This window comes from Malaclemys terrapin, chromosome 3, assembly GCF_027887155.1.
Source record: "Malaclemys terrapin pileata isolate rMalTer1 chromosome 3, rMalTer1.hap1, whole genome shotgun sequence".
NCBI classification, from domain to species: Eukaryota; Metazoa; Chordata; order Testudines; family Emydidae; genus Malaclemys; species Malaclemys terrapin.
The window spans coordinates 114,184,407-114,428,199 of NC_071507.1; the positions used below are offsets into that span (position 1 = coordinate 114,184,407).

The 243,793-nt window shown below is 42.8% G+C and overlaps 3 protein-coding genes across 11 annotated transcripts; 1 reads left to right on the forward strand and 2 right to left on the reverse strand.

Annotated features, from left to right (window-relative positions):
- Positions 1-73,662: 73,662 nt before the first annotated feature.
- TPD52L1 (TPD52 like 1) lies at positions 73,663-186,598 on the reverse strand. Of its 5 annotated transcripts, none has more exons than XM_054022397.1 (8): positions 186,465-186,598; positions 165,050-165,165; positions 157,363-157,511; positions 131,500-131,601; positions 121,703-121,763; positions 120,908-120,988; positions 116,466-116,632; positions 73,663-73,677 (listed from the first exon to the last, which is right to left on the reverse strand). In XM_054022397.1, exons 1-7 carry the CDS (start codon positions 186,484-186,486, stop codon positions 116,501-116,503), a joined length of 663 nt encoding a protein of 220 aa, XP_053878372.1. In that variant the 5' UTR covers positions 186,487-186,598; the 3' UTR covers positions 73,663-73,677; positions 116,466-116,500. The 5 variants fall into 5 exon arrangements, with proteins under 5 accessions (XP_053878372.1, XP_053878371.1, XP_053878374.1 ...); XM_054022396.1 differs by lacking the exon at positions 73,663-73,677 and adding an exon at positions 101,083-101,427; XM_054022399.1 differs by lacking the exons at positions 73,663-73,677; positions 120,908-120,988 and adding exons at positions 124,221-124,259; positions 126,525-126,539 and having other exon boundaries at positions 114,851-116,632; positions 186,465-186,597.
- On the forward strand, positions 98,592-113,423 carry HDDC2 (HD domain containing 2). 3 transcript variants are annotated; one of them, XM_054022401.1, is made up of 6 exons: positions 98,592-98,914; positions 100,954-101,075; positions 105,581-105,683; positions 107,466-107,549; positions 111,574-111,712; positions 113,269-113,423. In XM_054022401.1, exons 1-6 carry the CDS (start codon positions 98,843-98,845, stop codon positions 113,364-113,366), a joined length of 618 nt encoding a protein of 205 aa, XP_053878376.1. In that variant the 5' UTR covers positions 98,592-98,842; the 3' UTR covers positions 113,367-113,423. The 3 variants fall into 3 exon arrangements, with proteins under 3 accessions (XP_053878376.1, XP_053878377.1, XP_053878378.1); XM_054022402.1 differs by having other exon boundaries at positions 98,594-98,914; positions 107,481-107,549; XM_054022403.1 differs by lacking the exon at positions 98,592-98,914 and adding an exon at positions 99,007-99,352.
- Positions 186,599-190,083: 3,485 nt separating the features above from the next.
- LOC128835048 (golgin subfamily A member 6-like protein 26) lies at positions 190,084-242,154 on the reverse strand. 3 transcript variants are annotated; one of them, XM_054024360.1, is made up of 10 exons: positions 241,992-242,154; positions 231,309-231,399; positions 231,027-231,105; positions 226,476-226,590; positions 207,437-207,621; positions 205,336-205,490; positions 203,220-203,382; positions 198,078-198,236; positions 193,814-193,981; positions 190,084-191,519 (listed from the first exon to the last, which is right to left on the reverse strand). In XM_054024360.1, the coding sequence occupies exons 2-10, from the start codon at positions 231,395-231,397 to the stop codon at positions 191,316-191,318; spliced, it is 1,317 nt and encodes a 438-aa protein (XP_053880335.1). In that variant the 5' UTR covers positions 231,398-231,399; positions 241,992-242,154; the 3' UTR covers positions 190,084-191,315. The 3 variants fall into 3 exon arrangements, with proteins under 3 accessions (XP_053880335.1, XP_053880336.1, XP_053880337.1); XM_054024361.1 differs by lacking the exons at positions 231,027-231,105; positions 231,309-231,399; positions 241,992-242,154 and adding an exon at positions 227,928-228,243; XM_054024362.1 differs by lacking the exons at positions 231,027-231,105; positions 231,309-231,399; positions 241,992-242,154 and adding an exon at positions 227,958-228,242.
- Between the last annotated feature and the right edge of the window lie 1,639 nt (positions 242,155-243,793).

Below are 243,793 nucleotides of genomic sequence, written 5' to 3' on the forward strand. Positions count from 1 at the left end.
AAAAGAAGGATAAACATAAATAAGTCCTTCTTATCGTAACATTGCTGTATCCTACTCAGAGTGAACTAAATGCCTGGCACAAGTAGAATATTGCACTGAAAACTTCTGAATCCTTAGTGGCTCTATACAAAAACATGCCATTTGTGCAGTTCAGATATCTCTCTCTTGACCTGCTTATTATAAGGGACAATAAATTACTGAGTAGTGAACATTCAGGGCCTGAGAGATTTTTATCGGACATTAAATGGTGCTTAAAAATGTAAGATTTAGCAAATTTTATGTGATATGGTAGGTTGTGGGAAGAATTGCACGTTCAGGTCTCTCATACATCAGCTGACTCTGTTCCTTTTCTAATGCTGCATACAGTTTCTATTAACACTCTGCCAATCTTTGGGAAAGTCTGTCAAACAAAAGTTTGGAACGTGACTTGCACAGATTGCTGACTGCCTTTCACAGGCTGGACATTTTATGAAGTCCTTCATGGATGACAGTGTTTTGTTTTTTAATGTATTCCATAGTGGAAGACTACTGAACTAAGCCACTGTGATCACACTTAATCGACTTGCAAACAATTCACAGAAAAGAATTCATTATGTAACTATAGAGAATTCAGGCCATTTAAGGATAGTGCCGTTATGAATGGAGCTTATTGAAACCAAAATGCTTGAATTTATTTATAGATCTCATGCACAGATGAAGGGAATAAAAGGGTATGAAAATTGCCAATGTACTAGCAGTCAAGGCTGCTCCAGTGGAAGTTAGCTATAGCATGTCATGGAGAAAGTCACTAAGGGTGGGATTTTCAAAAGTGCCCAGCAGTTGCCTAGCTCTGTGCCTGTTTCAGTCAATGCTAACTCTTCCAGAGTTAACAGAATTAAGTCAAGGCCTACTTTAGACCTTAAGAAGACTGAGCTAATATTATGTCTATTGATTCAGCTGAACTACGGCCATGTCTACACTTACAAGCTTACAGCAGCACAACTGTACCAATACAGCTGTAAGAGTGCTCATGTAGCCACGTTATGCAGACGGGAGAGAGCTCTCTTGTCGACATAATGAAACCTGCTCAACAAGCGGTGGTAGCTATGCTGGCAGGAGAGCATCTCCAGCTGATATCGCGCTGTGCACACAAATGTTGATGCCAGCAAAACTTATGTCACTTGGGATGTGTTTTTTCACACCCCTGATTGGCAAAAGTTTTGGTGACATAAGTGCTAATGTAGATGTGGCCTTATACACAACATTTCAGAGCTCTGAACATTGTACCTTTGCAGTTAAAGAAAAGATGCTTTAGACTCAATTGTCAAGGGACTGGCTAGATTGGTCACGTACCTACTGACACGTGCAAATATATAAGACAGTGAGTGTTGCCCCATGCTCAAATGCTCAGAGGTATCTTTTTGGCAAAAACAGTAAATTTAAAAAAAAAGTTGTATTTACAGTTTGAAAATCTTTCTGTCAAGCAGGGAGAGAGCATTTTGAGAGTAATATCAGTTTTGTCCTAGATTTCCTCATCATGGCTCACTTTGAGACCATAATGACTCAAGTGGAGAAAAGATGATGATTTCAAACATGGTCCTTAAACTCTGTGGTAAGCTCTGGTGTCAAGACATGAATGAAGTCTGTATTAAATCATGTCAAAGAATGGTACATATAATGTGTATGTGAATACCTGCTGTTGCCAAAGCTGCTAGCTCATAAATGTGATGGTGATGGGGCTCAGATACAAAGGTGTAAATCAGGAGTAATTCCAGGGAAGCCAATGGAGTTACACTGAAGTAGTGTGAGATCAGAATCAGGCCTCTTGTCAATGTAACCCCCATGCTTGTACTGCAGCAACTGATATATATTTAGTCTCAAAAGGGGAGAGAAGCAGTGGGGAGGATACCTGGGCTTTTTTCTGAATCTGTATCCTTGCACATGTGCAGAGAACAGGGCCCAGCGCATGGGCCCATAGGAATCTTTTGTTTTCATAGTTGATGCAGTATGCCAATTCAAGCTGACAGCTGCCTTCTTCTCTTATAAGTAATTGATTTCTGAATGCCACTTACATGCTTTGATTTTAATTGCACAAATATTCAGATTTAAGTTTCCCATAGACCTCTTAACTCTGTCCATTTCCAAATTCTTGTGGGAGTTGTAATATGGTCTACCACAGAAAGGTAGTAATATAGAATGCTACATCCCCTTTATGTGTTGTGTACATCTATGATCAAAGGAAAAGGGATAGTTTACCATGTGACACAGAATTCAGCGTACTTACACAGACATACTGGAGGCGCAGCACAGAAAAACATAAAGGTCTCATCTCTTCTACTTATGTTTATCTCTATCTTTATCAAAGTGGAATTTCTCCGCTAAAGGCTTGGGACAAAATTCTGGTATCTGTGACACGGCTGGATATGTTAGGCAATGGATGCCCCTAAGAAAGTGGGAAGAAGGTTTTGCCCCTTGGTCATTGATCACCATTAATAGTTTACTGGAGCCTTCGTCTCAATGTTTAATGGTATGAAGAACTCACTCACATAGTAAATCTTCTAAGTGGCTAAAATGTCCTCCATTCAAATGAATAAATGGGAAAATTCTGTATGATTTTGTTTTCTTTTTACCAGCAAGATTGAGTGACCTGTAGTTAGAAATATCTTGATTCTTCCAGCTGAGCTTTGAGAGTAGCGACATAATGGCATGCGCAGGCAAATAGAACTTATCTGCTAGTGGTTTCACAGTCTTGGTTTTTAAAAATTTCACTAAGGTGGTAGTGAAATCAAAGCCCTGGACTTCTGTTTACCATTGTTTCCCCAGTCTGAGTGGCAGATCAACCAGCTCACATCATCACACTAGTCCATGCATGCAAGAAGACTAATGAATTTAAAATACGGTCTAGATGAGATATGGAGATTATGCTTTCCCTCTTCATTTACAATGTGATACAATCTGTATTTTTCGACTGCAAATTTGGTGCCTGCAAATTTGCAGAGTGCAAAAAGAAAAGAAAAAGCCTCTTGACAGCATTGCTGAACATCTGATTACTTTCCTTTGGATTTGGCTTGAGCACTTTCTTATTAGTTTGTTTTAAAAGATCCAGCAGCACATACCCTTCTTCTCATGCACAGTTATACTGTCACAAGCTTGAAGCCTTATCTCAAACAGATGGTCCCCTTATTTTGGTTCTCAAGGAAAAACATCAGCATCCTCCTCAACTAATTGCATGGTCCTCTGGTGTAGGCCATCCTTACTCAAACCTGCCATTGTTTAAGATTGGAGAATGCAGTTTGAGTGCGCATGTTCTTTGTTCCTTTTGGACTAATTAAAAGTAGGCTTCCATCGTTTTTTCATCTGTGTAGCCCAAGGCGAAAGGACATTGCCACGCTTAGTATTTAGTGGATGTTAGATAAAGTCATGTTGAAAAAGTGCTCTGTGTTGATTGCTATAATTGCTGACACATTCCTGTGGTACACTTGATCATTGGAACAGCTTTCTTAAAACAATATTTCCTTTATAGAAAGGAAGTCAGTAATCGAGTTGTTATGCTTCTTTGCTTTGCATTCTGAGCCTTAATATTATGTTGGCATACAGTGCATGATTTTTGCTTACCAGAGCATGCTGACTCAAATTTCCAATATCCAAATGCAAGTTGACTTTACTGGATTCCTTTAACCACTTAATTGCTGCAGCATTTCATTCATGAGGCCTTCTAATTTTAGTCATATACATGGTGGGATATTTGAAAATGGGGTAATGTTATACTACTCTGTGATAAAATGGCTCCGAGACTGATTACATTCTCTTGAATGCATACCAAGACTCAATTACCAAAATTAATTTAATTGACACATTTTTTAAAAACTTGCAAGAAAATACAGTATATAAAGTAGTCCAAACCTAGTGGCAGAAACCAGAATTTTGCCCAGAAAGCATTTTACTGGCTGAGGCTGAGCTAATGTTGCTAATGTTGAATTATTGGTGAGGTTCAAATGTCAATGGTTATGAAGTGTATAGTGATAGTAGGAGACTAATATGTGCTATCATTAGCGATCTCTTCCTGAAAAAGAGTAATAACAGGAAAAACACAGCTTTCCCTGTTCAGACATGAATAGATAATAAGGCCAAAAGGGACCACTAGGATCATCTGCTCTGACTTCATGTATAAAATAGGCCATAGGACTTCACTGAATTAAATCCTGTTTGAGCTACAGAGTATCTTAGAAAAACATCCAGTCTTAATTTTAAAATTGCCAGTGATGGAGAATCCACCACAACCCTTGTTGTTCCAATGGCTAATTATTACCCTCACTGATAAGTTTGAACCTTATTTCTAGTCTGAATTTGTCTAGCTTCAATTTCTAGATGTTGGATCTTGTTATACTTTCTTTAGCTCAAAGAGCCCTCTTATCAGATTTCCGTTCCCCATGTCGGTACTTATAAACTGTGATGAAGACACCCCATAATCTTCTCTTTGATATGCTAAATAGATTGAGCTCCTTGAGTCTATCCCTATAAGGCCTGTTTTCCAATCCTTTAATTATTCTAGTCTCTTCTCTGACTCTCTCCCCAACTTTTCAGCATCCTTCTTTAATTGTGGACACTAGAAATGGACACACACTATTCCACTAGTGGTCATAACAGTGCTAAATACATCAGTAATATAATTTCTCTTCTCCTACTTGATATTTCCTTGTTTATACATCCAAGGATCGCATTAGCCCTTTTGGCCACAGCATCGCACTGGGAGCTCATGTTCAGCTGATTTCCCATCATGATGCCCAAGTCCTTTTCAGATCACCACTTCCTCGGACAGAGTTGCCCACCCTGTAAATACAGCTTGCATTATTTTTTTCCTAGATGTATGACCTTACATTTGGCCATATTGAAATGCATATTGTTTCCTCGTACTCAGCTTACCAAGAGATCCAGATCGTTCTGTATCAGTTCTTCATTATTTACTACACCCTCAATCTCTGTGTCATCTACAGACTTTATCAGTAAAGATTTTGTTCTCTTCCAGGTCATTATGTCCATCTGGAGGTCGAGGTAAACAGCGTACGCAGATGAAGTAACTCTATGACAGTAACTCTGCTTTCAGCTGTTCATAATTCCACTGAAATAATTCTGTTCATGATGGGCTGAAATTTTCCATGCTGGATGCCTGCCTCAGTCTGAAATTTTTAGAAATATCAGTCAAAACTGTTTGCCACTCCCTGAGAGTGAAATTTGGGGAAAATATGCTGCTTTGCCATTTAAAACAATTCTGGTGACCTTTTCTTTGAGAAGCTATAATGCGCCCATGCTTTGGAGCAGGGACTTGAAATTTGGCAGGGGAGTGTCAAGTATGTGCTTTTTGCTGTTCCTGTGAAAATGTACCCAAATGCCAAGTTATAAGATTTTGAAAAATACCACTTTGCACATGCTCAGTAGAGACTTTTAAGAAACATGTAGCAGCTAAAATCACCAACAATTCCATTTTCACTGATCATGCTTAAGCCATTCACAGCTAATAGTGCTGACTGGACTGCACAGGTGCCATCCCCACAGGGCAAAGGAGCATGCTCCATTCCCTCAGCACTCCTACATGTGACTGGATTATGCATATACCATCCCCACAGAGCAACTGAACATGCTCCACCCCAGAGATACAGAGATGAAATTGGACTTTTCCTGTAATTGCTTCTCTTGGCTATTCTGGGTCAGGGTGATGCTGGGCACTGGAACGGACAGAAGGGAGCCTGTCTCTACTGTGCTCTCCATGACCCCTGCTGGTGCTAGGCAGCATGGAGGAGGAAGCCACCTGATTTGCAGCCAGAAAAAAGCTGGACTGGGAGGAGGGGAAGGAGTAGATTGTAACAATTCTGGCAGTATATGCCCAGTTTTCATGAATGTTTATATTCTGTCATATAACTCTTTCTTGTTTATCTGAGGACCAATATTAGTTTTATCTTTATTTTTCCTTATAAATTCTGTTTCTTTATATTAGTCAATTAAAAATCTCATTAACAACTCAGGAGGGGTAACTGGTGAAGGCTCTATAGACACTGCTACAGAGACTGAACAGTGTTTCTAACTAGGGAGTTTAACCAAAGAGCAATCCACTGCTAAGAACTATCTGAGCTAAGGTTTGATTGTTAAAATGAATAGAAGCAACATCATGTGAACTAATCTTTCTCAACCTTTTGAATGCATCACATTCTCTGGCTATTCTTCCAGTCTGAAAGGCATTGCGCCAACTACCTTTTTTCACATAAATAAACCTTTTTACTGCCCTAAGAATACACCACACTCTCCTTTGAGGAAAAAAAAGATCCCTGCCCCAATCCTCCAAATGTTGCTGGTTCTGCAATACAGTATTTATTGAAGGCTGATATTTTGTAAATGTAGCAGCTTTCTGGGAGGCTTAAATATGTAGCAAGTTATGAATAACTAGGGAGTGGAATTTCAATGTAATTCAGGAATGAAAAGTCCCTTTGCTCAACAAAGAGCAGAATATTCAACCTTTTCATGGAAGGATTGAGTCTTCTTTTCAAAGCCATATATCAAAAACCCACATACAGTGAAAACATTTTCCCTTTCTAGAACATAAAAGGCAAAGGAACTTGAATGTTACGCATTCTGAAATGATCCCTTTTCATTACAACTTCAGACTTTTTTCTCCAGGGATCACTGACTGCAAACCATGAGGAGAAGGAGAATCGACATCATACCGTTTCCATTAAAAGCAGCCATGCATAGCCTATATTTTTTTCCTTTAGTCTTTTTTTCCTATTTCACAATAATATTTGCATTCCAAAAAGTGATTCTCCTTTTTTGGTGCTCTGAGGTTAAGCCAATGAGCTCAAAGCTGAAGACATTTTTCATACCACTTGTGCCGTCTTTGTTTTGAGCAGGCGGCAGAGAAACCAGCAACATTCACCATGGAAGCTAAGTTTGTATAAAATCTATTAGGAAACAAAGCATTCCATCTTTCTTCATTTCGGCAGATTTTCCTTGTTTAGCTTAATTAAGTCACAAGTGAAGTGTCTAAGCCTAAGGGTATGTCTACACTACAGGATTACTCTGAATTTACAAAATTCGATTTTTGGCAACAGATTGTATAAAGTCGAGTGCATGCAGCCACACTAAGCACATTACTTCGGCGGTGTGTGTCCATGTACCGAGGCTAGCGTCAACTTCTGGAGCGTTGCAATGTGGGTAGCTGTCCCATAGCTATCCCATAGTTTCTGCAGTCTCCTCTGCCCATTGGAATTCTGGGTTGAGATCCCAATACCTGATGGAGCCAAAAACATTGTCCCGGGTGGTTTTGGGTACATCTTCCCCTCCCTCTGGGAAAGCAATGGCAGATAACTGTTTCGCTCCTTTTTTCCTGGGTGAACAGTGCAGACGCCATACTACAGCAAGCATGGAGCCCGCTCAGCTCAAGATGGCAGTCATGAACATTGTAAACACCTCGTGCATTCTCATGCAGTTTATGCTGAACCAGAATCTGCAAAACCAGGCAAGGAGAAGTCGGCTACGGCAGCGCGGCAACGAGAGTGATGAGGACATGGACACAGAATTCTCTCAAACCGCGGGCCCCGGCGCTTTGGAGATCATGCTGTTAATGGGGCAGGTTATAGCCGTGGAATGCTGATTCTGGGCCCGGGAAAAAAGCACAGACTGGTGGGACCACATAGTGTTGCAGGTGTGGGACGATTCCAAGTGGCTGTGAAACTTTCGCATGTGTAAGGGCACTTTCATGGAACTTTGTGACTTGCTTTTCCCTGTCCTGAAGTGCCAGAATACCAAGATGAGAGCAACCCTCACAGTTGAGAAGCGAGTGGCGATAGCCCTGTGGAAGCTTGCAATGCCAGACAGCTACCGGTCAGTTGGGAATCAATTTGGAGTGGGCAAATCTACTGTGGGGACTGCTGTGATGCAAGTAGCCAAAGCAATCTCTGAGCTGCTGCTACCAAAGGTAGTGACTCTGGGAAATGTGCAGGTCATAGTGGATGGCTTTGCTGCAATGGGATTCCCTAACTGTGGTGGGGCGATAGATGGAACCCATATCCCTATCTTGGCACCAGAGCACCAGGACAGCCAGTACATAAACCGCAAGGGGTACTTTTCAATGGTGCTGCAGCAGGAGATTTACTTCCCAGACCAGAAAATAACCGTTGGGGATGTTGAAATGCCTATAGTTATCCTTGGGGACCCAGCCTACCCCTTAATGCCATGGCTCATGAAGCCATACACAGGCAGCCTGGACATGGGTCAGGAGCTGTTCAACTACAGGCTGAACAAGTGCAGAATGGTGGTAGAATGTGCATTTGGACGTTTAAAGGATCGCTGGTGCACTTTACTGACTCGCTCAGACCTCAGCCAAACCAATATTCCCATTGTTATTACTGCTTGCTGTGTGCCCCACAATCTCTGTGAGAGTAAGGGGGAGACCTTTATGGCAGGGTGGGAGGCTGAGGCAAATCGCCTGGCTGCTGATTACACGCAGCCAGACACCAGGGCGATTAGAAGAGCACACCAGGAAGCACTGGGCATCAGAGAAGCTTTGAAAACCAGTTTCATGACTGGCCAGGCTACGGTGTGAAAGTTCTGTTTGTTACTCCTGGATGAAAACCCGCCCCCTTGATTGACTCATTCCCTGTAAGCAAAGCACCCTCCCCCCCCTTTGATTACATCTTGCTTTCAAAGGAAATAAAATCACTATCGTTTAAAAATCATGTATTCTTTATTGATTATAAACATAGGGAGAGAACTGACAAGGTAGCCCGGGTGGGGTTTGGGAGGAGGATAGGAGGGAAGGAAAAGGCCACTAAAAAAGTTCAAAATAATGACAGCTTTTTGCTTGGGCTGTCCACTGGGGTGGAGTGGGAGAGTGCACGGAGCCTCCCCCCCGTGTTTTTTGGCATCTGGGTGAGGAGGCTATGGAACATGGTGAGGGGGGAAGGTGGTTATACAGGGGCTGCAGCGGCACTCTGTGATCCTGCTGCCATTCCTGAAGCTCCACCAGATGCTGGAGCATGTCCGTTTGATCACACAGCAGCCCCAGCGTTGCAGCCTGCCACCTCTCATCTCGAGCGTCCCTCATGGCCTCACGTTCACTGGCATCTTTCCTGTACTTTGATACTGTGTACTTCCACTCATTCAGATGACCTCTTTCATAGTGGGTTGATTGCATGATTTCAGAAAACATGTCATCTCATGTGCGTTTTTTTCACCGCCTTATCTGAGATAGCCTTCGGGAAGGAGGAGGGAGGCTTGAAAAATTTGCAGCTGCAAGAGGGAGGGAAAAAAGAGAGAAGTATCTTTTTAAATACATTTTACAGAACAATGCTTATACTCTTTCACGGTGAACAACACTATTCACATTACAAAGCATATGTGATTTCAGTACAAGGTCGCATTTTGCATCTTATATTGAGTGCCTGCGGCTTTGGTGTTAGAGATCACATACCAAGCAAAGCCCGTTGAGTGACAACAGCACCTCCTTTATTAGCCTCTTTGATGATAATGTCAGGGTGGTTTCTGAGGCTGTGGATGGCATTGCGTTCTGCACGACTTAGGTTATGAGGCAAGCGATGTTGTTTTTCCACAATTTCTGCCTGTGCACGTCGGCGGAAGCATTCTATGTATAGGTCCAGACTGTCATTTCGACCCTCAGGAGGAGTCCATGTGGAGTTCTTCTTCCTGTGTTGTTGGTGGGAGGGTATCTGTGTATCAGTGCGCTGTTCAGTGTTATCTTGAAAGTATTCTTTGAGTCGGAGGCGGCGAAAGTAGGTTTCCAGATCACCGCAGAACTGTATCATGTTCGTGGGGGTGCTGGGGCAAAAGGAGAGTCCCCAAGATAGGACAGACTCTTCTGCTGGGTTGAGTGTGTAGCTGGATAAATTGACGATATTGCTGGGTGAGTTAGGGGTACCCCTGTTGTGGCCCCATGTGGCAGGTAGGATTTTAGACAGCTTACGGTCCTTTTTCCTTTGTAGAGAGGTGAAGTGTGTAATGTAGATCTCCTGTCTTATTTTAGTAAAGTCCATTTGTGTGGAGGGTTGGTTATTTATGAAAGTCTCCAGGTTGGAGAGCTCTTTCTTGATGTTTTTCTGTTTGCTGTATAGGATGCTGATCAGGTGGTTCCTCAGTTTCTTTGATAATGTCTGGCATAATCTCTCACTGTGGTCTGTGCAGTATGTAGATAGCAATGGATTTTTCACCTTCAGTCCATTAGGTATGATGTCCATCCATTTGCATTTGGAAAGGAAAATGATATCTGTCTGTATTTGTGCAAGTTTCTTCATGAGGTTGATAGATTTCCATTCCATACGGCTAAATGCAGTGCCTTGCATGGTGTCAAGTATCAGAGGGGTAGCCGTGTTAGTCTGAATCTGTAAAAAGCAACAGAGGGTCCTGTGGCACCTTTGAGACTAACAGAAGTATTGGGAGCATAAGCTTTCGTGAAATAAGACAACATGGTCCCAGTTGATGATGATGGTCCTTCTCTTTCTGGGTCTAGTGAGACTGCAGCTAAAATATCTGATTTTAGTTCTAGGCACCTCAATATCAGAAAGCTGGCATTAAAATAGAGGGAATTTAGGTAAGAGAGGCAAAAGGGATTGTTAAATGAAGAAAGATCAATACTTTGTATTTATATTGTACTTTGTGTCCAAAGCACAGTATAGACTCTAACTAATGAATCATGAGAACATAAGAATGGCCATACTGGGTCAGACCAGTGGTCCATCTAGCTCAGTATCCTGTCTTCAGACATTGGCCAATGCCAGATTTCATGGGGAATGAACAGAACAGGGCAATTTATCAAGTGATCCATCCCCTGTCATCCAGTCCCATGTTTTGGCAATCAGAGGTTTAGGGACACCCAGAGCCTGGGATTGCATCCCTAGCCATTGATGGACCTGTCCTCCATGAATTTCTCTAATTCCTTTTAAGCCCAATTATACTTTGGGCATTCACAACTTCCCCTGGCAATGAGTTCCAAAGATTAACTGTGCATTGTGTGAAGAAGTACTTCCTTATGTTTGTTTTAAATCTGCTGCCTATTAATTTTACTGGGTGACCCTCTGGTTATTGGGTTATGTGAAGGGATAAATAACACTTCCTCATTCATTTTCTCCACACCATTCATGATTTCATAAACCTCTATCATATCCCCCTTAATCATCTCTTTTCTAAGATGAACAGTACCAGTTTTTCTAATTTCACTTCTAATGGATCTGGCCAATAATCAAATCCCCCATTATTATTACCCGTGTCTTCCTAATAACAGGGCTCCCCTCCCACAGAAAGGCATCTTTAGTGCGAGAGGACACCATGACATCATCTGGAACCAATGCCCCAAGTATGGGATGGTTTCCCTCTACTCCAGCTTGATGTTCTCCTTCCCTGAGACTTTCCTCCTCCTCAACAGCACTGAAGCTGTCAGACTGGGAGTGGGACCATTCCATTGTGTCCCAGAAAGTCATCTCTATCTACCTCTCTGTCTCCCTTAGCTCCTCCAGTTCAGCCACTCTCATCTCAAGAGACCCTGCTCAGTCTCTGAGGGCCATGAATTGCTTGCTCTGAATTCACATATACACCAGTTGCCCACAAAGCAGGTAATCCTACATGCTGCATTCAGTGCAATAAACTGGATAGCCCCCACTTTGCTGCTGGAATTCTGTCTGCATTATTTTTACTCGTACATGGGGTTTTTTGTGTATGGGAGGGTGCTTGTTGGGGGGAGGAGAGTGGTTAAGTTTAGAGAGTGCTTATTAGGTGTATCTGGTTCTCATGCTCTGTCTCTAACCTCCTTCGTAAAATGCCCTTGTTTGCTAGCTCCTCTGGTAGCTTATGAGTTGGATTTTTAAAACTGTGTTCTCTCTGAATTAACCCCTACCTGCTTGTCAATGGATCCTAAAGGAATTGGGGATCTAAGTATGGCAGACCAGATTCTCGTTAGGAAGCTCTCAGCCTTGTCTAGCAGGCTGCAAGATTCAACTCACAGCCCCCCAGAGAAACCACGCTGTAAACTTCAATCAGGCAGATACAGGGCAACGAAGCAAGCACACAACAGACAATACACTCACTCCTATGGTCATGTAGTTGCTACTCCTTCACCTGGGGAACTCCCTGGCTGCTCCTGTTCCCTAGCTACATAACACCCCTCTGAAGTATGTGGGTATTTTTATCCCCATTCTACAGATTAGGAACCTAAGAAAGAGAGAGAGAGATAAAGTGACTTGCTCAGAGCCACACAATGAATCAGTGCCTGATTCAGAATGAGAACTCAGGCCCTCCTGTGTTCTTTCCTGCAGACTGTACTGCTATTGATTAAAAGTGCTGATTATGTTTAATTTAGGCAAACTACAACAATTTAGAGGGCTGGGATTGTTTATGAATATCTGAAAGCTGTCAGTCATGGAGGGAAAGAAATTGTTAAGGATGGTATAATGGGGTGTGGGATGAAACTCAGCAGAATAATGTGCCTAAATGTGAGGCCTGTTGCACTGTGGACTGATCTCCCAAAGAATATAGTAGTAGTTCCATTCAATCATTTAAAACTGAACTAGACAAAGCATTATTAAGAATATACTGTGCAGGACCATCATGCATAGGTGGGGAGATGGAGCATGCAATCTACTGGGTCTCCTCGATCTACTGGATCCCCTCGATCTACCTATACTAGCAAAAGTGCAAGAATCGTATATACAAGAATCATGCACAGACTATGCAAAAATGTCTTTAGCTAAGCTATCTCTTTGTGTGTGACTTGCATTTAAACCTTGCATAACTACTCATGACAGCATCCATGTGTGATTCTTGCAATTTTGCCAGTATTCATAACTAAGAAGATTCTAAGAAAAGTGCCTGTTCACTAAAATGGAAAAATATGGCCACAGATCGGAGAAGCTGCTCTTAGTCATAAAAGAAGACCATTGGGTTGTGGTATGAGGACTGGTTTAATGTTAAACAGTGCTTTGAAAATGTAGAGCTCCGTATAAATATTCAGTATGAGTAGTACTATCTAAGAGTATCAAGAACAAGACACTGGCAACACTATGTGGACCAAGTTAATCTGTAAATATTACTTTCTCATATACTCTGCTAAAATAACCACATAATATAACAGCACTAAATCTACATCACCTTCACATGAATTCGGGAATTGAATATCCAATTCTGAAAACACTTCAGTTTTTTCATGGTGTTTATAGAGATAGTCCAATTATTTATCAAGAACAAATTATCTCATCAGTTTAGCCCTTTTGTCTGTTGCTGAATCATTCTCGGTTCTGTCCTGATTTCTGTAAATGTGTTCATAAGTATTCACTGAATAGCCTAAGGTAACAATTTGAACATAAAGTCAGTTGGATGTTCTTCAGTTTATGAAAGTTGTGCTCTAGTTTATTCCCATCCTCCGGAGTGTTTAGAATCCTTTCCAGCTGCACATCTGTACGTCCAATTAATGTGCTCTCTTCCAAGTCATTCATGAAATTATTGGACACAGAATAACCTCACAAGGCAACTTCTCCCAATTTAACACTGGATCAGTAATAATTATTCTCTTCAGATTTTTTTAAAGTCGTGTACCTATTCCTACAGCTACACATTATGACATCAAACAATTGAGATTATGATCTGAGTCTGAACAAGTAGGAAGGACATATGTTCTTAGAGGGAGAAATATCTCACACAGTGATATTTTCAATAAAGTGAAGAGTGGAGAACCTCAGCAAAAGCCTAAGTTTTAAATTGACTTATTTTAAATGCTACTTCCCCCTCATTCCAAAATATACACTTGGTCCTAATGAAAAAGGTGGGGGAGTTGCATTGTATGTAAGAAAGCAGTATGATTGCTCAGAGCTCCAGTATGAAACTGCAGAAAAACCTGAGTCTCTGGATTAAGTTTAGACGTGTGAGCAACAAGGGTGATGTCGTGGTGGGAGTCTGCTATAGATCACCAGGCCAGGGGGATGAGGTGGACGAGGCTTTCTTCAGGCAACTAACAGAAGTTACTAGATCACAGGCCCTGGTTCTCCTGGGGGACTTCAATCACCCCGATATCTGCTGGGAGAGCAATATAGCAGTGCACAGACAATCCAGGAAGTTTTTGGAAAGTGTAGGGGACAATTTCCTGGTGCAAGTGCTGGAGGAACCAACTAGGGGCTCTTCTTGACCTGCTGCTCACAAACAGGGAAGAATTAGTACGGGAAGCAAAAGTGGATGGGAACCCAGGAGGCAGTGACCATGAGGTGGTCGAGTTCAGGATCCTGACACAAGGAAGAAAGGAGAGCAGCAGAATAAGAACCCTGGACTTCAGAAAAGCAGACTTTGACTCCCTCAGGGAACTGATTGGCAGGAAAGGAGGCCAGGAAAGGAGGCCAAGAGAGCTGGCTGTATTTTAAAGAATCCTTATTGAGGTTGCAGGAACAAACCATCCCGATGTGTAGAAAGAATAGTAAATATGGCAGGCGACCAGCTTGGCTTAACAGTGAAATCCTTGCTGATCTTAAACACAAAAAAGAAGCTTACAAGAAGTGGAAGCTTGGACAAATGATGTGGGAGGAGTATAAAAATATTGCTCAGGCATGCAGGAGTAAAATCAGGAAGGCCAAATCACACTTGGAGTGAGCAAGGATGTTAAGAGTAACCAGAAGGATTTCTACAGGTATGTTAGCAACAAGAAGAAGGTCAGGGAAAGTGTGGGCCCCTTACTGAATGGGGGAGGCAAACTAGTGACAGAGGATGTGGAAAAATCTGAAGTACTCAATGCTTTTTTTGCCTCTGTCTTCACGAACAAGGTCAGCTCCCAGACTACTGCATTAGGCAGCACAGTATGGGGAGGAGGTGACCAGCCCTCTGTGGAGAAAGAAGTGGTTCAGGACTATTTAGAAAAGTTGGACGAGCATAAGTCCATGGGGCCAGATGCACTGCATCTGAGGGTGCTAAAGGAGTTGGCAGATGTGATTGCAAAGCCATTGGCCATTATCTTTGAAAACTCATGGTGATAGGGGAAGGTCCCAGATGACTGGAAAAAGGCTAATGTAGTGCCCATCTTTAAAAAAGGGAAGGAGGAGGATCCGGGGAACTACAGGCCAGTCAGCCTCACCTCAGTCCCTGGAAAAATCATGGAGCAGGTCCTCAAGGAATCAATTCTGAAGCACTTCGAGGAGAGGAAAGTGATCAGGAACAGTCAGCATGGATTCACCAAGGGCAAGTCATGTCTGACTAATCTAATTGCCTTCTATGTTGAGATAACTGGCTCTGTGGATGAGGGGAAAGCAGTGGACGTGTTATTCCTAGACTTTAGCAAAGCTTTAGATACGGTCTCTCACAGTATTCTTGCCAGCAAGTTAAAGTAGCATGGGCTGAATGAATGGACTATAAGGTGGATAGAAAGCTGGCTAGATCATCAGGTTCAATGGGTAGTGATCAATTCTCCATGTCTAGTTGGCAGCCGGTATCAAGCGGAGTGCCCCAAGAGTCGGTCCTGGGGCTGGTTTTGTTCAATATCTTCATTAATGATCTGGAGGATGGCGTGGATTGCACCCTCAGCAAGTTTGCAGATGACATCAAACTGGGAGGAGTGGTAGATATGCTGGAGGGTTGGGATAGGATACAGAGGGACCTAGACAAATTAGATTATTGGGCCAAAAGAAATCTGATGAGGTTCAACAAGGACAAGTGCAGAGTCCTGCACTTAGGACGGAAGAATCCTATGCACTGCTACAGACTAGGGACCGAGTGGCTAGGCAGCAGTTCTGCAGAAAAGGACCTAGGGGTTACAGTGGACGAGAAGCTGGATATGAGTCAAAAAGTCTTCCCTTGTTGCCAAGAAGGCTAACAGCATTTTGGGCTGTATAAGTAGGGCATTGCCAGCAGATCAAGGGACATTATCATTCCCCTCTATTCAGCATTGGTGAGGCCTCATCTGGAGTACTGTGTCCAATTTTGGGCTCCACACTGCTAGAAGGATGTGGAAAAATTGGAAAGAGTCCAGCAGAGGGCAACAAAATATTTAGGGGGCTGGAGCACATGACTTATGAGGAGAGGCTGAGGGAACTGGGATTTTTAGTCTGCAGAAGAGAAGGATGGGGGGGATTTGATAGCTGCTATTAACTACCTGAAAGGGGGTTCCAAAGAGGATGGATCTAGACTGTTCTCAGTGGTAGCAGATGACAGAACAAGGAGTAATGGTCTCCAGTTGCAGTGGGGGAGGTTTAGGTTGGATATTAGAAAACACTATTTCACTTGGGGGGTGGTGAAGCACTGGAATGGGTTACCTAGGGAGGTGGTAGAATCTCCTTCCTTAGATATTTTTAAGGTCAGGCTTGACAAAGCCCTGGCTGGGATGATTTAGTTGGGGATTGGTCCTGCTTTGAGCAGGGGGTTGGACTAGACCTCCTGAGGTCCCTTCCAACCCTGATATTCTATGAAAATAGGAAACGGATAGTATGAGACCCAGTCAGACATAGTGCAGGCCAAGTGAAGTGCATCTATTGCTCATATAGGATCTCTTCCAATGCACCTCAGGGTTGCCATCTCTCATCATTTTAATCACAAGTAACAGAGCTTTTGGCCTCTGCTGCAGGCAGCCTCTTTGTGACCTGAAAAGCTCTGGATCTCACATGATTTTCGGACTGCCTGGGGAAAGCCTCCCCCATTAGGCTGTCTCCTTACTTCCCTGCCTCTTAGGGAAGAACAGTCATTCACAGCAGGAGGCAGCTCTCTTCCCTTAGGAGCCAACCGAGATTTTGATTTTTTTTTTTTTTTTTTTTTTTTGCTTGAGGAAGGGGGATTTTAGTCAGTAATACTCCTGCTCACTTCGATTGCCCTCTTCCAGGGAAAACTGAAGGAAGATGTCTTGCAGGGGGCGAAAAGTACAGTTATTCCTGTAGTAAAACTTTCACTGAATTGTTCTGTCCGGGGGTGGGGGGAGCCACAGATTAGTCAGGGTGTTAGTTCATGAAACCCCTGGATGTGCTGAGAGTGTTTGGATCTTGAGGCAATCTGAGTTGAGGTCTTGAGCCTCCACATCTGATTTGAAGCCCCCTGCTTCAATAGAGCCTCACGGCCAGGACTACTTCTGTCCATGGCTGCCCCAGAAGGGCAAACTTGCCTAGGCCAGGCTTCTCACACGCAAACAGCTAATGCATTAATCACCTAATCCCCCAAACAACACCATTTGAAATGGTCATTAATCATAAAAAGTTTCTTTTTTATTAGAATACTAATTATAACACTGAGCTTTAATATTGTTTTTAGTGGACTTATGTATTGTTTATACATCAGTCTTGGTTCTTAAACTCTTAACCATTAATGTAAAGTTACTCCAGTGCTGTATGTGGACTAAAGAAATAGATTTTAGTACTGTAATGGAGCATAGCCAAAGGGTTAGGTAGAAAGATCCCTTGAGGGGTCTGGATCTCAAAATGTCATTTTATTTACAAAACTTATATATGGTGTCTGGGGGGCTGAGTCTCCTCTTCCCTGCAGCTTTATAAATCAGGAATGACTTCACTGAAGTCAATGGAGTGTGTGAGAGGTGAATCAGGTGCTACATTTTGAGGGTTACATTTAAAATAACCCTCTTCTATCTACCCCTAAATCCAAATTTCTAAATGAATCCCCCTTCCTGTCCTTTCTCCCCCCAAATCCCCATGTGGCCAGCACTTCCCTGAGCATTTTGCTTACTGGTTCACCACTGGCCAGCAAAAACACTAGTGACTCAAATTGTCATGGCTAACTTTCAGCCAGTTTGCAAACAGAAGACTTTTAGCTGGTTTGAGCATCCTTTGCTTCCAATGACAATAACCAAAGAAATGCATGACAACAACCACAAAGAAACAACTGCCGTTGTTAGTAAGGATTTGCCTCCCCCCCCCCCCCACACACACACTCACACCTGCATGTAAACTTTATTGTTTAAAATTAGTGTTGACCCTGAATGAAGCAATGGGATGGAAAATGCACTGAAGGTGCAATTGATGGAACAAGGCAGAACAATGAAGTCTGAAATGTACTTTTATCTTGTTTAGCTACTTGGGGAAATTCTCATCATCTACATAAAATCCAAGAGAATATGAACTTTTTGACACAAATTCCAAACACATCCTACCACTACTTATATACAAAACAGAGTAATAATTAGATTTTGTACTTTAAATAACATAAAACTCTTAAAATATTCATATAAAATGTTCTCAAATTAAAATATCAGCGAATTGCATGCTTAAGCATTTAATTCACTTCTAGCTGCATTCAAAGGAAACAATTGATTTGATCCAAGTATTTTTTAATACTTACAGAGGAAAGCTATCATAAGACAAAGAAATACTTTAATTCTGTGGTCTGATCCTATATTGTCCGGGGATCTGAAAATATCATTCTAACATTTCCCCTGAATGGGATTCATTCATATTGAAACCAAAAGGCAAGGAAGTGGTAAGGTCATTGGGCAATGCTTATTTTTTGTGAACATACAACACAAGCTAATGTTGGCTTATTGGGTCAGATGATTCTTCTTCATATAAAGGAACATCTTTAAGAAATTAGGAACATCCTAATGGCTTTGTATGAACATTCCATTTGTATTTGAATGCATTAAAAATACATTTTCTTGAGAAGCAAAAGACAACTCCCCTCCACTCCAGTCCTCTGATGTTTAATTTAAAAGTTTTCCAAGAACATATGGTTGATATGCTTAGGACTGTTGAAGTGATGAAACCAAAATAAGAATGTATTACTATGATCTTATGAATGTTAGGAGATAAAAGAGCCTATTGTTAAGAGGTATTGATTGATCCAGAATTCTATCTCCTGTACATGGCCATTTAATACACTAACAAGAATAGGATATTACTGTCACACATCACTATATGAAAGTGGGGTCAGCAATTAGTATGCAAATAGAGTAAAGTGGATGTACAGAGAAGGAGATAAAGAACACATGCTGAAATATAAATAATTAAAAGAAAAACATAATTTTTAACCAATCGAGAAGTCTTTCTTCCCAACTCACAGCTTCCCATTCAGGCCATTTTTCAGACCAATGTTAAAATAGGCGTCTATGAATAATAATTATACACTCAATCCAAATTTTTCAGACAGCCCTGCGCCTTGTTCACATGTTGACAAATACTTTAATTCTTTTGCTAGGAAAATAACTTTAAACCACTTAAGACACCTCTATTTGAAATTCGCTTGAAGGTTGCAAAGATTAGAGGAAGTACAGAGATAGCAGATGGTTCTAGTCATTCTTGCAGTTGGGTATCGTATCATAATGACTTATCCTGTAGCAAGCCTGGAATTGGGCTAGCAGCCTCTAAAACAGCTGTGGTTTTGATTCCTATTAATGCAATATAATATAATATAATATAATTAATATAATAGTCAAGTCCACTATTGCTTTAAAAACACCTATCACTCAAAATATTTCCAGTTGCATGGGATACACCAGTAGTAGAAAGAGTCATTCAGTGGAAGCAGGAATGCTGAAGAACAGATGCATACGGGTAGGAATATGAAACAAATCACTGGTGCTTCCCACAGTCATGGATGACTGCTGCCCACTCTTTGACCTTTTCTGATTATTTTTCATGTTATACACTTTTCAGCACACCCATTTGCTTATTTGGACAGCCACGTGTTTTCTGAGAGAGCAGGTTTTTGTGGGAATCAAACATGAGAACACAATGCCTCTTGTGTCAGAAAAATGCCACTAATTTCGCTATGAAGATAAAACTGGACTGGGTGAAAATGTTCTATGGTTGTTCATTGGTCAGGGTGGGAGAAGGGAGAAATGAAGGGAGCAAGTCAATGGGGTGGCTGTTACAAAACATCAGTTTTTCATCTTGCCTGCCTGTGTGAATCTAGTTTCCTGTCCTTGATCCTAGATTATTTTATCCAGTCAGCAGACAGCTGGTTTGGCAGAGCCATGTGCTGTTCAGCAGACAGCTCTGGGGGGTACAGGGCGTGGGGTGGGAGGATGAAACCCTTGAAGGCAGCACAGCGCTAGCTGCAATTGAAGCTGCCTCTGGGTTAGCAGTGGCAGCTAGAGGTCCTGTGAAAAAAGGCTGGGCGGCCTCTGTTGGCGACCCTCCAACAAGAACTGTTCACAGGCCTTTTCTCATACTTGCCTGTTCCAAGGGGTCTAACTGGGAACAGAAAATGAATTGCTTTTTTATTGACCTCAAAGAGGTCCTTTTATGGGCAGGCCTACGCCTGTCATTTTTATTTGATCCCACTTGAGAAGCTGACCTCTGCTGCCCGCAGCGCTTGCCCTCAACGAGGCAACAGGTGACATTCCCAGCAAGTGTCAGCCTTTCACATCTGCTCCCACCCTTGTGCTTCAAGTGAACCTCAGACAACCTAAAAACAAATGGGCTTTCAGCCTCCACCACTGACTGAAATGCTACCAGAATTGTCTTTGTCACTGCACTGGTTACAATTGTGTGTTATAAGGTAATGCTTGTCTCCAAAGCAAAGCCTTATGTAGTACACCAACTGCTTGGAGAAGTAGCCCCACTGTAGCCATTTAGGAATATGGTGAGTAGGATTTGGTCAGTTATAATGTATTTACCCACAACTGATTTTTACTTACATACAGTTGCAATTAAAGGTGTGTGACTACCCTTTTGAGAGTGTTTGTCTGTGCTACAAGTACAGCAGTTTGCACTATTTCACTTGGCTCTATAGGGCAGACAGACCTCACTCCTTTCAATTATAATTAGAGGAGAGAGTAGTGGATCATTTTCTTCTATGCCAGAAAGTCAAGACCCCAGATATTCATCCCTGATGCACTGTGTCACAATCAAGACCTCACAGCAGCAGTCAACAAAGTGGTTGACTGGGAGAGGGGTTTGTTTTAAATAGTGTGGTGTCTGGGTTTTGTGGTTGGATTTTGGAGACTATATATCTTAGCTTTTGTGCACCTCAAGAAAGCAGCAGGAATTAACTCAAGACAAATAAATATGGACTTTTAATGTCATGTTTATTTATGGACCAGCTTTCATGCCTGCATCTTAAGGCTCTTCACATAAAACATAATTAAAACAAGCGTCACACGGAATCTGATTCAGAAAATAAAAATGTCTTTAAATACAACTTAACTGCCAGCAATTCAACATACCTCATTCCTCCCGGGAAGGAGTAGCAGAGACATGAAGCTACATAACTATAAAAGCCACAAGGTTTGGATATTTTTAGGAGATGTACAACATAGGGAAATAACTGACCTGTAACAGGAGTTCAATGCAAGTAATGCCCTTCACACATCCACACCCTTAGGTCACATAGTGCAGGTTCCCCATATGGCAGTCTTGTCTAGTGGTTAAAGCATGCAGCAGGGAGCCAGAGCTTGTAGGTTTTATTCCTGGATCAGTTACTTAAACTTTCTAAGACTCAGTTTACCCATCTTTAAAATGGATAGTGTAACAGATCCCTCACAAGGCTGTTTTGAGGTTTAATTAATGTATGCAAAATACTATGAGATTTGAATGGTTCTAATAATGTTCTTTCTAAAATATTGAGTTTGAATTGAAATGATAGAAGTTTTCCAGAGAAAGATGATGGGCTGACTGAGAATCTAAAAGGTCTGGCACCTTTGGAAAGAGGACTCCAGTGTAAAGTGAGTAAATCGATTGGTCCTGATTCTCCACTACCCTGTATCAAGTGTTGTCATTTGCCAGTACCATTGTACTACCAAGAAATCAGAATGATTGAGGTTAAACACCCACATGGCATAGGTGTAGGTGTCTATAAGATATAAAATCACCACAGCAGCTAATGTCAATTGTCAGTCTCGTGGAGAGTCTCAAGAGTTAGGGTAAAGGACTGATGGGCATGGAGACTGAACTACCCCTATTCTGCACTTTTGCATCTTCCCCCCCCTCCAGATCCTCTAATTTGCCAAGAGGGGAGAGACGCTTTCTTTACTATACTCCTGTGTGCAGGTGTAAAAGTGAAGGGGGAGTGTGGTGCTGCCTGATATATGTCTACCTGTAGGCATTTTACCAGTGCCAAAAAGCTCTCCTGTGACCTTTTGAAGGCTTTTTGCTGGCATTGTTTCCACTAGACATACCAAGACAAAGCTGTTTCTCATGTAATTTCAACTGTGATTCTTTTTTAAATGCCCCTGACCATAAACATTCAGTCTGGTGCTGTCTATGGGTTTCCTGCATTCTTCACAGTAATAATGTGGGGAAGTTTCAATCTTTTCCCCTTGTCAACTTTGGATGGTTTTTCAGTAGCTGAGGACACTTAAAAAAAAAAAAAAAAAGTGAGAGAGAGAGAGAGAGAGAGAGAGAGACTGACGTTAGTTTGACTAGAGCCTTAGCTCTACTACGGGAGCAAGATGAATATTAAAGAGCTGCAACTGTATTGTGAAAAACTGAAAAACATTCTGAACAGGAACAAATGTATTGATAGTCTATATTTTGTATGTGGGGGTTGTGATGTTTCACTCCATATTCTTTATGAAAATATGCTTATGATATGAATATGACATCCTCAGAGGTACTTTATACAAGACCCATCTTGTATGATTTCATTGGAAAGGTTATAATTTACTGAAGGTGATTATGCAATGTGTATGCCTGTATCATTTCTGTATCTGAAGTTAGGAATATTGACTATGTATTTGTATTTCAACTATGCTACTTTGGATGACGCCCACTGGTAACATTTTAGGTACAACAATGCAAAAGCCAGACAGGGCTGATGGCCAATCAGCGAGGACAATGGACTGTGAAAAGGCTTGGCCTTCTTGGGGACACTCCCATACTGACACTGACTCATGGACGCTGTGATACTACAGAGTCAGGTGGGTCTTGTCACCTGATACTAAACATTACCTGGGACTTCTTGTAACTTTCCACTGGAAGGAAAGGGGGAGGTCAAGTTTGGGAAACAAAGGATTCCCACCTTATGTAAATCCTATTTAAGGGTGGGGAGAAAGGCCATGAAGAGGAGGAGTTTCATTTGCTTGTCTGCCCAAGAAGAAAGACTGCTAAAGCCACCTGAAGGGGAGGCAATGGGAGAATCCACACTGAGACAGGGGTCCAGTCTGAAAAGGAATAGAACTGTAACTCTGAATCACAGAGACTTTACAACCTGCCTAAAATAACATTTAGGCTGAGAATTTACATTGTGTAACCTGTTTCTTAAATATATTGAGCTTAGAGTGCGTATTTTGCTTTATTTGGCCAGTAATCTGCTTTATTCTGTCTGTTATCTCTTATATTTACTTAAAATTCACCTTTTGTAGTTAATAAACTTATTTCTTGTTTATAATATAACCCAGTTTATGTAATTTCAAATCGAGGGGGAGCAAGAATTGAGGGAGGGGGCGAATTTAATAAAACCTTTGGGTTTGTACCCCTTAAAGGGAGGGGCACCAGAGTGTTGGGGTGAGCCCCTAAGGCTGAATCTTTCCAGAGCGGATGGATCTCTTTCTCTCTGTGCAGCTGGTTGTGGCCCTGCCTGTGTGCTTGGCTGGAAGAGGCTAGTGAGCCTAGACTAACAAGGCCAGGTAAAGGGGACCCAGGCTGGCAGAATAGACTGACTCAGTGGCATCCCAGCACATCAGGTGACACCCCAAGGGTCCCAAACACATCACAGGGTTCTTTCTTATGATAAAAAAAACTGTTATAAGAACATATGCAGAACAATAGGATCTTGTTAGACTTACACATTGGTCTTGCTCTTTATTGCTCTGCCCATTCTCAGTTTGAGATGTCATAATTGTTCCCACAGCAAACATTAGCAGTGTCCCAATTGCAACCAGGATATAAGCAAGCAGCAGAGGTAGGAACAGAGTATGAGAGAAAATACCATTCTGATATTGCTCTTGCTCCCTTTGAAGTTAGTAGCAAAACTATCATAAGCGTTTCAATGAGGCCAGGATCAGGCCCTTAATTTTAATCTACATGTAACTGCAGAATGTTAACATCCATCAAGGAACTGATACCAATGAGAAAATCAGGCTGTAGGCAGAATAAAACTAAGGTGCTGCCTCTATTTCCAAGTATAGTTAGAAATTCTTGAATATTAGACTTTCTTATTTGATGACAAAAAATGTTAGATGTTTTACCTGTATTTCTTAAGCTGCACTGTAACTGGCTGCTACAACACAGTTCTTTCCTAAAAATTAAATTGTTGGTTCATATAAAAGAGTGATCTACTTTCAATAGACTTTACTTCAAGTGTATTGAAAAGATGCAAGTCAAATTCTGATCTCACTTATATTTTTGTTCTCCTCCCTATTTAATTTTATTTGTTTTTGTAATTTGTGGCAGGGTTGTCCAATCATTGGATAGGTGCCCCCTTTATTGTTGCATAAATCTAAACAAATAAACAAGTGTATTTGATTCCTGAGTAACCCCATTGACTTTCATGGTAAGACTCTGGATTTCAACCAATATAGCTAAGATCAGACTATGACCCCATACAAAGTATATGTACATGTATATAATACATATGGAGATACAGCAAGTGTATTTTTGTGAGGAGATCTTTCCTCTTAGATTTTCTAATATATCTGGGCATCAAATATGAAAATCAAGGATAAAATTAGTGGCAGATCAGACTCTGTTAATGTCAGTGGGGGTTTTAACACTGATGTCAAAAACAGCACAGGATTGAACCCTGTCTTTATCTAAAATGCCTAGGGTTGACCTTGAACAGCTCAATCAAAGTTAGAAGGTATTAACTTGGGTCTACACTAGGGGAAATGTTGTGGTTAGGTCAAGGTTAGCTAACGTGTGTTTGCTAATTTAGACAAACCCAATGGGGATAGCCTAGCAAATCTGTGGCTGTCCTCAGACCATGTTTGCAGATCGGATGCAGATACAAATTTTATATCCGCGCAGCGCTCTACCAATAGATGGAGATGAATGATTATAGAGGATTACTGGGAATGCGTGTGTGGGTTCTAAGATGCCAAGGCCCTAGGATGTCTTATCTCTATGTTGGTGTCTGCATATGAGCATGAGTCAGAGACGAAACTGATATTCCCTCTCTCTTCCCAACCCTAGCAGAAGACATGGAATATAGAGAAGTGGGGGAGAAGTTGTGTAGTTTATCAAGGAGTTTAAATTTCTTGTTGTTTGAGGTCCTACCAAGAAATTGTTACGCCAGGTCCATGGGAGTTTGGTGGGATGGACAAACGTACCGGGGTGGTGGGGGAGTTTGATAACATGCTTGGTATCCAGTGGTACCTTTTGCAGGTGTAACTTGTGGTGACATTGCACCACAATTTAAGATGCCATACTACACTGTATGCTGGTCTCAAAAAAGGAAATCCCTGTGACTTGGTATGATAGCCACAGGGCCCATATTTCAAAATTAAGTGTGTAAATGGACACTTGGGTGTCTAAAAATTGCTGTACCTAAATGCTGATTTTTGGTATTTATATTTTGGCTCTCAAGTCTGAAAATAGTTTCCTGTTCTTTACCGATTCACCAAATATCCCAGCTCCATGCCAGAACATGGCTGTGTTTCTCCAATACCGTGGAGGGGCAGAGGCTGGATAAAATACAATGCGGAACCCCAGAAGGAAATGGAGGATCTAGTTAGTGTCTGGTCATAATAGTGTGCTTTGACAGAACATATTAATTAGTGAATAGGTGGTGACATAAGGGACTTTTGCTATGTAATTTACATGATTTCTGAAAACAAGCATGTTTGGTGGGGAGCTGAGTGGTCATTGCAGAGTTCGGTGTAATCATTTTAAATCCAGACTTCCCCCTCCCTCTGCTTTATCTTAGGGGAAGGTAAGGACAATTACCTATGTTAGACAGATCGTGCTCTCTCTCACTCACACACACACACACACTCCAGTATATTTTGTGTGTGTGTGTATACTTTACACATTATAATATATATACACACATACTACGTATATATGTATAATTGCAACTGCTTAGACATTTCCTGCTCAGATTTCCCACCTAAACCACCCCACCCCAGCCCAGTCCACTCCAGGGAAACACTTTTTACCTTGAGGGCGTGCATTGTGTGGGTATTGGCAAGTGCTCATTAGTTACACAGGGAGGGAAGCCAGCAGCTGAGTCAGAGTTGCTGTGGTATCAGTTGGGCTGGGGGTAGTCAGCAAGGAAACAGCAGAGAGAGAGCTCTGGTGGCAGCATCTGGTTGCTAATGAGCTTTCTGGTGGCAGCGCTGTTCTCATCAGCACAATTTGTTTTTACAGGCTGCCCATTGTTGACTTTAGGCTTGTTTTCCTTATCCTGCAGTAAAAATATTCTCAGGCGTTAAGCTTTCCTTGCCCTGGCTGCCTCCTTTTCATCTGGGACTGTGTAGGAGCTAAATTTAAACTTGATTGATAGCATTTAACCCAGAGAGGGTCAGGATGCTACTTTCCTGTTAAATGTTCTCCAGTCTGCTTCTTTTGTGTACAATAGTTTCTTTAAGACACTGCAGTCAGTCCTCCTTCACAATGAAAGCTCTCCTGCTTTTCTTGCCACAGGGGGCAGGGTTTTTTGTTTGTTTGTTTATGATGTAAAACCTCATGTTGCTCACGTCTGATCATAGGTGGAAAAGGGCAACAACTCTGGATCTTTAAACCAGATGATACCATAATCCACTCTCCTTACTTTATAATGGATAACAGGCTCTTAAACCTACTTTACTGAATCACTCAGATGTTGAAATCAGGATGGAGTCTTGGCTGTGCTTTTCCCTGCTCTGGCTGTCCTGGAGAAACATCTCACTTGGGTAATCACATGTTCCACATAACCATGTGAGTTCCTTGTTATAGTTCTGAAGAAGGCAACATCATGGTCAGTCTCAGCACTTCTTTCCCCATTGAATTTTGCCTGCATGGTGATAGGTAAAGGGAAAGGGGTAAAGACAACACAATTCCGAAAGAAGAGTATCATTTCATGTAGGGCAGGGGACACAATTTCAACACAGATGAAAAATTCAAGTGACTTAACAGATGTAAGTGAAAATACTCTTCCTCCTTGATGCTTGTACAGTCATATTATCTGAAGCTATTCCAAGCACAAGATTCCTATTGACTTCAGCTAACAACATGTAAGCTTTCATTGACATTAGTTAGCACAATGGCCTTTCATTGCCGCAATCATCATAAAATGGTTGTGAAGACCATAAGGGAATTCCAGGATGTTTTCAAACTATGGACATTTGGTGGGAAAGCGGCTGGACACTTTCTCAATAATGGACTAGGGAGGAATTCAAGATCTGGACCACAGGCAGAAACAGGACAACCAGGCAGTTTGAATTTAACTACCAGTGCCACAGTTACAGACCTGGGAACCACTACCTACCCCAGCCCCAGAATGAATAACTGTGCTTTCACTGTCATTCAGCTCAGAGATTGCTTGCCAGGTTTGGAGTCTACTCCCAACAAAGTCATCTTCAAAATGACATCATTCCAGAAAAGGAGGAAGGTGAAATGCAGGGAGAGAGAGAGAGAGAGTGTGTGTGTGTGTGTGTGTGTGTGTGTGCAGAGGGGAGAGGTAATTAGCTAAGGGAAGAAAAGATGAGAGTAAAAGTAAACACAGTGAAAATAGAAAAAAGGAGAAAACACTAAACTGGAGAAACTGAAAACTGGAGGTGACAAAACACAGAGAACAGATAAAAAGATGGATGGTGGAGAAAGAAGAGGCAGAGGTTTTCGGTTTAGATTTTTTCCCCTTTTTGTATTTTGCAGTGCCAATAGAGTGCATTCTTGAATACAAAAGCTACACTTCAAATATTTTTTTAAAAAATGCCTAGAGCTATTTTCCCAGCTACTCTGGACTGAGTGATTAAAAAGCAATAAGCTGGACCATAAAATAAAAACTGAAATTCCTCTGATTTATATTTTAATTTTAAAAGCTTTGCATTTGGAAGAGGGTGGTAATCTTCGCATTCATGGGAACTTAGTCCTCCTCCCAGATGCCATACTCTCAATAATATTTTTGCAGTGTTCCTCAAAGTAGAATCCTCCCAGTGGCAGCCATCTGAGTATAGCTAACTAAGATAATCAGTGCCATTCAATGACTTTAGTCCTTTGGTATTAGAAATTAGATTTTCCAGGTTGATGACATACCTATAGTATAAACAATCTACTGACTCAGACTACTGTCAAATAGTTGGTGATCTCCATTTAGTTGTACTGCACTAAGAAACATGATTTAATTGACATTTAATTTAACATTATCTAATATATTCACCAATAACCTACTGAACACCATCTCCAGGAGATTCAGGCACGCTGACAATATCTGCTTGGCCTCAAGTGACTGTGACTTCCAAAGGATTGACGAGAACCTGAACAATGATGTGGCTGCCATGATGACTGTTGCAAGAAACGGAGACACAAACCAAGTACATCAGACGTGTCAACATACTTCCACTTACACCATGCTCACAGCCAACTTGAGCTTAACATCTGTTTGAATGGTTAGCGGCTGGCACATGATCCTAAGCCAGTGTATCTAGGTGACCCCTAGATCTCACACTCCCGTGCAAATGCCATCTCACTAAAGGAGCTCAAAAGATCAAGAGCAAAAACTGTCTACTGAATAAGCTGGTAGGATCCACCTGGTGAACCAATGCACAAACACTGCAGTTCGGGACTCTTGCTCTGCTACTCGTTTGAAGATATTGTGCCCCAATTTAGTTAAACTCTGCCCACACTAGACTAAAAGACACACATCTTAATCATACCTGGATAGGCATGTTGAAGCCAACAAAACTTGTAGGTCACCAGTCCTAGCCAATATTCCTCTACCTAACATCCAGCGTCAGAATGCGACCAACAAACTGATCACCAAGTACAGCATATGCCACACTTGCTACTGTTCAGGGATACATGGGATGAACCCTGTCACTGACTGTGTAGCAGTAATTGTATCTGGACAGTGTTGCACACTCTCCAACCAGCTGATAACTACATCAGCTCACTATGGTCGGGGGGGAGCCTCTGCCACTACCAGGAACTCCCACATCATCACCAGACCACATGAACGGCTACCTGGCCTTGGGCTCCCACACTGCTTCTGGAGCCAGCTGAATAGGTTCAGGCGTGGCATGGTTTGCTGTGTCAAGACCAACCAAGCCTGGGGCATCCAGAACAGTCCACTGTGCATCTGTCATGCTGTGGAGGATGCTGCACACATGCTGGATGGTAGCACTTTTTGTGGTGGGCTCCCCAGAGGTCTTCCCAAGCTAAACACTGTTGACTCAGAAACCATTGACTGTCTCAACAATTCAGCTGTTTGTTTTGTTAAACCTTGCCTTGTCCACATGCAATCATATATAAATATTATCACATGCATTCAGAGTATAGCGTACCTTTAAAACAGATCACAGCACAGAGCCTAATTTCAGCAACGTTACAATTTTCTGTCTTCTGGGGTCAGGGTTGGGTTTTTTTTTTTTTTAAGTTGTTGCAGAGAAATAAAAAAACCCAACAAATAATAACAGGGCCTACAGTGACTTGTGTTCTCCTGAATACCCATACACAAACACCTGCACCACAATCAGAGTGAACACCTGTTAAAACCAATAATTATACTGTACTCTGAGTAATGCAGCAGTATTCCAGGCTGCTGGGCCACAAACAAGGAAATAAATGGTGTCAGGCTGCTTTGTACTTAATAAAAGATATAGGGAGTAATAATATTTGCCAGTTGGAAGTGAAAAGTTTAGAAAGAGAGTTACTTTTCTGAAATGATTAAACAAGGAAAGTGAATTAAGGAATTGTGGAAAACAAACTTGACAAAGACCCTATAAGCAATAACATCAGTTTGAAAATAGAGGAGAGATCAGCCTATTTCAAGGTAAAAATAGCAGAAAGCTGGTAAGCAAATCTCAAATATCATTGTGATGGGTGTGCACCCCACTCCAGCCCAGAAGTCTTAAAAGAGCAACACTCGGATGCAGAAACTACAGAACAGAACCACCAAAAAAGAAAATTAACCTTCTGCTGGTGGCATCTGACTCAGATGATGGAAATGAACATGTCCACACTGATTTGGATTGTTATTGAGCAGAACCCATCATCAGCATGGACGCATGTCCTCTGGAATGGTGGTTGAAGCATGAAGAGAGACATGAATCTTTAGCACATCTGGCATGTAAATATCTTGCGATATCAGCTACAACAGTGCCATGAGAATGCCTGTTCTCACTTTCAGGTGATGTGAACAAGAAGCGGGCAGCGTTATCTCCTACAAATGTAACCAAACTTGTTTGTCTGAACAATTGGCTGAACAAGAAATAGGACTAAGTGAACTTGTAGGCTCTAAAGTTTTACATTATTTTATTTTGAATACAGGTATTTTGGTACATAATTCGACATTTGTAAGTTCAACATTCATGGTAAAGAGATTGCAGTACAATACTTGCATTAGGTGAATTGAAAAATACTATTTCTTTTGGTTTTTACTGTGCAAATATTTGTAATAAAAATAAATATAAACTGAGCACTGTATACTGTTATAATTGAAATCAATATATTTGAAAACATGGAAAACATTCAAAATATTTAAATAAATGGTACTCTATTATTGTTTAACAGTGTGATTAATTGCGATTAATTTTTTTAATTGTGCGATTAATCACAATTAATTTTTTTAATCGCTTGACAGCCCTAAAATTAATTTATATGGAGTAGATTTAGGCTACTAGCCTTTTTTGGTCTCTAATTTTCTTCAGTCTTCTTCCGTGATTTTCATTGTCTCCAGGAGTTCAGGTGGAACAATGCCCTTTCCAATGTGACCAAACCAGCAAATCTAAATGGTATGGAAATAATTTCTTGAGGATACGAGAGCTATTCCATCATTCACTGCTGCATTTTAGTAAGTTACAGTAATCAAAATTGAGACTGCTGCCCAACAGTAGAAGATGAAAGGGGATTTTATGTAGACTCAAAGGACAGGTTTTTCTCATTTAGAGGTTGATTCCATTACCTATTAAGTTGCTTGTCAGTGTGGATAAGGATAGCAGAATTAGGCCTTTAATCAGGTGAGCTGATAAAATACACTACCAGGCAGAATTTATAATTGATTCCTTAAATAAAATCATTTTAAAACATATAATCTACTTATTTTAGTGATGCCCACTGGCACTGCTTTGGTTCAGGAGCTAACAAGATGAAGAATACCTTCTACACTCTTAAAGTTAAAGCTAGCTTCTTATTAAGCCCAATTTTTAATTCCTCTGAAATGTCACCTGCCTGATCTTATCCTAGGATAGAATTTTTCTGGGGAATTCAGGAAGAGAAATCAGCAAAGGAGTTTTAAAGTTCTGCAGGGCAGCTATATATCATGTCATCAGTGGCAGAATTCCTCATCCCTGCATTTATTCTTATCACCCTTATACATTAAGCTAATCATACCTGCATTAAGACACCATAACATCAATTATAAAACTCCCAAAGACAAACTTTGTTCCATACTTTGCACTTCATTATGATAGAATATTGTTTTATCGCTACTGGGACAGATCTATGGCTCTGGTTGTTATCTGTTTGAGGTTAATGCCTTTTTGAGAAATGCAGCTTTAACCCCTTGTTTTCTGGTTTTCTATTTTATTTTAATTCAGATGTTCTTAAAAGGTAATATACAGATAGGGCTCAGTTTAATTGCAGCATAACTATTTTTAAAAAACAGTTGAGGTTTTTCTTTAGTTCATCAAAAAATTGGTAAGTTTCAATCTGAAACAATTTACTTTTATTTTTCAGTTTGTCAAACCAAAAAATGAAGTATTGGCACATCTCTATTGGTGGGTCCCCCACCCTTGCCTCCCTGCAAACCAAAAGATGTTCTTCACAGTCCAACCAGACCCTTTCCTCCCTTCACCTTAAGGGGTAGGCAGCTAGTTAATCCACAGCGAGCTACACGTCACAGTTCAGGGCAACTGCACCTATGTTTCTCCTCAATGGTTTGGCAAGGGCATCCACTCTTCGGCTTCTGGGTCCCCAGGCCATTGCTTCTCTTGGGTGGAAACATGCGTCTCTCTCCACCCTGACCACTGTAACTCCAGGCTACGCAGCTCCCAGCCTACTCTGTGTTATTCCTCCATAAAACAGATTGCCTAAGCAGGCCTGCTTGCCTTCTCTTCAGAGAAGAGTAACAGTGTGATTGCCGATGGTTTTAAATTACTACACAGTTCTTTCTAAGCAAACACATTTATGTTTAAGGTATAAAGCATTACAGGGAAAAATATTATAAACAATACATGCATGCTAATAAGCTTACCAGAGATCACCCCCCCTTACTAAAGTGACAAGGGCTCTGCTTGGTGATGACTCCTTCAAACCTCACTCAGGTCTTTTTCTGTGGTTTCTAGTGCATAACATCTTTTGCTCTGAGCAATAAGTCAGTTTTATGGGGCCTCAGTAGGTCTAAGTTTTGCCAACCCTTCCCTAAGGATTGGGGCCCTGCGTGGACCAGAGGTCTTGTCCATTTGCTGGATCAGGAAGGAGGCCCTGCGTCAGTTTAAACACAGGTTATTTATCCCAAAGTCCTTTTTTGTCTGATGGTCTCTAGAGAATCTTTTGAAGAGAATGAATAGGTAATCAGCCAGACAATGTGTCTCCTCCTCAGGATTTCCATTAGCATACCCTCTCCTCCTAGAAGTTACATACAGTCTCATGATAACACAAACAATTGCATTTTTAATATAATGGTCCCCAAAGGTCTTTAAACTTAATTCAGTAAGGTTTATCCAGGATATTTTAGGACTGTCAAACTAAAATTGGATATTTAGCCACCCAGCAACCCTAAATCAGTCACTGCATGATCCTGTTTAATCTTTCCAGGGGTCTCATGACACTATTTAAGCTTTTTGAGACCTGCCAAACCTAATAAGGCTCCCATTGGGTGAAGCTGTTTGTTAAGAACCTCCATGAGCGTCTTCAGTCTTCAGTTAGAGAGAGTGTGTGTGTGTGCGTGCACGCACGGGGGGTTGGAGATGCATCAAGTCTACCTAGGGTGCATAGGGGAAGACTCATCCTATTGACCCCCTTCTCTATGGGCCCACTTTCTTTTGGCACCTTCCATGCCCTCCTTCTCCACTGACCTCCCAAGTTCCATGTTCTTCCCAGCCTACAACCCCAAGTCATTCCCACACACATCTCCTGCTGACATCTGAAGATCCACAGGAAGTGTGCATTTTAAGGGGTCCACAGGAAGGGGATACAGAGGATATCACAAGACTCTGAAGTAGGAAGCAGCAGAGTGGAGAGAAGACACCCCTGCCATCCCCATCCACGCTTATGTCAAATAAATGAATCAACTAATCTTAAATTTAAATCCCTCCTAATTTATCCTCAAGATAAGGAGCTGGCAAAAAAGTGTTAGAAATGTAGTTGTGGTGATCACAATTGTTTTAATGCCTGAATTTACAAATTTCCATTTTGTTGGAAATGTTCCCCATTCTTCATTGTTGAGCATCTGCGGGGGATCAGCTTACACTCCAAGGTCTCTCTCTCTCTCTCTCTCTCTCTCTCTGCAAGGAATAGGGCTGGGGACTGACTTTTAACAACAACTACAATTTAGCAGCCTTCTGATGCCCCATTTTAAGCTTATTGGTATTAAGGCCCCCACAACAATGTTATTTAAAATCTTAATATGTTTGATAGGTCTGTGGCTAAAGCAGACTTTTTCTAACCTGTCATTTTTAAGGACAATAATCCTTTGTTTGCAGATTTTTAGAGAGCTGGGGAGGATCTAAGTTTATAATGGAAACTCAGCTATAATCTTGATTTTGATATACAGCAACTATACGTGTATGACCAAAAGACAGAATAGTTTCTTGTATTCTAGTAATAAGCATTTGAGTGATGATTGTTGCATGCTTGTCTAATATACTGGCCTTTTTAGCAAAACTTCAGTTTCTTTCGCATTTATTAAAACAAGGAAACTGAATATGAAAAAATGGCATTCATGTAGGGCTAATGTTGAGCTACCAGCAGACAAATGCAGGAAATATCACAGCACATGAGTCTTATTTTCTCAGAGCAACATGTGTTAAGCACAGATCTATACGTCCTCATTTTGAATTTCCTGATTTTAGTCTCTCGTGTGTTTTAAATCGGGACTTTTTTTTGTGTCTTTGGCTGCAAATGCCCAGGAAAGCTCTTCCACTAGAAACCATATGTGCTATGGCTAAAATGGAACTCCATTATCCCAGCTTTATGCAGTCTCCTTCCCTCCTGTCTAAAGGATTTCATTTAACAGATGTTTTTTCCCCAGTACAATATTATTTAGTCAGATTTGACTGATGGATGGAGCATATCCTGGAAGTATAAAGGCCTGATCTTGTTATCAGTGGAGTCAATGGCAAAACCCCCACACACTTCTGTGTTGCAGGGTCAGCCAATAAATGACCTTGGTCCCTTAACACAGCTGGTCATAAACTGCAAACAGTCCCTCTTGTTGATTATTTATTGCGAGAGATGGTTGATCCTCATGGAGTTTAAGGTTTTGTAATTACTCCCCACATAAATTAGATCTACATAGTAAGGTGCTTAGGGCCTGATAGAGAAGCCATTGAAACTAGTGGAAAGCATCCCACTGATTTCAGTGGGCTTTGAATCAGGTACTTTGGGCACTTCGTAGCATCTTCTTCTCTCCCTTCCCTAATGTAGGAAGCTGTGCTTGGAGTATTTCTCTCTCTCTCTCTCTCTCTCTCTCACTTTCCATTTTTTAATATCCTGGCCATGGCAGGAAAGCTTCATCAAAGCTGAAGGTCTTGCAGTGTGTCCTGCAGCTGGTGAACACTGGATTAGTCTGATTTCTTCTGGCATTTCATACCACAGCCATATGCCATCAGCTGAGAAGTGGTCTCCAGTTCTCATGCACTTCATCCTGGGTTTTATGAGCTGCATAGTCCAAGAGGAGCATAGCTGTCTTGGCTTATTGTGGATGGAGAAGTGATCATTGATGTACCTGGGTACCGATCTGATGAAGTCTTTGAAGACAGGAGAAAGGCCTTGAACTGGCAACAGAAGCAGACTACAGCACTGTGGGGATGTGTTCATGGAGGCCCATCCACTTTTAGAGGTGTGTTGCCAGATTCTACACAATCTGGGGCCTCTGCATTGCTGCCACTTTCAGCTCCAGACATAGTGTGTTACAATAATCCAGTCTACATATGAAAAATACATGGATCTCTTGTATTAGGGCGAGCAGACAATGACATAAGTGGGTGCCCAAAATAAAATTTATATATTGTATGTACATTACATAGACACATACACAATCCTTTTTCATTGGAATTTTTCTCTTCCCCTTTCATCTCAGTCCCTCCTTAGCACAATGCAATCTCAATACAGTTCAAGTTGAAATTTAGAACTCATGAAATTTTAGACTGAAATTAGTTAAAATCATTCTGCCCATTTGATATAAGACATGACATGGTAAAAATATAAAGGGAGACTGAAATAACTAACTTTTTATGTGCTGAAATGTTAAAAGCTGGATTGCATGTTGCCAGGGATAGAGTGTAATGTTGTAAGTAAGTGTAAATGTTTATTTTGTTAACCATATGAATTATTATTTCTTTATTGTGCCCAATCCCAAAATTGCTTACCCAGACCAAAATATCATGACTACTTTCACTGAGGGTTGTGTCTGAGTACGGAGTTCAGGACTGGGCCGATTGTTGTTATATGATAATTCTACAAACAGATACCTAGAGCTTTGAATGAAGTCAAACAACTCTCAGAAATCTGCACTGGTGGCATAAAGTGTTGCCTTCTGGGAATATTAAGCATGAAGTCAGGTATGGTTTCCTAGTTCTGTATGGATATTTTCATACATCTACATTGTGTTCGGTGAGAGGCAGCAGATTTTATTATTATCATTATCTTTACTAAATACAGTAGCATGCTTATAGGTTCTCAGTAGGTAGGATCTGGAATTGTTTTACGTTTCACTAGTTTCTCTTCTCTTAAAATTAATTTTATTATGAGGTTTTCATATCTTTTAACATATGGGCACCTAGGGCTTTGAAACCAATGTGGAACAGAAGCCTGCACTGGGAGCATGTAGTACATTATCTGTCTCTCCCTGTAGACCAGATGACAGCTAGGGTCTGTGTGCCAAACTGGTGTCTGACACTGGAATGCTTACTGGCAAAGTGCCATGCCACAGGCTACAGTAAAAGGCTTTGAGAAATGCAATGAAAGAAAACATGTTAATATGTATAAGAGTCTTAAAACTTAAGGAAAGGAAACTTTGCCTGTCTTACACAAAGTACTTATGAAAACATGGTTTAGACAAAGGGATTTTCAAAGTATTCTTAGTATCCTCAAAGGGAAGATTTCCAAAGGGTAATTTTGAGAAATAGGGAGATTTTTTAAAAAGTTATCCATAGAGGAACTTGATTGCTCAGAAAATTGACAGTGGGCTTTTCATCTCGGGGTACCGTTCAAATCCATCCCATTTCAGTAGTGACCAAATGTCTATTGTACTACTCTTATTCAGCAATAGAGACAAGCCAGCCACAGAGACATGGAAATGTTTGGTTCAATAACACTATAAAGATTTTCATGTATTTTTTCTATAAATTAACTTCTTATAACCCTTTGCGGACTGCAAAGATATGTGTACACTCACACACACATCTTCCTATTCATTTATGTGGCTGGCAGTCTGAAAAAGCTGGAGCTTTAAATTAAGATCACAAATGGATTCATTTTCTTCTTGGGCCTCATCCAATTCATTGAAGTCAATGTGAATCTTTCCATTGACTTCAGTAGGCCCAAACTTGACCAGGCTCTTAGAGAAGACACAAACTTTATAGTAATCCTGCATCCTCTGTTTTCTTACACAATATAAAGGGTCTTAAGGATTTTGTACAAAATTTAAATCTTGTTTTGTAACCTAATTTTTTCCCATGACAAGCAACATTAAATAAGGCACCAGACAAGACATTCTGTATCAACCACTGTATGAAGTATACTATAGTGAGGAGTTATATACACCTCTACCCCAATATAACTCTGTCCTCGGGAGCCAAAAAATCTTACCATGTTATAGGTGAAACCGTGTTATATTGAACTTGCTTTGATCTGTCGGAGTGCTCAGCCCCGCCCCCCCCCCCCCCCCCCCCGAGCACTGCTTTACCGTGTTATATCCGAATTTGTGTTATATCGGGTCGCATTATATCGGGGTAGAGGTGTATTAAAAAACAACTTGATCAGGTTTGATTTAGGGTGAAGTCCTTCTTTAATCCATTGGAGAGGATAGCGGAAGCTTAAATGCTTTTATTAAATAACAAACACCCAAAAATATCAGTAGTATTTCCCATTTAACTTTTTGGCAGTCATTAATAATAGCACCAAGGACATTTTCCCCACTTAGTGAGTTTTCTCTTTTTTGAAGCATGTCTCTATCAAAAGGCAGATTTTAATTTCCTTCAAGGATCACAACATATGCAGCTCCTTTCCCCTTCCTCACTGTGGTTAGGGGGTTATTTTTTAGTAATAATAAACTCTTTACATAATATTAGTCTATGTTTTGTTTGTGTATAGGAATGGAATATAGAGGTCATATAGTTTCAACATGGTTTTCTATTGGGCGAGTGGCTAATGGTCACAAAGTGGTACAGAAATAAACCTAAGTTAGGCTGCTATTAGCAACTACATCTACTAATGCAGAGAACATAAAAGAACTACATGGACTGTAGTATAGAACTGAGACAGGCTTTTACACAAGAGTTTTTAATTTTAGTTTAGTAGGGATGTGAACTGGAAGTACCAATGGTTTTGTGGTTAAGACACAGAACTCAAAATCAGCTGATCTGGATTCTATTCCCAAATTTACCACAAACTACTTTTGTGACCTTGGACAAGTTATTTTACTTCTCTGTCACCTTCTCTACACTAGGGAACCTTTCTAAAATTTTCTCACTGTTGCTATCTTGGTGATGCTGCAGTGATGTTAGCAATATTTGGAGCCCTGATACAGACAAGACAAGGAAGGCTCCCACGGTCATTTTTTTTCTAATGTAATGATGTCACAATTATATTCAGGCTCCATTTGATCTCATTCATGGTATCTACCTCTGTAAGTCAAATTCTGCTGTTGCTTGCAGGCATTCAACTCACATTGACTCGAGTGAAAGCTGCATGCATATAACCTAGGAGAGAATTTGGTGGCAGTCATTAGTATGATTCATTAATGAATAAAAATGGGTTTGATTTTTTTTTATTGTGTATAAAGAAGGGCTGGATTTTTTTTCTTTATTTTAAGGTGTTTTTTTTTCTCCATTTGTTTCACATTACAAATTCTGGACTGGCCTACCATGTTTTTCTTGAAACAATATGTAGTTGACTAGAGAACAAATGGAATTATGACATCACAAAATGAAATCTGATTAATTGAGAAGGAAGGTGATTTTCATTCAGAGTGTTTAAAACTTCAGGGGGCGGGAAGCAAGGGGGAAGAGAGGAGGATGTTGTTTGTTGATGTTTATCTATTTCACTCAAATGCTGTATAAATATTTGAGAGAGAAGATTCATTTGTTAGATCCATTTGTTTCTCATTTCAGTGAGAAAGCACCCAACTCACATCCAAGAAGATTATCATTAAAAGCAAGGGAGACCTATTTTCCTGATATACTATTATTTTTAAGATAAAAATGATCAGGAAGTAAGAGTGTGTGTGTGTGTGTGTGTGTGTGTGTGTGTGTGTGTGTTTGTGTTTAAAATCAGGCTTTCTTTTTTTCTACATACCAATAAGTAAAACACATTTTTCCTTTACATGTCACCTTTTAAGGTGTTTGTTTTTTTTCCTCTTTGAAATATTATAAATTTTGTGATTGCTACTGGTTCTAAGTGAACCCTAGCAGCAGTCCTGCATCTCTTCATCTTAATAAAAACAATTTGTCTTTAATCTTGCCACCTGGTCCCTCTGACAGTCATTTCCTTTCATTCTTACGTCTCAAGTAATTGTTATGGATTTCATATTGTTTTCCTGTGCAAACACTATCCTTTGCATTTTTGTCTGTTTCCAGAAATCCCAGTCTCTTTTGTTTTCTTAAATTACTTTTTGTCTCTAATTTTGGTCCTTGCATAATAAAAGCTCATGCACAAAGAGTACTTCAATGGGCCATTTGTAGTTTACAGTTGCCCAGGTTCATTTTACAACATCATGTCTATTACTTGGTATTTATTTCTGAGCATCAACTTCAATAATTGTCACTGATGTGAAAATCTGGATTGTTTCATTGTTTTGCCTCTCTCCTTATCACTGCCCAACCAGTTAGACCATGAAAATAGGATTTTTCTTGCATATAGTCCTTAACTTTGCCTTTTTATAAAAGGCCGTTCTCATCTCCTCTACATCCTATTCTGGGTTAATTAATTCATGTTTATACAGTTTTTTGAAAAAAGCAAATTAATTATTAATTACTATGAGGATTCAGTTTACTGAAATGTAGTCTTCCTGATATCACATTTTGCTGTATACTTTCAATGCAAAAAAAGCACTCTAAAATATAGAATTTAAATATAATACATATAATAATGATTTCAGAATTAAAGTTTTTAGCTTGCTAAAGACTGAAGTATTCACTTGAGTCCTGTTAGAGAGCCAGACTGAGGGATTATATGATATTAGCAACAGACCCCAGGATGAATATTTTTGTACATAGAGACAGATTCAAACCCACATTCTGTGAAAGTTTGAATCTAGATCTGAATTTTGAGGTTGGTTTCTATCTTTATATGGACTAAACCAAAACTCAAGATCCAAACAACTTCTAGTTTGCCTAGTTCGCCTAGTGGTTGCACCGGCCCTGGCTGCCAGCCTGTTTATTTGTCCCCTTCAATTGAGTGTTGAGAGCCACTATAGCTGGCACAGAACAGCAGTCATGAGTGAAAGAAGAAAACGCCCCTCTGGGGCAGCATTCAGAAAAAGCAAGAAAGCAAAGGAAGCTTTTCTATCTAAGCAGGAAGGAGCTTTCCTGAGATACAGAAACAAATGTTCACGGTGAGCCTTCCGCCCCCAGTGAGGATGTGAGTGGTGAGGAGATGCCTGATCTTCCAGTTAATCAGAGTGCAAGTGACTTGACAGCTACTGCAGCATTCATATCTCCATCTCAGATGGATGTAACCATGCACATTCCTGAAGAAAAGTGTAGATCAGAGAAGAGTGTGGTGGAGGTGCAAGAAACAGCTGCTGCTGAGTTTAGTTCCTTAAGTCTAGATGATTCAGGACTGTGGACCTACTTGAGCAGTAACCTGAGGGACTTCCTTGTACTGCATGGGCCACAGCAAGTGAAAAACTTCATGTTCCCCAAAGATAATGAAAATAGAAGTTTCCATCCAACACATTACTGGTGTGAAATCCCCAATGGTGACAAAGTGGAGAGGCCAGGGCTTATGTACTCAAAAACCCAGAATGCTGCATACTGTTTTTGTTGCAAACTCTTCCAGTCTAATGTTCCAGACACATTGGGTTCTACAGGAACAAAGGACTGGAAAAATCTGGCTAGAAGTCTGGCATGCCATGAGAAGGCAGCAAATCACCAGAGAGCATTCCATAGGTGGAAAGAGCTTGAGATGAGACTAAGGTTAAAGGCCACCATAGATGATCAGCATTAAGAGAAGATTGCATCAGAGTCTCTTTACTGGCAAAATGTTCTGAAAGGGCTCATTGATATTGTGAGAATGCTTGCTACTCAAAACCTAGCACTGCATGGCACTTCAGATCAGCTGTATGTGCCAAACAATGAAAACTTCCTTAAAATTGTGGAGCTGATGGCTGAGTTTGATGCTGTACTCCAGGAGCATCTAAGAAGAGTCACCACCCAAGAAATGTACACACACCACTACCTTGGAAAAACAATTCAAAAGGAGATCATACAGTTACTGGCAACAAAAGTCAAACAGAAGATTGTGGCAGATCTGAAGTCAGCAAGATATTACTCTGTTATAATGGACTGCACACCTGACATCAGCCATATGGAACAAATGACTTTAATGGGTGCATTTTGTAACCACAATAGAACCTAGTGAAAATGTCCCTGCAATGGTGACTGTCAGAGAGCATTTTCTAGAATTTATTGACATTGATGATACTATAGGAGTTGGTGTGACAAATGTGCTTCTTAAAAAGCTGGAAGATATGGGAATTGCGATAGCTGACATGAGAGGTCAGGGCTACGATAATGGTGCCAATGTGAGAGGAAAGAACAGAGGAGTGCAGACATGGATCCGAGAGTTAAACCCTCGAGCTTTTTTTGTCCCATGCAGTTCTCATTCATTGAACTTGGTGGTCAGTGATGCAGCATCAGCTTTAGTGAGGCTGCTGAATTTTTTAATAAAAAGCAACAGAGGGTCCTGTGGCACCTTTAAGACTAACAGATGTATTGGAGCATAAGCTTTCGTGGGTAAATGCCCACTTCGTCAGACGTCTGAAGTGGGCATTCACCCACGAAAGCTTATGCGCCAATACATCTGTTAGTCTTAAAGGCGCCACAGGACCCTCTGTTGCTTTTTACAGATCCAGACTAACACGGCTACCCCTCTGAATTTTTTTAATGTAATTCAAAGCATCTATGTATTTTTCTCTGCATCAACTCATCGATGACAAATTTTGAAGCAACATCTGGGAACACCCTCTCTGACACTGAAACCACTGAGTGCCACACGATGGGAAAGTCAAGTGGAGGCGATAAAGCCTATCAAACACCAAATTAGGAAGATAGATGATGCCATAGTTGCCATTATGGAGGATAATGCTATGACAGGAACTGTTCATGGGAGAACAGTGGCAGAGGGAAATGGAATCACCAGAAACATACATAATTTCAATTTTCTGTGTGGCTCAGTGTTGTGGCATGACATACTGTTTGAAATAAATTTTGTAAGCAAGAGACTCCAAGGTGTTGACCTTGATATATCTGGAGCAACGGAACAACTGGACAAAGCAAAGTCATACCTACAGTCTTACCGATCAGATGAGGGATTTCGAAACGTTCTGAAGAGTGCACAGAAGTTGGCATAGGAACTTCACACTGAAGCTATTTTCCCACCAATTCAAGAATACAAGAGTCATTGAAGAAGAAGACATTTTGATTACGAGGCATGGGATAATCCCATAAGAGACCCCAAACAACAATTCAAAGTTGATTCTTTAACCAGATGCTAGCTTGTGCAATACAGTCAGTTGAAGAACGATTCATGCAGCTTAAGGAACACAGCAGTATATTTGGGATGTTGTATGATATTCTAAAACTCCTCGCTATACCTGAAGAAGACCTACACCAGCAATGCAGGGCACTAGAGACAGTGTTAACACGTGATGATATGCGCGATATTGATGCGAGTGATTTAGGTGATGAACTGAAAGCCCTTTCAAGATGCATTTAATCAGGATCAACTCCGAAGGCTGTTCTGGAACATATGTGCACAAATAAGATGACCACCCTCTTTCCAAATGCTTTTGTTGCTTTGCGCATACTTCTAACACTTCCTGTAACAGTTGCCAGTGGAGAACGCAGCTTCTCCAAGCTGAAGTTAATAAAAACACATCTATGCTCCACAATGACACAGGAGAGGCTGGTCAGCCTTGCAACCATCTCAATAGAGCATGAGCTGGCCCAGACTGTGGACCTTCAGGAAGCAGTTCAAATCTTTGCAACCAAGAAGGCACGGGAAGCACCACTTTGATTATTCAAATAGATAAAAATGCCAGTGTTTACTATGCAGATAAGAAAAGTTACATTTGCTGTTCAGGCGTTTGAAAGTTAAGTGTTACTTAACATTTTTGAACAAGGCATTTTAAGTTGTTAACTCTCCTTTATTGGGGTAAGTAGCAGAGCAGTACCATGAGAGGAGTAGAACAGGAAGAAGGCAGAATTGAGATCTTTCAAAGTTTTGGCCCAAGCGAGGGGACATAGGGGAGTCATTTGAACTCCGCGCCTCAGGTGCCAAAATGTTGTGGGCCAGCCCTGCCTGGATAGCGGCCTATCCTCTACCTGGCCACAAGACCCAACTGCCCTGCTTAGAAGGGCCTTCTTATTGACTCTGGCCACTAGGCCCCATTGCCCTGCACATAAGGGTGACCCCATTGACTCTGGCCACTAGGCAACACCACCCTGCACACAATGGCAATGCTATTGACTCTGATCACTAGGCCATACTGCCCTTAAGTCATCCCATCATGGAGTAGTCTGATGATGGAAATGTGGACAGCCAAACCTACACAGCACCTTTCATAGGGCATCACGACTGATAGAATCAGAGGCCTTGGTTAGGTTGATGAATGCCACAAACAGTTCCTGGTGTTTCTCTCTGCACTTCTTCCTGAATCTGTCATGCCACAAAGATCATGTTAGTTGTGCCTCGGGATGGCCTGAAGCCACACTGTGATTAGGGGAGGAGTTCCTCAGCAAGGGGAAGGAGGCGTTTAGTAGGATCCGGGCAAGGATCTTCCCTGTGATAGAGAGGAGGGCAATACCTCTGTAGTTCCTGCCCAAAGATTTGTCCTCTTTCTTGATTATTGTAACAAAGTTGGTGTTCTTAAAGTCAGGTGGAATTTCTTCGTAGGTCCAGATTTTGTCAAGGAGTTGGCAATGTTTGTGCTTTAAAAACCTCAGTGGAGATGCCGCCTGGGCCTGGTGCCTTGAGATATTTTGTCTGGGTGATAGAACGCTGGCCTTCCTCAGAAGATGGGGATCATCAAGGTGTTCCATTGCTGAGCATTGTGGAATAAACTCGATGGTGTTTTCAGAGACAGTGGATTCATGGTTTAGTAGGCTTTTGAAGTGCTCCTTCCAGTTTTGTTTAATGGCTGCATTGTCTGTGAGGAGGGTGAAGCCATCCTGGGAACGTAAGGGGGTTGGGCCTTTGGAGCTTGGCCCACATATAGCTTTTGTTGCTTAAAAGAAGCTTCTCATGTATTCCTGGTCTGTGAAACCCTGGATCTCAAAGGCCTTCTCTTGCCACCACTTGATTTTGATATCACATAGCCTTCTTTGGACTTCGGCTTTAAGAAGGCGATAGGCCTCATGTTTTTGTTGGTTAGAAGAATCATTTTGCCAGTTACAGAATGCATTTCTTTTCTGTTGAATTAATTCTAGGATTTCCTCATTGTTTTCGTCAAAGCAGTCTTGGTGCCAGTGAGTAGAATATCCTCTGGTTTCATCACATGCACTGGGAATGGTATTTTTCAGTTGATCCCAATGCTCTTGAATGTCATTGATGTTGTCAGGCAAGTTAAAGAGTTTCTCAGACAGGTGTTGCTGGAACGTCTCGCAGCTGGCTTGGTCCTGAAGTGCTTTGATGATGTATCAGTTTCACGTAGTCTTTGGGTGTTTGCAGTGTGGTGGAGCTAGCTGCAGGTACATGATTGATCTTACTAATCGATGGTCTGTCCAACAGTGATCTGTATCTCTCATAGCTCATATTATACGAACATTGGCGTAATCTCAGGCTCTGACTATAACATAATCAAGGAAGTGCCAGTGTTTGGATATTTCTAGGTGGTCTTAAATTTGTTATTCTGCTTAAAGATGGTATTTGTGATGAGCAGGTCATCCGCCGCACATTTGCTGAGGAGGAGAATACCATTGGGGTTTGCATTTCCTACCCCTTTTTTGCCTATTGTGCCGCTCCAGAGTTGGCATTGAAATCTCCCAGGAGGCCTTCGGTGTGGCTGTGAGGACTGCGTCGAGAGCACTATAAAACTGCTTCTTACTGTCTTCCTCCTCATCGAGTGTTGAGGCATATGCGCTGATGACTGTGGCATATTGGTTGTTGCTGAGCTTGAGCCAAAGGGTCATGAGACGCTCATTGATCCCCACGGGAAGCTCCAAAAGCTGACTGGCGATCTTATTTTTGATGGCAAAGCCAATCCTGTGAATGCATCTCTTTTAGGGTGGCTTTCCTTTCCAAAAGAAGGTGTAGCCACCTCCATCCTCTTCTAATTGGCCCTCATTGGGCCGGCGGGTCTCACTAAGGCCTGCAATGTCAATGCTGAGTCTTGCCAGTTCTCTAGCAATTATGGCAGTTCTGGGCATTCACTGTGCTGAGAATCCCTAAGGGTGCAGACATTCCAGCTGGCGAAATTAATTGTCTTGTATCTCTTGTTTTGGTCCGGCGTTAAGTGATCCCACTGGATGCGGCCATCCAGTCATAAGTGTGTGAGACAACCTATGTTTCGGGCACCTTTTCTAGCCCCCTCCACATTTGGGGTGAGCAGAGGGGATCCTGAAAAGTGGCTAAGGTGCAGACTTAAGACTCCCAGAGATCACTGCTCCTGTCTTCACTGCCACTCCTCTGTCATGGCAGGGCTTTGTGCAGGTGTGAGCCCTTTGGCAGAGGCCTGCACGTGAAATCTTTTAACATGGGGAAATCTGTGTGCAGGTGGTAACCACATGAGACTTGACAGGAGGAAAACCCTGAGCCAGTGGCAAGGAGATTCAAGACAATCAGGGGCCTCCCTCCTGCTGCAGCCCTCATCCGCTTTCACAGCCAGAGTACTAGAAGGCCCTCTTATGCACCCGATCCACCATTGGGGTCTTGTGAAGTTTGGACCGTGGTTCGTCAGGAGCCTCGCCTCAGACCTGCTCACCAAGGGTGATCCTACCAGGAGTATGAAAGCTCCGGACGATATAGTTCTGAGGGTCTTTAGCCCACGCAAGCCTCTCCACCACTGCAAGGTTGAGGTCCATCAGGCTACTCCATGATGGGATGACTGCCACCATTCTGTACAATGGCTCAGCGACCGAACCATTCATCATTCGCACTGGTGCCAAGCAGGGCTGTGTCGTTGCTCCAATACTCTTCTCCATTTACCTTGATGTGATCCTGATTCTCATCCGCGACCGCCTTCCTGATGGAATCGAGATTGAGTAATGTATGGATGGCCAACTCCTCAATCTCTGACATCTCCAAACAAAATCTAAGATCATGAGAACTGGCATCACTGACCTTCAGTATGCAGATGACTGGATAATTCTCGCACATACAGAGGCTGATCTGCAAAGCATCCTAAATCTTTTTTGCAGGTGCCCATCACAGCCTGGGCCTCTCTCTGAAGGTACTCTACCATCCCTCCCCTGCACAAACTACTCTTCGTACTCCACAAATCACTATCAGCAGAGAACCCCTGGAAAATGTGGACCATTTTCCATACCTTGGCAGCTACCTCTCCCAAACAGCCAGCACTGACACAGAAATGAAATACAGGATTCGCTGTGCCAGCACATCCTTTGGAAGAGTACTCAAACAAGTTTTCAATGATAAAGATCTGCAAACAGGCACCAAGATCTTGGTTTACAAGGCAGTTGTAACCCCCACCCTTCTCTATGGGTGTGAGATGTGGGTAACCTACAGACAACACCTCAAGCGGCTGGAGTGGTTCTGCATCAGGAGGATTCTCAGGATCAGCTGGGAAGACCGACGCACTAACATCAGAGTTCTCTCTGCAGCCAACATCAACAGTGTAGAAGAGAAGGTTATGAAACATCAATTCCGCTGGGCTGGTCACTGTACTTATGCCTGACACTTGCCTCCCGAAGCAAGTACTCTTCTCTCAGTTAAGTCAGGGAAGAAGGGCTTGCAGAGGGCAACAGAAGCGTTTCAAAGACATAATGAAAGTATACCTTAAAAGGGGAGGTATCAACCCAACAAACTGGGAGGACTTGACACAGAACAGAACAAGTGGTGCCACACCATACACCAAGCCACAGCTCACTTTGAGGAGAACAGACATGCTCATGAGACAGAGAAGCAACAAAGGAGGAAAGAAAGGGCACAACACTCCAGCCAACAACTATGGCTCCTCCAAGATTACCCCTGTCACTTCTGTGGGAAAATCTATAGGGCATGAATTGGGCTCCTCAGCCACCTAAAAACTGATCAATGAACCCCCTTGGCAGACATCCTGCTCGCATTGAGGAATAGCCAAAGACTGCCCTGAAGCTAAGGGCAGCCCTACTGATCCTGGCCATGGGGCCATACTGCCCTGCATTGAAAGGCAGTCCTATTGACTCTGGCCAATAGGTGAGACTGCCTTGAGGCCAAGGCCAGTCCTACTGACTCTGGCTGCTGGGCACCACTGCCATGAATTTAGGGGCAGGCCCATTGACTTTGTTCATTAGGTCATACTGCCCTGAGGAAAAGGGCGGTTATTTGGACCCGGCCACGGGGCTATACCACCCTTCTCCCCTACAACAGAGAGAGACTAATGCATATGCAACAACCCTATAACCAACATTTGCCCTCAGAAGGTTAAAATAATATGATTGGGGAAATGTTCTGTCTGTTTCTTATTGCCCAGAAATTTGGCATAACGAGATCTTTGTACTTTGGAAAATTGCCATTTTTCACATCAACTCTTTTTTGGGGGGGAGAGGGGGGGCTGTGGGTCACTTGGAATGGAAGAAATTGAGGCAGAATTTGTTGTGTATATTGGACCAATTCATCCCTAGTGTAACTTCATAATGTGTGTGTGACACTGGCAGACCAGGTCATGTCAGTATGTATTCAGGCCAATTCACTTGTGTATTAGATCAAAGCAATTGTTAAATGTACAAGTGTTTTGAGTGTTTAAACTTCATAAAACGAATGGGACGTTACATGCATTGTTTTTACTTATCTGTGTCCTGTCATAGTGTAATAGCAAATATTTACACTGTAAACATGCCTGTAACTCAGTAACTCATCAGACATCAAAGAAGCCTTGTGGAATGCTAATGAAGGACGTTATGAGAAAAGGTGCTAGTTCCAAAGCAAATGGCCATTGTGTGTGATGACCTGAGGTCAGAGCCTCAAAGTACATTCCTCACTCAATGCCGTCAAAGGAAAAACCCACGTGGGTAGAGTGACTGTCAGCTTGTTTTCTGTGAGAAGAAGATATAAGAATAGATCCAAAGAAAGATCCTTCATCTCTGAACTGTTTGGACTCTTACAGGGAAGTGTACCAGATGCAAAGCGGAGATCCCCAGAGACAAGCTGGATACCCTGAAAGACTTTTGGGAAACTGGCAGTTTATTACAGCACTGCCACCATTTGGAGTTACAAACGGATTCACCTGTATATATATTTTACCTGCTTTAACTTCTCAACAATTCTCATAATTTTCTTTTTTTTAGCTAACAAGTCTTTAGATAGTTTACTATAGAATTGGCTGCCAGCGTTGTCTTTGGTGTAAGTTGTGGAGTATCAATTGATCTGGGGTAAGTGATTGGTCTCTTGGGACTGGGAGAAACCTGATGTGGTGTAATTTTTGGTTTAAGTAACTGTTATCACAAAGTTCAGTTTGCCTGGCTGGCAAGATAGGCTGGAGAGTCTAAGGGGACTATCAGTGACACTCTGGTAAAACTGATATAGTGATCCAGAAGTTCACATTTGTTACTGGCTTGGTGAAATCTAATTATAGTTTAGGGTGTCTGCCCTTGTTTTCTGACAGTCTGCTCTGAGGTGGGCACTCACAGTTGTGAGCCACTCCAGACAGCATGACCGTGTGTTCACGAGGGTGAATCTGGCCCAGTGAAAATTAGGTTTGCTTGTACTTATAGGGAAAGCTTCAGATTTCATTAGAGTGTGACACATGGAACTTTTTGGGAGAAAATATTCTATTTAAATAAAAAAGAGCTGTGATTCTGAATACTAGAAAAATAAAAGGAATTCAGATGTATGAATTAAAGTGGGTTGGAAGTCGGAGGGACTCAGAGTGACAGAGAGGAACATTCTCTGGAAGGATTACTGTAAATTAATCTGCAGCTCGCTTTATCCTACAAAGAAATGCAAGGCCTACACTGAAGGAAAAGAATTATTGACTGTCCACACAGTGTAACTACTGAGATCATATAATCAAGAAAGTACTTTCATTTAAATTCTTGGGTATATTGTACGAAATACAAAGTGCATAGAAAGACTGAAGGAAAGCTGAAATTCACTGAAAGTTTGTTTGTTAAAGAATCAAATCTTGCAGTCCTGTTTTTATATAGTTCTTACTCAGGCAAATTCTGATGGAAATTAATGGAAACTTTGACTGAATAAAGACTGAGTTAAAACTAAGAAATAACTATGGTTAGACCATGAGACTTTCTGTCATAAACCTGAGATTTACTCCACCCCATTTTCATCCATTTCAACTTTCTTTAGATATATATTTCCATGTCTGGTCTCTTGTCTAAGGAGACATTTTAGTAAACTTTGAGGCTAATCAGAGATCAGTTTATACCTGTGATGCATTTAGGCCATTTTATTTCATTTCCGTTTATGTGGGCTCACTCCTGAGTTTCATTTTGAGGCTAGGTTTAAACAAACTCTCATTTTCAATGTAAAACTCAGTCAAACATGTGAAACAGTCAATCTTTCCTGATTTCAGTGCAGGCCTGTAAATCCAGACCAGGTTCTCTTGCAGTTCGGTCTAGGTTCACTTAACAGCTTGCAACAAACATTTTGCACAGCTCTGCTCTGAGGATGCTCTGATTCAGCGTAGCCTGCTGCAGCCTTTAGTGGGGAGGTTTCTATGGAGCCCTTGGCAGAAACTGAAGTGTTCTTTCCTGATGGAATATCTAAGGAGAGCAGTGCTGGAAACACTGCCTGCCTACCTTGCAGTAAATGCCCTCCAGGATACAGTGAGATGAAGAATACAGCTGCCTGTTCTAAAAGCAATTAATCTGTCCCAGTGACAACAACATATAGCACATGACTATGGAGCTTGTAATATGTAATAATATTGCCTTTCTGATGAGCAGTAGCAAATGTTTGTGGCCTTGCAGGTTGGCTTGCCAGTGGAGGAGAAATCTGTGGCACAGAGTTTGGGCATATGTTAAGTGTTACTTGTTTTATTTACACAGGAACAGAGTTGGTTAAAGAGTAAGCAAGGCAATCCCTTCTTCCAAAAACCACAGCCCAAAACCATTCATTAGCTGATTCGAATCAGAGACCAAGGCAGAAACTCTCTTGCCACTTGTGCAATTGCTTTTCCCAAGAACCTTGCATAACAAAACTAACCACCACCACCCAGCATGTCTTTCCAAGACTGAGCCTTTGCTTGCACACTAAGAAAAAGACCTTAGAAGACTATGTGTAATGGAGCCATCTGGTGATAGTTATCATAATAATATCTATTAATATAAATACTGCAAAGGGTATCCAACTAATCCTGCATTGCTACAAAGTAATTGCTAAATTTAATTTACTTACAGCATGATTTCTCAAAGCATTTTTGGAAAATTGGTCGCCTCGCCCCATTGGTTGGTTATAACCCATGCTGGGTGCTCAGGATAGAGGGCATGTTGAAATAATCAGTGCTGAGAAAAATGCTATGTTTCAACCAGTAACTGTTTCCCAAACCTTATAGGTTATTGACTGCTATCCTGATGTTTTTCACCAACCTCTTGCTGCCACAGTAGCATCACTGCTGTCCCAGAAAACCTGAGTATAATTAAAATGTAGTAAGAGTTCTTGGTTGTTGTTGTTGTTGAGGACAATCTTGAGCATGAATGTGGTAATTTTGGAAATATTTAAGGACGTAGTTTCCTTCTGAGTGGCCCCAAATTTAAAATTCTGGGGATTTTAGGGAGCTGTTTCACCTTCTGGAAGGCTGAAGTCTTCTCATCTCTTTAAAGCAGTTATTCTAAAAAATTTTTTTTTAAAGCTTACTACTTATAAATTTCATATGTCACTGTACTATAGCAGGTCCTGTGATATTTACTAAATTTTCTGTCTAGTTTTAGATTGTTCTTTCTGTCATTCAGTACAAACTGCTACTATTCAGAGAGAGAATATTAAAGATGTGATACAAATCACTGAGCCAAGAGATTCAAAGTTACAGCTGTCACTTGGTGCCCGATTCATCATTGCCCCATGATCACTTTGTACAAGTGCAGCCATTGGGCAATACCCTCAGTGCAAAAGGATCTCTGTACCATAATCTTCCCACAGCAGGTCCCAGCAAAGGGGGCATTCTTGGGCAGGCTGGGGGTGGAAAGGGGAATATATAAGGGATTCTTATGTCCCAGTGATTCTGCATAGGGCCAGTGCAGAAGCGGTGCAAAGTACGGCAGCCAGCAAGGTATCAAACTGGTCCACAGCCTCTGAATAATTCACTTCTGTTAGCAATGGCACAAAGATAAATTTCTCTGTCTGTAACTTAAGCTGACATGGAGGGGAGAGCACAAAAGGGTGAGAGTGACAGCTGAGTCACTTCTGTTAACTTGCGAAAGCCCTGTTTGTGTGCCTCAAAAGAAGAGTATATTAAAATGGATTAGCCATTCATACAAATAAGAACAACATGTATAGTTATTTCAGCTGGGATAAAGTCAGAAAGGCGATCAGTTCTCATACTTCATATGTGAAAGAGAATTCACACAAGGGACAACTTGCCCCAAATATTTAGATATACATATTGTAAGTGTGCACATTATTTTCTTGAGCCTTCAGAAACATCACAGTTTACCAGACCAAAGCTTTCAGTGTTTGAACAGGCCACCAGAAACCACAGTTTGAAGGAAGGAGTAATGATTTTACACTCCCAATTTACTTTCTAAACCTACTATTTTTGTCCAAGTTGAGATTCTTTTCCAAATGGTTTTAAATCTCTTTCACATAGTAACACGAAAATTACCCAGTAAATATGTGGAACAAATAAACCAGTATTCAGGCATTTCTCCAAAGCCTTTTTTTTTTTTTTTTTTTTTTGGATTGTAAAATAAGTTTAATGGTATAGAGCTGTTGCAGTTTAGCATGTGAATGACACATTTATTAGCACAAGGACTTACACTAATACACGTGTGTCTACCATGTTTCAGACCTGCTCTTTTCATTTGCAGATTGTTGACCAAATAGAGACATTACAGGCTAGTATATTAGTCTTATTGCTATACACGATAATCATCATCATCACAATACTTTGCACTTTTATTAGGCTTTTTATCAGGCAGGTCTCAAAATGTTTTGCAAACTTTAGGTAACCAAGCTTCAAACATTCGCATGTTAGAGGTAGCATCACTTTACCCACCTTGGAAATGCAGACTCCTCTGCAGTGGAGAGTGATGGTTGTCTAAAAGCTCAAAGCAACACCACACAAGAGGGAATATAGTAGAATGTTGTTTCCAACTGAAATTTCAGTGGAATTGAGGTGGGCAGAATCTGGGTACCCAAGATGAAATTTGACCAGAACTAAGGTTAAGACCCCCTAGTCTTATAAAAATTGCCATGGGAACTGTAATAGGCATATACATGGTCAGACTCTCAGCTAGGTAGATGTCCAGTAGGGATTTCTGATATTTATTTCATTTCTCTGTTTTTAAATCTTTTAAACAATTACTGAGAAGTATATGGGTGTATACTGAGGACTTGTCTATACAGTGTGTTAATTTACGCTAGGGGTGTGTAAATGCTAGTCTGCACCTATGGATTGCACACTCACTAACCCGTGTGGACCCTGTGCACGTTAGTGTAGTCCTGTTTCAAAGAGTACAACATTAATGTGTACTAGAGAACTTTTGGTGTGTGCCAGCAGGATCCACACAGGCCAGTTAGTGTGTGACATGCTAGTGCAGGCTAGAATTTACACACCCCTAATGCAGAGAAGCCTATAGTGAGTCTGTCATCCTTCCCTCATCTTCCTTCCCCCATTCTCTCTGACTCTTTGATACACCCAAGTGTTGTCTGGTCTTAAATTGGGCCCTGATCCAGCAAGTTGCTCAGTTCCCATCAACTGGGCTACAAGTAGGTGCAGGAGTTTGCCCATGCAGAACAACTTGCAGGACTGGGGCATTCATCTGTTAAACCTTTCTGGCCAAGGACTGTCATATACTATGTGTTTTTACAGTATCTAGCACAAAGGAGTTCCGATCCTGACTGGAGCTTCAAGATACCACTATGGTATAGATAAGAAATATTAATAATTGGCACCTCATGCCAAATATACCACTTCCACCAGCATGGTACCCCCACATCTTATGCTGGGGCATTAGTTTACTACTAACAGAAGGAGACAGTACCACATCTTGCATCACTGTGGTGTTCTTGGAGGTCTCCGCCCAACCCTATGAAATATGTGGAATCTCACGTGATCACAGCACAAGGTGGCAGCCTACAGGTACAGTAAGTGCCTAATCCTGCTCCCATAGAAGCCAGTTGGGTTTTGTCATTGACTGCAATAGGAAAAGGATTTTGCCCTTGTTCTACTTGCTGATCATTCTTATGCACAATATCTATTTCTAAATATATCTAACTTGGTCATTTTGGGGTGCGCAAAGTATGTCCTTTTTGAATTTCAGAAAAAAAAGAGAAGTGTTTTAGTTATTGGAACTTAAAAATCTCCCAGTGATCACTTTTTCTGTGTTGCTTTTAATTTGAAAACAGACAGATTTAATATAGAATAAAAATTATTATTCCAGTTGAAATCTAAAATGACAAGCTTTTAACCTGGAGTAAATTGTCCCAAAGAAAACAGAGGTTTGTACCGGGAACACTGACTCACATGGGACTAGAACACTGTGATCAGAAATTCTAAGAGTACTAGAGATTAACATAGCATTAAATCTTGTAGTTGTAAAGAAGACACAACAATGAAACCTCTTCTGCCCATGACACCCTCCAACCCCAGTTGCCTTATGTTTCTCCCTTCCCCATATTTTGTGTGTGTGTGTGTGTGTGTGTGTGTGGTTTTATTTTTGATTGTGCCTGCTCTCCCTCTTCGATGACTACACTGCTGCCTTCCAAGAACCTCCATACACACTCAGTGAATTATGCGCCACCTTATGTGCCAAACTTGGAGGCGGCAATTGATGAACATCTTTTCCTGCCTGACAGGATATATAGAAACAGCCCAGCTGGACAGACCCTTTGAATAGCGCAGGAGCCTCTTTTACTTATTGGGTTGAGTTCAGAACTTGAAAGCTGGGTGTATTCTTGCCCAACTGACTAGAGTTCCAATAGGCATGAAACCCTACGAACATGAGAACAGGCCTTGGAGAGAAGTTTATTTTGCCATCCCCTATTTTTCCATCTATATTACAACAAGCAGAGTGTGGTCAGTTTTAGACTGGGAAAAAAGAATAAAATACACCTTTAATTTACTGGCTGGCAAAAGCTTGTAAGATGGGTTGGTTTATAGAGGGAAACAACAGACATTCAAGTTTCTCCAAGTCTCTGTAGCAAGAGACAATAGAAAAAGCATGCATGTAACAGAACAAAATTCTGGTGTTCTGAGAAGCAGCACCAGAAACTTCTGCTATCTCTGGTTACTATTAGAGCTGTGCAAATAACCGATTTTCTTAGTTCAGTGGCTGAACCTAAAAAGTTTTTAAAAAATTTCATTTGGGGTCAAACTTTTTTCTTTTTTGAGTTTTCTTGACTAAAAAGAAAATTGAGGTAAAAGTTGAATTGAAAAAATCCTTTTGAATAAAAACAGTGATGTTTAGAAAATGTAAAAATAAAATGTTTTGATTTTTATCAACATTTTTTGTTTGATGACAACTGGTTTTGGCAAATTTGACACAAATTTGCAAAATGTTTTGGCTAGTCCAAATTTGCATGAGGGGTGGGGGGAGAAGAGGGCAAAAACAGTTTTTGTGAGAAGAATTTTGCCCATCTCTAGTTACTGCAAAGGGCCTGTTTTTGGAAAGACAGTCTCTCATTTTGCACACGCAACTTTGCACCAGCAATTACTTGCACGTGTGTTTCTGCACTATCAAATAATTGTCAAGATAGGATTTAGCTATCTAACTATCCCACATGTCAGGGATTAGGTAAAAGGTTAAATTCCATCCTGTTTGTCTACAGTTAATGAATCCTAAACTGAATTTGCAAAATTAGACACCTAGATTAGGTCATTTGGAAATTTAGCCCTTGATGTCCAGGTTCTTAAAATCAATGGATGCTATTGATATCACTGCATTATATTTTTAGGCCCTGATTCAGGGCCTAAGCTCCAGATGCAACTTCAAAGCGCTGTCTACACAGCTATTTTTAGATAGCTGGCACAAGGCCTGCTAGCCCAAGTATGTCGACCCCGCCAGGGAGGTTTGCTGCCACAGGCTGTGTAGACATACCCTCGGAAAAAGGAGTGTGTTCTTTACTCCAAGTTAGCTGACGCATGAGAGCTAACTCAAGATAAAATTCTGGTGAAGAAAAGTTGGTTTGTAGTTTTCACATGAGTTAATAGATCAAGGTGGACCCTAGACGACTTCCCCATAGTCTCATCTTCACTTGCTAACTCTTTGAAAAATACAGTCTACTTTGTCTTCATTAGGATTTTATCTAGTGTTAGCTAACTTGAGTTAAGAAAACACTTCTTTCCTAATAAAAAATACGCCATAAGAGGGGCAGCACAGAAAACACAGCAAGGGTAGGGATGGTGAACCCCTTCAGAGATGCCCCTCTTAGGGTGTGTTTTCACTAGGTGTGTTCTTAACTCAAGTTAACTAAGGGCCCCCAGCCTAAACTGAACAGTCTTGAGGGCCTGTCTTAAGTTATGTCAGTCTCCCTGGGCTACCCTATGGGCTGGAGCACTGCCTTGAATCTCCACAGCTTCATCTCCTGGCAAACCTCTCCCATTCCCTATGCCTGGGTTTGCAAAGGGGTCCTCAGTGAAGCCTTACAGATGTCCCTGAAGTGCCTGAGATGGGCAAATCCTCCCCTGGTGCATTATACAGGGCTGGCTCCAAGCACCAGCCGACCAAACACGTGCTTGGGGCAGCTCCTTGTAAGGGGCGGCTAATCTTGGAGTGGCAGGGGGCGCTTGGGTTTTGGGTTTTTTGGTTTGATGGGGTGGCGCTCGAGGTTTTTTTTGTTGTTGTTTTTGTTTCAGCCAGGTGGTGCTTGGGGGGGGGGTTTGTTTTTGTTTTGACGGCGTGGCGTGGCGCGGCGCTCAGGGGGGGTTGTTTCAGCAGCGCAGTGCTCGGGTGTTTCGGCAATGCGGCGCTCGGGGGGCATGTTTCGGTGGCGCGGCACTTGGGGGGGGGCGTGTTTCCGCAGCGTGCGGAGCTCGGGAGGGTGTTTCCGCAGCGTGGTGCTCGGGGGGGATGTTTCAGCGGCGCAGCACTCGGGGGGGGGTGTTTCGGCAGCGCAGTGCTCAGGGGGGTGTTACGGCGGGGCGGCGCTCTTTTTTTTTGCTTGGGGCGGCAAAAAAGTTAGAGCCGTCCCTGTGCATATAGGGGGTTTTATGCCCCCTTTATGCCATTTCAACTGCTTTACTTGGTGTAAAGGGGCTGGAGTAGCCATGAAAACCTCACCCCCTGTCTTGATTAGTTCATTGGAGAGCAGCTGAGGGAGAGAGAAGTAAATTGCTGGGAAGGAGACTGGATGTGAACTTGGGGGATTGTTGGGTATGGGTGGGAAAAGTATGGAACAGGTTTTTTGGGGGTGGAGAGGAGGGATTGTTGGGGAGCTTCCCCCATGTAGACCCTGGCTAACCCCTAGCCCCTCCCATTCAGTCAAGCAATCTGCCCCTGCCCCCATGTGTTCCTGCACCCTCATGTGTCCTTGCACCCCGTGTCCACGTGTCTCTCCACCCCCACTCAGACACCCACTACATCCATCCCCATGTGTCTCTGTGCCCCCACCCAACCACTCCCCTGTCCCTATGTAGCTCTGCATCCCCCCATCACCATATGGCCCTACTCCTGTGGCCTTGTGCCTCCACTCCCATTCAGCCTCTGCCCTAGTCTCTCCTCCCGCACTACCCCTTATGAGCCCCTGTCTGATCCCTCCCCCCCAGCAAACAACACTGTCTGTCTCCCCATAACCCCTGTCTCCTGACCTGGCATGGCAGGTGCTGTGAAGAAGGCAGGCTCTTTCTCATCCTTTGTTGGACAGTAGCTGCTGCTGCTGTGTTCTGTCACCAAAGCTCTCTCTAGTGGGCAAAAGGCAGAACTGCAGCAACATTTTGGCAGAAACTTTTTTCTTCACAAAAAATTAAAAATATGTGTGGCTCATTAACTATGCACATGCGCAGTAGAGCAGAATCCCCCTAGGAGTAATAAGCGTTCACGGGGATGGGACTTTATTTGCAACTAAAGGACAGTTTGGCTCACTTATGTAGCTCTTTTTAAGCAACAGTTCTCAAAATCAGGCCATGAGTGAAAGCTCCTTATCCCATAGATGTCAAAGGCAAAACTCTCATTGACTTCAATGGGACCAGGATCTCACCTCACCCTTTTTTTTCCACATTGACTTTCATGTTGGTAATGTCTACAATAAATCTTTTCAGCTGCTTTTGTTATCTTGTTTTATTTAAAAATAATTTAGAAAAACCCTCTAAGTTGAGGAAAAACCCAGATGGTTTCTTGAAAAATAATTTTATTTTATGTATTTGTTACAGATGTTTACAGTGCACCCCATCCTCTGGCCACTTTTCCAGGCTTTAGTGTAACAGTAACAACATTTCCCAAGTAAATTGTCCTTTTGGGTCAGTAAGTGTATTTTCACGGTGTCCTGGAGAAAGCTGAGCACACTGTCGGTATTTAATAAATACTGATATAAGGAGACAAATCTTCCATAACCTATTGAAGCAACATCACTTTAGGAGACTGACAGGAACACCTTCCCAGTAGGCCAGAGGCTAGGGTCTTTTCAGCACTCTTCAGTTGTGACAGTCACTGCAGTGTAGGGGATCCTCTGGTAGTGTAGAGAAGGTGTAGTGGCTCCCATGGGAATGTCTGCACTGCAAAGTAAGCCTGTACTTGAGCCCAGGCTCAAGCCTAATCCGCCTTGTTTCTACACTGCAATTGCTCTAACCCAGGGCTCAGACCCAGGGTCCCAGGACCCTGCAGAGCTGGAGGGCATGAGCTCGAGTTAAGCCGGGTCCCAGGGTCTGAGCCCTATCGCTGTGCAGTGTAGGTGCAACCCTGCTTGACTCAGATCCCAGAAGTCAGCTGAAAGTATCCTAAAATTCCATGGGACAACTTCCTTACTCCTCTCTATCCCAACAATTTGCAATCCACTCTTTTGAAATGGAAGCCACGCTCTCCCACCCCCGCCCTTTGCAAACGGCAGCAGGTCAGCTTTAACTAGGGTTACCATACGTACGGTTTTTCCCAGACATGTCCGGCTTTTCGGCAATCAAACCCCCATCCGGGGGGAATTGCCAAAAAGCTGAACATGTCCGGGAAAAATACCGGCCAGGCACTTCCTCTCGCGTGGCTACTCTGCTCCTCCCCTGACTCAGACTTCGGCTCTGTTTAAGAGCCAAGCTGCCCGAGCCAGTGCTACCGGATTCGGGCAGCCCCCTTGCCTCCGGACCCCAGCCGCCGGCCGGGCACTTCTCCTCCCCGGCTCCAGCTGCTCTGCTCCGCCGGCTGGGGTCTGGAGGCACGGGGGCTGCCTGAAGCCCGTAGCGCTGGCTCGGGCAGCTTGGCTCTTAAACAGAGCCGAAGAGTCCAGGGAGGAGCAGTGCAGCTGGAGCCGGGGAGGAGAAGTGCCCGGCCAGCGGCTGGGGTCCGGAGGCAAGGGGGCTGCCGAAGCCAGTGCGCTCGGGCAGCTCGGCTCTTAAACAGAGCCGAAGAGTCAGGGGAGGAGCACAGCAGCTGGAGCTTGGGAGGGGAAGTGCCCGGCCGGGGGCGCAGGGTCCGGAGGCATAGGGGCTGCCCGAAGCCCGAACGCTACCGGCTTCATGGTTTGCCGGGCAGCCTCCAGACCCTGCACCCCTGGCTGGGCGCTTCCCCTCCCGGGCTCCAGCTGCTCTGATCCTCCCCTGACTCTTCGGCTCTGTTTAAGAGCCAAGCTGCCCGAGCCAGCGCTACCAGCTTTGGGCAGCCCCCGTGCCTTCGGACCCCGAGCCGCCGGCCGGGCACTTCCCCTCCCGGGCTCCAGTTGCTCTGCTCCGGCGGCGCAGGGTCCGGAAGCAAGGGGGCTGCCCGAAGCCAGTAGCGCTGGCTCAGGCAGCTTGGCTCTTAAACAGAGCCGAAGAGTCAGGGGAGGAGCACAGCAGCTGGAGCCTGGGAGGGGAAGTGCCCGGCCAGGGGCGCAGGGTCCGGAGGCATAGGGGCTGCCCGAAGCCCGAGTGCTACCGGCTTCACGGGTTTGCCAGGCAGCCTCCAGACCCTGCGCCCCCGGCTGGGCGCTTCCCCTCCCGGGCTCCAGCTGTGTTGGGGAAGTGCCAGCCGCGGGCTCAGGGTCTGGAGGCTGCCCAGCAAACCGTGAAGCTGGTAGCGCTTGGGCAGCCCTTTTCGCGTGGCTGGGAGGGAGGAGGGGGAGTTAGGGTGGGGACTTTGGGGAATGGGTGGGGAATGGGCGGAGTTGGGGTGGGGAAGGGGCGGAGTTGGGGCGGGGCCGGGGTGGGGAAAGGGGCGGGGTCAGAGCCCCGTGGAGCGTCCTCTTTTTTTATTTTTAAATATGGTAACCCTAGCTTTAACCCAGTCTCTTCTGATCACTGATCTGCAAACACACTGTCATAGAGCCGGGGGTGAAAGTAACTTACAGGATTTACTGGTACTGCTGGAGTCCTGAGTGGAGGGCATGGCCTCAACTGGAAGAGATGGGGCCTCTCAAGATTTAAAGGCCCTGGGGCACCAGCTGTGGCTGGGAGCCCCAGGGCCTTTAAATCAACCCAGGGCTCCCAGCTGCAGAGGTGGCTGGGAGCCCCCAGCTCTTTAAATCCCCACCGCGGAAGCTGGTGCGGTCCAGCATGGCGTACTGGCTCTTGCCGGTACGCCGGACCAGACCGGACCGGCTTACTTTCACCTCTGCATAGAGCCTCATGGGTTTCCCATGGAATGTAAATTGAACAAGCTTTTTGCAAAGTGAGATGCTTCCTGGCAACATGCAGGGTGGGCAGTAAAGTTTTCCTGCAGTGCACCATGGCCCTAGGGCTACAGCAGCCACATTTTGGAGGGAGGGAATGCTAGGAACTCTGAGATATGGCGACTTTGACTCGGGTCTGTTCACTGCAGTGTGGATGCCAGAGCCCCATGTTTGAGCATGGGTTAGAAAAGTCTTAACATAGAGTTAAAATACAATGTAGATGCTCAAGCCCAGAATTCCCTAATGCAGATCAGCTGATTCAAGTCCCACTAACCCTGGCTTTACATTGCAGTGTAGACGTACCGCCCATCTGCTGCAGCCAGCACAGGGGTTTGGACATGGGAAAAGGAGCATGGGTAGGGTTTTCCCACATCCCTCTGGTCCCTATATCCCTTTCACGGCTAGGGTAACTAAAATAGCCATCCAACTGCTGTAAACTACTGGGAACCTCATGGCATAGTGCTGGCCTAGGGTCAGGGACTTTTGTACCACCTCCTCCACCCTCCCTAGCCACAGTCAAAGATCAAGGTTACTCTCTGAGAACTCCAAGGATTTAGGATCTTCCTGCATCTTCATCCTCAGATTTTTATGTTACTTGTAATTTACACCCAACCCTTTTGTTTAAGGAAGATAGCTTCTTATTCTTCTAGTTGAAAAATTATCCTTGATAATAGCACCAAGAGAGGCTTTTATTTGTCCTACTTATTTAAATGGAGTATTAACTCTGAAGTCCAGTTTTGACAACTTAAATGTCTGTATTGTAATCAATATCATTATTGAGAATTGTAGCAGATCGAAAATAGCCAACTTGTGAGTGTTGTGTGTGTGTGTTGATTTGGGCTATATCAGGCATTTCATAATAAGGCTGCAAGTTCTGAATACAATACTTGGTGCAACTGCAGTTAAGACTACTTAGTATTTCTTGGGAGTGAATTCCCTGAAGCTTTCCATCATCCTGAATATGATTGAACTATTCCTTGCAGTCAGCGGGAGCTCTGGGTGCTTGACACATTTGAACATCAATTCCAAGTTGGGCTCCCAAAAATTGAGGCACCACAAATTAGTGGCTGCTTTTTGAATATTTGGCTCTAAACAATTTACCCATGGCTACAGAGTCAGTGGCACAGCCAGGACTGGAACTCAAGAACTCAGACAGGATTAGGGTGAGTATAGTCAACTAGACCACACAGCATAATAGAATGCTAATTATACTACTTTACTGTATATGAGCAGCTAATCATTTATTCCTTATCAAAATCTAAGATGCCACTGTCATTTTTGTATGCCACTTTTCTCTTAGATGTTGCCCTGCCTGTTATATTTTCGGGAATTGTGCCATAATGGGAGATTTTAACTTGCCAGATATAGATCGGAGAATAAATGCTACTAATATTGGTAGGGACCACTTATTCCTGGATGTGATAGATGACGGTTTTCTTGATAAAATTGTCACTGAACAAAAAAAAGGTGATGCAGTTATAGACTTGATTTTGGTAAGTAGTGAGGACATCACAGAACAGCTGGTTGTAGTAAATAACCTTGGATAGAGTGATCATGAGTTGATTCAGTTTAAATTAAATGGAAGATAATCAAAATCAGGTCATCCAGTATGTTTTTTTATTTCAAAAGGGGAGACTTTTGGAAATTAAGAGAATTAGTTAAAGAGTCAATTGGACTGAAGAGCACAAGAACTTAAATGTGGAAGAAGTTTGGAATTTCTTCAGGTCAACTATAAAAAAATTTGCATCCCAACAGAAGGAAAAAAACTTGTAGGGAAAGGCTCCAGACCCAGCTGGATGAATAATCACCTCAAAAAAGTTATTAGAAGTAAACAGAGACTCTATAGGGAATGGGAAAAGGGGTTGATCAGCAAATTGTTGGAATAAAGGGAGAATTGCTAAAAGTCAAGATGAGTTAGCTCTTGCCAAGGAAATGAAAATAAATAAGAGGTTTTTTAGTTATATTCATAAAAAAAGGAATGATGAGGTTGGGCCATTATGCAGTGTGAATGGGAAAGAGATTAAAGATAATCTAGGTATGGCCCAAAAACTAAATATATACTTTGCCTCACTTTTTAATAAGGATGTTAATCTGGAACATGTGCATGAAGTCAGGACAGCTGATGGAAATGAGAAATGGAAATTACCACATCTGAGATTAAAAAAAAAAAAAACACGTAAAGACCTTAATGCATTCAAATCGGGGGTGGGGGTTGGCTAATTTCCATCCCAGAATGCCAAAAAAATGGCAGATGAGATTGCTACTCTGGTAGCAAAGATTTTTAATATATCTATCAATTTGGGTGTAGTACCATCTGACTGGAGAACATTGTACCAACATTTAAGAAAAGGTGATCTGGCAATTATAAATCTGTTAGTCTGACTTCAGTAGTGCAAGGTTTTAGAACAAATTGTGAAAGAAAGAATAATCAAATTATAATATATGGAGATATTGTATCTCCTAGAACTGGAAGGGACCTTGAAAGGTCATTGAGTCCAGCCCCCTGGCTTCACTAGCAGGACCACATACTGATTTTATCCCTGATGCCTAAGTGGCCCCCTCAAGGATTGAACTCACAACCCTGGCTTTAGTAGGCCAATGTTCAAACCACTGAGCTGTTCCTCCCCTCTCATGGTGGTAAATGGTAAAGGGAATGTAATGAAACATTGGTTTACCAAAGGTAGTTCATGACAGACTAACCTGATTTCCTTTTTTGAGAAAATAATTGTTTTTTAGATAAAGGAAGTGCACTAGATCTAATTTACTTGGATTTCAATAAAGCATTTGACATGATACCACAGGGGAAATTATTACTTAAATTAGGGAAGATGGGGATCAATACAAGAACTGCAATGGTCCCAGGTGCTGTAAAGTCCCAAGAACTGTAAAGCGGACAACAAACTAAAGGTGAGACAGCAAGCAGTTTTTCTGAAAGAAGAATTATCTGACTGGAAGGAGGTTACTAGTGATGTTCCTCAAGAATCGGTCTTGGGACCAATTTCATTCAATATTCTTATGAATGACATTGGCATAAAAAGTAGGAGTGTGATCATGAAATTTGCTGATGATACAAAGTTGGGAGGATTGGAATATTATACAGGGAGATCTGGATGACTTTGAAGAAAAGAGTGATAAAAATGGGATGAAATTCAGTCTAATAAGGTCTAATAAGAATTTCTACTACAAGCTGGGGGCTCATAGTTGGAAGCAACTGAGGAGAAGCGAGGCCTGGGCATGTGGGTAGATCAGAGGATGACTCTGGGTCACCAAAATGATGCAGCTGTGAAAAAGGCAAATGCAATTCTAAAATCTATCAGGAGGCATTCCCAATAGATATAGAGAAGTATTAATGCCATTGTACAAAACAGTGGTAAGACATCATTTCGAATACTGTGACCAATTCTGGTCATCCATGTTCAAGAAAGATGTATTTAAACTGAAACAAGAGCAGAGAAGGGGCCCTAGAATGATCAGGGGAATTGAGGGCCTACATTATGAGGACACTAAAAGAGCTTTGCTTGTTTAGTCTAGCAAAAAGAAGACAAAGAGGGGATATGATTGCTCTCTATAAATAATAGGAGAGGAATACCAAGATGGGTGAAGAGCAATTTAGGCTAAAGGAGAGTGTTGGATATAAATTGTCCATGAACAAATTCAGTCTGGAACTTAGAATATGATGTCTAAACATCAGAGTGGTAAGGTTCTGGAATAACCTCCCAATAGGTTTTTTGGGGGCAAACAACTTAATTAGTTTTAAGAGACAGCTGGACAAGTTTTTTGACTGGAATTGTATGATGGGGCTGCTTGTGATGGTGGGGACAGGGCCCAGCAACTCTGGAGCTCGCTTTTGGTTCATGTCTTAGGTTCCTAAAAGTTCATGCTTCAGGGTTTCAGCTGGCCACCTGCAGGAGTTAGGAAGGGATTTCCCTTCCTCCAGTGTATTCTGGGCGTGGGTTGGGTTTTTTTTTTGTTGTTTTTTTTTTGCTTCTTTGTTTGTTTAATCTCCTTCCTCTGAAGCATATGGGATGGCCATGGCTGAAGATGGGAAAATGGCTGGACAGGGATGGACAGGGCTCTGAGGCAGCACCAAGCATTCTCTCTCTCTCTCTGTCTCTCTCTCTCTCAGGTGCTTGGCTGGCTGATTCATGCTCACATATTCAGGGTCTAACTGATCACCATACGTGTGGTTGGGAAGGAACTTTCCCCCGGGTCAGATTGGCAGTGACCTTGGGGGGAGTTTCACCTTCCTTCTTTGCAGTGTGTGGGTGAGGGTCACTTGCCATGAATGACCTCCAAATGCCAACTGGCAGAGGACACAGATGTACATAGGGAAACAAGGATCCCCTGGGTTCACCAAAAGAATGTCATGTAAGTTCTCTAATAAAAGCCTGTGTCATACTGGTCATCATAACCACTGCAGCATATGTGTACAGAAAATAAGTGGGTACTGTATACATGCTGAAAATTATGTTTCTGTTGTTAAAGTCAGGTCACTCAAAGGTAGTACATCTTGAGACAAACTCTTCTGAATACAATATGGGAGGTGGGAGATACTTATCTCCCTAGCTTACCACTGTGGGATTGTGGGACTTAAAATAGGAATCTATTAGCATACTGAGTCAAATGTTAATGAAAAGCTTGTGGAGACTTTAGAAGGAAATTAACAAGAGGAGGTAAATAGCAGTGGCATGGACCTATTTTCAGGTGAACATCAAAGGTCTGGTCTAGTAAATCTGGGAATGCAGAGATCTATGAAGACAAGTTGCCATCTTGGCTGAAAATACTGGGAACAGGACTTGGGGGAAAACTATCATGTAGGAAACAAGGGAGTGTCTTGTGAGTCAAGTTGAGGCTCTGGAAAGCATGTTATGATTTTGTTTTATATGTAACTATTTGTCTCCAAAATTCTTACTATCATTTGAACCTTTGTTCCTTGACAATAAGCTTAGCTTTGTTTTCACTATAAATATATCTAAGTGCTGGAGTGGTGATCCTGAGTTGAATCTTGTAAGCTGGTGTGTGCTATTCCCTTGGGAGTAGCAAATCTAGGAGCTGTTTTAGTGCCCAATGGAAAAAGGGACACTTGGAGGACTCGGGGATTGATGTGTGCCTATCACTGAACTATAAATAAAGAGCAAAGCCTGTGGGGGCCTGGAAGGCAGTGCTTGTGTTGCCAGAAGCTGGTGGAGTCAGAGACCTGATCACAACAGCCCCAGACAAGATTTTCTCAGGGCAGGTGGTAGGTAGGTGCCTCACAACCCCGGGTATCCCTGGGAACATCACACTAGGATTATCTGGGTATGTTTCACTTTCATTGCAGGAGCCTTGGGCACTGGTGCACCTCACACCCACCTATTCTCTGCCTGTGGCACATAATAATCTAGTCTTCTGGGGGTTGTAATACTTTGATGTTATTTTGGTTGTTGGGTTTAGTGTGGGGCGCTGGGTGGTGACGGTGGCCTGTGATATACTGGAGATCAGACTAGATGATCTGGTACTCCCTTCTAGCCTTAAACTCTGACTATAACTCCACTTAAACAAGAATGTCCCCTACCGTGACAGTGGCCCTGATGCAAAGCTGCCTGTCTGTTTAAAGATATTGTGCTAACAAAGAAAAAATATTGGAAGGGATGCTGGAAAAATATTATTGATGAGGCAACTCTGCATAAGCTTCTAAATTCCATTTCCATCTCACTTCAAGAATTATGCAAAATGACTGAGGGAGTTCAGAGGCTGTAGAAACTGATGGGAAAAGCCTTTCCTTTCATCTATTTTAGTAAAACTTGCAACTGCTAAAAATGTTTCCTCTTTCCTGAGATGACAATTTTGTCTCTCTTGCGGCATCATCCGGCTCTAGTCCTGTGAGGAGGAAGCTATTTATTTCAGTCCTCTTGTTTAAAGTTGCCTCAGCCCTTGAATTCCCCTCCTAATCCAGCCTTTGCCTCATCTTTCACCTGCCCTGGCACTAACCTTCCTCCATTCACACAGCAAACAGGAACAGAGAACTCTGCAGTCTGAATGGCAATCCACACACAATGGGCTGACATGGGAGCAAAAGTCAGGCTTATTTGTTTGACACCATTTCCACAAGATCAATGCTGACAGACAGCCTCCCACCAGCCCCCTCAGGCAACCAGCATGCTCTGACACTGAGTGCAAGCAGCTCAGAGGATGCCAATGCTCTGGGTCTATTACCTGTTGCCTTAGAAACAAACAAAGGGATGTATTCTTTATTTATTCATAGAGTGATATACTGTGTGCCAAGTCTTTTCTGAAGCTTGGGGGAAGTATTTAAAAAAACCCACCACAAGTTAGAATATCAAATTCCAGGAAGCAAGTCAATTCTGCAAGCAAATACGAAAGCAAAGATGCATAAAGATAGCTACTGGGTTAGATCACTGACTGTTGTCTTTTTGCTAAATATTATTAGGTCATGATTGCTATATTCAGAGCAGTTTTCTCTATGACACCTGGGTTACACTGAAAATACATAGGGAATCTTAATGCTGGTACTGGACAATGTTTGTTTTCTCTTGCTTGAGCAAGAACAAAAAGAAGGTTAAGGGGTGACTTGATTACAGTCATGGGGACTGGGGAACAAATATTTAACAATGGGCTCCTCAATCTAGCAGAGAAAGGCATAACATGATCCAATGGATGGAAGTTGAAGCTAGACAAATTCAAACTGGAAATTAGGTGTAAATTTTTAGCAGTGAGAGGAATTAACCATTGGAACAACTTAACGAGGGTGGATTCTCCATCACTGACAATTTTTTAAATCAGGATCAGATGTTTTTCTAAAAGATACTCTCTAGGAATGACTTTGGGGAAGTTCTATGGCCTGTGTTATACAGGAGGTCAGACTAGTTGATCCCAATGGTCCCTTCTGCCCTTTGACTTTATGAATCTATGAATTCCAAATCAGAGATTTAATTAAAGAAAACTCAAAGATGTTTCCCAGCTCAAATATCAGGCAGGGCTGTGGAGGTCAATGTGGTGTTGGGATCGTTCTAGAGAAAATTAGATGGTCCAACACACTCTCTTAGGTGAAGGATTAATTTATTGGTGCAAACAAACAGAAGTGCTGAGGTTAAAACAACAAACATGTGGATTACACTCTAAAGCGATCTACAATTATTCCCGTGGATAGTCTTAGTCACCCAGAATTAAAAGTAATACCTGAGAATTCTACTTTCTGGCACAAACCGACGTTCTTCCAGCATCTCTATAACCTTAGGGTTGCCTAATCTTCCCTTATTTTCTGTAGACCCAGTTCCATTAGGGAGGGAGTTTCGGGCAAACACAAGTCGAACCTTTAGCTTGTTTCAGCAATTCCAATATATAGCCAGAGATGGCCCATTCCTAACCCTTATGCAAGTCCTAGCCGCAGCTGTGCTGCTGCATCAATGCCAGCTTCTGAGCTTTCCTCATTAGGGAATGTTTCATCAGGTAATTATAAGTCTGGATAAATTCTTCAGACCAGTTTATAAAAATTCTGGTGGTTATTTGCAACTGGTTAATATCAGCAATAACAGAATAATTGTGAATGTACCATAGCTCCAGAAACCTCGTTAGACTTCTCTTAACCCCATTAAAAGTGCAATAGCAGATCCACTTGGAACAAACACAGCCCCGAAGTGATCACATTAACTACACCCTGAGTAGACTGTGCACGGCACTCTTCCCTACAGCTGTATCTGACACAGACAGCCCATTGTTCTCTGTCATAGTTAATCTGTAGGAACAACTAAAAATTGGAAATCCTATGCAGAAAAGTAGATACAGCGGTGTGGTATTGATTACAAGGACCAAAAGAATGAAAGAGTTTATAATACCTTTCCAACATTAGAACAGTGAAACACAGGTTGAGGGGGACAGAGTACTACAAAGGCCTTGGTTTACTCTGTTTCTTGGCAAACATGCAAAAACATTCATTCTAAAGTTGAAAGTTTATTGAGCGAACATAAGAAAGAACATGAAATTAAAATAAGCATTCACATTGAAACCAAAATTGAGTGGTTATCCAAAACGAACTTAATCAAACCCTATTAAAGCTCTATCCTTTTGGAGGCAAAATATCAGTCTTTTTTTTTTTTGTCAACAACCTTTTTTGATGAAAAGGAAAGGGTAAATTTTACTCTGTTGAAGGGTATTCTCTTCTTCTGTTTTTAACAAACAGAGACAAGGTGGAGGAGAGACAGGATAGAAAAGGTGGGGGAAATGCAGCTTTTGTTGATGGTTTTGGAACGCTGGATGGCTGGTCAATTGCAAATGGATTCTTTGGCTGGAAAATCAACCATGATACCTGTTGCTTGGACCCTGGTTCACATTCCAGTCAGGGATGTCATCCAGTTGGGTCTTTTCTTCGTAGACAGGGCAAGATTGTGGACATCTCATCTCTCTGTGCTGATGCAGTACAGTTGACTTCAGGATTCGATAAAGGGTCAAGAGACAGAGAGAGAGGTGAGAATGACAGAAAGTAACAACAGGAAAGGGAGACAGAACAGGATCTTACATGCCTCTAGGGTGCTGGCAATTAGGTATCCCCACTGATGGGCTGAGGACTGAATGTCATGATGATATGATGACTTTCAGGCCTTGCAGATGAAAAACAAAGTTCCTTAAACAAGAGCAAGGCCTGATGGCCTTCCTCTCTGGAAGGAAATCCTTCAGTCTGGTCTGCTCCCTCTGTCTTGAAGAAGATGAGATGAGTTGGGATGAGACGAGCACTCAGATGTGTTGGGATGAGATTTTTTTTTTCGAAGTTTATGTTTAAGAACCCTCAAAAAGGAAAAAGTGGGTGACATAGTTCATCCACTCATTATTTTGTCCACCAATTAGGCCTAATATTTGCTACACCAATTTTAGTCCATTAATTTCCGGAGCCATATCTTATTGTTTATGAAGTCCAACCTTGACATGGTCCTTAAATCAGGTCAGTAGACCATTGTTTAGACTAATTGAGTCTTTCTGTCTCCTTTTCGTATCTTTTCTCCTCAACATTTGTTATTCTAGGTTATTGTGACATCTTATGAACTTTCACATATTTTTACAGTTGAGCTCACAATCAGAGTAAATTTGTAGGCCCAATTATCGCAACAGGGGATACTGATTCACAAAAGAACAGTATTAAATGGCTTTAGAATGTTGGATGCTGTTGATACTTCTTTGGCTACTAGTCTTGGCACACCTGTGTGTAGAGTGCCCAGGAAATGCATAGAGAGACAAGGTGAGTGAGGTAATATCTTTTACTAGACCAACTTCTGCTGGTGAAAGAGACAAGCTTATGAGCTTACACAGAGCTCTAAGTTTGTCCCTCTCACCAACAGAAGTTGGTTCAACAAAAGATATTACCTCACTAGTATCCTGGGACCAACATGGCTACAACAACACTGCATACAGTAAATGCATAGTCTGTTTATTATGTGTAAGTTCCATAACAGAAGCAAGATGACATAGGGTTCATTATTTACCTTCTCAGGTGGCTAAAGTCAGGCTTGGTGGCCTCTAAGGATATGTCTACGCAGCCTGCATCAGCGGGCCTCCCACGCCAGGTCGACAGACTCAGATTAGTGAGGATTTGTGCTAGCACTCTAAAAATAGCTGCGTAGAGAGCTCTTTGAAATTGTGACTTGGGCTCTAAAGACTAGGGAGGGGAGTGTAAAACTTCATCACCTTGTAAGTATGACTTTGACAAAATTACTGTCACTTGCATGCTGCTAGCACCAGACATCTTAAATAAAATAGGCCTTTGACGTCACTTCCATGGGTTTTGGATCAAGCCCCAAATTGCTTTCTCAGTAGTGTCGCTACTCTCGTACTAATGAGGTGTAGCATGAGAAGCAATAGCAGTTATACCTTTTTTTTTTTAAGCCTGTCACATGCTGAAAGGAAAGCATATGCTTCTGCTGTGGTATAATCAACATTGCACCACACACGTAAGCCAAAGAGTTATTTCATTTGATTTTAAATATATTGTAAGAGAGAGGATCCAAAAGTAACACAAGGAGAGAAGTTATGCCTACACAGGACAATCTGATACACTGAAATGTTTACCGTATAGGGATATGATTGACTTAGACATATACTTGACCTTTGGAAAGCTCTCTTAGGCAAAATACCATGAGAAAATGGGTTTTCATGATGCTGCTACTGAAAACAATGCAAAAGGCTCCTGCCCTTTCTCACAGCATTTTCAGAAAAAGGGCTTCAGGAATGCTCTTGGTCAGGGAGTTTCCAGCAGAGAGATTCTCAAAACAGAATTTTTTGTGTATTCAGTAGAAAACTGGGTGACAAATAAAATTCATAAGGGATCCTTTTCTCCATAGCAGCACGATCTTCAAAGGCCAAGGCCGGCTGTGGAGTGAGTGTGACCGTGAACTGTCACATGGGGAAAGGGGAGAAAACAAATCAGCTGACTCCAAATAAGCCGTCCTCTCAGAGGGAATGGCAGGAGTCTGGGCCTACAGAAGCCAGACCCAGATCATTGCAAGGGGAGAAAGAGAAGGTTGAGGTAGCACTCTAGAAGACTGTGAGGCTGAAACAGTACCTAAGAAGGAAAACAGCTCTAGAAAGGGACAGGAGATGAGACAAACACCTGCTGGGAAAAGGGTATTGAGTTTGGGGAGAGTTGGGTACAGACTGGGGCCTCCCTCCCCAGGAAACTGTAGGCTTGTTGTACATGTACGAGGACTATGAGGAAATGGGACTTGTCATAACTATAAAGGGAAGGGTAACAGCCCTCCTGTGTACAATACTATAAAATCCCTCCTGGCCAGAGACTCCAAAATCCTTTTACCTGTAAAGGGTTAAGAAGCTCAGGTAACCTGGCTGACACCTGACCCAAAGGACCAATAAGGGGACAAGATACTTTCAAATCTTGGTTGGGGGGGGCTTTTGTTTGTGCTCTTTGTTTTGGTGGTTGTTCGCTCTTGGGACTGAGAGGGACCAGACATCAATCCATGCTCTCCAAGTCTTTCTGAACAAGTCTCTCATATTTCAAACTTGTAAGTAAACAGCCAGGCAAGGCGTGTTAGTTTTATCTTTGTTTTCTCACCTTGTAAATGTACCTTTTACTAGGGTGTTTACCTCTGTTTGCTGCAACTTTGAACCTAAGGCTAGAGGGGGGGTCCTCTGGGCTCTTTAAGTTTGATTACCCTGTAAAGTTATTTTCCATCCTGATTTTACAGAAATGATTTTTACCTTTTTCTTTAACTAAAAGCCTTCTTTTTAAGAACCTGATTGATTTTCCCTGTTTTTTTAGATTCAAGGGGCTTGGATCTTGATCCACCAGGAGTTGGTGGGAGAGAGGAGGGGGATGGTTAATTTCTCCTTGTTTTAAGATCCAAGGGGTTTGGATCTGTATTCACCAGGGAATTGGTGAAGAGTCTCTCAAAGGCTACCCAGGGAAGGGAATTAGCTTTGGGATGGTGGCAGCGGACCAGATCTAAGCTGGTAGTTAAGCTTAGAAGTTTTCATGCAGGCCCTCACATCTGTACCCTAAAGTTCAGAGTGGGGAAGAAGCCTTGACAGGACTAAAGGCTTTTTGGTGTAGATGATGATGAATTAAATTCTCACACACCCTTTTAGGACACTTTATATATATCTTCTGGCTCCATTTTTGTTTCCCCACTTTTTTTTCTCCTGTGGTGGTTAGGTCATTCTGGCCCACCAGGTGGATAGCTTAATGGCAGAGAGTAAGTCCATATCAAGGGCCAGTCATGTTGGGGATTTGGTGACAGCTAGGTCTGGGTGAAGTTTTTGACAGAAACTTTTTTTCAGGCCCCCCCAAAATAAAATAAAATAAAATAAAATAAATGTAGATTTGGATCAGCCAAAACATGTTGTGAATTTGTTTGATTTCACTAAGTTGTTTAGGTCAAAAGACAACAACAACAAAGCAAACTGAAAACACAAACATATTTTTTAATGAAATGTTTGATTTTTTTTATTTGAAATCACTTTTAATTTCAAAATTTGCTTCTATTTTATTAAAAATACATTTAAAAAATGAAACACTTTGTTTCAAATGAAATGTTTTGTTTGACCTGAAACAATTTTTTCCTTTTTGGTTTGCCAAAAACTTTTAAAAGTTTAGTTTTGGGTAGACAGAAAACATTTTTTTCTGAATTAGACTGTGAACCAAAAAAATCAGTTATTCACATAGCTCTAGTTACAAGATGGTTGTCCCCTGATATGGTTAAAAGAGAGTTCTGTCTTGCGGTGTACAGCAAATAGGACTCAAGTGTTTTAACTATGTATACAGTTTGTGCTACAACCTTGGGCCAAACAGGGCTGTAGTGCAGTTCAAGGGTATGGCTGAAATAAACATACGTTCCTTCCATGCTACAAGATGGTGCTGTGTTTTAACTGTGTCAGGGGATAATTGTGTCGTACCTAGCTCTCCTCAATCTTACAGTGTAGGTGGAAGGCAGTTCTGACTAAGTATACTGTACAGAAGATGGATACAGCATATTTCTTCCCTTTAAGGCCTTACAAACTAAATATGACAAGACAAATCAAAGATGAGACTTAGGACAAATGTTCTAGAGAAGTAAGATCTGGGGATTAGTGATGAAAAGAAGGGAGGAAGGAATTTGCCTAGAAGGTGATATTTAAAGGGGGTGTTTAAAAGAGTATTTTTACCCATCCTATCCCACCCCAAATAGTGAGATATGACAGTTCCTACCCAACTAGAAAATAATTAAAGGCCTCTCTGAGTGTGCCACTTCTGATTCTGTATGTCAGAAAGCCGAACTGTGGCCCTGTTGTGTAAATGGTGTTGGTTGAAGGGACTGGGACCAAACATTTTCTTTTCCATATCAAGGTTCTGTCCTTACCCATTTTCTGGGATTTTTTCCCTCCAATTCTTACAGCTCTAACTCTTGAGAAGCAGTGTTGTCCCACAGTGTCCCAGGGCACTGTTTGGGGTCAAGAAACTAGCATTTTACTCCCAGCACTGCCTCTCTTATCCTCTTTTATTCCCCCGCACACCCCTTGTCTGGCTTGTCTGTTGAGATAGTAACCCTGTGGGACAGGGATGTCTATTACTACATATAAATTTCATTAATAAAAACACACACACAAAATCCCAACCCCAATTTTTGAACATACATCCACTGCCTTTCCTCCAAGGATGTCAAAGCACCCACACTAGGTAAGTCTTCTTATCCCCATTTAGATAGGGACACTGGTGCACAGGACGTTACAAGATGTGCCTAAAGTGACACGGTAAGTTAGTGACTGAAGAACAGAACCCAGTTCTGACTTCTAATCCCCTGCAGTAGGCTGAAGTAATACTGTCTCCTAAGGAGGAGCAAGCAAAGGCTTATATCTGAGATACAGCTTTTGCAGTAGGATGGGTGACAGATGCTAAATGTTCATGAACATCTTTCCTGTAACCAGCCTGCCAGGTTAGTTCATAACATCTGGCCAGATGGAAAAGTTGCAGCTTTTCACAGGCCTGCAGCTGACATCCAGAAGCACTCCCATGACGACAGCTTGCTTTAAACCCTTTCCTGTACATAGACAAGGTTTGCTGCTTCCCAAGATTAAAGATGTCAAATCAGGCCCCAAGGGTTGTATTGTCAAGGGCAAAAAATACAGACGACCCAACCATTGTGAACTACTGCCGGGCACTCTGGATACCCATGAGAAACTCTGCAACGTTAGCTTCTCTGCGTCACAGCAGCGTGCAAACCGGGGGCCAGGATAGTTTAAAAATACTGCAACTACTACAGATTTCCCAGGCCATATATAGTTCACACATCTCACAGTAGCAGGAAGGAGTTACAAAGACACACAAAGAAACAGAGGGGAGAAAGCAAGGGATGCGACTGTCAGCGTGCAACAAAATGGACTAAAAATAATCTGTCACCAAAACAGCTCCATAGAAAGCTGCAGTAAGGAGGCCTTTTTTACTCATCTGCTGTGTCAGAGAAACCAAGAGAGTGCCCAATCTTCTGTTATAGGCAGAGGACAGGAAGGAAGATCTTGTTTCCTGTAAACACAGAGAGAGAGAGAGAGAGAGAGAGAGAGAGATTTATAGGTATTATTGTTTTTACAACGGAAGGGCTCCCTGAAGTTTGCTCAGCAATTCATTCCTGACAGATATCAGGTCTGAGCTGCTGGTTCTCTAGAGAAATATCTCCTATGGTGGTAGTGTGGGAAGGGACACTGAGGAGAGCTGAAAGCTTTGATGGCTTTGCGTTAGTTGTCTAACAATATAAAATGTAATCCTGAGAAGTCTGATGCCATATTACCAAAATGGAATGCAGATCGTGCTTTGATGAATGCTTTGAAACAAGTCTCATCTGCCTGCAGTGGGCAGGTTGCATCTTGACCTGAAAATAAACCAAATCTGTCAAGCTTTATTTTGGTGAAACAAGAATGTTTATTCTGTTCACCCCTCCACCTCCAAGCAGCCCACTGTGACTTCCAGCTGTGTTTTTACCCTGACCTTCCTTATATCCACTGTGCAGGGAAAGCAGCAAAATGCCAAATATTATGTCTTGACATGTATCGCCTCGTCCACCTTATACTAGTTTTGGGCCTTTTTGGTGACAAAAAGAAATTGTCAGAGTTTGCCATGAGAGCGGATTGTTTAACTTTGGCCTCTTGGAGTGACCTTGCCCATCAAGATTTTCAAAAGCCAAGTGAGCACCATTTAATTTGTGGCTGGAGTAAAAATGAAAAAGTGACGCTATTCCCCTAAAAAAAAAGCCAGTTAAAAAAATTAAGTACCAAGACTTTTCTTTTACAGTTTGTCATTTATATCCTGAGGGCCTGGCTTTCTGAGCTGTGAACAGCCTCTATCACCTTCTGGGATCTGATGTGAGAAATAGAGAGGGGCCCAAACCAAAAGCTCAGATGCCAAACATCCCTGAACTTTGGAGAAGTTCAGATCTGAACATACATCTCTAGTGAGAAGAGGAAGGCTGAGACATCAGTGATCCCAGTACTGTGCTATAGAGATAATACTAACTACACCGCTACCCCGATATAACGCGACCCGATATAGCACGAATTCGGATATAACGTGGTAAAGCAGTGCTCCTGGGGAAGGGGCTGCACACTCCGGCAGATCAAAGTGAGTTCGATATAACGCGGTTTCACCTATAACGCAGTAAGATTTTTTGGCTCCCGAGGACAGCGTTATATCGAGATAGAGGTGTAGTAGTCTGAAGGTGACTTCCAGAATACTCAAAATGGAGTAGAGTGCTAGAAAAGAGGAAATGTATTAGACATTTCTTAAACTTTAAAGTGCAGTGGGAAGGAATCAGATAGGTGTCCTCTACTTAAGGATAGAGAGGGTTTCTAGCAGCTGAGGGGGTAGTTGTAGAGATCTGTGAGACTAGAATCTGGGTTTACAGAGCCTGGGACATCTGATGTTTCCACATTCCCACCAGGAGGCCATGCAGAGCTATATCTAATATTAGTGTGGAGACTAGGCACTGCAGGAAGCACCACTCCAAGGGACCAGAGTGACAGCATCCTGCAGCTTTTTGATTATCCCATGCTTACTATTTAACCCTGGAGGATGGCCCAGGAAGTTGTCTGGGCAACCATGCAGGCTTCTGGCTTGTTGTAACTCCAGCCCTTGCCTTGCTTTCTGATCTCCAGTCTCTGACCCTGGTCTGACTCTGACCTTGCCTCTTGCCTCCTGATTCCAGCCTTGTATCTACCTCTGATCTCTGACCCCAGCCTGACTCTGACTCTTGCCTACTGATCCTAGCCCTAGCGACTACTCTGATCCCTGCTTGCTGACTGCCACCTTATGGCTGTGCTTGACTGGTGGACTCCAGCCCACCTGTGACCGCTAGGCCACACTGCCTAAGCTCCAGCCCCTTACTGTAGTAAGGTATGTGAACTTTGAATAGCGATAAGAAGGCATTCTAGGATCTGGATAGGAGTGTAAGAAAGGTGGTTAGGAGAGAGCTGAAGGATCAAGGCCACCGGGTCAGGCTAAGATATCCTGAAAGTGCGTTATCTGAATGTGTATGATACTAGGTTCTGAAACTGAACATGGCATTCAGGCTCATAGACTGACTGCGGTGAAAGCTTAATATAGAACCAACCCCCTTTTAATATGCTTCAGTTACAGTTCTGTTTTCAGGATTGGAGTACCTCTAACCTGAAGGCATACTACTAAACACCACCCTATACCGGAAACCTACTGACCGCTATACTTACCTACGTGCCTCCAGCTTCCATCCAGGACACCCCACATGATCCATTGTCTACAGCCAAGCTCTAAGATACAACCGCATTTGTTCCAATCCCTCCAACAGAGACAAACACCTACAAGATCTCTATCAAGCATTCTTAAAACTACAATACCCACCTGCTGAAGTGAAAAAACAGATTGGCAGAGCCAGAAGAGTACCCAGAAGTCGCCTACTACAGGACAGGCCCAACAAAGAATGCCACTAGCCGTCACCTTCAGCCCCCAACTAAAATCTCTCCAGAGCATCATCAAAGATCTACAACCTATCCTGAAAGATGATCCCTCACTCTCACAGATCTTGGGAGACAGACCTGTCCTCGCTTACAGACAGCCCCCCCAACCTGAAGCAAATACTCACCAGCAACCACACACCATACAACAAAAACACTAACCCAGGAACCTATTCTTGCAACAAACCCCGCTGCCAACTCTGTTCACATATCTATTCAAGTGACACCATCATAGGACCTAATCACATCAGCCACACCATCAGGGGCTCGTTCACCTGAACATCTACCAATGTGATATATGCCATCATGTGCCAGCAATGCCCCTCTGCCATGTACATTGGCCAAACCAGACAGTGTCTACTAGGGTTACCATATTTTGTGCCTCCTAATGGAGGACACTCCCGGGGGCCCCGGCCCCGCCCCCAGCCCCGCCCCAACTCCGCCCCCTCCCAAAGTCTCCGCCCCCTCCCCTGCTTAAAGCCTGAAGCAGGTAAGGGGGGGGGAGGCGTGGCACAGGTTGGCCCCCGGCGGCTCCAGCCTGGGTCGGCTCGGGCCCTGGCCGACCACCCCCGGCGCACCCCCTGGCTCCCAGCCCCGCGGGCCGGCTCCCGGCTCCCCGGCCCGGCTCCCGACCCCGGCCCGGCACCCAGCCCCGCGGGCCCGGCTCCCCGACCCCCGGCCCGGCTCCCAGCCCCGCGGGCCCGGCCCCCCGGCCCGGCCCGGCTCCCAGCCCTGCGGGCCCGGCCCGGCTCCCGGCCGTATTGGCGAACCGGGAAGTGGGCGGGCTCCCAGCCCCGCGGGCCCGGCTCGGCCCCCGGCTCCCAGCCCCACGGGCCCGGCCCGGCCCCCGGCTCCCAGCCCCGCGGCTCGGCTCCCAGCCCCGCGGGCCCGGTTCGGCTCCCGGCTCCCCGACCCGGGCCCGGCTCCCCGGCCCCGCGGGCCCGGACCGGCCCGGCACTGCGACCCTGGCCCGGCCTGGCCCCCGGCCCGGCTCCCGGCCGGGCACCATGCCCCCGGCCCCGCACAAAGAGGCCCCGGCCGAGCCTCCCGATTTTCCCGGACATGCCCGGCTTTGGGGGATTTCCCCCCGGACGGGGATTTGAGCCCCCAAAAGCCGGACATGTCCGGGAAAATCCGGACGTATGGTAACCCTAGTCTCTACGCAAAAGAATTAATGGACACAAATCTGACATCAGGAATCATAACATTCAAAAACCAGTAGGAGAACACTTCAACCTCTCTAATCACTCAGTGACAGACGTTAAGGTGGCAATTTTGCAACAGAAAAGCTTCAAAAACAGATTCCAACGAGAAGTTGCTGAACTTGAATTAATATGCAAACTGGATACCATTAACTTAGGTTTGAACAGAGACTGGGAATGGCTCGGTCATTACACTAATTGAATGTTAAAGTATCCTTACACCTTTGTGTCAGCTGTCTGAAATGGGCCATCTTGATTATCACTTCAAAAGTTTTTCTCCCCTGCTGATAATAGCTTCTCTTAATTAATTAGCCTCTTACAGTTGGTATGGTACTTCCACCTTTTCATGTTCTCTGTATGTATAAATATCTTCTTACTGTATATTCCATTCTATGCATCCAATGAAGTGGGCTGTAGCCCACGAAAGCTTATGCTCAAATAAATTTGTTAGTCTCTAAGGTGCCACAAGTACTCCTGTTCTTTTTACTATTCATGGGTCAAAGTGGTATACAAGGAAAGAACAGCAAAACTCCCTTTGCATGCTGTGGACTATGTACTTCTCAAGGGTCTCGTATACAATGGAAGTCAGTGCCTTGTCCTCTCAGGTACAGCATGTTGCATGACATGGGTCTAATTCTCCACTACCTTGCATCTTGTCTAGTTATTGACACTTGTGAAAAGGGGGTAACACACTAACTCTTTCAGTGGGTGCCAATCTGTGCAGGCATAAATTACAGTGCAAGGCAGTGGCTAATCAAGCCCTGTGTGTGAGAGAGAGAGAGAATGTATGTGAGGGTCTGAGGTGAATGTACGTGTGCGCCTGCATGTACTATAAGCATGTGCCAAAATAACACATTCTTTGAGATATTCAACTTCCTTTCTGCCTGCTGCCAGTGGTTTGGATGGCTTTTGTGCCATCCCATGACACAGTTCACAAAGAGTAAAGGATAGCTTCCTGGCTCGCACTGCCTCATTTAATGAATACCACCACTAATTAACTGATAGTAACATGTAGCTGTTCTTGGCCGTATGTATATCTTACTGAGGTCATAATGGCTGTTGGTAATATAATTTATTGCTCTGTAAAGCACTTTGGGATACACTGCATGAAGACCACGCGGAAAGTGCCAAGGCAATAATACAAATCAGGATTTTCCCCAATAAGATAATATGTTCCATACTTGCTGTGCCTCGGAGAAATAAAGCATCAAAGTTACATTGGTTCCAATGGAATGCTGTAAAGATTTCCAAATACATCTGTTGAAACAGAGAACTACTGTGTTAAGGACGTGAGGTCTTTCTTTCTTTCTTGAATTGCTAGGGCCAAAATTGCATCTTGAGAAAGAGAATTCAGGAGCTGAATAAAGGAGTCTAGCTTAGGAAGGCAGGCGGTTTTCTGCACGCAGCAGTTGGGTCACACAGTCAAGCCCACGTTAGGACTTGAGTTGTACTCTAGGTGAACTCTACTAAATTAGCTGTATGTGATGCTGCATTCTCTTGTTTCTAGGAAGATCAAAGTTCCTGGATCGAGTCCCGACTTTCTGTAGATAACCAGGTCACAGGATAAGTTTGCACCAATTTGCTGCTTGTAACACATCATGTTACAGATTCCATTGTATTTCCTAGTTTGGACCCATATACAGGGCACTTGTACTCACATTTTTTCCTTCAGTCATCTGAGCTAATCTAGTGACCTTGGATCATTTCTGTGGACTCCACCCTTATTACAGATACTCTTAATATTGTGGAGTATTTGATCTTTTATATAAGGCTATGGCTCCGACCCAATCCCTTTTTATTATTACTTATATATGTAAAAGTACCATATTGTAATGCTCCAGATGCTTGTCTCACAAGTATAGCATTACAAAGGCAGCACAGTATGTCATCAGTCTGACTTTGATTAAGCCACTTCGGAATGGCAAAAGAAGAAACCCCAGGGTATTGAGTTTGGGTAACCAATGAGGCATTTGTAATTCCCAAGTAAAATGCCTGATAAACAGGGAGGAATAATGAATGGGAATCAATTCCAGTTGTATAAAAGTGTTAATTAGTTTATCTGGACACATTGCAGGCTTCACAGAGGCACACAAAAGGTATGGGTAATGCCACAGACGTATTTGTGGCAATTAATTACTATTAGCATCTGGGATCCCTCTCTGTAACTAACATTTGTGTCAAATCAGCACCCAATAGATATAATATTCTCTGGAGAATTCAAAGATGAATGGTAAAATATTGCTATTTCAATAAAACCGACCCACCTACTACAAAAAGGAAATACGCAATTGTGTCTTAAAAATTTCAGATTAGTTGAAATCTCTTTGAGATGGGACAAATGAGTGGTACACTTCTAATATGCAAACATAAGCAACAATGTGCTCCCACAAAAATGTCATCCCCTTTAGTGTGTCAGAGAACCCTGCTGACAGGACTGCATGCATTTGCAGAGGATGAATTACAGACTGAAGAATCTATTCATTTATTTTCCCATTTAAACAAATATTTTCTTATAATCATAAGAAAAATAGAAGGCGGTGCCATTGGGCAAACAAACATATTACATAGCATTTTGGAAATATTTATGCTTTATTTCTGAAAAATACATGGCGTATATTAATAGTTCTGAGTTCAACTTGTGAAATTCTAGTGGGGTTGCAGACATTATGGAAAGTATGGCATAGAATCTTCCTTTGTTACATTTTTGAAAATATGACATTTTGTACAACATGGTTTATTCCAAAGGCTGAAAAAATGCTCCTCAGAAGTATTTTTATGAGTCACAAGGATAAATAACTTCTGCTGAGACTGAGTAGGAGAGCAGTGAAAATGATTTGCAATTAATAATTTATTTGATTAATGGTGCCTCTTTTGGTGTTTGTGAATTGTTCACAAGCAGTTTGCAATTTTCTCAAATATATTCATTAGTTAAAATTATTCAGATTCATTTCTACAAATAACTTTTGGTCTGTAGATTGTTCAAGAGCAATTGTGAGACTTCGATATTGTAAATATGAACTGATGATTTGACACAGATCACAGAGTATGCTTCTGTTCTCTGACTGGACAAGAATAATACTTACAACCAGGCTTTGGGGTGAATACTAGCAATGATGAATTCAAATTTCACTTTCCACCTTTATTTTCCAGTAATCACTTAATATGGACTGTTTTTTGTGAACCAGTCAAATGGTTTGGTAGAATATTTTGCCAAAGCAAACAAAAAAGTGATGTGAGCAGAGTAAAATTCCAACTAATGTTGGCAATGTGATAGTGTTCACTCAGTTTTATTTTGCGACGTGCAGAGATGGGTCAGTTTATCTTGGACACAAAAATCATCCCAACCTTCTCTTCAACGTGGTGGCAAAATACAGTCACAGGGCTCCTCCAAGCTCCCTGCAGCATAGCACAAGGCTTAAGACAACTGGGGTAGTGATTAGCCCTATTTGAATGAATGATTTACGACTATGAATATGATACCATATAAAAGTTGGTTTGTTTAGAAAGACTGTCCTTCTCATATGTGACATGCCACAAATATGAAGCTAAAAGTAGGATGAACTGGAACTGCAATTCTATAGCTCTTCATAAGATTCCCCCCTTGTTTCCTTCTCATTCACCAAGTCACCTGAATTCATAACATAAATACTTGGGGCTAAATTCAGAAGGGACATAAATGGTGATAGAAGGGCAGGGTGGTAGCATGAAAAGCAACTGACAGGAGGATGTAAAATAGTTTTCTGTGGGTGGGTGCAGTTGGGATTCAGCTTGCACTTTCCTACACCTTCTTGTTAGGTTCTTTCCCTGCAACCCCATTCTTCTGCCCCTTTCACATATAAATTTGACAATTTTACCAAAGTGTAATTGACACCATCATTTAAGTCATCCCTGAGGTAATACTTGTTCCTTAAACAACTCAAAAAACAGAAAACGCCTATAAAACCAAAAAGCGGCATCATAGCTTTATGTGCTTGCTTTGGAAAATCAGTTTTTGATTTATAGCCGTCCAATAAAAATCTCCTTTAAAAATTAGTAAAATGAAATGCTTACCATCAGTAGAACCAGAATTCAGTCCAGGGAGGGCCCAAAACGCAAAGCCATGAATTCTGTCTGCCTGACGCAGTTTAAAAAATAAAATAAAATCCATCCTTCAGTTAGCAAGTCTGAACTGGTGTCAGCTACCAGAAGACGCCTTTTGTTTGTTAATTAATTTAGACTAACAGAACTATCCAGCCCCCTAACCATCTGCAATTCTTTAAATTGTCATATTTGGTTTGGTTGAAATTTTCACTTGTACAAAATGAGAGCATATTATGTTTTGAGGCAGCAGGGGTCTTACTGACATGATTTGTAAAAATCTATCCTATTGGAAAAGTGTAACACAACGAAGCCAGTTTACGGAAAGTCAGATGTGGTGGGTTTTATCACGTCTTGGATTGAATAGTAACTAGTTGACAAAAGGTCAGCCAATTTTATTATCTTAAACAATTATGAATGTCACTGAAAAAGCTTTATAATTTGACCCTTGTGTAACACTATTTGGAATTGCCTGCAAGTAACCACCAAGCAATGAATATTTTTCATGTTGGATCATTCTTCAAGCGTTACTATCATCTTCCTAATGTCACCACAGTGACCTGTCAGTACACTGTAATGAAACATGTTTGCATGGCAGTTTATCAAGAAGTGCCTTGCAATGGAATACCAGCAGTCTTGAAATGCTTTCTTGAGTCTTTGTATATTTGCAATGCAATTTAGCGCATTCAAAGGTCCCAACACTGTAATCCTGGTCCATACTCATGATGATATGCAGTATTCTTATTCCTTTGCAAAATGTACTGACATCCAAACCAAAAACCACAAAATACATATCATTTTGGAATAAAATGTAACTAGCATATACTAAGGTACATGTGCAGCACTCCAAATTTTGCGACCAAAAAAGCACAACTCCTAACTGTACATATGCCCACATAATCTGTACTGTGATTTTAAACTTATATTTAAAATTACAATATCAAACAAAGGCTGGGAAATGGAAGGCAATCAATATAATAGAGAGCTCAAATTATTTTGAAAAACAAAGTCTCTTTCGGTTTCTGAATACTTGTTCCATGTAAAGAACCTTAGTTTTAAAGGCAGATAAATAAAAATTTACACCTAATTTTAAACAGTGAGAGTGATTAATCATTGGAACAATTTGCCAAGGTTTACAGTGGATTCTCCTAAAAGATCTCCTCTAGAAATTATTTTGGGGATGCTCTATGGCTTGTGTTATCCGGGGAGGTTAGACTAGATGATCACAATGGTCCCTTCCTGCCTTAGAATCTATGAAAATCAATAGTTTTCTGTTCAGCAGGAATTTTTGGTTGATATTACTGTAGTTGATTTCCCACATGAAACAATTACTCCTTAAACCTCCTATAAAAGACAATCCATATTCTGAAATGTCTGGGAATTTCTGTTTTACATGGCAGCATGTCTTAGCTTTAAAAACAAATGAGAATTTATGATCCACTTGCAAAGAATCAGCAGAGAATGTGGGTCTAAGCAAGCACTTCAGAAAATCTTTGCATAAAGTTTTACGTATAACCCAAGAACATGGAGTCAGAAAAACAAAATGTCAAAATGTTTGAAATCTTTTTATCTCTCATCTGATCCTGACACTTTTTTTTTTTTTTTCCTGAGCAGGGATGTATTGGAGACATCTCTCTTGTAAGATGACAATAGGAGTTGCTGATACTGTGGTCCTTAAAGCCCTCATTCCTGCAACTGTTATGCATATGCTTACTTAAGCATGTGCATAGTCCCATTGACTACATGTGTGTTTGCAGGAGCCGGGCCTACCAGGCAGTGGGGGGTGAAGTGGGGACGAGGGGGTTGTGGGTTTTCATTTTTGTTTCCTTTCCCAGACAATTTGTGAAACAAATCTTGTTCAATTTACCCGTCGTCACCATTAGACTGGAGTTTAAAATACGTTAACTGCATAAATGTCTGATTTTTAATACACTAAACTTCCAAATAAACATTACAGCATGCATGCATCCTGACTATGTTCTCCACCCATCCTACTCATATCTCTGAACTCAACTGAAATAAGTTTAAATCTCTATGAACTGAGGGGTGAAAACATTTTCTACTATCCTGTGCAGCTGGCCTGTTAGGGAGTCGTGCACCCAGCCTACATGTGACAGGCTCCAGTAAGAATAAGCCAACCCAGTTCCAGTTGTGATAGTTAATTGCCTAAGTAGTTGGATGGCAGTTATAGGTAAGGAATCTGGACCTAATAAAGGCTTATGAGGGGAGAGAATCTTCAGGGGAGCAGGTTAGGAAGCTACTCCCAGAGTTCCAGTGGTGTCTACCTGGACAGCAGAGCCTCATGGAGAGAGCATGTAAAACCCTTTTCCAATTTTAGTCTGAACTTACACAACATTTTCCCCTACTTTTTTTGTAAGTTTATTTGCTATGGAAGAATGGAGAAAACAGAAGAATGGGAGGCAATTTTATACTTTTAAAAGTTGTGTTTCAGGACAGCTCATTGTTGGCTGATTAACTTACTCTGAAGTTACGCTCTAGTCAGTCACTTATTTGAGTTTGTCATGCACACTGCAGTTCTATTGATGATGAATGCTGAATAAGCTGTCGTGGATTTTTATCACACTTCAAAATACATATATCTATATTTCATGCCTGTAGTATGGCTGCACAAATTACAGCCCCCTGATGATATCCTGGCATGAGACATACATGTAACAAATACCCCATTGGCAGATAGTAACAAAAGACCATAATGTTATCTGAGGGATATAATTCATGACCTGATGATATAGTAGTCAAATATGACTATTTAGAGTATATGAAATCAGGACAGCTGTTGCCAAGCATTTCAACCAATAGAATGAGTGCAGTATGCAAATAAACTGAAGTTAACTAGATGTGACTGACTGAGTACTGCTGTCCACGTACATATGGATCTAATATAACTGTCCTAAAATAACTTTTTTTTTAAACGTGCGTCTTCCTCTCCAATATCTGTGTCTGTCTGTGTGTTTAACAAAGGCGATGTGTACAAAACAAATATGCAGATTCTCACCCAAAGCTTTGGCACTGACTCTCGCTGGTGCCTTTCCACTTCCATTGTCTGAATTCTCTTGGCCAAAGAAATATAAATTAAATATAAGAACACAATTCAGGAGGTTGGTTTCAAACATTTATTTTCAGTGTTGTATAGGTACGGCCCTTTGTTATTAGTATTTACTGATTTCCGTCACTCTTCCCCCACCCCCAACCACAAAAAATTCCTGGGTTTTTGAAAAAGTCAGTATTTGGGTTTTACTGACTTCTGACTCCCTCCCCCTTCTTCCATAAATGTTGACTTTTTAAAAAAACAAAAAACAGGATTTTTTTTGCATGGGAAGCTCCTGGGATAGAACTGAAGGGCTGGGGTCAGCATAGGGCTGTGTGCAGTGGAGGGGGGGAGGGAGAGAGTTTAGGGGGTTTCAGTACTCCTGGGATAAAGCCTTCTGCTCCCCTCAGCGCAACCCCATTCTCTTCCTCTGAGTAGTGGGGCAGTGAGACTAGCAGCAGCTGGGTCTCAGCAGCTGAGACCGACCAATTGCTGCAGCAACAGGCCTGTGGGGAGCAGAAAGGTGCACTCCACGAGTACTGCTCCCCATTCCCTTGCGGCTGCATTTCTGCACTTCACAGAGCCCTCTTCTGACCCTGGTTCTTCAGTGCAGCTGCATTCACTTCCTCTGTGCAGGCGGGGAGCGAGAAGGACAGGGAAATGGGTTCCAGCAGCTGAGACCGTCCAATCTCTGTAGAGAGTGGTAGGCTTCCTCAACTGCCACGTGGTGAGTCCTGGGCACTCCTGCTCCTTGCCCTTTGTTTTCTGCCTTTACCAAGTTTTCTCTCCATTTTTAAACAAATCACAATAAATTCCTTGGAAATTAAAAAAAAAAAAAAAAGTAGTAAAGGCTTGTATGTATAGGGAGCCCCCCTACACCGCGGGGCTCCCTCTAATCCAACCCTAGCGTGGTGCAATGGAACTATGCTGTGAGAGAAGCTATAGATATGGAAAGGAGAGTGGATTTCCCCCCACCAGATGAATGTACTTAACAGTGGGAAGTGGTTTTGTTCTGTTTTGTTTTTGTTTTGTTGATGTTGCTGGACAAAACCTATATGCTGCTCCAGAAAGTTCAGGCTAAATTTTCTTCTCCATTCAATCTCCTTTGTGCCACTCCTGGGGAGGATGAATTCTCAGCTGGCACAAAAGCTGATGTACCAACATCTTTCACTACCTCCTCTACTTACATCCAATGTTGGGGGTATGCAATGGGTGGGGAGGGTCAGAGTGCAATGCATTCCAGTTATCCCCAGTTGGCATACTATGCTGCAGGGACCATTGCCAGTTGGTGTAAGTTAGAGCAGCCCATTAGCAAGGCACAGCACAGTTGTACCGTGAAAATCAGGATCCACAACTCTGACTTGGTTCCTGCCAATTCAGTATTTTGGCTTCTCCTGGGGCCTACAACCCAATAATACTCTTTAATAAATAACCTAGTATTTGTGTTCTTGGTCCACATTTGATAGGTTAGGGTGTTTGTTTAAATCAAAGTGCTTATTATTTTGCTTAAATTTTCAAAAAAATAATTGGGTCTATGTACTGGAAGATGCAAGAAGACGTATAAAAATTAAGCTGCATTTATGTGGCTCATGCACTGCATCAGAAGATCTTTTTGTGTAGTGAGATCTTGGAGAGCTGGAGACATTTTTCAGAATTTGCCTTCAATGACTGATTTTCTTTTGGAGATTTTTTCACAGAAGGACCATTAGATTATCTAGTCTGACCTTCTGTATAACACAGACCAGTAACTTTCACCCAGAAACCCCTCTAAAGCCCAAAGACTTTAATTAGACAAGACCATTTTAGGTGCAAATATGTAATGCCCTAAGGAGCATAGGAGCACAAATAAATTCCCTAACTTTTGAGATCAGAGGTGAATCTGAATCAGAACCTTTCCTCTGCTCACTCCTTCGCCTTCCCTGTCAAACACTGACAATTCAGATAAAATGAAATTTGAAGATACGAAGTGCCCTTGATATTTTTAGGTTTTGCAAAACCAAAACTGGATTCTCAAATTTTGTACAAACCAAAACCCACCCTTCTTGGCTCATCTTGGCTAAAAATTATACCTTTTCCACTTCATTCCCTTCTGTCTCTCTCATACCATCCCACAGATTCCTTCTTTACTTTTATCTCCATTTTCTTTCTTTCAGCATTCTCTGGGCCAGATTTTCTGGTCCACTAAGGGTGTAAGCTGGATGGGTAATTTCCACTTCAGTTGACATAACCACACAAGCTCTGGTTGAGCTAACATCCTTAAAACAGAAGTGTAGAAATGCAGTGAGAACAGTGGGATGGGCAAGTGATCCTGAATAAGATTTCATCTGAATCCCTAGACACATACTCAGGCTGGCTAGCCCATCCCACCACTCATGGACCCCACAGCTACAATTCTAATTGTAGCATGCCAGTTCAATCAGAACTAGCATGTGTATGTCTACCTGAGCTGGAAACTACACCTTCCAGCTACAGTGTAGACGTACCCAAAAGTGGTCTGATTCCAGCCATAGCTGGAGAATGGAGAATTCCCTTTGCATAGGGGAACTCACAGATGGTTTAACACTGCAAGAGAAATTCTGTCTGACTCAGCCCAATTCCTGCTGGGACTCCAGAGGAAAAGCATGCTGAAGTAGAAACTCTGTCAGCTTGTAAACAGGTGCGACATGTGTCACCCTCTTTCACCAGCCAATTGGGACAAAGGGGAACGTGGCTCTGCCCTAATCTTGCTGATTCCTGCCTTCTTAGGAGAGGTTAATGCCAACAATGATGCTAATCTAGCACTGCACCTGCACTTCCTAGCCACATTGGTGCTTGCCCCTGGATATGAGTACAAGAAGCCTTTTCTCCCCGTGCCTCAAATGCCTGTGCCATGTTGTCCCATGAACTTTTAAGGAGAACTCCTTGCCTTTTTTTTTTTTTTTTTTTACAATCAAAAAATGATTAGGAACCATTTTATTGCTCTGGTCAATTTCAGAGCTATTTAGCTGCTGTCTGAAGTTATTGACTTACATCGGGCATAAGGGCCTGATTCTGAGCAGTGCTAAGAGCGTTCAGCTTCCCATGACCCCACTGCAAGTTGTAGACACAGAGCACTTTGCAGTGAATCTGGCCTTGTGTTTAAACATTTCTTGGATTGGGATTTGTAGTTACTGATTTTTATGGTGACCATTCTTTTTATATGAAGTCTTTATATACCCTTTGCATTATACATCGGTTGCAAAGTCAAATGCTAAATTAAGTAGTCTGAGTTTAAGGCCACAAGGGACCATTAGATCACCTAGTCTGATGACCTGTATACTGCAGGCCATTAAATTTCACCCAGTTACCCCTGTATTGAGCCCAATAATTTGTGTTTGGTTAAAGCATATCTTCCAGAAAGGCATCCCGCCTTGATCAGAAGGGCTCTAGCTGCTTTCTGATGTGCATTAATATAAGACTATGCAATACTTACCATGGATTGTAACTGTTAAGTGAAATCATTCTGAATACTCCTATGGCAGCTTGGAGATATATTTCTACATGAGTAAATGTTTCTACATGTTTCTTGACTGAAAAAAAAGCCCACACATCCATTTATCACTGAAAGGAAAATGAGCCCAGTAGGAAATCTCCATGTTGACATATTCACATTGGTGCCACTATTTTGATCTAATCAGAAAAGGAAATGACCTTACAAGTAAGATTTACAAGCAGGGTCAGCAGTCTCAGTGAGGCAGCAGTCAGGGATGTTTCCATGCTTGGTAAGGATATTCACATCTTTATAGGGCTTTCAACCAGTCAGTCAATCATTCATATTTTTATATGGCACCTTCAAAGCCTCCCAGCTCCCATTACAAAAAGCAACACCAAGGATCAAATTAAGAAATATATATTCTAATGAAAGTTAACTAAAATCTTATTGTCTTCCCCCAGTATTTTGCCTAGTCTCAGGTTAGTACTATTGAGTTAGAATAGTAAGGATTTTCTAACCACCTTCAGCAAAGTAAGTTATGCAAAAATTCACTGGAAATAGATGAAACAAACAAATCTCATAAGGCTTGATGCCCTTAAACAGGTAAAGGGTGAGATGAAAGCCAAGTATTTTATTAATAGAACACATAAATTGTAAGTATATATTAACAGATCTACATTTATGTATATAGGGATTGTATATGACAAGAGAAACTTAGAACCAAAAAGGTCCCAATCATTTCTAGCGACTAATACTGTAACCTTCTAAGTGTTGTTAATGTTGTGAGGGCAAAAGATACGTACAAACCTATACCTAGAATAAGGTTTGCGATCTACACCCAGATATCCCCAAATACTCATGCAAATGGTAAAGATGTGCTGCCAAATTTTTAAGACTCTCTCAAAAATTGGCCAGGCTGGAAGCTGGAGCCCGCCCCAGGTACGAGTGGCCCAGGGAGCCTGGGCAGCTGTGGGGAGCCGGGGAGCCTCCACTTGCCCATGATAGGGGGACTCAAGAGCAGCCCCCACCCAGTTCCCCCCCACACCCGCTGGACCTCCTGCCAAGGGCACATGGAGGGTCTGCAACTCCACAGAGCTGCCCGGGCAGCTCTTACCATGGCCCGGCTGTGGCTCTTTGGCCCGAGGCGCCACCCCCTGGTCAGGTTGGAAGCCGGAGCTGGGTCGGGGTAAGAGCCGTGCGGGCAGCTGTAGGAAGCCTCCATCTGCCCTGGGTATGGGGCCAGAAGGGTGGAGACATGGGCTGGGGGCTGTTCTCAGGCTATTTAAGAACATTCTTGTGAATGGATTTCTGTTCATACAAATGTTTGGAGAATAGCTGTTTATATGAATATTGATATTTGCACACAAACACATTTTTGCACAGGAACAAGGGTATTTGCTCTTTTTCTATATAAAAAATCAGTTATCCAATAGATGTGGACTAGAAACAATAACATCTGACTTAGATATACACTACAAATAAAAAACAGTGAATAGCCAAAAGGAACAGTTTGCAGAGACCCCAGGCACTTCTTTGGACAAACTTCATTTAACAATTGCAAATAATTGAATATGCCTGTTGCAGAGATTTTTACACAGAAAAAAGTTCATCAGAACTTTCACTATGAATAGACTGGTTATGTCCAATAGCATACCATTAACAATATATTTGATGGTATCCCTTTCCCTCCACGCATGTAATTAGTCTTCTTAGATTGTAAACTCTTTGGGGCAGAGACCATGTCTTCATGTATGTTTGTATAACACCAAGCACAATGAGGCCCTGATCCTGACCAAGGCCTGTCTGCACTACAGTAATATTTGTATTAAAAACAAATAATAAATGTAACATTCCTATTGACATACATGGGAGTTGTGTTCAAAGACTGTGGGTAGATCATAGCCCATAGTTTGCATGGTTTATACAATGTGATAATAGACGATGACAATAATATGGCATATTGATGTTAATTCACCTCAAATGCTAACTTGCAATACTCTGTGAACACATTGGGGCAGGGTAGAGGAACAAACAGAATCTTTTAGAACAGACACCTAAAGGGCATTATTATTGTTGTTGTTTATTATTTGTATTATCTTGGCAGTGACTATAAGACTATCTGAAGACGACCTGATGATCTACATGAAATTAATTTGATTCATTCCAGCTCGTAGGGGGCAAGTGCACATTAAAAAAAACAGGTTTAAAAGTAGCAGCCGTGTTAGTCTGTATCCGCAAAAAGAACAGAAGTACTTGTGGCACCTTAGGGCTGGTCCCCACTTAGTCCGGACTTCGGACTAAGGTACGCAAATTCAGCTACGTTAATAACGTAGCTGAATTCGAAGTACCTTAGTCCGAACTTACCACGGTCCAGACGCGGCCGGAAGTCTCCCCCCCGTCGACGCCGCGTACTCCTCTCGGCGAGCTGGAGTACCGGCGCCGACTGTGAGCACTTCCGGGATCGATCCGGGATCGATTTATCGCGTCTTAACCAGACGCAATAAATCGATCCCAGAACATCGATGGCGTGCCGCCGGACCAGCCGGTAAGTGAAGACTAGGCCTTAGAGACTAACAAATTTATTTCAGCATAAGCTTTCGTGGGCTACAGCTCACTTCTTCGGATGCATTTAGTCTCTAAGGTGCCACAAGTACTCCTGTTATTAAAAAAACAGACAGCACAAAGACAACCCCCTCCCCCCATACACACATTACCACCACAATTGACACTGTTAATGGCAGCCTTAGCAGAGAGATTAAGGATTGAACAAAGCAATGGGACTGAACTAACTTTTAAGTCATAGAAGCTGCCCCTAAATCAGGCATGTCGGTGGGGGGATGGGGGTTGTACATTTCAGCCCTGAGCTTTTTCCTGTCGATAAAGAACTTCAGTTTCTTTTCTAGTGCTGCTAAACTGGCACATTTCACCAGGACTAAAGGGGAGATTTTGAAAGGTACAAAGCTCAGTTAGGCGCCCAATTTTCATTGACTTTCAGTGTCAGTTGGGCACTTAATTCCCATTTGTGCCTTTTGAAAAGCTTCTTCTAAACTCATTTTAAAATGTAACTAGTGAAAGGACTATAGACTTAACAAGGAAACCTGGCAAAGGATTTGTTGTTGTTCATAGCTAAAGGAGGGCTTAAATTTCCTTTAAAGATTTCTTACTGCTTGCTTTTATCTTAGGAGAATCAATAAGGGCAAGTGTGGTCTGCCTTGGTTTTGCTTGGAGGCCTATAGAATGTTTATTGTCCAAACTTAACTGAAGGGATGATAGAGAGAGTTGAAGCTCTAATAAAGGCTTCCTTTATTCAAAATGTTAACTAGTAATTAACAGTTAAACAGGTATTATTTAAAAACAAACAAACAAAACCTACCCTGTTTGACACAAACTTCCTTCCCCTCTCAATTGCTCAACTTTTACTCTCTTAACAAATGTTACCAATGGACTAGTTCTCCAGGCTTCATATTCTTGTGGCACATACAGGACCAGATCTTTTTGTGTGTTTAATAAAACAAGCAATAAAACAAAGAGAAAGCAAAAACCTAGCCACCTCTGTACCATAAAGAAGGAAACACGTAAGAATCACACTTGCAAACATTTTCCTTCCTTTGCTAATCACCTTTTAAAAAAGTAAAGGCAGAGAGACAAAATCTTCACAGAGTATGAACCTCTCAGAGATTGAAGTTTGAGATGCTTCCATTTAGCTTGTAACCTTTATTTGTCATATCAGAATGCAGAGGTCTTCTGTGTTGTGATTTGAATGCATCATCTCATAGCAAAGGGAAAGTGATCATTACTGAAGCAAGGAGAGTTGTTTTCAGTTTATCAGTTTTCTTCTATGTCAGATTTGTAATTTCATTTAAAGTTTGCATTGCTTCCATCCCGTGAGAAGCCCAGTGACTTAGAAAAATGCATGGGACTTTTTCAATAGCAGAAGATCAAATGATGTTGATCAGGCAGTGTGACCTAATCCTTTAATTCATCTGTCTTTTTACATTAGAAACTTTCTGAGCATGTAGGATTGATTTGCTCTTAAATTTAGTTTTTTGTTCTCTTTCCTCAAGGTCTTCTGGTAACCTCACCTTTTATCCACTCCACTGTTACTCCTCTGTATACATAGGAAATGACAACTTTTTTTTTCTTTCATAGGTCATGGTAACTTACTCCTTAACTGTCCTGATAAAATCAGAGGGATAGAAACTCCATCTATTCCCCCCTCTTCTCCTCCAGTCCATGTTCTCATGTGGCAGTGATCAGAAGGACACTTTGCTCCATGCTAATCATCATGCATGTTTCTGTTACTATGTCACCTGCAGGTAATGCAGTTTCCTAAATGATTGTTGGATACAATAACACTACATGCAGAAGGTTTGAAGTGCAGGCAAGGATCTCAGGAACATGTTAAACAGCAGCCAGGGTTGGCGGGTTATATGGGCCCGTGATGCCTGTGGTCCAGCAATATTCAGGGCCCGGGGGCCTGGCTCCACCAATGTTCGGGGCTGGGTCTCTCCCCCGGCCCCGCCTACTGCCCTGCGTGCCTTCCCCCAGAGCATTGTCCAGCCCCGCCTGCTGCTCCCGCTCGCCTCCCCTGGAGCATCCCTCCCTGGGCAGTGGGTGGCTGCCCTGCCGCTCTGCGCTCCATCGCTGGCTGCCGCTGCTGCTGCTGCTGCTGCTGGCTACAAAAGGGAGCGGTGCTGGCAGCAGGCGGAGGGAGGGGGTGCACACGTGATGGCAGCCCCCACCCTGGCACCCACCACAGGGGAGCAGGGGAGGCGAGGAGGCTTCCTGGACCTGAGAGGTGCCCTAGGAGCACGTGCAGGGTGTGTGTGCTACCAGGGGGAGAGGAGCCACCCCGCCACCGAGCTCGCTGCTGTCAGCAGGGAGAGGGCTGGGAGGAGTCATCCTGTCTGGCCCCAGGCCCAGGGCAGCCTGCCTGCACCTCAAACTCCTCATCCCTGGCCCCGCTCCACAGCCTGCACCCCTAGCCAGAGCCCTCACCCCTCCCCACACCCCAGCCCTGAGTCCCCTCCTGCACCATGAAGCCCTCATCCCTGGCCCCACTGTGCACCCCAACCCTCTGTCCTAGCCCTGAGCCCTTCCCACATCCCAAACCTCTCTCATGGGGGGAGGAGGGAGTGGGCCTTGGACCTGTTCTGGGCACCACAAAAAATTATACAAATCTGCCACCCCAACAGCAACTACAGAAATTAGCATTTTTAAATCAGCAGGTCCAGACAACTTGCACCCAAGAGTTTTAAAAGCTGTCTGTAGAGCTTCCTGGACCATTAATGTTGATTTTCAATAAGTTTTGTAAGACTTGGGAAGTTCCAGAAGACTGGAAGAAAGTTAATGTTGTGTCAATATTTAAAAAGGGTAAATGGGATGACCCGGGTAATTATAGGCCTGTTAGTCTGATATCGATCCTGAGTAAGATAATGGAGTGGCTGATATGGGACTCAATAAAGAATTAAAGACGGCCAATATAATTAATGCCAATCAACATGGGTTTGTGGAAAATAGATCCTGTCAGACAAACTTGATATCTTTTTTTGACGAGATTATAAATTTGATAAAGTTTTGATTGATAAAAATTTGATTGATATTAGTGCTGATGTAACAGACTTCTGTAAGGCATTTGACTTGGTATCGCATTTTGATTAAAAACTAGAAAAGATATAAAAACACATGAAATGGATTAAAAACTGGCTGATAGGTCTCAAAATGTAATTGTAAATGGGGAATCATCATTGAAATGGGTGCGTTCCTTGTGTGGTCTTGAAAGGATCAGTTCTTGGCCCCCCGCTATTTAAAAAATTTTTAATGACTTGGAAGAAAATATCAAATCGTTCCTGATAGATTTTGTAGATGACACAAAAATTGGGGGAGTGGTAAATACTGAGAGGGCAGGTCACTGATAAAGAGCAATCTGCATTGCTTGGTATGCTGGCCACAACCAAACAATATGCATTTTAATATGGCAAAATGTGAGTGTATACATGCACATATGTAGGTAATACTTATACTTACACAGGTCTAAATGGTGTATATCACCTAAATACAGCTTGACTATACTGAAGCACTGCACAGGATCTTTGACTGTCGTCAGTCCTAGGTTTACTGGGCACAACTCCATGGAAGTCAATGAAGTTGCACCCATCTATATCAAGACTGAACTTGGCCTGGTATCTACAAAAGGCATTACTGTACATTAATGCTCTGCAGCTGTTCTATGTGGCATGGATATTTTCCACATCATAACATTAACTTTGCCTACCTGCCTGCCCTGCAACCCTTCACCCCCATCAGAGGGGTCATCATAACAGAGTTATGCAGAGATGACTGCAAAGGGAAGAGCCAATATATGAAGCACCACAGATGTAAGGCCAGCCATGCTACTAGAATAAGGTGCGGCTAGGGGGAGATCAGAGCCACATCACTTATATGTGTAAGGCCTGGTATCCATATTACTTGGCCTGTTTGCACCTGCGGATTATTGGAATAAACAGATTTTGCATTAATCTCTTATGCACTGTTGCTGAGATTGCCTCACGAAGGGAATAACACAGCATTACTGTGGGAAGTAAAAGACTGCAGCGAGCGTCTTCTTCAATGCTTTTTTAAATGCAGGATGAGAGGCTGTTGCCCCTGGTTATTAAAGCCTATGAGATGTCATCATAGCATGATATATAACAAACTAGATAACCTCCCTTTCTGTCAACTGGCAACAAATGATTCCAAATGCCTTTTTTTCATGAATCTCATCAGGGAACAGTTAGATATATCCATAATTGCCGTATACAGAATTTTTAGCCTCTGGCTTTTGCTTTTGGGACTTCTATATTATTGTTTGAAATGTGTAAAGCACAAACCAAAGTTATTTTGTTAGAAGGATTAAAAAGTGATTTAAACCTAGTAGTCTTGTGACAGCTAGTAGGTATCTGAGGTAAAGATCTGTTGGCAGAGAGCGCCATCTGTCATCATTAAACACGAATTACCTCAGCACAAAGCACTGGGTTAAAAACTTGAATATTGCATTTTGGTATTTCTTCATCTGATGTTCTCTTTATTCAAGAAGAAGCAAAAAATAAAAATAATCTGGGATTAAAGAAACAAGAATGAGCCTTAAACCTTTCAATTATCTTTACTGCCTGTAGGGAAAACTTTAAAGTCCACTGCCAAGGTTTCTGCATTAAGTAGCACAGTAATCACAAGAAACCTGAAACCCTGACTGTGTTTCTATTGTTGGGTTACCCAGCTCAGAAATTGGGTTTCACATGAATAGGGAGCTGTCACATGCAGAGAGGAGAACATGCTGTGGTCAGTAGATAATGCAGCATGTACACTCTACCTACACACTCTGGAGTTCAGAGAGAGGTTGTGCCACCCCAGCCTTCTTTAAACTAGATATTTTTCGTATTATTTCTTACAGGTGCCGGTACTGATCCTCTGAGGGCTAGTGTAGTCCAGATGCTAATAAGCACTGACATTTTAACCACCATGTCATCCTGATTGAGCAGGTTTAGACGACATAGTAGTTAAAGTGCTAGTGCACAGTCAACAGTAGCACTCTCATCATCACTACCATTGGTGCAGAGGTTGCAATGAAGAGGACTTTAAAGAAAAAAATGTCTAGTGTAGACTCATCCCCCGAAACACAAGTCCTCCTGGAACTTAACCCAGCATTAGCCCAGGTCAGTGCTCTTCATGGCAAATTCAGGGCCTGTAGAATTAACTAAGAGTACCTTAAAAAGAAAAGAAGCTGGGGATTTTCAAAAGGATAATGATTACTGGGCATTGCCTTTCTCTGAATGCAGCATCAGGACCTGTACTTATAAAGACTTAAGTATAATGTGATTAACTTTAAGCATGTGAGAAGTTCCATTAGGTTACATGGAATTACTCACATGCATAAAGTTACAGACTTACTAAAATCTGTGTGTGATTTGACCAAGAGCAGATCGGAAAAAAATGCAATTTTGCTTACATATAAGTTTTAAAGAATATTAATTACAAGCATATTTCACATGCTTTTCAAGGGAATTTTATCCTACATAAGTTGCATATGTGTTTTAATTGATACAAACTTTGGAAGACTAGTTTTATTAAACACTTTAAAAAAATCAGTGATTTTGCTGCTTAAAGGAAATGGATTTATTTCCTTCTGTAAAGTGATGAGAGAAATTGGTCATAGCAGTGGCAGTGCTGTTAATAGCTACCCTTAAAGATAAAACAGGGTTGAATGAGACACATCAGCCTGGCCAACCTCATACTATTACATTCCCATGTCACTTCATAACAGCCTAGAATTCAGAATGTACTTGACAAGTTTACAGAGAATGGGGGAGATTTGGCTTGTGTCACGTGTGACTCTGTAAGATACATGAAAATCTAGTGAAAATGAAGCCAAATATGATGGCCTTTGGGTCTATGATTAGAGTGACCAGATAGCAAGTGTAAAAAATCGGGATGGAGGTGGGGGGTAATAGGTGCCTATATAAGAAAAAGCCTCCAAAATTGGGACTGTCCGTATAAAATCGGGATATCTGGTCACCCTATCTATGATACATGGCCTCTACTTGATGGAGTCCTGATGACAGCATTTAAAGGATCGACTCTGTAAAAAAATAAAATAAAACTTGGATTTTATAATTCATTCAGGAGCACTGTTTAAATATGCATGCAAGCAAAAAAAAAAAAAGCTTTACCATCTGTTGATGGCTAGATATTTAGAAAAAAACAGATCCAACTTAATCAAACTGTTTGTGAAAGCTAGTGTTCTGTTTTAAAACCCGGAAAAAAATTGCCACATGCAGACCATTGTCTGACATTTTAATTAGCAATGTGAAATTTAGCAAAGAAATCTGAGGGCTTAAAACATATTGAGTGTGTGGTAAAATAGTGTGTGTATTTATTTCAGTTTATAGAAGTGCTAAAAAGGATGCCTGTAAGGAATGTATTGTAAGGAAACAGACAAGGAGCACTTGCTCACTTGCTTTTTCCCTTGATGTCCTATTTTTTTAAATCTAAACTGTTTGTTCCCCCATCAATACTGTCTTTTCCCTGTATTATTATTAACTAGGTGAAAGCGCATTAGATGCTTGACATTGTACAAAGAATGTAAAGAGACATTGTCCTAGCTTTGAGAACCTTACACTTAATACTGGCAATTTTAATCATCCTCTTGCCCTTTCTGATTTAGTGGTCTATTGTATAGTCCCCCAGTAATTTGCTTCAAATAATACTACCTAATTTCAGTCCCACTCTGCTTCCTGGATGCTGTCCACCTCTGCTCCTTTTTTCTTTGACATGTAAAGATTTCCCCCTTTCATTTTGTGTCCCCAGTGTTTAACTGTACTTGACTCCAACATATTTCAGTTTTATGCTCAGAATAATAGCACAGTTCTTATTTTTTGCATATTGTAAGGAAGGAACCTTAACTCAAATGACAAGAGCCAACTAGTGAAAACAATAGGATCAGATCCACAAAGGGATTTAGATGTCCAAGTCCCAGTTTTAGTCACCACTGTGATCTACACAACCCCTGCTCAGCTGCCACCTGACCCTGTACATGCCTAAATTGTTACAGTAAAAGTCCCTCTGGGCATGCATCCAGACACCTGTCTCCTGCCTAAACCCCAATGTGACCCTCTAATCAGGGGAAGATAGGAATTCCTCTGTTCAGCTTGTCTGTGGGGCCCAAATCCTGTAGGAGTGCTCAAAGCATGCCTAACGCCACACAAAATGCGTGAGTACCCTAACCACTGAGCTAAACTCCCTCCCCGACCATTTTGTTTGGAAGTAGGCAGGTGCCTATGCTGTTTCTTGCAAGGGCTTAGGTGCAACCACCTGACTCCAGGAGAGGGTTCCCAGCTGTGGATCACAAGCAGAGATAGGTGTCTCCCTGCAGCCCAGATATCAGATTGCCAACAGTCCTGTATTATAAGGGATGTTCCTTGTTTAAAAATTGCTTGTCCCTTACTAAATCACTATGGGATGCCATTTCACCCTTATTTCAGCCAGGGGTATTGTGGTACTGGAGCAGCGAGCTGGCATCTGAAATCCAGGATGGAGCAGCAGTCTGGCACTTAAGTGCTGCTGGCTGGCAACTTGACAAAGGCTCCTTATATAGGCACCGACCCTGAGGCTGGAGCTACAAGCACCAACTTTCCAATGTGCCAGGGGTGCTCACTGCTCTGCCACAGGCCCTGCCCCCACTCCACCCCTTCCCACGCTCTCCCCTGAGCCTGCCATGACCTCACTCCTCCCCCTCAGAGCCTCCTGCAGACCACAAAACAGCTGGTCGGGAGGAAGGGGCAGGCTCTGATCTGCAGGGCTGCCAGTGGGTGGAGTTGATGGGGGGCTGCTGAGCTATTATTATTATTAAATGTGACTCTTTGGCAATGTACATTGCTAAATTCTGCCTCCTTCTCAGGCTGGCCACCCCTGGTTTAGTCCATTCGCCTCTGATCCGAGCTGCACTATAACTCTCTGTTATTACACACTGGTAACTTTCTGCCAAGTTCGGCTTTGGTGAGGGCGGAAATGTTCAGTTCACCCGTGTTCAGTTTCCCAGCAGATCGGTGCAAAATGTGCTCAGCCACTTCGAGGGGCCGGGAGAGGAGCCCGGCAGCTCTTCAGGTCCGCGGTCACACGAGCGAGGGGCGGGCGCAGGGGGCGGCTCCTCACCGGCCCGCCCCAGCCCTGCACTAGGGTTTGGCGTGTCTCGGCCATTGCTGGGCCCCCCGCCTCGTCTTCCAGGCGGCAACGTCTCGCTGCAGGGCCAGCGGGGGGAGAAGGCGCCGGCGGGTGCTTGAGCTCGCCCGGGACAAAGCGGAAGGGGAGGCGGGTCCCGGCAGCAGCTGCAGCCCCGCGCGAGGCGGCCTCCGCGAGCCCCGCTGCTTCTTCCCCGGCCCGCTCCGCCGGCAGCCCCATGGCCGCGGCCCCGCTGGGCGGCGCCGCCGGGAGCCTGCTGCAGTTCCTGAGGCTGGTGGGGCAGCTCAAGGTGACGGCGCTGAGGCCGGGGTGGGGGGCGGGAGGGCGTGAAGAGCCGGGGGGGGGGGGTGAGCTCAGTTGCCTGCCTGGACTTTTTAGCTGGGCCTCGCCAAGTGCCCGCCGGGTCAGTGTGCTCGGTACGGGGCTTAACCCCCGGTAGCAATGCCCGGGCCAGGCTCCAGAACTGCCCCGCGAGGGGGTGCCGGGTATCATCGCCTCCCCTTCGCGGCCCGGGGGAGCGGAACTGACTTGGCCCAAGGCCACAGAAGCGAGTCGGAGGCAGAGCTGAGGCTAGAATCGGGAGCTCTGGGTTCCCAGTCTTGTGCTCAGTTAACCAAAGCCTAGTGCCTGGTTTCCTTGTCAGTTAATAGACCCCTGCGAGGAATTTGCTGCAGGATCACACTTGAGTCCACATCCCTTCCTCCATCGACTCCCATTTAAAATGTCGGTAGGTGGGTCAATTCTAGCGCTCTTGAGCTAAATGTCAGTGCAGGTCTCTGGATAAAAAAATGAAATCAGTCTGTGATCTGTTAGAGAAAATTCTGCTTGAGAACCCGGCTGCTGCTGTATCTCATTTTGTATGTTAGTTTCTTAGCTTCCAGTGAAGGCTGAGTGAGTGCAGCAGCTCACGTCGTCTTTTTCTGCAGGAGTTTATGTACTTGAGCCTGCCTGAAGCATATGCTGCTCCTAGGTTTCCTTGACTCGTTTGTGTTGCCTGCACCACTGGTCTTGTGACACCTCAGGGGGTTATAGGACTACAGCCAGGGCCGGCTCCAGGGTTTTTGCCACCCCAAGTGGCGCAAAAAAAAAAAAAAGTCCTGATCTGCGGCGGCAATTCTGCGGGAAGTCCTTCGCTCCCCGCGAGAGCGAGGGACTGTCCACCGAATTGCCGCTGAACAGCTGGACCTGCCGCCCCTCTCTGGAGTGGCCGCCCCAAGCACCTGCTTGGCAAGCTGGTGCCTGGAGCTGGCCCTGACTACAGCCTGGATCCAAGTCCCTATAGTTAGCTAGAGACATGCAATATATGTTTCTCTGGACTTGGCTCTAGGTACCAGGACGTATTAAAATATGAGATCAATTGAAAAATTCTTTAGCCCCAGCTTTAACGTTTTTAGCCAAACCCAAAGATTTTTGCTTCCAGTATAGAACAGAGTGGTCCTGGCAAAAACCATTTGAAGCAGAAACACGTGCAGGTTGGCAGACAGCTGAGGGATGGAAGGCTGATCCAAAAAGTGTCATTGACTGAGCATGGGGCTTACCTCAGAAGCTCTTGAATTTAAGGCTACGTCTATACTACGGGGGGAGGGATCGATTTCAGATACGTCGAATTCAGCTATGCTATTCCCGTAGCTGAATTTGCGTATCTGATCCGACTTACCCGCTGTGAGGACGGTGGCAAATCGACCGCCGCAGCTCCCCCGTCAATGGTGCTTACTCCTACCTGTGCTGGTGGAGTACACGTGTCGATTCGGGGATTGATTATTGCGTCTCGTCGGGACGCAATAAAATTGATCCCCGAGAGATCGATTTCTACCCGCCGGGTAGTGAAGACAAACCCTAATTCTAGTTCCTCTGAGCAAGTAATTTAACAGTACCTAGTATCAATTTCCACCTCTGTAAAATGGGGATAATACAAATTACACCTACATTGCAGAGATGGAGTGAAGATTAATTACAGTAGTTAATGGGTGACCAATGCTTTGAAGAGGTATAGTGCTATTTAAATGCTGAATATTATTTATTCATACTGAATGCGTGTGGTTAATCAAGCTGAAATGGTCTCTGAAAGCTGAAAAGGACAGATTTTCTAGTGGTGTGTGCTGTGTGTGTAGTATATTGCAATAGAGTTTGTCACAGGATCAATCGCCTGTACTTTCAAACTAACTCTGGCTTTGTAACGTTTATTTTTCACTAACATTGAGGCTTCATTTATGCATGAGAAGGAAATGGTTACCCGTAATGGAACAAATTTCCATTGGTATCTCTTAAGCTAAATTCTTCAGAACGTTTATTCAAATGTTTTATATTGTTAAAACTGTCTCCAAGCAGAGAGTACCACGAACAGGCTGGGTGTACAGGAATGTAGAGAAACCAGAGAGTGTATCAGATCATATGTACAGGATGGCAGTCATGGCTTTGGTAACTGAAGATAAACAACTTAATAAAGACAGGTAAGAATACTAATGGTGATGATTAGGCCTGTCTGGAGATTTGGGAACTGAGAACTAATTATTCATTACACCCTGGCAAGGAGTTTTAGAATACAGAGGGGGAATCAACATTGATATTTTTTCCATTCTTTCACAAGTTGCTATGTGCCTTCTGGAGTTGAAGACTGAGGAGTTGTTTTATTAGTTAAAAGTGGAGGCTTGGACAGGCTGCTAACACAGAATAGTTCCAGCTTGATTTCTCTCAAGAGATGTACATAAGAAGGCTGAAGAATCCTGTTCAAAGAGGAGTTTGAAGTGCATGGTGAAGCAAAATCCATATTTTATGTAGCTTTTGACAGAGATTCTATTAACACTTGAGAGAAATAAAAAAAAATGTAATTAATTTAGCATATAAAGGAAAACATAATTAGCATTGTATCAGCTGTCAAGAGTGGTACAGTATCATATTTGCTTTGTCACCTTTCTGAATTGATGATAATAGACTTCTGTAACTTGGAACTCATCTTTTCTAATGAAGCTTCAGGAAGTATAAACCACTTTAAATCATGTTACTGACACTGACTCCTGCATTGCCCACCAGAATGGTCCATTGGCCTAGCAGAGAACATACATGGATCCTTTTTCAATGGATAACTCAGAAACACAGGGCCTGATTGTCTACTGCCTTATACGTTGTGTAGTTATTGACATCAGTGAGAAGTGAGTGTGAAAAGGTTATAAAACAATAGCATCAGAATGGTAGCATTTTAGACTTGCTTTGCACAGATGTCAATAAATTTGAGGTGCAAGGCACTGTAGAATCAGGCCCAGAGAGTTGAATGACATGGCAGAAGTTCCATAGCTAATTTGTGGCAGAGGTGGAACAGATTTCCTCCTATGGGCTTGGGGAGAGCCAACAGGTGCAGAGGAGCACACAGTTTGGACAGAGGCATCCCTTAGGAGATGCTCTGTTAACAGGGACACTCTACATCCTAGTGAAGAGGAGAGGAGAGGATAGAAGTTGACAAAATACAGATAGGAACTGAAGAGAAACAAAGGGAAAAGTCCCATTCATCTCCACATGGAGGCAGACAACTACATACTGACAAATTTTATAAGTGCTTGTATACAAATTCTAGAAGTCTAAATACTAAGATGAGTGAACCTGAATGACTGGTATTAAATGAGGATATGGATATAATAGGCATCACAGAAACTTGCTAGAATGGAATGTGGTAATACCAGGGTACAAAATCTATAGGAATGGCAGAGTAGGTCGTGCTGGTGGGAGAGTGACACTATACGTGAAAGAAAGCATAGAGTCAAATATAGCTTAAATAATAAAAAAAAAAAAGTGAATCAAACTATACCATAGAAACTCTATGGATAGAAATTCCATGCTTGAATGACAAGAGTATAGTAGTAGGAATATACTACAGTAAAACCTCAGAGTTACGAGCTGACCAGTCAACCACACACCTCATTGGGAACCAGAAATATGCAATCAGGCAGCAGCAGAGACCAGAAAAAAAACCCCACCCAAATACAGTACAGTACTGTGTTAAACATAAATTACAAAAAAAGGGGGAAGAGGGAAGCAGCATTTTTCTTCTGAAGTAAAGCTTCAAAGTTGTATTACGTCAATATTCAGTTGTAAACTCTTGAAAGAACAATCATAATGTTTTGTTCAGAGTTGTGAACATTTCAGAGTTACAAACAACCTCCATTCCTGAGGTGTTCGTAACTATAGGTTCTACCGTACCGACAATCTGACCAGGGTGGTAATAGTGATTGTGAAATGCTCAGGAAGATTAGAGAGGCTACAAAAACAGAAAATGTAACAATAATGGGCGATTTCAACTATCCCCATATTGATTAGGAACATGTCACCTCAGGATGGGATGCACAGATAAAATTTCTAGACACCAATAATGACTGCTTCTTGGAGCAGCTAGTCCTAGAACCCCCAAGGGGAAAGGCAATTCTTGATTTAGTTCTAAGTGGAGCACAGGATCTGGTCCAAGATGTGCAGTAATAGTGACCATAATGTAATTAAATTTAACAACCTGGGGGGGGGAGATATACCAAAGAAACCCACCACAGTAGCATTTAACTTCTAAGAGAAGTACACAAAAATGAGGAAGCTACTTAAATGGAAATGTAAAGGAACAGTCACAAGAGTGAAATGCCTGCAAGCTGCATAGAAACTTTTTAAAATTTCTCTCAAACTAAATGTATTTTCCTGCCTCTCTTCTCCTGCCCCTCGCAACCCCCAAAAAAGCAAGAGGGCCAAAAAAAAATAAAAAAAATAAAAAAAAGCCACCATGGCTAAACAACAGAGGAAAAGAGGTGGTGAAACCAAAAGACATCTTTTAAAAACTGGAATTCAAATCTTACTGAGGAAAATAAAAAGGAGCATAAATTCTGGCAAGTCAAGTGTAAAAGTATAATTGAGCAGGCCAAAACGAATATAAAGAGCAACTAGCTAAGGATACAAAAACTAATAGCAACATTTTTTTTTAAGTGCATCAAAAGCAGGAAGTTTGCCAATAACTGGGGCCACTGGATGACTGAGGGTACTAAAGGGGCTCAGGGAAGAGAAGGGCTCAGGGAAGAGAAGGCCATTGGGGAGAAGCTAAATTAATTCTTTGCTTTGGTCTTCACTGCAGAGGATGTGAGGGAGATTGCCATTCTTTTTAGGTGATTAAATTGAGGACTGTCCCAGATTGAGGTGTCAATAGAGGAGGTTTTGGAACAAATTGATAAATTAAACAGTAATAAGTCACCAGGACCAGAAGGTATTCACCCAAGCGTTCTGAAGAAACTCCAATATGAAATTGCAGAACCACTAACTGTGGTATGTAACCCATCACTTAAATCAGCTTCTATACCACATGACTGGAGGATACCCAATATAATTGCTGATTCTTAAAAAAGGTTCCAGAAGTGATCCTGGCAATTACAAGCTGGTAAACCTAATTTCAGTACCAGGTAAAAGAGATGACGAAGGGGGGATGTGATAGAGGTCTATAAAACCATGACTCGTGTGGAGAAAGTGAATAAGGAAGGTTTATTTACTCCTTCACATAACACAAGAACCAGGGAGTCGCCCAATGAAATTAATAGGCAGCAGATTTAAAACAAACATAAAAAAGTATTACTTTGCTCAACTCACACTCAGCCTGTGGAACTCATTGCCAGGGAATGTTTTGAAGGTCAAAACTATAACTGGGTTCAAAAAAGAATTAGATAAGTTCATGGAGGATAAGTCCATCAATGGCTTTTAGCCAAGATCATCAGGGACGCAACTCCATGCTCTGGGTCTCCCTAAGCCTCTGACTGCCAGAAGCTGGGACTGGATGCACTTAATAATTGCCCTGTTCTGTTATCATGCTCAGCACAGTAGTATCTCAGTGCCTTCAAGTAAGTGCGTTAAGCAACATTACTAACATCTGTCACATGTTTTTCTTCTTGGTCTTTCCTGGGGGGAAGTGCGTGCAGTGAAATGTTTTAAAAAATAAAATATACATTTTTTTTCTCCCTCCTCTTCCTCCACCTCCTGGCCCCGCTCCCACTATAGGTATATGCTAGAGAAGGCAAAGTGGGGAAAAAAATGTGCCTTGCATGTAGATCGGAAGGTGGTGAGGTGTGTGATGGTTCTTAGATTCTGGGGGAGTTCATTCCACAGTCTTGGGCAGGACCCTGAGAAGCTGTCTCCTGCATGAGCAAGCTTCACTCTTATTTCATTGTGCCAGAGGAATGAATGAACTTGAAGCCAACTGAAAAATCAGACTAATAATACTTACCCACCATTGTAAAGTGCTTTGAGATCTACAGGATGTGCTCAGAGCACAAAGCATCATTGACAGCCACATTTTTTTGGATGAGGTTGCTACGGCACAGAGAGGTTCACTGACTTAGCTGGAAGCCTGTGAGCCCTAGTGCGTTACATAGATCTGCGTTCTAGTCTTGCAATTTGCACTTAATTTGCTGATTGCTTTTAATGCTTTTTACTGCACTCTGTTAAAGAAGGCTGGGCTGTGCCACCATGAATTGCTAACTTAGCTACATAATATATGTGTATTTTGTCAGATGGCATTTGAATTTGGCAGGGCTCCTTATATCTTTATACTTAGTAAATGCAAACATTGTTATCATGTGAGTAGTGTATAATGGATAATGTCCTTAGCTTTTATGCGGTAGGGATTGGTAAATGATATGCTAGGTAACTACACTGTTGTCACTTAGTATCTTTTGCTCCCCCCCCCCCCCCCCCCCCACACACACACACACCTTCCACCCCCAACAAGGCTTTCTGGTTTTGGATATCTATCCAAATATCTTTTCATACATAACAGTAACTAGAAATTGGGATTCAAATATACTATGGGATGGAAAATTATTTCACTAATACTGATCTGTTATAATATAAGGGGGAGGGAGAGTTTATCAATATAGTTACACTTTGTTTATTAATAAGCAGTAAAGTTTATTGGCTAATCATGCAGTGTTTCTCTCCTTATCAGATGTGTACGGCTAGCTCTGGTTCATGATATGGCTGAATGCATTGTTGGAGATATAGCACCTGCAGATAACATCTCCAAAGAGGAGAAACATCAGCGAGAGGAGGTTGGTATGGTTGCAGATGCAGCCTGGTACTCTGTAGAACTTTGTAAAGGCTTTGCACTTTATTTGTAGAGGTGAACAACTAGTTATTGGGGAGACCCCCAAAACAACATAATATAGAACATGAATTTGTGCATGTATGCCACGGAGTAGCACTAAAAAACCCTGCTAATTTGGCTTGTCTACATAACACTACAAAGTGCAGGATAATAAAAGGGAAGTTTTTTGAAAGAACCCAAACATCAGCCACCTGCCAAATGAATTGACTGGATTTTCAGTAGTCTGAGATGTTAGTGAAGTTGCTCATGTATGTCCATGCTTATTTTCTGGGGAGTAGAGGCACAGGTCAGAAGAGAGAGGGACAGATAGTTAATACTTGACACATGGCACTAGACCAGTGGTTTTGAAACTTTTTGTATTGTTGACCCCTTTCAAATAGCAAGCCTCTGAGTGTGACTGCCCCTTACAAATTAAAAATGAAGTGGGGGTAACAACCACCAGTTTGAAAACCTCTGCACTGGACACTTCCAAAGTATCATACAAACTTTACCTGATTATTCTTACAGTACGCCTGTGTGGCAGGTAATCAGTGAGCCAGACAAACAAATGCAACTGTCTGAGTACATAGTCTTTGGCTTTAATGATGGGCACAAACATATCCATTAATCACAGTTTTGTCCTTTCTGGCTCTCTGTATTATTTAAAGCTAAAAGGGAAAAGTTTTCCTACAATTACAGCTAGAGGGCACCACCTTACTTAATAATCTTTTCCAAGGGATACAAATAAGTTGTTTAAAGAGTCTAAAAGAAAAACAAGCTTACAGTGAATTCTCTGCCACTCTTATGCTTACTGTTTTATTTAGATTTAAAAAAAAAATAATTCTAGCAATATGTTCCTGGTGAAAAGAAGATTGGACTTAAAAGATTAAATGGCTATTCAGAGTTCTTTAAATGCTATCTTTATTCACTGTAACATTGACTGTTCTATTATGTACCTGTTTGGAGTGTGCTCTTTTAAAAAAAAAAAAAAAAATTAGTTTCCCTAGTGCCTGCTGGGAATGTTTCTCCACTAAGGGCCAGACTAAGGGCATTTAGGTGCTTAAAGATGCAGGTAGGTGCCTAGTAGGAAAAGGGCCTAGGGAGCTGTCTGCATCTTTAGGACACCAAATACCTATAAAAATCTGGCCCTACGTGCCTGTTGCTCCTCCTGGTCCCATTAAAGCAAACAGGAGTCTTGTAATTGATTTCTTCGGGTGCAGGATTGAGCCCTAAATATTTATACTTCTGAAGTGCTATCTTTGTATAAAATAACACCTTGAGTGGTAAGTTTTGACATAACTGTATATTGGCATAAAACTTGGCCTTGCTTTTATTATTGTTTGTTTCCAATTAGGACCCAAGTATTACTGGGGAACAGAGTAGGACTAGAATGAAATTGATTAGTTAGAACAACATGCAAAGAGGATTCCACTGTTCATACCAATAATTTGGTATTGCATCAAAACAGTGTTAAACAATATCTGGTACCTGGGGTCAGTGGGTGGTGCTTCAGATTATTTTCTGCTGCTTGAGGCTAGTCCTCTGCAATTTATTGAGCAGGTCTGGGGTGCAGAAGCTATTCTGTACCCGTTGCTTTTATTGTTTCATTAGCAGAGTTAGTACGGTACGTGTGCAGCTGTGGAGAGAGAGATGATTCACTGTTTATACAAAGGTGGTGGTGGACAAATTGTTTTCCAGAAAACAAAGGAAAAGATATTGTACTCAGATAATGGCCAAATGAAAGCAGGAGTCTGTCTTTCAGGCAGCTATGAAACATTTGACCCAGCTGCTATCAGAAGGCCTGAGAAAAGAAATCTATGAACTCTGGGAAGTAAGTATAAATCACTTGATGCATTTATTCCACATTATTGCTGATAACAGGACCAACCAATTGTCTTATTTTCATGGTGTTTGATGCTTAGTGACGTTCATAATCTTTTTCTAAAATCTTTAGAGCAAGATGGGTTTGGAATTTTTCTTTGGGGGTACGTTTGTATGGCAGCAACTTTCTGAACTCTTTTTCATAAAGGAAACAAAATAATTCGGTATAATGACCCAAATTGTGCTCTTATACCTGTGTAGCCCCACTGCATTCTAGGGATTGATTTACATAACAGGGTGGGATTTGGCCCAGTATGTGTATTTACCTGGTCAGACAGTGCTGTTCCATAAGCAACATAACCTTAAAAAGGACTATGGTTTTAACTTCCACAATATCTTAAATGAGAATTTCAACTAAATGAAATATGAATTGGGAAGTAATACAGTGAAATAATAGGTGGTATTTGAATTAAATTATAATATGGATTAAATTTGAAAAATGATCATGTTGACCTGAAAATACCTTATCTTTATACTAGAGAATCTGTTATACATACAGAGGTGATATGTTAGAATATTGTGATCTTGCATTAATTGTAAGTCAGGAAACATTAGGCTGCTTTCCCCCAAAAATTTGTGTTGGGGGGGGAAAAAAAAGCTATTATTTCCCCCAACATATGTTTCCATTATATAGTAATTTTCCCTCACCAATTGTCTGTTTTTGTATATTTTATTGTAAGCAGGTAGGTGTGCAGTCCTTGACCTCTGTAATCTGAGGCTGCATTTAATACTGATATTCTTCCTGTTCCACTTGAATTGTATTTAAATAGGTTTCCAGATATTTGAAGATAAATTCTGCCCACAGTTATATCTCCATTGATTTTAATTGGGTTGTATTGGTTTAAGTGACAGCAGAACTGGATTTTCAAAGTTACATTCCAAGGTTAAAATAATGAATCATGGAATACTATAGTGTATTCATAAAATTAGCCCTTTCCTTTAGCCTTTTTCACTGGAAAACTCCTCTAGCAAACAGGCAGGAAGTCATTACAGACAGAGTTGAACTATACCATGGGATTTCTCACATACATTTTTTTTTTTTTTTTTTTTTTTTTGGCCTTGGGCTCCTGTCCCGACTTGTACAGGAGCTGATTCCCCATCCCCACCTTATCTAACTACAGCACACATTAGCTTTTTACCTTTCTCATTAGATATCATTTCTCATATGCACATTTTGTAGTTCATATTGTTATTTGTATCATTTATTTTTGTTTCTACCTTCAGGGTAACTTAATCAGCATTTGGTTTCATGAATAGGGGTATCAGTGTACCACACTGAAAATATACACAAACCCTAGCCTTCACTGCTGCTAAGCAGCTAGTTCTGTTTAAAAAAAAAAATCTTTGAAATATTCAATCAAAAATCTACTCTGTTATACAAAGGCAATACCATTGACTTCAGTGTTCCCTGTGGAAAGTGAGAATGAATTAGTACAGGTTTGAGCTGGAGATAGGGTGGACAGGGTTTGTGGAAGATCCTCCCACAGCTCTGACAGTACAGCTGGTTCCTGACTTGTGACATCCTCATTAGCTTGGTCCTTGAGCCGACCGTCACTTGTTTCCATTTGTGCCAACCGGATGGATGGTTTTGAAGTGTGAAGAAAGAGGTACCAGAAGGAGACCACCAAAGCGGTTTTCACTTTGTAACCTAATTTAGGACGTGAATGTAACTCACTGGAGGCAAATGAGGACATTAGCACACTGAGTTACTTCCCTCTTTCCCCACTAGTTTTAATTTTTAATGTCTACAACTACAATAGTCATAATTTAAGTCAATAACTACTATTCTGTGTTGTCTGAGAAACCAATTACTTCCTGTTAGAAGTATAGGGAAATTCAAATACTCGCGTGGAGACACTGTACATGTAATTACAATATGGTACAGTGCTTCATTAGAGTAAACTGACCTGCAATGTGAGCAGCCCCCATTGTACTATGTGCATGAGGAGGCAAGTATAAAATTATTCTCAATTGATCAATCTGTTACCCATGATTAATATATTGCACTGAGACAGACATTTCTGAGCAAGAAGACACCATGATAAAGTTATCATTTATGATACTGCCAAACAAAAGCGTGAAGTTTACTGACAGAATGGATAAGACGCAGAATATAAAATAATAGGATTAAATAGATTCATGAAAATAAGAGGCAGTGTTGAACAGCATTTTAAATATAAATGTGAATTGAAGAAAAGCCCTAGTCTTAAAAAAAAAAAAAAAAAAAAAAAAAAGTGGGGTGGGGGGATATAAAAATGTTAAAATGAAGACTTCAAATCAACTAATAATTAAAGCTTAATTGAAATTTCAAAATGTAATTTGAATTCAAATTGATTCTTACACTAGTATTTCACTGCTGTCAAAATCCAGATCCCCGATTTTGAACCTAGAGCAAAGAACATAATAAATGAGCAGAATATGTCACACATCCAGTTAAGCATGACAAGTTCATTATCTGAACACAAATGTGCTGGAATTACAAATTAGGATCTTGCCATTAGGCATGACAGCTCCACTATTGTCTTGTTAGAGGCAGGAGGTAATGTATATTAATCAGTGTTCATGCTTCCCACATCATGGGAACTAGAAGTTCTGTTTTAAGGGCTGTAAGTTCCAATGGTAGCCCAGTTTCCTCTTTGTTTGTTTCACGGCCCTGCCCAAATAGGCACCTGTTCTCTGGTTAGTAGGTGAAATTCTGCTTTCACTTGTGCACAGTTCTCCTCAAAATCAGTGGGAGTTGTTGCATGCAACTGAGAGGGGGAGGAAATAACAAGGAAATCAAAGGACTTAAAAGGAAAAAATAGGAAGAGATACAAAGACATTAGCAGCTCAGACAGATTAAGCTAAAATGATCAAGAAGGAATGACAGATTTAAAAAATACCTTTTGAGAACAATGACAAATGCAAGTAGCTGGATAGCAAAATGGAGGAACTAGAACCACTGGTGCAGGAAGTGGACCCATATATTATAAGGATAACAGAAACCTGATGAAATCGTAGTAATGACTGGAGTACAGTTATTGAAGAGTATTTGCTGTTCAGGAAAGACAGAAGTAAAGGTGGTGGAGTGTAATGATGAGGTAGACTGTAAAGAAATTAAAAGTGATGGAATGGATAAAAGGGTCTGTTTGGGTCAAAATCACTGGGGAAGAAGGCTCCTCTGGGCTAATGCTTAGGATATCTTACAGACCCTCAAGATCTGATTTGTCTATGGATAGAGATCTCTAATGTTTTAATGAAATAAATACTACTGGAAGTCTTATAATTGTGGGAGACTTTATTTCCCAGCAATAGCTTGGAGGGCAAGTGCTACTGACAACGGTAGGGCCCAGATTTTCCTGCATGTGATAGCTGACAGATTTCTTCACCAGATAGTCACTGAACCAACAAGAGGTGATGCCATTTTAGATTCAACCTCATAGAAGAACTGGTTGTAGGGAATAATCTTGGTCTAAGTGATCCTGCGCTAATTCAATTTAAACTAAATGGAAGGATAAACAAAAATAGGTCTGCAACTAGGTTCCCTGATTTCAAAAGGGCAAACTTCAAAAAATTAAGGGCACTAGTTCGGGAAGTGGACTGGACTGAAGAACTCAAGGATCTGAAAGTGGAGGAGGCAAGGAATTACATTGTCTAAGTTCCAGAAGCTCTCTGAAGCCTGCATCCCAAGGATTTTTAATGAATCTAAATTCTGGGGTTTCTTTATATGAGCTCAGATTCAGCAAAGCATTGCAGCATGTGAATAATAATATACCTACTTAGTAAAGCACACAAACGTGTTAAGTCTTGTGGAACTTAAGCATGTGCTGAAATGTTTTGCTGAATCAGAGCCTTAAAAAGACATGAGGTCTACTGTATTCTTGAATATCTGTGATGCAGATGAAGAAATTCGAAGTGTAAAAAAGGCCTTTTAGTTCTGGCACGGTGTGTTCCAGCATAGCGAATCAAATCTCTCTAATTGCACATCTGTTCAGGAATATGAACACCAGTCTACAGCAGAAGCCAGATTTGTAAAAGAGCTGGATCAGTGTGAGATGATACTCCAAGCATCTGAGTATGAAGAGTTGGAAAAAATGCCTGGAAGACTGCAGGACTTTTATGATTCAACTTCAGGTATGAAATTTGATTTTTGTAAATGAGAGAGAGGAGTCTGTGAATCCCAGTGGGGCATGATTCTTGGATTTAAAGTGGCAGTTAGCGGCTTATGTCATTTTTGTCAATCTAGCCGTCAGTGTAAAGAGGCCTGAAAGTGGGGATAAACTACATATACACATTTAAAGTCTCTTTACATTGTAAGAACAGTGTGAAATAGTCTTAATGTAAAGGAGAATCAAGCCTAGTGAACAGCTTGCTTCAGATGTGCTTGTATTGTGTTCAGTTCCCTTTTATAGTGTTTACTATTGTTCATTTTACTTAATCTCTGCAGGATAAGGGAAAATAGATACTTTTATATACAGAGTTTAACACTAATGAAGGGCTATGTTCAAAAAGAGAGAGAACAACGTGTTTTGAAAAATAAGAACACAAGAATAAAAGAACCGGCACTATATAGTTAGACACAGTGTCAGTGAGTCAGTATATAGAGGAGAACATCAGAATGAAGTATCTGAAAGTGTAAGTGGTAACTATATCCCTAGCTGCGATTTTATTAGTGTTCCTACTTCCAAACTCAGTGTTGTGAAACTGGAGATGCTACCCCTCACCAGCTAGATCAGCTTGATCTGGTGTTTCTCTTTCCAGAAATGAAAGATTCTTATAGTCAAATAGTCTGCCCAATCATCAGACAAGCTTTAATTTAAGCTTTTGCTGCCAAGCCTTTATCCAATGATTTAATTTTTTCTCCTGCCAGGGAAGCTTCAGAAAGGCTATATGCAGCCAGTTTTCTTGGCAACTGACCTGCATAACATACTATGAAACATGCCTGTTAACTTTTACACCTCATTATGGCTCCAGTTCAGAAAAGAAATCATGTACTTATGCCCATCACGATTCATAGGTTCTAGGACAAGAAGGGTAACATTACCCCTGGTAATTGTTCCAGTGATTGATTACCCTCTGTGTTAATAAATTATGCCTTATTACTAATCTGACTTTGTCTAGCTTAAACTTCTAACCACTGGATCTTGTTATACCATTTGCTGCTAGACTGAGGAGCCCATTGTCAAGTATTTGTTCTCTATATCGGTACTTAGATGACCAAGTCACCCCTTAACCTTCTCTTTGTTAAACTAAACAGATTGAGCTCCTTGTCTCACTATAAGGCAGGCTTTCCAATCCGTCAATCATTGCTGTGGGTTTTCGCTCAACCTTTTCCAGCTCTTCTTGAACTGTGAGCACCAGTTCCAAATCCAGAGTATAACATGGAATTAATGCTCATTACCTGAACCTTAAGTTTAAATACCAGCCTGAATCAGGATCCATAGCATGAATTTTTAGACTCTTCCTCCCTCCAAATAGTATATGGAACAGGATATACTCTGGATGAACAGTTGCTCTTCTTTGTAGCTATGGTTAATCCTGAAACATCACAGCTAGTGTTCACAATTAAACATATGTACTAATGGTTTCTTTTGTGATAGAATATGTAACAGATTATACTGTTGCTCCAGGCACAAATTATTATAAAGGGAAATAAGAGCATGATAATGAATTTTCTTTTTGTTTTACAGGAAAATTTAATCACCCAGAAGTAGTCCAACTTGTGTCTTCCATTAATATAGAAAGAAATAAAAAAATAGCTGCTACAGCAAGTGAGCCATGCACTTGATTGATTTTAAAGCTTCTGTAGCTAAAATAAAATATTTATTTTGCTGCTACAGCATCACTAATTGTTTCAGGAGTGTTTTTTCTTTCCATTAATTGCTGGGAATCCATGAAAAAAATAGATAAGGGAAATTGGCATCCTATGATATCAAATGCAAAATTATCCTGAGATCAAACAGTGTAACTAGGGTTGTGTCTTTTTTTTTAGTTTGATGCAACCTGTTAACTTGTATAGTCAATTGCTTGATCCAATTTTGTTCATTATGAAATACAGTAGAACCTCAAAAATACAAACACCAGAGTTATGGACTGACTGGTCAACCGGACACCATGTGAAACTGGAAGTAACCAATCAGGCAGCAGTGGAGAATCCCAAAAAAGGGCAAATATGGTACTGTGGCCATACTGCATCTTCAAGGTAGCTGTGGGGAGCACCTACTCACAGGTAGGAGTTGAAGACATTGAGATTTGCAGGCAAAGCTGTGAGCCCCTGCTGGTCTGCACTGATTTCACCAGCATCCACCATTCCCAGTCAGGAGGGGGACAAGTTGGCCCAGGCTAGACGTTGGAGCCAGAGCTATGACCAACCTCTATTCCCAAGGTGTCTGTAACTTGGAGGTTCTACTTCTACTGTATATGCAAGAGACCAAATAGCCAGTTTTAGTCCAATTTATGGAAAAAGGTTCCATATGATACCAGTCTCCAAGAAGCCATCTCATGTGGCATTCACCTTACACTCCAAATGCCAAGTAAAAAGTAATGTATAGGTCATCTAAAACTAGATTTAACCAATCTGCCTTGTTTTTCCAATAGCACTGGACACATGCATTCCAGGTACCAAAGGGCATGATGGCACCTCCTGGGTTTGTACTAGCATAGAATAATCATATGTCTTGTCCTTTTCCTTTAGGATAGTCCAGTACTGGTCTGTGAGAATAAGTCACTACCTGTTCCTATGGTAAAATGATCATATGTCCTGACCATGACAACTTTTCTATCTACTTAAGCGAGGGGTGGGCAAACTTTTTCGGAACCCTGATGTTGCCCTCAGGCCAAACTGTATGGAGGGCCGGGTAGGGAAGGCTGTGCGTCCCCCAAACAACCTGGCCCTCACCCTCTCCCACTTCCCATATGGATGTCTCAATTGCCCACCACTTTAATAGTTAGGAAGAGAGACTGGGCATCAACGGTATGTTTATACACAAGTTTTTTGGGTATAAAAATGCCATTTTAGAATTCTTGCACACTGTGCAAGTAGCAGGTATAGTCCTATTTTAAATGGCTATAATAATAATCAGGTTTGTGTGTTTCTAACTATCAATGATGGGGAAAAATAAACCTGATTTCAGATAGCTAATATAAGCTATGGGGGTGCCCCAAACCATCCATCTGCAACTTTTTTTTGTATTTCCATTGTAATACACAGTCTTGTTCTAATAAAATGTTACAAGGGGCATCTTGCTAATAAAAACACACAAGGCAGAGACGCTCATTTTAAAAACCTCATTTTAATAAAAATCACTAACTTCATTTACACAAACTATGTAATTGTTTTTAAAAATAAAATGAATGTTTATGCACAATGCTGCAACAGAAACTTGCAAATTGTCACAAAAAAATTAATTTGCTTTCTGTGTAACATTAAAATAAATCACATTAAAGAAACATTTGAGAGGTGTTCAGAATCAACTTGTCACATGGGAGAATTAAGTGTAAGACGTTAAAAACAAAAACAGAACCCCTGTAAAACCACTTTGATACAGGATTTTCCTGACAAGCTTTTAGCAAAACCTTGGATACAGAATGGCTAAAGTTGATTTGAAGCTTTGCAGTATGATAATTGAACAGGCCTATTTTAAAAGCAGGCTACATTCCTCTCTCTCTCCCCCCCACATTCATGTTTATACGTGATAGGCTTTTACTGCCACCAATGGCTGGCTGCACTATAATAACCTTACTGTTCCTTCTCTTAAAGTGATGCAACAAATCATGCTGCATCTAAGCTAAGAGATGATTCTGGCTTCTTGAAGATTGAATTATGCCCTGAAGTGCAATAAAGCAGGACAGTTTGATCCAGTCTGAAGCACATACTCAGCCAGTATACCATAAAATATAAGGTTTATACTAAGTACTAGCTCTGGAGTGTAAACTAAAGGCATGGCACATCTTTATTAAGTTGTTGTATACAGATTCTCTGAAGGTTCTAACTCTAATGAGGCTCACACTATTCAGTCATATTAATCTGACCTTCTTTCTAAGGAGATGGTATGGAGGCAAACAGGTACAGTTTGTGTTTGTTGGTTTAATACTGAAATTGGGTCCCAGTATCAAACAGAACATGTTTTTCAACTGTAGTGTTTCCTGCTGTGGGACAGTAACTCAGTGGTCTCCAAACTTTTTTGATCGCGCACCCCCTGCCGAAGCAAAGCAAAAAAAAAAGTGCGCTCCTCCTGCTGCGCACCCCCACTTTGGAGACCACTGCAGTAACTGATCAACTTAGTTTGCATCTGAACAATTGGGCTCCTCTTTAGGGGAGGAAATTCAAAGACAGGCTGTGGAAGTGAAAAAGAAAGAGAGACATCAGTGTAACAACAAATGATTCTGTTTGACTCCTTAAGCAGCTCAGGTCATGTCTGTATGCCCGGTAAAGGGCACTAGTATAATTTGGTGGACAGCTGGTGTACAGACTATTGCTGGCAACGGAAATCCTTGCACAGTCCTAGACCCATCTGTCTGCTGTGGCACAGAGGGGTTACATAATCGGTGGAAACATGCATACTAAAAACCCATTTAGTCCTTTAAATAAATAAAAAACAAAGAAATTACCAACTGGACCAGAGGTGCGGAGTGAATTGGAGGGAAAATACCATAAAGCAAGAACTGTTTGGTTACATTATAGAAATTGGAACATTAAGAAATGATGGTGTGCGCAATTTCTATGGAGTATAAAAATGCTTAATGGTAAAAATGGCCTAGTAAAAATACCAATACATTTGGAAGAATGACTACAGTATCACATGGGTGAGGCCATTTTCAAGAGGTTACAAAGCCACGTGTCTCAAGCTGGATGTGGAAAGAAAGCATAGAAAACATTAAGTCTCACCAGGTCGGATACAGATGGCCAGTAGGGGCTACAGTCTAACACTGAAGTTCCTCCTCGTTCTCAGGAAGCGGAGTGCCTGTGATAGAGCCCTGAGCACTGGCGTGGGCAGTAGAACTGAGAACTTCTTCAAAACTCCCCCCACTGTGGCTTGTCCCTCCAACCTTCGTCTGAAATATGGCAAATAAGGGAAGAAAACAGTGATTTTTCTCCTTCCATTTTGCTTATTCCCCCCCCCCCCCAAAAAAAAAAAACCCTTCAATGTTTTGTTTTAAAAGAAAGTTGACTGACTTTTCTACGGAGATAGAGGAAGCAAATGTTCTCATACCCTGCAGCGTAGGTAGCACTTCAAAGCATACAATGGGCTTGTATTCAGAGCTTTTGATACTTTTGTTTTTTAACTACACAACATTCTAAATATCAAGGCTGAGCTTTTCAAAGCTGCCTACAGTATTTGGAAATTAAGTGCCCATTACATTAAATGGGAACTGAGCATCCAAATCATTTAGGTGGCTTTGAAAATGTAACCTTAGTATGGGTGTGTGTGTGTATGTTTTGTCTGTTCTATTTCTCTATAGGACTAGATTTTTTCCTCCCTTGAATATGTTGAGTTGCAGCTCACTGTGTAGTTAAAGCAAGGGCTCTCTGTTCAGAATAAGGTACCACTCAATGTAGGTAATGGTGGCAGAATTGGGCAGTGAATAGATGTTACCCACTGAAGTCAATAGAATCAATTTGATAACTGGAGAAAACAATTAAAACTGGGTTAAGAGCCTTTAAAAAAATCAGATCCAAGTTCCTTTAAATTTGCTTTCTGTATAAAATAAGTCCTATGAATGAGGCACCTGAAGGAAGTGCCCAACATCAACCTGTCTCCAGGGACATGGATTATGGTGAGTATAATAACTAAAAATAACTAACTAAGCTAAAATCTTGTCAGGAAAATATTGCTTCAAAGCAGTTTTATACAAAGGCTAGGATGTTTAATCTGTAAATAAAGCTTTGGCAAACTATAGCACATTTGTCCTCCGCTGCACAAACAGCAGATTTAGATTTAATTAAAGAAGGACTTTCATAAGAGCTGCTTTGAATTAACAGGAGAGTGTCCCTTAGTTCTGGCCTGGGCATCACTTCTGCAAGTGGATTCAGGTCTGTGGATAGAGCAGGATATTTTCCCCCCCCTTCCACAGCTGAAGGTGAGAGATAAAAGCTGCTTTACTGGATTCCCCTAGCTGAGATCCAGTGTGTAGTTCATAGAACCATAGGTTTAGAAAGGACCACAAGTGTCATCTAGTCAAACCCCTCTGGATCCTTTCTAGTTTCTCTACATCCTTCCAAAATGCAGGCCTTTTCCAGACTCTCAGCCAAGTGAATGCTTAGGAAAATGATCGTAATTAAATGGACTGTGTCCTTTGTCTCCAAAGGGTTAATCCCATGTAATCCTTTGTTTCATTTGCTGATACATGATGAAGAGCAGGATCAGCTTGTCTAGTTTGAGAGAGCTATAAAATGAAGTAACAGGATTGTAAGTACCTTGCCCTGAACAATACAGGCCCCAGATGGAAAATCTGTCTGAATTCTAGGAGAGTTTACAAAACATTCCCTCTTTATTGATATTTGCAAATGGTAATAGATGAGATATAAAAAAAAAGTTGGCTGACTATAGATATGTAGACATATTATGAACAGGAAGCGGCTGCTCTATGATTAAGACTACAACCGAGTTTCCATTATAAGCCTTATTTTGGACCCACTTCTGAAATCCACAAGTCATGTTAGCCTGAGATCTAGGACTGATGTAGAATTTTTCAGCAAAATTTTAAGCAACTCAGACAATAGGGCACTTGAATTTGGACACCCTAAAAACACAACTGTTAAATATATTTACAATTATTTTATTTTTTTTGTCCACTCTGTAGCTAAAAAACAGAAATAAGGTGAAAGATAAAATCTGCTTTACTGGATTCCCCTAGCTGAGATCCAGCGTGTAGTTCATAGAACCATAGGTTTAGAAAGGACCACAAGTGTCATCTAATCTAACCCCTCTGGATCCTTTCCAGTTTCTCCACATCCTTTTTATACATTGGTGACCAAAATTGGACAGTACTCCAGTTGAGGCCTAACCAGCACCGCATACAGTGGTTCTGTTGCCTGCTATTCCTCTGTTAATGCAACCTAAAGCTTCATTTGCCTTTTTTTTTGCAAAACCATTGCATTGTTCAGGTTGTGATCTACCATAACTCCCAGATTCTTCTCAGCAGTGCTGCTGCCAAGCCAATTATCCCCCAGTCTGTATTTGTACGTTTAGTTTTTCTTCCCAAGTATAGCACCTTACATTTGTGGCTGTTGAATTTCATTTTGTTGTCTATAGTCCAGTTCTCCAATTTCTCAAGATCCCTTTGAATTTTAGCTCTGTCCTCCAAAGTGTTGGCAACTTGCCCCTCCCCCCACTGCTTTGTCATCTGCAAATTCTGATTGATTTTCAAAGGAGCTCCAGGGAGTTAGATGCCCAGCTCCGATTGATTTTCAATGACAGTTGGGCAATAACTCTCAGGCCCCTTTGTCCTGCTTAATGTCCAATTTCAAGCTTATTAAAATTTGATTTAGTGCAGGGGTCGGCAACGTTCGGCAGGCGGCTCTCCAGGGTAAGCACCCTGGCGGGCTGGGCCAGTTTTATTTACCTGCTGATGTGGCAGGTTTGGCCGATCGCGGCCCCCACTGGCCGCGGTTCACCGTCCCAGGCCAATGGGGGCGGCGAGAAGCGGGCAGCACGGGTGAGCGATGGGCTGGCCGCGGCTCATTAGGTCACTGTAACTGCTCTCCTCCAGACCCACTCCCTGGAAAGTCTGCTGCTGTTGAAAGTAGAGGAGCTCTACTCTTGCAGACCTTAGGTTATCTGAAGATGTATGGGAAAAGAGGCACTTGATACAGCTATCACCACCACCCTCATCACTATGGTGCTGAAAAATCATGGCTCAGTTTTTTCCTCTTGTTCCTTTGTGCCAAGGGAGAAAAACAATGCTGAGATACAATGTGTTTGCCATGAGAGCTTGGCATTGACTTCAGTGTTGCTCTGGATACAGGAGCTGACCCATTACCTAGGACTCAGGGGTTAGGGGACCTCAATTGTGAGACTGAAGAGCTCCTAGATGGTGGTTTACTTGCACCCTCAGCACTCAACATGGGATGATTTAGCTAAGGCCCTGTTTGCCTACTTGTTCCAAACTCAGCAGAATGAGATCAAGCTCTCAGTGTCTGTTCCTCAGGCAGAGCAGTGTCAGAGGATGATGCCTTCAGAACTGCCTTTAAGAAGTGAGCTGAGATGGCTTGCCTGCATTCGTTTGGTGTAGTTGACACACTAGACCCTGGCTGAAGCAGACCCTGAATACATTTGACAGTGATGGAGCAGCAGGAGGTGCACAGCTTTCGATCAGTAGACTTGGCTGTGGCCATCTTAGGTAGGCCCTCAACATTGCAGGAATGGCTTAGGGGAGCCTTAACAATGGCTTAGTGGAGCATAAATACTGAACAGGGCTAAAAAGCCTGGTAACTACCCTCACTATAAGCAAATAATTATGTACAAAACCCACTAATCTTTCTTGATGGATAAAGGAGACTGACATGAGAACAATGGAGACCCCATAGGATCCTGCTATGGCCTTTGGTCATCACGGGGGGCCTATGCGATGGTTGCACCTCCTTGTACAAGTGTGTATGCTAGGAGCAGTGCTTAATTTGTGCCAGGGCTAAGCCCTGGCACCTCTAGGCTTGGCAGTTCAGAGCCCTAGTACCTCTAGGCTTGCTGCATCAGTTCTGAATGTAAAAAAATTACTTGAGCCCCTGCAATTAATTGCTTGAGCCTTTCATTACAAATTAAGCATAGGATGGGGGAGGATAAAGATTAAGTAGGGTGTGCACACAGCCCCAACAGACAGCAAGGTTTCTTTTGGGTGATGGTGGCAGTTGAGCAGAGAGAGATAAGTGAAAGTGTAGTAGGAGGTGGAAGGATACTTAAAGCACTGGACTAGGATCCTGGAGATCTGGGTTCAGTTCCCAGGACTGGCCTTGTGTATATTAGCTTCCTACTGGTAGAGTGAGGCTTCAGGGCAGGTAAATTCAATAATCAGATATAGTGATGTATTGGCCATAAAAAAAACCTATAACCATAGTACTTTGTATCTTTCAGATGTTCAAATGACAGAACAGCTCTAAGAATTTATTGATGGAAGTGTTGGTTCTGGAGCACTCAAGGCCAAGTCCAGCCCTCCATTAACTAGGAGTTACACCCTCTTCCTCCAGGTCTGGACTGGAAATTTCTCTGCTATAACATTTCAATCATGGTGTCCATGAGACTAGATTTCCCTATATACTTGCAGCCTTGAGTTTTAGTTGTAATTTGTATTTGGGTAATAAAGCCATCTTCTTACTAACCTAAGGATATTTACCTGAGTGTCATAACAGACACTGGCACTCACCCAACGAACATTGTCAGTTCTTCTCAAGGCTGAAGGTTGATGAATATAGCTCTAGTCAGCACAAAGAAAGAATGCACTTTGTGATCCAACTGAATCTTTACACCACACTGAACCAAGCAGCATTTTTTATGCACACATCTTCATCAGAAGAACGAGATGGCTTGGAAGATGGCCTCTCTGCTCACCCTCCACACGGTGTAAAGGCTAGCTCCTTCTAAATGTGCCATGCTCTGCTCTGTTAATGTGGTAGCACCAAAAGGTGCTACTGCCTCATGTCTGATATATCAACTGTTAATCATCGGGGTAGCTCAAGGTTGTCATACTTTACCTTTCCTTCAGTACAAAAACTTTTACACAGTTTTGAGGCAATCCAGAGGAAAGATTGACATTAACTGGGAAGTTAGTACTTGACATTTTAAAGAACGATTAAAAAAAACTCTGGGCCAGATCCAACGCTGGTGTAAATCAGCATAGATCCATCCGTCAGTTCGCACCAGCTAAGCACCCGACCCTCACTGTTTCAATGGGGCATTGGTTGAGATTGTTTATTTAAGCTGACAGACAATCTAGTTTGTTACTTGGCATTCAAGAAGCAAAGAAAGAATATTTCTCTGCATATTGCCTTCCTTTTCTTTCATTGCACTACAGCTCCACTAAATCCTTCATGGAAGGATGCAATCCAATCTGCCTTTGGTACAAATGACAGTGATGACTAAGCTGTCACTTTAACAAGCACAGCCACATAACCCAGCTCCTAATCATTACCTTCAGGCTTGTGACAGTGGTCTCAACCTTCTCTTCAAACGATTTGAAAGTTGGAGAATTCCTAGGAGGAAAAACATGATAAAAGAAGAGAGTCAGTTCTGAACCTAATTGTGTACAGTAACGGCACGGTTTATTTGTCCAATTTCTGCTAGACAATGATCCCAGCACAGAGCGAGGACTGGTTGTCAGTATGCAACCACACATTAATAGTGTGCTACTAGCAGACGCTTGTGCAGCTGTCATTCAAATCCAATTACACTAATCTGAGTAGTATTTTTTAAGCTACACACTTGCAAGAGCAGAATCTGTGTAATAATTTAAACTGAATATTTACTATTCTCTGACAGCTACTCTATGCTGTGATACATTTATAGTATCCTCCTAAGAGCCAAGGGACTGCTGGCCCTAATTCTGCATTTCCTTGATTTTATCCATTTGTTTTGCCCCACTGAAATAAACTGTGTCTGTGAATAGTAGGGAATTCAATGAAAATGACATTTTTTAAAAATATCCTTGTAATTTAGTGCCTGATCCTGCAAAGTGCTGAGTGCCTTCAATTCCCATTGCTTTCCAATGGGAACTGGAGATCTCGGCCTTTAGCAGGAGCAGGCCCTTGGGGCTAGAGACACAAAGAAGCTGAGCCATGGAAGCACTGAGCATTCTAGGAAATCACTGGGATTCACAAAGCTCGGGTCAGGCTCCTTGGCTTCCTCTACAATGAATGGAGACAGCCAGGCACCTCAAGGGGTTCACAAAAGCCAGCATGCTAGGAAGCTCCTTGCCTAAGATAACCAATGGGAGATGCCAAACAGGTGTGTGCTAAACCCTGCCCCCTCTAGGAAAGAAGAACCTAAGTTCCAGCTGCAGAAAGGTGCCTCTTTCCGCTTGTGATTCACAGCGGCAACTGTCTCATAGGCACCTATGCCGTTTTGGCAATAAGCTGGAGGGAAGAGAGAAGGAGAACTGCCTTTCATAACTTTTGTGTAAGTTCGTTTGTGGGGGCCCAATCCAGTAGACAAGCGCTAAGCCTGCTCACCAGATCAGGGCCCGCAGGTGCGCTAGCAGAGGAATGCCCATTTCCCCTTGGTCCGTGCATCACTCCGGGTAGGGCGTCTGGACACCTGGCTGCAGCACGCACGCACACAGACAGAAACAGGCGCCTACGGAACTTTTAATAAACATGTAGGTGCTGACCAATTTTAGACACCTGCATGGTTTGGAAGCAGCTGAGCTGGGGTTTTCTGAAACCCAATGGGACCTGATTCTGTGATTTAGGCACCTAACGTGCCTAAGTGGCAGTAAGCCCTTGGCATGCATCTATCTGCACCCAGTTCGGCCCCCTAACAAAATCAACTGACGTTCTATCTCTGACTCCAAAGAGGGTAGAAATGAGCCCTTTGAGTGCAAGTCATGGGTGTGAAAATATCTTCGAAGAAATAAAATGTACATCAGGGGTCTGATTTTTTTGTTCGGTTCAAGTGACAATCCTCTTGCCAGTCAGCCCGCTAACGGCAGCCTATTTTATTCAAAAACTGAATATAGCTTTTTTATTTTTTAAATGCTTTTGATTTTTAATATTGCCAGCGGAAAAGAAAATGTATCTATCACAATCATGCTGTGGGCATAAGATGTGATAAGCATATGCTCGGTCTTGAGGTGAGACCATGGATCACAGTAATCCCGGCAGGGGGATTAAGATGCTCCCTTGATCTCCTAGTTGGGCTACTCCCATCATGGTTACAGCAACATCCCTTGGGATGCTACTCCCTATCCATGCAGATAGGTGGGGTATAGGCAAGCAGGACTGGGGAGTGGGAAAAAACACGTTGGCCAGCACAGCTGAGCCAGGAGAAGTAAGAGGATGGCACAGTCTCATGCCCTCACTCTCTGCTCCTAACTCCACAACTTAGCCATTAATTTACAGTGTTCTGATTTATTAATAATGACCCACTGTCTAGCAGACTCCTCTGACATCACTACTTTCCTGTGGGTACATATTGCCCTTCTTTTACTGTAAGAAGTGAAGAGGAGACATGGTCTATTGATCAGCTGATCCCTGTAAATCCAAACAATACCGAAGTAGATATCTGATCACGTATTTAGTCCTTAAGGTTTATTTTTTCATTTCTATTTATTGAAATTTGTCTAATAAAGATACTTAGAAACAAAAGGTCAGATACTCCTCCCATTGACGTAATAGCACAGTTCCTAGATGCAGTGAAAATATTTAAATTTCACATTCGATAATATGGATCTATAAACATCCACTCCTCAAATTCTTCTCAGCTCCCTCTCATCTGTCTAACGGCACATAACAATACTTTAACAGTTAATAACTCAAAACCACCAAAGGGCCCAGTCTTGCAGCCCTTACTCAGATGAGTAATCCCATTGATTTAAACTAGCCTACTTATGCAAGTAAAAGTTGAAAGATCAGGACCAAGAAAAGCAAATCCCCAAATAAAGTATGTATGGTTTTACTTCAGCTTAGTGTATACAAATAATGTTGGCACATTACCTCATAGCAGGCATACTTATGGAATGGCGAATAGAGTAACTGCCACGTGAAAGCGCGAGAGAGGAAAGAGAAAAGACAGCACTATAAGCAACAGTTTGCAACATGATCAGCACACTGTATACATGGCAATTTATTTATTTTTAATTCAGAAGTGCTGGTACTGAGCTCCTGCTGCAAAGAGCTCTCCTCCTCACTTTGATCACAGATGTTCTGTGCCCCACCACCTCTGCAACTGATCAAGAGGCTGAATAGGGCTCAGAAGAACTGCACAGAGTATCTCCTGCTAGCAATCCAATAATGGAATCAAACCTTTTCAGTTCACAAAAGCAAGGCATGTGCAAGCTAATATCATGCAAAGGGGTATGAAAGTGCCTTTGTATTCCCTGTGAAGGGTAAACCCTGTAAAGAGCTCTGTAGGTGGTGAATAAATGAAATTCTAGGGTTTCATGGTGAACATAACTCTCTCTTTTATTTGAAATTAAGAATGGCTCCCAACTACATTTAAATATTCAGGCTAGGAGTACTTCATATACTGGAGGAGTATGTACTGTGCCAAAAATCCATTTATTGCTACTTTCACTATTGATTGACAGCCAAATCCTGGTCTTACTGAAGACAATGGGTGCTTTGCCTTGACTTAAATGGCACCAGGATTTGATTCTTATCAACTAAAGTGATTATAACAATTAAGACACAAAAGCATTCACATAAATTTTACATTATAATGTTCCTTATAAATTAGAAATGCACTTGTATAGTCTATCTATGAAATTGCTGTAAGTAGGGGGAGGAAATCACACACACACACACAATAAAAAATTAGACATGGAAAGATCTATTTGATTATATGAACCCATCTTCCTGCCAATGCAGGCATGTTCTCTATTGTATATTTTCTAGTCATCAGTCAAGACAAGATAGTTTAAAAACTAATAAACCGTAATACACCAATAACCATTCAGTAATAAATGCAAAACAAGGTTTTAACATTCAACTATTTCACACTGCTTTTAAACTTAAAAAAAGTACAAACCCTACAGCCCAAGCATTCCAAAAATGCAGTGGATCACGTTCTCTTTTCCTGAACCCCCTACTAATGCCTGCAACAATTAACAATCCAGGTTAAATGAAACAAGCATATTTTCCACTTCGTTCTTGTGCCACGTAGGAAAGAAGCAGAAAACTGGAAGTATCTGAATAATTTAGAGCAGGCTGCTCATCTACTATCAGACACATACCTAATATAAGCTCTAAGCAAAAAGATTATTTAATCCAAAATGACATTAAAACAGGATTCATTGGGAGGGGCCATGTGATGCATGACATGAGTATGAAGAAAATTTCCCCAGTTCCTCATACCAATGCAATTTTATTTTCTTTAAAGAAAAATAAGGAGAGTGTATTCTTGCCACTCCAAATTACTGAATTTATAGGATGAGAGAAGCTCTGGCCTAAAATGGTGACTAGGGCGGCTGTTAACATTACATGAAACACCTAAAAACTCTAGTGAGTTTATTAAGAAGGGGGGGCCTGTAAGGCTGTGGGAGCTTTAACCCGTTAGGTGCTCAGCAGAGTTTGGTGGAGAATGGTAATTGTGTTTCATGGAGAGTTTCAATATTTGGTTCCAGTCTGATTCAGAAACACTCCCCCCGCCCCAAATTTTGATATTTGCTGTGAAAGGGAACCCGACTCTACTGAGAGCCCTTTGAACATTTTGAACTTAAACACAATTTTATGTGCTTTGCAGGCTCAGCACCTGCTTATTTTTATTAGTTAGGGCCATGTTCTACCCTTGGATGTGTCTGCAGGACTCGTGCTGAAAGCAACAGGAGTTCCTCAGTATATCTTAGGGCAGGACTTGGGCATTTTTGTTTCACTTAAAAGGTGGTAATTAATCAGTGATATGACAGTTACAAAACTCTGCTGTCCAAACACAATTTGTACTGAGCTTTTGCCGTTTATGCTCCAACCTCTAAAAATAACAAGGGACAGTTGAGATAACCGAACTGTATGTAAATGGATGTGCCTGAGAGAAACATCTTTTGAACTCATTCGTTATGTGAATTTGAGTCTAATCTATCCAAGAATGTGGTAAACAACATTCTGAATCCAATCTGAAGGTCTTTTCACATACTCCAGTCATAACCCTTCTAGGTTCATCACACTGTAAAAATCAAGATGTTGTGGCTGATCTGGAATGTATTTTTATCTGGGAGAATAATGTTGAAAGGAAAGAGGGCACAGTGTTGAACAAGCCATATCAAAGTCAGCAGCAGCATTTATGAAGAGCAATACGCATCTTACCCAATCGAATGTGACCTAGGAGGGCAGCATAAAGAAAGAACAGCAAGAGTTAAGAGTTGGCATAGTATGAAGCAAAACATGGGTAAAAAAAAAAAAAAAAAATCCAAACGATCTCCCATTAAAATGCCAAACCATCCTTGGGAGAAAAAGAAAATCATATGCATCAATTTCTTGGCACTTGGAGAATGTGGATCAGTTGAAACTCCTTCAAATATACCTTCACCTACATAATCAAACAATGTGTTACATAATCAAACAAATACTTGGCATGTACCAGAGTCTAGAGTATTAGTCCACTAAACCTTGTGCTGTCTCAGACGGTTTCATCTTCATTAAATCACTGTTTGAACAGACATTCTTGGGTTCAATGAGACAGCACAGTACAACACACTTACAGCCAACAAGACTGGGCTATAGGACATAATTTTTATTTAGGGGAAAAATTTAAATGAAAATAGTAAATAATAAATAATAATAATAATGAGCATTAATGTTAAGAAACATGTGTTTTCAGAATTGCCAGCCAGAACAGTGCTTAGGAAAACAGAAATATATCTGCCTAAGTAATAATTTTAATAATAATACTTTTTAAATGTTAATAAAATAAAATTAATTCTGCCAACACCCTTAAAAAAAAAAAGAAAAGAAAACTGCTCCATAAACTGCTATAATTCTTCCATGCTGATGCAGAATGTAAGTTCACATATCAATTAGTTGGGATATTACAGTCTATAATTAATGAATTTTCAAATGGAAAAGGGAAATGCTTGCCAGTATCTGGTCAGTGGTCTTAACAATCCAATGTACTACTCTAAATAATGCTGTACAACCAAAATAAAACCTGTGATGAAACAGCCTGCTATATACTAACAGAGACTTCTCAAATGATCTCAGTTGAGTTTATGATTAGTGACATGGCTCAGTGCACGTTATTGGGCTACATGGCTTGTTTCACTTTATGCAAGATTAAAAAGGAACAACTCTACCATCCCATCAGTCCATACCATGGATAGTATACAAACTAAGGGCTAGATTGCAATTTGGAGTACATACCCCTGGCATGGCACAAAGGGGAAGTAAAAGCATGCCTATGCTCCTGCATGGGCTAGCCATATTGTGGGTTTGGGTGTGCTGGGAGAAGCAGCAGCATCTGCTACTCCTCTAGTTCACAGCAAAGGTCTGGGAAGTGGGCAGAACTTTGCCTGGCCTGGTCCTGGAGTGGTGGAACAACATGCTACCTCTTGCTATGGGCTTTTTCCTTATGGCACAATCTAGTGCTAAGTGACACAGGGGCTAGATGCTACAAAGTACATAGAGTTGGTCAGCAGCAGGAAACAGCAACACTATGCCTTACAACACTGAATGCACTGCATGTGCAATACAACAGTCTCACAATGCAATCCAGTATTGCCAGAAATATAGGCAGGACAATTAAAGACCACATCATTCACTGTCACACAGAATGAAGCCAGAATAGTTAAAGATAACGCATATGACAAACCAACCACTGATGAGCTCATGGATTAGGGTGTATTATTGAACATGACTGCATGGGAGTTACTGACATGTGACATTAATGGATATGTGGATTAATGTCACATATCCTGACCCTGAGCTCTGGAGTCTCTTGCTGGCTGATTTAGTAAACAATCACTCTATAGAACTGGTTTGGTTGCCAACACCAGGACCTGCCCGCAGGATGCCTATAGTAGCAAGACACCTACCTACCTACCATGTATCTATGCAATAGGCACTATTAACATAAGTCTGTTCTCCTGCATATTGGGGAGGTGGTGTGCATTACTGTTTCTATATCGCTTCTCTACTCTTCTGCAGTGTAACATTTGGACTCCTGACCTTGTACTGCCATAGGGACACAGGCACTGACTTATATTTTTCCTGGTGGGTGCTCCACCTCTGCTCTGCCCCCACTCCACCTCTTCCCGCCTTTTCTTTTACTGCCACACATGCTACATACTACACAATGTTGCCCTTCCTAGTGCTTTCTCTGAGAATTTAGCTTCTTGAGGACAATAATGGAACATGACCTGGGGAGAGCCTAGCACAAGCCTTGCTCCACTTTACATGCTATTTGGACTATTTTTGATATGACTTTTTTGTATCAGGGGGTAGCCGTGTTAGTCTGTATCTACAAAACAAGGAGTCTGGTGGCACCTTAAAGACTAACAGATTTATTTGGGCATAAGCTTTCGTGGGTAAAAACCTCACTTCTCTATGCATCTGAAGAAGTGAGGTTTTTACCCACAAAAGCTTATGCCCAAATAAATCTGTTAGTCTTTAAGGTGCCACCAGACTCCTTGTTGACTTTTTTGTAAATACTGTCAGGGGTATCATGGTGGAATACGCTTTTGGATTATCTACTGGGATCCTACGTCTTCAGAAAAAAAAAAGGGCGGGGGGAGGAGAGACACGTGCTTCTGACAATGTCATGGAAAACGATCAGTCCGTTTTGGGCTCAGGAAGCCACTGGGAGGCATGTTCTGCTAATATGAGGCCATTTGTATCTGTGGTGCAGGAAGCCACTCACTCAGCCAGATCCACACATGGAGAACAGTGACTTGAGAGACAAGGAGGGAAGAATTTGGAAAAAGTCATACCGTGCTGAGACCGGACCTTGCCTTTTACTGTAGAATCTCCAATACTCTAGAATCTATCCCTAGGAGACTAACTTCAAACCCAGTGCAAAGCATAAGGAAAGGGATTTTGACTGGGAGATGCTGAGTAGATGGAATCTTCCCTATCTGTGACCAGGTGCCAGTGCAGAGACTAGCACAGTACCTCTACACCACTGTTCTAAATTCTAGATTATAATAGCGGCAAAGGGCTTGTCCATTATGCAGAGGGTGTGCCCAGGTCCTGGCCATAAGTCTAACATGCCATAGCCCCACTCAGTAAAGCAGAGCTCAAGGGGTGAAGATTTCCCTTATGCAGCCTCTGGCCTCCCTTCTCTTCATGATGAAGAGCAGCAGTGGTTCTGGTGCTTGCTAAGCCTTGCTATGCAGGGAGGGGACTGGGCAGGAGTATCAGGATTTATCAAGCTTTCAAATTTAACAAATAAGTAGCAGAAAAAAACAAAACAAACAAACAAAACAAACCAACCAACCCCTTTATTTGGCTGCAAAGAATTATGCACAAAACATTCGCAGCAAAACCTGCCTGCATTTGAAATACTTGTAAATTGGGTTAATAGTGCTATTTAACTATATTTGCTTTAGTCATGCATTGCTCAATTACGACAAAAATATTTGTGCAATCATTTGCTGATTTCTCTATGAATTAAGGCTCTTATTCTGTGAGGCTCTAAGGGTCCATGTGGATCCAATGGCAGGAGTGGAACATGAAATCTGGTTGCACTAGTCTACCAGCAATTGAGAAAATATAATGTAGTCTTGATTTCCCCATTGTACAGTGATTCCATTTTTAAAAATGAATTTATTTTGGAGTTTTCAATAGTGCTACTTATACAACTGATATTCAGTAAGTGATTCAAAGTACAAAAGTATCTTGTACAAAGTTCTTCCCCCTGTAAATCTCAGTGCTGGTGAAGCGAGTTGCTATCAGATATTTAGCCTCTCTGCTCAATTCTATGATTTGCACACACATTTCTTTTGAGTTAGTCTACTAACTTTCCCTTTGAAAGTACGGAACAAGGCTTTTTATGCTAGGACTTACCAAATCTAAAATGTTAAGACATTTAGTGTCTGCAATATAGAAAAATACATCAGGACAAAAAGCCTATTAACTAAAAATGCTGGAGGAGAAATTCTGTGAGCCAACTCTTTTTTTTTTTTTTTATTAAAACTTCATATTGTTTATAGTTTCTTCCTTTGTTCCTTTATTCTGAGAGATCCTAGTGAAATTAACATTTTTAAAGATACACTGTCAGGTACCTAAAGCCCAACACTCAGCTGGTGTATGAAAAGCACAGATCCTAACAATTTCTTAATAATATGTATTATTTTCAATTAAACTTCTTTGGATCTAAACAGTCCAGCAGCGTTTGCAACCAAAACTTTGCCGACTTGTGCTAGCCTGTGAAAACTGGAAAGTGAACCTGAAATCAAAGTCTGGTTTCCATACTGATTAATCCCAATGAAATAAAATACTGTTTGCTTATTCTTTGTAATAGTCTTTGTTTTAAAAATCAAAGGTGCCACTAGTAATTCTTAACGGGACCGAGGTCCAAGATGAGCAATATGAGGTTCTGCACTAGTGGCAAGTGTCAGGCTAGGTGCCTTGTTGCCCTTTAGGGCTAGAAAGAAGTGTTTTAGATCAGTGGGAAGGGAAGAGTCCCAGAATCCCAATGGGTCAAACCATACTTGCTGCTCGCTCTGGAAAGGCCCAAGATATCAGATACACTTGGGATTCTTTCATTTTAATTCAGGCTAACATCTTGACCTTGCAAAGAGATCCATGTGCACGTGTGTGTCCTGCAGAGTGTCCCATTGAAGTCAACAGGACTCATGTTTGTACCTACACCTCTCTGCAGGCTCCATTTTTTTTTTTTTTTTTTTTTTTTTTATAATTACACCAGTGTATTTCTGGAGTGAGCTGATGAAAGTGTCCAAAATGTTTTTCAATTTATTTTCCCCCAAGAATAGTGCAGAGGCAGGCCTGTTTTCTTCGAAAGACGTCTGTCTCTAAAAATCCATTTATGAATAAAATTAGCTGCATTTTCCCCCAGTTTTATCTATACACCTCCCTAGGTTTGCAAAGTTATTTAGAAAGGATTCCAAGTTGCAATACCTTTTCTTTCTACCAGGACTCATAACAGAAATACATCTTAATACACAACAATTTTTTCCTTTAGGCTGAAAAACGTACGGTATAAAATCATCACAATGAGCAGTATCAGCAGTAATACTTTAAACCCTAATTTAGAAAGAAAACCTGCCAAGTGTTCTTTTGTCTTTCTCCCTTCCCCCGAAATAAAACCAGAAGTGAATTTCTGTACCTCATATCTCCAAATTTCTTGCCAATGGCTGTTCCTACATTGCTGATAGCTGCTGTTGCCTTCTGTCCTGCATGGCTCAGAGTTTCATGTGTTTTCTTGTAACTAGAAACAAAAGCAAAATAGTGGTAAGTCGTTCATGTAAAAAGAGAACAGATGCTCATCTGTGCTGCAATTCATTTTTATTCTCCATATTTCTAAATTTGAAAAACATTTCTACTAAGGGTTAAGAATTGAGATGGTTTGTCAGGTTAGGATGTGCAATGCATGCTTCTTACGTAGTTTTCCAAATGCAGGCTGGCCCTAATAGGACCATATTACCTTCCAGTGGAGTGAATCCCTCCCCGTGTTCCCTCAGAGAGCATATCCTTTGAGTGGGTTGGTGCAATCCATTTAAAGGTGAAATGCAGTCATTATGCACCTTAAATTCTGGAATATATTTTAATATAATGAAAATCAAAACAGTTTATAGAAATATCAGACACTATTTCACTAAATCCATCATTGTAAAGTGAGGGGGAAATTGTCCCTCAGGGCTGCTGATATTGTACTGATCTACATCCCAGCAAAAAGTCTGAAGATACAATGTAGGACTCAAAACAGATCTTCTGTTTGAGGGCATGGGAAAGCAAGCAATCTCAAAAGCTGTTGTAAATTGTACTACAACTTGACTTATAACCTATATTCCTGGACACATCATCAGAGCTGATCAAGTAACAAAAACAATTGAGTGAAATTTTAGCAATTTTTCTTGCATGTTTGGTCTAAATACAAAGTTCCTACGAAAAATCAATTTTTGAAAAATGTCAACCAATATTAATTATTAATATAATAGAAACCTATTGTAATAGAAACCTAGCCACAAAGCGGTTGCAATTTATAAAGACAAAGTGTGCCATAGCCAGTGAAAATCAGGGTGATGACCAGCACACATATTTTCTTTTTATATTGTATATTACTGTATATACTGGTTCATTAGCCTGTTCGTTTATAAGCTGACCTCCCAAGATGGTTAGGTAAAAATAGCAAAAACTTTATGACGTTTTCATAAGCTGACCCTATATTTCAGGGGTTGGCAAACTTTGGCTCCTGGCCGTCAGGGTAAGCCGCTGGCGGGTTGGGACGTTTTGTTTACTTGGAGTGTCTGCAGGCGCGCCACTTCCCACAGCTCCCATTGGCTGGCAACGGCTAACCGCGGCCACAGGGAGCTGAGGAGCTCCATGCCTGCAGACACTCCAGGTAAACAAAACGACAATGTATTAGATATTCAATTCAATGATTCCATAGAGTTTAAAATCATCAAATTTTGGTGTAGACCTGTTCATAAGCTGACCCCCACTCTTTGATGCATCACTTTACCAAAAATATTCGGCTTATGAACGAGTAATATATATATAAAATATATAAAAACTACCCTCAGTTGCTCCTATACACAGTCATTGTCTGTGCAATTTTTGTTTTTGTTATCTGCCACTATTAATATTGTAACCTGGTATTTAATCCTTGCATCTTACTTTTTAAATTTTAACTGTTGCTTGCTTAGGGCTTGATTCTGCTCCACTGAAGTAAACGGCGGTACATCATTGACTTCAATGGGAGTAGGCACAAACACTTATTGAATAGGAAAACTAGCTTAATTCTCTCAGTACTACTCTATCTCATTGGACTATCAAAGTAACAGCTTCACATTTGACTGTTTTAAATATATTTATGTATATATTTAAAACACGCCCTAAAATGATTGACTTATCTTTTCAATTAGGTAAAGTAATGCCAATCTTTTGTGTTACACTTTGTTATTCGTTAACTACTGAAGGAAATAAAAATGTTCATAAGATGAAAAAAGGCTCCTGAAGAAATCTGGACAGCAAGTGCACATTCAAAGCAGTTCTGAAATCTTTCTTAAATCACTCATGTAATGTTTGGCACGTGTATTCAGACACACAATCTTCTTAATTCACACACTGCTGATTTATAGGACATGCTTTGACTTGTCATGCTTTCATTTCCCCTCAATACTGTTTAACCTATGAATTGTGAAACAGTTTATCATTCCACTTTTCTGCACTGACAGTTCTTTTGTTGAGCAGACAAGTTCTGATCACATTAAAGCCGCCCTCTCTAGGATATAAATGACATTTTCAGTGAAGCAAAATGAACCCCGAATTAGGAATACTGACCTAACAAAATGAAAGCACTTGCAATAAATTACCTTATACTCTGACTATATTGCTGAAAAAGAACTTTAGAAATGAACATGAAAAAATTATTATTTTGTTGGTCTTATTTATCCTTTCAGCACACGCAACAGAAAAACACACACCAGAGACCAGTTGGGAAACCTCATTGCCTAGTTCCTTCAGCAGAAAATTGTTTTCTTACTTCCCATATATATGAAAATAATATAGTTTCGGTGGGTGGGGGAAATGGGGACAAAAAAGGGGAAATAAAAATTAAATAAAATGGCATTCACATTTACCATATAGTAGGTCATATATATTACCCTCATTACCTCCATGCTATGTCTTTTATAGCATATAATGATAAAAGAAGCAGAATTAAGGCTGCCAGGCAAAGCTTGCTCTTTACTCCGGTAAAATCTCAAAATAATAACCACCACATGGTTTCCCAGTGAACACACTTTGATTATATATACCCCGTACCCCCTAAAGGCAAATGTTTGCCAGATGATTCAGCAGATGACAGCTCTAGAACTCCAGTGCTCTGCTCCTGCTCTCAGTAAGTGACATTGCTAGAATGACTGCAAGTGCTGGAGAAAAGAGCGACTTGCAAAGGAAAGAACAAGGATTACGCCTGGTGGTGGTTTTCTGTTTGTTTTGTTTTTTGTTTTAAATGGTATGTAAAGAATGCCCAAAAGTTAGTTTGTTATTTAAAAGGGTCTCGTCTCATCTCCCCTCCCGACTCCTGCTTGTTTTTCACCTTAGAAATAAAGAACATCACATTTTTTGGTTTGTGTCTTACATGTGTATTGTGAGCTCTCTCAGCACTGTATTGAAAAGAGGTGGGTGGGAATGCTGAATCTTTAACAAAGTAATCTTTTCTCCCAGCTGCATATTTGGATATTTGAGTTACGTAGGTGTTACCAAAAACATACAAAAGCCAGAGAGCTTTAAACATTTTTAGCAAGAACTACTTCCCCTCACATATCACATTTAACTGCGTGGCATCGCCAATACCACAATCTTCCCAGCACTTCTCCACAGACCTGCTCCAAAGTCCATGGAAGTCAAAGGAAGGTCTTTCCAGTAACTTGAATGGGCTTTGGATAGACTCCCAGCAGTTTAGACAGCCTTCAGGGAAAAAAAGATAGACAAAGTTTTACTTTTCAACGTGATAAACAACTTGGCGGTGAAGGTGGATCATGAAGAAACCTTTTAGGCCTTCTTTATACATCAAAGAAGCTAAAAAAAGGGTACAAATCCATTTTTTCCCCTCCTCATTTTCAGGTCACCTTTCAAAGGCACATTCAGGAACTAGATTTGCTAAGAGGACCTGGATATCTGGCCTTTCAACCTCCAGGTCATCAATTCAAATCCACCACAAGTCGGTGACAGAAGGTTTTATTTGACAGTTGATTGATAACATCTGTCAAATAAGTTGGAGGTCTCACTCAAATTCACAGCAGACAGAGGCTCCACCTCACAGAATGCCATCAAAACTGGCTGCACAAGGGGGTGCCTCAGCAACGAGAGCAGGACTGAATAATCATGGCGACTGTACCCTCATCTTAACAGAGTTGCCAACTTTCCGATTGCAGAAAACTGAACACCCTTGCCCCACACCCTACCCCTTCTCACAGGCCCTGACAGCAGGCACTTCCCCCATGGTTCCTGGCCAATGGGAGCTGCAGAGCCGGCACTCGGGCAGACCCTCGCTAGCCACCCCTGCACCTAGGGGCTGCAGGGACATGTCGCCACTTCCAGGAGCCATGCAAAACCAAGGCAGGGAGGGAGCCTGCCTAAGTCCCGCTGCGCTGCCGACCAAACTTTTAATGGCCTGGTCAGTGGTGCTGATGGGAGCTGCCAGGATCCCTTTTTGACCAGGCATTCTGACTGAAAAATGGATGCCTGGCAACCCTACGATGGTACCTAAACCAGAGGTTCTAGCACACTGCTGGAGCAAGGTAAGGAAGTTTACTTAGCTTGTAAGCTCTTTGGGAGCAGGCACTGTCTGTTCTGATTTGTATAGTGCTTAGCACAATGAAGTCCTGGTCCATGACTATGGCTTCTAAGCACGACTAAAATAAATAAATAAAATAAATAAGAATTGCTGCTTCCTGTGACAAAATTTTTTCTTTTGGATAACTGGACGGTCCGATTCTTTGGTGCTGACAATCTGGCACCTTTTACAAAAACATCCAGGTCACATTAAATGATGGTATGTGTTTAAAATGGAGAGATGCTATTTTATTAAAGTATTCTTTCTAATTTGCCTTATTTCTTTAAAAGTGATTCTCCTGTTACTAATGCCTGCTTTATACCTATGTCATTCAAATGACATCAATGAATGTTCCCTAGAGCAAGAGAGCAGGATTGGGCCTTAAAGTAACTTTTTACAGCTCTAAGTGTATAGCCCTGTGGTTACGTTGATTGTCTTAAAAAAAATAAAATAAAAAAAATCAAATATACACATTCTAGCATCATGGGAAGATTCATTCTTTCACAATGGAAGCAAAATATATCCCAAAATAATGCATTTACACACATTGTGGTTGAAATCTCGGCTCTGTTCAAGTCAACAGAAATTTAAGTTTCCTCTCCAAGGTACTGCTACTGTGTGCTAGGTTGATGCTGAGAGTGACCAGTATTTTCCCCCCCTGCTATATAAATACCAAAGGCAATGGATCATAGGTATCTAATGCTTCCCCCCTGCCCCCACTCAAAAAAAAAAAAAAAAAAATCAAAGCCTGCCTGCCACATGGAATTCACTCTAACCTCTACTTCTGATCTCTCACATACACCTCAGAAAAGCTCCCGGAAAGTTGATAAAATTTTATAAATATGCTGCTGCTTATAGACAAATTCAGAAGCTACAACCCAAATTTATCAAATTCTCACACAACAATTGATTTGCATTTGTAGGGATTAGAGGTTATCCCAAACTGATTAGCCAAAAGCAACATGCAATTTGATGGCTCTTTTCAGTAGAGGTAAAATAAACTCCATTCTCCCTGCCATCAACTTACCTTGGTCTTAAATGATTACATTTTCCAACACTAAGCTCCATTCATCATGCCTGCATTTTTTATTTGCTCCAGTTCAGGAAAGCCATTAAGCACATGCTCAACTTTAAGCACGTGCACAGCGTTGTCCTAAATAGGGATGCTTAAACAAATCAGGGCCATAATATAGACTAGCATAATTACAAGGTTCGCACTCCCCGATAGCCAATAAGGAGCATGTTACACGGGAATTCATTTATGGGTTTAATGTAGCTGGAAGCCAAGGCAAGAAACCTCTAGGAAATAGCATGTGTGTTATTTAACAGAGTGACTGTACTCAAAAAAGAATCTCACTGTTATAATTTAGAGCTGAATATTTGAATAAAATAACTGGTAAGCGCCTTTTCTTTTTCATGCAAGCATAAGCAGCTCTATGCCACAAACTACCCAGATGTCTTATCTATGTATGTATTGCAAGTTCTACACATGGCACTGAAACTTTAAAAGGATAATTCCCGAATGCCTGTGTCCAGCAGACAAGCACTTCTTTAGTTAATAAACAAATACATAGATGAAGACAAACTCATTTGTGTCTATAAAAATACTACTTTGCTTATAGAGCACATTCATTCTAGGGACCAGATGAAATAAGGTAGATTGTCAGTCTGACTAATATTACTTTTTTGTAGCTCCCATAAATACTCTGTCCTTCCTAATGTTTCTATTAGGAAGAGGGCAGCATTTGTGTTCCTAATACTATAGTTGTTACATAACACTGTAAGTCCATCTAAGACTGTTATGCAAATAGCCTTTTTTGAGCTAATGACACCACCAACTCTCTGGAAAGCTGAGCTCGGATGTGGAAAAAAATGGCAGTGCTGGAGTAGGAAAGCTTTGTGAAACTCTCAAACACTGACGGGAACAATAATGAAACAATAAATCATCAAGACAACAGACAACACTGGCCATTATGGAGATAGTAACTTTAACTTGGACTCCGCTAAAATTACCTCAGGGTCAATCGAACACAGGGATGCAATCAAAGCTCTTTCTCTCCCCAGATTTTTATCCTCCTTTCAGATCAGAAAATGTAATCTTTTTCACAAATGACAAGTCCACAGAGGTTAGTGGTTTTGCCTCATTATACATGGTTACTGAATTATATGTTAACAGTGCATTTGTTCAACACTATTTGTTCGGATGCTTTTGGCTCCTCATATTTATTTGCATAAGTCTTTCTATTTTAGACCATGTCAATAATACTGGTAAGTGGTGACCTCTTTAGCAGTGTTTCTGACTTCTGGAGACATTATTATGTTTCATCAGCATTAATAGCATGAGCCAACTCTTTTCAAATTCTCATGTAACATACTCTCACTTGCGGTTGGTTTTTTAAATATGCTTCACAATTTAAATGTTTTTAGAAGCCTCTAAGGGTAGCAACGAAATTCAGTATTCAGGTTAAGAACTATAAAGGCTAATTCAAATTTGCTCTGAGGAAAAAAAAAAGTGTAGAATAGACAGTGTTTATTAATTAGCTCCCTGGACTGCCGAATGCTCATATCTGCTGAGTCATGTGATCTCTAACAGCTTTTTAGTATTGGCCTTCAAGCAACCATTATTTATAATTACTTGGTAAGCACTGACAGTGTGGGATCTGTGGACATAAATAACAATGACAAGGTCTTAAGATGGTCAATAGCTGGTCAAAAGCTGACTGAAATCGCGCCAAATGACCCTGAGTCTTCAGACTGAGAAGCCTAAGATGCAGTACATTTAGAGCAAAGATATTCAAGAAACACTGGATCACCGACGCACTTGTGTTAGTATCACATGGTAAATTCATTAGGCCTCTCTTCATGCTCACACCGACGTAAAGCTACTGAGTTTAGTAGAGTTACTTCAGATTTACACTAGCCTATGTAAGAACAGAATCAGACACTGATTTCAATAGAATTACTCCTGAATTACATTAAATTATAAAAATCATGCCTCCTGTATTTAAGGCATCAACATTTATTTCATGGTATCAGAGGAGAGAGAATGCATGTCGGGGAGCGGGAGGTTTTAAAAAAAATATTGTCCATGTTTTACCCTGCTTGCTTTATCCAAAAAAGGGGTTAAATAATAGAATTTGACACCTAAGCAAATATGGTACATGAATCACTACCAGGGTTAATCTGTAAATTAAACTGACCTGCCTCAATCTGAGTATTTCTAGTATTTATGTTTTGTTACTTTGTTACCTTCAGCCGTAGCAATTTAGTTTAAAGCTTTTTTTTTTTTTTAAATGAAATTCTCCTTTCATTTTTCTCTGTAGGATATAGTACCTAGTGATTTCAAGAACCTTCATGATGATATTATTGGAGGCAATCTTACAGCAGACATGCACTCTATAGTTAGATATTTTTCACAAACTATTTACAGTAAAAAACTTCTTCACGAATTATTGTGCCACTGTGGCACTAATAACTTACCTCCCAGGGAGCTAAGGTATCCTCCATATGTAAAGTAGACTTATAGTATATTTTGATCATATCACCAAACAAGCTTGAATGTTATGTAATCCTTTTCCCCTATTTGCATTGTCTTGAAATATGAGAACAAGGCACTACTGCTGATTTTTATGGCACACTTAATTCAAACAAAGAAAGGGAAATATTGCTTCACACAATATGTAATCAGCAGAAAATACTGCTTCACACAATGTTTAGTCAGGCTTCATACATTTATGATGTCATCGAGTTAGATACTGTAAGTGGATACTTAGATGACCATCATTTGCAATTACACAGAATAAAACAGGGTAATCAAATCTCATGCTTCAAGGTACTGGCTGATCTCATCAGGTCAGGATGGAATTGCTCCTCAACTGTCAGGTGAAGTTTGACCTTCCTTTGAAGACTCAAACATAAGCCAGTAGAACAAAGATATCAATACATTATTTCTATCTCGTATGGCAAATCATGTATTTGATATGACATTTGGATTTAAAAACTTGCATTCTATGGAATTAACAGAGAACACATTAGTTAGATTAAGAATCGGCTCATTGACATCTCAAATACAGTTGCATCAGTAAGTGTGGCTATTTCTAATGGGTCCCACAGGACTGGTTCTTTGTCCAATGCCATTCAATTTTTTTTTTTTAAATCAATGCTCTAGATGAAATCTTTGTTGATAAAGTTGGCAGGTAACACAAAGATTGGTGGGACTGTAAATAATGAAAACAGCTTATTGTTACAGAATAATCTGAAACTGCATGGTTCAATGGTCACAATCCAACAACATGTACATCTCACCATATCAAGTCCCTGCATTGCAGGTGCCTCAGGCATTGGTGACACTTTGGTCTCTCCTGTGGCACACAACAGTTTGGTCTCCTGAGGACTGAAATGCTTAGTCTAACCCAATGTACTGTACAGGGGTAACTGAGTGAAATTAATGGCCTGGGATATAAAGGCTTAATGAGCTAATGGTTCCTTCTGGCATTAAATTCTATGAAACTATGAATAATAGTGTATAATTTTAAAATCAGCTTCAGTAAAGCATATGACAACATATACTGTTAATTAATGTACCTTCATTTTGCTAATGACATTCAGTGTTCTGTTTCGGTCTTTTCTGGGAAAGAATAATCCATTAGGAGCTCTCCTCCATGATAAAGCTTTCACGAGATGCAAGACGACTCAAACAACAACAAAACCATACAACAGAGCCTGGTGGCACAAGCCATGTCTTACAGAGCTTGCTTCTTTTTCTGTTTAAAGCATTAGTCAGCTTAAGAATGAAATGCTCTAGAATGAATGTAAAGCAGCTGTGTTTCTGGGAAACACTTGATTTTATAGATATTTTGCTGGGGATTTCATGTAAAAGCAGAGGGATGACTAGAGCATTAATTAACACATTTCATTTGAGCTTTAACAGGCATGTAAATGATATATGTTGCAAGTATAGTTTATTCTAATAATCCACAGTTAAAAACACGTTCTTAAGAATGTCAGAGTGACTGAGCTTGCATCTTGCCATCTCATCCATGCAGATAAGCACGAAGGTTTATCAGTGACCTAAACTTAATTCCCACTCTGCAACTGAGTGATAGCAGCTCTCTCTCCTCTTCCTACCTGGAACCTATTATAGCATTTACAGGAGCAGTGAAGCCAAAATGTAGTTATTTTGCCTAATATAGCATTGTAATTGTCTCCAGTGATGGCCATCTCACTAAAATGACACCTGGGAGCGTCTCATCAGGGATTGATTTAAAAAATAAATAAATCTGTATTTAAAGAAAAGGGAAACCCTTTTATCAGCATTCACTGGCTTTCACTAGCACTGCTCTAGTTAAAGCTGTATCACCACTTTCAGGATAAACCTTTATTTTCAGGGATTTATAATTTGGATCAACACTATCAAGGGTCAAATTCATAGCATCAGTTGAATTAATCCATTTGTACCAGGTCAGAATATAGTCCTTAGACAGACTGTAATTTGGAACAAAAAATAACAAAACCCAACCCCGCCCTCCCCCCCCACTCAAGTTATGCCTGGCAGAATTTTTGTTTTTAACAATGTGTCCTCTCTCCAAATATATTAAGACAAATGGAAATTACATGGGCACTCTGAAGGGAAAATACATCTCAAATCATTCAAAGGAATTATGCCCCAGTTTGCCCTCACCCCTGGAGAAATCTAAAGAAAAGGCCAGAGCGTCTGAAGACTCATGTATGGTATGTGTATACAGCAACCACTGAGTGTGACTGAAACTCAGGCACACATCTCCAAGCTAGCTTTGTCTTGCTGGCTTGGGTTGCAGATCAGTGAAGCTGCAGCCGCACATGCTTCAGTGTGTGCTGTACAAGCCTTCCCAGAACCCTGGGTCATTCCTCGGCTGGCTTGCCCGAACTGAAGTGCGTATTGCCATGGCTTCACAACTCTGAGCAAGTTACATTAAAGCTAGCAATACAGACACCCTGTGATGTTCTCTTGGTGCAGTTTCCTTTCCCTTGCTCCCTGTAAAATGGGCAGGGGGCTCCGCCCACAAAACTTGCAGATCCTGGGTAGGGTGACCAGATGTCCCGATTTTATAGGGACAGTCCCGATTTTGGGGTCTTTTTCTTATATAGGATCCTATTACCCCCCACCCTGGTCCCAATTTTTCACACTTGCTGTCTGGTCACCCTAATCCTGGGAGATCTGCCAAAGGCTAGTACTGTGCATACAACACAACACTCTGCATACAACACTCTGCGCTGCCTCTTGGGTCCCCTGCCTCGGCTCCATGAAATTCTGGCCTCACTGAAGTCAAAATAGTTTTGCCATTGATTTCAATGGCCAAGATTTCACCTATTACATCTGTCTGGATCTCCACACTCAGAGCAGGAGGGAGGATGGGGGGTGAGAATCCACAGGATCAAGAAGGCATTAATACTGCCTGTTATATGCAATACTGTCCACTGTCCTGTCATATTTAAAACTGTAAAATGTTTTGGAGAAACAACTGGAAGATGCAGTTGGCGATAAGGCACAGCTTGTATCTAGTCAGACTTGCGGAGAAAGGCTCCAGAAAGAGAATGTGGGTAATGTACAAAATTCTTAGAGTCGAGTGCTGTGATTAAGATTTCTTTGAACAAAAGTCACAAAAGGACATGATCTGCTGTTGGACCTGTGCAACCTTGCAGACTTCAACAGGATTGGACAGGAGTAACAGAGCAGAATCTGATGCAGGATCTATATTCCATACTGTGAACATCATTTTAAAAGGGGTTAGAGTGAGTTTATACATGCGTTTGATTTTCACCTGAAGTAACAAGTTCAAATGCATTTGGTGATCTCATTCTCGTCCCCTTTTTGCTTCATCACATTATTTGGCACAACTGTCAGATTCTATTCTGGTCAGTCTTGAATAGAAAAGGGGAGGCAAATCATGACAGAGGTGAAGCTGCAGAGGAATAGAAAAATAGGCCCAGATACTGCCACCCTCACTCATGCTGAATAGTGCCTTCCTCCAGGAGTAGTCCCGGCTGATTTCAACAAGACTACTTCTTAAATAAGGCACTGTTGTGTTGTGAATAAGGATGGCAGAAAGTGGCCTACAGAAAGGTATGAATAGCATTTGTCTGCATTATGGGCCTGATCCAGAGCTCACTGAAGTCAGTAGAAGGACTCCCATGACTGTACTGGGCAAAACCAAGGGGGCCAATCCTGGGTGGCACTCTGGCAGATTTACACCAGATTTACACCAGCACAAAGCAGTCCTAAACCTGGTGGATCCAGCCAGGAGAGTAGGGGGTATCCTCTGGTGATGTCAAGCCAAGATAGCAGCTCCTAATACCAACTCTAAAGTGGCTCTCATAAGTGTCCTAAGGTTGCCATCTGGCCAGTTTTTCTACTACCTTTGCCAGTCACCAGTCAAAAGATGCATGTGCACAGCAAAAAAAAGTGGCACATTGCAGCCACACACATTGTGATCTTAACTACTAGCTGCACACGTGACATCTGGGAGCACGCCATGGCCCAGCCAGTACCCAGGTCCCATGCTGTGTGAATGCTGAGCCCTCACCTGCCAAAACCACAGCAGTGCTTCTTGGCACTGGGGACTGGCCAGGAAGTTGGATAGACCCGTCACCTGAGGGCGAGGGTGACCAGCCAGCAGGATAAGGTAAGGAGAAAGGTAGGAAGGGCAGAGGCTTCTGGGAGGGGACAGTAGGCAGACTTCCTGGACTGTGCTGTCAGAGGTCTCAGTGCCAGCCTTAGAAAGGCTAAAGTGGAGGCTAGCATTATGGCAGACCACAGAACTCATCTGGACACAGATCCAGTGTGTCTAACCCATTATACAAGTGTGTTGAGTGGCTGTAGGTATAGTCCTGTGCCCTGGCACAGGGTTGCAGAATGATTTTGACTCCCTAGATTGTTTGGGGCTGGGGCTGGCCAGTGGCTAGTTTTTCTGAATCTCAGGAGGTGTCAGCCCAAAGGGGACAGGGCCACGGCTTTCCTGTGCTTGGTTATTACTATAACAGCCCCTTGGCATTGACAGTCATTGCAGATCATAGCAAGACTTTGTGGTTTCCATCCTCAGCTGCACTGAGCACTCCTCATTCTGAATGGTGAAACACCCTGAGTAATTGTTTTTTCCTTGTGAGGTCTGATTTAATGGAATGGCATATAGATGCACATATGGAAATGCTATATAGCAGTATTTGCTATTAAATAGCATCCTGGCTCAGTGTTCAAGCCTAACAGATCTCGTCCATGCTAAGAGCCATATTTTCCGAAGCTTAAGTTATTGAAGTTCATAGCTATGCCCCTAATTGTTTTGGTACAATTAATGGGGGAAGTATAGGAACAGAAGGAATGGTGAAAGTAGCTCTGTGTTTCTGATTCAAAAGTAGGGCTGGTGGGAAAGTTTCCATTGAAACCATTTTTGACAGAAAACTGGGTATTAGCAGACTTTAAAAAAAAATGTATAGTTTTCTGTGGAAAATTTCAGTTTTTCATAAAAACACCCCAAATGCCTGAAAACTGAAATATTTTGATTTGGATAGCCCACCATGGTGCCTCATGAGCGTTGTAGTTCTGTTTACTCATGTCTTCTCTATGGTCTGTGCTCCTCAGCCAGACAGCATTTCCCATGATATAACATGGCCAGAAACACCCATAATGCAATCAAGCTACCCTTTAGTTTATAATTACTGACTTGGGCTTTTAAAATAGTATTATTGCTTTTTATTTCAGTTTCATAAAATGCAATAAATCACCAATATTCTCTAAGTAATCTCTGTACATGTTTTGCTACATGACCTATGGGTTGACTTGCTGTCCATTTAAGAGGAGCTGATTTGACAAGAGAAGTTTAGGTAAAAGGAGGTTCTGTGACAATTGGAGGCATAATAAGACAGAGTGAAACTGGGGTGTGTCTTGAGAGCCATCAGACTACATTGTGACATTGAAGAAGCTGCTGCCAGATAATCATTAGGAAACGTTTGGGTATAATAATTATTCCCTGGTAATTTACTAGTCCCAATGCTGTTGCTACCCAAGATGACGCTGGAGTGTCCTGCTGCTACCAGAAAGCCCCAGAAGGGAACTGATGGGCAAAGCTGCCGGTAAAGTTACCTCTTACCGGATGAGCACGGTGAGGATAAAATGTAAAAAAGACTCTTAAGTGTCTGGTCGAGATATATTCAGTGCTTCATGTGAGAGATTGGTGTTCACAGACATATCAGGATAAATTAACCTGACATTTGTAGTTATCATATGAAATTTAATGGAAGAAACAGCAAGAGAAGGCACGGAACTCTTTAGGGCTGTTTCATTCTTCTCTCTTCAATGCTTAGCCGAACAGTTGGCCATATCGATCGTTCGCCATTTGGTCCATTCCCAAGCAGCTGCAAGAGCTTGACGGCTCAAGAGTCCAACATCAGAACAGACTTGATGAACTCATGTAACAGGAGGTCTGCCTCTGGGCTGCCTCCACCCCTCGGTTGGTGGAATTTTATCCCAGATGTTAGAAGCCACCCAGAGAACAGCATTTACTGGAACGTCTTGTGGCATCCTTGCAACATGTCTGAAAAACTTAAGGTTCCATCTGCGGACAATCGCCCCTGTAGTCTGTAGATTAGAGCGACCATAAACATCTACATTACAGATGAAGTCATTCCACTTTATGCCCAATGTACGATGTTGGCATTTTGTGTGGAAAGCCTCCAACTTTGCCCAGTCTGAGTGGTGTAGTGTCCATGTTCCGCAGCCATACAACAGTACGGGAAAAATACAGCTCGAATAGATCCTGAACTTGGTTGTCATGCTGAGATGAGGTGGATTCCATATTCGTTGAAAATGACCCATGTCAGATGCTGCAATACCAATCCGATGGAGAACCTCCATGTGAGAGTTTGAGGAAGTATAGAACCCAAATAGCAAAAGCTGGAGACTGCTTCGACAGTTTCATTATTCAAAGAGAGATTGGAGTCACAGGTGAACCTGGTCCTAGATTTTGCAACTTTGTCTTTGACCATGAAACATGGAGGCCAATCTTAGCCCACTCCTCCTCCATTTTCTGGAGTGCCTCTCGAAACCTGTTGTGGCTCTGTACTAGAAGAACGTTATCAGCGTAATCAAGGTCTGAGATGCCTATGGCCCAGACAGAATGTTGCATTATTAACTCCACTGCCTGACAAAAGAGCGCAGGGCCAAGATACATCCCCCTGCCTGATACCAGATACTGATTTTAAAAGGTGCGGACATCGATTCCCCAGACGTAAGTGGGCAGTGGTTCCATTATGCAGCTCTCTAATCAAGTCCAGCAGAGTGGTAAGGACACCTATGCCCTTTAAGGCCTTCCATAGTGCGACACAGTCAACTGAATCAAATGCAGCCTTAAGATTAATGTATGCTACGTGCAGGGGCTTCCTGAACTCACGGTGCATCTCCGACAACAAGTGGAAGACCAAAATGGCGTCTAATGTGGACCTGTTCCTCAAAGCCTGACTATTGGGGGAGATGCCTCCAATGTAGCAGAGGCTCCAAGCACGCCAGCAAAACATGCACAAACACCTTCCCTGGAATGGACAGCAAGGTGATCAGCCTGTAGCTCTTATAATCACTGTGCAGTCCTTTGCCCTTATAAAGTGAGATCACAACACCGTCCTTCCAGGTGGTTGGCAAGGTTCCTGTTCTCCGCACCAGATGAAAGATGGCCAGAAGTGATTCCACTATAGGGTCAATAGCACATTTTAGCAGTTCTGCAGGGGTACCATCAGCGCCAGCTGCGCGTCCGTCTTTCAGTTTATAGATGGCACACTTTACTTCATCCAGTGTTGGTGCATCCCTACAGGTGTCTGGGTTTGGAAAAGCAGTGGCTGCCAGATCCTCTGGCTGTTGCTTGGTCAGAGCTGGATGGTGGTTCAGGGCACTGTGATAATGCGCCACCCAGTGTGAGAGGACGTCATCATCCGATTTACATGGATGGCCTTGGCTGCCATTCAGGATGCTGTTTGTAGCGACTACCTCTTGACCGCTGAGATTGCGAATAGCACAGAATGCTGGCTTTAGGTCACCCCTGGCTGAGGCAAATTCAACATTGTCCGCCACATGGTTATAATATGCGTCGTGATCACAGAGTGTCAGGGTGCTAAATTTTCGCTTCAGCTGGTTACAAGCACGCTTATCGCCAATCTGGCAAATGATGGCCTTCAATTTAATTATTTGGAAGGCCTTCTCCGATAGCTAAGGTCAATGTGCTGGATGCCTATAGCCAATTGTCTGCTCAGCGGATTGGTGGGGAATGGAAGTGAACAGTGACCAGGCAACCTCCATGTCATCCGGCAGGGCGGCTATAGCTGAGAATCTATTGCTAACGTCAATACAAAACCTGTTGACTAAACCTGGCACACAAAGTGCGTCTATGTCAAACTTCATCATCACAGAGGGCTTACCTGCTCATCAGAGCGTCAAACACCATACGGGCAACCACTAGGTGGTGATCTGTGTTTGCAGCACATTCCGCACCACGATATAATCTACAGGAGGTGAAGAGATGCCTGTCACATGTTTTTTCATAGATTCATAGATTCATAGATTCTAGGACTGGAAGGGACCTCGAGAGGTCATCGAGTCCAGTCCCCTGCCCGCATGGCAGGACCAAATACTGCCTAGACCATCCCTAGTAGACATTTATCTAACCTACCCTTAAATATCTCCAGAGACGGAGATTCCACAACCTCCCTAGGCAATTTGTTCCAGTGTTTAACCACCCTGACAGTTAGGAACTTTTTCCTAATGTCCAATCTAGACCTCCCTTGCTGCAGTTTAAACCCATTGTTTCTGGTTCTATCCTTAGAGGCTAAGGTGAACAAGTTCTCTCCCTCCTCCTTATGACACCCTTTTATATACCTGAAAACTGCTATCATGTCCCCTCTCAGTCTTCTCTTTTCCAAACTAAACAAACCCAATTCTTTCAGCCTTCCTTCATAGGTCATGTTCTCAAGACCTTTAATCATTCTTGTTGCTCTTCTTTGGACCCTTTCCAGTTTCTCCACATCTTTTTTAAAATGCGGCGCCCAGAACTGGACACAATACTCCAGCTGAGGCCTAACCAGAGCAGAGTAGAGCGGAAGAATGACTTCTCGTGTCTTGCTCACAACACACCTGTTAATGCATCCCAGAATCATGTTTGCTTTTTTTGCAACAGCATCACACTGTTGACTCATATTTAGCTTGTGGTCCACTCTAACCCCTAGATCCCTTTCTGCCGTACTCCTTCCTAGACAGTCTTTTCCCATTCTGTATGTGTGAAATTGATTTTTCCTTCCTAAGTGGAGCACTTTGCATTTGTCTTTGTTAAACTTCATCCTGTTTAACTCAGACCATTTCTCCAATTTGTCCAGATCATTTTGAATTATGACCCTGTCCTCCAAAGTAGTTGCAATCCCTCCCAGTTTGGTATCATCCGCAAACTTAATAAGCGTACTTTCTATGCCAATATCTAAGTCGTTGATGAAGATATTGAACAGAGCCGGTCCCAAAACAGACCCCTGCGGTACCCCACTCGTTACGCCTTTCCAGCAGGATTGGGAACCATTAATAACAACTCTCTGAGTACGATTATCCAGCCAGTTATGCACCCACCTTATAGTAGCCCCATCTAATTTGTATTTGCCTAGTTTATCGATAAGAATATCATGCGAGACCGTATCAAATGCCTTACTAAAGTCTAGGTATACCACATCCACCGCTTCACCCTTATCCACAAGGCTCGTTATCCTATCAAAGAAAGCTATCAGATTGGTTTGACATGATTTGTTCTTCACAAATCCATGCTGGCTATTCCCTATCACCTTACCACCTTCCAAGTGTTGGCAGATGATTTCCTTAATTACTTGCTCCATTATCTTCCCTGGCACAGAAGTTAAACTAACTGGTCTGTAGTTACCTGGGTTGTTTTTAGTTCCCTTTTTATAGATGGGCACTATATTTGCCCTTTTCCAGTCTTCTGGAATCTCTCCCGTCTCCCATGACTTTCCAAAGATAATAGCTAGAGGCTCAGATACCTCCTCTATTAGCTCCTTGAGTATTCTAGGATGCATTTCATCAGGCCCGGGTGACTTGCAGGCATCTAACTTTTCTAAGTGATTTTTAACTTGTTCTTTTTTTATTTTATCCGCTAAACCTACCCCCTTCCCATTAGCATTCACTATGTTAGGCATTCCTTCAGACTTCTCGGTGAAGACCGAAACAAAGAAGTCATTAAGCATCTCTGCCATTTCCAAGTTTCCTGTTACTGTTTCTCCCTCTTCACTAAGCAGTGGGCCTACCCTGTCTTTGGTCTTCCTCTTGCTTCTAATGTATTGATAAAAAGTCTTCTTGTTTCCTTTTATTCCCGTAGCTAGTTTGAGCTCATTTTGTGCCTTTGCCTTTCTAATCTTGCCCCTGCATTCCTGTGTTGTTTGCCTATATTCATCCTTTGTAATCTGTCCTAGTTTCCATTTTTTATATGACTCCTTTTTATTTTTTAGATCGTGCAAGATCTCGTGGTTAAGCCAACGTGGTCTTTTGCCACATTTTCTATCTTTCCTAACCAGCGGAATAGCTTGCTTTTGGGCCCTTAATAGTGTCCCTTTGAAAAACTGCCAACTCTCCTCAGTTGTTTTTCCCCTCAGTCTTGATTCCCATGGGACCTTACCTATCAGCTCTCTGAGCTTCCCAAAATCTGCCTTCCTGAAATCCATTGTCTCTATTTTGCTGTTCTCCCTTCTACCCTTCCTTAGAATTGCAAAGTCTATGATTTCATGATCACTTTCACCCAGGCTGCCTTCTACTTTCACATTCTCAACGAGTTCCTCCCTATTTGTTAAAATCAAGTCTTTTGATGTGGTCCAACTCCTTCTGAGTGATGCTATCATGAGAGACCCATGACATCTGGCATATGCAGTGCCACTTGAACCATGACCCAAGAATAGAAAGATTCTGGGAGGCGCAGAACGTGAGCAAGCGGCAAGATTTATCATTGGGTATACCTGAGCCATAATGATCAGTGACGTGTTCAGAAACATTTCGAAGGGAGCCAGTAAGTGTGTTTAGGTCACCCAGGATCACAAGATTATGTGGAGGGACTGTGCATACTAGACATTCCAACTGATCGTAAAAATGATCATCAACTGAATCAACAGATTCCTCTATGACAGTGCGGTAACCATGCCAATGTTTAAGACGTGCAATAAGTAGCCGAGGAGACACTGGAATCCAGGTTATTAAGGAGGACTTGGCCTCATTTCGCAGTAGTGCTACCCCACGTAAGTGGTTGTGGCTGCCAGAATACAGAAGTAAGGAATCTTCCACCTCGTGACAGCTGTGATCTATCAGCCTTGCTTCCGTTAGGCCTGCATCTTCACCACCTGTGCTAGCCATCATTTTCAGGGTTCTCATTGGACCTGTCCACCTCACATAAGGCCCAAGGTGATATTTCAGACAAGCCTTCATCACTGATGGCATAGCTCCAATGAGCGATCCCCTACTTCAGATGTTACACCCGCTCCACCACGATGAGGTACAGGTCGGACTGTTTCATTGCATGACTTATGTTACAACATGGAAATGATCAGTGTGTATTTCTTATTGCTTAGTATTGTATACTGAGAACTGCAAAATTCATTTCAAACATGAAAGTAAGAAGTGCACCCACTCAAATGCAAAGCAAACACCTATAACCAAGCAAGAATTCAGGTTACATAAGCCCCTTTCCTGGGTAGCAAAATGCTAATTAAGAAAATAAATAATTAAAAAAAATCAGTGCAATAAAATTACACCTTAATCCAAAATTGTTAGCTTTGCCTTTAAAACCCACCAACATTGTCCTGCTTCATTAAAAAGTGCAATTATTTATACACAACTCCTCATGCACAAAAGGCTTTCATAAGTCCAGTAACACGCTGCTCTAAGCTAACCAAATTCCTGGCAATCTCTATTCACTGCCTACCTGAGCTCAGAAAATTATTCTATCTGAATGCCTCCTCACCACCAAAAATGTGAAATGAATGAAGTTGATTAACTATTCTTTAGGAAGTTATTGGTATGTTTTATATAGGCAAAAGGGCCTGTGAAAATAAACACCTCCTACCCAGACATGTAGTTTATGCTAAAATCAACCCACTGTAGAATAACAGAGGGAAAGACTGGACAAGAAAATTGATTATGAACAGATGTGAATGATAGAATTCTTAGAAACTGGAAGGGACCTTCATGGTCCATCTGGTCAAGTCCCCTGCACTGAGGCAGGACTAAGTATTATCTAGACCAGAGCTTCTCACAACAAAATTTTTGGTGGCCTCAGAATGCAGTCACCAACTCTTGCGGACAATTTTTCCGAAATACTTAATTAACTTTAGGAGAAACAAATAATTGTGCACATAAACACATCCAAATCATTGTCATTTATTTATATAGGGTTTTTTTGCAGACTCAATAATAAAAAATAATGTATAGTCATCTCTATTCTTTACTGAACCTCAACATCACAGAAACACCAATAAGGTGCTTTGCACATTCTTGTCTTTTTTGTTGTTTCTTTTGCTTTTTTGGTAAAATGTGGATGTCTGTACAACAAGTCTACCCGGAGTTTGCGCCGATTCTTGTGCTTTGCGCATGTCACGGAGCAGGAGCCTCTCACTCTGCCTGGGAGCTGCCAAACCCTGCAGCACGTGGGGGCCACTGAAGTGCTTGCAGCAGCTATAGCAACCGTGAACAGCGAGTGCGACCTCAGGAGGGGGAAAAGGCTGACCTGTCTCTCTGTCCCTGCCTTCTGTGGCCCTTCAGCGAGAGCCCACCCCAGGGAAGATGGGTTGGGAACTCACTGGCTGCCTGCAGAATCCCAGGTTAACCACGCTCTGGCTGGTTGGGAGTGAGGGAACTGCCCAGGGGACTGCCCAAGTGACCAAATGCGGCAGCTGCCTCCACTGACAAGACTTGCCTCTGGCACCACCCACACCAGCCCCACGTCTCCAGAGGCAGAGCCCCCTGAGGAAGTTGCGCAGTGCAGGGTGCCAATCTCTGCTGGTAGCACCAGTGCAAACACCAATGTGGCGCAGTTCACAGTCCTTAGAAACAGTTTTTCAGGAGCAACAGTTGGGTGCCACAGGGAGGGGCACTGGTTTGCCCCTCGCCCCTCCCCCCCCCAGTATCCGCCCATGTTTTGGAGGCTGTCGTGGCCATAAAAAACCCACAGTTGCTACATTTGAGAAACACTGATCAAAACCAGCCCTGACAGACCACCCAGGTCTAACTGGTTCTTTAAAAACTTCCAATGACTGAGATTTCACAACCTCCTAGGTAATTTGTTCCAGTGTTTAAACCAGTATTTACAGTTAAGAAGTTTTTCCTAATGTCTAACCTAAATCTTGCTGTAATTGAAGCCCATTACTTCTTGTCTTGTCCTCAGTGGAAAGGGAGAACAAATTATCACTAAGGCTGCGAGTAGTCTGTCATGGATTTCGTGACTTTCTGTGACCTCCGTGACTTCTGCAGCAGCTGGTGCTGGCTGGGGCAGCCCCATGGCCGGCAGTTTGGGTGTGTAGGGGAAGGGGGTTGGGGAGTATGGGAGGTGCTTACCTCGGGATGGGGGGCTTCCCGGCTCTCACTGGCATGGCCCCCCTGCAGCTCCGAGGCAGCGGAGGGGTATCCACATAGCATGCTGCCTGCGCCCACAGGTCCCGCCCCCACAGCTCCCATTGGCTGTGGTTCCCAGCCAATGGGAGCTGCAGAAGCCAGCACTTGTGGCAGGAGCAGTGAAGCCCCTACCCTGGCCCCTGCTGACTAGGAGCTGCAGGGATGCAGAGCCGGGTAGGAAGCCCCACTACCCCGTCCCTCCCCCAGTACCAGCCCCACCCACCCAGTACCAGCAGGGGTCCCACACCACCTCCCCAAGCACCCGTGGTGCCCTGACCAAGTTTTAGTCAGGGAGGGTATTTTTAGTAAAAGCCATGGACAGGTCACAGGCCCGTGAATTTTTGTTTACGGCCCGTGACCTGTTCATGACTTTTACTAAAAATACCCGTGACTAAAACAGCCTTAATTATCACCTTCCTCTTTATAAACAACCTTATACATACTTGAAGACTTCTCATATTCCCCCTCAGTCTTCCTTCTCCAGACTAAATAATCAAAGTTTTTCCACTCTTTCCTCATAGGTCTAGACGTTTAATTCATTTTTGTTGCTCTCTTCTGGGCTTTCTCCAATTTGTCCACCTTTCCTGAAGTGTGATGCCCAGAAAGGGACAAAGTAAATGAGTTAGCTCAAACAGAAGGTATTTTGCATTCAGGGCTGAAAGATTTGAACAGCCTTCCAGATTTTCTTTTTGAAAGCTACTTTGCTGCAAAATGCCAGAGCTATTGTTGCAAATATAGCATCCGACTGGAATTAATGGGAGTTGCCCCTGTGCACAGAGGGCAGAATTTAGCTCTGTGTGTGCTATTGTCCCAAAGCTATGTGGCGACCTTGCAAGTGGCTTGAATCTATAGGAAACATTGGCCCATGGAGCCCATATTTATGGTCTTCTACAGGAGAAAAGCCATGAGCATTTTCTGCTGGACAGAATCCTTTGAAGGTGACATTTCTGGCACTATCAACAACACTTCCATGAAGTTGGTGAACATCTAAAATGTTTTCAAACCTAGATGCTTAAAGTTAATGCCTATATCTACAGTTAGGTATCGGGCAGATTTTCAAAGGCACAAATAGCAGTTAGGTGGTCAAGTTACCACTAATTTTTGGGTACCCCCCATTTCTGGAAGCCCATTTAGGCTCTTTCCAAAAATCAATGATGGGTTGGGTGCATACTTCTTCGTGCTTTTGAAAAAAAGGAGCCTTATTTTTGGAAATGCTGAGTGTCTACAAATCTCATTAACGTTTGCTTGAAAGTCAGGCAATTTTAATTAAGATAGCTAATATGGATTTAGGAGTCTAAATTTGGGCACCCAAATATTTTGGCCTTTGTTCTTTAATTGGCTCCTGATTTAATAAGGATGAAGGCAAATATAAACAAGGAACCTTTGTGGGTAAGGCACTGACTCCATGCTACCACATTGAATTAGAATGTTTATTCAACCTACAGTCATCATCTACCACCAGATTTTTGCCAGGAGAGATCCTTCAATGTGAATTCCCACTGAAGCCAACAGAAGCCCAGGTTGTGCAGCGCTTTGCAGATTTCGATGCTTTAGGGGGAGGCACAAAGGGCAGTTTAGACACCTATCTCCAGTTAATTTTCAGTGGGATAGAGAGGCCTAAACTGTCCTTTGTACTTTTGAAACTCTTCCTTACCACTCTTAATTTTTAATTGTAGTGACTGTCCTAATGATCAGGTCTCATGCAAATCATCCTGCTTAAGTGCCCCTTCTATACAAGCTTAAAATGGAAAAGTTTGATTTAGGAATTCTGCTGGGCTGCCTCACTGAAGTTTTAGTTCTGGTGCCTCATGACCATATTCTTTCATTAAACCTGGCTGAAATACATCTTCATGTTTTAGGATGTTTGTGTTCATTAAAAATACTCACAAAGCCAAACCTTTACATGGAAAACACAATTTGTTTAAAAAAAAAAAAAAAATCATTTTGCCAAAACCCCAATTTTTTATCACAAAACAGCTTTGACAGAAAACTTTTCCCCCCACACTACAATTACATTAGGTCAGTGGTCCCCAAACTTTACCTCCCACCCTCCCTTACCCCTGTCTCCACCTCCCCCATCCCCTGAGCAAGATCCAGGATTGGGGTTCCGGCTCAGGGCAGGGGGGTGCGGAAGGGGTAAGGGGGCAAAGGCTGGGACTCCAGCTGGAGCCAGGGACAGGGCTGAGAGCAGAGTCTTGGCCAGGGGCCCCGGGAGCAGGGGCCGGAGCCAGGAGTGGAGATGGGTGGTGCTCCCACCCCACTCTCCCGAACATTCCTCTGTGCCCCCCTAGGGGGGGGCGCTCCCTACAGTTTGGTGACATCTACACTAGATTTTCCTTTTTATTATTATTCGTTCAATACTCAAGTGCTGTCATTTTAGGGAAGATACAGTGTGTTCATAAATATCAAGTTTCAGAGTAACAGCCGTGTTAGTCTGTATCCGCAAAAAGAAGAACAGGAGTACTTGTGGCACCTTAGAGACTAACAAATTTATTAGAGCATAAGCTTTCGTGGACTACAGCCCACTTCTTCGGATGCATATAGAATGGAACATATAATGAGGAGATATATATACACACATACAGAGAGCATAAACAGGTGGGAGTTGTCTTACCAACTCTGAGAGGCCAATTAATTAAGAGAGGAAAAAAAAAAAAAAAAAAAAAAAACTTTTGAAGTGATAATCAAGCTAGCCGAGTACAGACAGTGTGATAAGAAGTGTGAGAGTACTTACAAGGGGAGATAGTCAAAGTTTGTAATGGCTCAGCCATTCCCAGTCCTTATTCAAACCGGAGTTGATTGTGTCTAGTTTGCATATCAATTCTAGCTCTGCAGTCTCTCTTTGGAGTCTGTTTTTGAAGTTTTTCTGTTGTAATATAGCCACCCGCAGAAAATAACAGAACACCACTAGCTGTCACCTTCAGCCCCCAACTAAAACCTCTCCAGCGCATCATCAGAGATCTACAACCTATCCTGAAAGATGATCCTTTACTCTCACAGATCTTGGGAGACAGACCTGTCCTCGCTTACAGACAACCCCCCAACCTAAAGCAAATACTCACCAGCAACCACACATCACTGAACAAAACCACTAACCCAGGAACCTATCCTTGTAACAAACCCCGATGCCAACTCTGTCCACATATCTATTCAAGTGACATCATCATAGGACCTAATCACATCAGCCATACCATCAGGGGCTCGTTCACCTGCACATCTACCAATGTGATCTATGCCATCATGTGCCAGCAATGCCCCTCTGCCATGTACATTGGCCAAACCGGACAGTCTCTACGCAAAAGAATTAATGGACACAAATCTGACATCAGGAATCAAAATACTCAAAAACCAGTGGGAGAACACTTTAACCTGTCTGGTCATTCAGTGACAGACCTGCGGGTGGCTATATTACAACAGAAAAACTTCAAAAACAGACTCCAAAGAGAGACTGCAGAGCTAGAATTGATATGCAAACTAGACACAATCAACTCCGGTTTGAATAAGGACTGGGAATGGCTGAGCCATTACAAACGTTGACTATCTCCCCTTGTAAGTACTCTCACACTTCTTATCACACTGTCTGTACTCGGCTAGCTTGATTATCACTTCAAAAGTTTTTTTTTTTTTTCTCTTAATTAATTGGCCTCTCAGAGTTGGTAAGACAACTCCCACCTGTTTATGCTCTCTGTATGTGTGTATATATATCTCCTCATTATATGTTCCATTCTATATGCATCCGAAGAAGTGGGCTGTAGTCCACGAAAGCTTATGCTCTAATAAATTTGTTAGTCTCTAAGGTGCCACAAGTACTCCTGTTCTTCTTTTTTCATAAATATCGATGTTGAATCCCCGCTTTAAGTGCAAAACTCAACCTTAACTATGGAGCTGAGACCTGCACCTCAATAACGACTTAGTTTTAGAGCTGCTTGTTTTGTCTGTCTCCTGTCTTGCTGAAACACCATTTCTCCCAGATACAGCTTTTACCTCAGTTATTCAGTCAGAAGTTCAAAGTGCTGTACCTGCCCTAGGTCTCCACATTTTGTGGCGGACTCAGGGTAGGTCTGATCACTGTTTCTTTACATGCATCAGTAACTCCTTTCCTCATGCGAGGCCTATGCTAGTATTACTTGGCAGCACAAACGAAAAACCAACTCCCCACCCCACAAACAAGCACCCTTTTGGCAGACAACAATGAGCGCTAGACCATTAGGGTTCTACAATATCATTGGTTTGTTTTTTAAAAGATTTACAGATAGAGACTTTTACTGAGCTGGTTTGTTAACACTTGAATTTCAGTTACCATCGTTTCTACATTGCAAGTGGTACCAATACCCTGCATTTCTACAGTACCTTTAATTCATGGATCTCACCTAAATTGAGCTTCTCCACATACTTGGAAACTAGGCAAGTATTCTGGATATCCATATTACGCACAGGTAAACAAAAGCTGAGACACATTAAGCTATTTGACTAAGCTCAAACTGCAAGCCAATAGCAAAGCTCTGAATAAACTCAGGAATCATGAAGTTAAGTCCCCCTGTTCTAACCGTTAGATACAGCACTGTTTCTCCTATGGCTACTGCCTGCTTTCACTTATTGAAGTCAACTATGAAAAACTGTAGAAAATTCCCATATGGAGTCACACACAGCAGTTCTGTGAGCACTGGAAGTATTTTTTTTTAATTCAAACAGAAGTATGTTTCTTGCTGCTGCTGCTGTTTCGGTACAAAGAAAAAAGCTAAGTAGGAAAACAAATATTATGCCATGAGATCAAAAATATTGTCCCACCAATCTGGGGTTCATGTGATATGGGCAACATTTGGTGGGGTACTGTAGGATTTGTTGTTGTTACAGGTTGTTTTTTTAACCACTTAAGTGCTTTGAAGAACCTGCCATGTCAGTTCCTGTAGCTTACTCAAGTTTGGCCACATTTTTCAGCAGATAGCACTGTATGAGGGCCCAAAATACAAAGTACACAATATGCTACTCAGTGGAGAAGAATGAATTTGTACAGGTTTTGTACTCACGCAGAAGTCGTCTGCATGTCGTGCCAGCTTTTGCTAAAGTTCTGTTTCAGCTCATTCATCAGGTTGATACCAAGCTTTTGTTTTATTTCTGCCAGGTGCTTTTCTTTGGCTGCTAACACTTGCCGTAAAGTTGAAATTTCATCCTCTAGCTGAATAGAATAAAAAAAATGTTAGCTAGTCATGGAAAGATAAATAAGTATCACATGGTCAGAGTTAAAAATCTCTACTGAGGTTCATGTGAATCTGTATTTGACAGTGAGGCATATGTGGGGGAAAAGGGATTAGAGCAGTTTTGCTGGTCCCTGGGAAGCTGCCCAGACGACCACATCCATTATTAAAATTCAGCTCAAAATGCACATTTCCTTAAATGTATGACCCCACATTCCCCACTCCATGCACCTAGTAAAGGGGAGAGTTATCTCACCATTGGGAAGTAACTGTGCAGCAAGAACTGCTTGGGGGCATCACGAGTCTTTAAATGACACAAGCACTTAATTCACACAGAAAATGGGAATGGGTAGGAGCAGAGGAAGACCATTTAACACAGCCGTCTTCCTTTGAATGCGTGAGCTTTGCATTTCCTATTTACAGCTTCAGCGTAAAAAGTATCACAACCCTCTAGTCTTGGACCATATAAAATACTCACCCCTCCCCAAATAGGTTTTAAATAAAGAGCATTGTTTTTCAAAAAGCATTATGCTTTTTCTATGTGAGACTTTTAATCTCTGTTGCTGTTTTATATGTTTGAAATAAAAAAAATGATTTTTTTTAAAGCATTAGATGTTACCAAGGGTGGCCAAATATTAGTCTGAGTACAACAGAGACTTATATAGTGTAGATATAGGGACTGCTACTGGAACTGGCCCTTGTTTAGGGGGTTTGGGGTGTCATGCCATAAGCCACCTTGCCCAACCCAGACATGTCCTCCTCAGGGCTAGTAACAATCTGGCCCATAATTTATCAAACCATCCCAATATAAAGGGGAAGGAGTCATTTCTAGAGTAAAAACTTCACTACGTTTAAGGTACCAGCTATAGAGCCTAGAACAACTTAGTGCTCACGCCCAGGCTCCACATTATAGGCCTGGTTCTCTGCTCCACTGCAGCTCCTTAATGTCACTCCAACAGCTAAAGGGGCTGAATAGATAGAGTTGAAGAGATCACCGGGAATTTTCCTGGCAAAGGAGGAATTCCTACTTTTATATAAAGCTGACGGAGCAGAGCTATACCATCTCTGTCACATCCCCTGGTATGTGGACGTGCTAGGAGAAAGGGAGTGGTTGAAGAGCACTCTCTACTCTGCCTATCCCACTGGCTATAGGGATCCATAGGCACGCCAAGCATAAAAGCTAGAGCAGCAGCCCTGAAGACCTGAGAATGTCAAAGGCAAAAAGATGTCTTAAAGTAACTTTGTTTGTCCACACCCAGCCTGGGAATGGAGGAACAGAGAATCAAGGCCTATGCCTTTGACTGTCTATTTCTGAAAAGTTTTTAGACTTGATAACGACAGACTAAATTTTACTTACGGGGGAAATCAGTGGGACTCCTTGCATAGACACAAAGAAAACAGAAACTGCCCTATAACCTGCCATCTAATCTTTAGTAACATTTCAGTTAAAGGGAGAAAAAAAAAAGTCAAACTAAGAACTGACCTTGAACTAACCAACTTGTGCATGAATAAGGTCTAAAGAATATGTTCAGTCAAAAGCAATCTATGGTGCTACTTTTCGTACTCTGGCAGACATGTCTTTTCAAACACATTTTATACAAAAATAATGCTGTTATCTATTTGGCTATGGAGAGGACAACTAGAAACAGTTCACCATTTATTCAATCTTCTCATGCCATTAGTCTGCATAGGGCTTAAAATCTCTACCTCACAAAACAGGCAGCTGCATGTAATAATTAAGTTGCAGTAGTGGTGAGGGTGAAGGACAAATATATAGTTATTCTTGTCAACACAATTAGAATTTCCATTAAAGCGGTTTTGTTTTTTCCTGTGTATCCTATTTATAGATATCGAAGAGTAGGGTGGCCAACTTTCTAACGTCTGAAAATTAGACCCCCCTAACCCGCCCCTTCTCTCAAGGCCCTCTTCCCCCAGATCCCACACCCCACTCACTCCTCACCTGCCTCCCTCACTGCTTTCTCCTTTCAACTCCAGTCTGAGCAGCCCCAAGGGACTGGCCCTGCTGGAGCTGGGGTTGGCACCTGGCAGTGCAGGTCAGAAGAGTGCTGTGGCTGCACAGGAGCTGCCAGGTGGCCCCACCAGCAAACTAGGGCGCGGCCCCTCTTGCCCAGCAGCCTCCCGCCTCTCTCGGCACTGCCTACCCAGCAGCCTCCTTCCCCACCTGCTGGAGCTGCCAGAGTGCGGCTGGGGGGGAAGAACCAGCTGGTGGGGCAGCTCACGCTCCATGCTTGTGTGTATGGGAAGATCTTGGTAGAGGAGTAAAATGCCAGGACCACTACCAATAATTGGAATATGCATTATCATACTTATTGCCAAAAGCAACTAAATCAGTAGGTCTTAGTAAGCCACTGGAAAGACCTTAGCATAACTAAGCAAGCAGGTGGGGGTGGGGTTTGACCCTCTGTCCTTCCTGATAAGATCTCTGTTGAAATTGCTGAGATGTGTTTTAGAAAAACAGGAAGCTTATCCATATCTGCCCTTTGGGATGTGTTTGTCAGGGCCTTCAAAACATGCGGGCTCTGAAAAAAACAAACACATCTGTCTAATTGATGGTTTAAGAAAAACTTCTTGCTTAACCTTTGAAATTGCTTGCTTAACAAGTTCTTTTTTTGATTGACTTGTTATTGTTGCACTAACTCGAATAAATAAGGAGAGAAAGTATGGGGTAGTTGTTAGGGTTACCATTCGTCCGGATTCCCCCGGACATGTCCAGCTTTTTGGGCTAAAAATAGCGTCCGGGGAGAATTTGTAAATGTCCAGACTTACCCCCGCCCCCCATGCAGAGCGCGCACGCGGCTAACAGGGCAGCCGGCTGGATGGTGCCACTTACATGGGGCTCCGACAGCCAGAGAGAGCCCCTCCTCCACTTCCCCTGCAGCAGAGATCACTCCCTCCCTCCCTGCATTCGCAGATTGCCTCCGGCAGTCTGGAGCTCCTCCCCTGCTGCCCAGCCTGCGAGCGGCATGGTAAGGGGGCAGGCAGTCGGAGAAGGGGCAGGGAGGTTCTGGAGGGGGCAGTCAAGATACGGGGGGGGGCTTTCTGGGGGAAAGGGATGGATAAGGTTTTGGTCAGTCAGGGTACAGGTAGGGGGTAGGGTCCTGGGGGACAGTTAGGGGACAAGGAGCGGGGGGAGGGTTGGGGATTCTGAGGGGGGCGGGAAGTGGGAGGGAGTGGAAGGGGCAGGGGCGGGGCTAGGGCGGGGTTCCTCCCGTTCTCTTTTTTGCTTGCTGAAATATGGTAACCCTAGTAGTTGGACTTTTCAGGAACACTTCGTGGACACATTGCAGGGTCCCGAGTGGCCGCTGAAAGACAGGCCAATTGGACAGCTGTTGTACCACTTGAAGACCGCTTCAGACTTCGGTAATTATTAATTTTGGGGGCGTTTTACTAACCTGTTGTGGATGTGTGTGTAAGTGTTTGAGACTAAATAAAGTGGAGCTTTAAGTGGAAGCACTCTTGTGGTGTACTGATTGTGCCAACCACCCATCAGATGGCCCATTTCCATTGATTTATTTCTTGCCACTGCCTCACCAAGAGTAATTGTTACCAAGGGCTTTGGATGTTTAGAACCAGGGTAACACACTGGGAATCCCTTATCCTGCTCACTATGGATCCCCGCACTCTGTCCTCAGCTGCAGCCCTGCAAACCACGCTCTTCAAAGGAGCTGCTTGTGGCCTGAGCTGGTGCATGTGTGCATGCTGCCACAGGAGCTGCCACTTCAGGGCTGGACAACAGGCTGCCACTCTCACACCCTCTCCTCCACACACACCTGCAGTAACTGGACTTTTAGTGTCTGGTTAGTATATCTGATCAGATACTGCCAGGTTCCCTTTTCAACCTGACTTTCTGGTTGAAAACCAGACATCTGGCCTGGGCCAGCTCCAGCATTTCTGCCGCCCCAAGCAAAAAAAAAAAAAAATATATAAGGCCGTGATGGCAATTGGGGAAAAAAAAAAAGCCGCGATCGGCGGCGGCAGTTCAGCAGCAGGTCCTTCGCTCCTAAAGTGAATTGCCCCCGAATTGCCGCAGGTGCCGCCCCTCTCCCTTGGCCGCCCCAAGCACCTGCTTATTAAGCTGGTGCCTGGAGCCGACCCTGCATCTGGCAACCTTATCTAAGTGTCCTGGAATCCCCTTTATCCTATTGGACATTGTATGATTTAACCCTCTAAACTGCAAAGAATTAGGCAAGCACTAGTGAATAAAGCACTGACTTCCAAGGCTGGTTTTATGTTATTGATCCCAGAACTATTTTTATCTCGCACACTAATACATTCTCTTACTCTGAAAACAGATCAAAGGTTCACTGGTCTTTTAAAAATCCATCCCCAAGACCAGCAACATACAAGACCGGGGGAATTTAAAAAAAAAAAAAAAAAAAAAAGACTGAGTATTTTTATATAATCGGATATATATATATATACACACACACACACACACACACAATATATATCTTCTTTTGTTTGTTTAAATAAATACACATCAAGCATACCTGACAGCCACTCATTCTATTAACTGATCTCTTGTAGGCATCAAGAAAGAAGTGGGCCTTGAGGAAGGATTTGAAGGAGAGGCTAGCTGTCCTTACTGAATGACACAGGGAGAACACAGGTATAAGGAGAGTGTGGCATAAAGCACAGAGATAACTGTGAGAGATGTGTACTATTGGGCTTGTGTGTCAAGATTAGTATCACTGGTGGAGTAGAGGGTAGAAGAGAGCTCTACAGGAACCTGAAGCTAAAGCAGGGAGGGGAGATTGTCAAAGGCAAAGGAATAACCAACAGCTACATCCAACTCCCGCTGAAGTTACTTTCAGTGGTAGTTGGGAGCCTAAAAGCTCTTTGTGCCTTAGGGCATGTCTTCACTGGCACCGTTAAAGTTTAACAGCTTGTGTAGTCATGGCACAGCGCTGGGAAAGAGCTCTAAAAAAAACCCCACCTCCACGAGAGGAATAGCTACCAGCGCTGGGAGCACGGCTGGTGCACTGTCTACACTGGCATTTTACAGCGCTGAAACTTGCAGTGCTCAGGGGGGTGTTTTTTCACACTCCTGAGTGAGAAAGTCGCAGCGCTGTCAAGTGTCAGTGTAGACGAGCCCTTAGGAAAAATAAAAATAAAAAATCTCTTCCAGGAAACTTGATCTTAATTTAATTATAGCCTTAGAATCTCCCCAAATTCTCCAGACTTTTTCTAAATGCAATGCTCAAGTGTTTTCTCTTTGAACATAATTACATGCCACTAGAATGCCGTGAGCAATTTAAAACAGTCTTCAAACAGCCCAGCTGACCTAGATACTGTAATTCTAGTGACGACAGAACAACTTTCAATTTGTCTTTGAATACTTGAATTAAGGGTCTCATCCTGTGTGGTGGGTTCCGAGTGCCCTCAATTCCTGCTGACATCAATGAGAGTGAAGGGTGCTCAGGACCTCATAGGATGAGACTCTTGGGGAACTCATTATTTGCAGGTAACTACAAGGAGTTGTCTTTATTTTCCCCCTTCGCTCTCTTTCAATCTGCTCTGCCAGAAGAGTATGCAGATCAAATGAACCCAAGAGCTAGTGTGTGCGAGCTGACACACACATTTGCTTTAAACATGAAATAACTCCTACCCCATCCGCATGTCCTGAGCCAGATATATAAATATAATTAACAGTCATACATAAGCTTCCTTTCTATTATTTACAGGTGTACAAATTCACTATAGAAGCAACATGTAGCCAACATTTCAGAGACATTAGCCTTAAAAGCCCAACTGGGCAGAAACAATCACTTGGCTTTTACTCCTTCAGGAAATCACAAGTCAGTGTACAGAATGAATCAAACAAAAGTCTCAGTGGCTTAGTTAAAAATATCAGATAAGGTCATGGAGGATAGGACAATCAATGGCTATTAGCCAAGATGGTTAGGAATGGAACCCCATGCTCGGGGTGTCTCTAAACCTCCAACTGCCAGAAGCTGGAGCAGGATAACAGTGAACGGATCATTTGATAATTGCCTTGTTCTGTTCATTCCCTCTGAAGCACTTGGCACCGGCTATGGTCAGGAGAGAGGATACTGGGTTAGATGGCTCACTGGGCTTACCCTGTATGGCTATTCTTATGACTATTAACTGCAATTTAAATATTTTTACTGCATAGTGGAGAGAGACTAGTCTCTGCTAAGAATTGACCTTAGAATTACATCATCTAGTCCTGTATCAGTGTCCTGTAGTTGCCAGTACCAGATGCTCCAGAGGATGGTTCAATTACAGAAGAACTTTCCTATGACCCTGCCAACTGTTAGTGTCTACTCATACACTGAAGCTTGAAGGTTTTTGTCTCTTCCAAAATGTTTGGCTTATTAAAATCCCTAGAATTGGAACTTTTATTGTTTTGAATTTCCCACCTTCTGGTTTCACTGATTGTCTCTTTCTTATTGTATTATGAGAGATTGAATAGAAGTTCACAATCATTCGATAATTTGATAAGCCTGATGTTGACTCTCTTCCTAACCTCACCAAAACTAAATCAATAGTGCCATGTAATTTCATCCAGTTCAGGCTCCCCCAGTGTCCTTCAGTCATTTGGGATTTTTTTTTTTGCAAATTCTCTTCACAGTACTGCAAGAAGTTGTGTTGTCGTGACGTTGCAATCACCATCAGTGTCGTTTTCTCTTAAGAATCATGTAATCAGTTCTTTTCAGTAAGTGTATCATAGGCTAGCTGGCCCTTCCAGAGATAGAGAGAGAGAGATATCTCAGCCCATCTCTGACACAGCTGATTTGCCTCCCCAGGTGGAAAGAATGAATCAAGTAACATGACAGTCAGTCATGTGACAAAACCAGGCCTCTGAGGGTTAGAAAAACAGAAGCTTGTGAACAGCTAAAGTGAGGCACTGCAGAGTGGAGCTGCAGGAAGAGACACTATCTTGCACTGGCCCCTCAGGAAGGTAGAAAGACCCAGCTGAAAGTTTTGTCTTCCATTTGGGGAGTGGCAAAAAAGGCAGGCCAGGCTGTAGGTCTTCTCCTGTGACCAGAGAACGAACCAATACCTGAGGGAGGAGGAGTTGGGCCCAGCTTTAAGGGGTGGGAGGAAGGAAGACCTTCGATGTTTGTTTTGGAGCTTTGTTTTAACACACCATACTTCAAGAAGAGTGGTTGTTACTGGACTTATGAAAGCCTTTTGTGCATGAGGAGTTGTGTATTGAGGAGCCTGGAAGAGGGGAAACCGAGGCAGGGTTCTTTCAGGAATCTTTCATTCACTATATAGGCTGCAAATTTAAGACTAATGACACATGGCTCGTCTGTTAAAATAGCACACCCACTAATTTTACCTCTGCCGTCAAGAGAGGATTCGTTTTCCAAAAATAATCTGACAGAATGAATCACCTTGCACTATTCTAGTCTAGAATAATTAAATAAAGGAAATATAATGTACTTGTGACATCTGCACTTCATCCTGCTAATAACTTCCAAATTCAGGAGGTATAACTATTAATATCCAGAGAATCAAAAAGCATTACCTTGGCTAGCTCAATCTTTAATTCTTCTCTCTCTTCTTCAGAAATCATGCTTGTGAAATCAATATCAGTGACCACTTCTTCATCTGTCTCGTGCAATGGCTGCGTTTCCAGCAGACCTTTGAAAATAAGAAAGGAATAGTCAATAAAACTCTTACAATACATTTACTGAGTGGTGGCAGGGAGGGGGCAGAGGGTGACCAACTGTACGAAACCTAAATAAAGGCCTAACTTTTGTTACATGCACTAGTGTTATCCAGGTCTTTCTAATACAGCCCATTTGGAGTCCTCTTTTTGCTTTTGTAAACCTATTGCAAATGATAGATTATCACAGAATCATAAAAATGCAGGGCTGGAAAGGACCTCAAGAGGTCATCTAGTCCATCTCCCTGCCTGAGGTAGGGTTAAGTATGCCTAGGCCATCCCTGACAGAGTTTTAAGAACAGGTTAGACAAACACCAAATGATGGGGATTCCACTCCCTAAGTACTGTTCCAGTGCTTAAATAGCCTTATAGTTAGAAAGCTTTTCCTAAGATCCAATTATGATGACTGGAGCTTGATGGACACATTACCTAGTGGTTAGGGAGTCTTTTTTTTAAATGAAAAGGGGAACTGGAAGAGGAGCCTGGGCCCTCCCACTCCACCAGGCTACGGTCCCAGACCCTGTGGGGGTTAACAAAGGCCACCCATGAGTGCCTTAGGACTGCCATCCCTGGGACACTTGCTACCTCCCACTCTATAGTCCAAGCTTTGCAGTCTGTAGCAAAACTGAAAAAAGGTACTGACTGTATCTTTAGTCTGACAGAGCCGACCACATAGGTTCCTCTTTTTCCAGACGAGTTGCTGCAGCACCCCTTCTCTCAGGAGCACCCAGGACAGGTCCTTCTCTCTCTGCCTTGTCAGCCCCTTTCTGAGCTGTCTGGCTTCCTTTTAAGCTCCATCTGGAGCATGCTCTGCAGATGTGGCTGGGCCCAACATTGTTCATGTGAGGCTTAAACACCCCATCACACCAATCTAGATCTCTCCTGCTGTAAACTAGGCTGATTACTTCTTGCACCACCCTTGTGGGCATGGAGAACAATAGTATTTTGTTGTATAGTTTTTGTACAATATTGACCTGAAGGCACCAACAAGATAAAAAAAAAAAAAAAATCAAATATCACTGGATGCAGCATACAACGCTACTGCATCATGATATAATATAGAAGAAAACAACATGAAAAACCTAGCCTTTCTTCAAATTAAAAAAAATAAATCAGTTAATAAATATGGATCATTGCTGTGTGATGTCCACAACAAGGATGACAATATAACTGGTCGATATAGCACTATGTTATACAGTAAATCAATATACACTATATTTTTCACGTTTCTTGTTCATGGTTATGTGGCTATCACTTATTTGTACTGTAGATCCAGGACGTGGATCTCTTGTGTGGACTGGTCCAGGCTGAGGTTGATGGTGGGTTGGAAATTGTTGAAGTCCAGGTGGAATTCTTCAAGGGCCTCCTTTCCGTGGGTCCATATGATGAAGATGTCATCAATGTAGCGCAAGTAGAGGAGGGGCACTAGGGGACGAGAGCTAAGGAAGCGTTGTTCTAAGTCAGCCATAAAAATGTTGGCATATTGTGGGGCCATGCGGGTACCCATAGCAGTGCCACTGACTTGAAGGTATAAGTTGTCCCCAAATCTGAAGTGGTTGTGGGTGAGGACAAAGTCACATAGCTCAGCCACCAGGTGTGCTGTGGCCTCATCAGGGATACTGTTCCTGACAGCTTGTAGTCCATCCTCATGTGGAATATTGGTGTAAAGTGCTTCTACATCCATGGTGGCCAGGATGGTGTTTTCAGGAAGATCACTAATGCATTGTAGTTTCCTCAGGAAGTCAGTGGTGTCTTGAAGATAGCTGGGAGTGCTGGTAGCCTAGGGTCTGAGGAGAGAGTCCAAATAACCAGATAATCCTGCTGTAAGAATGCCAATGCCTGAGATGATGGGGCATCCAGGGTTTCCAGGTTTATGGATCTTGGGTAGCAGATAGAATACCCCTGGTGAGGGCTCTGGGGGGTGTGTTCGTATAGATTTGTTCCCGTACTGTAGCCGGGAGTTTCTTGAGCAGATGGTGTAGTTTCTTTTGGTATTTCCTCAGTGGGATCAGAGGATAGTGGCCTGTAGAATGTGGTGTTGGAGAGTTGCCTGGCAACCTCCTGTTCATAATCTAACCTGTTCATTATGACTACAGCACCTCCTTTGTCAGCCCCTTTGATTAGAATGTCAGAGTTGTTTCTGAGGCCGCGGATGGCATTGCGTTCTGTATGGCTGAGGTTATGGAGGAAGTGAGAATGCTGGTAAGTCTGAAGTACAAGCAACAGGTATGGGGAGTGGAATAGTCCAGAATCTTGGAGCAGAGTATACTTGTGGTTATTCTTGATAGCTTAATTCACTGTGCTGTCACACTGAGGCCCTGATCTTACAAACAAATACTGATGCACATGCTTAATCTTACTATCATGTAGTCCCATTGAAACCAATGACAGTATTCATGGTACTTAAGCGCATGCTTAACTGTTTCCAGGATCAGGGCCATGATTTGTCTCTTATGTTCAGATGCTGATGATCTCCAGAGTATCATGTATTATTCGATAAGTACCAACAGGAAAGAGTTTTACAAATGGCATCTAGTGACTGTCAGAAGAAATTTGGTAGCTTAAATAACTGGTGGATGCTTCCTATTCTCAGCTGCAAGGAGAATGTGGAACTTTACCAGACTCCACCTCTCCTTCCCTGTGGATTGCCTAGGGCACTTGGCTCATGGCATTTGTGTGTTAAACTTTGCTATACAACAAAACTGGTTCTTATCAATTTCAAACTGCAGTCCACAGGGTTCTAAATACCAAGAGTGAACCGGACCATAGGTTTTGTTGATTTCACTCTGGTGCTGCTTGGCAAAGCAATGGGTTGCAACAGAAGCATTGACCTGTCTGGTGGCATTTTTAGGAACAGAGCATTGTGTTGATTTATGTTTGGAAGCTTACCTTTGTAACCATATGGGTCAGAAACTTTAAAATAAAAATGAAAGCTTAAATTGTGCAGAAATTGATCATTTAGACACCACATCATGCTAGCTTGCTCGGAAAAGCTAAGTAAATGGGTTTTTAAACCCCTGACAAAAGAAAAACATTTTACACAAACTGCTGGAAAATAATTTCCAAATTATTTTTTATTAGCCAGAAAAGCCAATTATGGTTTCCAATTTATTCTGAGATTTTAAACAGTCTTACTAACAGCCTTTTCATAGCTCCAGTCCATGCTTCAGAAATGAAAGAAAAAAATTACAGACTTCAGCAGAAAAAAAATAGAAAGACTGTTTAAGGGTCTCAGCTTAGTCCTTCAAATACTCCATCAACCAGTATGTCAAAACAGCCACCACCATAAATTTCTACTTTAGACTCTGAAGCCTTGATAAATACAGTGTCCTTCCAATCCACAACCATATGTATCCAGTGCAACTTCTGACCAGGAAAAACAAAACAAAACACCCCACCACACTCTGGGTCAGCTACAGCCTAAACAAAAGATGTGTTACAATGTGCATCACTCAGCTGCCACAGAGACAGAGCTACAGCTGAACAGAATTCAGCACAGTTTGAGGAGGATAAAATGAACTCTGGGGCCAGCCAGAGGCTGATCTAGCTCCTAATCTAAGATACAGCATTCAGAGAAAAGAAGGTAAGAGAAGGATGAAGAGAGATCCAACTAACTACCTATTTGAAATAGCATTTAATGTTGGATGAGATTTACACAGCTCATGTTCTAGAGGGATGATGTCACAGAATTTAGTAGCATAAGAGGAAATGCCCCAATACCAAAGATAGTTGAATGGAAAAGAGTGAGCAGATTGGTAGCTATAAATCATATCAAACAAACATGGAGGAACACTGTATATCTATTTATTATACATAAAAAAAACTATGTTAAAAGATTAAGACTACAAAGTTAAACACTCAAAGGTATGAAATGCCAGAATTAAGGCTGCCTGTGATCCCCATCCAATTTGTCTCTCCCTGCCACCGTGACCTCCAATCAAGCCTCCACCTTAACCCTCCCATATTCTCTATTCTTACAGCTTCTCAGTTCCAAGCTCACACCTAGCTCCTTGTTCCAGTCTCTTTGACCAGCCAGTCCCAGTTCTCCCCTGCACCCAAGTTCCTTATCAGATCTTCTCCTGCCCTCTCACTTCTTTCCCCCCCCCCCATCCCACATGTTTTCAGTGAAAGGGCCCTAGAATCTGTCACCATGTTACAGTACTATAAATTAAGCTAGGGTGAGGTTATTTCACTGAAAGCTGAAAGTTCTACTGTGCCCAAATCACTGGATCTAGGCAGCTAAGATCCAGGACTTTAATGTGAAAGACCTGAGGTCTATGCACAAAAATGGTTGTGCATTTTTGCACTTCAAAGAGTGCATTTCATTACTGAAACTGCGTACCCCAATTGGAAAATTAAATATGTACACAGACATTTACCCATATGCGAGCACAAATACTTAGTTTGTACATGCACCTGCTGTAATGGAGCAGGCAAATGAAGATGTGCAAATGTACATCTTTTCCCCTGTGGAATTTAAGCCTCATCCTATTTAAAAAAATAAATACATAAATAAATAAAAAAATCTGCCCTTGTACTTTAAACCCAATTACCTGAGAAACCACTTCTTGTGTTACACCCCATCACAACAATTGAAGCCAACTGGGATGATACTGTTTTTGTTTCCTGGGACTAAGCTTTTCAAGCACAGGGTCTTTGCTAGTGGAATACATGGCTTTTTATTTGCTAGGGCAAACAAAATATTTTGCTTCGTTTTGATTGAATGTCAATTTTTGTTTACTTAAATCTTATTATTTGGCTATTAAAATATCCCTTGAGGCAACCAGGATTATTTTATACAATGGGCTGTTTAGGCTATTGATATGTTTTAATTTTTATAAAAATGACACTTATTTACAAGATAAACCATTGGGAGTTCAACTCTCCTTCCCTTTCCCACATTCAACAGCATCCTACTCTACCCCTCTCTCACACCCAGCAATATCTTACTCTAGGAACACCTCCCTTGATTTTAGTGGAGCTATATGCTGAGTACGTAACTACTCAGTGTGGGAGAATGTGGTAGAATCTAGCTCTAAGTAAATTAAAAGACCAGATGAAATTTTAGCACGAGTCAATGAGCTGCATTTCCCCTAGAGTTTAATGAAACAATGAGAGACTGAATTGAAATGACGCCTTTTAAATAATAGATTTTGTGAAGATATTTATAACTTAATAAATTCATTTCAGGCCATTTTCCAATATATCCCAGGCACAACGTTTACAAATGAAACATTTCAGAATGACTAAAATTAGTTTTTCAGATGAAATGAACAGATATACATTTTACCTCATTGCCAGATTACTGATAGTTTAATTTCTTTAATTTTGTGCACATTCGGTTAAAACTGGTTTTACTTGCAGCAAAATGGAACCAATTGACCATATTAGGATTCTGGCACCTGTACATTTATTTGACTGATTTCAATTTCTGAAAGTCAGTCCAACCCTACAGCTAGAGGATAACTACCCACTTCTAGCCCAAAGTCTGAAACTGGCCTGGAAAAAGCATAGAACCTGCTAAATCATGAAGTGAGCGTCCTGTGTTCTATGCAGTTGATAATACTGCTAGGGCAGGCATCACCAAATGGTGATGTCACATACAGTCTTCCAAGTTTTTTTTAACCTGTGAGTAAGTTTTGACTCTTGGGAAGACATGGTTTTGTTGGTGTTGGTTATTGCCAGGAAACTGGCTCTACTAGCAAAAGTTCAAAAGAACTTTTTCCAGTACAAACTGCATCGCCACTAGGAGGGAGTGCCAATACAGCTGTTCCAGTAAACTCCTTCTAGTGTAGACAAGGCTTTACTCATTTACTTTTACACTTTTCTTCTAGGTAACAGAATTGAATTCCAAGAGTAAGTCCCAGTTTTTAATGCAGAATTTCAACTTCTGCTGCCTCTAAGAAACTGACAATTGTATACAATTGTTTTTAAGCGTATCCTGCTATGATTGCTGGAATGATGTAACTGGGTGTTTGCTGCCTCTTTTCCCTGTAGATGGTCTTGGAAACCAGTCTACTCCTCTGAATGGAAATTGTCAGGTTAAATGTTATAACTGCAAGTATACATGCTGGAATTATCAGCCAAAATACATGTTTCGAGTCTCGTTTTTCATTCAAATTATTCAAACTCAGTTACATTTTAAAGATAAAACCAGAGACAACAGCATCAAAATATTGATTAGTTACATCTTCTGTTTCCCTGAACACTTTAGATTGTGGTGTAGTGTAGATCTTCCATTAATGCCTAAATGGCAAACATTCATATTCATTTTTCTATTAGGAAACGAAGCAGAAAAAAACCTGTACTTAATTATAGTTTCTGCAATCTGAACGCTTAAGAACACTGGAGCTGTCCAGATTATACTACCACATTGGTGTCATTCATCTTCTTTTTTTCCCCATCAACACACAATGCCAGGAAAGGGACATCTGACATGCTTATGTAACGCCGACAGACCCCGGTCGTTGTCGGTGGGCAGGATTGAACAAGGTACCTCTGGAGCTTACTGCATGAGCCTCTACCACATGACCTAAAAGCCAACTGGCTGTTAGCGAAGGCTGTAAAGCAGACTCATTAATTGCTCTCTAAGTGGTCTTGGTGCCACTAGATGGGACAGAACACCACACCCAGAAGGGTTATGGGGTTACACTTACAATAAAAATTAAAAAGTGGTCAGAAAATCCAGTTCAAATTGCAGAAATTACCACTGTTCTTTTTTCATTCCTTAAGTTACACCAAGAGGATCCAAGCAGGAAGCGAGTGTCATTTCTCTTTCTAGTCTCTGTTGACCACACAATTTCTTTGAGAGAGAGTCTTCCCTTCTGCCATATGGACCTTGGATGCTTGAGTCTGGTGAATATCCTAGAGCTTGTCCTCTCTCCTGTGGACAGTAGTGCCTTGTTTTTCTCACCTCCTCCAAGCTTGAAGCCAATGCTATCTTGTGGCTTGGCTAGACCTACCTACAGAACTGAAAAGAGAAAGAAGGCAGAGGTGGAGGCAAGTGCAGGGGACGAAAAATCAAAAGCCAGGTTCTTCCTGGCTTGTGCACAGGTGCACATGGGAGAAAATATTCAAGAAGCCTTTTCTTCACTCCCTGTAAGAACCAAGCAGAATTGCAGCCTCAACCTTCTGAGGAAGGCAGGGACTGGTCTGCCCCTACTCACTGGGGATGCCTCCTACCTTAAAGAGGGTGGGGGTTGGGGTGGGATCAGTGCTTTAAATTTCCTCCCTGCACTGGCTAGTTGCATAGGGTCTAGTATTGGGAGCAGGACTGGCTCTAGGCACCAGCAAACCAAGTACGTGCTTGGGGCGGCACAATTCCAGGGGTGGCACTCCGGCCACTTTTTATTTATTTGGGGGGGGGGGGGGGGGGGCGGCGCTTCGGCAGTTGTGCTCGGAGGCAGGGTTTTTTGTTTTTGGCTTGGGGCGGCAAAAAACCTAGAGCTGGCCCTGATTGGGAGTGTAGCCTCTGTGTGCTCAATGCTCCAGGAGGCATTCTATCTTCTTAAGGCAGAACATGCCTTAGTGCTGCTTACAGCCCCTTATCTAGGCTGTTCCCAAGCAGCACAATCTAGCCCTAATTTGGAAATAGCTTTAGAAATATCATTGCTTAGCAGTTCTCAAATTATGGTTTGTGGAACACTTGTTTGTAGTCCCTGGCCAACTTGCTGGTCACAGTATGCAAGCACTCGTCTTCGTTTTCAGCTACAGAGTCACATTAAAAGAGGATTCAAATACCTTCCTAATATTGTTTTCTTATGGAAGGAATTGCTGCAGATGCCAGAGGGCTGTTATTCCATCCCTAATGGAAGATAGCTTGTGCAATAACAAACAGAACATACTCCATGACATGACCTCTACGCGAAGATGCGATATGCACTCTGAAAGTGTTTGCCCATCTTGCCACAGATAAATCAAGTGGCAGTTCAGTGGGTAAAAGCAGCACAATTCCAGCTGTAGTAAAGAGCATGTATTACCTATGAAAAACAATTACCAGACTTCAACCCAAGAGCTAACTCTCCAACCAAAATCATTTTCTGAAATATCCAGTGTACATATTAGTCAGGCTTGGACTTTAACATCTTATGCAATCACATCTAGCTCTAAGCACAGTATAATATTCTTGGCTGCCCAAAGGAACAAAGATGGCTTTGCTTTTTAAATTGTAGGTATGATCATACAAAGCAATTGTTGTGAAACACTAACTGTTCAAAGCCAGCAGAGGTTTCTTTCCACTATATTAATAGTGAAAGTAATAACAGTATTGTACCATTCATTGAGCTATTTATTAATCAATCATTCTTCACAACTTCCTAAAGGGTCAGGGGAAAAGAAAAAACATGTCACAAATGGAAGGGGCATTTTCCTTTCTATAGCCAGTAACAGCAAAGACAAAATGAATGATGGGAGATGAGAAAATAGGTGCCATTGTGCTACAAGATAGATTTGTTCTCTGCAAATATGCTTGTTTCTTTAAGTGACAGATCAGCATGATTTGTATAAAACAAATTAAAAACAAAAGAATCAAATTAGACTAGAGCTGTATGAATGTAGGGGGAGCTAGAAGCTAAAATAGGGAAAACACTGACAATCAGGGGAGGCGTTCTAATCTCAAAATGTACAGATGGCTGAGGGTGTGGCACAAAGTGACTCAAATTGAGGTAGCTCTATTGACCTCCATGGGAAGTAAGCACAACTCATGTGCTTAAGTAAAGTTTCTATTAGAAAAAATGCTGTCAGATTCTGTTAAGAGATAAAACCTTTCACCCAGTTAAACTACTACTTAGCTCTCCAATTCTTTACTAGTAAAATGCCCAGGATATTGTCAGCTATGCTGAGAGAATGAAGTGAACAAATGGAAATATGAGTGATGTAAGAGTCCATAGTAGTCATTAAACATTCAGAACATGTAGGACACTGGAGGAACATAACCCATCTATACAGGAGTGGGGCCCAAGCTATATTCGTGGAATCATCTCTCGTGGAGCCCATGTTTTTCATATTTTTGGAGCACATCTGTGTTTGCCATTGGCAATGTATGTTTTACTGACAGTTCTGTAACGAGACTAGGCTTTCCAGAGTGACCAAAAGACTAGCTCACCCAACCTCAACTTGGAATGGACCACATTATCAGGATACGAGACTTGTGATCCCCTGATTCACGTGGAAGTTCTCTGGGGAAGTGCCATTGGGTGGAGCGAAGTGGAATCACAACCTTAAAAATCCAGGTACATGTACAAGGCGGCATGATCTTTCTGGGCCACCACAACACCAAGAATGAGGAGACCAAGACAACTACAGGCTATGCCAGCCAAGTGACTGAGGAAGCCCACTCCAGCCAAGTGACTGAGGAAGCCCACTGGCCAGAATAAGGTACCAAAGCCAGAGACAATATCACATGATCCCCAAACTCAGGTTCTAATTCTGATGCTCTGAAGATCAGCAAGCTAAAGAGCCAACCTTTTCTCCAAGTAACTGTTTGTTCCTCTTGTAATCTTCTTGCCACATGTATTATTGATTTTTTCAGCACTTTTGGGGTATGTATGTTACAGAAATAGAACTTAGCATATACATATTCTAATTCTAAAGTATTTTAAAACCACTGTGTCATCTTGGGCTATACGTGTTTGCAGAAACCACTCTGTCCTTAGAAGTTATTATTCACTCTCTCTTCCTGACTAATCTAGTCACTGTAGAGTCAACTGTAGAAATCATTCAGCAAATGGCAACCTTGAAGGAGTCTGGGTGCAGTTTCATAAGGTTTCCTGGGATAGTAATGTATAAGAATTGATCATGTGTTATGTTAACTTCTTGATTTAAGTCTTAGAATCATAGAATATCAGGGTTGGAAGGGACCTCAAGAGGTCATCTAGTCCAACCCCCTGCTCAAAGCAGGACCAATTCCCAACTAAATCAACCCAGCCAGGGCTTTGTCAAGCCAGGCCTTAAAAACCTCCAAGGAAGGAGATTCCACCACTTCCCTAGGTAACGCATTCCAGTGCTTCACCACCCTCCTAGTGAAATAGTGTTTCCTAATATCCAACCTAGACCTCCCCCACTGCAAATTGAGACCATTGCTCCTTGTTCTGTCATCTACCACCACTGAGAACAGCCGAGCTCCATCCTCTTTGGAACCCCCCTTCAGGTAGTTGAAAGCAGCTATCAAATCCCCCCCTCATTCTTCTCTTCTGGAGTCTAAACAATCCCAGTTCCCTCAGCCTCTCCTCATAAGTCATATGCTACAGACCCTTAATCATTTTTGTTGCCCTCCGCTGGACTCTTTCCAATTTTTCCACATCCTTCCTGTAGTGTGGGGCCCAAAACTGGACACAGTACTCCAGATGAGGCCTCACCAATGTCGAATAAAGGGGAACAATCATGTTCCTCGATCTGCTGGCAATGCCCCTACTTATACAGCCCAAAATGCCGTTAGCCTTCTTGGCAACAAGAGCACACTGTTGACTCATATCCAGCTTCTCGTCCACTGTGACCCCCTAGGTCCTTTTCTGCAGAACTGCTACCTAGCCATTTGGTCCCTAGTCTGTAGCAGTGCATGGGATTCTTCCGTCCTAAGTGCAGAACTCTGCACTTGTCCTTGTTGAACCTCATCAGGTTTTTTTGCCCAATTTCTAATTTGTCTAGGTCCCTCTGTATCCGATCCCTACCCTCCAGCGTATCTACCACGCCTCCCAGTTTAGTGTCATCTGCAAACTTGCTGAGAGTGCAGTCCACCTCATCCTCTAGATCATTAATAAAAGTATTAAACAAAACCGGCCCCAGGACCGACCCTTGGGGCACTCCACTTGAAATCAGCTGCCAACTAGACATGGAGCCATTGATCACTACCCGTTGAGCCCGACGATCTAGCCAGCTTTCTATCCACCTTACAGTCCATTCATCCAGCCCATACTTCTTTAACTTGGCGGCAAGAATACTGTGGGAGACTGTATCAAAAGCTTTGCTAAAGTCAAGAAATAACACATCCACTGCTTTCCCTCATCCACAGAGCCAGTTATCTCATCATAGAAGGCAATTAGGTTAGTCAGGCACGACTTCCCCTTGGTGAATCCATGCTGACTGTTCCTGATCACTTTCCTCTCCTCAAAGTGTTTCATAATTGATTCCTTGAGGACCTGCTCCATGATTTTTCCAGAGATTGAGGTGAGGCTGACTGGCCTGTAGTTCCCCAGATCATCCTCCTTCCCTTTTTTAAAGATGGGCACTACATTAGCCTTTTTCCAATCATCCGGGACCTCCCCCGATCGCCATGAGTTTTCAAAGATAATGGCCAATGGCTCTGCAATCTCATCCGCCAACTCCTTTAGCGCCCTCGGATGCAGCGCATCCGGCCCCATGGACTTGTGCACACCCAGTGAAACGTCATGCACTAAGTCATTGCAGGCTGTCTTATAACATCCATATTTTTATGGCAGGCATTACTAACTGGCACTGTTAGTTTTACAAATTCTTTTTCTTACTGTGCAAGAATGGTCCAGACTTTTAAGACGTGATGCATTGTTGTTAATTTTGTGATGCAAGCAGCAGGAGACTGCTTTCTGCCTTCATCTCTGTAACTAGAGTCAATTTTGGGGGTACGGTTGCTTCCCAAGAACCAGGTACTGGTGTTTTTGCTGAAAGAGTGGTTCACTTGCATGCCAAATCTGTTCAAGGACTGGTATATATGTAGGCTTGGGAGGATTAGCTTGTTATTGGTAAATGTGTATAAACATCAATTTCACATAGCCAAACCAACAACATCAAAAAATGTTTCCATCAACAACAGAAAATTACAAACAGGCAAAGTTAGAAAAATGCTGCTTGCGAACATTAAATTCATGTTTGATTTAAGGATATTTGCTTTGTATGTTTTGACAAGGTGTCTTAAAGGTTTATAACCGTTAACTTTTTGAGTCTCTATGTCTACGGTCATTAAATAATTCCTGTCTGACCCCTCAACTTCCCTGCAACTGTGGAAATTTAAATTGATAAAAAACAGGAAAAAAATGCTTAAGACCTATAATTTTTGTGCAACTGTGAAAATTTACATGTATAGATTTACATACGCGTGTAAACACAAATTACACTGAGAAAATGCCTGGCCAGACTCTGGGGTCCGGAGGCACGGGGGCTGCCCGAAGCCCGAGTGCTACCGGCTTCATGGTTTGCCGGGCAGCCTCCAGACCCTGCTCCCCCGGCTGGGCGCTTCCCCTCCCGGGCTCCAGCTGCGCTGGGGAAGCGCCGGCCGAGGGCGCAGGGTCTGGAGGCTGCCCGGCAAACCATAAAGCCGGTGGCGCTCGGGCAGCCTTTTTCGCGTGGCTGGGAGGGAGGAGGGGGGAGTTAGGGCGGGGACTTTGGGGAAGGGGCAGGGAAAGGGCGGAGTTGGGGCGGGGTTAGGGCCCGTGGAGTGTCCTCTTTATTTTTTAAATATGGTAACCCTACAATATCTTTATAGACAGTTTTGTGGAACTCTTCCATTCACATGGACTACCTCCTTTCCATTCATGGCCATATAACTTCTCTGTTATAGCCACAGCACAGCACAATCCCTGTAGCCCAGTCTGGAAATCTCTATCCTAGAAGATGATGGTGGTGAGTGTTAATATACCAGAACAAGCAATATTCACATGAGTGCCAATCAGTACATTGGAGAAACTAAGTCAAAATTTGCCCCCCTCCCCCCCCAAAAAAATGGGGGGGGAGAAATCAATAAGGAAAAGTGTTTTCAAGGTGCCAAGAGAGTATTAAACATTGCTTAAAACTATTAATACAAAAAGTAGTGTACTCTCTATTTACAGGAAGTAGTGTTAGAACAAAGGCCATATACTCGCCTATTATCCCAGCTGTTCCCCATGGCCATAAACTCCCTTTCCCATATATGAACATATAGCAAGACAATCAATCAAAGAGGCTCAACAAATGTATCCTATTTACGGCCCCAACAGATGTATTCTATATACCCCTAAAAGGGAATTTAAAAATTCCATAGGTCAGCAGAATGTATGCACGTTAAGTCATTTGTTACTGGGTATAAAAAGGCTTGCTCTACGCTTGTAAGGTGTGCTCCTCCCTCTGGCATGAGTCGAGGGGGACACCCGCTCAGCTGACTGATCAATAAAGAACTTGAAGCCGTCTTCTAGACTCCCGTGCCTCCTTGGGGTAATTGGGCAGCTCCAGGGGGAAACGAGCCCATTTGGCTAACAGTAGTATAGGGAAATATTAATGTCTCCATTACTGAGAGACATTACTGATTGATGTTGTTCTGATAAGCATGCAGATAATATGTGCAAGCATGAAACCAGGATTCTCTTGATACAGCGTGTGCGGCAATAACTGCAAGCACAGAACCACCCAGAGACTATTCAATCCAAATCTTAATTCCTTTTTCTTGAGCACATGATGTTATATTACAAAAGAACAGCACAAGCATGTAGGAACAAAACCAGAAAAGCTTAGACACCAAAAGAGTTACAGCTAGATATACCATATTAAAAATAATAAAAAAAAAAAGAATACATGACACACAGCATTCCCTTTTACTGGAACAACCACATTTAACACCAAACAACCAACCAACCAACCCCACACAGAAGTATATGAAAGTAACCTTCAAAAATAGCTTTCTAGGAGCACTATGTGTATATGCAAAGGTGACAAGGAGTGTGCAGGCAAATCTGATCCTAAGAGAATATCATGATGCAGATCGCAATTAAAACCATGCTTTTGCATGCACACCCATTCCCCGCCCATGTGCTGAACTTGCTGGTAAGGGAGTTTGCAAACAGTGGGGCTCAATACTTACTTTTGTTCAATGTAGAAGCTTGGGGGAGGGGTCGCGGTTAATGTTCTACTAACGTACATGATATAATATCTTCTAATTTTTAGAGGGAAGGCAAGGAGAATATGAGAAAGATTTTGGATCTGAGACAGAGACTGTGTCACACCTTGGTCACATCTTCTGTGACACGTAACTGTGTCCTGGACATAAAAATGTATTGCAATAATAATACTTTGTCACTATGTTCTGCTTTTCACCCATAGAACTCAAATCGCTTTATGAAGAGGATTAAGTATCATTATTCGTATTTTACAGATAGGAAAATTAAGGCACATATAGACAAAGTGACTTGCCCAGAGTCATATCTAAGGTCAGTAATTGATCTGCTAATAGAACCCAGGCCTTTTGACTCCCATTACAGCGTCAGATACATTCAACAAGTTCTTTGAACTAAGAGCCCACTTTTAGAGAGGCGCAGTGTACAACAAAAGAAATAGTTACTTTTTTTAATTAAATCGTTTACGTGCATACTTTTTTTACTATGAGATTTAAATAAAGTCAAATAAAACTAGCTTACCCAGATCAAGCCCCTTTACTATATTACTGCACAGAGTATGTCTGTTAAATAAGAGATCTAATTTTCCATTCAGGCACTTTTTGAAACAGAAAATTGAATATGCTCTTTCTAAACCAAGATTCCTGGAATACTCTACCTTCAAATATGCTGCTAAGCAACAAGCATCCAAATTCCTAAATACTGCCATCTACAACATAACCACATATTTCTACAGCTTTGCATTCTAGTACCAAACCTGCTCTGTTGTAATCTACCTTTAAGCAGTAGGAGGCCTGAAACAAAATTCCTCAAAAACACTGAGTGCTAACATTTCTATACTTTATTGATTTGTGAGGCACATTAGTTGGGTATCAAGCAAGCTTTCTATTAAACTACACTGACTAAGCACATATATTTGCACTGCCTCCCCAGAAAGAGCTCTTATGATCAGTATTTCCAGTGGAAAGTAATAATAAAATACCAGAGAACAATTACAGTCCACATTTATGAGCGCATTCGGTTTCTCTCCATCATCATCTTTGTTTATAAAATTGGCAAAGTTGCAAAGTCTTGTATAACTGGCAATCCATTTAAGATGGGGGGAGTCTGTTTATATCTGGTATCCAACCACATTATATTCTTATTGCCCAGGATTAGCATTATCCTGCTCAAATTTCTTCAGCTTCAGAAAATTGAACTTACTTCTGTGACAAGTGCTTTAGCCACACTGAAAAGCCTGCACAGTTTCAAAAGCTTGCAAGAAAAGTACCGCATTTGGTTTATTGACATTTATTTGCTTAAAATCCAAGGATAATCACTGGTATCTTGCTCTAGTTCTATTTTTTCTTCTGAGTTGTACAAAAAGGATAAAAGATAAAAGACCAGCTCTCAGGCTTTAGGCCATCTTGATAAATATTTTAAAATTCAATTCTTATAAATCACAGCCCCACCGATTTCACCTCACCCCATATTCATGTGATGTTATTAACACAGCAGCCAAGACATCCAGTTTTAGGGGAAAATATGCTAACTACCACTTCCCTTTTCAATTCTCCCACCACCTGGAGGACCTTTTGCAGTACCCTTTCTCCTGCTTTCTTTCCAGCTAGGCAATGAGGAGCTGGAGAGAGCTCACAGGGAATCATGCATGCCCAAGGTTAACAGAGCTGACCTCTGAGCCCCATGAAGAGAAATCTCAGCATTCATTAAAACCCAGACCAAAAAACCCTGTATACCCAGCCTTCTTCCTTATGAAAGCAGCCTCAGGAGTGTAAACCACTCACTAAGGTTAAAAGGAACAAGTAGCTGGGGGCTGCCCTTCTGCATCAGGAGGCTGGGTGGGGAAGCTAGATACCCTCACTATCCTCTCTCTCACACACTACGCACACTTTATATAACATGTCTGTAAAGGTTGGGATGTCTCTCAAAGATGGATTTCACCAGCCCACTCACGCTCCTCAGGCAGGCCCTGTTCATAATAGGGTGGTCATTGTCCACAGGGTTGATTACATTTGGGGCAGAAAAAAAACAGTTTTGCAAACGGCTTAAAAATGGGAAGGCCAACTCTGCTTGTTAAAGTTTCCAGCCCCCTTTAGGAAATGGGAGCAGCAGCTGGCTTAGTCCCCTCAGGCAGTTGCCATGGCCAGGGTGTACCTACTAGTGCTGAAGCCACAACAGCTGCTGCAAGAGGCACTGCCTTCAAAAGCCCACCCTCACTGCTAGGAGTACAGGGAGAGGCATGATGTAGTCCTCACACTTTTTTCTGCCAGTCACTCCAGATGTGAGGCGGAGGAAGGAGGAGGCAGGCCAACCTGCCACTCCATTGACCAGGAGTCCCATCCACCTCAGGCACTAAAGAGAACACTTTCCAATAGACATTCAAACCCACCACCAAATGGGACCCACTCCTCACTGCATACTTGGTGGGAGCTGTGAGATGGCTGCCCTGCCTACCAGAGGCTACAGGACACTTCCACCACTGCTGTAAGGAAGAGAGATGCCAGGTCAGGTGAGCAACTTCGAACCTCCATGAGATATTGTGGTGGGCAAGAAGCATGATGAGTCTAGAGAGGTAGGGTGGAAGGATTGATGCATTTGGGGGTGGGAAAAGAATACTGAATTAATGGGATGTGGGTGGAGAGAGAGAATGGAATTGATTCATGTGCTGTGGGGAGAACACAGAACAATTGGGGTAGGGGAAGTCTTCTGCCCAGGGGATGTCACATGTATCACCAGCTGAGTTGGCAAATATTAAAGGAAACCCCTCTTTAAAATTCAGGCAGCACCTCACTGTAGTTAGTGCCATTTTTCCTTGCTCTTATCCAGCTTGTGTTATGAAGGGGCTTTCTTGTTTCCTGTCTAGTACCTTCATGTACCCCAAAAAAATCTTTTGCATCAGTTGCCAAAATGCTTACATGGAAGTGCCACAGCAGCCTGTGCAAAAGATTCTGGGGCATATGCAATGCCAGAAGACATCAAACTGCACACAGCTGAACCAGAAACAAAGTCCCATCAGAAAAGAAACCAAGAGAGGACTGTAGAGGTAGAAGGCTATGTACAAGCTATGTTAAAAGGTAGGAGAGAAGGGAAAGTAGGCTGCTCAGTTTAGGGAGAGGGGATTCATGGAACAGTGTAATTTCAGGAGATTTAGGATCTTAGGATGGGAAGGTGAACTGGGTTGGAACAAAACAATAAGACTGGTGTTGCATGAGTGGAACTGTAGGTGGCTAAGCAGGCCTGACCCTCTAGACACAAGTCCCTCTCCCCAGACTCCTCGATCTCTGAAAATATGCTTATTTCTGAAGCCAGACTATTTGGAAAATAGGTATTAAGCATTCTATGGTATTTTCAGCACTTAGCATTGCCTTTACTGAATGGGAGGTTCCCAGCATCAGCCCTATGCTTATTCAGACTGCAAGTAATGAAAGATAAAAAGCAGACAGAGGCTCAAAGATTGGGAGAAGAAAGAGGTTTGTATTTCATGATGATGTTTATTATTTGAATAAACCTGCAGCTCTTTCTAGTTTTATATGGGCTCTTATTAGTTAATATTTGCTTAAATTGAAAATAAGGATCTAATTATGTATTTTAATAATAATTTCTCCCATCCTCCCTCCCATTGTCTTGGCCCCAAATCCCGCAAATACTTTTGTGCGCTTAAATGAGATTACTTGTGTGCTTAAAGTTAAGTCAATGGTACTTCTCTAGTGCTTAAAGATAAGCATGGGATTAGGGATTTAGTTTGTAAGGTCTTTGGGGCACAGACTGTCTCTTACTGATGATGTATGTGTTCATACAGTGCCTAACAAAATGGAGTCCTGAGCTTAGCGGAGGCCACCAGGAACTACCACAATGCAAATAATTATTAATAAAAGGGTTTTTTGAAGTTTCATGAAAATTCACAAAGCCCATCAAAAGTCTGAATTTAATTCAGACTTTTTGCAAATAATAGTACATGCTGATTTGCAGATAGACTGAAGATGGTGGCCAACTCCCTTTCCCCTGCTACATTTTATATTAATATACATGGTGGGGTGGGAGAGAAAAGGGCTATGTATGTATTTCTTGACTTATTGCACATTTTACTAATTTATGTCACCCCACACCATGGCAACATAAAATGGCACAAAGAACTAGATAGTGTAGAAAGAAATTTTTGAAACAGGTGAAAAGTCATTTAATTTCTTGAAAGTTGTTAAATAATGGGGCATTTGTGACTGCTTGCAAATTTTTAGCATTTACCTTTCTTTCAGTCAGAATGCAGTCGTCCCCCCGTCCCCTGCCCCAGCAGTGCATGTTGATCTGATCAATCAGATTACTTTGAAAAAATCCATTGATTTCAAAGTAAACAGCTATAGCAAGTAACTAACGAAGTAGTAGCAATGTTCTGAAAAACTGCAGAAGATAATATGACCAAAAATACTCAGTTTTCTGACCAGTATTTAAGTGTCTTTAATTGAATCCCACTGTGCTAAAAGCATGGAGGTTCAGTTCTCTCTGCTGCTGATTAGACTGAAGTCTATAACTGCAGTAATGAGGGTTAAGAGTTAGGTCAGACAGAGAGGAGGGAGATCTCAGAAGAAAAGATTTCCAGATATAAAAGTCCCATGAACCTTTAGCATGGGCCCTATTTGCATGTTAAAAAAAAAAAATCTTCCAGTGATGTTAACACCGCGGACACTGTCCTGAGAGAGAATGAGACACAAAAGATACAAGTGAGAAAACAGTGGAAAAATGTAACCTAAAAAGAAATGGGTGAAACCTTGGGACATCCCACACCTGTTTTCTGATTAATTAACTGCAATACATTTTATATTCTGGTTATGAAAAAGGTATCTGTGCACTAAGATCCAGACAAACTCAGGGCTAAAAATGAACCATGAACAGAACAAAACTAAGCAACATGAAGTGGCTTAATTTAATCTCCGTACCCAACATGCATTCACACTACTAACGGGCATAGTAAAAGGCCAGTTTGACAAGGACAATCTCTTCTGTGGCAGCAATGGCAGCAGGGGGATGCTACAAAGAGCTGCTGGCTGAAATATACTTTAGCAATACATATTATTGCGCTGACTTTTTAAACTGTCCCATGAACACAATCTTTTTAATTAGAGAGAAAATATTTCACTGTGTAATTGACAAATTGGACAGTTTACACAAATCCTACAAAGCAGTAAAAGAATAAGTAATGCTGTCATATCAAGCTCTTTGAAGAACAGGATCACCTAACATGGTATTTGAAAAGATATATTTAGGAAACAGGGATCCAAAATAAAACTACATTACACTGCAACCTCAATGTAGAGCATTAGACAAGTCCAGGAGCTGAGCTATATAAATCCATTAATTTTGTCAATCAGCTTCTGTAATAGCAGCCTACAGAACATGTGAATTCCTGCTCCTCAGCAGGCACCAAACATGTAACTACAATGACATTTTACCCTTTTCTTTAAAAAAGAAACAGAGGCCAAATTCCCCATTATGTTATTCCAAGAAAATACATACAGTCCTGTTCACAACCAACATTTTGCCTTCCTTTGGGGCACCTGTTTAATACAATTCTGGTAAGTATCAATGCGGCCTATATTTACTTCAGTAAATTTCATCCTTCCGTTTCTCTGTCCACCCCCATTAAATGGTGTTTTCTAAACATGCCACTCTCAGTGAAATGATAATACTTGCCCTTGTGTTTTAAGAGCCCTGCCCCACCACATGCCGAGATTCCACAACTCCCAAGAAAGCCAATGGGAGTTAGAAGGTGAGTGAAATTCATCCCCGTGCAGAAGGCCTTATGCTGGCCCCAGGCACCTTTTAAATCCTGCATAAGCCTTCAAAATAAACTGGCTTTTTGCACAGTTGTGAATTTCATCCAGTGTAAATTAAACTTTATATAATTGGACCCTGAGATAATTAAGAAATAAAATTAAATACTACCAGTAAGTTTATTTATTAACAAATATTTACTAAAACTGTATAAATAAAAACCTAACAAAAATATCTTGGGCCATATTAGGCGATCAGTTTTTAAATAGAACTCCCCACTGACCGCAATCAAGATCTGTTTAAAAAACAGTGGCATGATCTGGCCTATTGTGACACACTGCTAATGTCACAAGACCAGGATTATAATTTCTCTATGTGGAGAAAGCTCAGAAAGAAGTGAACTGTGAATGAGAAGGCTCTAGTTTAAACAGAGGATTGTTTTATATAGTTTTAAACAAACATAGTGCTTTGCTTTTTAAAAGGTCTCTGTTAATATGTTGCTGTACTACATTTATTGCATCTATGGGGATGCATAGAAATAGTGAAAGGAAAAGCAGAAATTAGAGTTGCAAGAGTGTAAAATGTTGATCCCAGAAGAAATAGAACTGGAACCAGGACAAGAAGATGGGGAGAGATTTTTTCAAGGAGCTCTCAAGACACCCTCTACATTCTGGATCCTGTTACACACAGCAATCCCTACAAAGCCTTGGAGAGAGATGCAATACCCTCGGCACCCCGGGGATGCTTTTAAACAAGGCAGACACGCATGTCATTAGTGACAAAAGCCCACAATTTACTTTGAGAACTGTTTAATCTCTAAATGGTAAATAAAATCTGTAATTATTCAACAAAATAGGCTTCATTCACCATCCCCCAAACACAGAAAATATGGATGTGTTTAGTATTGTGGCCAACAGGCTTTTATTTACCTTTAAAGTTCCAGTGAACAGATTAATAAAAAATAGACTAAAGTACAAATGATTTATTTGTGAAAGGAATAAAGGAAGCCACACAATGGTCTGGAAGCTGGAGAGCGAGGTAAGGAACATGTTTTATTATATTTAGTACAGTATAGGATAATGCAGACTCCAGCAAATTATAGCGAGAAGGAAAGAAAAACAAACAGAAAACATTTCTTGTATAGAAAGGTTTTTAACACTGAGAAGAGAGGGAACAGAGTCAGTGCTTTAGGAAAGTCTCATTTCCCTGGTTTCCCCCTCACATAAATCAAACCAAATCTCTCCAATTCTGTTTTAAACCAACCCAAATCTATTTCTACATTCAACCTGCAGTGTTGCGTTAAGGGGGCACGAGGAGGGCCCTCTCCCCCAAGAAAAGGGAGAAACACAAACACACCAGAAATAACCTCCCCTTGCCCTCAGGTGCTCACTCAAAGTTGATTTACTTGCAGGGAGGGGGTTTGTTGGTTTGTTTGCAGGGGTGGGGACAGGGAGGCTGTATAATCTCTGTAGTCTAAGGAACATCCCTTATTCAAAAAGAGCCCCCAAGGCTGCGCTGCATGTCCCTGGGTCCGGGGGAATGAAATTTCCCCCCTCTGGAGCCTGGACCTGCTGCACCAGGACGGAAAAGCGAAGAGAGCAAAATACAAAGTGACTCCCCAGAACAACCCCCAAAGCTCGCCTCCTGCGGACTCTGCTGCCCTCCCAGGGACTAACCTTGTGCCTGCTGCGCCTCCATTGTCCAGGAGACGGTAAGGCCGGGTCGAAGTTGAGAAGGAGCCGCTGCCTGGCACCCACCTGCACCGCACAGTATCCAGTGGGAAAGGCTCAGCGCTACTGCGGTAGCCGCCGCAAGTGGCCTCTAGTTACCTCTTTCCCCGCTGCCCCCGCCTCCTCCCCTGGAGTCCGGCAGCCGCAGCCGCACGCCCCCTGGCGGTCAGACCCGAGTAGAGACGGCAGCGAGCCGGCGTGCTACACTAATGCTGTTCACCTGGAACAGGCAGACCGGCCTCGCCGCCGTCCCCGCCCCACAGGTGCTTGCACCATGGGGGTATCACTCCGGCCTTGAGTGACGGCTGGGAAGCCCTGGAATCTCCAGGCCTGGGTTAAAAAAACCAACAAGATGAAAATAGTGTTACTGGACAGAAGTCTTCTATCTGGAAACCACCCCAATGTCCTCTTATAGAGCAAATCTGCCTCCAAGGGACCTGTGCAGGGAGTAGAGCTGGCATTTTACCTGCTTTCTCAATCTATTTTAAGCTACGTAAACTACACATCTTTGTTTAATGACATACTGAACATGAATTCTAAGATTTTTTTAATGAATGTGTTAAAGAGATATTATCAATTTATAAATCACTCCTGTAGGATTTTTATTTATTTATTATTGTTACAAGTAACACCTAAAATGGCTGTAACTGAAAGAGATTAGAGAAATACATTGCTGTTCCTCCCTCCCCCACGATTATACTCTGTACATAGTCAGTTTCTCCCAGTCTTTCACTCCGCAACAGGGAATAGATTTTCCTCTTTTAAAAAAATCTGATTAACTGGCAGGGCAGGGGATTCAGAGGCAGATGTACCTGGAACTATTTTAAAAAATTAGTCAGGGGTTAAATTTTCAAAAGTGCATAAGGTACTTAAGAACATAAGTCCCATTTTTAAATGTCCCGGGGACCTAACTCCCACAACATGTCTCTCTCTTTAGGCATCTTTAAAATGTGGCAGTATGGGTCTATGTCACTTTTGAAAATGGGACATACTTCTAAATCACTGAAGCACTTTCAGTAGGACTTAGGAGCATAAAGCCCAGATCCTCAAAGGTACTTAGGTGCCTAACTACTTTTGAGGATCTGCACCCTAAGTGACTTAGGAGCATAAGTTCCATTTTCATAAGTCACTTAGGTGTTTGATGGCAAAATTTTCAAAATCTCATGGTGACAGTGTTCCTTAAAAAGTAATTTAATGTATGACACTTTACTGAGTGTCACTGTCAGCTTGGGTGGTTTTACATTCACATTTTTTTTTAAGTTTTCTCCCTTATTGCTATGTGAAAGACTCACACAAACCACGGGGGGGGGAAATGACTGTGGTGAAAACAGTGGAAGTGATTCTATGTAGTGCTATTAAATGCACAAAGTGAACAAAATGAAAAAAGAACATATATTTCTAATTTCTTTCAGTTACAGTCATCTTACGTGCTACAAGTAACAATAGTAAGAAAAAAAAAATTTTTTTTAAGTTGCCAGTGACTCTTTAAGACCAAATGATTCAAATTAAACATATAAAATATGCCAATAGGCATCCAGGCTGGAACACCGAAGTTAGTCAGCAATGACCGATTTAGGCCTCAATCCTGAAAATATTTATGCACATGAGCTGTCCCATGTAATCTATTCATAATGTTCAATTTTATGTTTTTGCAGGAATGGGGCTTTCGAAAGCTCCTCATTTTTAGTACTGCTCACCAAGAAAGAAGAATACATGTACAGTATAAAGTTTAAAAATAGGTATACAATAAAATTAAGCAACAGAAAATTTAGACTGAATACTAGGAAAACATTTCCTAAAAGTGAAATGAAATAGGCCTTTTCACACAACAGAAGGAGTTCTATTTGAAAAATGTTAATAAAATGGGGTTACACATAATTTCCACTACATTGATCTTAAACACTGTTAGATGGCTGCTGTGTACAGGGTGTTCAAAACAATTTTTGAAGAAAACTGTAAGGCTAGGAGTCAAGTACTAGTGACAAGGATGGGAACTCTGTTAGGCTCCATCCAGATCAGCTCCTCTAGTCTTGTTCAAGATGGGACTGAGGGAAATCTACATTTGTGAACTATTTTAAACACTGTTTTCAAATGTAGTTTATTTCTCATAGAAAATGGTGAAAGTCCCATCACTTGTGTACTTTAAAACTAAGGCAGAACAACGCATTCAAAAATAGAGTGTTGGTAAAATCCTGTAGTGGCAGGGGATGGCCTAGATTATCTTGGTCTTCAATTTCTATTCTATGTTTAGTAAACTATGTTTGGAAACACTATTCTCCCACCCCACCTTTCAATGGTTATGCATTGTGTACATCAAAAAAGTAACCCCTTTACATTGCATTTATTTCAGCTGAGATGGATAGCCAGTAAAATAGCTCAGAGAGTCAAGAGAAAGTCATTCTCCTTCCGGTGCTTGTTGACAAGGCCACTCTCCTAATTTAATCCCCTTAGTGGAGCTATTGTAATGTCTATAAAACACTATCCAATCACCACACCTATTTAACAAAACCACAGCTTCTTTACTCTGTGATGTTATGCTGTACACTAGCCTCTCTGAGCACCCAAATTTAGCATCTTAACTAAAAATGGAAAGTTTGTCAGGACACCACTCTGTGTACCTATATGCTTTAGTGTAAAATGGTAGCTGGGGCCCATTTAAGTGTGAGTGTATTCAAGAATGGAGATTGTTAGTACATAGTTTGAGGCAGACTGCACATTTGCTTCAGTTTATGCTAATACCAGAATATTTTCTGACTCCACTATCCGCGGTAATCTTGTTTCTTTTTTCTTCGTAATTAATATGACACTGGGAAATAATGAAATTAGGTGTTGCCTCTTTCTTATATATACATTTGTTAGATAGAGACTGTTCATGATTGTGGACCTCACCTGAGCACGATGGGAGTTGAGAGCATTCAGAACTGCGCAAGGGAAAAAAAAAAAAAAAAAGTAGATTTGGTGACACCGAAACACTTTGCAAATCTGTGTCAATTTTGCATATTGTTTTGATTAAAAAAAAAGACTTTTAAAAATTCCCCAAAAAATCAAAACAGTTTTGACATTTTCTAAACAAAATGTTTCCATTTTTTTATTTGAAACAACTTTTCATTTTGAAATTTCCTTCAGTTTTATTTTAACATGTTAAAATGTTTCAAAATATAAACAAACATCTAAACATATGCTTCAGGTCAAAGTGTTTTGTTTGACCTGAAATGAATTTTTTGACTTTTTGGTTTGCCAAAATATAAAATAAGGAATTGAAACAAAAATATTGTGTTTTGGGTCAACCTGAAACAAAATTTGTATGTGTTTTGGAATTGCCAGCAAACTGAAAAATCTGTTATTCAGCCAGCACTAGCACTCAGCACATTACAGGCTTGAACTTGTTGGAGGGCTAAAATAAGAGAGTAAAGATAACAGGGCAATAAGGTAACATGAGCTAAAGAACGTTTTGAACCCTTATTTGTGGACCTAACAACAACCTGTAACATTTTAGTTTTAAGAAAAAATAATGGAACTAAATGAAAATGATTATAGATAGTAGTCTAAAATGAACATTTATAAGTAAGAAAAATGATTGTTTATTGGAAAATATTTTAGAACATTGCAAAGTACAAATTTCATATTACAGCTCAACTTTGTTTTTTGAAGACAAAACTTGAAAGTGCCAGATTTGCCCAAGCCAGCCTTAATTTATATACATTTGAAAAAAAAAAGTTCCTTTTAATATGCATAGGCTGCTGCTTTTGAATTTGAATAATTGTAAAATATGAATAGTTTTTTTCCGGCAAGCCTGCCCCATTTGTGATTTGTACATCTCTTTTGACTGCACAGAAGAGTTTACTACTTATGCAAGGGTGACAGCAGTATGCTGAATGTGAGAAAAATTGATTGCAGTGTTTCATATCTTTTCAAATAAGGAGACATTCTTCTATGAGTAGATCTCTGCACAGAAGTACTATTTAAGTCAATATGCAGTGGTGGTGTAGCTGTGTTGATCCTAGGATATTAGAGAGAAGGTGGGTGAGGTAATATCTCAGGACCTGAAGAAGAGCTCTGTGTAGCTTGAAAGCTTGTCTCTCTCACCAACAGAAGTTGGTCCAATAAAAGATATTACCTCACCCACCTTGTCTCTCTAATTTATGTGAATAGATATTTTGGATTAAAAATTTCAAAACACACTAATGGCAGGATATAGTCAAAATTTTGTGAAACAGCAGAGCAACCCCTCTCTATATGTAACTGTTTCACTGAATAGAGCACAATTAGTACATTTGCTTTTTAAAAAATATAGGATGAGATTTTGAAAGCTGTCTAAGAGATATGGATTAAATTTAAATCCATTAAATCTGCTGAAAAATAGGTTATTTTATTCATATTTTTATGAAGCCCTATTATGGATGAAATCTTTTTCACTCACATATCACTCATTTTTTCACACAAGAACTCTTATTCATTACCGTGTAAAGAGAAACTGAGTAACATTTTACTCACCAAAATTACAACAATTGGCAATCACCAAAGCTAGATCTACACTTATTAGATTTCAAATACATTTAAGGAACCAAATCTATATTATTTATTGGCTTCATAAGACAATCTCATGTCTATGTGGTACAGTGAAAAAGAAACTGCTCCATTACAAGTATTTTCATAGCATTTTAAATCTCTGAAATCAATTTTGTTAAAAACAAAAGTGATCATAAAGATGACTAGCCCACTGAAATTAAAGTCATGTTGTACTTAAAGGATTAATTTTCTATCTACAGCATAGCACCTCTAATTGTGTCACCCAACCTAATATTTCCCCATGCTATCTGCTACATCTGTCATTGATTTGGTAAGTTTCCTCATCGAGCTTGCCATTTTGGAGATTTCCTGCCATTTTTCTGACTGAAGAGACTGACGTAACACATGCTTTGTTTTCAGTGCTGAAATATCCTGATCAAGCTGCAGCATCTTAGTAGATGTTTGCGAGAGTTCACTGTCCCTCCCAACAAGCTGTAATGGGGAAAATATTGTCAGTTGAAAAAGGAAGCCAGATGGAACAAAACCAAAAGCAAGTGAGTTAAGATTTTTAAAGTCTTATGAGGTATTGGCTAGATATGTACACAGTTGAGATTGCTCTGTTTTTAAAACACAGAGTAATCAAAGACAATGATTCAGTTTTGTTAGAGATATTTAGTACATTTCACAGGCTATTTTTTTGTCATCTGATGATACGTATACCAAAATGACACCATTCGGTTTAGTGAGAGCCTTAAGTGGATCTCTGTTTGTTTGTCATTTGTGATCAACCTTAAATCCATTCTGCAGAGAGATTAAGGGCAAGATTCTACAGGATGCTGAGTACCCTTAAATCCCATTAACTTCCCACAGTTAATACTGAGGGATTGTGATGCATGGTTCACAACTCAGTCCTAAGGATGACAATAAAATATCAACACTGTTTGTCAGTCCCCTGGGCTGAAAGATCACATACCAGGATGAAGCTGCAGCATAGGCATGAAGAGACTGCATGAGCAAAATGGCAGTCCACAATGAATGTAGATGAGACTTAACTCCTGTTAGGATTGCCAAAAATTAGATCTACCACCAATAGGGGGGACAAGAGACTCCAAGGATATGTCTACACAGCAAAGAAAAACCTGCGGCTGGCCTGTGCAAGTCGACTCAGGCTCATGAAGCTTGGGCTGTGGGGCTATTTCATTGCTGTCTAGGCCTTTGGGCTTGGGCTGGAGCCCAGGCTCTAAGACCCTGTAGGATGGGAATCTCTGAGAGCTGAGGCTCCAGCCCAAGCCAGAAATCTATACAGCAATGAAACACCCCCACAGCCTGAGCCCGAGCCAGCTGGCACGGGCCAGCTGTGATTTTTCTTTCTTTTTTTTTTTTTTTTTTTTTTGCTGTGTAGACATATCTTTAGTCACATACTTTGGCTGGAAATGCCAAGGTCATGCTTTGATTACTTTTTTCCAATAGGAGATTGGGAAAATATTAAGTTATACTTGAGGGCACCACACTTATAATTTACTCCCTTACATTCATATTCAGTGGAATATTCAAAATGAGAATAAAAAACTCAATGTAGTTTTCATTTTCACTTTTTCTAAGTTCTTTTGCTGTTTATTTTTGTATCCAAAGTATACTTGGTGTTTAGCACAGTTCTGAAAAATAAAGAAACACAGGTTCCTAGGAAATGTCTATGTTACAAGTTACAACAGACAACAGTCACAGCGTAGTTCATGTAACGGATGCAATTATAATACTAAAGGATAGATTTATGGTCTTCTGTACTTAGGGGGGATTTCCCCCAGGGAAAGGGAAAGTAGGGCTTTCAACTTCATCCTCATTTGAAGTTTTAGTGAGGGGGGAAAGTATGAACCTCTGCCAGGGGCTTTCCAGATGCCCTATCAGTGTGGTCCTACCAAATTCACTGTCCATTTTCATCGATTTCATGGGCATAGGATTTTAAAAATAGTAAATTTCATTATTTCAGCTATTTCAGTGTTGTAATTTGTAGGGGTCCTGACTCAAAAGGGAGTTGTGTGTGTGGGTGTGTGTGGGGAGGTCGCAAGGTTATTGTAGGTGGGGGTTGCAGTACTGCTACCCTTACTTCTGCGCTGCTGATGGCGGCGGCGCTGCTTTCAGAGCTGGGCAACTGGGAAACGGTGGCTGCTGGCTGGGAGCCCAGCTCTGAAGGCTGAGCTGCCACCAGCAGCAATGCAGAAGTAAGGATGGCATAGTATGGGGTTGCCACCCTTCTGCACTGCCTCTGGAGCTGGATCCTCAGTCAGCAGCCATCACTCTCCGGCCATCCAGCTCTGAAGGCAGCGCAGAAGTAAGGATAGTATGGTATTGCCACCCTTGCGTCTGCATTGCTGCTGGTGGTGGGGCGCTGCCTTTAGAGCTGGGTGTCCGACCAACAGCTGCCGCTCTCTGGCCACCCAGGTCTGAAGGCAGTGCAGAAGTAAGGGTGGCAATAGTGCAACCTCCCCAAAATAACCTTGTGACCCCCCTGGAACTCCCTTTTGGGTCAGGACCCCCAATTTGAGAAACTCAGGTCATCCCTGTGAAATCTGTATAATATAGGGTAAAAGCACACAAAAGACCAGATTTCACGGTCCTTGATGCGTTTTTCATGGTCATGAATTTGGTAGGGCCTACCTATCAGGGGCAGTGGGAATGCACTGAATCAGTTCATCAGTCTACCACTCACTTCAATGAAAGTTAGATTGGGCCCTATGTTTGTTTTAAGGTTCCTGATTTCATCATATAGATTAGATAAAGCAATTTACCTGGTTTTGTAAACTAGATACAAGATCTACCAATAAAGCTTTATCTCTCTGTAGTTCAATATTATCCTGTTCCTCTTTGTCCAGCATACCCTTCATTTCAGCTATTCGACTACATATTGTTGCTACATTTAAATCAAGAGATGTGCTTCCTTGTTCCAAAATATGAATCTGTGAGAAGAACAAGCCAGGGGTCAAGATCATAAAAGACAAAAATGTATATGCATGCTAACTATGTACACACACAAGGACACACAAACTGGAATATTTTTCAATTTCAAATACAAGTGACTGCTTACAGAAACGCTTCCTGTTATGTAAGCTTTTGGAACACTTGGGATTACACCACTCCCATAGTTTGTTTATCTAAAAAAAACCAATTTCCAATTTAAGTAGGGTTACCATATTTTCACAAGCAAAAAAGAGGACATGGGGGGGAGGAGCCCTGCTCTAGCCCCGCCCCCATCCATTCCCTCCCACTTCCCACCCCCTGACTGCCCCCCTCAGAACTCCCAACCCCCCCCCCGCTCCTTGTCCCCTGACTGCCCCCTCCTGGGACCCCTGCCACTAACTACCCCCTAGGACCCACCCCCTATCTAAGCCACCCTGCTTCTTGTCCCCTGACTGACCCCCTCCTGAGAACCCCCCACCCTAACTGCCCCCCCTAGGACACTACCTGTCCCCTGACTGCCCCGATGCTTATCCACACCCCGCCCCATATTCACACCCCCACGCCCAGACAGACCCCTGGGACTCCCATGCCTTATCCAAGTGCTCCCCGCCCCCTGACAGGACCGCCCAGAACTCCTGATGCATCCAACCCCCTCTGCTCCCTGCCTGCCTTGACCCCTCTCCACACCCCTACCCCCCTGACAGACTCCCCAGAACCCCAGACCCATCTAACCCCCCCTGCTCCCTGTCCCTGATTGTCCCAACCCCTCTCCACACCCCTGCCCCCCCCGAACTCCCGACCCATCCAACTTCCCTCCCTGTCCCGTGACCAGAGCCGGCTTTAAAGAGCCCAGGAATGAGGCTGCGCTCCGGCCGGAGCTCGGGCCGGGGTTGCAGGGCTTGGGGCTGGGCCGGAGGTGCTCGGCTGGGGCTGGGCTGGCGTGCTCGGCTGGAACCTGGGCTGCTGCCCTAGGGCCCGAGCCAGAGCTGCTGGGACCGGGGGTGCTTGGCCAGCGCCGCTCAGCCGGGGCCGGGCTGGCGCGCTCAACCAAAACTGTGGCCACTGCCTTGGGGCCCGAGCTGGGCCGGAGCCGCTGGGGCCAGGCCCAGCGCGCTCGGCCGGAACTGGGGCCACCGCCCTAGGGCCCGAGCCGGGCTGGAGCTTCTGGGGCCGGGGGTGCTCGGCCGGGGGTGCTTGGCTGGGGCCGGGCTGGCGTGCTCGGCTGGAACTGGGGCCGGTGCCCTGGGGCCCGAGCCAAGCTGGGCCGGAGCCGCTGGGGCCAGGGCCGGAGCCGCTGGGGCTGCCGGGCACCACTTGGCCCGGGCCGGAGGGAGCTGCTCGGCCAGGGCCGCGCCTCCCCAGAGCTCTCCTCCTCGCGTCCCCCCCCGCCCCAGCCCCAGCTTACCTGCTGCTGCCTCCCGCCTGCCCCTACTTTTTTTCAGACTTCCCGCGAAGATCTGATTCGCGGGAAGCAGGAAGGGAAGGAGCAGGTGGGTGGAGCGTTCAGGGGAGGGGAGGAGGGAGAAGACAGCTGCGGGGCTGGACGGCGTGGTAAGGCTGCAGGGGCTTCAGCGGATGGGGGAACCTGAGGATGGAGGGAGCCGGGAAGGGGCTTTGGCTGCCGAGTGGCGCTTGGCCGCCGCTTTTCTGTCCATAAATAGCCGACCGGGGGGAAATCCCGGACATTTTTAGATTTTTAAAAATCCCCCCTGGACGGCTATTTATAGACCGAAAAACCGGACATGTCCGGGGAAATCCGGACATATGGTAGCCCTAATTTAAGTAAAGGGTGATACTGATTTCTGAGCTTGGGATCGCTCTCTGGGATCAGGCATCTGCAATCAAAGTTTGGTCTTCCTCACTTCTGAGACCTAAAGACATTGTTTTTCTCATTATGCACCTACCAACATGTAGCCAGCATTAGCAGATTTTACTTTCAGTCTGTGACCACCTTTTAGGAGCACTGTTTATGGTGAACTACAAATTAAACAGAATGTTCAACTAACTACAGTTTACAACCACTTTACCAAATAAACCCATCATCTCCGTGACAGGTCTGTGTTCTGCTGGCCTGGGGCGTGAGAATCCAGAACTACTTTCCCATTCCAGCTTGGTTTTATACATGACAATTACTTTGCAGTAGTGGGTTTATTTGCCAGCTAATTACCAAACTCAGGGCCAGTTTAGCCAGTTATCAGAGCTCTATTTTTGTGCTCAGACAAACCTGCTGCATGGTATCCAACTGGGACACTTAGGGTCTGCCTACACAGCTGCTTGGAGCAAATCTTGCAGTCTGAGTCTACAGACTTGTGCTAGTGGGGCCACACTAGCATGCTAAAAATAGCAATGCAGACAGACGTTCCAGCTCATGCTGGAGCGCAGGCTCTGAAGCCTAGGGAGGCTATTTTTAGCATGCTCGCTCAAGCCCCTCTAGCATGAGACTGTCAACCCAGGCTGCAAGACTTGCTCCCAGCAGCTGTGTAGACATACCCTTAGGATCCCCAGAGAGCTGCTATACCTCCTTTTTATTTTGTGTTTAAACAGTACCTAGCACAACGGGGACTTGGTCCATGACTAGGTACTATGATAATAATAATAATATATCAGAAGGACTAAAGACTTGTTAAGTGATATTCAAAGCTTCCTTAGAAGTGATATTTGCTGTTACCCTTATTATAGCAGGGAGCAGTTCTCATAATGCCATTAGCTGCACCAATAATAAATCAACACTGATTTTCTTCAAGAGCTATAATTAAGGCTGCATCTGACATGGAAGTCATGGATCCCGTGACCTCCGTGACTTCTGCAGCAGCCGGTGCTGGTCCAGGGGCTTCCCGAGTCGGGCAGCTCCTGGGCCAGCAGCAGCAATTTGGGTGTGTGGGAGGGGGCTCAGGGCTGGGGGAGGGGGCTAGGGTACAGGGCAGGGCTTACTTGGGGGGGGGGTCTCCCACCAGTATGTCCTTGCAGTTCCTAGGTGGAAGGGTCAGGGGGCTTCATGCGCTGCCCACTCCTGCAGGCGCCACCCCTGCAGCTCCCATTGGCGGTTTCCTGCCAGTGGGAGCTGCGGAGCCGGCGCTTGTGGCAGGAGCAGCACGTACAGCCCCCCGGACGCCACTCCCCCTAGGAACTGCAGGGACATGCCGGTTCGAGCCGAGTAAGGAGCCTGACAGTCCTGCCAACCCTCCCTCCCTAGCACCAGCGGGAGTCCCAGGCTGTGCCCCCCAGCCCGCCTCCCCAGAGCACCTGCAGCCCCCCGGCCCCAGTTTAGTTAGGAGTATATAGTAAAAGTCATAGACAGGTCACGAGCTGTAAATTTTTGTTTACTGAGCATGACCCGTCCATGACTTTTACTAAAAATACCCATGACTAAAATGTAGCCTTAGCTATAAGCAATGAAAATTCAGAGCTAGAAAGAAGATTCAATCCAGGGACTTGGTTATTTGGTATTAATTACTTACTATGTGATCACATTAGAATATCACGGTCTGATGGCAAAATAAAAAAAGGGGTGCTATTATTTCAAGGCAACCCTCCGCAACTGGCTGAACAAAAAGCCAGTGACAGCGTCCCTGGAGATGTCTGCATATTCTGTCTTTCTGAAAAGTGGGAAAGTATTGTGATGGTAGCTGCATATAGCAGGAGTCACAGGAAAACTGGGATAAAACACAGTGACTCCAGAATGGCAAAGTCAGCCATGAAGAAATGACTCCAACTTCAGATCATGAGAGAGAGTCTGGAGTCATGGCTTCTGGAGGCCCGTGATCTCTGAATAATAAATAAAATGGCTGCAAACTGAAAGAACCAGTACACTTTTGATTCATGGTGCTGGGTCAGCAGTACCATAAATGGAAAAAATAAATCTTACCACTAGGCCTTCCTTCAATTAGTAAGGCAGAGCACTATAGATCTGTTCCATTTCCCATTGAAATAAATGAAGAGACTCCTGTTGACTTCAATGGGAGCTGGATCATGTCCTGTAAGCACAAAGTGGAGTATACCTCTTCTTAACAAATGAATCTAATAGAAAAGAATATGATTCCTTATCTTTAAGTGAACAATGAAGATATTTAGAAAGTCGGTGTAGTCACAGACAACCTTTTCCATACATTCTTGCAAGTTTTTCTTTTCCTGCTGCAAGAGCTCTTGGTGCATCTTGATCTCATGTTTCAGATGCTCTTCTTGGTCTTTCACTTTGAGAAGTTGAGTAAAGCTGGAAGACTGAGATGTAGAACTCTCTTCCCTGAGGGCTCTCTCCTGAAATACATCATAAAAGCACAACTGGATCAAAATATATTAAAACGAAGTAAGATTGTTGTGATGCTTCCCAGGAGCTCCCAGGGTTACGAAGGAATTCAGTACCACCTGTTCTTTGCATGAGGAAGCCTTGCCTGTGCCTGCCATGCGTCAGCTCCCTGACTCCACTGGCCAGAGGTAATGCAAGCACTCCCTTCTTAGCCTATGCAGGCTCCGCTATAACTCTGCAGGTTAGTGAGAGGCACTCTACAAAACCGGAGCCCTCTGAGCATCTCCCTGGACTGTCCAGCCTCCAGTCCAATAGACACTCACAGAATTCAGAGATTTGCTGTTCCCAAAAGGAACAGAACCACCAGCTACACTAGTTACATCTCCTCTTAACACACTGCACTTAGATATGTTTATAGTGAAAACAAATATAAGTATTTAACAAAAAATAGATTTGAGAAGGTCACAAGTAAAAGTATTGGAAACAACTGGTTACTTGTAAAAAAAAAAATCATACCTCACATTCTACAGCCTAGGATTAATTAACAAGATATTTTCCTGTCTAATGAAGTTTAGCTCACACAAAGTCATCTCAGCGTTTTCCAGCCAGGTTGGCTATAACCCTCCTTTCATAAGACAGAAGACACTGACAGTTCATTCCTCGGTGAAGAATCCAGGGTGTACCTCAGTAAGCCCCAGTTATTCCCCAAAAGTCTTTACTCATAAACAGGATACCCCTTTGTTGATTCTTTTTTTTCCACACAGATTTTCTCTCATGATTTCACAGTCTCTTCATTAGCATCAGGCTCAATACAAGTAGGCTTCCATTGTGAAGCGGACAATACACAGAAAGAAAAGTTTCTATTACTCCTTGCCTGACGGAACCTGTCCAAGGCATGTCACCTCCTGGTGGCCTGGCTTACCTTAAGAACATAATTTTCAATATAGATACATAACTTTTTAAATATTACACTTACATACATTTTAGAAAAAAAGATTTTGAAGACTAACTAGCAAAAATCTTAAAAACCAACAGCAATTTTTTTTTAAATACATCAGAAGCAGGAAGCCTGCCAAACAATCAGTGGAGCCACTGGACGATGAAGGTGCTAAAGGACCACTCAAGGAAGACAAGGATGTTGAGGGGAGAAACTAAATGAATTCTTCGCATTCCTTTACACACCTGAACCATTTTTTTAGGTAACAAATCTGAGGAACTGTCTGAAGGTGTCAACAGGTGTCAACAGAAGTGGCTTTGGAACAAATGGATAAATTAAACAGTAATAAGTCACAAGGACTAGATAGTATTCACCCAAGAGTTCTGAAGGAACTCCAATATGAAACTGCAAAACTACTAACTGTGGTATGTAACCCATCACTTAAATCAGCCTCTACCAGACGACTGGAAGGTAGCTAAGGTAATGCTGATTTTACAAAAAGGCTCCAGAGGTGATCCTGGCAATTACAGGTTGAGGGAAGAGGTTACTATACCCTTGAGGAACCTCTTAGTGATTGGGTGTGACAGCACCAAGTACCCTTCTACAGGTTGGTGGAAAGCTGTTACAGCCCTTAGGCTGACCCTAAGAGAGCTTAGAGATAAACCCAACTTTTTTAGGGTCAAAGAATAATGTGGAAGATTTGCAGATGTTGGGGAGATTTATTGGGACATGCACCAAATCTGTAACCTGGAGCATTACTGCAGGTAAGTTACGTCATATTGAGGACTTTCTACTGTGTAATAGAACCTCTTCTACCTCTTGAACAGGAGCTTTCTAGGTGTTGGAACCAAGCATTAGCCCAGTGATCGGCAACCTTTGGTATTCAGATTGCCAGGGTAAGCACTCTGGCGGGCTGGGCCAGTTTGTTTACCTGCTGTGTCCACAGGTTCGGCCGATCGCGGCTCCCACTGGCCGCGGTTTGCCACTCCAGGCCAATGGGGGTTGCGGGAAGCAGCGCAGGCCAAGGAATGTGCACTGCCAAACTGGGGTCTTTTTTGGGAGTAGTCTTTGATAAGCTAGGCTGACAAGTTTTCTCCCAGACCACACAGTTCACCAGAGACTGAGGGATTGGATGTGTATAGAATTGTTTGAAGCCCCTCTCTGGAATTTGGGATCTTTTTTTTTCTAGCTTGCTTTGTAGTTGGGGTAAATATAGCAGGGGGTTGCCAGAGATATTTAGCTGGCTCCAAAATGCTTTCATAGATAGGCATTGCTACCCTGTGGAGGATAACCATTAATTTATGGGGCTTTTCCTTGATCACAAGAGTCCCAGTCCTCAGTGTCAGCAATTCAAGGCAGCAGTTCTTGAAAAAGCTCGAAATTATCTGGAGCTGGTACTGCAGCCAAAGAGACTGCTTCCTTGGGAAATGATGATGATGATGATGATGGGTCTCTGGGAGAAGTTGAAGGGCACTGGTCCAGTGGTTTGGAACCAAACTCTTTTTCATTATTCAGGAGTTCTTCATTCCCATTCCTACGAGCTTCTGTGGGAGGTCTTGAAACTAAGGCCAAAGGAGGATAAGACATTCTATGTTCGGGAGATACTGGGAAGGAGACTAACTTCTGGAGGCTCTGGAAGATGAGCCCCAGTTAGTCCAGTATGGCCCTGGTGGAAAGCTGTTACGGATAAGATTGACTAGGTTGACCGGGTTGGTTAAGATATGGTTGGCTGGGCCATTCTCATCTCTGCAGATGAGTGGCTCTGAAATGAGTGGTTTTGATCTGAAGGGATGAACAAGCTTCTGATCTTGTTGAGCAAGGTGGTGAAGATTTCCAGCTCGATAGGATGGGGTGCAGCAAGAAAATGTAGTCATGAGAAGGGAAGAAAGAATAGATTTCCTCTAACGGCAGTGCTGAGATGCTGCTATTCATAGATTCTGAACTCGCATGCATGGGGCACACATGCACCTACAGTGAGATCAAACACACTTCACCAATATTGGCAAGGCCACAAAAAGCCCAGTGTGACGGGTTGGATCACAGAACCCCCCTTAGGAACTGCCAACTGAGGTGCCAAGACTACTTCTGGCCCTGCTTTCCCTGCCAGCTCGGGACCCCAGCACCCTGTCTTGCTGAGCCAAACACGCCCGTCTGCTCCAACAAAAACCCAGGATCTGAATCACTTGCTCCAAAGCTGCAGACTTAACTGGAAGCAGCTTACAGAAGTGTTCTTGTCTCTAACACTCAGATGCTCAACTCCCAATGGGGTCTAAACCCAAATAAATCCGTTTTACCCTGTATAAAGCTTATACAGGGTAAACTCATAAATTGTTCGCTCTCTATAACATGGATAGAGAGATATGCACAGCTGTTCCCCCCCCCCCCCAGGTCTTAATACATACTCTGAGTTAATTAATAAGTAAAAAGTGATTTTATTAAATACAGAAAGTAGAATGTAAGTGGTTCCAAGTAGTGACAGACAGAGCAAAGTGAATTACCAAGTAAAATAAAATAAAACCCGCAAGTCTATGTCTAATCAAACTGAATACAGATAAGATCCTTCCCAGTTCCAGAATGCTTCCTTTTACAGACTAATCTCCTTTTAGTCTGGGTCCAGCAATCACTCACACCCCTTGCAGTCACTGTCCTTTGTTCCAGTTTCTTTCAGGTATCTTTGGGGGTGGAGAGGCCCTCTCTTTAGCCAGCTGAAGACAAAATGGAGGGGTCTCCCCTGGACTTAAATAGACTTTCTCTTGCGGGCGGAGACCCCTTCCTCTCTCCTATGCAAAGTCCAGCTACAAAATGGAGTTTTGGAGTCACCTGGGCAAGTCACATGTCCATGCATGACTGAGTTCCTTACCAGCCAAGCCACATTCCTGGGAAAGCCCAGATATGGATTGGTGTCTCCAAGTTCATTGTTGGCTTAAGTGTTTCTTGATTGGGCACTTACTGAGAATAGTCTTTTCTCAGGAAGCTGACCAACAGCTTCACTACAGCCTACTTAGAATCAGTCAAGTATGCAGCCAATATTCATAACTTCAAATACAAAAATGATACATGCCTACAAATAGGATTAATAGATTCAGTAGATCATGACCTTTACAGAGATATGACATGACATATGTAGCATAAAACACATTCTAGTTATGTTATATATATACACATTCATAAGCATATTTCCATAAAGCCTTATGGGTGGCACCATCACATCCAGGAGCTGCTTAGTATGGAGTATTTAAGAACCCAGATACAGGCAGAAGAAATGAGAAGTAGGCTCAAAGACGCATCCATGAAACTGTTGATGAATCTGGCCCAAATGTCTCAGGAGTTGAAAAAGAATGCAATGCATCATTTGACAAATTGGCTTAATCTTTCAGTTATGTTCTACAACCTCTTTCCAATTAATGACTTGAAACTCATTCTATATTTGAGGGCAGGTCAATTCAGCACTTCTTAATGATCTTTGTTTTTTCACACCGATCCCAGATATGGAGGATTACTGTAGCATTTTTTGCTTAGGGTTCAGAAGTCACTGCCATCAAATGGAATTTAAAGGCAGATGGAAGTCTTCAAGCAACAGCTCAGGTGAAAATGAGGCCAAAGCATTACAGATAGAAATAGCAAGTGCAAGCTTCAGGAAACTGCTGATTTAATAAGAACATGCATATTTAAATAAAAATGCTAATTTCTCAGTTTGAATTGCATGCTGATGTGTTCATATTTAAAAACCACTAGCAGTTTACCACTCTAGAGAGAGAGGAAAAAAGAGAATTTAATTGCCTACTTTTATCATGTGCCTTCAGAAATTTAAAGATGTTCTCTAATTTGGATCAGATTTCCTTTGTAGTCTCAACTGTTTATTTTACTAAGAAAAGTGAACCGAGTATAGTCTGAAGTGTAAAAATATAGAATCTTAGACGTTTTAATGTAAGGCAGTGGAAAAGGAACATCATGTTAATCTATGCTGTCTTCATTGCACTAATTGTTTTTTAGTGGGGTTTTGTTTGTTTGTTTTTTATATGTAAGACCAATTGGTCATTCCCTATCCCATTCTTACTATGTTCAGTTGCTTGTTAAGTTCCAAGAGCTGGGAACGCAGCACAGCATTCTCTGTGGTCAGGGATGCATAATCATCCATCATTTTGCTTCTTAAGAAACGATCCTGCTCTGCCAGTAGATCTTTCTCTCTCAATTGCTGATGAAGAAAACTTATCTCACTTCTGATCAGAAAAAATGCACAGAGAAAATAATATTTATTAATTGTTAAAAATTGTTCCATATGAAAATGACAAGCCATATTTTTAAAAGATATATATGACCTTATTTAGAAAGTTGTATAAAATGTCTTAACATTAAGATCCAATTATCAGGTTTGTATAATAGAATCTTAATGTTAGGACATTTTATACAGCTTTCTGAATTATCTCATTAAATCATCCCTTTCCATAAACTTTGTATCCTAAATCTGCCAAAAAGCAACCTAACATTGTTAGTTATATTATACAATCTCTCTAGCTCTGTTTATTAAGAATTAATTCTAAAAACAAGGATGAATCACTAGCAAGGCACATCTTGCTTGTAAGAGGGCATACTGTTGTAACAATGGAGAATTAATGTAACGCTTATGCACACACAGATATTCTCTTTTTCTCTCAAAACAAGGAAATCAAGGAAATTAGTGCTACTCAAGTAAAATATATTACACAATTTAAAAGCCCTCAAGACACTCAAGTAAAAATGATAAAATCAGTTACAATTATTAAAAATTTCATACCTGAACACTAACAAGAATCCCCCCGAGAATGCTACCATGTGACATTTCTAAAGATCTGAAAGTATGTACTACCAATCTTAAATCATTTTTATGTTATATTTTGAGGTCAGATTTGATCTGACTGATTTTGGCCATCTCAAGCACTGCATAGCAGCAAGAGAATACTGGTCAGTTAAGCTGGGTTTACAGCTGTTTTTGCATTGCCAGAGCAGCACAAAATAGCTGGAGTGCACACCCTAGTTTTCCCCTACCACATGTACTCCTCTTTCCCCTGCCCACACACATCCCTCTTAAAAGTTCCTCCTTCCTCCTACACCTCACATTCCCCTGCACACACAGCTCCAGTCTCCCTCTTCCTCCTGTACCTGTTTCCCCACACATGCAGAAGTTTCCCTCCCTCATGTTTCCCATGTTTCCCTGCTCTCACACACCCCAGTTTCTACATCCTATCCCTCATATTCCCACAGCTCACACCCTTAGTTTACCACGTCTCTATTGAGCCAATCAGGTGCAGTGATTAATTTTTAGAATAATTATTTAGGATTAATGTTCATTTTTTCATAGCTGAGAAGGAAAAATAAAATACTATATTTTAGAGAAACTCAAGAAGAATTCCCCCAACCTCACCTCTGCCTCTATTCCTGGCTTCATCCCACTCTCACAAGCCAGAGGCAGAGGGCTTTCCCTTCCTGGCTGAGTGAGCTAGCAGACCCAGGAATTCTTCAGCCCCTCTGCCCCTTCCCAGCCCAGATGTTAGAGGGAAGAAGGGAAGGTGTGCAGAGAAGAGCTGTCTCTTTGCTCACAGAAATGGAGAGGGGATGGATTGAAGCTGCCCTGAGCTGCTGGAATCTTTTTGTTCCCTCCTCCCTTCCTGAGAGAATCGTGTCTCCTGAGGGGAGAGGGAGAAAGCTCCACTTGCTTCCTGCAGTAGTTCCAATTGGCTGCTCTTCCCCAGAAGGAACCCTTTAATTTTAAATTAAGCAAATTTCGGAAGGGTGCTAAATTGTTAACTACGGGGACTATAACTAACCATTTATCCCTTAAAACACTACAAGTGGAGCTACTGTGCAACCTCTCTTACACTTTATGTTAGTCAATCCTGAACTGGAAGGACTACCTCTGTGGATGAGAGAGAACCTTTTGTTTCAACGTGTCCATTTTCTCTGTTGTCTCTCTACTGAAAAGCCAATAGAGTGTAACATCTTTTGGTAGATGGGGATGAACTGAAAACAGTACATCATGACTCCCTGCAATGTGTCAGAAAATGGGTGCCAGCTTAAAGTGACCCCATCCGTAGTGAAGACTGAAACCAGTAACCTAGAGTTTAATGGGTTAGTAAATCCCAAATCATCAATACCTGACCATCCCTCGAAAAACTGCCAAATACTTTGGCTAATACCTGATGTCATGTGTGATCTGGTCTTGCATCATTGCAGTTTTTTTAAATATTTTGTCTTCCATTTCATGCACAGCAAACTGCACTTTCATAAGTTCCTTTCTCTTTTCAGAAAGCTGCAAATCTACTGCCGTCTGCTGCTCTGACCGTTGCTTCAACTTGGTGTCCGCATATATAAAAGGAGACAAAGTTAGAGCAGACTGAAGACTGGGGCTCATTTTATGTTTATTTCTAAAATAACTGTAAAACATACATCACTCATTAAGTAGTTCCAATAAATAATCTGGTTTTAGTTTGACTACTGTAAAACTGTCCAGTAGTCTGATTCCTTTATTGTTTTACCAGATTTATATGATGACTCTTGACCAGGTACATAAAGCTCAAGTGGTAGGGGCTTGTGCTTTTGGTGCTGAAAGTTCTAAATTCAATCCCAGCTGATGAATGTGGTGTCTGCATGTATGTGGTTAGGGTTTATTATATGGATGCTTGAAAAAATGTATTTACAGTGAGAGGATGGAATACATATTTTACATGTCTATTATTTTAACATTTCCTGATCAACAAAAACTTTTTTTTCCCAATTCAAGTAAGTGTCTCCATCAAATTTCACCACACATACAAATAGTTGATCAATGAACTACTGTTTATTTGAAGTATCCATTTACCAGAATACTGAAAAAACAGATGGGGGAAATGAAGATAAGAAAGGGGTTACTGGCATCCTGCAAACACTTATACATGCCACCAACTTTATGCACGAGTAATTGAACTCAAGTGGACTATTTGTGTGTGTACACATTTGCTGGACTGGGGTTTATACAATAATTGTATAGTATATTTGAAATTGCCTTGGCATTATATATAAACTATTAGCAGTTCTTGAAGAAAAAATTGTGCTGGGTCATTCTTCATATTTTCTATACAGTCATTTACAGTATGCAAGTAGTGAACTTCAGACTAGCTGGAGAAATAAAATTTAGATAAAACATTAGTACCTTTTAAACTCTGCTAATACTACTTTGCATTTTTGTTGCTTTTTTCTTGTTTATTTGACATCACAAAAGTATCCTAAAATATTTAAATTGTTTGTATTGCCTTATATAAATGCACAGATTGAATTCAAGAAATATATTCCTAGCCAAATATTGTCATTTATTATTATTTAGAATGTGGCAGCACCCAGAAGCTTCAACCAAGATTAGTTCCCCATTGTGCTAAGAAATTTACAAACACGTAGGAAGTCAGAGACCCTACCTCAAGGAATTTACACTCTACAGGCTCTATCCTGTGCCAGCTGAAGTCAATGCAAAATTCCCACTATTTTCAGTGGTGCAGGATTAGGCCTTTAAGGCCCCAGGTGGATGCAAAGGTCATTGCAGGATCAAGGTCTAAAACTCAATCCACTCATTTGAACCATATAGCAGTCACCATTACCTCTGCAAGTAATTCATGTTACTGTGATATTCACAGTATCCCTTTGAATACTAAGTACAGGGAATACTATGAACATTGTGGTATAAATCTACTTGGACAAGCCTCATAAAACACGTTGTACTGGAAATGTTGAGGGGGCAAGGTGTAGTAAGCTGGACTCTCTGCTGATTGTGGATGACTGCTAATGAAATAAGAAGTATGTGCTGGGTGTGAATTCATTTCTAGGGCGGGGGGGATGGCTGGATTCAGAAGTGATGTCAAGGTGGTACAAATCAGTTCCCCTGAGGCTCATCTAGACTCCCTTGTTCATAGCCTCTGTACCATTTTCAGAAAAACGTCAGTGGAGTTTGAGGACACTCACTACAATGCAGGATCAGACCCCTAATCATAGTTAATAGTGATTCCACACAAACCTCATTGCATGATTTTTCAGTGTATTATGAAAAGATTGTATTATAATAGCTGTAGATTTAACAATGAGAATCTAAATTTCAAATGGACAATAATAAAAATGTTTTTCTGACCAACTGAATTCCATCTGATATATTAATAGAAATAAATATATAACTGATTCCTATTAAAAACCGCTCCCTTGACATAACACACAAGAAATCAAATCCCATAAATGCTGCTGACTGATGTAATAAAACAATGATACCAGGCAGTGTACCTTTGACTGTATCACAAGGATTTTCTGTTCACAATTACTCAGATTGGTTTGTTGCTGTTCTAATTCCTGCCTGGCATGCAATAGCTCCATTTCCTTTTCAGAGGCCTGTCTGTCTGTCTGTTCCTTCCTTCTCTTCAGTTGTATGATCTCCTCTAGTAAAGCCTGCTTCTCTCTAGAATGAAGTTCTAAAGAAAGGAAAGAGTGATTTTAATGGTTTCAAGTTTTTTTCAGCATAGATTGCTTACAAATAAAAATGTCGACCTAATATTGCTCAAATTACAAATATTTGCAGGTTAACTACATATTATTTGACCAATGTGGGTCAATTATTTCTTTAATCAAGTTAATACATAACTGCTACATGTATCCAGATTGGTGCTAACTGAAATGATGCATGATTACTGCATTTATTACTCTCCTCTAAATGAGGAATTGGAAATGAGGAGGAACAAAAAGGTATTTTTAAAAAAAATCACACAAATAAAATAGCTTTATATGTTCAGCAACATACTCTCTATTATATTTCTACTTTCCCAGGCTCCTCATAATTGTCTCTTTTGCAGTCTGCCTTCACCCTCAGTCATCCACTTTCAAACACTATTCCCCTGACCAACAGGAAAAACCTTAGCATTGCCAATAATACAGATTATGTCATGTTCCCACTTTACAAGATGAAGATACTGTATATTTTTGAAGTGTCACATGAGAGGAAGAAGCAGTGAAAAATACCCAATCTTTTTCATTTGTTAGCAGCATCTGCCTTCAAGTCTGAGTTACTATAATGAGTTACTTTTGTGATGTTCCTTTCTAAATAAACTAAACAATAAAGATTTTAGACTGATATATACGTATATTGAATTCTTTCATCAGGCCAGACAGATCAAAGATCCATCAGAGTTTGAGAGAAAAGACATTAAGAGGCAAGAATGTAAAATTTGTGGGTTTTCCAATAAAGCCACAAGGTCAATATTGGATATGATTTTTGTTAAAATGGCTGCAAGAAGGTCTCAGGGCACAGAAATCTCCCTCTTTGCTGCACAAAAAATCACAAACAAAAGGCAAATTATATTATTCTGACTTCCATTAAATCTGTTTGTGAACAACAACAACAAATTGTTACAAGCTACAGAGAGACCAAATGAGATCTGACATGAAGATTAGCCTAGAGAACTTGGGGAGGAAAGGAGAGATACGAGAGGACTGGACAAGGGCAAATATAGTACCTATCTATAAAAAGGGGAATAAGGACAACCCAGGGCATTATAGATAAGTAATCTTAACTTTGGTACCCAGAAAGATAATGGAGCAAATAATCAATTTGTAAGCACCTAGAAGATAATAAGTAACAGTCAACATGGATTTGTCAAGAACAAATCATGTCAAACCAATCTAATATCCTTCTTTGACAAGGTAACAAGCCTTGTGGATGGGGGGAGAGGGAGGCAGTACGTGTGCTGTATTTTGACTTTAGTAAGATACTGTCTCACGTGACCTCTTATTAGCTAACTAGGGAAATATAGCGTAGACAAACCTAGTATAAGGTGGGTGTACAACTGGTTGCAAAAATGCACTCAGAGAATAGTTATCAATGGTACATAGTCAAAGTGGAAGGGCATATTGAGTGCAGTCCCACTGGGATCTGTCTTGGGTCCAGTTCTATTCAATATCTTCATAAATAATTTGGATAATGGCATAGAGTGTACACTTATAATGTCTGCTGACTATACCAAGCTGAGAGGGGTTGCAAGTGCTTTGGAGGAAGGGATTAGAATTCAAAGCAATCTTAAACTGGAGAAATGGTCTGAAATAAACAGGATGAAATTCAATAAGGACAAATGCAAAGTACTAGTCATAGGAAGAAATAATCAAACAAATATAAAATGGGAAATGATTGCCTAGGAAGTAGTACTGCAGAAAAGGATCTGGGGGTTATAGTGGATCACAAACTAAACATGAGTCAACAACAACAACAACAAAAAAGCAAACATCATTCTAGGACTTATTAGTAAGAGTGTTGTAAGCAAGACCCAAGAAGTAATTCTTCTATTTTACTCAGCACCGGCAAGGCCTCAACTGGAGTACTGTATCCAGCTCAGGGCACCATATTTTGGGAAAGATGTGGACAAATTCGGGAAAGTCCAAAGGAGAGCAACAAAAATTATTAAAAGTCTAGAAAATACGACTTATGAGGAAAGATTGAAAAAATTGGGTTTGTTTAATCTGGAGAAGAGAAGGCTGGGGAAGGGGACATAACAGTCTTCAAGTACGTAAAAGGTAGATATAAAGAGAAGTGTGATAAATTGTTCTCCAGTCCTTATCAAATGAAGACAGGACAAGATGTAATGGCCTTAAATTGTAGTAAAGGAAATTTAGGTTAGACATTAGGAAAAACTTCCTAACTGTACAGGTAGTTGAGCACTGGAACATGTTAGCCTATGAAAGTTGTGAAATCTCTGTCATTGGCACTTTTTAAGAAAAGATTAGACAAACAGCTCTCAGGGATGGTCTAGTTCAGTGCTTCTCAAGCTATCTGATGTGGGGGACCGGCAATTTTTTTTTCCAATGTGCCAGAGACTGGTGCCATATTATTATCCTATTTGACGCTCTTATGAGGAAACTCGCCGCAGACTGGCAGCCAATGGCCCGCGGACCAGTACCGGTCCACGGACCACCACTTTGAGAAGCACTGGTCTAGTTAATACTTAGTTCTGTCTCAGTGCAGGGGACTGTACTAGATGACCTGTAGAGGACCCTTCCAGTCCTAGATATGATTCTTTTATCTGTTTTCTTGTTCAAAGAGAAGAGGGGAACTTGGGGGATATTAAATGCATGTAACAACATGTATAAGAATTACAAACTAATAATGACCGGGGCACTTGGGAATTGGTTATAAGTTTAACAAAATAAAACAATAGGAAAAATGTATAATGTTTCCCTTTCTCCCACCTTTCAATATGTTTATTTTGTCTTTTTAAAACATAAGCTCTTTGAGACAGGGACAATGCATCTTAAGTGTGTCTATAGTGCCTACCACATTCAGGGCACTATTGCAATTCAAACACATTAAAAATAATTTGAAAGATCTGGCTCAATTTACAGCATGTAGCTAAGGTCTTCAGAATCTAACTGGGACCAGAGAACAGATGGGGGCAGGGTCTCAGGATCCTCAAGTGATAAGGCCACAGGTTCTGCTTCATTCTCAAGGCTGCAACAGCTAGAACAGCCCATGGCCTAGGGAGAGGTAGAATATCATCCACAGGTTGAAAACTCGATTGAAGCTGCAGGAAGGGGGGCCAACTCTGTGAAAAAAAGGTGGCGGGGGGGGGGGGGCTACTGGAGGAACACAGGGGTAGACACTCCTGCCTCATGAGCTCTGTGCTTCCCATTAACAGCCAGAGGGAGATGGGAGCTGATCAGCTTCCTCCTCTCCCTTCTCATTAATTTAAACCCTGGCCAACCATTTTACCATTTTTGGAAACTCCTATTCGAATTTTAGCTTCTCCACCCTGTGTTTTTTACTGATCATTTGTTTTGGGATTTCCATTTGAGCCAAACTGTCAGACACATCAAGAACAGCACAGTTAGATTAAATAGAAATAGGACTTAGAATTTAATATCAGAACTTTGTGTGATCGCTTAACTTGTTTGAACTTGTACAGTGTGTCCAGTGCAGAAAAAAGGCCAAAATGGCCAGCTACCAGAAGTAAAACAGATCTGGAATTTGGCTAGTGGACCTTAAGAAAAGGCAAAAACAACGAGGAGTTCTTGTGGCACCTTAGAGACTAACAAATTTATTTGGGCATAACCTTAGTGGGCTAGAACCCACTTCATCAGATGCATGGAGTGGAAAATACAGGAACAGGTATAAATACATGAAAAGATGAGAGTTGCCTTACCAAGTGTGAGGTCAGTCTAACGAGACAATTCAATTAACAGTAGGATATCAAGGAAGGAAAAATAACTTTTGTAGTGGTAATGAGAGTGGCCCATTTCAAACAGTTGACAAGAAGGTGTGAGTAACAGTAGGGGGAAATTAGGTTAGCTTAAGAAAAGGGGATACCTAAAGTCTTCACAGATCAAGGTCCCTCTTTTAGTACCCTCTGTCTTTCTTCTGAGGGGTGTGTATGAGATGATTCAGCAGAGCGAACTGAGTCTTAGGGGTAGAGAATTATGAGGAGAATTATGGGGCCACTTCCTGCAGCTCCCATTGGCTGGAAATGGCAAACCGTGGCCACTGGGAACTGAGGGGCTCTGTGCCTGTGAACGCTCCAGGTAAACAAAACGTCCCACCCTGCCAGCGGCTTACCCTGACAGGCCGGTAGCCAAAGTTTTCCAACCCCGAAATATAGGGTCAGCTTATGAAAGGGTCATACAGTTTTTTCTATTTTTACCTAACCATCCTGGGGGGGGTCAGCTTATAAATGAACAGGCTAATGAACGAGTATATACGGTACATTTTACAACAGGCAATTTTTCTGTTTGATTTAATAAAAAAGCCCAGAAAATACAGCTGAACAAAACAAAACAAAAAGCCCTCCATGTATCTATAGTTATGTTGCATATTACTATGAGTAGGGCCCTAGCAAATTCATGGTCCATTTTGGTTAATTTCATGGTCATAGTATTAAAAAAAAAAAAGTAAATTTCATGATTTCAGCTATTTAAATCTGAAATTCCACAGTGTTGTAATTGTAGGGGTCCTGACCCAAAAAGGAGTTGGGGGGGTCACAAGGTTATTGTAGGGGTGGTTGTGTTACTGCTACCCTTACTTCTGCGCTGCTGCTGACGGTGGCACTGCCTTCAGAGCTGGGCAGTTGGAGAGCGGTAGCTGCTGGCCGGGAGCCCAACTCTGAAAACAGCTGCTGCCGGCAGCAGTGCAAGAAGTAAGGATGCCTTGGTATAGTAGTGCCACCCTTCCTTCTACACTGCTGCCTGCACAGCTGGACACCTGGCCAACAGCCGCTGCTCTCCAGCTGCTCAGTGGCAATACCGCAACCCCCCTAAAATATCCTTGCGATCCCCCGGGAACTTCCTTTTGGGTCAGGACTCTCCATTTGAGAAACACCAGTCTCCCCTATGAAATCTGTATAGTACTGGATAGGGTAAAAGCACACAAAAGACCAGATTTCACAGGGGGAGACCAGATTTCACGGACTGTGACATTTTTTCATAGCTGTGAATTTGGTGGGGCCCTAACTATGAGGTTTGATCTGGCTTTTTCTCTGCTTACCACAATGAGCTGTTAATCTGAAGTGGCAATACACAATTTTACCACTTGATGGTGCCAAATATATTTTTTAAAAGCCTTTTAAAAATATATGTCACATTTTGCAATGCTGTTTAAGCTGCATGTGAACCTCCATGGTTCTATGGAAAAAACATTGAGTTATGGTTTACTATAACAGAAATTTATAGATTAAACTTTCTGGAAATTCACCAACCCACTTTTTTTCTTTACATCTCTATGATCATCTTTCTTCCTTTTTTACATGACTAGAGTTGGATGCAACTAAGAATGCATAAAAACTGCAGTATTCACATCTGTTGTGCAAAACATATCCATATTCACTAAAAGAAAAACTAAAGATAAATCTTTTCAACATCATCTTAGCGAGCAGTAAATTGCATACTGTAACTGTGAATGTTTTATTTGATTGCCCTCTTGATTATTACATGAAAAAAATTGTTCAACAACAATATTCTTGGAACACTTGAGATACAGAGCCCATTTAAATACTTCGTATATATAGTATAGAAAATTAAAATTATACTCTAGTGATCATGCACAGAAAAGTGACATTAATCTGTATGGCTTCTGCAATATTTACAAATGTTCATGTGCAAACCCAGTAACCTTCATACTTATATACTACCTTTTCAGGTCTTCACAGACATCTAATTAATCACGTAATTACCATTACAAATTAACACCATTGGTCTAGGGCCACTGCTTATCTCTTTGCATTTGGAATCATCATTCCTTTAAGCAGCCAGGGTTGAAAACCTAAACCAAAAAACGAACAACAGCCCTGCCTGTCCCTTCCTCCCAGTGTTTGGGACTGTTGCAGGTGGCATTTAAGGTCTCAAAATTTCTTTTATGGCTAAGAGACCTAACTAAAGACAGTGAATTATACTAGAGAGGTTCCCCTATCAGCAGGGCCGGCTTTAAGCCGATTTGGCCGATTCCCCGGAATGGGGCCCCGTGCCTAAGAGGGCCCCGCAACGTCCAGGGCTGCTGGCGGAGCAGGGAAAAAAAAAAAAAAAAAGCCACGTCCTGCTTCTCCCCCCTCCCTCCAGCGCTTGCGCCGCCATACAGCTGATCAGCGCAAGCCTGGGAGGGAGGGGTGAGGAGGAGGAATGCAGCGTGCTTGGGGAAGAGGCGGGGCCAGGGCGGGGATTTGGGGAGGGATCCAATGGGGCAGAGAGGGGGCGGAATCGGGGCAGAGTTGGGGCGGGGGGGCGCGAGACAATTCGCGTCCTGGCATGGGGCCCAAACACCTGCTAAAGCCGGCCCTGCCTATCAGCAAGGTAGCCAATCAATTCTAGTCTTTTAATTCATTGGGCTGTAGGGTGACCAGATGTCCCGATTTTATAGGGACAGTCCCGATTTTTGGGTCTTTTTCTTCTATAGGCTCCTATTACCTCCTACCCCCGTCCTGATTTTTTACACTTGCTGTCTGGTCACCCTACTGGGCTGAAAAATGAGAAAAAAAATCCCTTTCCAGGCTCCTCTAATTCAATTCTTTGTTTGGGAGAAAGCTAGTCTCTACACTGGGAACCTCAGTTTTTATGGCTTTCCTGAGAAGACATTAGAGTTGTCAACTCTGCCTTCTAGCATCTTAATGGGACAAAGTTGTCAGCTCCTCTATCCTGGCCTGGCACCTCCAGCCGTCTCTATGGTCTAGGCTTTCCTGCTCAGCCCAGTCAATGGATTTGACCCCTTCCCGGTTCAGCTAAGTATGGCCTTTTTTGTACATATATTTGTGGTATATATTACCATCATGATTACATACAAAGTACAATACAGTAACACTCAGCATTGCTCAAAACTAGACTTAAGAATTAGTGTAACCTAATGTCAACCTAGTGTAGTCAGATGATCACTGCTAAAAATGGGTTAAGAATTAACAGGATTCAGTTAGAAGATAAATAATATATTTCCATGAAGTACTATAAGTTAAGTAATCATACCTTTAATTATTTAGTATATGGCAAGTACTATGCATTTTTCCCACTGGAATACAATACACTTAACCAAGATAGATGTAGATTTATATTTTATCCTAGAGGGAAAATATAAATCCACATCTTACAAAAAACACTCTGTCTTATGTAAGAATTCTGACATCATCCCTTTCAAACCAGACCAATTGCGTTAGCCTGTGGGATTTCCTAGACAGGTGTCTACATTGGCTTGCCAATTAGTAGGTAAAAATGCTCATTCTACTGTGGTTTGGGTCCCCACTGTGGATGATGGGGATGACTATTAGTACCAAATGAGGATAGGGGCTCTCCTTCCAGGGCAAAGGAGGGGGAGGAACTGCCTTTAGAAGTCAGGCTGGGGGCGGGGGGGGGGGGAAATCCAGGGATCATAACAGTCAAAAGAAGAAAATATTAAACTGATAAAATGAAACGCTTTTCATATAATGTGTAATTAGCTTTTTGAATTCATTGCCACAGGATATCCCAAGGGCAAGAGTTTAGCAAGATTCTAGTTACAATAGTAAATACACCTCTACCCCGATAAAACGCAACCCGATATAACACAAATTCGGATATAACGAGGTAAAGCAGAGGGGAGCTCTGGGCCCTTTAAAGCGCCCCCCGAGCAGATCACTGCAGACTATGTGGCTCTGGGAAGATGGATAAAGGAGTTTGAGGTGCAAGTGGTGTTCTCGTCCATCTTCCCTGTGGAAGAAAAAGGTCTGGGTAGAGACCGTCAAATCGTGGAAGTCAACGAATGGCTACGCAGGTGATCAGAGAGAGGGCTTTGCATTCTTTGACCATGGGATGGTGTTCCGAGAAGAAGGAGTGCTAGTCAGAGATGCGCTCCACCTAATGAAGAGAGGGAGGAGCATCTTTGCAAGCAGGCTGGCTAACCTAGTGAGGAGGGCTTTAAACTAGGTTCACCAGGGGAAGGAGACCAAAGCCCTGAGGTAAGTGGGGAAGTGGGATACCAGCACAAGGACTCCTGCCTGATACTGAGAAAGCAGGACGATCAGCAAGTTATCTTAAGTGCCTATACACAAATGCAAGAAGCCTGGCAAACAAGCAGAGAGAACTGAAAGTCCTGGCACAGTCAAGGAATTATGATGTGATTGGAATAACAGAGACTTGGTGGGATAACTCACATGACTGGAGTACTGTCATGGATGGATATAAACTGTTCAGGAAGGACAGGCAGAGCAGGAAAGGTGGGGAAGTTGTATTGTATGTAAGAGAGCAGTATGACTGCTCAGAGCTCCTGTATGAAACTGTAGAAAAACGTGAGAGTCTCTGGATTAAGTTTAGACGTGTGAGCAACAAGGGTGGTGTCATGATGGGAATCTGCTATAGACTACCAGACCAGGGGAATGAGGTAGATGAGGTTTTCTTCAGGCAACTAACAGAAGTTACTAGATCACAGGCCCTGGTTCTCATGCGGGACTTCAACCACCCCGATATCTGCTGGGAGAGCAATACAGCAGTGCACAGACAATCCAGGAAGTTTTTGGAAAGTGTAGGGGACAATTTCCTGGTGCAAGTGCTGGAGAAACCAACTAGGGGCAGAGCTTTTCTTGACCTGTTGCTCACAAACAGGGAAGAATTAGTAGGGGAAGCAAGAGTGAATGGGAAACTGGGAGGCAGTGACCATGAGATAGGAAGAAAGGAGAGCAGCAGAATACGGACCCTGGATTTCAGAAAAGCAGACTTTGACTCCCTCAGGGAACTGATGGGCAGGATCCCCTAGGAGAATAACATGAGGGTGAAAGGAGTCCAGGAGAGCTGGCTGTATTTTAAAGAATCCTTATTGAGGTTGCAGGAAAAATACAACCTGATGTGTAGAAAGAATAGTAAATATGGCAGGTGACTAGCTTGGCTTAACAGTGAAATCCTTGCTGATCTTAAACACAAAAAAGAAGCTTACAAGAAGCGGAAGCTTGGACAAATGACCAGGGAGGAGTATAAAAATATTGCTCAGGCATGCAGGAGTGAAATCAGGAAGGCCAAATCACACTTGGAGTTGCAGTTAGCAAGGGATGTTAAGAATAACAAGAAGGGTTTCTACAGGTAGGTTAGCAACAAGAAGAAGGTCAGGGAAAGTGTGGGCCCCTTACTGAATGGGGGAGGCAACCTAGTGACAGAGGATGTGGAAAAAGCTAATGTACTCAATGCTTTTTTTGCCTCTGTCTTCACGAACAACGTCAGCTCCCAGACTACTGCACTGGGCAGCACAGTATGGGGAGGAGGGGAATAGCCCTCTATGGAGAAAGAAGTGGGCTAGCACAAGTCCATAGGGCCGGATGCGCTGCATCCGAGGGTACTAAAGGAATTAGCGGATGTGATTGCAGAGCCATTGGCCATTATCTTTGAAAACTCATGGCGATCAGGCTAGGTCCCGGATGACTGGAAAAAGGCAAATGTAGTGCCCATCTTTAAAAAAGGGAAGAAGGAGGATCCGGGGAAGTACAGGTGAGTCAGTCTCACCTCAGTCCCTGGAAAAATCATGGAGCAGGTCCTCAAGGAATCATTTTTGAAGCACTTCGAGGAGAGGAAAGCGATCAGGAACAGTCAGCATGGATTCACCAAGGGCAAGTCATGCCTGACTAACCTAATTGCCTTCTACGATGAGATAACTGGCTCTGTGGATGAGGGAAAGCAGTGGATGTGTTATTCCTTGACTTTAGCAAAGCTTTTGATATGGTCTCCCACCGTATTCTTGCCAGCAAGTTAAAGAAGCATGGGCTGGATGGACTATAAGGTGGATAAGAAAGCTGTCTGGATTGTTGGGCTCAATGGGTAGTGATCAATGGCTTCATGTCTAGTTGGCAGCTGGTATCAAGTGGAGTGCCCCTACGGTCGGTTTTGAGGCCGGTTTTGTTCAATATCTTCATTAATGATTTGGAGGATGGTGTGGATTGTACCCTCAGCAAGTTTGCAGATGACACTAAATTGGGAGGAGTGGTAGATACGCTGGAGGGTAGGGATAGGATACAGAGGGACCTAGACAAATTAGAGGATTGGACCGAAAGAAATCTGATGAGGTTCAATAAGGACAAGTGCAGAGTCCTGCACTTAGGAAGGAAAAATCCCATGGACTGCTACAGACTAGCGACCGAGTGGCTAGTCAGTGGTTCTGCAGAAAAGGACCTAGGGATTACATTGGACGAGAAGCTGGATATGAGTCAACAGTGTGCCTTTGTTACCAAGAAGGCTAAGGGCATTTTGGGCGGTATAAGTAGGAGCACTTCTAGCAGATCGAGGGACATGATCATTCCCCTCTATTCAGCACTGGTGAGGCCTCATCTGGAGTACTGTGTCCAGTTTTGGGCCCCACACCACAAGAAAGATGTGGAAAAATTGGAAAGAGTCCAGCGGATGGCAACAAAAATGATTAGGGGGCTGCAGCACATGATTTATGAGGAGAGGCTGAGGGAATTGGGATTATTTAGTCTGCAGAAGAGAAGAATGAGGGGGGATTTGATAGCTGCTTTTAACTACCAGAAAGGGGATTCCAAAGAGGATGGATCTAGACTGTTCTCAGTGGTACCAGATGATAGAACAAGGAGTAATGGTCTCAAATTGCAGTGGGGGAGGTTTAGGTTGGATATTAGGAAACTTTTTCACTAGCAGGGTAGTGAAGCACTGGAATGGGTTACCTAGGGTTACCATATTTCAACAATCAAAAAAGAGGTGCCGCCCTAGCCCCGCCCCCTTCCACTTCCCCCCCCCCAGAAACTCCCTACTCCCTATCTGTCCCCCCCCACCCTAACTGCCCCCAGGACCCCACACCCTATCTAAGTCTCCCTGCTCCCTGTCCCCTGACTCCCCCAACCGCTCTCTACACCCCCTTCTCCTGACAGCCCTCCCAGAACCTCCGACCAATCTAACCCACCCGTTCCCTGTCCCTTGCCTGCCCCAACCGCTCTCTACACCCCCTTCTCCTGACAGCCCCCCCCAGAACCTGCGACCAACTAACCCCCCGTTCCCTTGTCTGCCCCCCCTACCAGGCCGAGGGAGCGCTGCGGGCTCCACGTGCAGCCAAACAAATAAGGCACTGCTCTGCGGGGGAGGTGGAGGAGGGGGAGGGACTCTGGCTGCTAGAGGCCCCAGTGGCTGTGAGCGGCTTTCAATCAGGCACAGCCGTACAATCAGCCACACTGCACTCTGCATGGGGGAAGGGGGAAATCCCGGACATTTCTACCTTATTAGAAATCCCCCCCGGATGGCCATTTAAAGCTAAAAAAGCCAGACATGTCCGGGGAAACTCGGACGGATGGTAACCCTACGTTACCTACGGAGGTGGTGGTATTTCCTTCCTTAGAGGTTTTTAAGGTCAGGCTTGACAAAGCCCTGGCTGGGATGATTTAGTTGGAGATTAGGTCCTGCTTTGAGTAGAAGGTTGGACTAGATGACCTCCTGAGGTCCCTTCCAACCCTGATATTCTATGATTCTAATGGATAAATTGCCTTATATTAATCTGTGTGAATAATTAATGATGATGCTTAGGAAATGAGGGCCTATTGTTCCCCAAGGGTCTCTAACTTGTCAAAGAAGGCCTGAAATTGTAAAAAGATCCTAGGGTCCCAGCCCTTTATACCTCAGATCTGCTTAAGCTTCATCAGGGGAAATTTGAGTCACCAGACTGAGATCCCACTTATGCTGGTACTCCCTGAATATGATATTGAACATTGGACTATAACCTATGGACTAAATTGTAAAAGAACTCTTTGCAACTACAAAGTTCACCATCTCTGTTATGTATCTAAACCTTAAGAATTGAACTCATGTCTGTATGTATATTGATCTTTTAACCGTACTCTCTCTCTTTTCTTTTTTAATAAATTTTAGTTTAGTTAATAAGAATTGGCTGTAGCATTTGGGTAAGATCTGGAATATTCATTAACCTGGGAGGTAAATATGTCCGATCTTTTGGGATTAGTAGAATCTTTTCTTTTATATGATGAAAAGAACAGTTACTTATCTTCTGTAACTGTTGTTCTTCGAGATGTGTTGTTCACGTCCATTACGCATTAGGTGTACGCACGCCGCGTGCACGGATGTCGGAAACTTTTTCCCTTAGCGGCTCCCGTCGGGCCGGCGGGCCCCCCTTCCCGCCAGAGCGGCGCCCCGCTCCAGGGTATATATATCCCTGCTGACCCGACCACTCCGGTTCCTTCTTGCCGGAGACTCCGACAGAGGGGAAGGAGGGTGGGAAGTGTAATGGACGTGAACAACACATCTCGAAGAACAACAGTTACAGAAGGTAAGTAACCGTTCTTTCTTCTTCGAGTGATTGTTCACGTCCATTACACATTAGGTGATTCCCAAGCTTACCATTGGAGGTGGGTAGGAGTCAAGATACAACTGACTGTAGCATGGCCCGACCGACCATCGCGTCCTCTCTGGTCTGATGATGGATCGCGTAGTGGGCTGTGAACGTGTGCACCGACGACCAGGTGGCTGCCTTACAGATCTCCTGGATAGGGACCTGCGCCAAGAAGGCCGTTGAGGACGCTTGGGCTCTAGTCGAGTGGGCCCGGATCTCCGGGGCCAGAACATTGGCGAGCTCGTAACAAGTGCGTATACAATGCACAATCCATGCCGACAAGCGCTGTGACGAGATAGGCAAGCCTTTCATACGTTCCGCAATAGCAACAAACAGCTGGGGCGATCTGCGGAACGGCCTGGTCCGTTCCAGGTAAAAAGCCAACGCCCTGCGGACATCCAGGGTATGTAGGCTGCGGTGGTGAGGGTCCGTATGGGGTTTAGGAAAAAACACCGGTAGGCAAATGTCCTGTCCCATGTGAAACTGTGTTACCACCTTTGGGAGGAATTTGGGGTGCGGCCTCAGTTGCACCTTATCCTTATGGAACACTGTATAGGGTGGTTCCGAAGAGAGGGCTCTCAATTCCGATACCCTTCTGGCCGAAGTGATGGCCACGAGAAACGCCACCTTCCACGAGAGGTGCGTAAGGGAGCAAGTGGCTAGGGGCTCAAAGGGGGAACTCATGAGCCTTGTTAAGACTAGGTTCAGACTCCACGTCGGGACAGGCGGGCGCAAGTAGGGAAACACCCTTTCCAGCCCCTTGAGAAATCGGGCCACTGTGGGGTTGGAGAACACTGACACTCCCAACTCTCCCGGATGGAAGGCCGAGATTGCAGCTAAGTGAACCCTAATAGAGGCGGGCGCAAGCCCTTTTTCTTTAGGTGCAGAAGGTAGTCCAGGATCGACGGAACCGAGGCTTGTAAAGGCTGTATGCGTTGAGGCTCACACCAGTGGGAGAACCTTTTCCACTTTGCCAGGTAGGTCGCTCTTGTCGAGGGCTTCCGACTATTAAGGAGGATTTGCTGGACTTGGTGAGAGCACCTGTGCTCTGCATCATTCAGCCAGAGAGATGCCATGCCGTGAGATGTAGCGAAGACAGGTTCAGGTGGAGTAGGCGACCTTTGTCTTGCGTGACTAGGTCGCGATGGAGGGGGAGGGTGATTGGATCGGCTATTGACAGCTCCAGCAGGGATGTGAACCAATGCTGGCGTGGCCAGGCCGGGGCGATAAGTATGATCGTCGCCCTGTCCCTGCGGATTTTGAGGAGAACCTTGTGTATGAGTGGGAATGGAGGGAAGGCATATCCCAGGCTCCCTCCCCATGGAATCATGAAAGCGTCTGCTAATGACCCCCGGCTGAGGTTCTGGAACGAGCAGAACTGAGGGCATTGGCTGTTGTCCCTGGTGGCGAATAGATCCACCCGGGGAAAGCCCCACCTCTGGAAGATCGAATGCAGGACGTCTCGCCTCAACGTCCATTCGTGCATTCGGTAGGATCGGCTGAGGCGGTCTGCTAAGCCGTTTTGAATCCCTGGAAGATACGTCGCGATGAGGTGTATTGCATGGGCTATACAGAAGTTCCATAATTGGAGTGCCTCGCGACAGAGGGGAGAAGACCGTGACCCGCCCTGCTTGTTTATATAGAACATGGCGGTAGTGTTGTCCGTCAGGACTGCCACGCTGTGACCTTTTAAGGTGGTGCGGAAGGTCTGACAGGCGAGGCGAACCGCTCTTAGCTCCTTCAGATTGATGTGAAGCCGCTTGTCTTCTCTGGACCACAGCCCTTGGGTCCGCAGTTCTCCCAGGTGTGCCCCCCAACCCAAGTCCGATGCGTCTGTTACCAATGTCAGAGTGGGCTGTGGGGCATCGAAGGGGATCCCTTCGCATACCTGTTGGTGATCTAGCCACCAGCGTAGCGAGCCGAGCACCTGGTTTGGGATCGTGACCACCTGATCCAATGGGTCTCTGTTGGGGCGGTGCGTATGGGCGAACCACAACTGTAGGGGCCGAAGCCTCAGGCGGGCATGTCTGACCACGTGTGTGCAAGCTGCCATATGCCCCAGAATCTGCATGCAACACCTTGCCGTTGTCGTGGGGAACGTTAGGACTGTGCTTACGGCTCTGTGAATTGACCTGAACCGTGCCTCTGGTAGGCTCGCTTGTGCGGTTACCGAGTCCAGGGTTGCACCTATGAAGTCCAGCCTCTGTGTGGGGACTAACGTGGACTTGGGCACATTGACCTGGAGGCCGAGCTTGTCGAACGTCTGCAGGGCCAGCGTCCCGTGAGACCGGACCTCGGCCTCCGACCTGCCCACGAGTAGCCAATCGTCCAGGTACGGAAATACACGCATCCTTCTCTTTCGAAGGAAGGCTGCTACCACGGACATGCACTTTGTGAACACTCATGGTGCTGACGCCAGGCCGAAGGGCAGGACCGTAAACTGGAAGTGGCGCTGGTCGACGATGAAGCGCAGAAAGCGTCTGTGGGCCGGATTGATTGAGATGTGAAAGTAGGCGTCTTTCATATCGAGGGCAGCATACCAATCCCCCGGATCCAGGGATGGAATAATAGTTCCCAGGGAGACCATACGGAAGCGAGCTTTGATCAGAAACTTGTTTAGATCGCGCAGGTCCAAAATAGGACGGAGGCCTCCTTTTGCCTTGGGGATCAGGAAGTATCTGGAGTAGAATCCTTTTCCCCTCAGGTCTATTGGAACCTCTTCTACTGCTCCAGCAGCGAGAAGGGACTGAACCTCCTGCTTGAGAAGTTGCTCGTGAGAAGGGTCCCTGAAGAGGGACGGGGAAGGCGGATGGCAGGGAGGGGGCGAGGAAAACTGGAGGGTATAGCCCGCCTTCACTGTGCGCAGGACCCATTGGTCCGATGTTATGCGCGACCATGCCTGGTAGAAATGGGACAGGCGGTCTTTGAAAGACAGAGGAGGATCCGAAATGGGATATGGTACGCTGTCCTCGGGCGTAACTTCAAAAGCCTGGTTTATTCCCTGGCTGTGGCTTGCCCTGGCCGTGACTCTGGCCCTGGTTAGGCGTATTGTTACGTCTCCGCCTGTTATCCCTGCCTCGACGGCGGTACGGTTCGTGTCGGGGTCGAGGATGGTATTGCCTTTGCGGCAGCTGGGGTTTAAAGGGCTTACGCTGCGTTACCGGGGTGTGCATACCCAACGACTTAAGGGTCGCTCGGGAGTCCTTAAGGCTATGTAGCCTGGCATCCGTCTGGTCGGAAAACAAGCCCGAACCTTCAAACGGGAGGTCCTGCAGCGTGGTCTGCACCTCCGGCGGAGGACCTGAAGCCTGCAACCACGCTGAACGTCTCATCACGACTCCCGACGCAATTGTTCTAGCCGCAGCGTCTGCTGAGTCTAGCGCGGCCTGTAAAGAGGTCTTGGCCACTGCCATTCCCTCATCCACCAGGGCCTTGAACTCCTGATGCGCATCAGATGGGACGGAGTCCTTAAACTTGGCGACTGATGCCCAAGAGTTAAAATTGTGCCTGTTTAGAATCGCCTGCTGATTAGCGATCCTCAGTTGAAGGCCCCCCGAAGAATAGACTTTTCTCCCGAACAAGTCCAATCTCTTGGCTTCCTTGCCCTTGGGGGCAGGAGCTTGCTGGCCATGCCGCTCCTTTTCATTGACCGCCGAGACCACCAAAGAACAGGGGGATGGATGCAGAAAGAGGAAGTCAAACCCTCTAGATGGGGCGAAGTATTTCCTCTCCACTCCCTTTGCAGTTGGAGCACCGGAGGCCAGTGTTTGCCACACCGTCTTATAGTTGGACTGTACTGTCCGTATAATGGGGAGTGCGACTCTGGAGGGGCCCTCTGGGCTCAGGATATCGACCATGGGGTCATCCTGCTCTACAGTCTCCTCCGCTTGCAAGCCCAGATTGAGGGCTACCTGGCGAAGCAGGTCTTGGTGTGCCCGGTGGTCAATCGGGGGAGGGCCTGACACCAGTGTGCCCGCTACCGCCTCATCTGGCGAGGAGGAAGAGGTCGGGGCCTTCTGCCCATCCTCATTGTCCTGTAAACCTGCGTCAGCCAATTGTTCCTCTGCGGCCTGACCCGCAGCGTGGGATTGGGATGGTACCGTACTCGGTGCCGAGTCCACTCCTTCCCGCTCCGGTGGTCTAGAGACCGTTGCCTCCCTATACGATTGCGGGCGGTGCCGCGGGGAGCGGGATCGGTACCGGGATGGCCCGGATCTCGAGGCTCTCGATGGGGGCCCTTGTTGGTGGTAGGCCCAGGGTGTCCAGAATGGCCATTGGCTCGGCTGGCCCCATTGGGACTGACCGTAGTCCCTGCTGTCCTGGGACCTATGGGCATACCCGCCGTATCGGTCAGAGTCAGTCCCCGAGACCACTGACGGTGATCTGGAAGGCCACGGTGGCGCCGTCGGATGGTGCCGGTCTGGTCTTGGGGAGTAGCGCCTCCGCGACCAGGATCTGGAATGGTGCCTTGCCGACCTGGACCTGGAACGGTACCGGTGATCTCGGGACCGGGAACGGCTACGGCTGGTCGGCCTCAGGTAACGAACTGCCGATGCTTCGCGGTGCCGACTCGTGCTTGGTTGCTGAGTCGGTGCCGACCGTTTGCTGAAGCCCGACTGCTGCGGTGCTTCCTGCGCCGAGGGCAACCGGGAGTCCACCGAGGCGGAGCTCGACCGGGACTGGTCCCTGGAACGGTGCCGGGACGGCGACCGTGATGGGCGCACCATCGCCGGCTTGCCTCTGCGCGGCAGCATAGGCGGGGCGCCTTCAGCGCGTGCAGGGGCCTCGACGGACAAGGCAATGAGGTCCTTAGCTGCCTCAAACGTGTCCGGAGTGGAGGGCTGTTCCACTAGCTCCTCCAGCCCTTCCTCCTCGCTCGACGCGCCCATCCCGGGGCTCGACGGGCCCTTCGGCGCCGGAGCCACTACCGGGGTCCGTGTTGGGGCCGTATCGGCCTTAGGGGCACTCGAGGTCTTTACCAGTGCCGCCCTCTTGTGCGGGGAGCGACCTCGGGCCTTAGGTTGGCCCTTCACTTTCGCCGGCGAAGACGATCGGCGTCGTGTATTTCCCCGCTGGGTCGGCGCCGCGGTCTTCGGATGACTCACCGGCGCCGGTTCTCGCACCGAGGCAGGGGCACTCCGCACAGAGGCAGACGGTGCCGTCGAAGTGGAGGGCTGTAACGCCGTCTCCATGAGCAGCTGCTTAAGGCGGAAGTCCCTCTCTTTTTTAGTTCTGGGCTTAAAAGCCTTACAGATCTTGCAGCGCTCTTTCTGGTGAGCCTCCCCCAGGCAGCGAAGACACGAAGCGTGGGGGTCGCTCAATGGCATGGGCCTACAGCACGTGGCACAAGCCTTGGGCGTGTGGCATACCCCACCACCCGGGGCTGGTACCGGGGCTGAACAAACAACCCCGGCAGGAACTTTAAGTACTCTAATGAGCTGTTAACTACTGACTAAACACTACAATAACTAACTGATAACTGTTAGAACTCTAATTGACTATTGCTAAGGGACACTCTCAGATGAGAGACAGAGTTGTTCCAACGCCGCCACAGACGGTAAGAAGGAACTGGAGTGGTCGGGTCGGCAGGGATATATATACCCTGGAGCGGGGCGCCGCTCTGGCAGGAAGGGGGGCCCGCCGGCCCGACGGGAGCCGCTAAGGGAAAAAGTTTCCGACGTCCATGCACACGGCGCGCGTACACCTAATGTGTAATGGACGTGAACAATCACTCGAAGAAGAATAAGATTTTCAGAAATCTTCATAATATTTGACTTGGGTACCTGGATGGAGACCTGAGGCTGGGTTACTTTAAGGGAACTGTGTTGTTGGTTTCTGGGTAACCAGTAAAGTATAACGGAAGCTATTTAGTTCTGGCTTGGTAAATCTAAGTATTGACACATCCACCAGCTTTGGGATTTGTCTGCCCCATTCTTTGCAGTTCACCCTAATTGAGTGACCTCAGCTGGCCCCCACTGGGATCCCGGTCACACCCACTGAGCCCACTATTTGTCCTATGACTACAGGTGTTTTAAAAGGCCACTTCACCTTTACCCTCAGAATATGGCTAACTACTTATGCTAAACCATCTAATCAATCTTATATTTAGCTGTGACACTCTGAGTACCTTTTCCAGACGTGAAGAAGGGGTTTGTGTAGCTCAAAGATTTGTCTCTCTCACCAACAGAAATTTGATCCAATAAAAGATATTATCTCACACATCTTCTCTCTCTAATTATTCACTGAGAGGCAGAAAGGAACTGGACAACCAGGATACAGAGTGCCTGTAAAGAGCAAGGGATTGGCACCAACTCTCGACTGATCCATTTCTACCTGACATTAAAGAAAAGGACGCACCCGTTATCCACACTAGTGCCACAGCCATAGAACTTCGGCTGCTTTTCTGGAACCTGAAACTCTGCAGTTTATGCGACTCAAAGTATTAAGGAAAAAAAAAAAAAAGACTACACACATTCAGATGTTGACATTTGATTGCTGAAAAACAATTACCAGCTGCAACATTGATCTGGTTATTAATTCGTTCTCTGTCTGTTTTCAGCATATTTAAACTGGCTTCCTTTCGCTTGAGTTCCAAATGGAGGCCATCAGCTTGGGACTGTAATTCCTGTAAAAAAATAAATATTTTTGTGGTGAAAGTATATTTAATTATTACTAAATATTTCCACAAGTGTCAAATGCTCATTTATTCTGGTCGTCTGCATCTCAATTCAAACCAATAAAAATTTAAAAAGAAACTAAACACAGATAGATGCATTCAGATACAAATTGCATATTTACAGTGTCAGCATTCCACACCACCTGCTTCAAATGTCTATTATACTCACACTGAATGCAGTTAAGTTCAGACATGTTAAAATTTTGAATTATGAATGTAAAATGGTGGTCTCATTTGCTAGAGTACTTGCAATAATATTGTTTCAATTTAAGCAGTTTTAACCATTTAAATGAATAATAAGCCTTACATTAAACATAGATGTCCATTTACCAGTTTCATCAGTTTTTTTTTAAACACCATTTTTAAACATAACATCTTAAGAGATCAGTTTAAAAAATACTGGAGAAACAGCCAATTGCTTACAGTGTAAACAACTAAACAGTATGTGGTTTTCCTTCCATTTTAAAAACTTTGTGATTCACCATGGCTTAAAATTAAAATTTCTTTAAAAAGAAAATAATATTTTCCCATGCACTAAATCGAGCATGAGCAAGGCAATGAAGGCTTCTCAGAGTGGAAGATTTAGACTGTAACTCTCCTGCTAAGGGACGGATTAAAATGAGAGACCATAAGGGACGTGGTCTTTATCAGAGCCAGAGTTGTAAGGGCTTGATTCAGGAAGGGAGAAGTTCAGTGCCTTTGTGATGAGGCATCAGCACATCAAGGGCTCTGGATGGCACTGTTGCCTTGGCTCCTTAATGATGTGCCAACACCTTGGCACAGAAACATGGAATTCAGCCACTCTAAGCCCCCACCACTGCACATGATCCTCTTTCTAACAGAACACCCCACTTGCTGGCAAACCCCCCTTCTCACTGAAGGCCCACTCACTCTGTCTTCCTTCCCTCAACGTCTACCTCCAAGCCTTTGACTGCGTAAATGGCTCCCTACTGACCAGGAGCATGCTGGTGTCGGGCAGGCAGCACCAGAAAAAGGAAGCAACTCTCAGATCTGACCAGTCCCTTTGGCTAATCTTGGCATAGTTCAATGCTTTTATTCTGAGTAAGTGGAAGAACAGTTTGTGTTTAATTTTAAAAATGCCTGGGTCTGAGATGTTATCAAAACACATGTGGGTGTAAAGTTTGGAATATATGGGAATTATTGAACTAGTTGAACAGTTAGAGGAACCCTAAGAAATGCAAGAAAAACAAAGCAAAATTTAAAAGAGGAAACATTTTAAAATTTTACTCTGCCAAAATTATCAAATATTTAACTAAAATTATTACGTGGAAAATGTAACAGTCCTCTGAAGTTACCATGTCACATTCGAAGGATTTTTGTCTGGCTTTGACTTGCTTTGAGAGGTCTCAGTGCATCTTTATGAAGTAATTACTGATGCCTTCATTATATATCTTTATAATTGCACGACAAACCTGCATCCCCAGTACACAAAAAGGCACTTTTCCTCAGCAGGTCCAGCACATATTAGAATTATGATGAGAAAAGAAAAACAGTTAGGAACATTTTCAAATAGTCTACAGTGGAGAAATTTTTCACACACACCATAACTCAGACGTGGGCAAACTATGGCCCGCGGGCCACATCCGGCCCGCAGGACCGTCCTGCCCGGCCCCTGAGCTCCTGGCCGGGAAGCCTAGTCCCCGGCCCCTCCCCCACTATTCCCCCTCTCCCGCAGCCACGCCCCACCCGCTGGGCAGAATGGGGAGCACAGCTGGCTCTGGCCGGGTGTCGCGGCTGCGAGCTCCTGCTGCTGGTAAGGGGGCGGGGAGTGGGGGGGTTGGGTAAGGGAGCAGGGGTGCTGGAGGACAGTCAGGGAGGAGGGGGAGGTTGGATGGGGAGGAGGTTTGGGGGGGGCAGTCAGGGGATGGGGAACAGGGAGGGTTGGGAGTGGGAGTCCCGGGGGAGCTATCAGGGGGCAGGGATGTGGGGGGGTTGGATAAGGGGGTGGGATCCTGGGGGGCAATTAGAGGTGGGGGGTCCCGGGAAGTGGTGGTCAGGGGACGAGGAGCAGAGGGCGGTTGGATAGGGAGTGGGAATCCCAGGGGGGCTGTCAGGGAGCGGGGCAGTCAGGGGACAGGGAGCAGGGAGGTTTGATGGGGGGCAGGGGTCCCAGGAGGGGGCAGTCAGGGGACAAGGAGAAGGGGGGGTTGGATGGGTTGGGAGTTCTGAGGGGGGCAGTCAGGGGGCAGGAAGTGGGAGGGGGCGGATAGGGGGCAGGGGCCAGGCTGTTTGGGGAGGCACAGCCTTCCCTACCCAGCCCTCCATACAGTTGTGCAACCCCGATGTGGCCCTCGATCCAAAAAGTTTGCCCACCCCTGCCTTAACTCCTTTTCTGATTACTCCCCCTCCAAAAAATTCCCAGAAAATGTCTACTGTAAGATTAAATATGACATGAGAATTTAGGGAGATTGTTTTCTTTTTTGATTATGGCTATGACATGGGCTTCAAGTTTTGGTAGGCCCTAAAGCAAAAAAAGTGGAAAGACCTCGATGGCAAACATATGCAGAAGGCCCCTGAGCCAGTATGACCTGTTTCAAAGAAACTGACATATCTTATATCATGTATACATATTTTATTATTTATTACCAACATGCTTGGTAATGCACAACGTACAAAAACTGAGACACTCCCAGCCCCAAAGACCTTGCAGCTGATGTACAACAAGGCACATAGTATAGCTAAAATCAACTTCAAATATACCATTGATGAACCTTTATGGTCCATAGTTCTGGAAAAATCTTGAAAAGAATGTAAATGTATAAGTCATTAGAAAACTTCACCTCTTAAAATGTGGTTCTAGGCTAGCGTTAAAAAAAAAAAAAAAAAAAAAGAGCCTAAAATCAGGCTCCTAAATAGGTGGTCTGGTTTTCAAAAGTGCTTAGCATCCATTCCAGCTCCCATTGCAGACCCATGGAGGTCCCACTTCAATATATTTCTGAACTGAACTCTGTAGCTTATGTGATTTTACTTTCCAATTCATAAGCAAAGAACACAATATCCTTATTCAGTCAAATGGCTGCATTTTTTCCTTTTGCTTATACACAGAACTGTCTCATAAAAATTCCTTCATTTGATTTATAACAACCTATATCTGATGTGCTGTTCCTTTATTAGTTTGTTATTAACTAAAGTTAACTCCTCCACACATTCACTAAGAGCATGATAACAAACCAGCATGTCATACAAAATTACTTAAACATGATGTAAACCACCAACACACAATAAATCAAATGTCAACTCCTTTAACCCACTTGATCATTTCCTTTTTCTGTCATGGTAGACTATCAATAAAATATTTATGCATGAACACGACAGACTTAGCAAAGTTGTGAAGCCCTAGGAGACAAAATAGGAGCTCATTTTGCTGACATAAGCTAAGTGAACAAAAATGCTTTTTCCATATTTATTTACATAGAAATATACTGAAAATTTTGAAAAATGATCTGTTTTCCTCACTAAATACATTCCCTCACCTAGATTAGTAAATGGATTTAGATGGGCTGTATGGCTCCTTTCTGCACCAAGACTTTTTTTATTCAGCTATAGCTATGCCAATATAGCTCCCCGTGTGGACACTGAATTCTGGAATATTAATCTATTGTGGAGTAACTATTCCAGAATAAAGTCACTTTTTCTCCTAAACAGAGTATCCCATGAAAAAGTTATATTTACAATAACTATAGCAGAATAATTATTCCATTATAGCTATGCCAGTCAACTTCCCCATATAGACAAGCCCTTGGTTACTAACTTTAGCTTTGTCCTCCTGGTAAGATCAGGGCCATATATAGGTAGATATGGCCAGTTTAGGCAACAAACTTTTTAAAAGGACACAGTCAACTTAAAAAAAAACAACACTGAAATTCTTTATTGTTGTTACAAGTAATACTTAAATTGACTATAACTAAAAGATTTGAGAAAGTATTTATTGTATTTTTTCCTGTTTATACATTTGACAGCATTTTTGTAGTCAGGCCTCAAACCTTTATACACATGCTTAATTTTGTTTAAGCTCATGAGCAGTCCAACTGAGTATGTGACGTCATTGTAGAATGAGTCTTAATCATTCAGTTTCCCATTTTGTTGAGTCTTTCATTCAACAACAGGAGTAAGGAATTTTTTTTAATTATTGTAAAATCATAACACTAGGCAGGAGGACTTAGAACAGGTGCAGAAGCTGAAACTATTTTAACTCATTCTTTGATACTATATTTAAAGTTGACACAATATTTCACTTTATTTACAAAAAAACCCCAAAAGACAAAAAAACCCAAAGTGCAAAAAAGCTACACTACTTGATAGAAACAGAATAGACCACAGAGTTATTCACATGAAAATAAAGTTGTGTAACTGGAAAAATTTACCTCTAGCTTTTGAAGCAAGTGTTCAGTTTCAGAGGTAATGCGGGGTTGAAGATCAGTGGCTTTTTTAGTCTGTTCACGCGTAATAATGGAAAGTTAAGGTCAAAAAGTGATTTTAAATTAATTACATAAAGTGCAGAAAAAGTTTTTCTTTAATCAAAATCATAACACTAAACAGTTAAAATGTTTTACTCAGCTTGTGTGATTTTAATGTATTTCCAAGATAAGTTTTTCTTGGGTATGGTATATTTATCTAATTTTTTAGAAAGCTGTATTGAAGGATATAGAAAATTGGCTTCCAGTTCAAGAAAGTAGATTTGTTGCTGGAGGTTCTTGATGTATTCAGATTCTATACTTGAAGTTGTATTCTCCATTGCTAGAAAAGATTAATTCAAAACTATATGTACATTGTAATTATCAAGCAACAAAATATTATTGTACTCATAATATATTCTCCCTATGGTCAAATGTCTCTATTAAGCCTATATCTTCTATTCATCCTAGTATATTTTCACACTTACTGATGATAGTGGTGTGCAGTACACTGTAATGCACACTTTCCTAAAGGAGATTCAGTTACTACTCCTATGTAGTAATATCAATGCTAAGAACAAGATGACTTCCAATTCAAATACACCTCTACCTCGATAGAACGTTGTCCTCGGGAGCCAAAAAATCTTACCGTGTTATAGGTGAAACCGCGTTATTTATCAATACAGTATTTTTATTACATTATGAAAATGGCAACACTCTTCCAAGATCTCACTTTTGTAGCTTGTATCATTTTGAATAAGCCTCTTATAAGACAAGGCTCCTATGTTTCATCAAGGAGTATCAAATGTGAAACAGCATGAAGGTATTTAAGAAACCAACTCAAAGAGTTCCTCCTACACAAGCATTCAGGTCTTGAGCAGTCCAGGCAAACAACACACGTTACAACAAAGCTTAAACTTGTTCTTCATAGTAATTTTAAAAACAATACTAGCTGTCTATTTAATTTTAAAAACAGCAAAAAATATCCACCTTCCTTTCCATTTCTTATAAGGAGTCTTGAAGTTTAAATCTCCTCAGTGTGATAGATATGCTTGCTTTGATCTGCTTAGTTCTTGGAAGTCCAGGGGCTCTGGGCTGCTGGCCCCAAGTTGTCCCGGTCCCTAGGGACAGCTCTATCCGCCATTAGGAAATTTTTTCACGAGAACCCCCTGTTACATTTCGTGAACCCCCAGGGGTTCACGAACCCCAGTTTGGGAACCACTGCTATAGTGCAATGCCTATCAATATAAATAGATCCAGGAACCATGCAACAGAACCTTACTTTAAATGACATTAAAAATGGCAAATTCAAAACTGATAAAAAGATACACTTCTCCAAACTATGTGTAATTAGACTGTGGAACCCCTTGCCACATTATGTCACAGAGAACAAGAACTTTGCAAAAATCAAAAAGTTACTGGACATTTATACTGATAATAAGATTATCCAGTTACATACTAAATGCTAACAAACATTTTAGAAAGGATATAAAACCTCATAAGATGAGACCTTTGGGGGTGAGGGGACAGATTACCCCATACCTGCCTACCGCAGGGTTTGTTGCACCTTCTTCTGCAGCATTGGGTGCTGGTCACTGTTAGAGACACGATACTAGAAGAGATGGACCATGGATCTGAGCTAAATGACAATTCTTATGTTCCTACTGTTTTTAATGATTCCATACATTTACTCCTCAGAGAATTCTGCACCACTGCACATGTGCAGAATTTATGTCTCCCGAAGATTTCTTTGTTTCCGCGCAGAAAAGTGACTCTGATGGGGAAGCAAAGGGAAGCCACAAGAGTGGTCATGCGACCCTCGCCAGCAGTATGTTTCAGGTGCCCAGGGCAGCTGGCAGAGAGGTAAATCACTGTGGGACAGGGGGCGGGACTGGGGAAGACCCGGCTGGTGGCTCCTACCCTGTGCTGGGCTCAGCTGCTAGTCCCGGCTGGGCTAGGGAAGACAGGACTTCCTCTTCCCCTGCACAGCATCTGGGGCTGGGTCAGACCCACCCCCAGATTTCTCCCCCAGCTTCAGGAAGCTCTGCAAACCTCCCTCCCCCCCTGCCCCGCCGCTTCTTGCGCCCATTGCTCCTCAGCTGCAGGGGGAGGGATCCCTGTACAGGGAGCTGCTCCCCCATCTGCCCAACCCCCATGAATCCAGATGCCCTCATACCCAAACCTTCCCACCGAACCTCACACCCCTGCACTCAGAACCCCCCAATGAGCCCCACTCCCCCTGCACCTGGACCACCTTAACAAGCCACCCACACCCCCCTGCCAAGCTCTATATTCCCCACACCCAGACCTCACCCTGCTGAGCCCCAACCACCTTCACCTAGACTCCCCTGCAGAGCCCCATTACTGTTGCACCCAGAACCCCCCAACAAGCCCCCGTATATCGAGATTCCCACACACCCGGATCCCCCACTGAGCCACCCGCATCCAGATTGTCCCACACAGAACCCTCTCAACCCACACCTGGATCTCCCAACACTAAGTCCCTCCACCCTTGGATCCTGCCTTGCTGAGCTTTCCTCTCCACACCCTAGTGCACCTGGCATGGAGGGGCAGGGCTCTGGGTGTTTCTGGGGCAGGCCTGGTCCTTGCGCTGTGTCAGGGTTGGATGCAGCCTCACCACTGAGTCCGTGTCCCATGGGCAAGCTGCACAGTGATCTCCCACCTCTATGCAGCCAGTGGCCTGTGCTCCCTAATGCCCATGCTGGAGCCTCCACTTTTATCTGACAAATAAAATTTGCGGAATTTTAAAATAATGTTCGCTGAATTTTTATTTTTTTGGCGCAGAATTTTTTCAGGAGTAATACATTGTAAAGTACATCTGCCATGGCTCCAAGGGATGGAGTAGTGCTGGTTTTATCATTAAAATATTAATTAAAGAAAAAAAGGCACCATAGTGTTATATCATGATAAAAGAATACTTTGGCCAAATTACTTCAACATTGTTGTTTCACATCATAATGTGAGATTGCTTTAGCTACAAGAAAACAGCAAAATTATTTTTAATGAAGAAACTTTTGGTGCAATATTCTGCTCATCCTACTCATATAAGCTAATAGGCTATGCATAAAATTGCATCTTTAGAAATCTGGTCTCAAGAGATCAGTGGGTATTAGTATGAAGAAGTGTTTCTAAGACTCAGTTTAAGGATACATTTGGTAATAATGGATATGAGGTCTCTATCCTAGCACAGACCTCGTGCAAATGAAGATTGCATACTGTGCTTTCTTGGATGTACCCTGTACTGACACGTGGCCTGAAATGCCTTAGTCTTGCACTATGATCATAAGTGCTAGAAGTAGGTGTGCTGGAGATGCTGATGCACCCCCTGGCTTGAAGTATGGTTTCCATAGGGTTACCATATCTCATAAATAAAAAAAGAGGACCCTCCACGGGCCATGGCCCCGCCCATTTCCCCACCCCTAGCCCCGCCCCAACTCCACCCCTTCCCCCACCCTAACTCCGCCCCCTCCTCCCTCCCACTCCCAGCCAGGGGGAAAGGGCTGCCCCAGAGCTACCAGCTTCACGGTTTGCCGGGCAGCCCCCAGACCCTGCGCCCCCGGCTGGCGCTTCCCCAGCGCAGCTGGAGCCCCAGCGCGCAGGGTCTGGAGGCTGCCCAGCAAACCGTGAAGCTGGTAGCGCTCGGGCTTTGGGCAGCCCCTATGCCTCCGGACCCTGCGCCCCCAGCCGGGCACTTCCCCTCCAGGGCTCCGGCGGCTCTGCGTAACTTACACTGTATAAGTTACACAGAGCCGAAGAGGAGCAGAGCCCCCGCAGCTGGAGGCTCTGCTCCTCTTAGGCTCTAAGAGCCGGGCTGCCCCAGCGCTACCGGCTTCGGGCAGCCCCCGTGCCTCCGGACCCTGCGCCGCCGGAGCCCAGGAGGGGAAGTGCCCGGCTGGCGGCGCAGGGTCCGGAGGCAAGGGGGCTGCCTGAAGCCGGTAGCTCTCGGGCAGCCCGGTTCTTAAACAGAGCCTCTGTGTCAGTTACACACAGCCCAGGGGGCTGGAGGCTTTGCTCCTCTTTGGCTCTGTGTAACTGACACTGTGTCAGTTACACACAGCCCCGGGGGCTGGAGGCTCCAGCCGCCCCCGCTCTGTTTAAGAGCCGGGCTGCCCGAGCGCTACCGGCTTCGGGCAGCCCCGTGCCTCCAGATCCTGCGCCCCCAGCCGGGCACTTCCCCTCCCGGGCTCCGGCGGCGCAGGGTCTGGAGGCACGGGGCTGCCCGAAGCCGGTAGCGCTCGGGCAGCCCGGCTCTTAAATAGAGCGGGGTCGGCTGGAGCCTCCAGCCGCCGGGGCTGTGTGTAACTGACACAGTGTCAGTTACACAGAGCCCCAGCCGCTGGAGGCTCTGTTTAAGAGCCGGGCTGCCCCAGAGCTACCGGCTTCTGGCAGCCCCGTGCCTGGAGACCCTGCGCCGCCGGAGCCCGGGATGGGAAGTGCCCGGCTGGGGGCGCAGGATCTGGAGGCACGGGGCTGCCCGAAGCCGGTAGCGCTCGGGCAGCCCGGCTCTTAAACAGAGCGGGGGCGGCTGGAGCCTCCAGCTGCGGGGGCTGTGTGTAACTGACACAGTGTCAGTTACACAGAGCCGCAGCCGCTGGAGGCTCTGTTTAAGAACCGGGCTGCCCGAGCGCTACCGGCTTCGGGCAGCCCCCTTGCCTCCAGACCCTGCGCCCCCAGCCGGGCACTTCCCCTCCCGGGCTCCGGCGGTGCAGGGTCTGGAGGCACGGGGCTGCCCGAAGCCGGTAGCGTTCAGGCAGCCCGGCTCTTAAACAGAGCCGCCATTTTCCCGGACATGTTCGGCTTTTTGGCAATTCCCCCCGGACGGGGGTTTGACTGCCGAAAAGCCGGACATGTCCGGGAAAAAGAGGACGTATGGTAACCCTAGTTTCCATTATAGACAGGATTTACAGTTTGGTTCAATGGCTCTCAGCACCCACACTATACAAATTGTTCCAGTACCCTTGACTGTGATATACATTACATAGAGGATATGTGAAATCCAGCATCAGAGTTTTCAGTTCTAAAAACATGAGGATTGAGTCCTTATAGTGCAAGATCATAATGACAGAATTATTTCAACCTAGAAAGACTATTTTGTGACAAAAGGAAATCAAATTTTTTAGCACTCTATACCTTTTACCCTTCTGTTACAGCTAAAGAATAGATGGCATTGTTAGATTATACAAATGTTAAAAGATCATTTAGCAATTCTAGAATTGCTAAACTGCTCATGAAACAGCTGAATGTTATGAGTCAATTTAGAATGAAGTAATAAGTAAGAGTTTAAAAAAATGGTACAGCTTACCAACCTTCTATGAAATGTGATTTTTAGAAGCAAAATAACCAGGGCTGTGGTATTAGGTACTTGTAAAGGTTATTAAGGAATTTGAGGGAAAGGCAACAGCAGATTTATTTGAAAATACAAAACAGCTGAAGGCCTTATTGGAAAGCTGTACTGAATTAATGCTTGTTTAGTTTGGCAAAGGGTTGCCACCTGGGCAGTTTAATACTAGCTCAGGCTGGTGCCTCACCTCATAAAAGCCAAATGAAATTAAGATGAAGCCAACTTTTTAAAAATGATGTTAAATAAATAAAAATAAAGCCATTATATAGCAGAAAGTGTAAGATTCCCTTCCCTTGCTTTTCTGTTTGGAAAAAAATCCAAGCAAACCCCAAAAATCTGAAGCATGCAGGGATTTCCCTAGTCCCCCCCATGAGGGGTGTACCCCCCTGAATTTCCCCAACACCCTCCCCCAGTTACATGCAGTGTTGGAAACTTAGTCATTGGTTGGAAATTTGAATTGAAATTAAAACATTAATACACACTTTAAAAGTATACACAGTATATGAGAAAATACTTGTACCTGAGAAAGCATAATGGGTTTGAAAAGTATGAACAAAGACTAGCTTCCTCATACAGCTGTTATTTATCACAATGTCAGCACATTTGTTTCAGCTATATTGGCCTACCTAATAATGTCAAATGATTATTTATAAGCAAGGTCTGAATGAGCTCTCCCTTGACAGCTAGCGATGAGCCAGGGATGGGTGGAAAGGCTTCAGGACCAGACTGTATTTACATGAACACACCTACTTTGCCTAGGTATCCAGAAGACATAGCTGTGCTGCCCAAGTGATCAATTTTGGCTGGTGTTGGGTTACAAATCACTTAAGTATTAAATGTGGGGGTCATGAAATGTTGTTATCCTTATAGTATGAGTAAAGGGCAGCAGAACTGTACTTAGCCTGACTGAATGAGGGGGTCTCCCTCAGTGCTTAATTTGGGTTAGGGCTTGCCAGGGCTGAGCTGCAACACCTCCAGGCTTGGAAGTTCATAGCCCTAGGACCTCTGGGCTTATCACATCAGTTATGAAAGTAACAAACTTGCTTGAGCCCCGGCACCTCTTTCATTACAAATTAAGCACTAGTCATCCTCAACTGAACTGCACTCCCTAAGCAGGAGGTTTGGAATCCGTATCCTAGTGAAGAGAGAGAGTGGGGCACAAGCATTTTGCTTAGTGGTGTGGGCTCTGTCTAAGACTCACAGGCACTCTTTGACCTGCCCCTCTCTCCTGTTTAGAGACAGAGCTGATTAGGCTCCATAGAGAGTCTTTTGGTTTGGTAAGTGACCACTAGAGCTGAAATCCCTGATAATCAGGTTTAAGTGCTTAGACCTGCTTTGGGACAGTGTTTCTGTGGAAGAGAAAGCCCAGCCTGCACTCACTGTGAGGCTCCCGCACTGAGAGCTGAAATCACTGAGAGCTGGGTGGAAACTTGAGAGACCAACTCGCAGAGGTCACAGTGGCAGGTGGCAGCAGAAGGTGACAGTGCAGGGCCATTGAGGACAGAGTGGTAGAGTGAACGGTGGCACGACAAACAACAGCGGCCAGAGCACTGGACTATGTTTTAGTGACTTCGCTCCAGAATGCTAGATTTGGGACTGGGAATCTTAAATCTTAATCTTATATAAATATACAAGATTTTTAAAATGCATTATTTGCCAAGGTCATTGTCTCACAACATCGCTATCTCCAAGAGGTCATTATCTTGGGGAGTTTCTGTACTAAACTTTTTTTTATTATTATTATTATTTTTTTATGTAAGAACAGTCATATTGGGTCAGACCAATGGTCCATCTATCCCAGTATCCTGTCTTCCAGCAGTGACTATTCCAGGTGCTTGAGAGGAAATGAACAGAACAGGGAATCATTGAGTGATCCATCCCCTGTCGTCCACTTCCAGTTTCTAGTGAACAGAGACTAGGGACACTCAGTGCATGTTGTTGCATCCCTGCCCATCCTGGCTAATAGCCATTCATGGGCCTAACCTCCATGAACTTATCTAGTTCTTTTTTGAACCCTGTTATAGTTTTAGCCTTCACAACATCCCTGGCAAAAAGTCCCATGGGTGACTGTGAATTGTGTGAAGAAATACTTCCTTTTGTTTGTTTTAAACTTGCTGCCTATTAATTTCATTGGCTGATCCCTGGTTCTTGTGTTAAGTGAAGTTCCTTATTCATTTTCTCCACACCGGTCAAGATTTTATAAGCCTCTATCATATCCCCTCTTAGTCATCTCTTTTCCAACCTGAAAAGTCCCAGTCTTTTTAATCTCTCTTCATATGAAATCTGTTCCATACCCCTAATCATTTTTGTTGCCCTTCTCTATACCTTTTCCAATTCCAATATATCTTTTTTGAGATGGGGTGACCAGAACTGCATGCAGTATTCAAGACCGTGGGCATATCATGGATTTATATAGTAAAAGTGGAGGAGCTTGGTTTCCCAGACTGATCAGCTAAGCCAATACTGACAACCTATATGAAAAGGCTGCAAAACACCATGCCTCTGGACTGTATCAACATGCAGAAAGCCTTATAAGCCAGTCACTGTCAAAGCCAATTTTAGAAGAATTTAATGAGGCTGTTAAGAATAATGGAGACGCAACTCAGTTTATATGAATCAACATGGCTGTGGCATCATACTACACACTACAAACTGGAGGCCAATGTTAAGTGCATTGTCATTTGTTAATCCTGAAGTTGGACACTGGTTTCAAACAAGACTGGCAAATCCTCACTATCTTTCTGAAAAAACTCAGCTGACTCTCTAGAAGCATGCGGTGCAACAGTGAAAGACTCAGCAGTTAGTTGATAAAGTGAAGAACTCTCTCACCATATTGAAAATATGTGCATACATGGCTGATGAATGCACCAATGCAAATAGGCATCAAGTATTAAGGCATTGTGTATATTATCTTGGGGTATGTCTACACTACTCGCCGGATTGGCAAGCAGCAATTGATCCAGCAGGGATCGATTTATCACATCTAGTCTAGATGCAATAAATCGACCCCTGAGCGCTCTCCTGTCGACTCCTACTCCAGCACCACGAGAGGTGCAGGCAGAGTTGACGGGAGAGCAGCAGCAGTCAACTCACCACGTTGAAGACACCATGGTAAGTCGATCTACGTACATTGACTTCAGCTACATTATTCACATAGCTGAAGTTGCGTAACTTAAATCGATCCCCCACAGTGTAGACTAGGGCTAAATGTCTGTCGTAGGCCAATAGATGTATTCTAGATGTTCAGGTTATAGAAGACACATCAGCTGCCTGTGACATCTTAGAAGAGTTAAATGCTTGTAAATTGAACCCCGAATTTACATTTGATGGAGCTACAAACTTCTCTGGAAGACACAGTGGAGTACAAGCCTTGGCTCAGAGAAAAGTGTAACCCTAATCAATCCTTTACACACTGCAGAGGCCATCTACTCCAGCTAGCACTAGTATGAGCTGCAGACTCTTCAAAAGACATTAAAAAGCCATACACTTAATAGCTTCTTATACTCTTTTTTCAGTAAGAGTCCAAAAGGACTGAACGTCTTGGAAACAAATACAAGATACACTGGGATTGAAGTTCAAATTAGTCCAATCTGAGAAAACCTGCTGGCTTTCTCATGAGCAATTCTTGGCTGTTGTCTTAAAATTACTGCAACTGTTATTACTGGCTTTCAAAAGTATCTACCGAGATGGACTACTTTTGTTACTAAGGTCAGAGAAGACAATCGCCATACTCTCTCTTTTAAGTCTACTGTTGAAACCACTTGGGTCATTAAACAATGTCGTCCAGGCATCTGCTACAACAGTAGTAGATCTGTGTCCAGCAATAGAAGCTACCCTTGGATCAATCAGAGATATCCATTGAAAATGTATTTGAAGAAGCAAAGACTTCAGTCCAGAAGTTGACTAATGAAGGTACTTATATTGACTCCTTAAGTGAAGAGGACAAGATGCGTTTGCTAAGCCAGTTTAAAAAGTACACAGACTTGATTCTTACAAATCTACAATAGCGATTTCTGGATTCTACTCAACCTCCACGTAGCTTTTACAGGTGCCTGTCCTATAAAACACCAACAGTTAAGTGGAGTGAGGCGCTACCAGCAATGGGGTGCCATGTGATCAGGACAGAATAAAGAATTTTGAACACAGAGAGGAATATCATACTACGAATGAATGAAGATTTGACTTCAACTTCTTCTTTATCATCACTAATGGTTCAAACCGATCTTTGTGCTACGTTTCCTGGGATGAAAGAAGTAGGAATTCATCTCTTGCTACTCCCAGTCACAACAGCTACAGCTGAGCATTCTTTTTCCTCATTGAATAGAATGTTGTGTTCTGAAACAAGTTGCCTTCTACCTGATCAGGAGCATATCATGAAGGACTGGAAGTAACGGACACACAAGAAGACACCAAAGAATTGTGCAAAATTACAACAAGAAACCAAGAAGGATGTAGACGTAGTGCTTCATAGTAGGCCTGAGTAACCAACTTTAATTTTTGTGATGATTTTAAAACATGAGTTAAATTTTAATAAAATGGTCATGAAACATTTTTCAGTTTTTACTATGGTGCCATACAGCCCACCTTCGCCTTCACGGTCTCAATCCTCATTGGCCCTCACCTCCCCCCCCCCCGAATATTCCAACACCCCCCTTATTTCAATTCCTGGGGAAAACACTGGAAGGCTGTCCTAATAAAGCTCCCTGAAAAGTATTGCTACAGAGGGGGATTGCGGGCAGTTCAGTAGAAACAGCTCCTCGCCTCCTGGCGTCCCCACAAGCGTTACTACAGCTTCTGCGTTTCAGCGCTGGGAGCCCTCTTCGGTGCACTGCATAGAGGGTCACAGCTTGAATCCTGTTTAGGGTGACCAGATGTCCTGATTTTTGGGTCTTTTTCCTATATTCTTTTCCCTATATTCTTATTACCCCCCACCCCCTGTCCCGATTTTTCACACTTGCTGTCTGGTCACCCTAATCCCGCTGTACCTTAGTATGCCCTAGGGTTCAACGGGGCCAATCGCCGCCAGCTAGGTGGTTTTCAGAAGTAACAAACCGGCGTTTAAGCACATAGAAAGGAGCAAGAGCCCCGCTCCTGCCAGCCCCCGATTCTGGAGCCGGCGGGCCAGGGGGGAGCGCGGTTTGGACAAGGGAGGAAGAAGGTGACAGCGCCGGCACAGCGCGCCCCGACGCGCGCAGGACGGGCTCAGGCGCGGGCCAGGCACCTGCTCTGCCCGCCCCGGCCAGGCGAAGCCCGCGAGGGTTTCCCTGCAGGCTCGGCTGTGACTCCTCGGCCCGATCGTCTCCCCTCCGGCAGCAGCCTCAGCCCCCTCCCGCGGCCCCAGGCACCTGTGGCGTCTCCCGGGGGAGGCTCGGGGCAGCGCTAGCGCCGCCTGGGCTCCGCGCCTCCCCCCGACAGCCCGGGCCCCGAACGCGCCGGGGTCAGGGACCCGCGCCCGGACCTCCGCGCGGAGCCGGGCTCCCCCGCCAGCGCTGACGTCACGGCGGGAGCTGCTAACGATGGGAAGTACCCACGCGCCTGCGGCCGCCCGGAGCCGGGTCACGCGCTCTGCTCACCTCGCTCGCGGCAGGTCCGTCACTGGGGGCACCACGGCCGGCGGGGGGACAGGCTGGGCGCCACTGGGCAAGCTGGAGGCGCCGCCGCACGCGGTGTTGGTTGCCAAGGTAACCAGCCCGGCCTATGGAGCCCGCTGTCCTCCGTTGCCCGGGGGGTGCGGCCACGCGCTGCCGCCGGCGGTCTGTGGGGTCCCCGCCCCCGCGCAAGGCGGGGCCGAGCTGGTTCTGTCCCTGGTGCGGAACCGGCCGCTGTGAGGTCCCTGCTCGGTGCCAGCTGAAGGCGCTGCCCGCTAGGCAGAGGGGGCGGGGGAAGGCGGCAGAATCTGTGCAGGGGCAAACCGAATGCACGAGGAGGCAGGGGCCGGAAAGGGTCCGAGGGCGACAGCCCCTGAGGTTAAGGAAGGAAGAAGATGCGCTGCCGCCGGTGGCGGAGGGGAAACCCTGGGAGAGGGCGTAGCGGGGACAGACGCTAACCCACATTAAGTGAGCTATCTGCAGTGGTTGCAAAAACAGGGTGCGGGTGGCAGAGGTGCTCCCCCTCAGGAGGATACATCTCTGCACCTGCTGCTCCCCAGGGCTGTGTGCTGAAAGGCCCAGATGCGGCCCAATGCCTAGAGAAGGCTACGCTGCTAAAGGAGATTGGATTCAGTGAAATATTTTACATACCTACCCCGGAAACACTGGAATTGTCATATACGATTTTTTAGTGTTAAGATTCCCTTACCCGTTAATGTCTGCCTAAAACTTCTGAGTAGTAGACTGATTTGCCTTAGCTGATGAGGTTTGCCTGAAGCACACACTTGTATTTCTCCACTAAGTATAGTTTCTCTCCTTTAAATTATTTACTTTTTTAAATGTTTTATTAGTTTTAGCACTGCATCATTTAACTTCATTACCTTTGTGCAGATGGATGTCATTAATTTACATTTTAATAATCAGTGAAAATATTAATAGGTGCTAGTAGCTTCAGCAATCACAGCTGCAGCATTTCTAGTAACATTTCCTGTTTAATTATGATTTTGTAATCTAATTTTTATTCCTAAATTAGTGTTCATTTTCCTTTTTTATAACACAAGTCTGTTCTTTAAGCTCATATGACTTCAAGGTAGGGTGACCAGATGTCCTGATTTTATAGGGACAGTTGCGATTTTTGGGTCTTTTACTTATTATAGGCTCCTCTTACCCCCTAACCCCCATCCCGATTTTTCACACTTGCTGTCTGGTCACCCTACTTCAAGGCTGCCTGAGTTCTTGGGTTGGTGCCAAAACTTCTTTGGTTTCCTTTGATCTATCATTGGCCCTTGGCAACTGTTATTTTGCATCTGTACCCAACATTTGAGTGCATTTCACTACTTCAGTGTAGAACTCCTTTCCCAAATATTCAGCAAAGGCAGATTTTTAAAGGTTGAAAACACCCAGCTGTTCTGAAAATCTCACTAGTGATCTAAATATCTTTAGAAATCTGATCCTAGGGACACTGCTATCTTGTATGAAATCTTTCTGAAAGGCAAATTTCTACTGTAATTTTTACTCAACTTAAATACACAACTACAAGATTGGCAACCACAAGAATTAAAAATTATTTTAATTATGCAACCAAAAGTCAGGGAAGCACAGAGGCAGGAAGCAGAGCCATCCTTACAGCAGAGCCCCCTACAGGAAGCAGGACAGAACAGCTGATGGCTGGTAGGCCAAATGAAGGTCCTTATGGTCATGTTGACCCATGGGGTTGCCATCTGAAGAATACAGCTAGGGAGATTCCATTTTGATTTTAGCCTCTATCTGCTCATTAGCCACCTGTG

Coding starts and splice junctions, on each gene's coding strand:
- HDDC2 (XM_054022401.1), top strand. CDS start 98,843: ATGGCCGCGGCCCCGCTGGGCGGCGCCGCCGGGAGCCTGCTGCAGTTC. Junction 98,915..100,953: donor GGCTGGTGGGGCAGCTCAAG/GTGACGGCGCTG, acceptor GTCTCCAAGCAG/AGAGTACCACGAACAGGCTG. Junction 101,076..105,580: donor AAACAACTTAATAAAGACAG/GTAAGAATACTA, acceptor TCTCCTTATCAG/ATGTGTACGGCTAGCTCTGG.
- TPD52L1 (XM_054022397.1), bottom strand. CDS start 186,486: ATGGAGGCGCAGCAGGCACAAG. Junction 165,166..186,464: donor GGAGGCGCAGCAGGCACAAG/GTTAGTCCCTGG, acceptor TTATTTTCAAAG/GTCTGCTGGAAACGCAGCCA. Junction 116,633..120,907: donor GTGTCTGTTATGACACTCAG/GTAAATATCCTT, acceptor GCCATATTTCAG/ACGAAGGTTGGAGGGACAAG.
- LOC128835048 (XM_054024360.1), bottom strand. CDS start 231,397: ATGGAGAATACAACTTCAAGTATAGAATCTGAATACATCAAGAACCTC. Junction 226,591..231,026: donor ACTTGCTTCAAAAGCTAGAG/GTAAATTTTTCC, acceptor ATTTTTTTACAG/GAATTACAGTCCCAAGCTGA. Junction 191,520..193,813: donor TATCTAGTTTACAAAACCAG/GTAAATTGCTTT, acceptor TCCCCATTACAG/CTTGTTGGGAGGGACAGTGA.